The sequence below is a fragment of the Erithacus rubecula genome (assembly GCF_903797595.1).
Source record: "Erithacus rubecula genome assembly, chromosome: 6".
In the NCBI taxonomy this organism is placed as follows: domain Eukaryota; kingdom Metazoa; phylum Chordata; class Aves; order Passeriformes; family Muscicapidae; genus Erithacus; species Erithacus rubecula.
The window spans coordinates 49,100,192-49,324,353 of record NC_136688.1 but is presented as its reverse complement, the minus strand read 5'-3'; the positions used below and the strand labels follow the sequence as shown (position 1 = coordinate 49,324,353).

General features: G+C 43.1%; 4 protein-coding genes across 12 annotated transcripts; 2 read left to right on the top strand and 2 right to left on the bottom strand.

Moving 5' to 3' along the window:
- The first annotated feature begins 4,809 nt into the window (after positions 1-4,809).
- SLC25A29 (solute carrier family 25 member 29) lies at positions 4,810-14,040 on the top strand. Its single transcript, XM_079309199.1, has 4 exons — positions 4,810-4,875; positions 6,405-6,448; positions 10,981-11,064; positions 11,679-14,040. The coding sequence occupies exons 1-4, from the start codon at positions 4,842-4,844 to the stop codon at positions 12,420-12,422; spliced, it is 906 nt and encodes a 301-aa protein (XP_079165325.1). The 5' UTR covers positions 4,810-4,841; the 3' UTR covers positions 12,423-14,040.
- A 7,326-nt stretch (positions 14,041-21,366) lies between these two features.
- On the bottom strand, positions 21,367-45,719 carry YY1 (YY1 transcription factor). Of its 2 annotated transcripts, XM_079308211.1 has the most exons (5): positions 44,730-45,719; positions 35,639-35,801; positions 27,172-27,232; positions 24,624-24,782; positions 21,367-23,567 (listed from the first exon to the last, which is right to left on the bottom strand). In XM_079308211.1, exons 1-5 carry the CDS (start codon positions 45,424-45,426, stop codon positions 23,385-23,387), a joined length of 1,263 nt encoding a protein of 420 aa, XP_079164337.1. In that variant the 5' UTR covers positions 45,427-45,719; the 3' UTR covers positions 21,367-23,384. The 2 variants fall into 2 exon arrangements, with proteins under 2 accessions (XP_079164337.1, XP_079164336.1); XM_079308210.1 differs by lacking the exon at positions 24,624-24,782 and having other exon boundaries at positions 44,730-45,564.
- On the top strand, positions 43,961-77,023 carry DEGS2 (delta 4-desaturase, sphingolipid 2). 2 transcript variants are annotated; one of them, XM_079308213.1, is made up of 3 exons: positions 43,961-44,081; positions 68,052-68,794; positions 74,769-77,023. In XM_079308213.1, exons 2-3 carry the CDS (start codon positions 68,078-68,080, stop codon positions 74,910-74,912), a joined length of 861 nt encoding a protein of 286 aa, XP_079164339.1. In that variant the 5' UTR covers positions 43,961-44,081; positions 68,052-68,077; the 3' UTR covers positions 74,913-77,023. The 2 variants fall into 2 exon arrangements, with proteins under 2 accessions (XP_079164339.1, XP_079164338.1); XM_079308212.1 differs by lacking the exon at positions 43,961-44,081 and adding an exon at positions 59,174-59,321.
- Positions 77,024-79,505: 2,482 nt separating this feature from the next.
- EVL (Enah/Vasp-like) lies at positions 79,506-220,818 on the bottom strand. Of its 7 annotated transcripts, none has more exons than XM_079308181.1 (15): positions 220,560-220,818; positions 145,064-145,232; positions 138,489-138,666; positions 97,332-97,395; positions 93,653-93,714; positions 91,690-92,553; positions 89,588-89,814; positions 88,799-88,920; positions 87,362-87,422; positions 85,341-85,407; positions 83,990-84,056; positions 83,835-83,897; positions 81,594-81,660; positions 81,159-81,216; positions 79,506-80,108 (listed from the first exon to the last, which is right to left on the bottom strand). In XM_079308181.1, the coding sequence occupies exons 1-15, from the start codon at positions 220,562-220,564 to the stop codon at positions 80,071-80,073; spliced, it is 2,112 nt and encodes a 703-aa protein (XP_079164307.1). In that variant the 5' UTR covers positions 220,565-220,818; the 3' UTR covers positions 79,506-80,070. The 7 variants fall into 7 exon arrangements, with proteins under 7 accessions (XP_079164307.1, XP_079164305.1, XP_079164306.1 ...); XM_079308179.1 differs by lacking the exon at positions 220,560-220,818 and adding an exon at positions 194,684-194,852; XM_079308180.1 differs by lacking the exon at positions 220,560-220,818 and adding an exon at positions 153,693-153,852.
- Between the last annotated feature and the right edge of the window lie 3,344 nt (positions 220,819-224,162).

The following is a 224,162-nucleotide window of genomic DNA, read 5'->3' as shown; positions in this document are numbered from 1 at the left end:
AAGCAAACAGAAAGATTTTGAAACAGCTGAGTCAACAATATACATTTTATTGCATGCCATTGCCACCAGAATTTCTAGGAGTTCATCACAACTCCACATTTTTTTTCCTTTCCTACTTCATTCTGCCCTGCTGCCCTTCTGCTCCATGCTGTATTACCTGCAGTGTTTATTCTGTCACCCTGCTTGCTCTCTACCTTTTTATGTTCCATTCCCTAACCTCCTGATCCCCTTGCACAGGTTTCAGTTTGGTGTCACTTTCTCACAGATTTCCCCTGCGTGCTACAAGGACAGCAGGCAGCCAACTTGCCACAGGAATGAGCAGAAACTTCCTCTGCTGTCTCACCCTCCAGAATCCTCTGCAAAGCATCTTCCACCTAAAAGACAACAGGACAAAGGGAAGTGGTTCTTTGAAGGGTTAGATTGAGTTGTATCCTTTTCTCTCAGACACATGGCAGTGCAGCTGCTGTACATGCTGGTAGACTCTCTATGTTTCCCAAGCTGCTCTGGGCTCTTTCTTTTCTGTCTTCTTTATTTGAGGGGCCCACATTTTGCCATGCAAAGGAAGCTCAGTGGTCCCAAAGAAATAGAAAGCAGGAAAATCACAGCCTCTCACTCCAGCACTCCAGGGGATGCATCCCAGTTGTTGTAAGTTGTGTTTGAAACAGCCTTAGCAGAATGAGAAGGAAGGCAGTCACTGCTGAGCCTAATCCATGGAGCCTGGAGGGCACAAGAGTCCCAAAAAGCATCTGAGTCACACTGAGCCAGAGGCACCACACACCAACAAAGCAGACACAAGATCAGACACAGCTTCTGAAAAATATAGCAAAAACAGCCTGAGTGAAGAGGAGAACCATTAAATCTGGGTTTCCTTCAGTGTCAGGTTAGGTGTTCTCTCCAAAACCATATCTGTACTGCACATGTAAGGCTCTGGATGAATATTCAAAATACTTGATCTAAGAAATACTGCTCAACTGTAAGAGCTCTAATACTTCCTTCCTTCCATTTATCACACAAATACAAGTATCTATACTGACTCACTGTCCAGCCCACACACAAGATTAATAAACTCATCCACATTCACACAGCATTGCCTCACAAATGCAACTTGAACTGAAAACAAAACAAAACCCCAAGAAGAAAAAATGCACTAAAGACAAACTCCCCAGTGGGACTAAAGCCATGCTCATGCCTTAGTGAACCAGCCCTGGACATCTCAGACTTTGTGCCAATGAGTCCTTAGTACCTAAAGTGGCCCCCGTCCCCCTGAAGTGCTTCAATGGAGTTCAGTAGCATTGAATAAAACATCCTGTAATATTAAATAAAGCTGATTTGGAACAGCTCAAGCATACAGGAACAAGACAGGCCTTGAGAGATTGCAGCAACCTGGGAGGGGCTGCACAAACATCAACAGCAGGATTAGAATTCGAGTGATCTTGACAAACTGGAAATACAATCTGGAAAAAGCTATTTAGCACAAACAGCTAGGAACAACTACAGAAAAAAACCTGCAGGGTCAAGGTAGGGAACACTGTGGCACACAGCTGATCCACTGCAAGGGACCTGGAACATATCATGTGTCACAGGCTGCCCATAAGTGAACAATATCATATCATGTTGGGTTGTGCTGTGTTATGCTATGTTATGTTATGTTATGTTATGTTATGTTATGTTATGTTATGTTATGTTATGTTATGTTGTGTTATGTTTGTTATATCTCTTGTTTATGTCTGATCTCATACTCAGATGCATGAACAAGAGTGTTGTCTGCAAATACTCAGGGTAATCTCCCAGAACTCACTCAGCAAGGCCTTAGGGTTTGGCTCAAGGAACTTCCCATCAACTGAAGAAAGAGGGGGGTAAGAAAGTTCATAGATCAGAAGATAATTATAAATATAATTCAGGGAAGAAAAGACTAAGACTGAAACCATCTTCAGATTAACTAGAAGTGCCTACAAAGAGAGAGGAAATGTTTCCCCTGACCATTGTGGGCAAATACCAGAATTACAAAACCACTTCTGGTAGAGAAGGTAATTGCTCTGAGGCAGATTGCTTGGGAGATGAGAGGATTTGAATAACAGATTAAAAACACTTTGGCCAGGAACCTTTTAGGCAAAACTGATCCTTCCAAGGCTTGTGCTACAAGACAGAGACATACAACATCAGGATTTTCACCTGCAGAACTCTGCGTGGTTGTAGTTTCTCTCATGGATCCAGGGTATACAAGAGTCACAGAAAGTCACTTCCACTTCTACTTGCATAAAATGCTTAAGGAGAAATGACTGATCAGGGATTCCTGCCTGATCTCAAGCACTGTCTGCAGATGTGTGAGTTCAGTGAAACTGTTGCTGTTAGGAGGTGGGTGATGGAGCAGGAGTGAGCAGCTCCCAAAGCCACTGATGCTGTGCCTGGGGGCAGGACCAGCCCACCCACCTGCTCTCTAGTGCCAGCTGGTCATCCCCAGGTAGGGCAGGTATGTGAATGAGGGAATTCAAAGCATCCTTGGTGCTTCATTTGATTTGATGGTTTTTAGAGATGAGAAGGAACACAAATGAGCATTGGATTGGAAGATAGGAGTAATGTCAGGGATTGACTGAAGGTTTTGTATTTACATCTTGACTACTTGTTAATTGTAATGATAGTCCAAGAGCTGCTAGTTCTGGGACAGGTTCTCAGTTTTTTCCTCTGGTATTAGTTTCAGACCTCTTTGAAAGACTCTTTGTCTTTGTTCATTTGTTTGTGTGCTTTCTTTGCACAGAACATAGAAGCTGGATTGATTTTTTATGTGTTATTCCACTGCAAGATTGTATTGATTTTTTTTTTTTTTTAATGGACCTGCTACACCTAAAAAAGCAACTGCCATAACATGGAAAGTAATTAAAAAAAAAAAAAAAAAAAAAAAAGGGAAATAAAAATCCACCTATCTGCTTTTCCATTCTGCTTCTGGAATTCACCCTCTAAAGGCAATTTAGACTGTGCAGGCCCTGAAGAAGATCCTGTTACTCTAAGCAAAGCTGGAATAGGCTACTTATTGTTCTAGGCCACTGGTATTCCCCTTTCTCAGACATTGCCTGCAGAAATAACGAGCAGCTTAAACAGGGCTCCCTTTTGAAACTGTCAACAGCTTGAGCTCCCCATTTAAAGGCTCTGGCATCAGGGCACCCTGAAGCCAGGCAATGTTAGCAGGAAAGCAGAATTAATGCAGAACAAGAAAAGCCTGCAGGGAGGGAGAGGCCCCTTGTGCAGGGTGAAATGCAGCAGTGCTGTGTAAGACTGAGATCAGGGCTCTGCAAAGCCCTGTGGGCAGCAGGCTACTCATTTGTGGCTTTGACCACCAAAGATTTGGTCTCATTCCCACACTTCCCTCTGTGCCATGGGGTCATCACTTAGTACAAATGGTGCAACCCTTTTTTAGCTGGTGCAACCCTTCCTCCCCTCTCTGGGATGATATTTTCGGGGAGAGTCTGGTAATAGAACCATAGAATGGTTTGGTTTGGAAGGAACCTCAAAAACCATCCAGTTCCACCTTCTCTCCATGGGCAGGGATACCTCTCACTCAAACTGGTGGCTTGAAGTGCCCCTCAATTTGGCCTTGAACACTTCCAGGGATGGGGCATCCACAGTTTCTCTGGCAACAGAGCATTGCCAGCAGGTGGAGGGGGTGATCCTGCCCCTCTACTCAGCCCTGGTGAGGCACACCTGGAGTGCTGTGTCCTGCTCAGCACCAGAGGGACAGGGAGCTCCTGGAGTGAGCCAGCAAAGGGCAGCAAAGTTGATCAAGGAACTGGAGCATGTCTCTTACAAGGAAAGGCTGATGGAGCTGGACCTGTTCAGCCTCGAGAAGAAACCACTGAGAAGGGACTCAGCCAATGTCTATGAGTGTCTGAAGGGAGGGTCTCAAGAGGATGTACCCAGGCTCTCATTGGTGGTGCTGAGCAAGAGGCAATGGGCAGAAATTGATGTACAGGAAGTTCTGCCTGAACATGAAGAACTTTACTATGCAGTGATTACAGACTGGAACAGATTTCCCAGAAATGGTCTGAAGTTTTGCTTCAGTAAAGGCATTCAACAACCATCTGGTCACAATCCTGTGCCACATGCTCTGGGATGACCCTGCTTAAGCAGGAAGGTTGGACAAGATGTCCCACTGTGGTCCCTTCCAAGATGAGCTGCTCTGTGAAGCTCTCCCTGGAGCCTTTTCTCAATGCTGAACATCCCTGACTCCCTCAGGCTTTCCCATTAACAGGTCTGACAGGCATTTTATTCCTGTTAAAAGGAGGCACCTCCAAGGTCCTCACAAATCAGCTCTTCAAGCTTTCCAACCACAAGCGCTCAGGGGTGCCTCTTACAGGAACCACGACCCCCAAAACAGCCTCCCCGCAGCACCCAAAACAAGGAGGTGCCATCGATGCTCCACAAGAGGGATGCTCTGCCCCTCCACCCTCCAACCACCACCTCCCCACCCTCCAAAATATCTTTTTCAGTCTTTCCTTCTCGCTCATTATGCAGCTGCCGCAGAGAAAGAAGCGGCAGGTTGGCGGCGGGTTGGCGAGGGGGGTGTCGGAGCTGCCGGAGGGTCTCGCATTCTCGGTATCCCCGATCCGGCACCGCATCTGCTCCTGTCCCCGTGGCCGCCGGTACCGGGAGTGCCGGGGGGAGTTGTCGCCGCCCCTGCCGGTACCGGGAGTGCCGGGGGGAGTTGTCGCCGCCCCTGCCGGTGCCGCCGGTGCCGGGGGGAGTTGTCGCTGCCCCCGCCCCCGGAGGCGCGGCCCGGCCCGCGCAGGGTAGAAAGGGCTGCGGAGGAGCGCGGAGCCGAGCGGGTGTGCGGGGCCAGCGCTGCCGGCATGGCTCTGGATTTCCTGGCGGGGTGTGTTGGAGGTGAGTGCCGGGCTCTGCAGGGGCAGAAACAGCCATTAAAGATGGTGGGGAAGGGGGAGAAAAAGGCGAAAGGAGAGAGAGGGAGAAGGGGGTGGGAGGGAATAATAAGGAAAACAACAAGCAGAAAAAACGCTAAGAAAGGAAAAGGGGGGAAATATAAACGAGTAGGAAATAGAGAAAAGGCGTAGAAGGGGATAGAGAGAAATGCTTTTAAAATGCGGAAGAAAGGCAGGCAGGTCGCCGGGGAGGGCCGGGCGCGGCGCTGTTATTTTGGCAGCGCAGGATGGTGCCGGGGGCGATGCAGCGGCCCCCGCTGCGGCAGGGGCCGAGCCCGGCCGGGGGAAGATGCGGGGGCTACCGTGTGTGTCCCGGGGGCTGCCGTCTAGCGGGGGCTCCCGTGTACCGGGGGGTTCCCGGGGGCTGCCCGGGGTCAGGGGGAGCGCAGGGGCAGCGGCTGGCTCGGAGCCCCGCGCTGAGCGCAGCCCGCCCGGGCCGCGTTAAGATGGAGCGGCGGACGCGCGTCCTGCGCTTCCCCGCGCACCCGCGGCCGGCCTGCGCCCGCTATATTTAGCAGCTGTTAAATTGTGTTCGGGAGATTTATTCTCGCGTCTTTTCGGGTGTCTGCACTTGATGTTTTTCTTTGCCAACCTGGCAAAAATGTTTTCAATTCGCTTTCCCAGCGTCTCTCTGATTTCGTGCTAGCGGCCCTTGCCATGCCAGGTTCCTCCAGGGTCAGCCGTTCCGCTGGCCTTTCCTGCCGAGCACAGAGCACATTGCTGCTTTTCTATCTTGGGCTGTGTTCTGCCGTGCTGGCCTTAAAGAACCTGGGCTGCAGAGCACAGGGCGGGCAGCCTCCCCCCAAAGCTGGGGAGGTTTGCCCAGGCTCCCGCAGGTCTCGCTGCTGTCATTGGGGATTGCTGGGTGGCACAAGAGCTCAGCCGCAGGATCCATTGCTTCAGCCTGTGTGTGCAAAATGCCTGTGCTCGCACTGGTGTAACTAATAGGCCTGCATGCGACTTCTAAAAAATCCTTTGATGCTAGGATAAAGCAAATGTTCTTAGGAATGCGTGGTTCTGCTGCAGGTGCTGCTGTCTGGAAAGGCTGTAGGCAGAGAGCAGGAATGTTCTGCTGCCTTTAGGGATGCTTATGTGTTTTCTGTGCCTGTACAGAGAAATATGCACATGAAATACTGTGCTTTAGAGGAAACCTGCGTTTTCTGCCCACTGGACATAGCCTGAGCTGAAGCCCGGAGTCATGGCTGCACATTCTGCATGGTGTGGCACAGTCTGTAGTGACACAATTCAACCCCTAACTGGGGCTCAGAGGCTTCCTGAGAAGCATAAAGGCACCTGGTACTGGCCTGAAGGACTGAATTGTAGATCTCTTATCTCCTGGCTTGGTAGGATGCTCTTTCAGTGCTCTTTCAGTTGTGCACTCACACCTCAGGCTGGTGGTCCTGCTTGGGCTACTGTAGCCCCAGAGCCAGGAAGAAACTTCAGAGTAATAACATGGCATTTGTTTCATTTCAGGTGCTGCTGGTGTGCTGGTGGGACACCCCTTTGACACTGTTAAGGTGGGTTGATTATGAAATGTATCTGCCTCTAAGTAGAAAACTTAGTTTCTCCAAGGAGTAGGGGAGGAAAAAAAAATCCCCAGACACTGTAGGAATGTAAATCTGCATGGGAAAGCTTGGAGCAAGCCTCCACAGCTACTGTTTTAGATTCTTCAATCTCCAGCTCTTCAGAAGGGAAAACTTAGTAGCATAAACTCTGGCCTTAAACTGCAAGTTCAGTGCAGTAACAACATGGTATTTGGAAATACAAATTTGCATTGAACTAAATTTTGTTCTAAGCTTGCTTCTCTGCAGCTGTTCAGCACTACCTGCTAAAACTGCCTCTCCCTGCATTTGTAAGACAAACCCACTTTGTTAGTTGAAGGATTGGTTAGTTTTGTTTTCCCCTCAAGCTCTGCTATTGCTCCTTAATTTGTAGCAGTAGGTGGAAGTCAAAATCCACAGCATGGAGCTTGTCTGGGGGCTGTTTCCTCTAAGTATTGTTGCATATTGTTATAACTTTTCAAGCTAAAATTGGTTTTCTGGTGGTTAGTTGTGTGTGTTACACATATTTCAGCTACTATAAATAAAAGATTTGAGATCTCCTGGAGGGTCCCTCAGCCAAGGCTCTCCAGAGTCCAAGCCCATATTTCAGAACAGAATGACAATTTGAGTCATCTTTTGGCAGCCTTATCCAAAGTCTTGCACTGAAGAATAGAAGAAAGGATATCAGTGTATTCCCTGCTAAAGTAATACCTCAGGTCACCTGACTGCAGCAGACAGCATGCCATGTAGTAGATCTATATTTGGAATGCCTTTACCTTGCTGAATTTAGATATGCAAAGGCTATGGGCTGATAGTGTTACCCAGGACCCACATCCTGTGTTCCACCACATGGTTAATTCAATACAGAATTCCCAAGGCAGTGGATATTGATCCTCCTTGCAATCTTGCAGTGCAAGCTGCTCAAACAGTAAAATCTGTCTTTTTGTTTCTCAGAACATGGTGAATTTGACAGTTAAATAATTCAGCTGAATTCTAGAATATATTTTCAGGAATGGCATCATCCAGACTGGCACAATTTTTATTATGGTGGTAAAGGGCCAGCTGTCTTTTTTTCCCCATCCTGCCAAGTTTTATATGCTTAACTGAAGGTGATCAGTCATTTCATTGAATCCAGTAAAGCTGCTAAAATTCTATGCTCAGACTAAAGGTAACCATGTGTGGGGTTTTCAGTTTTTTTGTTCTTGTTTTTTTTGTTCTTTTTAAAGTGGAACAGCTTCTATTGGATGAAACTAGATGTTTAACTGTATAAACTGGGGCTCCCATGCTGATTTCAGTAGATGTAACATTGCAAAATAGATGTATTGACTTCAGAAAAAAGCATCCTGCTTTACAATGGAGCAAGTAATTTGTTTCTAAATTTTTTATTAAATCCAGTGTGACCCATGATATTTTCATATCCTTTAGAAAGTATTGTAAGTGTTTATTTTGTTAGAGCAAATACTAATGTTTGTATTATTAGCTGGCATAGTCACCACTGAATGTGGAAAAACTAACCTTTAAGGAGAAAAAAAAGCCATTGCATAACTTGTGTATGTATATGTGTTAAGAATTAACTTTTTATTGTTCTGCAGTGTTTAAAGGGCTAGCTGGTAGTCACCTTAGACTGTGCATTTTTGATGTAACTGAACTATGGGAAAGCTGCTTAGATAAACCAGTTTTACTTCTGTCTTGGCATTTAAGCTCTTCATTTTTTTGGCTGGTGCTCGTGTTTGGCAGAGCTGGGAGGGGGATGGTGGGACACACAGGGAGACATTAAGCTGTGAAGTCACCCTGGGAAACCTGCAGCTGAGCTGATCTCAGAACTGGCAAACTCTTTATCCCTGGTTTGTTGATGTAATGTATAAAATTGCTTTTTTGCTTTTAACTGCCTTTACTTTCTGAGCTAGGGGCTGTCTTCATTAACAGCAAAAGTGTTACTTTGTTGTAGATGACAGATAAGCCTCATCACGGGAGAGTTACCTAGTAAGTATAGCCCAGGTGAACACTTCTGTTTCTCTCAGTCTTAATTTATTCCCAAATGTATTAGTTCAAGTAAAGAACCAAAAGACATATGAAGCTTTTTCCCTTTTTAATTTTAAACTGATGTGTCCCTCTTCTACAGCTATGGCATGGAGGGAGTGGGGTTTAAACATCCTTTTTTTTTTTTAATGTAGTTTTATTCTGAACCTTCTTTCTGCTATGCATTTCTGGCTGTATGCACTCCCACACACAGTGCCTCTAAAACCCAATCTCAGGCACACTGCTGCTGAGGTCTTATCCACTAGATATTCTTGGATGATGTTTTCATTGCTCAAATACTTCTGAAGTCACTGATTTCCCACATTATTGAATGCTTGGATGTTTTGAGGATGGAGTGGTTTGGTTTTTTTTATTTACTCTTGAGTGCCTTTATGCAAGTCTTTAGTGATGTGAAATTGCTGGGTGTTATTATTGGACCTAAAACCTTAGTAACAGTGTTTTCCAATAAGAAGGAAGGTAGAATATTGAGCAATTAATGGAACAGGTGGATAAACTTTGCACATGATTCATCTTTCCTGTAGTTGTACACAATATGGAGCTTGTTGAATATGGCATTAACATGCATGAAAATGCAAGTTTTATGTGAACTCATTGCCATACATGGCAGTTTGCTAATGTGAGCACCCTTGTGTGGCCAGCACTGTGCTCAAGAGAAAGAGGTTTCATTCCTAGACCTGGGGAGTCAGTACTCTAAATAGTCTACCCTACAACAAGGCTTAATTGGTTAATGTTTCACAAATTATTTAGACTAAAATAGAGGGAGCTGTATGCCACTAGGAAATCCAGCCCATTGATATGACTAAGTCTAAAGTAAGAAGGTTTCTAAGCTGCAAATCCTCCAAAGCCCGTGTGTGGAAATCACAGACAAGGTTTGAAACAATAACAGTAAATTCTAAATGGAGTAAAACCTTTGTTTGTACAATTGTGACAGCTTGTTAAGGTTTGCCTTTGCTTGTGGACCTGCTTCTTTAACAGCTTTGACAGTCTTTCTATCACCCAAAAGTCACTTGAAGTGACAAAGAATTTATTTTCTCTGAATCCTACTGTAAGCCTGTTTTTAATGCTGAGATGTGACAAGACCCAAGGTGATCTCAGCCTCCCACTATGGCTAGCATACACTAATGTATGTACTAAAATCACATGGAAAACTAAAATTCTGATTTACAACACAGAAAATAACATGTTGTAGGAAAAATACGAAAACTGTCAATTTCTTTTTGCTTTGAAGAAAGCTAACCTGAATATGGGATTCTGGCAAACCACCTCCATAAATCTTTTTCTAGACACTTATTACAGGCCTCCCATTGCTGTGGTGGTGTTTTTTATTACTTTAGGCAACCATGAAAAAAAAGTTCAGGAATCTTTTACATAGAGGTAGTTTTTTTTTTTTTTCTTTTGCTCAGAATAAGAGACTGAATTTTTTTTGCACTGGAGTTGCAGCAGCAGCATTAAATGGTTCTTAAGCACCTTTTGTGCAGAACATTGCAGCCCTCCATGTGAGAGAACAGAGATTTATAACATTGTCAATCCATTGAAATCAACTTACTGAGTTCATTGCTGAGTGTAGAGCTTGCCTGAGCTAGGTAGAAACTCAAAGTGTGCTGAGGGCAAACAAGCATGAAAAAAACAGACTTGGAATTTTCCACTATAGGTTAGAAAGGATCCAGAAAAGGGATCTCCTAAGACCACCAGTTACAGAAGCATTTATCTCTCCAGCAGAACATACTGTTTTTGTTTTGGAAAGGTTAATTCATTGTTAGCATTTAAAGGTTTGAAGCAGCTACACCTTCACCAGTTGCTTGCATTCAGCAGGCTTAAAAACTAAAATAGACTAAAATTTAAAAGGACAAATGGCTTTTTACTCCTTCCCTTATGCAAAGACAGACATCTCAAGAGTCACCACTCAGCTACCCTGTGGAAAAAAAAACTAAACAAACAAAAAAAAACCAAAACAAAAGAACAAAACAGATCTCAATGAATGGGCCCAAATCTGGCATTTAGAACCACTATGGGTGGTTCTATGAAAGTTTCCATCCTTTTAAAGTTATCCTAATCTCATGCTTGACTTGCATATAATTTTTTTAAATTAAATGGTCTCAGGTTTGCAGAGGTATTCTTTAGTGAGAACAGAAGCATTCTTGGCAGCTAAAGAAAGTCCCTTTTGTAGCCTGTACTGGAAAAGCATCTGTTTGAAATTCTATATGTTAATGTACCCTTCCACTTATTGGTTTGCTAAGAGTCACAAGAAGTTGATGATCCTCTTCCCCTCATGTTTTCACCCCCAAACTTAGCTCAAAAAACTTACACAAGATTTCTCAAATTATTGTGCCACATGTGGCACTCCAGTGTCCAGCCTGTGTTCTTGTATATGCATTGCTGTAGCAAATCTCCACATAGGCACAAGACAGTAGCTTATCCTTTAGGCTGTTCCTGATGTACAAATTGGTATCTCACACAACTTTTTGTAGGTTCGTCTGCAAGTTCAAAATGTAGAGAAGCCTCTCTACCGTGGGACTTTCCATTGCTTTCAGTCCATCATAAAGCAAGAATCTGTAAGTACAGAATTATTACTCTGTGGGTTTTTTTAATCTTTGTATGTTTTGGCTCAAGAGGGTGGGAAAGCTGTTAAAAAGCTGACAAATGTTGAAGATCAAGAGATAAAGCATGCTCTGAACCTCACCTGGCTGTAGGGCAGATATTGTAGCCAGAAACTTTGTGAAAAAGATCACTAAGTCAAAATATGGTATTTTGAGGTTAAATTTTCAAATAAAATATATTTTTTTTAAATAACTAATTTTCTGAGAATCTAAGGAGTGAATGAAGAAATTGGTAAGGTGTTTTTTGCTGCTGAAACTTTAGGACCATTGTTAAAAAGTCGGCCTCAGGTTTTAAGTAAGCTATTTAAAAAGAAAAGGTATAAAATTTGCCAGAAAACTTTTCTCTGGGTGGAGTAAGATTATTTTCTGAATGTGTTCAACTATATTTTTTGCACTGCTAAATTGCTTAGATGTTTGTGTCCTAGGCAGAGATGAAATTGTTATACAAAACGAGGTGGTCCTGTTAAAAAGCTGGGGTACAAGGGAGAGCCAGAAAAGCTGTGTTGTGCAGTTTGAGGAGGTTGTCCACACCTCTGCTAAAAAGGGTTTTTGCTCCCTTCTTCCATCAGGCTTTTGGACTCTATAAAGGTATCGGGTCGCCAATGATGGGACTCACGTTCATTAACGCGCTGGTGTTCGGGGTGCAGGGAAACACCCTCCGTGCTCTGGGCAAAGACACTCCTCTGAACCAGTTCCTGGCAGGGTCAGCTGCTGGGGCCATCCAGTGTGTCATCTGCTGCCCCATGGAGCTGGCAAAGACAAGGATGCAGCTTCAAGGAACGGGAGAATATAAACTAAAAACGAAGAACTACAAAAATTCTCTGGACTGTTTGGTCAAAATCTATCAGAAGGAAGGGCTGAGGGGTATCAACAGGGGCATGGTCTCTACCTTCATAAGAGAAACTCCAAGCTTTGGCTTTTACTTCCTGACCTATGACTGCATGACTCGGTACTTGGGCTGCGAGGCTGAGGACAGCTATGTCATTCCCAAGCTGCTGTTTTCTGGAGGGATGTCGGGAATCGTGTCGTGGCTCTCCACCTACCCCATGGATGTGATCAAATCCCGGCTCCAGGCTGATGGGGTAGGAGGGGTCACACAGTACAAGGGCATCCTGGACTGTGTCAGGAAGAGTTACCATGAGGAGGGCTGGAGGGTGTTCACCAGAGGCCTCACCTCCACGCTCCTCCGCGCTTTTCCCGTCAATGCAGCCACCTTTGCCACTGTCACCGTGTTCCTAATGTACATGAAGTCAGAGGACAACCTTCCTGAATGTGAACCAGGCCCAGTAATCCACCAGCCTTCCAGTCTGTGACCCTTCTCTCTCTTCTCCTCATCCAAAGCCCAGCTGGTTGGGTTTTGTGAAACGTGAACACTTGACCCGCACAAGTAGTGTAGATTTATGCTCTCTGTTTAAAGAATTCCTAAATCTATCAGATCAGGATTTCATCTCACTACTTGTACAAACAGCATCTTGCCTTATTCAGGACTCCATATCTAGTAATATTCAAGTAAGAGGGGGACCTGCCTTTTGAAAGTTGCTGTTGTGGCTCCAGAAGAGGTTCTGGAGAGTGTTCTAGCACCAGAAATGGAGTTTTCTTTCACTCAGGTTCTGAATGACTGAGTTGAGTTGAATGCAGAAGTGTTTTCATGAAAGAAATACTCATTCTGTATGTGACAGGAGTAAGTGTACTCCTCTAAGATGAAGAAGGGGGAAGTGTAATGGTGGAGGTGTTTTGCAGGTAACCCTGAACTGTAAAGACATGGGTTAGCATTCAGCTAGTCCCGTGTTTTACTTTTCCTTTGCTTTTTTATGTCAATGGTTTTACTAGAATTTTGTTCATACTGATTGTTAAAAAAAAAAAAAAAAGTTGTACCTAAGTTACTCCCTGACCTCTTAGCTTTGAATAAATATCTTAAGCACAAAGTTAGCATCTGCACTCAAATGCACTTGTTCCTTTAAATCTCAAGGCTTGTAAGGATTTAGGGAAACTCAAATCTAGTAGGACTGGTGTTGTCTGCCCTCACCTCTGTTTCTCCTCTGGTGGGTGCACAGACTGCATTGAGCAGTTCAGCCCAGTGGACTTTGTTCTCTGAAGTTAGTGCAACTTTGCCCCACTTCTCCCAACGTGCCCCATAGCAGCCAGTGATGTACAGAAGTCAAAGTCCTGCCTGTGGTATTGCACAAAATGTTTGTGGATGCAATGTTAGCTTTGCAGCTTGAAGTATCTTAGAAGTACATACATATTTAGGACTGGAGGTTTCATACCTTTCCAGAAAATAGGGGTGTAAGTGTCTGAAATGGTTGCTGTTCAATACACTTGCATTATGAATTAAAACAATACTGATTTTTATGTATTTAGTTACAGTGCTACTGGAAAGAAGACTGAAAAGTGCTTTGGAGAATTTTCTTGGTACATTAATCTGCTGTAATTTTTTTTTTTTTTTTTTTACCAGTCTGTTCAAGAATTGAATTAGCCAAAGAGCTACAAACAGTTATTTAAGATTTGAGCTAAAAGCTAAATATATTTGTCACAAATAGCCAGGAGGAAGGTCTGTATGTGTGTGAGCAATGTTTTAAAACATATCAAACTAGTTCAGTAAGTACAACTTGTTACACTTTTGGTTGGGACAAGTGCAATAGGTGTTTAATTTATATGAATTTTCTAAAGAAGCGTTATTTCATAGCATTTTGCACTGTAACAAAATATGCTGGAGAAACCTGTAAAATTGGTATGTCTTTTTATACCTTGAAGGTATGGTGGATGTTTTAGTGCCTACTTGCACTGAGATTCAAATTGAATGTTAAATCTGTCTATTAAGCTGCATATGCACAAAAAATCACAGCAAAAGACCATTTACACCTTTGTACAGGAGTATGTCAAGTCTTGTATATATATTAAGGGAATAAATTTTTTAAAAATTTTGCCTTTAGTTCTTTGAAGTTTTTTTTGGGTTCTTTGATGTTCTGCTCAGATGGTTTTTTGTGTTAAATTGAGCATGCAGGAGGATGGGGTTTCTGGTTTTTGCTGGGGAAACTTGCTCTGTATCTCCATTCTGTGCACCAATGTGTAGGGCAGGGCCTTGCTCTGGCTAAGCCCCATTCCTGGAGCAAAGAAAGGAAATTGCCTGACCTCATTTCTTCAAACTGACCTTTCCTCTATTGAAAGAACAATCCTGCTTTTAGAGCCAAAGAGCTGACCTTATGCTTAGATGCTTCCTATCCTGCATTTATTATTATTATTTTGTTCTGTGATCAGCACCAAGGCTGCTCAACTGGGGGAAGACAAGCCTTGGGTCCCTGCAGGGTCACATCAGAATCAAGTACCAGGCATCCATAACCTCTCTGGGCAACATGTTCCAGCACTTCACCACCCTCACAGTAGAGAATTTCTCCACCTACTCTGTTTAAAACTGTCACCCTTTACAACTCCATACCTTTGTAAAAAGTCCTTCTCCACGTTCCCAGTATGTCCCCTTTAGGCACTGGGAGGTGTCCCAGAGCCTTCTCCTCTCCAGGCTGAACAGCCCCAGTTCTCTCAGCCTGCCCTCAAAGGAGAGGTGCTCCAGCCCTCTGATCATCTTTGTGTCCCTCCTCTGCACTCACTCCAGTAGGTTCATGTCCTCTTCAGAGGTTATTTCAGGTGCTGGTTCCATCAATTCATCTTCTTAAAGGGTAGATACACGTGGCTGACACAAACCCAGTCAAGCATCAGTTTTCTGGATCAGAAAACAGCAAGGCCACCACCTCTCTGACCATAACCAGGGTCAGTTCCCGTCAAGTACCTTTTGTTCTCTCAGCAGGAACAACTATGTTCAACACTGAACTATGGAACAGAAACAAATACCTGGAATAAGCAAACAGTGTCTCCTTAGACGATGAATATCATTCAAACAGAAAAGGGCTATGCAATGTTTTACTTGCAGTAATGCTTACTAAAGCATTCTTTCCAGAAATTCATTCATCTGGAACTTAAATAATCAGTAGCAGACACTGGATGTTACTCAACAAGCCTAAGACGAGGCTAAAGCCAGCTTTCAGCCTAGTCTGATTTTGCCTGAAATCCATGTGACTTATAACTATTAAATCAAGCTAGACAGTAGCCTCAGCCTTTTAAATCATGATAGCTGTCTTTCCTGTGAGCTAATTCACACAATGTCCTGCTTTCCCAGATCCTCATTTCCACACCATTATCAAGCAATTCCCAAATAACTGAAGGGATTAAGAAGGTAAAAACCACTGAAAATGAAACTCAATATCAAGTCCTTCTGCCCTGTTCTTTCTTAAACTAGATGAGTCATGCCGGTTTTAAAAGTTACAGCCACAACCATTTCCAGTTAGGACAAGAGGGGAAGAAGTATCCACGTATATTATTCTTGACTAAACTACTTCTTGACTAAATGACTGTAGTAGAACAACTAACGTGAAATTTATCAGGTCTGTAACATGACAAGTTTTTTGTCCTCTCTGCTTTGTCTTTCTCTGCATATCTGCAGTGATAGGACCAGGGCTAATGGCCTTTAGCTGAAAGAGGGCAGGTTGAAATTGGATATTAGGAACAAATTCTTCTCTGTGAGGGTGCTGAGGCCCTGGCACAGGCTGCCCAGAGAAGCTGGGGGTGCCCCACCCCTGGAAATGTTCAAGGCAGGCTGGATGGGGCTCTGAGTAACTTGGTCCAGTGAAAAGTGTCCTTGACCATGACAGGGGCTGTTGGAATTAGATGATATTTAAGTTCTTTCTAACCCAAACCATTCTAGGATTCTATGATGAAGCTTTATATATGGTTCAGGTAAAAGCAAGATATTCAAGGGATGAAAACCTGTCCATTGCGGGTGCAGCACTGGCAGCATACCTGGAAAAAAAACTAAGACACAAATGTAAACATTAACCTTGCAAAGAAGTGTTTTTTCTTTGAAATTAAATATATTTATTATTATGCTGGAAAACAAGTGTTAACAGTTTAATGTTAGCTGCTGTTAGCCTGACTTTTAATCCATGGATAGTTTAGGAACAATTTAAAACCCAGAAGTGTGCCAAACACCATTAGATTAGCATAATGTGCAGTTAAACCCCTCTTCTGCCAGAAAAACAGGCAGAGAAAATAGAAGCTTACCCAAGCCAGCATGCTGCCCTGTCAAACACCACAGCCATGGAGACAGATGAAGGATCTGAGGGACTCTGTGACTCTGGGAGGCACAGAAGAGATCAGGGAAGCACAGAACTGGTTGGGCCAAAGCTCAGGGAGACAGCCTTTGATGACAAGAGGAAGCAACCTGCTGCTTTCCATGTTCAGGAATTTACGTGTGTCCAGGGCAGTTGGGGAGACAAGCAGAGGAAAATAAGCCATTTTCATCTTCTTAGTGCAACTGTTTTGCAAGTTCTGTATTCGTGTTGTTCTCACTAATTGCAAAAGTGGTTATCACCAACAGGAAAAAAGTCACATATTATGAACAATAATACATAAGATATACAGTAACAGCTTTTCTTCTTATAGTTTATTACTAGTTTTAACTGAGTTGACCTAGAAGGTGATTTTGAGCTATACAGGTTCATCAATAAACAAACTGAAATCAAGGCAAGGTCTGCAGTGAACACTAATGTCCTATAGATTGATATAAATGGAAGAACATCAGGTTCTAATGTTCACAAAATATTCTTAAGGTCTATAAAATTTAACAACTAACACAGTCTAATTGCTTAGTTATCATTCACTATTATAATTTATTATGACTATTTTTCTTTACTGAAAGAAGCACACTGCATTTTTTATTGACAGTAAAAGAGACTTGTACCATTTTAGCCACATCCATGTGTCAATCAATAAAATACTAAAATCACAATGAAGCTTGACCTCATGGTCGGCACTGTTTCCTATATATATACCAGAATTGAAAGAAGTGTTGATCAAGTAATTTGACTTAGCCAGATTAAAGTTGATAGAAAATAAAAGGAATATCCTTTTTCTAGGATCTGATCTATTATCTCAAGCAGAGATTTCTTGTAGATCAGGAATACATCAGTGTTGCAATCAACCAGGCCATACACCTTCCTTGTGCACTGAGGTATTTTCACTTAGGAAGAATCTATAAGAGGCGATTTTCTAACAGGCCAGTAATAAAGTTCAAACTTTTAAACTGAAGTGTAAGAATTACTTCTACCCTTAAATTAATCCAGGCAGTTTCCTGCTTCCCTGCCAGTTCTTAATCAAGACTGGATACATTTTAATTTCACACTCTGGAAAAAATTGAGATGAAGTCCCCTGTCCCTAACCTATGCAGGAGGAAAATATAAAAACAAGGAAACCAACCAACCAACCACACAAGAGGAAAACCTAAACATCTCCCATAAAAATTATTCCTTACAATCCATTTTCAAACCATTTGAATCTATGGGAGTCATTGGATTCATATAAATCCATTGGAGGTTCAGTCAAAACATCAGTTAAGACTGAAAACTGAAGGATTCTGTATCAAAAGGCCAAATTTCCTGTTTTGCTGACAAAAAATGAATGTGTCAAAAAAGTAAGTCAAAGAGTAAGCTGCATGATGCCCCGTGTATGAGGCAGTCAAAACCTTTGTAAGCCAAAACTGGCACTGGCCAGGCCAGTGAGGTCCTTGGCAAGTCCATCTTGCAGCTCTGAAGGACACCTGACACTGTGAGCCCTTAAAACACTAAATAATAAGGCAGTATCCACAGATTTGTCCTGCAACCAGCTCCTGAGCTTTAGCCAAAGGACATTTGGACCTATCTTGTCCCCAAATCTTTTGTGTATGAATTTCCCACTGTCTAACAAGCTGCACATATTATGTCACAGTCTTCACATGCTCTCTTATTTATCTCTAAAATATTAGTTATTCACATCCTTCTGAAATACACCTTTTCTGTGGCCTGCTCCAGGGAGGAAAACAGGTTACTTGAGATCTCTGATTCCCTGAAGAGCAGCAATGCAGGACTCTGATGCAGCATCAGTCCTGTTCTGCAGTCTCTGCAATGGCCTTGCACATACTATGAGCAGCAATAGATTGAAGCAAAGCCTTAATTGCCTCAGAAGAGGTTGGACTTTTTAGGATGTCACTGCTGGAGAAAGGCAATGATGTCTTACAGGTCCAGCAGTTAACCAAAATAGCCACTCACAGCTGAAAGCTGAAAGCTTCATTAACACCACTGATCACTGGATTTCCACATTAATCTCTAATATTAATGATTGATGGATGTATGTATATATGACCCACGTCACACTCAACAATTTTTATTTACAGTGTTTTATTTTCACTGCCTTGCTGCTGCTTTTAATGAATGCACAAGTACACTCAGGGCTCTCAGAAATCAGCACACAATTGCAGTTTTATTCTTCTGAGTGGTGTGTGGGCAATTTGCTCTTTGTCACTGGCAAGCTCCAAGTCTGTCAAGGTCCACTGAACGCCACAGGACATCCTGCACACACTTGACCTGGCAGGGGCACCCTGACACTGCCATTCTGCCTGCTGGTCATGCTCTGCAAACAGGTCATTCACTGCCACCTCCTGGCAAAGTGCTGCCCAGGAGTTTCTGAACTGACTGAAACAAAGCACTGGCAGATGCCACCTTGTATCAGAGAGATTAGAGGGGAATCACTCAAACCTACAGTACCTCTTAAAAACTGGTGGCAAAAGGAGCACTCAGAAGTCCTGCAAGGACATGACACTCTCCATCCCTTTCTCTTCCTCCCAAAATTCACCAACACTTGTACAGAACTTCAGGCTTGCTCCTGAGAGTTCCCAGCAGACACAGGATCCTGGTGAGAACAGCAGCTCATAAGAGGGTATCATGTACACACCATAACACACAACAGAAGATGTGGTGCCCGACCAGCACACAGGCTTAGAGCTTTTCTCTTAGAAAAACTAACAGAAGACTTGGAAAACCCTAAAATGTGAGTTGTTTAAAACACAGTTGCACGAGGAATCTTCTTCATTTTACCTACAGCAAAAGAGTGTTTTCCTGCTCCTTTAGGGGAAGCCAGGACCTGAAAAATTCACATTAACTCTTATACAGAATCTAATGTGCTTGCCCCAAAGGAAATTCAGTATTTTCTAGACCATTTCCAGAGAAAAGGACTGAAAAAAAAATTCTAAGTTAAACTGCCTTAATAATATAGGATCATTGAGAGTACACATAAAAGCTGGTTTGCTTTAGGCAAGGAGAATGAAGTTGAGAAAAGGACCACTGATTCAATTACCTTACAAAATTAAACCAGTAGCCATCCAGGTGGCATTTAAGCATGTCTGTAAAACCATCATCACACTCTTGCACCTTGACATGAGACCAATTCATATTATCAAATGAATATAGTAATACAAGCACATACAGTCCTGCTCTGGCTCATGTCTATCTTTGCAGATGTTTCTGTTCCTTGTGTTCAGCAGCAGGGTTGCATTCCCTCTGCTCTACTTCACTTTCCCATTCTTTTGTCCTGGGACTCTTCCCAAGGAAAGTGCTACTTTTTAAAGTATTCAATTTACACAGCCAGGAAAAAGACTACTGAAGTCCAACACTTACTTGTATTCCTGCCTGCAAAATCCACACCCAGTATTCAGTTTTTAAATCCACCCCAGGCTCCCCTCAGTAGCTTTAAGTGCTCCAGGAACATCAGTGCAGTAAAGCTCAATGCTGACACAAGCATGTTTTACTCCTCTCCTCATGCCACCACTACACAGCAGATTTTAGAAGGTGCTGTACAGATGAAAAACTTCTTATTCTGACATGCCATCATTACAGACCAACCAATGCCAGCAACAGCTGCCACTTGACTGATTAAAACATCCCAGATTTGTCTAGCAGCCCTGACAAAAATTCCAGATTTTCTCAATTTCTTCAAGGCATTAAAGAATACTTGGAAGAATGATATTCAGCACATATTGTCCTTGAGTTTATGCATCTTAATTGAGTAGAAAAACCAACCAGCCCCAGTTTTTCCAAGGCAGACTGACAAAATATCCTGTGAACTATGTGATGAGCACATGGAAACACCTGATATTGCCTGTGCCATGCCTCTTTATCTAGCACTTTGAAGGGATTCACTTCCATCAAACATTTTAAAGCCTCAATACTTTTGCCATTTCTGGTAATTATTGCATCTTTTGCTTTTTACCTACTGTGGAATTAGCAGAGAGAAAGGATCTCTACCAGCCTCTAAAACTACATTACTGCTGACAAGCTGTTGTTAGGATGTGTTTTGTATTTGGCTTTGTTGATTGACAACTTGCAGCCAATACAGGGAAAAGTCAAAATGCACTACTACCTCAATTCCACAGTGACCCTCTTCAAACAGAAAATAATTAAAATTCAGCGCAGGTTCAGCTGAGGTCCTGCTGGTCTGTTTCACTAAGGATTTACTCTCTTAGCATTTCAAATCTGAACCTGCAGTCCTCCTACAACCTTTTCAAGAAACACTCTCCACAATTAATTCATATTTAAGTTGTTTTGCATTTACTGACAGACCATAGACAGAGAGAGACAAGTCCACTCAGTTCTACCTTTAAAGCTGGTCTGAGTTTGCCTCCTTTAATTTTGACAGGAGCAGAACCAAACAAGATATATGTACAATTAAATGAGCAGTAAAACGTGTGCACTGAGCAAGCATGGAATTTTTTTGCCCGTTTTAAACCCACATTTCTACCACCCCTCAGATTCTCCTCCCCTTACCTGAACTCACTCACAAATTGGTGGTGTAATGCAGGATAGCACTCGATAGCACGCTGGGAATGGTGGTTTCAAAGTCAACTCTGTTGCTATTCTCTGTAATTTCTTCACTGAAAAATCTTGAGGCAAACTCTGGAATCAATTAAGCAGGATATTTTAAGAGCAAGGTGTGCTAATTATACTTTAAAAGCTTAAACAAGTTATAGCAAGTGCTCAATGCTAGTATTTATTCATACCCAATATGGAATTAAGTACTTACAAAGGAAGACCTTTCAAGCTACTGAGTGTTGCTACTCACACTCAGAAGTATATTGAGTGCTACTGATTTGAGGCCTAGATGGAAATGTCTCTCTGCAATCAGATGCAGTATAACCAGAGGCAGCAACAGTTCCCAGTTGGTCCTCAAATCAATATTTAACACAGCTTAGTCTCAAATCTATGTTCAAGGTAACATAGTTCAATCCCTAATGTATGTTCAAGGATTGAAGTACTGACACCTTGCATTTCAATAAATGACTTTATGACAAAGGAAAGCAAACTTCTGTGTAAGTCTAACACCATCACAGTCAATTAGAACTAGACTGAATTAATTTTATTTCCTTCCAAAAAGAATAGACACTAATTTAACTGTATACAGAATTTAATTTAACTATAACTATACAAGTTTCAGTATATTGTCCTGTTCAAAAACTGCTTATATATAAAAGAAAAAATACTGCCAAAATTCTAACGCATACTTTACAATTAAATGTCCCAACTTTCTTTCTACCCCTAATAACCTCAGACAAGAGTTGCAGTGTTCAGATTAACTGATGTATGGATGAAAATTCCCTTGGTCTTAAGTGCAGTCTCTTTAATACCCATGTTTTTTGTCACTACCACCAACACTGGACTCAAAATTAAGTTTTACAGTATTAGCAATGAAAACTTTGATGAACTTTTTAAGAACAGAATTCAGAAAAAGATTAACAACACTTTTTACTGCATTAAAATATGTTACATGCCTCTAAAAAATAACTTATGCATTTCTCTGCATTTTCTTCTGTTTATTAATCTGACACATTTTACTATAGTATCTGCTAAGTTTTCTTTGAACACTTGAACAAATGAGAAGCAACCACTCTTAGTTAGACCATCAAAATTCAACTCCATCCAGTTCTCTTAGAACTTCAAGTTCTTGTTTTGAAACAAAAGGTGTCCTCTAAGGTTCCAAGAATTTTTATCATTACACTCCAAGAAGTTAGCCAAAAGAAGAAACAGTTGGGTTTTTTTCCTGGTATGATCACCCAAACCCTACCATTCCTCCACTTTCTACTGTTACTGCATTTAAATCACCAACATTCCTTACCTTGACTAAACAAAGTTTTCCATTTAGTTATTTCCTTTACTGTTTTACCTAGTTGCTGTCCAGGCACACAGAACACTCCCCACTACACTGCCAAGTCTCCAAATCCATGGTTCCAGTTAATGGAAGTCTAGGTCACTCAAAACCAGAATTACAGTCAGCAATTCTGTTGTTGTTGTTATACCACCTGGTGTGGCATTAACTTAACTCATCACAAATCACTGTAATTGAATGCAAAGTAAAGGAAACTTGAGTTTATTTAGCTTCCAATTTCTGGGAGGTCAAGAGGAACTAGAACTGCTCTGGACAACAAAAGAAAATTGACTGCGCTTACAGATCATTTTCTGCCAGATTCTTTCTTTAGGACCACTGTTTTATTGTTGTCCTTTCTATTACATGGGGGATGTACATATTATCAGGTGTTAATAAACGGTCAGTGCCTGTACAATACATTCTACAACTGAGCACCACTTTCCGTAACTGAACAGGCAAAGAAATTACACTGAACATCAGCATCTGGCAGTATTTCTCCAAAAAAAGTGACTAAAATGGGTTTAAATTGATTAACACTATTAAATCACATCTAATATTTGATACTACATGATTTCATTACAGCTATACGATACAATTATACAAAATGTGTTAACATCAAAGAATACAACCAAAATTAAGATAGCAAACAAAACCTATATAATTTTTTTTTTCTTTACAGGAAAATACTTTTGAAGTATGCATGTAACTGCCCATTCTTTTAAAGAAAATCTACCGCAAGCAAGTTATCAACCTCCAGAAAATCACACATAGCATTACTACGCATATCCCCGAAAAGTGTACAATATGCACACTTGGAAAATACAAAATTAAAAAAAATTGTAAGCAACAGGTGAGCTTCATATTTATAAGAATGTGAAAAGATGTCCAATTTTAGCACTGTTGTATAAAGAATTGTCTTTTCTGATGCAAGTTCATGAGCTGACCCGTCCGGTTGGGGCCACTCTTTACAAAACACCGTGTTCTTGAAACGGGGTTACAGACCAAGGTGGAGCATCTTAGCAATGTCACCTTAAAGTTTTCTGTGTGGTTTTTTTTTGCTTTTTATTTACTACTTATCAAAACACGTCCTTTAGGTTTGTAGGGTTCATTTTTTTTTAAAATTCTTTCCTAGAAACAATATACAAAGGGGAGGCGTATTTCTTTCCAATTGATTTTCCTGTAAGATACTTTGAGTTCAAGAATGTTCTCCTCAACTTTCACTGGTTGTTTTTGGCCTTAGCGTGTGTTAAAATGTGAGATTTCAGGTTGGTTGATTGCGCAAACTTCTTATTGCAGCCGTCAAACGGGCAAACGTAGGGCCTGTCGCCAGTATGAATTCGCACGTGTGTGCGCAAATTGAAGTCCAGTGAAAAACGCTTTCCACATCCTTCAAACGTACACTGGGGGAAGGAAAAGAAACACTCTGTTAGCCAGGTGGAACTCATCTCCACCACTGATCAGATCAACAGTCTTCCTAAAGACAGCATGAACATGAAGCAGAGGCTGAAGATTGTTATGGGTGCAGCTGTGGGGATCCCCTGTGAAATGGACTAAAATCTGCAATACTTCAGCATATTGTACATACACAATAGCATACCTGTTTTCAAAGGGGGAAATAAATGATCTCCAGCTTGCAAGCAAGCACTTCCCCTAAAAACACCTTCTCTGCATGTGAAACAGTACCTACACTGTACAACAAAACCAGAACCGGATTTCCTATCAGAACTTCTCCCATTGAGTGATGATTTGCAAAGATTTTCTCATTTTACCTGCTTTACTTTTAAGATGGGCTTGATATAAAAAGGATAGCACATTTAGTGTTAAATACTTTTCAGTATATTCAGTGTATGCATCCAACTGAATGCCTGAGGACTGCAAATTAAGTTTCTGACATAATTTATTTTAGAAAATAAGAAATAACAAAAAACCCCACATATCTTAAGTGTGTTCTGGGGAACACATATATGCTCAAGACTAAGAATAACTTCAAAGATTTATAGGGAGTATCATATGAAAAGGGCAGGGGACCTCTGGTGGCAGAAACCCACGTGACTCCACATGAAGGGAAAGAGATTCAGCAACTCCATCATTTTGTTAAAAACTGATTAATAATCCTTACTGAAAATTAGTACCCTGAGGTAACTGAGCAAACAGCCCCAAGTCTCAGCTGTCCACAAGTGCTAAGCTGAAGAGATGATGAGGAGAAAGAAACATTTCCTTACTCTTCTAGTAACTGCAGACCTCATTTTGAAAGAGGGCAACTCTACATCATATTTTGATAAGTATCTCCCATGTACATCCAATTTGCCAATTTCTAAGAGAAGTCCATGTAAATAATTACATGATGTGATTTTAGCACAGCCCTAGTATGCCCAAGCCCTGTGGAAGGCAGGTTCCAGCTACAGTCTGAGTGCTCCCAGATGAAGGGGAGGCACTCTGCCTGCAGGTGCCAGTACCTGAAAGGGTTTCTCTCCGGTGTGAACCAGCTGATGCCGCTTTAGTTTCGAGCTCTCCACAAAGGCCTTGCCACACTCTGCACATACGTGTACTCGAGGGCCATGAGTGTGCAGGTGCTTCCTCATGGCAGAGTTGTCCCTGAACATCTTTGTGCAGCCCTTAAAAAGAACAGTGAAACTCAATTAGTAGATAAGCTAGTTCTCATAAAGGAGGTTTCATCTGCTACAGTACACACAGTTAAAATACTTTTATATCCTGAGTACTTTCTTAAGAGTTGGCCCTGAAAAGAACATCCCTTACATTTACTTTTAAAAAAGCAATACAAGAAAACAAATCATTTGAAAAGCTGACCAAAAAAAAAAATCCCAAACCCAATCTCAAACAAAAAAAATCCCAAACCCTTTCCTCACTCAGTATTATGAGCCATGTGCAGTTGAATAATAGGACAGTCTCATGGAAAAGATGCAGCTCTGAGAGAAGCAAATGAATAAACCAAACAAAAGCACTTAACAGGTTACAGAGTATAAAACAAACACAAAACAAAAATCCAATCAAAAAAACAAAAGACAGAAGGAGAGTTCATGGAGACCTATGGTATACTCTTCAAAGTGCTACGTTCCAAGAACTACAATACTACAATATATAGTCTCTAATATACTACAGATTATTCCCCAGTACCAAATGGTATGTGTGCCATCTCCCAACATTCTGTCCCCTTCCTTCTGTGCTCCACATTTCTGAGAGCAAATGGAGCAAGAGGGTTTTCAGCACATAGCAACTTACAGGAGCTACCTGTCCAAACTGGCAGCAGCAGACTGATCACTGCCACCCTGAGACAGAGTGCCACTGCTGCTGCAGTTTAAACCCACAAAATTATACTGGGCAGACAAATAAAATGGGACTACAGCCTGAGTTAGTGCCAACTCAATCCAAAAGCAGAAGATACATTAACCCAGGTGCAGCATCAAAAATCTTAACCCAGGGGTCAACCCTGCATTGACAGAGGAATACCACTTTTGATTTCACAGTACACCTAAGCCAGCAGTGGCCTGGGGCTCTACATCTTCCTCAAGGTTCAAAATCCCTCATAAAATCCTATCAATAATCATAAATCCTATTGGTATTACAAGTGTTTAAACTTATATAAAACTAGTTTGCCAACATCACTGTATTATGAGGCATAAAATTTGAGAACAGTACCTAAAGGACCACAAAATTGCTAATCTTAAATTCTGCAGGCTTTTTTTTTTTTTTTTCCTCAACAAATACATTTAAATATATTTTGTTTCTTACAAAAAGGGTGAAATGTCACTTTCAGGAGTTCTCTCTTCAGGCATTAGAACCTCTCTGGCTAAGTCTGAAGTACTGTGCCACCATTTGGGGCACCTAGCATAACTAGGTGGGGCAAAGCAGCACCAAAGTAAACAGACCATCAACTTTTTTTGCATTTATTTCAAAGTACCTTCTTGCCTCTAAGAGCAGCAGGTACACCTACAATATTTTTCTTTCATTAAAATGAATTCATAAATGCATACAGCCTACAAATACTACAAGATAGAAAATGAAAGGATAGAACATTTCCCCACCCCTATTAAGATGAAGTTGAGGCTATGAAAAAGTAAATCAAAGAAATGAAGGTAACACTTCCTTGGTAAAAAGTAACTGTTCCTGTATCTCTGTATACTGTATTACAAACAAACATGGCACTTTTAGAATGTGGAGAACTGGAAATCTATATAAGCACAAAGAGGAATTAAGAAAATTCCTTACATCATGGCTGTCAGAAAGTAGCCTTCTATTCATGCTCTCTAATGGATAACTCCAATATCTATCTGCCCTGATTATTTGCTTAGGCTCACACTTATCTAGACCAGAAGTCAGCAAGATTGTGTTTGTCTTTTTTTTGTTACAGACTAAGTCAGCTAAGAGAAGCACTACAAAAGCTGGATAATGCAGTAAAGCCATAGCCTACCAATCTAGGTGACTGGCAACATTTATTCAAGACAGAAGCTTCCTTGCTACCAGTGGATCAGAATTATGTCTCCAAGCTGCCTGCCTCTCTCTTTCATGATGATGCACTTTCCAGCTCTGTGGAATGTAATTCAGAGTCTTCCAATAAAGCTGACTTTGGCATCTGCACCATAAATTGCTGATTCCTGATCTAGACTCCAAATCTGTCATAGTTTCCAAGCAGAGGATATATAGATCTTAGGAACGTACTTTGAACAGCTTTCAGAACATTCTTTCAAGTATGTATTCCTGGGTGTCGGGAAATCACAACAGTAAAACCAGCATGTTAGGGACTGTGCATCATGGTTACCAGAAGATTAGGGATGCACTAACCTTAAGACAAGGAATGGGAATAATTTTATTATTCAGTGAAAGGTTTTAAAGGAAGCCTCTAGAGAATGACAACTAAAATATATTTAATGGAGTGTATACTATTAACAGCAAGATATTTTAGTTATTCATTCTCAAGAGAAAACATCAATACAAAATTCTGTTCTACAAATTATTATCTACACAGAAGCTGAGCACTTCACTTACTTTGTGAGGACAAGCTATCGTTCGTGGAGCATCATCTTCTTTAATTTTTCTTGGTTTCATTCTTAAAGATAAAATAATAAAACAAAGTATTAGTAGAAATACATTAGTAGACTGCTCTTCTCCCCTAAGTGCCATAATGAGCACATTTTATCCCCCAGTATTACATGTGTCAGTGGTATTCACTTTAACATTTTCAAAACCTTCACAAAACTATTAACAGTGTAATTCAGCATTTGGAATACTCTGCTTTTCCAGAAGGATCTCTCAAATACAGAATAAGGCATTTAATACTATCCTCTTAATCCTCTGAATATGTGAAAGTTGAGATTTTTTTCCTGACATATGCTAATTGCAATTAGGAGGTTAGGTTCAAAAACTCCATTTTTGTTGTGCCAGTACCCATGTGGCCTATTTAGCTTAATTTCCTCTTCATCCATGCAGCAGGACATGAAGGAGTATAGGTTCAATCATTCTGCAGTATTTTCATCACACAAGACTTCTAAAGAAAACTCTACAGAAGCAGGGAAAGCAGAATCAGGCAGGTTGTGGAATCTACACAGAGAATGTAAACATCCATTTTAACCACAGAAATGGCAATTATTCTTACTTTAAGCTATTGTGCACACAGATTCCACTCCTGGCAACTGACAAGCGATCACCAATTTACTCTTGGTCACTGACAGGGACCTTCACTATTATTTTATGGGTGTCACTAATCCCCACTGCAACATAGGGAGCCCAGCAAACTACTGCTTGCATGTGAAATCTATTTTACACACAGCAAGACTCTCTATACAAAACAATCTTAGAACTGTGTTATAACAACCACCTGTCAAAGTCAGAAGAGCCAGATGTGATTCTGGGGAAGTGAACTGCACTTTCAGCTGTCTTCATTTCTCAAACCTGTGGTGTTGTCTTCAAAAAATTAAAAGAAAAGGTTTATCTTCATCTAACTATAGTGGTAGGTGGGTGTAAATAAATTGGCCTCCATACAGCTGAGATTCCCTCAGGTAAACAATGAGATTTTGCATATTCCCAAACTTTGCTGTGGAGGCAGAGCTACTCTGTTCATGTGGGTTACTGAACTGCTTTTCCTGCAATACAGCACATGACAGCTCTGTGTGACAAGCTAGCTATGTATCGTACCTGTAAGTCAATCCACAGGTGGTGTGGTGCACCCTAGCACTGATAGAATGAGTACCTCAAACACAGTGAGTAGCTTGAAATTAACAAAACTGGAATTATCAGTATCACTCTTCTTAATGTTAAGAAGGAAAAGTGTCTGTGCTGCGACAGTTTTAATCTGCTTGAGTTCTGTTTCTGGAAACTGATACAAAAGAACAAGGTTGGGGGAAGAGATTTCCAAGCAATGCATATATGCAATTTTATTATTTTTTATTAATTTATATAAGAATGGCTAAACAGCAACTCTTAAACACTCAAAAACTTCCCAAGAGCTGTATTCTGACCACAAAAGCATTTGGTTTTTGCAAGCAGAATCCTGACTTTGGTACTGTCACACTCTTTTGGCTGAAATCTGCTTTCAGCTGCTTCCTTCTCAAGGACTGCTGAGAGAAAAGTGTGAACTAAGGCAAGAGCAGTGAAAAAACTCCCTCAGAAGTCCTAAAGACCCTGGAAAATCATCTTACAATTGCCAGTGAAGTGATATGTGATGGACAAGTCTCCTATGGCTCTGTCAGCTATCACTGATCCTTCACTCTGAGTCCTTTCAGTACTGCAGATGTAGCAGAGTTCAAGTGAACATTTACAGACTAAAGCACTTGACAGCCACTCCACACACAACACTAAACCCCAAGGATTTAGAGGTTGCTTTTGCTCTTTTCTCCAAGTGGGCACATGGGAAATTCTTGCTTGCCTCAGCATCTCCAGACTACACTTAGCTTACAGAGCTAACCTGAAGAACACCAGTCTCCTGCAGGGTTACAAATACATTTACAGATATTAACAGTGACTTGTGAGTGGGTGCAAGGTGTTTGTTGACAAAGCTCCTCCTGTGCACCACAACCAGCAGCACAACTAAGATTTCATCAACTTAAGGGCTGAAACATTCTGAACACAGCAAACTACATCTGTTCCTGTACAGCAGTCTCCTCATTATCTTAATTTTCATTGTAATTATTTTTTTAAGACTACAGACCAACTCAGTTGACCTTATTGATTAGACTTAATTTATATAATCCAGCTAGAATACAGAATGATTATGCTGTTGTTAGTTTACATAGTATCTTTGAATAAAGTATTAAAATACCTAGCTTCAAACAAGTGATTGGGATTTACTGACTGCACCCTCCAGTGAGGTTCCAGACTCAACAGTACTACAGGTACTAAGGCTGTAGGAAAACACACATACACAAAAAAGCTGTCTTTACAGTACCCCTACAGAAACCTTTCAATTTTCCTTTAGCATAGGAGTCTCCTTATTATGTCTCTGTGATTTAAAGGAAAAAAAAAAACATAAAAAACAAAACGAAAAAAAAAAAAAAAACACAAAAAAAACACAAAAAAAAAAAAAAAAAACAAAAAAAAACCCCCCCAAAAACAAAAAACCAGGAAAAGGGACAGAAATGAGCATCTGTAATTGTTAAAATGGTCACAGAAGAATGATTTGACAAGATAGGACATGAGAGAACAGTGTGTCATGCTTTAATTCCATTAGAGAACAACATCCTTAGGAGACAAAGCTGGTGCCAAAAACACCTCCTTCTAATTCAATCAACCTGTTAAATGTTGGCTGAGTCATTCTCCCAGCCCCAAATAATGAAGCAAAAAAAAAAAATTCCATAGGTCTGAGATCCGTGTTCCTGACGTGATCAGAGTGAGTAAAACCACTGTCGTTCCAAAGTCTTAACTGGCCACCTGTAAAGAGAGTGACTAGACCAAGAGAACTGCTAACAAGAGATGTGGCAAACGGCTTTAGAGGGCAGTGCCTGTGTTTTCACACTTTGTGTTAAATCCTCTTCCTGACTCTAGTATCTTACCTCTGGTATTAAGTTAATCTTTGAGAAAGAAATGCTGCAACAGTATCATCTCTAACAGGTTGTAAGGGAGCTAAAGGAAACAACTGCAGGTGAACTGGATGGGACAGACCACAGCATCAAGATAAACCTCACATTTTTCAGTTCAGTGTATGAGCAGGAATAGAACATGAAATGTCCATCCAGGACTTTTTAAAAGTTCAGGCTTTGCTTCTAAATTAAGCAGTATCAGTCCAGTAGTATACTTGAACAATTTGTACACAAAGGACAAAAAGTTAAAAAATGAACAGTTATACATCTTCTCATTTTTCATGGAAGCACAGCAAGGTAAGCCTAAAACGTGGAGCAAGACTGCTTATGCAGAGGGTTCCACAGATAACCAGGCTTATCAAGAAAACAGCAGCAGAAAATGCAAAAGGAGACATGGCAAATACTGTCCAGGGTGTATCTCAGTGCCACAAGCAGGAAGGAGGAAGCTGCTGGACCCTTTGTACACGTGGAGAACAGGGCATGAATACCTCAGGTACAGTAGATCATTTTGTCAAAAAATGTCATCTTGCTCACAAAGCTGCAGAAGCCACATGGACAATCCCTCAAAGAATTTAAAGACTTACATATTAAATGTATTATTAAAAAAAAAAAAAAGATTTTGGTCTTACTTTAAAATTAACTTTCTGCAAAAGGAGACCAGACTAGAATCTGTGCTGTTGATCTTAATTACACTGGTGCAGGTAGCTCTTGCTGCTGGTGGTTAGACTTTTGGCTCCCACCCAGTAGAGCATCTCTACCAGCTGCATCCAAGTTTTCTTAGGCTGAAACATTAATCAAAAACAGAACTCTAACAAATATCACTATTTAACACAACTACAGACATACATTAATACTGGGGTGGAACTTCAGAAATAGCTGCCTTTGCAGAAAGTCAATTTACATGGCAAGACCAAAACTTTCATTTCTGTAGTAAGTTTACACGCATTGTGCCTAGTAGAGGCAACTGCAAATCAATTGAAAATCAGGAAGGGCACCTTTTGGATCAATTCACTGGGACACTGCAATTAAAAGCTACATCTTAATTTGCACTGGGGGAGTGGAGGGAGGGAGGGAATAGGTGAGGAAGCAGGAATTTCTGCAACCAATAGCTTTACAGAATGAGGTGCATAAAGAAGACTGTGTGAAAGCACAGGTATTAAACCACTCAGTTTCTCAAAATAAAGCAAAATTGTCACTGTGTGGTATCTTGAGGTTAAATCTAACTACGTCCTTTCATCTACACAGCAGAACTGAGAGTACTTAACTCTAAGAGAACCTTGATCCCCACCCCAAACTCCCATCAAACTCCATGACCTATAGACTTATCAACTGATGCAGTTTTAAAAGTCAGCCATAGATACAGTGTTAAAACTGGGAAGAAAGGAAATGCAATTCAAATAACAGTATATAATTTCCCCCTTGCTCCATAATTTTCCCTTTTTTGCCACAGCTAAAGAATGTTCTGTGTTCTCAGCTCCTTTCTGTTCCCTCTGGACATAAAGCTATTTACTCTCTCTCAGGCAACTCCTTTAACACATCCTAGAGGTCTCTAGGACCATCTCCAGATGACCAGCATTGACATTCACCTGTGCTGATGGCCACTCCCCCTCCACCTTCCCAGGAAGAGAGGTGGAAGAAATTATTCTCTCAGCAGTGCTACTGGCACTGCTGGTGTGTTCCCCTCATTCTGCCATTCCCCTTGCACTGCCCTGCTGACAGAACCAACTTAAGCATCACATCCTGTGCTACTGCAAGAGTTTATTTGTGCTGAACAACTCCTGGAACTGGCTAGACTGGCTTTTGGATAAACAAGATGAAAGGGGAGTGGCACAAGGTGTCCTAGGAATCTATCTACACACAACCTAACAACAGCCAGTAACTTACCTGCTTTCAGCTTCACAGTTAGGAAGAAAACTGCTGTAAGAAGTTCTTGCACTCCACATTCTGGCAAAAATTATTACTAGGTTTGTTCCAGTTATGAGGAATATCATATGTGTAAACATGGACAGTGACCTGTGCAGTGTGGCACAGAGCAGGAGATCTTCCCTCCCCTAGAAGAATACTGGGTAAATTGTCACTTTACTGCCCTTGAAGCTTCTCTGTAACAAGAACAAAACCAACACAAAAGCATACAGCTTATAAAGGGGCCTAAGTCATAAATCTGGATGACCAGAAGGCTTTGTAACTTCTAAGAAGGGTGTCCAATTTCAAACTCTAATGCAGTTTCCTCTCCTTTGTTTTCTATAGGTTTGGAAAGTGGATAGAAAGGAAGACCAGTCCTCACAATGGCTCTCCTTCAGAAAAGATAGCAAGATCAGCAGAAAATAAAACCTCAAAGAATAAAGTTTTTACCACCAGGACCCATTACTGTGCCTATTTCCCCGCTACAGGATATTCCTTCTTATTTCTTTGTTTTACCAATGTCTGTGTTCTGCTGTCTTCAGCCAGTTCAGTTATTTATTTGGAGGACAAGAGGGAGGGAGGGGCAACTAGTAACGTCCTTTTTTTTTTTTTTTTTTTTTTTTTTTTTTTGCTTTGAGGGAATTTGCCAAATGCACATTCTAGAAATATCTCTGCTACCTTCCTAAGTTTTCACTACAAAGCAGCTATGATTTCTTCACAGCTAACTACCGAGCTGTCATCCATTTAGATTTGGATGAGCATTTTACACCACTTGAAGGGATTTCCAGTTTCCCAGTCAAAGCTATCAAATGAAAACATGGTAATGGATTAGATTTTGTCCTTCTGAGCAGATAATTCATAATTAACATTTCACGTTCTGATATGATTGCCCAAGAGAATTCCACCTTTTTCTTTTCCATTGCATTTTTAAAGCATGGTAAAGAAAATGCAGGACTCCTGAAACAGAATAAAGTAATCTGTAAAAAGTGATAAACTGACAACCAGGTATAACTTATGGTCATTCATCTGTGCATTACTACACATTTTGATGTTCTGACACAGCCTATTTATTCACAATGTTTTCAATGGAATCATAGAATGCATAAAAGCTTTTCCAGGAAAAACTGTCAGAGTTCCAGTTAAAGGATGCAGATTCCTGCTACATGACTCAATGACATATGCTCCAAACCAGGCAATGAAAGACAACTCTGTAGCAAGAGACACCAAAACCACTCGCTCTGCCAGAGCCACCGAGCTCTGAGCACTGGTGCCACAGCTGATGCCCAATTACTACAGTTCAGAATTCTTTTTTTTAAAGGGCTGCAGAGCTACAAACAACTTCAAACATCAGGTTTGTCCTTGCATTACGTTTCACTAACTAGATCATGATCAGAATATCAGAATCTTGCTCGAAATCTACTACCACTAGAATTCAAGCTTTGTTTGTTTAAGCTTAACCTCAGAACTTTGCTCCTAATAATAAATGCAAGCATTTCAAATAAATTTATCCTTAATCAAAATAAGCTGCATTTGTTATAAAGAGTAGATCTAGCCTGATTCAGAGCAGGTAACTTCTACAAATATATGATGAGATTCCTTCCTACTTTAATGAAAACCAAAAAGCAACCCTACATAACTTTCTCTCAACTACACATAATGCACTTAGCATACAATTTTACTAGCCAGTTCACACTTCCTTATATGTGGACTGCCACAATTCTTTTTTCAGGTAATCTAAATACAAATTTGTAATTCAAAACCTTACAGCACGTGAAGCTACTTAAGTTTAGAAGCAATCTTCAAATTCATGTGCTGGTAAGTTTCCAGAATACAGCTATTGTGAATTCTGAACTTCCGAACTGTAAAGCAATGAGCAATGTTTGACAATTTCAGAGAACTTTACATTAAACAAACACATTCTTTCAGCATGAAAAACTGTACTCCTTGAACCTCCAAAGCCAATTCCAGTCATGTAAACCCAATTTTTTCTTCCAGCTTGCCATGCAGTTCCAAGTGATACTGCACACAGCAAGGTCAACAAGACAATTGAACAGTAGTCTGCAGATATCAGTACCTGAATCCATCTCATTAGCTAAGGAGTCCCTCCAACACACTTCACTGCAAGAGGGCAAGACCTTAACAAGAAATATTCAAATTCTAACACACCCATACTCTTCAGTCTCAGAATAAACACACACAATAATTTAAGATATAACATACAACTGTAAGGCAAGAGTAAAAGTTTGACAGTCATCAATCAAGAAATCAAATAACCTTTCTTAGAAAATGTATTAAATTCTCATGTATCTACAATTAAGCTATGCGAACAATTTCAGGTTTTGAGCAATTCAATGATATTCCTAAAGGTGATATCCATGCAAGGTGCTTCCTCTGTCATCATGCATGAAACAGATTATATTTTATCTGCTGTAAGAAAAGAGGCTTTCCACATAAAACTGAATCTTTCCACTACCTATTACAAATTCCATCTCTGGAACTTAGAATATTCTACTATAAGTATAGGAAGGTAATAATTTTAAAATACTGCCAACAGCCACTATTTCCTCATTAGAAACCTAACTAAAACATCCTACAATATTCAGAAACATGCAAACACATCTGATAGAGGCAGCCTGGTCATTTCAAGAAGCTCAAATCCTGACAACCATTTCAGGTATTCAACTCAATCTGTAGAAAAAAAATATTCAGTATTTGCATGGAGAATACCCCGTGAGAAACTATTACTACTTGCTGACAAAAGACAGCTATTCAACACTTGAGTGTTTAATAGAACCAGAGGTTTTAGCATGTTTTAAAGGGAGGGAGAGCCGGCCCCGCCTTGCCCTCTGGTGGCCACCCGGCTCCGGAGCGGACACTTTCACCGCCCCGCCCGCTGCGAGTCACTCCACAACCATCTGAAAGTAAAAGTCACCTTGTCACCCAGGTCAGCCTATTGGTATGTAAACGAGCGACAATTCTGACTCACCAGAGAAAATCCAAGCAGTATAGTTACCAACTGTGAAGCTGCAATTATCAGCGACACGTGATTTAAGATCTTGTAGTGAAAAAAGAACAGGAAGTGGCATTGCCAACTAAATCCTGCAGCCTTGCTATTTTGTACTGAACAACTCGAAGGCAGCATTTCACTTATTGGATCCTTTGGTTCTCAGGAATTTAAGGCTACTCACATGAAAGAAATATTCTGTCATGTAAAATCACAGAATTGTTGGGCTTGGAAGGGATCTCTAGTCCATCTAGTCCAATCCCAGGCAGGGTTACCTAGAGCAATGCAGTCTATTGACGTATTTAGGTCCTGTCTTACCTAATGGAATTAAGGACTGGAAGACACTGAAGAATTCACCGCTGAATATAAAATCCTGTTGTTTTAGTTCAGAACAGAGTAGCTGATGCTAAGTGCCTTGTTTTAGAAGAAAATTAAATGGAATAATAAGCCATACTAAATGTACCATTTGTCTAACAGTTTCATAATCAAGCCAGTGGAAAGAACACAATTTTAAAGTACCTTTTTTCCTACTTACCTAGCAAATTCAGCCAGTTGCTTGGGGTCTGAGAGGTCAATGCCAGGTATTCCACCAGGAGGAAGTTTCTTCCCTGTCATGTACTCTGAGTAATCTGGAGGAGAATTCTCTCCAATGATCTGCTCTTCCACCACTGTTTCATGGTCAATATCCTTTTTATCATCTGAAATACAAAAAATACAGAATTCAATACATACTAAAGATCAAAACAGCTTACAATTTATTAGGCTACATCTCAGTACAAATTCATTATTACTGCACATTTAAAAGAATACACTATGTTCCCAGATTTCCACACTAATTGTGAAGAGCAAAAAGACACCCATACAGTTACAGCCTGAAGAAAACAAAGAATACAGTGAGTGAGAAAAAAAAGCAGAAACTGCATATCTACTTTAAACACAAGGAAATACAGAAATTAGTAGAACGATCCTATTAATGTTGGCTGCACTTGAAAGATAATGTATTTTTCCTGAAACAATGCCTAAGTATTTAATTCCCTTAACCTCTTCAGGATTAATCCTCACTATACCCACATTGATACTCAGCATCAGTCCCTAACTTTGCAAGTCTATTAGAAGAGCAGCAGACACTTACCCTAAGATGTCAGGACTACTGATCTTTACTTCAGAGTCTTCAGACTTCCCTGACCTCCAACAGAAGTGTCATAGAGACAAGAAATTTAAAAATAACCACTGATGGGCTTCAGCACCTGCCTGTAAAATTAAGGTTTTCTAACGCCTGCAGACAGGTCTGGAAGAAAGCAAATAACTCAACTGTGTGTCTCTCTCCAACAGGGGCTTCTTCCTTCTGTGACAAAGGCCAGCCTAAGCTCTTTCCCACTCCACTATGTAAACAGCAGACTGGGATTATTCAAAGCTTTGATCTGCAAGCCAGTTAAGATACTGCTGTTTTCTCTGCTCAAGAGCTCCTCCTATGAATTTGTGCTCAAGGACTGCAATGAAATCAGGTGGAAGACCTGCTGTCGCTGTCTATTCACATTCATACCTTAGAAAACATTATACCATGCATTCTATCTCCTCTTGCTATTTCGTAACAGAAACTGAGAAAGATAAAAATGAGAGAGAACAGAAACACTCATCTGTGCTCCTCACCAGTGTTCACAGCAGCTGAAAGGAAGACAGAGCACCTACCCTGTTTTCCACCCTCAAATACACCTGGGACAACAGATGTATATATGGCTGTAACTACTCAGCTCAATGTAATAGAACTTGACAGCATTTCTCCTACTGTGTGCATGGGGAGCAGATTCTAGAAATTGTTTTATACACAAGAGGCTGTACAAAAATAACAGGAAGTTTTATTTTACAGATATTGTTTAAGCAGTGGAAACACAAGGTGGTAGGACAGAAATAGTATTTCATCAATTTAAAAAAAGATAGGAAAAGATAAAGCAGAAAACAAAAGACAAAATGTTTTGGGACTTTTCCCCTAAACAGAAACACAGGAAATAACATTAGTCATTACTCTGTAACTTAGGCTAGGAAAGAGAGAGCAAGACAAGCAAATAAAAGAAATATACCACACACAAATTTCTATTCAATTTGTAATGCCTGCTTTTAATGTTTGCCACCGAGCTATTTCTAGAAATGTTACTGCTAGTTTGAGGTTTAATCTGATCTACCAGATCAAATAGCAGTTCATGTATATTCCATGGTGAAAGAGGAAAACAGACTCCAATGCTGCAGAGACAGAAGTGTAAATAACAAAATACTATCTGCAGTATTAAATTCAAAATCAACTGCAAAACTGACTATTGATCTTTCTAGTTGTCCACTCACCAACACACTACCTTTCAGTCCCTACCAGTGCTTTAAAAAAGCAATTGAATTTGCCTTAAGCAAGGATTATATGTTAAATTTTACAGCAGTTGAAGTAGTTGCAAATTAAAGTCAATAAGCCTCTAGATTGGCAACAATTTGTTATTTCTAAGAGAAGCTTGAAAAAAGATTATGTAGCAATTCCTACATAGGGAGAAGGACCTGGAGCTCAGAATGGCACAGAATTTTTGCAAAACTGTGACACCTTCTGTATGCTGTAGACTAGAATGAGATCAGCTGCCCTTAACCGTGGCCATTTCAGCAGCTACCCAGAACGTGCAGTTTGACTGTCTGATGACATTCATAATACAGACAAGTTTTCATTTCCTGCCTCCCATCAGATGCATGAGTCAACTGGGAAATTCTGTATACGTTCTTAAAGATCTTTTTTTGTTCCCTAGTGTAAAGGTTTGCTATTCCTCAGTGCTTTCTTGCTATCTAAGGGCCTAACTGAAAGACAGCCTTCAATGGCTTTATTTCCCAAAAGCCTGCCAACAGAAGTAATTCCCCAGCTATTTAATTCCACAGCCTACTGGATCAAAACACAAAAAACTATAAATATATTGCTTGGACAGAGTAAAACGTAAGAGAAACTACTGTTTCGTATATTAGCAGTCATATGAAAATAAAAACCACCACATTTTCCTATAACACAAAACTGCATCTCTACAGCAACACACACCTCCACTCCTAAAACCAAATTTAAACCAAAATAATAAAATACAAAACAGTTTCCTTGAAGTGTTACATTAGGCTAGTACTTCTGAAAAAGTAGCAGCAGACTTCAGTAACTCTTTAGTATGGTGAACATCCTGTGACATTATCAGGTCACTGGGAAAACAAAATGAAAATGCACAAAAGAAACTCCTCCACTCTTTCGGAGGAAGTCTGGAAATGAAGAAACTCCACCAATGTCCTCTATGCACAAATTGAGTTTATTTGTGATGGCCTACCAACCTAGACTAGGCAGCTCAAAGTCTGGAGGGTAAAGTGCAAGCAAACTTTCATTTAGGCCGAAGTGATCACTCTCACTGCAAACTGGGCAAGTTAACTGTTAGTTGTTTTTTGTGTTCAAGCAAGTCCTGATGCCCACTAAAGCAAAATTACTTCCCCCTTTTTCTGTCATGAAGCACCAGAGAATCAAACATACTGCATCCAAAGCAAAGCAAAACACAGACACAACCCTGAAATCACAGTGACACCTCTGGATACCACTCATGCAAGTTAAGTACAGACAGAACCATGGAGACAGTCAGAAAAGGGAAATTAACTACTATATATACTATCTGAGGGGTTTTTTTTGTCTTTTTGTTTTGTCCCTTAAAATCACCTGAGAATATAGCAGACTGAAATATAAGGCATTCAGCTGAAGCACTAATGTTATAGATCCATTGCAGCTTTCTGCAATGAATTTGGAACACAATTTTAATGGCCTCCCCCTACATCCTTCTATGCCAACTTACATTAAGGTACATACTCAGTCTAAACTGGGCTGTTCTGTGCACTGTTTCAGGACATACCTAACACATCTCCATGTTCAGTGTCCTTCCACCTGCACGTCTCTCACTGCCCCATAAATATGGGCAATACACATATCGAACTGGGTCCACTTAGGCCCTTTAAAGCAAGTACGTCAAACATCTTTCTACTAAGATCAGTGAAAGCTCAGTGTTTAGCCAGTTGTCTCTTTTGACTACTGGTAAAACAACCTGAAATTTTAAGGGAACCAATTCCAAGTATTGAATGAAGAAAGAAGCAAGATTACTGGGATAAAACTAGTAACTCCATCAACTAGCAACAAATCAGTAACAAAACATGGCGGAATGTGCTTCCCAAGACTTTACTGATCACATCTGGTCTCTATTACCCCACTTTCTCCATTTTTTACAGACCTTCTGTTACACAGAAAAATCCACCCACCTTGGAATCCCATTATTTTGTGCATTTCTTGAGTAGCAGCTGACAACTCTGGAACACCCCAGCTTACTGAAATGACCCCCTTAATTCGCAACTCAAGAAGCTCTGCCATTATTTTTTCCCCAGTTATTCTTGGTTTTATCATATTCCACTTCTAAATTGCCAAACCTCCAAGTTATCCTCCTCCTCTATTACTGAGCAGGGAGAATATATTATTGTTCAATCGATTTTTATCTGAGGAAAACAGGGTGCAAGAGGGAACTCAGGATACACACCTGGTAGCAAAACAATGACACCTGATCCTACAGCTTCCTCTTCAAATTAAAAGACATTCTACTTAGCCACTAAAAGGCTGAACAACATTTAAGCTTAAAGTATGATCACAGTTAAACACATTTGCTTTTAGGAACAGCTGAAAAGCAATTACAGGATAAAGGATGTATTCGGCAGCTGTGCAGTACCAAGGCACTGTGGTAACAGCTTGGTTATTGCTACCACATTGCAATCTCCTCAGGCAAATTAGTTCATTGGTCATGTTTGGAAGCAAAGAACTGTAATTAGCTTGTTAAGTAATACAGTTATTTAGCAGACACTTCTGAATGTTAAAATTCCATTTTGCACAGTATGTCATTTTTTAACCTAAACGGCTGCTAGGTTACTTTTCCCTCTGACGTGCCTTGCACACAGATGGAAAACAGGTTCTTCTTTCCCTGTGTCACCCATCTCTTATTTCACACCACTGAGACATGAACTGACAAAACCAGTGCATATATCAATAGTCATCATCTGACTTCAGCATTTATGTGCCGAAGCACTGTGACCTTCTGGATGGTCAGCACAGGAGTGACTTGAGCGCCCCAGGGAAGGATCCAACAGCAAGTTAGAGGATTGCAGTCTGATGGTGGGCTAAGAAGCAAATTAACTGAGTTATTTTAGATGGTGGACCACATTCATTTCACTTTCAAAACTGAAAATACATTTAAAACAAATGCAAAGAACAGTCTACCTTATCACTGGAAAAAATGTCAGGGTAGATTCAATAGTTGCAGCAGAAGCCTATCTCATTGTCTTAATCAGAGTCAGAAATAGATTGTCTTCTTAATATTTTAAACCAGAGAATCACTTTCTGCCTCCATTATAACAAACTTTAGAAGAAGCTCATTACTTATCTATCATTGCAAAGCATTTTGGCCATCCTTGATACAGGGCCACAACTGAACTAAGTGACTCATCTATCATTTATACTACGTAAGACAACTGGTCAGCAGCAGATGGTTATTTTTCTAATCCCTGCAATCTGACGAAGTAAAATGAAAACCTTTCTATTTTTTGAGACATTGAAAGTTTCAGAAATTTTGAAGAACTTTCTAGAAACCCAATATGAATTCCCCAAGCTTCCAAATAAGGGTCCACAGCAAAGGCTTCCTGTATTATCAAAAATAATTTCCTAACCATACATGTAACTTCTGCACCTTTTTCTTTCCCATGTAGGGATGGGACACTTGAGCAGTTTAACAACTGTGGGCAAGGAGTTGTGCTACTTCAGCCCTTAGCTTGCAGACTATGCTAACAATAACAATTTAAGCCAACACCTCTTTCAGGTTTGAAAGCTTGACAGAGTCATTACCTAGAAGGAGATGTAGTTACACTAATCCATTTTTTCGCCTTTGAAACTTAAGCCCCAATTGCTTGAAATTTCCAGCATTTGGTGCAACCAGCATTTAAGCACCACCTTCCCAAATGTTCCTGCATGCAAGAATAAGTTTTGCAAGCACCATCTGACAAAGTAATTTCTCACGATCCTTCCCCTCCCCCTTCACTATGTGCACCCAACCTGGAAAAAATCACTAAAGACAATGATTCAAGCTGAATGCAGCAAAGGTACAAATAAATTCCACTTGATAAGAACAATTTTTCTAGTACAAACTGGGGTGCCTCACTTGGAGAGCCCCATTAACTACATGCAATTTTCTGATATATATATATATATATGTATATTTTGGTTTTAAAGTAAACACTATAGGAACATAGTTGAACTATCCACCATGTATAGCCTCTTCAAACCTCAGAAATACACCTTCATTCACTTCTTACTTTCATGAACACACAAAGAGAGACAAATAATTGTATTATGAAGAACTGAAAAACTGATCTGAACTAGAACAAGGCACTCCTGTTTCAAACTAAGCACTTCAGTCATGGGACACAAGTTTGATATCACCATAGACAGGAAGGTGATAAGAGAAGTTTAGGTAAATCTAAATTGTTGCCAACAACAGTACTGCAATTTCTAAGTAACCACATAACAAGAAAAGGATTAAGTAGTCCCCTTTAGTCACATTACTATATATTTCACAGATTATTTCTACACATTCCAAGAGGTGCTACAAGACACATACTCATTTATGGAAAACGATTTATGGTTAAATTTGGTACCACCCCTGTACAAGCCAATATAGTAGCACCGCAAACAGTACCAAGGAATTAATTCACATTGTCTTCCCACACCGTGGTGAGCAGTGTTCTTCTTCCCAATTCAAAATCCCATGCAATATAGGGCTCATTGTTTTATCTTGATACATGGCCTCATTTATCACTTGTTTTTTGATTAACTTCTCACTTAGCTTTTAAAACAGTCAACTGAATCAGTGCGCAAGCAAATCTTTCATTGTGTCAAAATACAGATTCAAACATATTATATTTCTTCAAAATAAAGTAGTTTGATTATTTGGGGAAACTTCAGAACTACCCTTTTGTAAACCATTCTAGGTTTTCTTGCTGTTTATTTAGTTTGATGTTTTGGGGGAATACTCAGGTTGGGGTATTTTTGGGTTTGGGTGTATATCCCTCTGCCTCAAGTTTTGTTTCTTTTTCAACTTCTCTGGCAACAATTCAGCCTCTGAAGTTTCGGGGGAAAAAAAAAAAAAAGTCCCCAGTATCTGACCACAGCAGACACCTTCCGTCACGTTAAAAAAGCTGCATATGAGGTGTAAGAGCCTGTCCTATATTCTCAGTATCCCAGTAAAACTTCACAACACTCAGCTGAGCACGGCATTGCCAAGGCTGTCTGAAGCTGGGGGATGGTGCCTGCATGCACAAAGGGAGGACAGGTCAAACTTTTTCTCCATGTATTTGATTTTGATTTTGGAAAAGGGTTTTTTGCAAGTCAAGTCAGACTAGGTATTCTTTATTCCTCTGCATCATGGATATAATTGAGTTAAATGCAGCAATACAATTCAATGTCCAGTAAATTATAAGTGCGTATCATTCCGACTGAGCTTGCATGGTCATGCTCCTAAACAAGAAAACCACCAAAATCAATAAGGCTACCCCTGATGTAAAAGCTGTGTATGTAGGAAGAGAAGCAAATTTATTGATTATACACATGCTTCACTTTGGCCAAGTAATAATCAGCATGCAGTCCTAAGGAAGCATCCTATCAGGCACTCTGAATTTCTGAGCAAATGCATGCTAGAAATTGTCAATTGATCTCAGCAAGGTCCTGCATCCTGCCAGCTCATGAGTCATACAGCCACTTGCATTCAGCTACCTCCAGCAGCTTCCACAAGCCAGCAGACTATATTAGTTTTTATTATCTTTTATCTTCCTTGGATGGTCAGTTGTAAGAAAACTACTAGCAAGGGAATTCATTCAGTTTCATGCAGTGTTACAGAAGCACACAGAACACCATCCTATAGTAAAGAGCATTTGGGAACCTCTTTATCAAGAAGTAAATAACTTAGATGAAACTCAATGGGCTATCAAATTGACACGCCAATAGTGTCAGATACTCTGTGAAACTTGCTAAAGTAGTCACCTGTATTTAAAAAAGAGTAAAAACCCATAGTACTGTGCTTTCCATATTTTCAGGCAGGAGAACTCAGCCATCCAATACACCTTCCCTTCTACACTGCCCTAATAACTTCTGGTCATTTGCAAACATCACAGAGCGCAAACATTTTCGACTACATCAAAAGCTTCGAGATGCGATCTCTATCTTACTAGACTCTTTCTAAATAATTCGAAAGAGCAAAAAAATTATGATATGCAAGAGAGATTACCAACTTACTATACAAAAGGCACCCACCAATTTAAATAATACATGAACTGTATCATTCGACCTCTTTTATTCACATTTACGTAACTTATGGACAGAGCTATGACTACAGAGCATTGCTGCCGGCAATACATTTTTGCAAAAAGTGAAAAAAAAAATTATAAATTGGGTAGGGCAGCTGCACACCAGCGTTATTCCAAGTCCCACAGATATTAAACACCTTCACAAGATTTTATTGCCGTTAAAAGACACTCCCACACACCCACCCAAAAAAAAAAAAAAATCCTCAAAAAAACATAGTCTCTCCCTGTGCCTACTTAGAAAGCTTATTTAAAGCTTCAGACCTATTCGAGGAAAAGCCCGGCGGTTTCCGAGCGGCAGGCAGGAATTGCCCCTTTCCTCGAGCGGCTCCCAAGGCCGGAGGTCAGCGCCGGAGCCGCCCCTGGCGCCCCTCGGGCTCCGCAGGGCCGCTCGTCTGCGGCCGCCCCCTCCGAGCCGGCGGGAGGCGCGGGCAGCCCCGCGGGGGCGAAGAGCGGCTTCCCCTCGCCGGCACGGCGGGCTCCGGGCGGGGAGGCCCCACCCACCGCAGCGGGCCGGGGCCGGGCGGCCCCCGGGCGAGCCGGACACGGTATTTCGGGGTTCGCCGTGCCCGGGCCGGGCAGCGCCGCGGGGTCGGGGCGGGCGGGTCTGCGCCCGCACATCGCGGTCACGGCCCGGCGCACACGCTTCGCCCAGGGCCGCGGGGAGGGAGCGACGGGAGCGGAACGGCAGGCGGGGAGCCGGGGAGGGGCGGCGGGACGGGACGCGGGGGAGAAGGAGGACAGAGGGCGGCGGCGGCCGGGGGAGGGGAGGGCGAGGGGCAGGCGCGGAGCGGGCCCCGCGGGGAGCGGCGGCGGGGCGGGGACGGGGGGAGCGCGGGGAGGTTCGCCCCGCACCCCGCCTCCCCCTGCTGCAGAAACTACGCCATTGCGGCCTGGCCCGGGAGCCGGCGGCGCTGCCGCCCGCCCGCCCGCGCACCCCCCGCCGCCGCCATCTTGGCGGCCGCCGCCATGTTTGCCTCCTTCCCCCCGCCGCGGCCGGGCAGCAGCGGCGGCGGCAGCGCAGACCCCGCCATCTTTTCGGGGAGCCGCCATACTTGCCCTGGCGATGAACATGGCGGCGCCCATCGCACACATCAAAACATGGCCTCCCTTCAAAACAAAACTGTCCCGGCCGCACCGCGCGGCCGCCGGCGGGGCCCGCGGCCCAGGGAGGGAGGGGTCCGGCGCGCACTTACCCGAGGCCCACATGGTGACCGAGAACTCCCCCTCCAGGGTCTTGATCTGCACCTGCTTCTGCTCCCATTTCCTGCCGCCGCCGCCCTCGGCCCCTCCGCCGCCTCCCCCGCTCAGGTAACTCTTCTTGCTGCTCTTCTTGCCGCTGCCGCCCTTCTTAACGCGGCCTCCTCCGCCGGCCGAGGACGAGCCGCCGCCTCCGCTCTTGCTGCCGGCGGCGGCCACAGTGACCAGGGTCTGCTCGATGTACTCGTCCTCCCCGGCGGGTGCCGGCACCGGGATGAGGATCTGGTCCTCGAACCCGTCGTCGGCCCGCAGTCCGTCCGAGTCGTCTCCCCCCACCACCTCCTCGCGGGTCTGCACCAGGATCACCTCCTGGTGGTGGTGGTGCAGGTGGAGCTGCCCCCCGCCGCCGCCGGCCGCGCCGCCGCCCGCCCCGCTGGGGTCCCCGTCCGACACCAGCGGCTGCAGCGCGATCATGGGCTGATGGTGGTGGTAGTGATGGGGCGGGTGGTGCGGGCCGCACTCCTCGCAGCACTCGTCCTCCTCCTCCTCCTCCTCGTCCTCCTCGCCGCCCACCACGGTGGTCTCAATGGTCTCCACCGGGATGGTCTCCACCTCGATCTCGTGCAGCTCCACGATCTCGGCCGGCATCTCCGAGCCGTCCGTGGCGATGTACAGGGTGTCTCCCGAGGCCATGGCGGGGCGAGGGGAGGGAGAGAGACCTCCGCGGGCGGCGAGGGGGCTCCGGTCCACTCCCCTCGGCGGATGGTGGGGCTCAGGCTCCTTTCGCCTGCCCTCCTTCTCCTCCTCCTCCCCCTTCCACACAAACACCAGCGCCTCGCAGCCAGCGACAGGCAGGGAGGGAGGAGGGAGGAGGGAGGGAGGGAGGCAGCACCGCCAAATCCCGGCCGCGCTCCCTCGCGAGATTTCCGCCGCTGCCGCCGAGGCGGACCCCAGCCCCGGAGGCCGCTGCCGCCGGCCTCGCCCCCCCGCCGCCAGGTGGCCAATGGCAGCGCCCGCCGCGCCGAGCCGAGAGCGGCAGCCAATGGGAGCGCGCCGTGCCGCAGCGCCCCGCCCCCTCTCCCGCTCACCGCCCTATCACGGAGCGCAGCGAGCGCGGGGCGTGCCCCCGGCTCTCGGCAGCCAATTGGCTCGCGGCGAAGTCTCCGCCCCGCCCCTCCCCGCGCGGAAGCGCCGTCCCGGCCCCGCCGCCCGCGCGGGGCTCCGTGCGCGCCGGGCAGGGCTGGGCAGGCCCGCGCCGCCAGGGGGCGCTGTGGGCGCGCGGCCGTTAACGGGCGGGGCGCGGCTGCAGCGGCGGGCGCGCGCCGCGTCCCGGGCCCGCGGGGAGCTGAACCGCCCGCCCGGGCCCTGCGCTGCCGGACGGACGGGCGAGCGAGCGCCGAGCTGCGGTTGAGCCTTGGGACGTGGTCGGCGCGTTTGAATTTTACAGTTGAGCTGTTAGTGGCACGTGGGAATTTTTCTCTCCCCTCCCGTTATTCCTTCTGTTTCCGTTTGGAGAGCGGTGCCTTCCCGCGGCCTTGCACACGCCGGGGCTCTCGGTGCCGCCGGCAGCCCGGCCTGGAGGCACGGCCGAGTGCCTCAACTCGCTTACCGAGAATCAGCGTTTGGAGTCAGTGAAGCATTGCAGTTCAACCGCTACAACATTCCAGCACGTGAAGTGATCCCCTCATTTACACTACCAGGTGTAGGCATTTGCGTTAATAATTGGCGCACCTCTCTACCCCCGAGCCCGGTTGCTGCCCGGAACGCTTCCCGGGGCAGCAGCGGTGCTCCGGCCACACTCCGCTTCCTCTGCCCGCTGCTGCAGCGCATCCCTCCCGCCCCTGCCAGCAGCTGCAGACGTGCGAGGGAAGGCAGCACTCGTGAGTGTACTGTGCCCTTTGGTTATTAGTTTGTAAAAGGTTTGTATGCCTATAAATCAGGAGCAGAATTTGCAAAGAAGCAGCTGCCTGTTTTCATAGGAACAAGCATTCGCGAAAGAGTTGTGAGTAGGAGATGCGGAGCTGTGGACTGGGTAATTGTAAAATGTTCTCTAAAGGTAGCCAGGAATCCTTAAAAACTTCAAATAACATACAAAACAAACTTTATATGTTATCATCAGTCAGACGTTAATGTGCTGGTGGCTCTACAAGTACGTACATCTTAATAAAAAAAAAAAAAAAAAAAAAAAAGAAGTCTAAGATCATCTCCTTTTCCTCACTCCTTTTTCCCAGCTGTTGTCACTTTTCCTTCCTCTGTTAACTACAAGTGTAGATTTGCCTTATGTGTTTCCAAGTCCGCTGCAAGTATACATTCCATTTTAACCTTCACTTCTCAGTGCACCATTGCTTTGTTTGCTCTTATCCCCAATTGCCACGATATAAGAAACTGATAAAAGGTTCCTGCTAATAAATATTTTCTTCTTCTACCTCATCATAATGTTCTCCAAGTTAGTCCAGTCCAAGTCTCAAGACACCAGTGCTGAGCTTTGCCCTAATGATGAGATTAGGAAATACTTTCCTATTGGCTATTAGAAATAGCAACAATTTTACTTGTGGAGATCTGGAATTTCCTTCTTTCCAGTCATACTCAGCACTCCCATTTTAACAAACTACAAGATGTAGTTTGTCATGGCAAAATTCTCACAAACTGAAAGGCTGTTTTTAGATCCTGTAAAGAGATTTCCAGAGCTCTACATATAAATTCTGCCCCTCTGTTTATAGCTGGAAGGACAAGTGTACCAGCGTGGGAAAAACGGTTCTTTTAAGAACAAGATTTCAAAATTAGAATTGGAAGTCTCCCTAGTCCCTCTGTTAAAATTACATGTAATAAAATTTAAAAAAAGTTTGAGTTATTATGGTGTACTTTTCCATTTTTTTTTATGAGAAATACAGCACTCAGTTACACTTCATATTCTGAGCTTGAATAGAGAAAGTATTAATGTCACCTACATGTTAGACGTGCACTTAGTCCTGTTCTTGAATTCCCATCAGAGCAAGTGGGACTGGGCCGAGTGGATTATTTTGGGTGAAGGGATTATTTTTTTTAATGTTTGTGTAAATGAGCTTTGTCAAATACAAGAACAAAGTCACAAGTCTCTCTTGTTTATAGAGATAAAATTTTTGGTTCAGGCCCGTGATAATAGTTAAATAATCTTGCACAACCTTGTTTCATTTTTGTGGTTTTATTTTTTTTCTTACTGCAAGCAATTATATAATTTCAGACAAAAAAGGCACTTTAAAATTTGTGAGTATCACAACCACCTCATTTTCAATTGTGTTGTCTTTATCCTGAAGGAGATGATCTGCTTAACTTACGTTATTTTCCATTAACAGCTTGACAAAAAAATACAGCAACAAGGAAAAATAGACGTGAAAGCTGTCCAGTGAAAAGGTGTTGAAAAGAAAACTTTGTCCCCTATCCAAATAGCAGAATAATTTATCCCCTTAATAATCTCTTATCTTCTTGCCCTATGCACTCTGTTTTGCTCCCCATGCCCAGAACTCCAGCTTGTTTCCTAGACACATTTAAAAAGCAAGGGGTAAAAAGGTTTAATTTTAAAATGTAAACCATCCATTGGAATTAAAAGCTATTTTTAAGCATCCATAACAAGTGCTTAGGAATATTATTATCTGTTAGATCTAGATGCCTGAGATTTACCTGTGTTACTGGGGGGGGGGGGGGGGGGCAGGGGGGAGAGGGTGGGGATATTCCCTGTTTTTTTTCCTTAAAATCTGCTGCAGGAAATTAAAGTCCACCATCAGCCTACAGAAACCAGATTTCTACTTTTCACATGCACACACCCACTAGCATTGTTTTATCTCCACTCTCAGTTCTTGCCACTGCAAAATTCCTGGTAGTAGTTTCAGGTGCCAAGCACACCTGACTGAAAGAACAAAATGTCATGGGATTTCTCCTCACAGACCCAGCTTCTGCTGTCCTCACAGCCTTCCAATCCCTTTCTTAGCTCCAGAATGTGAAGGGAAAACCTCAGGATTCAAAGAGATGGCAACTTCAAAGCCAGCACAAACACTGCAGTAGTTCTGTACAGAAATAATTTGGACAAGTTAGAAAGTTACAGGTTACTGAGAACTTGCCTCTTTTCTTTTTGGTGCAGTGTTGTAAAAAATGTAGTGCCATCCACATTTACCTGAGCCCCTAATACCACACATAGGAGAAGAAAGGAGAGAAAGGGAAAAAAAGACAAGATACATGCTCTTAAAGACATTTCTTACACTTCTGAACTTCCTACAGCTTTTAGCTTTTACATATACTTGGCATGAAGTACTACAGAAGGTTGTATGTGCTGGGTTCTTGTTTTAGGGTGAAGAGGTACATCAGTGTAAGTAGTAGTTCTGCAGGCAGGTTACTGCCACCATGTGCATTGATGGTATACAAGGATAATTTGAAAAATCATGTTCTGTTTCAATTATCCTCAACGAATACTAAGCTGAATGAGAGACATTGACCTTATCAGTTTCACAGGATCACAGAAGAGCAGAGCTGAGATTGTAAGGGATCCCTAGATAAATTCTAGTCCAAGCCCCAGCTCAAAAGTAGGGTCAAATAGAGCAAATTATTCAGCAAATTATTCAGCAAATTATTCTGAGTTGTGTTCAGCCAACCTTTGAATATCTCCAATAATGGTGACTCCACAGCCTCTCTGGACAACTTGTTCCCATGTTTGACTGAAAGAAACCCTTCCCTTATGTTTAATGAAAACTTTGTGTATTGCAGTTTGTACCTGTAGCCTCATGTCCTTCCACTGGAAACCACTAGAAGAACATAGAAGAACATGGATACCTTTTTTTCTTTTTTTTTTTTTTTTTTTTTTTTTTTTGTAATTTTGTTTTGCAATTCCTGGAATGTTTGAAGCATTTGTTAAATGGAGACTACCTGCAGAGAAATCAGCAGTTCTGCTCATCGGACAAGAAGATACAGGGTGCTTGAGGCATTGCAGCACCCTGGTTGGGAGAAATCTTACAACCCATCTCTCAGATATGCTCAGTCCATACACATATATATATATGTATGTTTGTATTATACACCACATATATGATCAGCAGATAATAATCAGTACTCAACATCATTAACTACTCAATCAATATTATGCTTTTACTCCCATGCATTTTTTTTTCTTGTGGTGAGCCAGTAGTTCACAGCTTGCAGAACTACAGTTGGCACTGCTGTACTGGTCCAACTTTGTGTATAGTATCTGGCTGTGTGATATTTATATGAAAAGCTGTTTCTTATTTCATACTACAGAACTAATTGTCCTGACCCTTATCTTAGGTTCACCTAGCCCAAACTTGGCAAATACAGGAGCCTGCTGTATTTTAAGAAAAGAAAGGTCACACAAAACAGGTTAATCTTTCACAAAGTACGAGTGAATTAACAAAATGATCGATGCTTGTTTTCTAAATATTGGGGTGATTTTTTTGTTTGGTTTTTTTTAGTCGTATTCCTTCCCTCTTCATTTTACACCAAAACAAAGGGAAGACATTTGAAGTGTGAAACTTGTGAGATAAGTGAGGCTTTCACAGCCAACATCTACAGCCTTCTCTCTTGCCTCTAGCAGGGTCAACACACCCTTTTCCTGATTTGTTTCACCCAACCTTTTAAATTCATTGGTTTGGAAAATTCTGATACCCGGTTTTTCCTTCTCTTTCTCACACGAACTATTTGTCTAATGTTTAAAAAAGAAAGTAAGTAAGATTAGCCCTCCCATTGTAAGCCAACACCAATCGCTAAACTGATAATACTTACATATCTAGTTAAATATGTGACACGGATACCTTTTAAGATATTTTTTGCTCTTGTGTAAAGAAGACCAGATAGAAAGTCACTTACTGGAGGAAAAGAAAGTCAATAGTTGATAATAAAGGGGACTCTTGTTAACAGTTACTGAAGACTTATCTAGGTCCAATGAATAAGTTCTGCTAATTCAAGATAGCGGCTTTCCCTTGTTATCTTCATCTAGAATGGCCTATTAATCAGTTAAAACAGGAGAAGTCTTGAAGAAAAAAAAAAAAAAAACAAAAAAAAAAAAAAAACCAAAAAAAAAACCTAACTCAGGAAGAAATTTAAACTGGGATTTACAATGCCATTAAAGTAATTCACTAACCAAAATGCTCATTAGCTGTGCCATCTTTCCAGAGCATTGTCTTACCTCTTTGCAGCTCTGCAGGAAATGCGGTTTTAACTTTACCTTTCTAGTCCTTCATAATTTAGCCTCCTTCATAATTTAGCTTGCTCATCTCCAGCTAGTCTAATGTAACTGCCACCGTCCGAGGCTTTATGGCCCACTAGATTCTACTACAAATGTCCTCTCTCCTCAGATTGCTAATTAAACATGAGGTAAATCCCTGATCCCAATTTGTATGGACTCCTACAAAACACATTTAAAGATTCACTATGAGCATAAGGTTCTGCTTGCTCACCGTGACTAGAAACAAGCAGTGACCTCTGTGTACACCTCTTTTCTCTGTTTTGCTTTCTAGTACTTTTAATAATTATTGTTTTCTTTGCTGTATCACATTCTACTGTAGATTCCCCTCTTAGTAGCAAACCAAGCAGCTAACAAAGCTACACCAATTAATTTACTGAGATTTATAGTGCTCTCCTGCGTTTGTCATCTGCTTGTGTTTTTGAGGCTGAGCACAGTGAAGAAGGATTTTCTCTCGTCAGTCATCTTGCAGAATGATGGAGAGAGGGTTTGGAATGTCACCATTCCAAAATAATTTCTAAGTTATGGTCATTAATCACCCCAGTTTCATTAAACAGGTTTTTGTTGCAAGGACAAGATCATATAATTAGTTTTTCTTACCATATGAAAGGATACATGAATCAGTGGGACTAATCCTCACTCCAGAAACGTTTAGCCCTTTAATTATGAATGAAAAATACAAATAATTATTATTTAATTTTATACGTGTTGATCATAAATGAAGTTTTTGTCCTCCATTCTTGATTTCATGGCTGAGGGTATGAAACTACCCTTCCAAAAATCCTCAGTCTTCACGAAGGAGTTATATTACACCAGCATAGGACGTGTGTGGACATATGAATAGTCCGTATCTTGCAAATTGTAGACAACACAAAAAGCAGAAATTTCTGGGTAATAATACCTATTAGTTGAGCCAGCAGGGTACGATTTCACACCTGCCAGCACAGGCGATGTATGTGAATGCGTGTCCTAACTGCTCACACTGCTCCCATTCATGCCGATTGTCCTGCAAATAGCTGGGCTTCCTTATCTCTTGTCCCGCATATGCATTCCCTCGGCTTACAGACCTGATGCTGGAAAGCGCTGAGCTCTCAGCTTTTACTGAAATCATCAGGCAGATCCCAGTAGCATTAAGAAGATGTAGCCCTTGATGTAGAGTTAATATTACATTTTGAACGAAAAATAGATTGAAATGAACAAGGCTAAATAAAAATAAATAAATAAGGTGGATCATAAATAATGCTGCAGTCTCAAGGAAAGCCCAAGGGCAGCTCTTTTTTTTTATTAAGCCAACTTAGCTAGGTTTCCTTGAGGAAATAGATACTGTGACTCGACTGACAGTTTGCTAAACTATGAACAAAACCTTATACTCTTTAGGCATAGGCAAAGCTGATCAATGGTTTTTCTACTGTGCTTATACTAGAAGGATTTGTAACTCATCGAAAGAGAGACTGTAATTTTACTTTGTAAATTTATAGTCAAACCTTAGTCCATCTTGAAGAGTCTATATATGTTGCTACAATATAAATACTAACTAAAATAATTTTTAAAAAATAAACTGTATGGAATTCAGTAAACTTTGGAATTCAGTACAGTTTGTTATCAGAGTTGTTCTCCAACTGTTCCCTGCAGAGGCAATTCGTCCTACACATCCACACTACATACACACACAGCGAGACATTTCCAAGTGTCTCTTTTCTTCTTCTACTCAAAGTTTAGTCTCTGACTTCAAGAGGCTGAATAAGTATCCCTCTTAACCCCGTGTCACTCCTATTGTCAGAAGTGAGCTCAGCAGCACTGAAATGAAAAGTTTTAAGTGTATCAGATTGAAACCTGAGTATGGGGAAATACGTTTGGGAAGGCAGATCTGCGAGGGTGAGCTGCAGTCCAGAGAGCTCTGCCAGACAGACCAGCGACGTACGGGTGAGCTCAGAGAAGAGTGGCATCGGTGGTTAGAGGGAAAGAAGAGAACTTTTCTTCCCTGGACCTACGTTCTCTCATAATTCTGCCAACTTGTGCACAGTGAACCCCTTAAGTTCTCATATTTGGAGAGGAGATTACAAACGTTTTTGTTGCTTTTTGTGTTTTAAATTTTTGCTGTATTATAGAAATCTAGTTCCCACTGTCCGCTCAGGAGTTTGTGTCAGGATGCTAGTAAAGCTCTTTGAAATGCCCAAGGTGGCAGGGATGCTTGCATAAGCTATCCATGGGAGAAGTACTTACGGTGTGTAAATACAGCAAATACGTTCTGTGAGATAAAGCAATTGCAAATCCTCTGGACAACATAAACCACTCAGTGGAATAAATTATTTTGTAGAAGTATTGTGATTCTTTAGAAAAGCAAAGAAATGTATCGCGAGAAAAAAATATTTATCTAGAAGAGGAAATTGTTTCCATGGGAATTCTGAAGAAGCGATCTGTCTAAACACATAATGTACTGGATCACAGTGGTATCGTTAGTTACAGCAACCCCGCATTTGTTGACCTCCAGACAAAACATTTTTAATTCCTTAAGGACGTATTTCTAAAGGAAACGAGAACACTCAAGCGCTACCACACCAAGTCCGTCGCACTGGCGAAGGGAGCCCTTCCTCAGCCACCCCTGCGGAGATGGTTACCTTCGAGGGGCGGCCGGGCTTTTGGGATGGGAGAAAACGCGTCCGGGAGGCAGAGCGGGGACGGGACAGAGCGGGGACGGGACAGAGCGGGGACGGGGCAGAGCGGGGACGGGGCAGAGCGGGGACGGGGCAGAGCGGGGACGGGGCAGAGAGGGGACGGGACAGAGCGGGGACGGGGCAGAGAGGGGACGGGGCAGAGCGGGGACGGGGCAGAGCGGGGACGGGACAGAGCGGGAACGGGACAGAGCGGGGACGGGGCAGAGCGGGGACGGGGCAGAGAGGGGACGGGACAGAGCGGGGACGGGGCAGAGCGGGGACGGGGCAGAGCGGGGACGGGGCAGAGAGGGGACGGGACAGAGCGGGGACGGGGCAGAGAGGGGACGGGGCAGAGAGGGGACGGGACAGAGCGGGGACGGGACAGAGCGGGGACGGGGCAGAGCGGGAACGGGGCAGAGCGGGGACGGGGCAGAGCGGGGACGGGACAGAGCGGGGACGGGGCAGAGAGGGGACGGGGCAGAGCGGGGACGGGGCAGAGCGGGGACGGGGCAGAGCGGGGACGGGGCAGAGAGGGGACGGGGCAGAGCGGGGACGGGGCAGAGCGGGGACGGGGCAGAGAGGGGACGGGGCAGAGCGGGGACGGGGCAGAGAGGGGACGGGGCAGAGCGGGGACGGGACAGAGCGGGAACGGGGCAGAGCGGGGACGGGGCAGAGCGGGGACGGGGCAGAGCGGGGACGGGACAGAGCGGGAACGGGGCAGAGAGGGGACGGGACAGAGAGGGGACGGGGCAGAGAGGGGACGGGACAGAGCGGGGACGGGACAGAGCGGGGACGGGACAGAGCGGGGACGGGGCAGAGAGGGGACGGGGCAGAGCGGGGACGGGGCAGAGCGGGGACGGGGCAGAGAGGGGACGGGGCAGAGCGGGGACGGGGCAGAGCGGGGACGGGGCAGAGAGGGGACGGGGCAGAGAGGGGACGGGGCAGAGAGGGGACGGGGCAGAGCGGGGACGGGACAGAGCGGGAACGGGGCAGAGCGGGGACGGGGCAGAGCGGGGACGGGGCAGAGCGGGGACGGGACAGAGCGGGAACGGGGCAGAGCGGGAACGGGACAGAGCGGGAACGGGGCAGAGAGGGGACGGGACAGAGCGGGGACGGGGCAGAGCGGGGACGGGACAGAGCGGGAACGGGGCAGAGCGGGAACGGGGCAGAGCGGGGACGGGACAGAGCGGGAACGGGGCAGAGCGGGGACGGGGCGGGCGCGGTGCCGGCGCGGCGGCGGCAGGGGGCGCTGTGCTCGCGGCGGGGGCACCGGGGCCACCCCGAACGGGCCGGGCTCACTGCGGGGCGAGGGGGCACCGGGGCCATCCCTGCTCCTCTCCCCGCCCGAGCGGGCCGGCGGTGCCGCAGGACGGGGCCAGCGAGCCCGGCTGAAGTGGAGCTGTCCTCGGAGCTGCTCCGCGCCCCTGGCCGTGCCGCAGCCGGCGCAGCCCGCGCTGCCTCCCCCGGGCGCTTCCCGCCGCTCGGCGCTCGCAGCGCTGCGCCAGGCGGGAGCGATGCGGCTCCGCACAGGTCGGGGAAGGAGCGGGGAGCCTGGGCAGCAGTGAGCCCGTCTTCTGGGGAGCTGTTTGCTTCTTGGAATCAACCTCGGGTGTCATTTGGGCAGCCCTCAGGCAGGGACACCTTGAGCCAGCCAACATCCACCAGTTGCCGAGTGCTGGGCAAACGCGTCTGTTGCGCACTCTGGGCTGTGTGAAGGGTGCCTTACAGGTAATACAACGTGTATCCAACAGCTTAACACTGCCTAAAGGAACTTTCCGCTCCTTAGGCTCTCGCACCAGCTCCTCATCACCTTTGTTTGGTAAATTCAGCTCCCAGCTCAAGCATAGAGTTAACCAAATGAAAGAGAAATCCAGATGACCGCGGGAAGGGTCAGCACAGGTGAGAGGGAAAAAACCAAACAACCAAACAAAAGAGATCTTATTGGCAAATGGTTTATCCTGAGCTTACTTCGGTGTGGGTGTGTGTTGACATGGCTCATCTACAAACTATGCTGCCTATGAAAATTTGACTTTGTTCAATAAAATACATCACGTTGTAAATGTTGGCAGTAGTTGCATCAGAGAGTGATACCCAATTAAAAACAACAGCAAAATGTTCAATAAAAAAGCAAATATTATAGCTGTATTTTCTTGTGGTAATGATAGAAGGTACAATTTATACAGAGAAGAAAGTAGTTAATACAGTAACTGAAAATACAAGTCTATCATGGGACATGGAGCTCTTACTTCAGAGGAGAAAACACTTTATTTAGAGATAAAATTCCCAGACAACTTTATTTTAGCTCCAGAACAACAACTTTAACAAAGGTTAGTTGATGGCAACCATAAGGAGTTAAGACCTGCACACCAGGGTAGAGTTAATATACCTCAAACTCCCAAGGCTGGCAGTAGTCACTAGGAGATGTGTGCTGTATTTACTTTGTCACCTGTCCTTTCCATGAGCAGAAGAAGGAAGTAACTGGGTTGTGTAGCAGAAATATATTCATCTGGGAAGCCATCTGATGGATAAGCACCTCTGAGTGAGGTCTGCCTGGATGCGTGGAAATGTGGACCTGCATGTCTTGCTTCAGAGCTATATATTGTAGGCCATATTCTCAGTGGAGCAAAGAATTTTTGTCTTTTTTACCCTGGGATGCTGAAGATTATTGTGATCTGTACTTAAAACTATGTAAATGAGATATTTTGATGGTACCTTGCACAGGAGTCAGCAATTGTGCTCTTCCTCCTGAGGTTGTTAGGAATTTCCCTCAGCTATGCTTCCCAACAGTTCCCAAACAAGTATGGGACATGAAATAAGAAAGGGAAGCTGTAGTTGAGAGAACCCGACTATGTGAAGCACATTTGAACTGTGTAGAGTGTAGTGACTTTGTGAAACTGTAGAGTTCCCATTTGTTACAGTATTCATTAAAGGGCTATTACTGCTAGGTGCCATTAACACCCCTCCCTCCCTTTTCCATTGTGAATGATTTCACTAGGATGCTGTAAAACTAAGGATGCCAAATGGTCAGAACTGGGTAATACTTTTGCCAATTCTAGAAGACAATCTAAAGCTGGTGTTTCTTGTTTGTCTGGCATCCACAATTACTCCTGAATTAGTATTATTTGTTTGGCATATTATAGAAATACAAAGCATGAAATTCTGTTCTCAAAACCAGATGCCAACTCACTGGAGACAGAAGAGTTTTCTGTTCTTCTTATGTGGTCAGGGTGAGTCTATAGTAATGAGCTACATGAAGGAGGTGCTGCTTGCCTACAAAGGAGATACTTAAGTTTCCATGTGTAATTTACCATATGCAATAGCACTGTCCTATTGAATAAGCTTTGGGATGAAGTCATATTTGTTTTCTTTGTAACTGCATGGACTGCCCCACTAATTTCTTTTTTAGTCACCTTCAGCACACCTGAGCAGGAAGTGACAGAATGGTGTCATCACATTTAGTGTCTCTGCCAATACTGTCAACATACCAAAACGTTTGAGCCAATTAAAGGTTTAGGCTGAGATGCCAATGCATCTGCTCTCTGAACAACACATTTCTTCTAGAAACACGTCATAAGCTTAACTTGCATTGAATGTCCCTTATCTGGGTTGGACCTTGCAACTTCATGGGCAAGCACCAACCTTGTGCTGGAGCAATAGTGAAGAAACCATTGTACTTAGAGAGAGCTGAGCTGGAACAGCAAAGTGGTTAAACTCCTGCTCCTGCTGTGCGTAAAACTGTTTCTCTTTACACCATAGTCCTTCCACTCAACCTGCTTTGCACCTTTCATCATTCAAGGGTTGACATTTTAAGCTATAAGGGAGCATCCAAAAGAGAGCAACGAAGATGGTGAAGGGCCTTGAGGGGAAGCTGTGTGAGGAGCAGCTGAGGTCACTTGGTCTGTTCAGCCTGGAGGAGACTGAGGACAGACCTTATTGCAGTCACAACTTCCTCATGAGGGGCAGAGGAGGGGCAGGCACTGATCCCTGCTCTGTGGTGACAGTGACAGGACCTGAGGGAATGGCCTGGAGTTGTGTCAGGGGAGGTTTAGGCTGGATATTAGAAAAAGATTCTTCTCCCAGAGGGTGGTTGGGCTGGAACAGGCTCCCCAAGGGAAGTGGTCAAAGCACCAAGCTTGAGAGAGTTCAAGGAGCATCTGGACAGTGCTCTCAGTCACAACCTGTGACTCTTGTGGATGGTCCTGTGCAAGGCCAGGAGTTGGACTCAGTGGTCCTTGTGTGTCCCTTCCAACTCAGCTGATTCTGTGAGTCTTTTAGACAGAATCTGTGATTTAGACAAAAAAGCCTCCTAAAGCTTTCTAGCAGTCAAGCATCGGGGGTTTGGGTTTGTGGGTTGTTTCACTGTCGGTGTTTTTTAGCCCTTAGTGTAGCTGTTCAACTAAGACATCTTAAATAGTTCCATTAGGCTAAAATTCGAGGTGATAGTGTTGCCAGTGTTTGTAGGCAAAAATTCTTTCTGAAAAATATTTTCAAGGCTGCTTTTTTGTCCCTTTTAACTCCCATCTGCAATAGGCATTTTTAAGGGTAGGATGGAATGGAGAGTGCTAGAGACTTTTGTATTGAAACAGAATGAAGCAAAATTGGAGCTGATCCACATGTGATGTTGTTGGAAGGACTAATGATAGGCATAGGGGTAATGAGTGAAGATGGACAGGAGGTCAGGTGTGGACTTGCAAAAGAACAGCGAGAACAAGGGCAGCACTTTAATTTTGGGTTGTGTGTGTAGAAACACCACTGTGTAACGTGTAACCCTGTGAATCAGAGAGTCGAAAGAGGTACACAAGGTTACCTTAGTTTTAAGGTTAGCAAATCCTTTGCCTGGTGTTACCAAGGCAGCAGTGTGATTTCCTGCTGCTCCAGCGGGGACAGTACCTGGGAAATGGGCCGCAGACTACGAGAAGTGGAGCGTTACGCAGCCAAGGGCTGGATTTACCGGGACAGCTCACAGAGATTGTCAGAGCTCCAAGGAAATGTGTGTCAGCCGTTGGTCGCCTTTGCACTGTTCTAGGTCTGCCAGCCCAGGGAGGAGCTCACACAACTGGGTTTTGCCCTAATCCAAATACTGCTTAGGGCTCTGTCTCTATATTTATGGCGTTTGGACAACATTTGCTTTCCAAAAGCTGTGCCCACAAGTGCCTGGAGACCTGCAATGCTGGAGTTCCTGCTGGCAGCAGCACGACGGGGATCGCTGCCCTGCAAACACGCCCACCCCACACACCTCTCCTGGCTGCCTTCGAGGTCCCTGCAGCACGGAGAGCCTCGGCCGCCCGTCCCCAGAGCCGGCCCCGAGGCACCTCATCCCGGAGCGCTCCGCAGCCGTCCCGGCCGGTGCCCGCCGAGCGGAGCCGTGTCCGTGCCGGTGCCCGCCGAGCGGAGCCGTGTCCGTGCCCGCCGAGCGGAGCCGTGTCCGTGCCGGTGCCCGCCGAGCGGAGCCGTGTCCGTGTCCGTGCTCGCCGAGCGGAGACGTGTCCGTGTCCATGCTCGCCGAGCGGAGCCGTGCCGCTGCCGCTGCCGCTGCCGCCTGCGGGGCGGGGGCGGGCGGAGGAGCCGCCCCTCCGCGGGCGCGGTGCTATAAGGGCAGAGCGGCGCGGCGGGGCGCGCAGCAGCAGCCATGGGGAACCGTGTCACCCGCGATGACTTCGAGTGGGTCTACACGGAGCAACCCCACACGCAGCGCAGGAAGGAGATCCTGGGTACGACGGGGAGCCCGGGAGCGGCCGCAGCGGCTCGGGCAGACGGGCTGGGCGCGCTCCTGGACGGGAAGGGACGGGCGGGGCGGGTGGTCCGCGCCGGGACCGCCGGTGTCGGTGCGGCTCGGGCTGGTGCCCGGGCTGCGGAGGGCGAGCGGGCTGGTGGTGAGTGTGGCACTCCCAAGTCTCTGCCTTGCGGAGGCAGCGGCGGGGATGCCGCGGCCGAATCGGGCCGGGTGACCGGCGGGACACGGGCTGTGCCTGCCCGCCTGCCCGCCCCGCGCTGCCGTCGGGGGTCCAGGTGCCCTCCTGCGGGAACGCCTTCCTGGGGCTCGACAGTGCGTGGAAATACACGGGCGTGCGGGCCAGGTGTGCTGGAGAACAATAGCGAGTCCCCGCTGCTGTCGGGGACAAGGTACACTCCTGTATTTACGTGCTGTACACGCAGCGCTTAACTGCGCACAGGAGCGGAGTGGGTTTATGTTTGTGAGTTGATTTTTGTGCGCGGGTTTGGGCTATTCTGAAGATCGGTTTTGAGAATAACTGATAATTCAGAATTGTCACAGAGTATTGTTGCGTATCTCCTGAAAATACATTTTCAACTTTTTATTAATAAAGAAGATTTTGATTTTCCCCCTCTTTTCATTTGGCTGGGTTGGTCGTTTTGTTTTCTTCCCTCTAATGAGTAGGATAAAGTTTTTAAAGAATATTTATAAAAGGGCAGTGGAGCTTCTGTCTGAGTTGCTGCACAAGGTACATGCTAATTAGGTGCAGTTTTTTAACTCCCCCACAATCTTGCAGATTAATCCAGGATTAATCTAAATTACAAAAACATTTCCGGTATAGTTACTGTGGTGGAATATCCACGTCCAGGTTTGAATTGCATCCAGGAAAATAATAATGATTTTACTATGTTATCATGATAGTCAAATTATGTCAGTATAGCAAATGATGCTTCTTGGTGTTGTGCTCCTCATTCCTTCAGTCCAGGGGACTATATTTTGGTGATCTGAGGATAGGAGAGTGTTTGGTGGGCTCTGCCCTTGCTGCTCTCTTGCCTTTTTGGCTGTGCTGTAGAATGGGGAGAGCAAACCATGATGAAGCTGTAACGGGGTACTTGGACTCCCTTGTTGCAGCAAACCACTTGCAGAGGCTTTGCCCACCCTCTCGTTAAGAGCAAGCAATTGGAATCAAGATCCATCTCCTCCTTTTCAGCTTCCCCTGCCCCAGCCGTGGGAGTAGAAGGAAGGGCAGAGAGAAATACAACATGGGAAGAGAAACATGAAAGATCTGTGTCTAATGAGGCAGAATGGATTACAAAATTAGTGTCACAAATACTAAAATGTTACCAAAAGTTACTGAAACTATCATAATATCCCAGATAATATTTGTGTAATGATCCTCACTCTATTATTCAAAGCCTAAGGTCACCTAGTATTCAGAGTATATAGTTATCAAAGTGTTTAGTGTCTCCTATGCTGGAGTACACAGTAAGAACGTTAAATACATAGGAACAAATATCTATAAAAATCCATGTATTTTACATTTTTGTGTACAGCAATGCCTTGGGGACAGCATTCCATGCTGGTAAAGGAAGTATTTCCTTCCCAATAGGTTAATGATTTAGTTGCTAAGCACTGAAACCTGATTGTTCTCTGAGCTGCTGCTTTTTATAATGCTGGTCTCTCTCAGGCGTGGCTACTTGGATTTAAATAAAAATGGAAATTATCCGTTAGGGAAAAAAAAAAGGGCAAACTGACAAACACATAAGGCAGTTTCTTTCCACATAAGTGGTGTTTCTTAGGCTGTTGCCCCAATATGTTCCTGTAGAGCATCTGACAGGTAAAAATGTTCATCACAAAGTTGTTTGTCCTGGCTTACAAGTTAGTAGCCCAGGTGTCTGTAAGAATTTTGTAGTCTGTGTCTGAATGAGAACTCCCTGAGTCCAGTCTCCCTACCATGGGCAGGGACATCCTTTTGCTATCTCAGGTTGCTCAGAGCCCCATCCCAACCTGTCCTTGAACACTTCCAGGTTGGGCCATCCACAGCTTCTCTGGGTTCCAGTTGAGCTGCAGAGCTGTGAGCAGTGTTTATCAACTGGGCTGGCTGGAAACTGGCTTTGTGGCAGGACACTGCTGCACTGGATGAGGGCTGTGATTCCTAAAGGCTGTAATCATACCAGCAAATAGATCAACATTTTGTACAAGGGAGAGGAGATACTTTCTCTCTTATCTCTTTGTAGTATCTGATTAACATGTAGCTTGTGCTGATTACTGTCTGGGTGCAACTGCTTCTGATTTGGAGTGGAGATCTCTTGCCAAGCTGGCACCTCGACCCTGATCACGTTATACGTGTTCCTGAACACGTTATTCACGCTTCTCGGTTTATGAAATGGAATTGGTTCATTGCTATTCTCTCACTGTCTTGTTTATGAAAAGCCTGTTACTGCCTTGTGTCAGGACTGGGATTTGTGTAATGCTGCAGTAAGCTCTGTTAGGGAAAGATCTGGTTAAACCTTCCTGATGGAAAAGTTGTTTCATCTAGATCTGCTCATCCTCTCTGTATGGTTACAAAAACGCTGTTGGGGGACATATAACATAGAGAGGACATCTAGTAGAAATAGGATTTCTACTGTTTGTCAGTAAGGACTTCTTGGATTGAACAACTTGGAAAAACTATGCTCTTGCTCAATGGGAAGTGCTTTTCACTCTTGAAAGATGAAAAAACTCATTGCTTAAACACAGGTAACACCATAATCATACAATGTATGGTCATTTCACCTGCAAACAATTTCCCAAATGCAAGCAATGAGCAATATGTTATGACATGGGAAAAGTGAGAGCATATTTGTACCACAGATCTAAATTTATAAAATTACTGTAAGTTGGTCAGAAACTGTCTTGCCTCACAGGATCCTTAGGGAAGCACTTGTTTGCTGCTGAGGATGAGAGCTGAATAGACCTGCTCAGGATAGACCACAAGCATCTGAATATGATCTAACATCCAAGAATGCTTAATAGTTATGTAATTAGTCCTTTGGCAAGTTGTTTTGGAGTGGAGATGGTGCAAGTGTTTGATATGTACTTTATCCTGTAGGAAGACTGAGACATTAGCCCATGGGGAGGGATAGAACAAAATTAAAACGCCAAAATCAGTTTGATTTTAACATTTAGATGATCTGGGTATAGCTTCCAGCTCTGCTGTCATACTTAGAGATGAAACTGCTATTTCTTCTGGCTGTCTCTCCTCTTGCTTTTTTAAACCTTACATTTATGAAAATTCTGATAAGCTGTACCTACTGAAATATGCAATATATTATGTCATTGGCTTAAATCAAAGCTCTGAATTACAAGTGCCTCTGGCAAAGGAACTGTTTGCCCTTTATGCTGCAGTGTGTGGGCACAATGCTGCCCTGGTTGTGCACATCCTCTGATGAGAGCACCCAGAAGAGCTCCTGTCCCAATGCTCATGACAATTCCCTGTGGACATCAACTTTGATGGTGAAAAATGGTGGATAGGAAGTGGTCTTCTGTAGGAAATGTATCAGGTGCAACTGAAGGGTTCAGCTTAGTCCATATTTTTGTTTCAGAAGGAACTGGAAGCCTTCTTTGTAGCCTTCCTACATCTCTGTACTCTGAATAGCTAATACACAAACGTAAGCTGACATAGTGATGTGCTGCTGACACAGTGATGTGCTGATATCACCCACCTCTGTTGACACTGGCAGAGTGGCACCACTGTGGTACTTTCCCTCTGGTGGCCACTTCTGGGTGACCCACTGCCCTTGGACCAGCTAGCACTAAGCTATTTAGAAGCTTGTGGGTGACAAATACAAGATTAAGACACTTGTCCTTACACAGTGGACATATAAAACTTCAGTGTAATTAGCTGGGCCAGAAATGTTTCTTATTAATTTGTGTACTGGAGGGATTTTTTTCACAGGAGACTGAAAAACCAGAAGGTGTTTTCATGCATATTGTCCTCCACGGGTATCCTATCTGTGTTTTGTCTCATGCATTGCTTGAATTAATCATAGAATAGTTTGAGTACCAGGTTCATCAACTAGATCAGGTTGTTCAGAGCCCCAACCAACCTGTCCTTGAACATTTCCAGTGACGGGGCATTTACAAGCTCTCTGAGCAACCTGTGATAGTATTTTACCGCCCTCATTGTAAAAAACTTCTTCCTTATTTCCTAGATTAAATGTCTCCTCTTTTAGCTTGGAACCATTACCCCTTGACCTATCACAACAAGCCCTGCTAAACAGTGAGTGCTCATCATTCCTATAAACCCCCATTAGGTGTTGAAAGGCAATAAGGTCTTCTTAAAGCATTTTCCTCTCCAGACTGAACAGCCTCCATTCTTAATTCTCAGCCTTTCCTTATTGGAGTGGTGCTCCAGCCCTATGACAATTTTTATGGCCCTCCTCTGGCCTTGGTCCAACTTGCTCCAATGTTGTTCACTGAGGACTTGGGTGTGCTGTGCTTTTATAAGCATGTTTTTGAGCTGAGCTGCTACAAGGCAAAACTATAATGTTAGTAAACTGTCTTCTTTTTCTTGTTTATTTATTTGGTACAAATACCAGCTCCCACATAGGACATGAAGTAGTAAAGCTTACATCCTGTGCTTGGTGTCTATTTTATCTGTTTTGTCAGGGACTCATAGTCAATAGAATTATTAGTCCAGGACAGCAGCATCACAGATTTTTTTCCCTCCTTCCCTTTAACAATCACTCTAAATGACTTATGCTGAGGAGTATGTCCGCTTTGACTATATCAGCATGTTGCACTTGGAGTGAAAAGAAAGGAAAATTAAGAAATTAACTCTCTTTTTACTACTAGTTTCTCATGGATGTGGGCAAGGCTGCTTCTCCTTTAAATCTCCATCACCACTGTCTCTATGGACAGTTCCTGCTCTTGTTCACTTTCAAATCCATGTGTACCAAAATGTTAAAATGTGAAGTATGTGGTGTCACATCAATGAGAAATTGTGTCTGGTGCCATCATTGGGACTCACCTGAGTTGTCTCAGAGACAGGGTCAGTAGGACAGATGATTGAGTTCAGAGCAAAGTATTTGCTGTCTCCTGAGGAGGAGAAACAGCAGGACCTGGCAACCAATGGCCTGTCCAGAAACAATTGCTCCAGCTCTAATTGAGGATCACTGTAGAGCTATGGGGAGTGCTCTTGGATCTCCAGAGAGAAGCATCAATGGAACAAAATACATAGTCAGACTAATTTGTCAGTTTAGGCACTTGGTGAATGAGACCTGCCTCTCTAGGGATGTGTAGAAGAGTGGAGGGATCTCTGTGAAAAGTGAATTCAATAAATAGGTTGTTTCAGAATTGAATCCTTCTGAAAATATACTTGCAGCATTTGTTCTCTCTTGGCTTGTAAGAGTGGGAAATGCTGTCTTTGATCATTGTGGAGCAGAGGCTGTGGAGTTGTCTGGGCAGAGTTAGTAGCTGCACTGTACTAAAGTGCCCATGCTGCTTTGGCAGTGTGCTGACCTTGGAGACAGAAAAATCATCCTTGTGCACTGCTGTACATCTAGAGCAGTGTCCCCACCTCTCACAGCTGTACAGTGGCTCGGTCTGGGCAGCTAGAGCAGCACAGGTGGATAACCTGTGTGCTGGCCTGAGCTAGCAGACTTCCTCAGGGAGCTGGAGGCTGGCAGATGTGCTGGGCAGTACCAGAGTAGCTGGCTCTGTCCTGTGTTCATTGGGCTATAAAGGGCAGAACTTGGTCCCACTGTAGGTGTTGTGTCCTGTCCTGTGTGTCCAGGCCTTCATCCACACACCCTCTCCCTGCCCCAGGTTAGAAGGGGTGAATGATGTTTTGTTTTCTCCTCTTTGTGCCTGTGATTATCTGTTGCCTTTTTTCATGCACGTGGGTGATGCCTACAGACACTTGTCACAACAACCTTACAGAGATGTCCAGGCTTTTCAGCAGCAAATGAGGCTCTTGCCTTACTAGCATTCTTTTAGCTAACCACAAGGCATGAACATGGGAAAAATGAGATAAAAATTTGTGTTATCATAACTTTTGGTCAGCACATTTTACATAAATTGCAGTCATCAGAATCACTTACTCTGGTATTAAATATGTCTCCCTGAAGAGTGCTTGGCCTCAAGTTTGAAAAGGGTCAGCATTCAACATTTTGCCTTTGAAGTGCTCCTGAACCAACAGGTCTCTGGCAGGCTACTCCACCAGTAACTTTTAGCCAGGAGGTTTTAGCCTCTAGTGAGCTTACCAGTACCAACCCCTGCCCAAGCCATGGCTTCTCCATGAGGAGAAACCTGAAATTTTTCCATGCTATGGAAACAGGATGGCTTTATCAGTATTAATGATAAACAGACACAGTATTGTGGTTTGACTAGTATGCAAAAATTTACTGTTGGAGTAAATCATGTGTTGAATTTAATATTAAACCCTGGCAAGTTACTTAATAGCTGTCACCTGTGATAAGTGCTACCTGCCTGCATTGCTGCTTGCACACACTGTTGCTGCCATTTGGCAGTGAATGCTCTGGATCCTTTTAAATGGAATCCAGTCCTTGTTGGCTGCCACAGAAAAAAATAGGTCAAAAATTTCCATTATTTTCAAATGACGGTATGAAGCATCTCTAAGCAATTTTTCCCATCTCATTAAAATTTCCTTTTTTTTTTTTTTTTTTTTTTTTTTTTTTTTTTTTTTTTTCTGTGTCAGGAATGGGAGGGTCAATGTGGCCTCAATTTGACCAGGCTGAGGAACACATTTAGTTGTTTTACATTTCATCTCTTCTGGTGACTGGAATAACTTTTCTCTACCAGCCACATGATGTGACAACATTTTAGGTGCCTTGACTTATGAAAGTGTTTTCTGGCTTTTGGACAGATGCCCGTAAGAAAGAGATTAAGCTACATAAAACTGCATGTCTGTAAGAGCCTTTCTGATCAGGTCATTATATTATTATGCTTTAAAGTGAACTTTGCATAAGCAGCACTAGGTGTAAAACTTTAGTACCTATTCAGGAACTAGAGAACAACTTTTACATGTCAACTTTATTGAGGTGAAAAATGTAATTTCAAGAATGGTGATAACAGCAACAAAAACAAAACAGCAAAGCAAAAACACTCCTGGACTTTCTGGAGATTTTTTGTCAAATAATTTTGTCTGACTTTAGAAAGATATGAACTTTCACTGCAGCTTTCACATCACTTACAAAATCTCTCTCTTGCCCGAATATTCCTCATGGTGACCTTGACCTCCTTGCCTCACAAGTTTTGAGAACATCTTTGTCCTCATCTTCCACAGCACTTTCCTAATAATCTTTGTAATCTCTAATTTCTTTCAGGATGGGCTGAAGTTGGCCAAGAGGCTGGAATGGTTGCAGAGCATGACCACATTAGCCTGCTTCTTTAAGTAGCACTTCAACTCTTTGAATTTCTGTAAACTTCTCAGGGTTCACTTCTACAAAAACCTTTTCTGCATCCAGCACTCAGTGTCAGCCACTGCTTTCAAGGTCACATAAATTACATGTATTGTCTCCAGCTTTTGCTTATAGTAGACACAGCTGCATAGATGCAGATCATTGTAATCAGATTTTATTGTATTGGTATTATACTGTGACAGACAGATGATGTTTACTTTTCTATTCATTAAATGGGCCCATGAAACTCACAGGGGTGCTGTGTAACCTCAGGGTTCAGAATGAGTGACTTCTCTATGCACTTATCTGCATAAGCTGCAATTAGTGAGAAATGCAAAGTATGAGTTAAAGGAGGGAGGTCAGTGTGTGAGTAAAAGCCATAAGGCAGCAGAAGGAATCATGTGCAAGTTAATACTGGAAGTGAGAAGTGTGTATTTGCACAAAAGATATGAGAATGAGTGAACAGCACCTAGAGGATCAGCTGTGCTCTGTATTTTATTTTCTCTTTGAAGAACAGATGAATGGCTGGTGATCAGTAAACTGGCCCTGGTCTGACATGAGTCAGACTTGCAAGCTTAGCCCACCCCTCTCTGACACTGCACTGCAGTATTTGTGAGGCCTCATGAAGCTGTTGTGTGATAATCTATGTGGCTTTTATTCCTGCTTTTGGTATGGGAACAGAGAAAAATTTCCCATGCCTTACAAAATCCTGATAATATTACTGACTTTACTGTGATGTTACCATGTGTGAAGAGCTGTACCTGTTGTGAGCACTGGTAAACACTCAGGATAATTAGGACTTTTTTTTTAACTGCTGTGTTTGTCATCTAACCACAGAGCAAAACCTGGTGAGCCTGTTGCTCAGCTCTCTCCTCTGCTTGTGTGTTTCAAACAACAGTGTGAAAAGGGCTACAAAGAAGGCAGTTGTATCCCTTTAGTGGAAAATAACATCTGAGCAAAATACAAAAGGACATAAAAAACTTACAAACATGACAGAGGCTCTTTCTAAGACCTTAAGTCCTGTGGGATTTGGCATATTACTACTCATCACTATGAAGCAATGCTCATTGTGGGGAAGGCACGTGATGCCACAGAGAGACTATCAGGGTATTTTTTTAATAAGTCTGTGTATATCATATCAATCTCAGTTGGACATGATGTTTGGACTAGTAAAACTTTCACCATAGTGGCAACACAATTTTGAAATCAGCATTTTGTAAAACCAGGGGCTCAAACATAGTGCAATAAAAAACAGAGTCTCAGTGGTGATTGTTTTTACCTAATGATGACCTAACCAAGTTTTTGTTCTGCATTTTTCCCTTTAGCAAAGTATCCAGAGATCAAGACTCTGATGGGACCAGATCCACATTTGAAGTGGATTGTATCTGGAATGGTTTGCATGCAGCTGCTGGCATGCTACCTGGTGAAAGACTTATCTTGGAAATGGATTTTCTTCTGGGCTTATGCTTTTGGGGGTTGCATCAACCACTCCCTGACCCTGGCCATCCATGATATTTCACACAACGTGGCCTTTGGGAACAAGCAGGCCAAGTGGAACCGATGGTTTGCAGTCTTTGCCAACCTGCCCATTGGCATCCCCTACTCTGCCTCCTTCAAGAAGTACCACATTGACCACCACCGCTACCTGGGGGGGGACAGCTTGGACGTGGACATTCCCACTGACTTTGAGGGCTGGTTCTTCTGCACCCCGCTCCGCAAGCTGCTCTGGCTGTTCCTGCAGCCCCTGTTCTACAGTCTGAGGCCGCTCTACGTGAACCCCAAAGCAATCACACGCATGGAGATTCTGAATGCTCTCGTCCAGTTTTCTATAGACCTCATCATTTACTACCTGTGGGGGCTCAAACCTGTTATTTACTTAATAGCAGGTACAATTCTTTGCTTGGGTTTTCATCCCATTTCTGGGCACTTCATAGCAGAACACTACATGTTCCTAAAAGGGTATGAGACATACTCTTATTATGGACCTCTGAACTGGCTCACCTTCAATGTAGGCTACCACATGGAGCACCATGACTTCCCCAGCATTCCTGGATGCAGATTGCCCATGGTAAGTAGAGCATGAGCATGAATGAGTTGGATTTTTGTGAAAGCTGCTGAACTGTCTCAAAGAAAATGCTCCAAATCATAGCAATTGGTGAATTAAAGGAAAAAAGATGGAAAAAAGAGAACAGCTTTTTTTATTTGTTTCTAATTAATTCTAAGCCAGAGACTGAGAGAAAAGGCTGTCAAACTGTATTTAATAGTTTATTTGATGCATGCTAGAACATCTGATCATCAGAGGGCTTGAGGAATACCTTTTGCATGATAAAATCCTCCAACATGGCTTTAAATGTCTCGATTTACATCCCTCAGCCACTATGTTTCAACCTTTGGAAGTTTAAAGACCCATCTAAAGGGAGGCAGGTGGCAATTGCTACTTGGAATTTGTCTAATGATCAATCTGCTAACTATATTGCTTGATTAACATTAAAGAAAAGTTTTCCTGGTTTTGAGATGACATAATTTTTGGGGCATGTTCCAGCCTGACACAGATAGCAGTGGAAAATAAAGCCGCACTCTCTGTGACTCCTTTTAGCTCTCCTGCCCCACCCACAGAAACTGAGGAGGCCTGGTTGTCCTTGGGAAAGTGCTGTGGCTTTCCTCCTTTGAAAGGCAAACCCCTTTTTGTTTATGTTTTATCAGTTGTGGGAATCAAATTTGCAAAGCCCAGGTGTCTAGGAATGGTTTGCAGGCTCCCTGCAGGTGTGTGGCTGCTCTGGTGTTTCAGTGCAGGGGTTCCCCAGCAGGTGCTCGCAGTGCTCGAGGTACGTGACTTCCAAGGATTGCTCCTACATGTCAGTTCTCTGATGTAAGAGAAGGAAACGTGTCTGTGGGCTGATGCCAAGCTGGGAACTGCTACTGCAACATCCATATGAGGGAAGGTAGACCTGAGGAGCCTGAGGGTCAGGAGCTGTGACCTCCCCACTGCTGATCCCATGTGATGGCATACCTGGGCAAACCCTGCTGAATGGGTTCATGTTCCCATCACAGAAACACTCCTTGAGAGGAGATTCAGATCAAGGGGAGATTTTCTTGTGTGGGAAGCCTCTACACAGCCTGCAAAGGGGTTTCATTCACTCCTTTGCTGCTGGAGGTCTGTCCTAGAGTCACTGCCTGCTCCTGGTGAGGTTTAGAGGAGCTGCTGCAGCAGCCCACACTCAGATGTGCAGTTCTCCCGAGGCACTCCCATCACTGATACACCTGATAGCTCAGTGGGGAAGTGCTTGTGCTCAGCTTTAGTTTCAGATGTTCGAACTTGTTAGATGGGCTTAGATACTTAGATTACCAAAATGAAAATAGAAGAGAAGGAGGTTAGCTCAGTATCCTGCACTAGGGAGGTGAGTGACTAATTTAACCTGCTGGGACTGTTGCTCCAGCCCTGATTGAGACCTGAAAAGCTCTTCTCCACCCACACCACAAATAGTTCAGCCTAATTCCTTGAGGCAGTGCAGCAGCTGCAAGTGTCTGCTCTCCTGTGTAAAGAGGATAGAGTAATGAACTTCATGGGCTTGTTTCATGTGTGTTTTGCTCTTTGGTGACTGAGACTTGCACTGCTGGTGGAGGAGAGAGCTGGCTTGTCAATCATTGTTGCCTGACAGAACTACATGGAACACTTGGAGTCTGATGAATGATCAATTACAAATAAAAATTCTATCAAAAATAATTCTACTTAAAAAATTTCTAATTTCTCTGGCAACACAGTTCCTGAAGAAAATCCTTTGACCATTAAAACAAATTGGTTACTCTTTTCTGCAAAATGAAAAAAAAAAATTTCTCTGCCCCTCTGATGGAAAGAGATAAGGATACAGATCCTCTCTGAGTAACTTTAAATCTTGAACTTCATAGCAAGTAAGAAATCTCACCTTGCTCTACTTTGCTTAACCTCCTGGCAAATTCTTCACTGAGCAAAGATCTGTATTTTCAAATTTAGTCTCTTAGACACTTGAACTTCTAATAGTTGCATTGTGTAACATGGATGACCTCTCAGCAAGACTATTTTTACTTTTAATTATTGGCAAGTAGAAAGTGCAGTAAAGGTCTTTATTTTTAAAGATCTATCCTCCATGATTGAAATCAGGAGAGAAATAAGATTTGAGAATAACTGGATCTTAATCTTGGACAGTAACTGGCTTTTCAGCTTGCTTATCAGGAAAGTAAATTCAGCTTTTTCCTTTGTTATAGGTGTGTCATTCAGAATGTTCTGAGTAATGTATTTGCCACAAAGGAAAGACCTTTACCCTAGGACTGTGACAGATTTGAAGAAGAAAGAATTAGGCTGTGCTCATAAGCTTATATGTATTAAAAATGAGTGACATGGGTGCACAGTAAGAACTTGTCCCACTAGTACAATGAGAGATTACACAAGAGACCATGGAATTTAACATTGCAATGAAGGACCTGCTCTAAGAAAAAACCCTGTAGACTTGACTAGATTAGTCTTTGAATAAAGTCTTATAACTACAAAATATTGCACTGTTTACCAAATAAGCAAAGAGATCCATTCTTCATTGTCTGAAGGATTGAGTTTATTTTTGAGAGAGGAGATTGGAGAAGAAGGAGGAACTCTACTCCTGGAAGCTGCAATAAAAGCAGCAGTGTTACCAGAGGCAAACTAGTTACTCATTAAACTTGTGTGAAAAGGAAAAGACATGGTATGAAACCAGATTTATTAGACAGACAAGACTGGAAAACATGGTAGATGTGCTGGTTTTGAATTGCAGATTTCATTAACCCTATGATGGCCAAGAGGGCTGGCTTGAGTGCTCACCATCCTGTGATGGAGATGCAGGACTATAGAGGGAACTTTTTGTAATAAGCCTTTGAGCATTCTAAATGTAATTTTGCAGCTTTGTGTCATAAGGATCTCTAATTTCTGTATAGCCCCAGGACAAAGAGTGTGTAACAGCCATGTTGAAATACTGGGCTGCATTTAACTTTTGTGCCTACCAGATGTGAAGAGTAGGAGTAGGGTCCTGTCACTGTGCTCTACAAGCACAGAACCACAATAAAGTTTCAGTCCAAAAGATGTGATTTCTTGCCACCCTGACCTACTTGAAGAAAACCTCAATACACCAGGTGCCAAGTTCCTAGTAATTATCCTGCAGACTTTGCAATCTCTGGTTATCCTTCCACGATAACAGAATCAGAGAATGGTGAGGTTCAGCCTCTCTGCTCAAACAAGGTCATCCTAGAGCACATGGCACAGAACTGTGTCCTGATGTTTCTTGAATATCCCCACTGAGGGAGACTCTGCACCCTCTCTGGGCAACCTGCTCCTGTGCTGGGTGACTGTACAGTAAAGGAGTTCTTCCTCCTGTTCAGGTGGAATTTTTTGTGCATCAGTTTCTGCCTGATGTCCTATTGCTTGGCAGCACTGAGCATCCATTCTCTTGACACCCACCCTCCAGATACTTACAGATATTGATGAGGTTCCCTCTCAGTTGTCTTTTCTTGAGGCTGAACAGGCCCAGCTCCATCAGCCTTTCCTCACAAGAGAGGTGCTCCAGTCCCTTGATCAACTTTGTCACCATTCACTGGACTCTCTCCTTTTCTGCAGGCCAAACAACCCCAGCTCCCTCAGCCACTCCTCATATGATGTTGCATTTAAAAAGGAGCCTGCATTAGACCCCAGTTACTTTCTGCCCTTCCACTATCCAGTTTTTCTAGTAGATAAGGTGATAATTCTGTCTTATGTATGGAGATGCTGAAAGAAATAATGAAAAATGAGATGTTTTTGCTGGAAAACTTCTGCAAAGCTCTATTATAAAAGAGAAACATATTTTAAAATTCTTTCCTGCCATGTGACAGCAATATTGGAACGTGTACCTAACAAGTTTCCTTCTTTTCCATAAGAAAATCCTTCAGGAGCCTCCCACTCTGACTGCATTTATTAAACTTTCTCTTTCCTTGTTCCTTATTGCAGCTTCACCTTCCCCTTTCCATGTTTTCTGTACATCCCATAGAGCTGACCTGCCCAGAGGCCTTGCAGTGGTGCAAGTGGTGCCTGCCTTCCTGCACAAGCTGCTGCTGATGTTTGCAGAAGCTATTGGGCTGAACATAGGCAGGCTGTTTATTGGCCTCTTCTCTGGGCCATTTTTAACTACTTTGTCACTACTACTTTGCCTTTGGACCCTTTGGAGCCAGAGGACACAGCCTGAGACATTGTTCCAAGGAGCTGAATTGGTTTCTGTGAGTCTCCAGTTTTCTACTTCCATGTGCAAGGGGCATTATAGGAAAACTTCCTGAAGCTTGTATTGGTCAGAATATAACATGATTAAGAGCTCTGCAGAATAATGTAACTATTTAAGAAAACATGGTCTGGTTCAGAGGGCAAGAAATACATGAGCTCTGGAGAAGAGGGGAATTGTAGACTTGCCATGTGAACTTGAACAGTGTAGGTGAGGGCTGAACTACAGTTGAAAGGCAGAATTCAGGCTGGAAAAAGGGAGGATACAATACCCAGATTAAATTATTTCTGACTGGGATTACAGAAGGAGCATGGGGAGTTAAATCTGCATCTCCAGAGATCTTGGAAACCTGGAAATCACCTCTCTTCCAGTTATTGACTAATATCTCTAAGGAGAGATCCTGATATTGTCTAAACCCCATTGAAAATTAACTACTTTGAAGTACAAACCAATGCTTTAAAGCAGGATAGAGAAAATTATTATGAAATTGGTGACTTTCAGTGAAAGACAGAATACTGTCAGACCTGAATTGAATCTTCCATCTCCAGCACAGCAGTACCACACCAGGAGCACAAGGAGTGTGTAAGGGACAGAGGTAAAAGATCTTAATGACTCTTGTACATTATCCAGCTACTTCACAGAAAAGTATCTGCTAGGAGCCATACTAGCTTATAATTTAACTTCCACTGGAATTCTTACCTTTTCACAAACAGTCAAATGCTGTGTGAAGGTTCCACCATTACACCTTGGGTGGTGAAGAGACCCTCTTCTTGCACGACAACTTCTGTGTAACCCTTTCTCTCTTCACTGGAAGTCTGCACTGTGTTCAGTGTAGCTGGCTTTAAAATTCTGCAGGGTTTTTAAAGAGGGAAGTCATGCTGCTAGCAAGACAAACTACTCCATTCTAGAGCTTTGTTTGTCTAGAAGGTGGAGCTGCAATAAAACCATGCCCAAGCAGTTACGTGCAAGTGTACTATAGTTTAAAGATTTTGCTGCTTCATAAATGTCTTCAAAAAGCAAAGCCTCTAGTTGGAGCAGGAATAATAACTGATGAGTTGGGAATCCTCACTGTCTCCTGAACCTGCCAGCTTTAGAATCTCTTTGTCCTCTGGTTCTGGGCTAACTCACACTACAAGCACCACCCCAATGATGCACAATGCTTCTGTGATAACAATCTTAAGACTTGAGGAATTATGGCAGGGATTAAATTTTATTAGACTTGTGACCTAATAATGAATCTCATGGTATTTTTAATATCAGACTGAGGAGAACAGACCACCCCTGCAATTTTCTTTGCCTGCTGGAGGAACCCATCTCTTGGATTTGTATCATAGTAGCAGAATAGAGGGCAGAAAACAAAGTGTAGGCAAGGCTGGGTCTGTCATTTTCTCAGTTGTTAATTCTCTCTAACCCAGCACCCTCAACAGAATAATATTATGAGTGGCAAACAGGGCTTTAAATATAGTGTGCTGGAGTCTTGGCAATTGATAAAGTGGGTAAAGTATATAATTGTGGAGATCCTGCCACCTCTGAAATAAGACAAAATAGTTCTGACTGAAGGCAGCAATCTATTGTCTTTCAAATTATGACACTGTGAGGCAAAGCTTACATCAGGAATCTGCTAAGAAGTATCTAAATGTATTTATGTACATCTCATTTGGCTAAACTTCAGAAGCTCACAAGCAATAACAAGTAACTTCAGGTAGTGGCTGTGCTATCAGATCTGAATGTGAAGGCTGAAACACACCTGACTCTGTGCAGCCAAACAGCTCATTCTCTCTCTTCTTCTTCCAGGTGAAGAAGATTGCAGCAGAGTATTATGATAACCTCCCACATCACCAGTCCTGGATTCGAGTTCTGTGGGACTTTGTTTTTGATGACACTCTTGGTCCTTATTCAAGGGTTAAGAGACTGTGCAAGCTGGCAAAGGAGAGCTAACAGGGTAGCTCTGCCTGCTGCAGTGCTGTGCGTTTGTTCACTCCCATGACTCCTGTTTTCTGCAGAAATAGAAGGATCTCTGCGTGTGCTGAACTGAAGTTGGTGCATGCTGCTTATACATATGCACACCCAAGAGGATGGGTGTAGAAATGAAGCAATTTTAGACAATTGATGTATTTAATAAAGGATGTTTGCATATATAACCCTCAGAACTTAGATTAGAGTGAACTATGATTAGGTGAACCTTTGGTCCAGGCTTACAATTAACTTCCTGGGACACGTGCCTAGGCCTAAGTTTTAGCTTTTTCTGTGGGGGAGAATGTTTGTTGTGTGTTATGTGTGTGTGTAGTTCAGGACTGCTTTCTCTTGATGCCAGACTGGAGTAGATGCTCTGTGTGCACAGGACTGTGGAAGCAGGGAAGACTGGCATGCAGAAGTAAATGATACTCTCTGGAGAACACAAGGGTGCTTTTAGCTCAATGTCTTGTCTAATATCTTCTGATAACTGCTAATACTGGAAATTTTATATATGCAATGGAATATGTTGATATTTTTATACGCCTTTAATATTATTTTAGTAACTGCTGTTTGATCTTTATTCCAGGGCTTTGTCTAAACAGCTTCTGAATGAATTTCCATTCTTAGGATCTAATACTATTGCTAAATGACAGATCTGGACAGTGGCAAGGAAAAATCCTTTCTTTAGTCTTCCACCTTCTTCCTGATCAGCAGCATGGATGTGCCTCTGGAGGAACTGGGTGGTCCTTTCTCACTCAGCTTTTCAACAGTATTCATAACTTCATGTATCTCTCCCTTTTCCCTAATGTATGTCCTCTGGGGAAAGGAGAGGTTCTAGTTTTAATTTTTCCTTGCCAAGACTATTAGCATTCCTGGTCACCTTCCTTGGTCTCCTCTATATTACACCCCTTTCTGCATGGGAGTTAGGAGCATGTGTCAGTGAAGACATGGAGGTGTCTTCATGTTGATATTCATTCCTAACTGCTTTCAGAATAATGGCAGGGTTTTTTTTCTCTGTTATTCAAGGGGCACAACTTGACATTTGGGAAGCACATGATATTCCAGCTATTTAAAATTGCCACTGTACCTGGAACATGGAGATGGGGCATTTCTCTCTATCTCTTACTTGGTGCTATTGATATTAACCTTCACCTCTCATTTCTACCCACTGGCATACAAAAATCTTCCTGCCTGTCCTCTCCAGTAACAAACTTCTGGCTATCCTCAATAATTCTGTATCATCAAAAACCTTAATCAACATAACCTTTCTCCAAGCAGAACAATATCTTGGGAGTCAGGAATTCAGATGCCATCTAGTAAATTCCCTCTACCATAGAAAGCTGGCAAAATATTTTTGTCCTTACAAAGTGGTTAAAAGAGAGAAATTATATATATATAATTGCCCTATAACCCTCTAATAGTTTGGGTTTTTTCTTCTGGAAATCTATGGCTGTAACAAAGAAGAAGATTATTGTACAGCCTCATTAGTCCCTCAGGGTATGTGATTAGACCTGGAAGCCTTACTAAATTTCCTCACTAAACACAATTTTGTTCCTTCCTTCAGCAGCACTGGATCCAGTGAGCCAGTCTGTCTGTTCACAGACAGCTGAACTAACCTGCAGCAATTTGGGTTCCTCTTTCATTTCCTCATTCTCCATTTTTCTCACCCATGTGATTTTGGCAGTTGGGTAAATAAATATCCAGGCTTGCTCAGCAGATCAAAAACACGAGTTTATTCACCAATACTGTTCTGTGCTTTTGGATAAAAAGAGCAAGAATGGGGCTTCATCCAGCACTTCAGCCTTTACTTTCCTCTGTGATGAATGAACATACTTAAGACATTATACCCTAATTATTAAAGCTTCTTTTCTCCCAGAGGAAGAGGCCTTGGTGTGGGAACTTCTTTTGCATCATGATTACACTTTGTATCAGTGCTCATGTCAGGGAATTTCAGTTTTTTATTTACTTCAGATTTGCTGGCACTGTTATCACGTATTCAACTTCCCATGTCTTTACAGCTGTTCCTCAACTCTTTTGTCCAACTTAATAAGTTAATATAAAACCCACAATAAAGATTATGCTATCTTCCTCAATTTGACTGTTGTCCTTATCCTCTTTGATGAGTGACTTTATGCTGCAGCTCCTTTAGTCAGCTGTGTCATGATCCAGTCACCCACCTGCAGTGGACTACTAACCTCTCCTGGTACAGAGCCTCTGGTGTAAATGAGACAACCAGAACTGTCAGCTGCTTCTTCACCTGCCTCCCATCACTATTTCCATCATGGTCCCAACTTGCTTAGCCTGGGCAGCCCCACAGCCCTCCTGCTCAGCACTGTCCATCTCAGGACAGTGAGCTGAAGTGGCTGGAAGCCTGCAGATGTGCAATGTGAGCTGAGTTCCAGTGTGGGGGATGCTGCTGGAGCAGGCTGTGATCCTGCTCACTTTACTGCCAGTAAAGTTGGCACTAGAGGTTTTTTCAATTTTTATAACTACAGGGCATATGAGTCTAGGTTAAAAAGGTGTTAGAGCTATGTGTGGATTTATTCCTTTTGCTTAAAAATGGATTTAGATCTTCTTTATTGTTTGGGCACAGTAAGGCTCTGGCAAATAACTATGATAGGAAGGACTGGAGTGTTATGTCCCCTTAGATTTCTGCTGTGTAAGATGCCTGTGGCCTGCCCTGTTGCAGTGTCTCAACAAGCCCAGTATGAAAGGACACCCTTCTCTGCAGAGGCAGCTGGTAATCTGAATTACTGCCTGGGAGGAGAGAATCCTCTGGTAGTGCCACTACTGGAAATAAGCCACCTTGCACATCCCTGTCACTGGAGCTGCAGGCTGGGAACTGGCACAGGGCAGTGATAACAGGACTGCTGCCCTGGCCCTGTCAGCCAAGCTTAGCCTTCCACCCCACACACTCTGCTCCTGCTATTAAGTAGCCCTGTGCAAACTTCAGCTTGTTTCGTTGTAATTATATGAGGCCTGCAAAGGTAATTGAAGAAAGTAAAAAAATCCCATTAACAGCAGCTGGCTGATGTTAACACAAGGGCATGCCATATCCAAGCTGTGCAACATGGTTATTTCTGACCTTAGGCAGAATGCCACATTCCAAGGGAAAATGTGAACCATACCAAGCACCAACTTCCAGAACTTTAATTAGGATTACAGGGAGTTCCACAAAACAGATGTGATCTTGAGCAGCAGCAGTTTTGAAGAGTACTTGCTGTTACCAGGTATGTCATTAAATGGGCTTATCATTAGGAAATGCATGAGCTACTGTAAGAGATTTATGCAACAGAGCATTCTAATCTCTGCTGTTACTGATGCTTGTCCAGGTTCATACTGGGATGGCTCCTTCTTGTGGTCCTGGGGTTGCTGCAGTGTGGTGCACGTCAAGTGTGTGCCTGCTTTAGCTCCCATGTGGAAATCTTTATCCTGCTATTTAACCTCTTTTGCCTTCAGTTGGCATTAAACAGCTAATAAACATCAGTTTCAGTCTGGAGCTCAGTGTTGCATTAAACTCAGATTTCTTTCATATTTAATCTACAGCATAACCAAACTGAAAAAAAACCCTCCAAATTTCCAAGTATTTCCAAAAGGCATTTGGGTTGCTTTGAAGAGTGCTGAAGAACACCCCAAAACAACACAAGTAACATTTTGCAGCTGACTGCCAAACAGGACCCATCCTGCCTCCTCTCCTGGGTCCCCTGTCACAGGCTGGCTGTTCCTGCTGCCTGCTCCACCAGCAAGGGGACAATCACAGCCTCTCCGGGCTGCTGCATCAGGCTCTGCTCCCAAAACCAATCCTCAAGGCCTGGCTTTTAAAATAAAATCTTTATGGAAGCCTGAAGAAATGAAGGGAGCTTGGAAAACACTTGACAGATTTCAGTAGTTGAACTCCAATCCCTTGGCTTTTGCATGAGGTTCCCAGAAGATGCCAGGCACAGCTTGCACCAGACTAAGTCAAGCAGAAATTCCCAAGATTGTTCTGATGGGAAGAATGGCTGTAAAGGAAACAACTGCATAGCCTGGATGATATGACTGGCTATGCACTGTTAAGTGTTCAGTGTCCTGTACCAGTAAAGCTCAAGACCTGCACACCATTAACAAATTACTCCCCTTAAGTCCTTAGTCAGCAGTGCTGTGCCTGGGATTTCAGTCTGCATCCACCTAATACTTTTGGTAGCCTTGTTCTGCATAAATACCTCCTTTTTATTACTGCAAATCTGCAGGTGTGCAGGTAATGGGACCTGTGGCTTTTTTCAGTGGCAGCAGGAGATGTGGGACAGACATGGTGGTGTGAGAAGAGCCTGAAGCCACTGTCCTTCAGTCACTGGCAAGAAGTTGCTGAGGCTGTGGCAGCCTGGCTGCAGGATGTGGCTCAGCCAGTGGTGTCAGAGAAGGCAGAGCTGCTGCCATTGCAGCAGCACAGGACACTCAGGCTCCCTGCTCGTGCTCTGCAGTGCAGGAGGCACAGCTGCCACCCCACAGTGAGCCTCAGTCACCTTCCTCTCACCACCAAGTGACACGCAAGTGCAGGAGCTCAAGGGACAAATGAAACAAAGAAAGGCAGGGCCGTGTGGACAATAAACAGTTTATTACCAATATGAACACAGATACTGTGATGCACTGACGTACCATTTTTTAATATTGTGATAACTCTGAGACAAAGAACTTGTTGGCCGACAACTAAACATGTCTCTTTCTTCTGGTGATGCCTCAATACATTTCTGTTGGCAAAGGATCTTCATTTACATTGCAGACTACTAGTAAAATTACTTTGAAGTCATCTATCAAAAGCAAATGGTTCACATGTGTTCTTATCTACTACTAAAAAGAAAGGTAATACATTTAAATAAGCAAATACAAAATACAAAAAAGGCTGACAAATCCAATGTGCAGTGTCAGATGAAATCTAAAAAATCCAGAATTTAAAATTTAATAATCTTTAGATTAAGACTTGTAAAATGAAGCGAATCCAAGGCAGCAGCAAGCTTCAAAGTGTGCTGAGTCTGCTAATAAAAAGGGTGTAAGAACAAAGACAGTGCCGGTGTCCTCTGTCACCATCTTGCATGACCTTGGTACACTTAGAAATGATCCAATCTTGCTAGCATTCTGAGTACCGTCCAAGTGCTTTCAATCATTATGTTGTACTGATCCTACTCAACTCCTGCCGTATGGCTGGAAAAGCAAAGCACAAAGTCAGTGCATGCTGTCCATGCAGTGGGATGGAAAACGCTCAGTACAGAGAAGAGTAACGCTGCTAAAAGGATGAGTGGAGGGTAAAAGGATGAGTAAGGGTAAGCAGTCAGCTGCTGGCTTGCAAACTGCAGTGCTACTGTAAGAAGTTGCACCTGTGGTGTATGTGAATGCCTTATTTTGCACTGGGATGAACTAGGGAGGCTCTGAGGACCAAGCTGCTGGGACAGTAGCGTATGGACAAGGGTCTCTCCAACTGCAAACTGCCTCGAGGATTTGTAAGCACACAGATCTAGGGCAAGGGCACAGGGAATGGATTTTAGCTGTTTCACAGTCTCCTCTTTTTCCCCTTCCCTGTGAATCTAAGGTGGGGAGTGCAGGGTGTGGACATGCATCTTCGTATGCCCTAATGTGGCCTTCAGATGGGGAATTTTGCTGTGCATTTCAATGATGGCTCTGAAAAACACCTTCAGGTGTAAACTGCAAAGCAATTTATAAAAATGTACTGATACATTTAGTACAGCTGCTGTACTTTTCAGTATATTATAAGAATATGTGGCTAATTTGGAAAGTCGTAATCGAATGAAGGTCAGAAGTAACTCTTCAAGCATAGGAAACCTACAGAAGATTTTTGGGAAGGATTTTCAGTTAGCTTCCTTTGTGCCCTCCTCATCCCAGACCTGTGTTGCCAGCAAGTTACAAGTGATTTCACGCTTGCTGATTGTGATAAATTGATGTGCCATGGGCTACAGGCAGGCCCTTTCACACCCTCCCACCTGTGAGGAACACCAGCCAGCAAATTTCTCATAGGCTGGTGGTAAAAATGCTCATCAACAGCATAATAAAGGATGTAAAAGCAGTGTTATGGTCAGAGCTCAGATAAGGTAGATGCTTATTCTTCAAATGTGTGTATAAATCAGAGCTGTTCAGAGAAGTCTGAAAACACCAGGGAACTCTCTGCAGTTCCTATCATCTTATCTATGGAAAATTAGTCATAAAGATGAGAAAAATAATAATTTTTCTCTTTCTTACCATCAATTATCTCCTCTTTCACTTTGTGTAACTCTCTTACAACTTCCTCCAATATTTCCTGATGAGACAAAACACAAGTCAGCTGCTCAGAATTTCCTTCTAACTGGTGGAAGAAAAGGCAAGTTTAACACGGCTGTGCTTGTCCCCCACCTCCACTGCTGGTCAGAGCCTAGCACTACTAACAGCTGTGTCTGCACTCCCAGGCACGGATGCAGAAGATGCTGGCATTTTTACTTGCACATTCCTGTGCAGACATAATGATGAAATAGCAGTGAGATTGTGCTCTCTTGCTGCTCACCAGCTAGCCCTTCTCTAGGCACCTAGTTATAGAGGAAACCAGAAGACTGAACAGCTGTTTTGCTTGTACAGCGCATGCATGGGGGAAAATGGGTAGCTTGCCAAATCTCTAAAAGTGCAAATGACATTTTCACTCACCTGTTTCATCCGATCAAAGTCTAAGGCATCCATAGCCACATCATTGCTGCTGCTCACTGGCTTCATCCTTGAGAAATGGAAGAAAATCACAAAAAAGCCAGTCAGTTCCCTGCAGTGTGTGCTAAGCTGCACCCACCTGATGATGTGCATGAAATCCACCCCAGAGCAGGAGCACCTGTGTTCAAGTGCTGGACAGGAGGGTCCCTGCTGTGCTGCTCAAGAACATTTGGCAGCCAGAGAGCAGCACTGCTCCTGTATGCACAATCCGACCCTCAAAGATGCTGTGAATGTTTTTTTCTTTTTTTTTTTGGTGCTGGGAATCTCAACAATTTCAGATTAGAAAATGCTGAGGGGATAAAGCCTGTTAAACACTGTGTTTTATTACAGCATTTGCACTTTGCAAGCTACATGTCTGGTTTTCTCTCAGACCCTTTTCTATACAGCAGCCCTGTCCTGGTAACCTAGGCTTTCACTGGATGCTAAAGTAATAGTAGATTACAACTTAGAAAAATATTATTGGGAAAATAATAACCCAGTAATCCTTTCCTTGGAAAACCTGAATGACTCAGGTGTGGCTTGTTAGTAGTGTTATGTATCACAGTGTTTTTTTATTGACTCAGAAGCACAACCAGTCTGGCTTTAATGGCTGGTGCACCTCAGTGTTAACAGTCCTTCTGAATGGTATTAGTGGGCTGAGCCATGATGACATCTGATAAAATAAATTAAGGAACCAGAAGCTATTTACTTTTCTCTTTTAATCAGTAACTCTAAAACATTTAAAAAACTAACCATGCTATGCAAAGGCTTCAAATAACTTTGCCATCAGCTTTGAGCCCAAACTGGGGGCTGGTGGAGATGCTGCTGCTCCTGAGGGCAGCAACCCTTCCTTGGGAAATCTTGCAACCCTTCCTTGAAAATCCTGACATGTGTCCTACCATCTCACATCTAATGGAGTTAAGAAAGATCCAAATGCCATCAGACTGATCAGGAATGGAAACAGGTCACCATGGAGAGCTTTAGAAACCCACCCTGCTTCCCCCACAGAAGTTTTTGAAGCAAGCACTACTACTGCTGAGACTACTTCAGCTGCTAAACTAGGAAAGCAATTTTTCCCCCTGAACTCCTCCTCTTGGGATGCAATGCCATTATAGAAGATAGATATTGAAATGTGGTGGCTGCTTTAAACAGCCCACGTTTCATTCCTGTTTGCAAGGAGGGAGAATAGTCTTTTTTTTTATCTATTTGAAGCTCTTGTGTTTCCTAGAACCAACATGTTTCACTGGTTTTAGGTGAGCTGGAAAAATGATATTTTGCTGTAGTAACACTGATGCATCCCTCTGAATGTTTGGGCAGAACATGTTACAGTATTTTTAACAAAGCAAGTATGTGCAGATAGTTGCCACTGGCAACTTATCTCTCCCCAGACTATCAGCACTGTTGTATACCTAACAATGTAAAATAAGGAACATCTCTTTGCAGTAAACACTGAAGATTTATAAGCCTGTGCTCTACCCCTTATTCATCTTATCCATCTCACTGTCCAGTAACAATGGGTGGTGCTGGACCAGCACGGGCAGCAAGCCTCTCTAGCTGTCCAACATCAAACTTAATCTCTGTGACTGAAAACAAGGGTGCTGATCCTGAAACCTGGATATGCTGACTGACAGGACTTCTGGAGTACTACTTCAGGTTTCTTGGTTTTTGACACCTGCTGGTTTTTGTACCCCATGTGTCTGAAAGATCTATCTGTGGTGGAGTTTTTTTACATCTTGATTTTATTACCAGGCTTCACTCTGCACCCACTGCAGTTGCTTGGGTAGAAGAATAATTTCCCTTATCCCAGCTGCAAGCTCTTCAGATAATTTCTGCTTTGCTTTTTAATTTCTGCAGAGGTTGGGCAATGAAAGCTTTGCCTATTGTCAGGGTCACCATGACCCTGCTGTAGAAAGATGGTCCAAAACAAAACAAACACATGGCACAGCACTGCCAGACCCATGTCTATGACTCAAACACACACAGAGATGGTGTAAGGGCTGGTACATCTGTAATGCCCATGTGAGCAGGGGGCTGTTTCCATGGAACAAACCTCTGATAGCACCTTCACCCTCTGTGCAGCAACAGACAAAGCAGATTGCAAGAGAATGAATAAAAGGCATGGCAGAAGACAAACACCAGTGCTGAGTGATGGGATGAGCCAAAGGACAAGCCAAGACAGTTAAGAAGCCAGGCATCAGCCAGTACCTAGAAGACACGTGGGATTGTGTGGGGGTCTTAGCTTCACAGCTCTTCACCATTGATGGATTTCTACAGCAATGGAATGAAACGAGACATGAGTCGTGCGTGTGCCACAGGGACAGCATGACCATCCCCAGCCCAGGACACCCCATGCAGCTCACCTGGAAAGTAATGAAGATACAGGCTTCTCAACAGAATTGCTCCTTTCCCATGGCTTCTTCCCAGACTCTGAAAAACAAGCATGGAAAGTTAGTTTATTATTTTTGCTCTAAAAATAAAAATATCCTGAAGTTGCTTGTCTTATACAGCTGCTTTCATTCAGTGTGGATGAGTGACTTAGGAAAGAACCAGGAAAATGAGATTGCTGAATGAGTGCATTTGCCTACATTATTGGGAAAGCATTAGCAAAAACCTGCTTAGTGATCCCTTTAATTAGGGACCACATAGTTAAACAATACTAAAAAGAAATGGGACTGGAATAGTAGGAGGAAAAGCATAAATAATTTCTATTAGGAAATACAGGCTAATTGCTGCAAGGCTTACTTTATTCAGAACCATATTTATTTATAGTTTAAATTAAGAAGTCTTAGGTTTTTTGTCTGCATAGTTGGCAGAAAATGTGGGTGTATGTAAAAAAAGGGCAGTAGGACCCCACTATGCAAATCTCTACAGAGAATTTATTTAATGTTGTGTACACTTCTAACTCACAGAACACTCCCAAAAAGCTTGTTGCTGAAAGTGCTATCATCCCAGTCTTCTCCTAAAATGAACTGTAGCAGAGATTTGACAACTTTATACACAAGGATTTGCTCCTCTGTGAGGTCCTAAAAAGCCTTTTAAAAGAATTACAGGCACTCCCAGGAAATCTCTAGATCTCATTTACATACACCTTTCTGCAGCCTTCCTCCCCTTCCCTTGCAAAGCACACAAGTTATGGCTTTGTTCCAAAAGGAAGCTGGAATGGTTAAATAGTCATTCCCTTGGGAGAGGTTTCTCTCAGCATGTGTGAAAGCCAAGACTGACACAGGGACGAATGTGAGTGCTTGCAGCTCATCTACTCAGACAGTTATTTCAATTAGTTGTAGGAATAACAATTTCATCTAGGAACTCTCAGGATCAGCCTTACTGCAACAAACTATTAGATTAAGGAAGAATAGCAGTTTGATATCCAAACCCCAGCTGTATAGATCAGGACCACACAACTATAGATCAGGATCTGCACAACAAAAAGTAAAGTAATACAGCTTTTTTCTCTTAAAAGATTTAGGTGTGTAATGTTGAAGACACAGATCCTCAGCTACATGTCTAATTAAACTGTCTTACAATTTTCTTGACTGAAGCATATAATTTCTTGCTGAGTACAGTTTTTAAAAGAATAGGTATTTGGGAATTTTTCTGTTAGTTACTGCTGTTGCACTCAGAAGGCGGACAGTGAATCCAGAGTCTAGAGGTGGTGAAGAAGACTAGATTAAAAAGACAACTATAATGCCAGTAGTTCAACTTAATTAATACCTGATGAATTTTGCTGCTGCTGGGCAGAGCCTCGTGTACTGGTTGAAGGAGAGGTGCTAGCATCATCCTACAAAGAGAAAAACAGGACATTACTGAGTTTTGGGGATGAAGTGCAGAATCCTCTTCTCTGGAGACAGCTGCAGCACATATGGACCAAAAGCAAGTTTCCTCCTTGTCCAACAGACTCTGCTGCCAAGGTATGGGCTAGAGGCCATTTAAACTTCAGCTTTTCTCACACTGGATGGCAGAATACATCCTTTTTATTTTAATGTGGACACTTTTCCATGATTACTCAATCACTCTTATTTCTATATACCCAACAAGGTGAAACCATGCTGAAGTGCTGTCTGTTGTTGCCTCAATACAAACCATGCATTTCCCAAATTTAGAAACTCTCTGAGATGTGGGAACCAAGCCACCTAAAGGAACAGTTGCTCACATCTCATTCTTTCACCCCAGGACAGCTACCAGCACCAGAGAGAGGAGTTCAGATACTAACAGAAGTTAACTAAATCAATCAGTACTCCTCTTAAGTAGAAGACTAAACACTTCATCAGAGATTTGTCTTTTATCTTGGGTTTATGTGTGACAGATCATAAACCATTCATCCATATATTTGGCACTACAGTATTATCTAGCAACCCTCAAAACATACTCAGGCAAAGCATCAGCTCTGCATTGTAAAATGGAATTGCACACAGTTTGAAAGAGGATACCCTGAACACGAAATATACTCAAGACACAAACAGATGCTCTCTAAAATACTTTTCTAAACAGATCAGTGCTATTGAAATGTTTGATTTGGGATATAAACTAATGTAGAGTTTCAAGGAGAGAGAATAAGGGGCAGAAAGTAGAGGCTGGTAAGTTAGAAGCTAAATGGTGCCTTTCATCTTCAAGTGCACGGTTCAAAACCAGCTCTGGGGCAAGATTAAGAGCAATGGTTGCATAGCGGGTTCAACAGGCAAATTCCATGCTTGAAGCATGCCTTGGGGAACATGCAAAAATAGCTGCTTTTCTCCCTAAACAGTGAAAAGTGCTTATTCCTGCTCTTCCTACAAACCTTTTTGCTTGGGGCAAGACCTAGATTGTTTTAATGGATTTCCTACTGAACAGCTTTGTCTTTGGAGAGAACATCTCTATGCTAGCAATCAGAGGCACACAGGATGCTTTATGACCTTGCAGCTGTGGCAAAAAGCCTTCATGAGGATAGTGGCTAGCAACAGGAATCAGCCTGGAAAAGCATCACACTGGAAATGACACAGTGCAAATCCTGCCCTCTCCTAGAACAGGAGAGATCTTAACAGTTTAAGAGGTAAAAAAGTGTTTTCATCTGCATGTTGGACTCAAAATTGTTGCATCAAGTTCAATCTACAGACTGATTCAAATAAAATCACTTGTATAATTGCTTTTGTGGAAGAGAAATTAATCAAAGTTCCCCAAAGTTTTCCAAATTCTATCTCAGTTTAGTGTAGCTATGATGGACACATATTTTGACTTCTGTGTGATCTAATGGTTAAATACACTGTTTCCCCTTTCTCCACCAGGCATGTTCTCTGTGCACTCTGGGGTCTGAAGTGAGCTGATTCTTGCCTTGCTTAGAGGTTGGCAATCCATATTACACTGCGGGGCTGATGGTCCACTTCAGCTTAGCTCAAACCTCAAATATAAAAATAAGAAAGCTGAACTTTATTTCAAGTTAACTTGCCAGAAGGTTCAATGCACCTTCCTACACAGCAAGAATCTCCTGTTCCCTAAAACACTGGGATTAGACCATGAAACAGAGCTCATAAACCTGGTTTAGACAATACCTCTCCTATGAATAAAGCAGCTGTTCTTGTTTATAGGGTGCTGTTCCCAGGAAAGTGGCAGCAGTTACATTTGGCTTTGGATTGAATGTGCACATCCACTCCTAAATCAACACTGCTTGTTACTGCCTGCCAGTGACAAAGTGACACAGTGAATGAGCACTTTGGCTTACAAGGAATCTGCAAGAGCACAACAGGGAGTGTTTCACTTACATTTTGGCTTTCCTCTTCCTTTTTGTCAGCTGGCTTGTCTGACTGCGACGCTGCTTTCCTCCTGTGCAAAGGAACAGCAGATAGAACATGGTCAACCTCTAGAAACAATCCTCACAGGAAGACTGATTCAGGCTTTGGTGGGAGTTACTATTTGTTTAGCTCATCCCAGAGAACATAACAATGGCTGGATGCCTTTGGTTGTGCAGGGTGAAAAATCCAGATCCCAGTGATACAACTCAGGGAGAGGGGCAATATTATGAGGTGGTGATTAACAGGGTCTGCAACGTGCAGAGCATAAGGAAATGTGAGGAAACAGGGAGGAAGTGAAGCTGAGTATGAAACTAACTAGGTGAGAAAAGGATGGCTTCTCTCCAGGGTTCAGGAATTCCTGGGTCCTACACAGGAGGAACAACTCAGCCCCTATCAGGGGTTTCTGAGGACCAGCCCTGCCCACAGCAGGTGGCTCAGTGAGTATTGCAGTGATGACACTGCTCTCAGCCAGCTCCAGTGTCAGTTTGTCACCTGCCCTATATCCCACATCCCTGATCCTGCATAGAGAAAGGGCTGTAGCAGTGCTCCCACATGACAGGAAAACTGTAAAACAAGTCCACTGTCACTGGGAGAGATCAGGCACCATTTCTGCTCAGCCAAGACCCCTTCTAACTTCCAGGGTGGGGAAGCCCTGGCTGGAGACCAGGAATCAGGAAACCAGCCCACACGCCTGGTTTTCAAGTGCCTTTGGTGAACAAAAGATTATTTTTGTCTCAAAACCACTTCAAAGGCAGAAGAGTTCTTGAGCTCTGTAGTGCCAGAAGCAGCAGTGTTGGTGCTGCCTACAGAAGCTGAGTGAGGACCTGAGACCCACACTCGTTTCTGCTTCCCAAGGAGTGGCAAAGAGCTGTAATCCATCCACTGGGGAAACTGGACATGACAGTAAACAAAGATGTTGGTTGTGTATTTTTGAAAAATGCCTGGCAAAACTTCTTGGGCATTTTTAGAGTGTTGTGTATTTATTTAATACTTTTCAATGGATTACCTTCACAGTTCATTTTCAGAATTTCTTCTGAAATGAACAGGACACAGAGTGAAGTTGAAATCAGATCTTTTTGAGTCTTTATACTAAGACAACATCATTTAAAAACTCCATCTCTGTGCACTCTACAACTGTACTTACCCTTCATTATTTTATTCATCATTTCCTTTCACTATTTGCTAGTTTAAAAAATTTAGGTCTAAAAATATAGCATCTGACACTAGGAAAAGGCAGCTGAATTTCCAGCCTTTCACACAAAAAGTTGGGCGATACTGGTGACCAACATCAATGCAGGACCTGCCAAATTGCAAGGAAACACCTACTGCTAACCACAAAAATGACAGCACCTTCTTCCACAATTTGCTGCAGATCTCATGGGGCTTACTTGAGGTGTAAGTACAAACCTTTTTGCCAGTAATTTATTCATTTCTTCCATTAGTCCTCCTCCGCCTCCTCCGCTACTTGTTCGATTGGCATCGCTCTTAGAGACCCCACTGGGGCTGGACCCTCCTGAACCATCTTCTGGCTTAAGAGGGACATCAAGATTGGAATTAATGAAAGGTTTGCTTTACAACCACACCCTTAATGACTAGCTCTCCCAAGTGTTAGAAACAGCCATCCTGTTCCTAACAATCACTGACCAAAACCAGAGATGGGATGTGTTCTGCCTTGGGAAGAAAACCCACAGGTATATTACTAAAACCAAGACAGATCTGGGTGATGCAAATAGATGGGCAAATGATTAAAAACCCACAGTGCTGCTTGTTATATAATAATTATAATTATGTTTATGCATTGTTAAGCAACCCTTACCTAAGTAGGCAGCTACTGACCAGGCTTCAACAATCTACACTGGTTTTTTGTAAGTATAATGTAGTTTTTAAACCACTTAAAACAAGTGAAAACACTAACACATAGTACAGTGGTGGACTGCGTGGAAGTAATGAAATCCTGGCAGTGTGAGGTCACAGCCATTTGTTAACTCATACCTTCTGAAGAGCTTAAACTCTACCCAACATTTCCCGCTCAGCTTTATTTGAACCGCAGAATCACATTTAGGAGTTCACCCAATGGCCAGCTGCAGCGCGTTTCATCGTGACTCCCTCTGGGTGTGCAGCCTGCTAGACCGAGCTGTGCCAGCCTTTCCCGCAGCAGAGAAGAGCCCGTGGGGCGCGCCAGGGCCCCCTCCTTACCCGCTGGACTCTCCTCAGTTTGGCACCAGCCAGAGCTGCTGCGAGCCCTGACACTGACCCATCTTCGGCGCCCGCGCCCTGGCCGGCTCCGGCCGGCAGCGGCGGCGGCGGCGGCGGCGCGGCGCCCATGGGCGGCGGGGGCACCGGCGGCGGCGGCGGCGGCGGGGGCCCCCCCGATGAGGCGGGGATCACAGCAGCACTGGGGTGGCCAGGTGGAAGTGCTGGGCCTGAAATGCAGAGAACAGGAGTTAGAGTGAAGCACGATCTCCCCCAGCCCATAGACAAGGTGACGCTCCCACTCCCAGCGCCGTGGCGTGACTCCAGTGGTCACTGTGCATGTGAAGAATGGGAAGAGGTGCTTCATCGGTGTCAGCTACAGCTGTGTGCTCCTGAGAGACCCTGTCACTGACAGTCTTCTCCCTCCTCTTCTCCCTGGCTGGGCTAGCGTTTCATTCTGGATCAGAATCAGAACACAGACAATGCTTCCCAATTCACATTCTTCTGCTTCTCCCACATTATCTCTATATGGCGATAATAAACTCCACGGACTTTGGCTTACATCACCTTTTCAGGAGAATTATGGGCCACAGTGACACACCCTCCTTTCTATCACACAGATGTGTGGCCTGAGCCAGTTTTGCAGAATAACCAGGGGAGACTCCAGCTCCAGGTATCCTGATGTTCTGCAAAACTCTCAGCAGCAGCCTGTTGGAAGGGCTGATGGTGGTAACTCCACTGCAGTGTTTCACCCGTCTGTAACAGGTCAGTTTAACAAATACACCCCCCCCAAGGGTATTTCCCCACGTGGATTCTGTCAGAACAGGCTGCTCTTGGTATGTATTCACAGCTTCAGCTGTTCAGTAAGTGTTACTTTGAAAGACAGGTGAGTTTTGACTGAGAAACATTTGGAAACCATATTTAACATTAACAGCTTGTTTTTCTTCTTATCTAGGTTTTCTTAAAATACTGACTTATTTCTGTGGTTACTTCTGCCATTATTTCACACTCCCAATTCCATTCTTGAAATGAACCATAGCTGCTATTAGAAATACTTTAAACATTTCAAGCCCTCTTTCGTTCATGAACATAATAGCTGGTAATTCATTGTGGGTACATTTAATTGTAACTGCAAAACTACACCCACCTAATTAGAGGGCAGCCTCAGGCAAAAATTGAACTGAGTCAAAATAATGGAGTGATGTGAGTTTAAAATAACTTTATTGAACTAAGTGGATTTCAAGGACTTACATCAGCTAAAGGACCTGAGTGGTTACAGTAATACTTTTAGCAGAAAGTAAAAGGAAATGTCTTAATTTTCTTCCTTTTCTAGGCACACTTTAGCATTCTATGTGGTTATAAACCTGAACAGATCCAAGTCACAAAACATATGCTCTGAATTGCAAATAGGCATTGCTTGCAGATTGTTGTCACTCTGCAGGCTTTAGATAGGCACAAGAAATCAAGACCATATACAAAAAGGGCCTTCAATGAGAAGGGTTTGCTAGAATAGCTACAGTATCAAGCCTACTACTATAAAAGCAGTGAATACCAGAATAATTTCTTGAATTAAATAATTGCACAACCACAGGAGATTCTGGGTATCCTAAACAAAATCCGTGAAACTATGTTTCACTGGTAACAGAAAGAAACACCACTTAACAAAGAGAGCAAAAATCACAACCTCTCCCAGAATTCCTACACAGATAAGAAACCTACTGCAGACCTGGAGCTTCAGAAGAGCCCATCTGCTGTGTTTGGACCAGCTGAAAATAGGTCCTATATGAAGGTCTTTGAAACAATTTGACTCTGCTGAATGACAAAAATCTCTATCTGGGATAATACAGTAGGAATATGCAGTGCAACAATCCAGTTACAGGGTCCTGGATCTGTAATTGTTACTTTTTGCCTGGTCCCTGGACCAATCCAAAGTGATTTTGATATTTTTCCACCCCAGTTTCAGAAATCACATGCAGCAGGAGTAGCTTTGTGTCTTTCAGCCCTTTTTCTATGGGTCAGGGACAGTGCCAACCAGTGCCACCTTTTTGAACAGGTGACAGCTGATGCTTTACACAGGTTGCAACTCATTCAAAATCAGTACTTACTCAAGTGGGCAATGGCTGATGATGTCATGTAAGGAGGAGTCCTCCTGGGCATAGCCACCTCAGACACAGCAGCGTGGTGGGGAGGCAATGGAAGACAGTGTGACATGGGCTGGCACCACTGCTGTGCAGGACAAGGTGACACATGGGAGGCTGGGGAGGGAGCCTGGCCAGAGGAGCCGGGGGGGCTGGCGATGGTGGGCAGCGGGGAGCAGGGTGCAGCTCCTAGGTGTGGAAAGAAGGACCCATCCACACTTTTCACCTGGGTTCCAGGGGGGCCTAAAGCAATTTGTTCTTCAGGATGGCTGTTCAGGGGTACATTTGCTGAGGTCTCCCACCCTGCTTTGTCTGTGGGTGCCCTGACCCTGTCGGGTGGGACAGGAATCGCGGGCAGGATGGGGGGACCGCGTGGCTGCAGGGCATCACCCCTCTGCAGAGATGGTGCACTTGTGGCAGAGGGAGAAGAAGGCTGAGGAGAGCAGGGAAGAGAAGAGCCCCTGAGAGGCTGGTGAGAGGGAAAGGGAAAATGGGAAGGATGGAGAGGCGGTGGAGAGAGCGAGGTGCGCCTGATGCCTGGCATGACAGTCCTGCCATTTGGGCAGGGTGGAGGGGAGGAACCTGGGGCTGTTGGCAGCTCAGAGGTCGAGTGCCTGTGCAGGAACTGTGGGGGATCCCTGGCTCTCCCCTGGGATAGGAAAGGGGATGGACAGCTGGGCTCAGGGACAGAGGGTGCTGAAGAGACAGCGCTGGCTTGAGGTAGTGGGGGGAGCACGACACCAGAGGCAGGAGCACCACAGTTACTAGAGGCAGGAGGAGGAGACTGGGGATGACTGGGGGCAGAGCATATGCTTGGCTGAAGGGTGGAAACTAAAAGAACAGAAAAGAGAAATGAAAAGAATAAGGTGGGTATGCAGGAAGGAACGAAACCAAGGCAAAGTGGAACGGAGGAAAAGGAACCGTGAAGTAAACGCAAACAGAAACTCAAACAAAGCAAAGAGGAGATGGTGCAGGCACCAGCTTGGGGATTTCCAGCCCTCAGCAGAACCGGAGGGGTGTGCAGAGCAGAACCCTGCAGCACGGGATGGGCTGCACGCTCTGGTGCCAGTGAGGCTCCTCCAAACCCCACGTGAATCTGAGTCAGGATCACGAGCATCACCCCTGCACCAGGGACAGGTGCAAGGGACAGGCTCAGCACAGAGGTGGCTGCCTTGTAGGCAGAGAGGGAACAGCCAGCAGTCCCTAGGAGACATGTCCCATTCCTCATGGATGCCAAGGCAGGATTTTGACTAAGTTCCCTACACAGAAGAGCACTCTAACCTCTGCTGAAACAGGAGTCCAACTCTTTCTGTCACCAAAGGCATGTGTGTGTGTCTGAGCTGGTTTCTAGTCAAAAAGTTTAACAGCTGAGGAAAAAACATTTCACATATGTGGCCATATCAACTGAAAAAACTTGCCCAAAACCAAAGCCCAACACAAGATGGTCATCTTGGCTTGCTTGCTCTGTCTCCTTTCAGAGAGGTAAAGCCATACCTTGTATCTATAAACTATTCCTGCCATCTCTTCTCTCAGCTCAGTGCAACTTAATATGCTATAGAAGATTTTTGCAAGCTCATTAAATATATATATTTTTTCCATTAAGTTCACAGAAGACTTCATGATCACAAAATCCCCAAGGAAGAGCATCTAGAGCTGTATCTTCCTCTGTGCTGTAGCTTTTTTGTGCTGCAGAGCAATAGGGAGTGCCTGAGCACATCCAGCACACCAACCCCTTTGTGCTGACATCCCCTGCAAGCACAGAGTCACTCTGTGGTGGCTGTGCTACCTGCTGTCCTCAGGGGTGTGGAAGAAGCATGGCCAGGCCCCCTTGGTACACCTAAAATGCCTAGCTTTTGTACAGCACCCCACAAACCCCAAAAACAGCCAGAGGAGACAGGGAGAGATTGTATCTGCTTGAATTGATACGTGCCTGTGGTAGAGGTTCTTCTTTCCAGAGATTCCTGGCGCTGTTGCTGTTGCTCCATCACTTGTCTAAAACAACAATGAAAAAACACTTGGTCATTAGGTATTCCTTATAATTTTGAGTAAAAGCTTTATACCCTGAGAAGCAGTGTGTGTCTGGGGACAGAGCTGATGGAGTGAGATGGAGCTGGGTCTGATTTCACTTGCCCTGGCCACAGCAATGCCAGTTCACACATTGGGAAGCTTAACCAGGACACAGCCCTGCATGCACTAGACACTGCAGGGGTGTTTGATCCATTAAGATAACTCCCCAGTGGCTCTGAAAAGGAAGGGGCAGTGCCCAATGCCCAGGGGAGCACAGCAAACATGCATGCTGTTAACTGAAGCCATTTAGGCAAACCTCCCTGCTCAAGCAGCATCCCCTGGAGGACACAGGATTCTGTCCAGCTTCTGAGCATCTCCAGGGAAGGAAATATTCAAAAACACACAGTCCAGAATCTTTTATGAATCAGGAGCCCAAAGCACTTGTATAAAATTAGCATAGTAGAATGAAAATATAGCAAAGCTGTTGGAACCCTGAAGCCTGGGAGTTTTGAACTTTCTGTACTTGCTGGCACTGATCCCCAGGGGAACATTGCTTTTGACCTAAGGCCTTGGTGAAGGCTTCCAAATTCAAGTGATGGAGTTAGAATCACTGGTGTGTAGTTTGAACAGAAGTGTGTAATATCACATAGTGAAGGGTTTGAAATTTGGAGTTTGAGGATATAGTAATGAGTATGAGACAAGATGAAAGTTTTTTGGGTGGTGGCTTCTGCTTCCTTCTTGTTCCTCCTTCTTCTTAGTTTTAAGTAGTATTTTTATGACTGGATGAAGGATGCCACACTGCAGGTCACGGGTGTTTAGTTCACGGGTGTTTAGTCATTAGGTCAAAAGTATAAATAATATAGATGTTAGTTTTAAATTAGATAGCTAGGCCTTAAAAGACCTTGTAATGAGCAAAATATAACTCTATTTTCTCACTTTTAGCCTGTTAGCTAGTGTAGCTAACAGTACTATAGATAACAATTAATAAACAACTAAATCTTTGTATCTTGTGGTTCAATCCCAGCTCTGACTGAAGGCAAACAAAAAAGAAGATAGCCACTAATACAAAGCATCCTTTTGGTGCTGACTGTACAAGGTGCACATCCAAGCCCTTTGGCACTGGCCAGCCCAGCTGTGCCTGTGGCACCAGCAGCCCCAGCCCTGCTGAGCCCTCTGCAAGCAGCCAGGGCAGCTCTGCACTGCTGCTCTTTTGGCACCTTCCCCAGGAGCTGCCAGCCCTGGCCAGGCTCAGGCAGGATGCAGGGATGTGCAGTTCCAGGGGCCCAGCAGCAGAGGTCTGCTCTGCCACGCTGGACTGCTCCTGCAGGAAGGGATGTTCCTGGCCCCACCACAAACTCACCTTGGCTCCTTGGAAAAAGCCTGATAGCTAAAAACCAGACTGCTTTCCAGGCTTCTTGTGCATGGATATGAGCTAAAGATTTCAACAATGTTAAAACACCACTCTGAATTTATCTTGCTGAAGCACTTGGTAATAAAGTTTATTACTATTTCCTTCCACAGTTTCTAGGTCAAATTTGCCCTTCTAAGTCTCATTTATCATTAGATCAGTCTTCACTGTGTGATTTTCTCTTTTCTCAACAGCTTCACTTCACTTACACAGTAAAGCAAGCTCAAGTAAAGCAAGCTCTTACAGAATCAACATTTCTATTTTGACTCCTTGCACAGAATTTTAAGACACCTCCCTGCTACATTTTTACTTTTACTTTCCAGAGTCTGCAATGCTGAGCAATTCTATCTTATTTATATACCAATAGAAGTTTTTAAAATAAAAAAAAAAAGTCCATAAAAATAAAGTTATATTATGTAGAAAAGAAGAATATCTTAATTTGCAAAACAAATTTTCTGTATTTCATATCTAGTTCAATATATGGGAAAGGAAAATAAATCATATTGCTGTGGAGGGATGAATCCTAAAGTGGTTTTCTGTTCAGGACATGCAATCCATGCAATTTCTAGAAAACTGCAGGATTCTGAGAAAATCAGCATATGTGCAAAGGTGAATCACTTTTGAGAAAGTCTTAGTTGGTTGATTCAACTGATGTAATTTAAGCTATGACACTTCAAAACAAATAAATAGAAATCTTTATTTCAGTACATAGCCTAGCTCTTTCTTGATTGTTATAGATGCACCAGCATCAATTTCACTGCTAAAATTTCAATTGCTAACACACATACTAAGAATTTTCTGAGCATACTGTCCCCTACCTTAGCCTGGCATTTATGAGCAAAATTTGATGATGAACAGCTTGATACATACATTTTCCTAATTAAACCTGGGGAAAATTCTTGAGAACCAACCAGGAAAATCACAGTCTGACAGAACTGGAAAGAAATATGGGTAAAACACCCCCAAATCATTAGAGCTGCTGCAGAACAGACTGAGGTGCAGGGTGCAAAAATCCAGAAAAGAAGTTAGCACTGCCACTTGAAGCCACTGGGGTTCAGACTAGCCCTTTCTGCCCTTGGTCAGAAGCAGTTTGTAGGTGCCAAATGCACCCTCCCACACATGCTAAAATGAGAAGTTCTTAAACTCTTAAGAAGTTAAATTTATTCCAGTCAAACTAAATAAAGCCTGGGATTGGCACAAGGCTACTTAAAGAGTATGCAAGGAGAAAAGTATAAGAGAGGACAAATTACACTCTGACTTAAAAATATATTCTTTAAATATTTGTGTAAAGATCTCTAAAAAACCTTTTATACAGACAAAATTGCAGAGTAGATATCATAACTTAATTTCCTTCCTGCTTACAAGATGTTAAAAAAAAAAATCCTAGGCTTAAAATTAGGTCTGCTCTATGCTTAAAGAATGCATCAGCATAATTAAAGCTGAAAGTCCTCTAGTGCAGATGCAGTAATATCTAACTGCATCTACTGGCATATCTTATTCCACTCCAGTGGAGCAAAAGAAGTTTTCCTAGGGCCATGTGCCCTGTAGCAGCCAAACAATACCTACCCAAAGGGCTTTTACTGCCTCTAAACAAAAAAGAATAAATAAAATATTTTTATTCAAACATTGTTAAGCTGCTCACATTTTAAATGTACAGAATAGACACCCAAGCTGGAGGCCTGAATTACATATGGTCTGCAGAATCAGTGACTTCCACTGCTTAAAGGAAGAGCTGGACCAAGTTTTTCAGGAAGGCAGTGGGAGAAACAATATTGCCTGCCTTGGCATGAGCAGGGGCTCTCTGACCTTTATGATAATTCTGCTATCCCAAAGTAAATCTCAGGTGAAATATCACTGCTGACCCATTTAACAGTCATGAGTAAATCCCTACTAAATCTCAGGTCCTACACAGTTATTCATACAGGTGCAGAAAACTAGTTTCCCTACACTTTCCTTCTAAGTTTTGGAGGCAGGAAGACTCCTGAGTACCTACCAAGCAAAGAGTTTACCTAGAGTGTGAACTTTGGCTTGCCTCACCCTTTAGCAGTCACTTCAGAATCATTAGCAATAATTAGAAAACATTCAGAACCAGCTCCAAATGTGTACAAGTAAAAAGAGCAGTGTCTGCTGGTGAACAAGGACTGCATGTTTATCCAAGTTACAGGCTAGAACTCTGCCACAGTGATGAACTCACCTTCTCTGTGCTTCCATCTCATCTGGAGATGGACCATTCTGGATCTGGCGCTGGGCAGCTGGACCTACAGAAAAAGAGAGGATGCTGTGAGGAAAACAAATGTGTCTGACTTTGAAAAAACAGTGCCACTCGGATTGCTTCTCCACCTTACTAAGACAGACAAACCTCAAGCATTGTCTTCTTTTTGCTTTATTATTATTTTTAGTTCTTTTCTTCCCCTATTAGACAAATCACTGCCTCCTGTACATTTTTAGTCCCACTGGGAGAATCCAGGGGCTAAATGTGGGAGCAGATTTGTCCAGAAACTTGGCACCAGGGTTGTAGATTACAGACTAATCCCTTGATGATGTGAACACCTGCAGTGTTCCAAAAGTTGCCCTGTAGGATAGCCCATTGCACTGGGATGCAATTTTAGCTTTTTGACATGGTTCAGCTCCATCCCCCAAGTATTGTTCTGTGCTTGCACAGAAATTCAACTGCCTTGATGAAGCTGGGACCACACATTGTGCTAACTTGTGCTGCTCTGGTGCTGAGCTGGCATCAAAAGCTGCCTGATGGAAGCTGCTAAGAGATGCAAAATTAAACAAGACTTCCACAAAAGTGGCTTTTCTTTTTACAATGATGTGGTCTTCTTCTGGGGGGATCCACATCAAGCTGAGCTTTCACTGGCATCCACCAAAAAAAGCTGACTATGTATGTGACCATTTCAGTCACATCTCCTCTCCTGACTGATCATTTAATCTGTTCTTGGATATTTAATTAAAGACATTGACAATACATGCCATTTTCAGAGAGAAACAATTATTCTGAAAATAAAAATAGCTACTGGTAACATAAGTGGTCTTGCATCTATTACGAGGATTGTTCCATTCATTTGAAGAGGTGGGGTTCAACTTGGATTAAACAGATAAGACTTATATTAGCAACATAACAGCAATTTTCCTGATAAACTGGAAAGAAATCAGCTATGTGCAGGAAATTATTATGCCTACCTTATTTTTTCATTTTCACATGTAAAACTTCACCCTTTTAAAAGTTATCCAACAAGAGCAAGTCAGAATTAAACACGTACAAACCTAAATATGTCATTCTCAAATTGTTAAGCATAATTATCTCTATATTTTTTACGTATTACTGCCAGGCTGAATGTTATCTGAAAACCAATTAAGAAAGTATGAAAACAGGAAAGATGGCAGAAATGCATCACAGTGAGAAATTCCAGAGCATTGACTGATCATGAGAAAATTGTGCATATTTTTGAAATGTGTTTAAGGACTAACATTTGAAGTAAGAATACACAGAACTTCCTGAAAACCAGGCCTGTGCATTCTAATTTTGGATCTCTCAAAAATGAAGCCAGCGACAACCACTAAGCCAAAAGTTCTGACATTTAAAAATATCCTATGGCTTGGCACGAAGGCAGTTCACTTCTTTAATGGCTCAAGTGTTGTTTATCAGAGGTCTTTGGCAAACTGCTTAGACAGAAATTTTGTAAAGATCACACAAAACAATGAATGTGGGGGAGCAGGTGATTGCTTTGGGAAGTTTTGGGAAGTTTTGCCTCTGGGAAAAACTCAGCAAGTATTTGGGAACCACACAAGCAGGTGGCTCACGTGAAAGGAGTTCAAGGTATAGCAAGGATCTTCTAGAAACTCCACGTGAGGAAGGCAGGGACAGCTCTTAGCCTGCTCAGGCACAGCTCCTGCACACAGAAGGCAGGGATTAATTTCATGCTTGATTCTGTACATGGATGCTCTGCTGTGCACGTACAGCAGACAGCTGGGAGGCTGAGGGGGGCTCAGTCCAACTGGATTTCTAGGCTTAATTCCCCTCCACATTTTTAGGTTATTTCTCAGACAGAAGCAGGCATGAACAGTGAGTGCTCTTGGTGATGCCATCCTCATTTGAAGATGCTTCTCTAATTGCCCTGAGCTGTGTCTGACCCTGCCAGAAGAGGCAGGAAGAGAAGAGGCTGGCAGAGAAGAGCACTTCTCAGCACAATGACCAGGAGAAAGAGTTTTGCTTCTGCCCTATTTGCAGCTGCAGAGCTGCTGTGAGTCACATTTTTAGAAAGCAATTAACACAGGAGATACTCTGTGAATGTCTGCGCTTCCTCGCTTGGTTGCTTTGCAATAATTAACCACACTTTTATAGAAGCATCTTGTGATTCAGCTGAAGGCAGATTTTGGGAGCACACAGATGTTTTCTGTGTTTATTTATTTCTCCTCCTACTCAAGCACCCCAGCACCACTCTGGCCCTGCCCAGCTGTCCCTGCAGCAGCAAGGGGATCTCCTGGCACAGGGCACTGCTTTGTGCTGGCTGCTCCTGCACCCCTGCACAGAGATGCCCACATCTGGAACTGTGGCCAGCCAAAAAACAGGAACAAAGCTGTCCCTAAGGAAAACCCATGCCCTGGCTTCCACTGGAGCCAGGAAGGCACAAACAAACAGGAACAATGCCATCCCTTCTCTCTCTGCTGGAGAAGCTCCAAGCAATGTTTATTTTCCTTCTTTTATTTGGCTACAACTGCAAGCAACACTGACTGCATACACTTAGAAAAGTATCAAAACCATTTATTTCCCTGAGCAGCCAGTATTTTGTGCTTCTTTAATACAGCAGGTCCTATCTAACACATTTTCATTCATTATACAGAAAGGAAGTAGCTCCTGCTTGGGGATTTTGCAGCTCCTCTAGCCTCCATGGTGCTTATGGACCAGTCTGGTGAAAGTGGTGGGCTAAGGAAAGGGTCTAGAGTCAGAGCTGAGTTAGAAATACATGTGGGCTTTAAATTCATGATATTGAAATTTTTTGTTTTGCATATGGGAAAAACATGATGATTTTATGAAAAAAAACCCAACAAAATCCCAAAACCACAAACAAACACACACAACCCCCAGCAGATTATAGGAGGAAAGGTGGTGTCAGAGAGACAGACAGCTCTCCCTCACTGTTTGATGATTCCAGCACATGCTGGGATTGTGGGAGACTCTGGTTCAGTCGTCAGGTCTGACCTGTCATTGTTTATATTCTGGCAATGTGACATGAACTCTTGCTTATCCTGACAAGAACAGAAGAAATCTTTCCAGATTACAAGTTTCCGCAAAGCTTTTCTTTCCAACAGCAATATCTTTCAAATAAATTGGCATTTTCTGTCATAAAGCCCCAACATATCAGTTGTTGAAAGCATTTCTGACTGATGCTAACCCCATTATCCCTGTTCAGGTACAGCTGGGCCAGTGTGCAAAGCCACACTGGGAGTCAGCTGGGCAGGGTATTTCACTGCCTCTCCATAACCCCTTCTGGCTCTCCCTGTGCACTTGGGGCTCTTTGCTCTGTCTGACTCCCAGCAGGCAGCCCCACAATCAGGTGTGACACCCAGCCCCAGGATGTCACTGGTGTGACACCCAGTGGGTGCTGTCCCTGCTGCAGCCAGGGTGGGAAGTGCTCTGTGTCCCCACCTCCCACCACCTCCCCATTCACAGCCTGCCTGTCATTTCAGCTCTCTTGTGCTGTTGGCAGTCACACTGCTGCTGCTGCAGAGCCTCTGTCAGCACTTGAACAGCTGCTCTGCCCCAGGGACCTCAGCCTGCTCTCTCCTGTGGGGACTGGAGATGTCCTGGCACAGCCACCACAAGCACCTGTAGGAGTGGGAACAGCAGTGCTGGTGACCAGCTGGGCTATGACACTTCCCTAAACTCATTACTAGAGACAATGATCCTGGACAAAGCACTGATCTAATTAGCCTAGATAGAACCCATAGATAAAGCAGGTGGACACTATTTCTCAGCCAGAGCCAGTGCAACCAGAGTTGGATGACAGGACAGGTCAGGCACACCTAACTTTCCATGGTGAGCTGAAGGACTGTGAAGAGGGATCCCTGCTCACTGCACTGTCACTGTCACTGCAGCTGGGCAGAGCCACAGCCCCTCCAGAGCTGCCACACTGCCAGGGCACTCCTGGGACAGGGGCTTGGACTCACATCCTGCTCCTGCCTTGGGCTGATGTGCAGCAGCACTCTGGCTGAGAGAGGGAGCACACCCCACTACAGAAGGGTTTGGGGAAGTGTCACAAAGCCTGCTTTCAGGAAGTGTGCCTCACTCCTATTAAACATCAACTTGAAATAGAAAGAGTTTCAGAGAGTGTTAGTCTGCATTTTAGCAGAGTACATTAAATACCTTCTATAGCATCATTTACACATGGACCAATCTTCTCCTCTGAGAACTGCAAAGAACTTTATCAACCTTAATTAAGCTTCACCAATGCTATGAGGCAGAAGTGACTTGATTACACCCAGGCCATGTCTGCACAAATAAAATTTGGTTGTATCAATTTACCTACAGGTGAGATTTGCTACTAACACAGTCAAAACTATGTAAAAGGTCACCTAAGGCATTCTTATTCTGAGGCAGACCAAATTTGGTTTGACCTGAGGCAAGTAAAGTGCAGGGAAAGGAGCATTTCCAACTGTGTGCCAGAAAACCTTCTCTACCTCAGTTCCTTGTTCCTTGGTGACCAACAGTGCTATGAGTCTATGGCAGAGCAAAGTAAAACAATCCTCTTAAAATCATCCCCAGCAATGCTTAAAATAACCTGAGTTTACCTTATACCACACTGGACAAGGAGCAGTGTCTATCAGGTACCAACTCTCAGCTGAATTCTAGAAATTCCCGTTTAGAAGCTATTAAAAGCACCATTCCCAAGGCTGCAACTGCTTTGCTTTTATCTTTTACCTTTTACCTCTAGATTACTTTAATCTAACATGAGACAGGCCCTGCTTGAAGTGAAATAAGGGTGTGAGCACACTGTATGAAGTCTGTTCATTTGAACTAAAAACTGATTTAACGTTGACTGCTGAAACTTTCTGATGCAGATAAGATTTAAGGATAGTGACAGAGCTGGAAAAACAAGCCTTGTATTTAACACAGGAGTGCCCTAGTTCACACCTCCTGCAAGGACTTATGTACAGGTGCATGTGCTGTGCACAATCCTTTTCTTCCCGCTTTTTTGGAATTGATGGAATTGCACATGCTGCGAGTGTGCACTGGGCAGGATGGCAGACATGAGATCCAGAGGGGACTTACCAGACAAAAAAAGGTGTGCAAAGATCCAGTGCTGGAAGATGATTAGAAAGAAACCACCTACTACTGAGTACACCAACATGAAACCAGTGCCTTTGAGCTGAATGCTAAAACTGGTAATTCCATTATTTTGCATAAAATATGATGTCACTTGTTTGATCCATGTTCATCATGGCACTGATACAGCATTTGGTAATTTTTCATGCTTGTGTCTTGGTTGAGCTGGTGGAGAAAAACTTACTTTTTTCCTCCTGAATGCAACAGAGATGAGACAGTGCTAAAGCAGCTCCTGCAGCAAGCAGGGGTCTCAGTAAATATGTAAAGGACATGGCTTGGCTGCTTTTATCTCAGCAACAGTGCCTCAGCTCAGCACAGGTCACCTCTCACATAAGAAACAGCACCACCAGCTTTAAAAAAGATTTTAAAATTACACATAGGTGACTGTACAAACAGCAAACCTTTCACAGTGAGGTGGCTCCAGGGCTCCTGGAGTCAGAATCTGTCCCAAAATGCAGCCTGGAGTGGTGGGAATGCATCCCCATAGTTGGGGCAAGCAACAGGGACGGGAGTCCATGTGTTCTGGTATGGGACTCTCTGTATTTTATCTGCTGACTGATTAACATAAAACATAAGAACTGTGTAAGAACTGGAAATTATTTTCCTCTCAGCAGCTCAGCTGTAATAGGAAGACCAAAACACACCCTGATCTAGAATGGCATGAGATTTTGGGGTGGGGGAAGTTGAGCAAGGATCTGCCTGGGCAGGGGAAGTGGCTGAACCTGGTTCCCCCCTTCCAAGGAAGGGCTTCCAGCACCTGACCTCGAGGATGGCAGCCCAGGGAAGGTGATGGCTGCACATCTGAGTGGATCAGGGCTCAGTGCTGCAGAGCCCAGACCTGGGCAGTGCTGGCTCTCCAAGAAACAGAGAGAAACTCTGGCAAGAGGAATGCAGGACAGAAAAAGATGGAATTTGAGCATCCCAAGGGGATTCTGCTTACTGTGCTGAGCTCTGAGCACAACAGGACTAATCCAGCAATGGCCCAATTATGTGTTGATGAAATAGAGGTGGATAAGGCAGCACCTGCCAGGTGGGGGGACTGCCAGCACCTCCCCCAGCACTGCTGCAGGGGCCCTGATGCATTTAGAGAAGCAGCCTTGTTCCACAAGCATGGTAAGTAGGCATCCAACTTAGCTGATGACCAATTGCTTTTGTTAGGGGAGCTGCCTCTGGCTCTAAGTAAACTGTTACGTGCATAGAAAAGTATAGAAAGAAAAATTTTACTTTTTTATTATTCTCAAAAAAAAAAAAGGCATAATTTAATTTCTAAGGGTATAATTTCAATATTGGTGGCTTTATAAATGTGCTCAGGGAAGATGATGGGAGAAGATGTCAATCAGTGCCAGAAGTTAAAAAGTAATCTGTAAAATTCAGGACCATGAGATTAGCTTAAAAAATAAATAAATAAAAGAAAAATAAATTAACCCCACAATTATTAGTAGCAAATAAACAAGCCCCCAAGTGCTTCTGGTTCCCTCCTTTTTTTGATTGTTTTTCAGAATGTGCATCAAGCCTATTTTCCTGAACATCCAGGATTGAAACTTTTCAATAAAGGTAAAGATTAGCTCATAATATTGTGCCTCTAGGCAGTAATGGAGCTTTAAGGAAAACACCAAGTACCATCAGAATCTCATTAAAATCCAAAGCATGGGCCATCCTGAGAAGCTGCACCTCCCCACCACTGCAATGGCAAGAGCCCAGGCAGTGGATGCTCCAAAGAAGCTGAGAGTGGAAATCAATACACACCATCTAAAGACAGGGGTTACATTGCACAGATATTTGCCTGAATTCAGTTTAGTGGGGACATGGATCATTTCACTCAGTATCAGTCTGCCAGGTGCTGTCTGAACAGGGGCAGGGACACTGCAATGCTGCCCTGTGCTCTGCATTGCTGAGCTCATCCACTTTCCCTTGGATGTCTCAAGCCCCACACATCTGTTCTGTGAAATATAAACTATCAACTTTTAGCTAAGTGTGACTCTCTGTATTTCTGCACCCAATTAAGTGCATATACATGTTTATACCCTTTACCCATCTCTTTTACATCAAATAAAAAGCAGGGATTTTATACTTTTTTTTTTTTTTTTGACAAATTGAATTTCTGAAAATTTCTGAAGTCATAGGGAAAAACAACCCAGTTACTGGCATGGACAGCAGTTCAATCAGCCAATATTTACACACATAGCTGGTCAAACATCATCTCTAGTTTTGCTTAACTATAGGATTTATGAGACATTAGATCAGAAATGTATATACACCCACTGTAGCCTGGTTCAGCACCCAAGGCACCAAGAGCAGCATGGTCTATTCCTGCCCATCTCCACATACAACCTTGCAATGCAAGGCTCTGTTTTCAATGTCTTCTTTCTGTTTCCCTGCTGGTAGCTCAGTAAACACCTCAGGGCAGTATTTTCCACCATGTGGAGAGCAGCAGGGCCCATAGATGCATTGAAGCACCATGCACACACAGAAAACAACACATTATAAACACACAGTTTGCATCTAGGTAATGGTCAAGATGCAGACAAGATCTATTTTACCAAGATTTAAATCCCAACACTGCTGTAAGGCAACTATGATGGGCACCTCTACATGGGTAAGAATACTGGACAGAAGAGGATTTTGCCACAAAACACAAGCAATGAAGATATATTTCAAGATTTATGAAAGAAAAAAAAAAAAACAACCAACAAACCACATGGAAAAATAACTTTAGAAATAGGTAGGATTCCTTAATAATTAAGTTGCAGTCTCAAATAATTTCAACAGATAAACAAAATATTCAAATACAGCACCTGATCCCATTCACACTTACACCCAAAGCCAAACTATTTGCTTAAGGGAGGCAAAAGTCCCACTGACTAGAAAGGCCTAGAGTAAATCTATTAATCTCTGCAAATCTTAATTTCCAGAAGACCTAACAGAAATTGACAACAGTCACAGGCAGGTCACTATGGAGAAAAAAAATAGCCAAATATTGCACTAACTATAGCAGGAATAAAATGCAGCCCTTCTTCATATCTGTTTTTTAAAACCATTATCTATTCCATGGTACAGATGCTATTCACTAGCAGTAAAAACAGAAGCATCCAACACATTTATTCAGAGGTCACCATCCCACCCCCTTGCTGTAATGACCTCTCCTGATTTAACAGCCCTGACTAATGCCAGCATCTCCTCAACCTAATGGGCCATTTCTCTCAAATACTCTCTCAGCCTCCTGCTGCCCACCTGCCTGAATTAAGAGCAAATTAAAGACAAACAATCTATCCCTGAGATACAACAGGGAGAGGTTTCCTAACAGGATGGGGATAGAGACTGTCTCCACACAACACCACTCTGGCACGAGCATCCCTTCCCCCTTCCCAGGGTGGCTCCTGCAGGAGCCCAGCATGCAGGGGACGTGCAAGGCAGGGGAGGATTCCATCACCTACAGGACATTCGGCACAGCACGATGCAGTCACAGTGGCAGAGGCAGAAGCAGTGCCAGATCCATTCCCTGCTGACCATAGTATGGCCACAGCCTGCCCAGCACTCCCTGCCACAGGCCAGGTTTCACCAGCTGTAATCAATCCCCTGCTGCAGCAGCACAGTGGGCCTGGCCACTTAAATATTTAATTGGACCCTTTTCCTCACCTATCACAACACTTTGGGATGTCTGAAGCCAGACTCCATTGTCTGGACTTTCACAGAATGCTGAAAAAGTAAGAAAGAAATTGCATTTTCTGCCTCCTGCCCCAATCCGACCTCCCTGTGTTCACCTACATGCAAGCAATTACAATAAAAGCAAAGTGTGAATTAACTGAAAGTTCAGTTGTCTTGGGGGAAAAATGGATGCTATTGAACATGCAGCATCAAGTTCACTGGTAGTTCTGAAGTCAAATGTTGAGCACTAATCTTAAAATGTAAGTGTGAAACAAGATGGATTCAGAAATATGTAAACATGGCTTAAAATCCCATCTACTATTAAATTTTCTCTTCATCATCCCATCAGACCTGATCTTCTCTGATCCTAACACTTCAACCTTTTTACTTTGCCTACAAATCACTTTCCTCTTCTATATTTAAGTATGGCAGGTCTTCCAGGCAATCCAGTTGAAGCTAACAGAGTTTGTACAAGGAGGCTAAACAAAATATTTATTTGCTCTCCACTTCTGCCTTATCACCCCTGATCCATTTCTTTCCCTTCTCTTCACCTTTGCATTCTCTGTCTGCTGGGGACTTCACACAGCTTAATGCTCTACTCCTCAAGCAAATTCATAGCTGATGTAGGGGATGCATCTCCATAGCTTCAGTGACACTACTCTGATATAGATCAATTAGTGTTTTGACCCACTGAACTCATCAGCTAAGTCTTTTATCTAATATCTGATTTTTTAGAATATGTTGAATAAAAATTCAAAGTTTTTATAATTGTAAGTTACCTATGTCTACACACAGGTGAAACCCATAATTAGCAGTGTATCAGATCCACTCCTATAACTCTCAGGCAATACTTACTCATCATAACTGAGTAGCTGCTACTCTCTGTACCTGCCTCTCACAACGACTCATAATGTAGATATACTGATAGCAAAGCTGCTTATCATATGTTTTCTAATGCTTGCTGCTATGAATTATTTATGTCCCATTTTAAGTCTACAATATCAATACCTCTCAGGTGTTCCCCACTATCAGATGGAGCAAAACAAGCATTAACCAATCAATATCTGAGACAGCAAAAACTCTAACAGTAAACTATCTTTTTCACTATGGCACACAGATGGTCTAAACTCTACCTGCATATGCTCATTGTTTTCTGCTTTCTGGCTTATGAAGCCATTAGAGGCATATCAGAAACAGGAGTATTAAAGTCAAACCTGAGTGTAAATTCAGGGTCTCACAGCCATAAAGGCTAATGGTTTTATACAACTACATTCTGAGGATTTAAGAAGATTCAGGAATATATTTAAATGAACAAAAATGGCATTAAAATTGTAAAATTGTAGGCCATATCTTATATCCGGGACTCCAGTTTTCCTAGAGAACACGGTATCATTAAACCATTGCATTTTCAGTTTTGAGGGCACTTCAAGTCCTTTTTGTTCTCCTGTGCTTTCTTCCTGTATGTCACACTGAAGGACTGAAGGGAAGCATCTGGCTGATGTAAAATATCAGCTCTACAAAGTGCTCACTTATCCTGCAACACCACTGGAACCACCTGCTTTTCAAGAGAAAACACTATTACACAAATGTAGGCAATTTAAAACAGTGTATCAAACTAATGACAGAATCTGAAAATCCAGAGATGTACAACTTAATTCTGTCATAAGAATGCATCTAACTCTTTCAGTGACTTATTTGGCTGAGATTATGTTACCCCATATTTTCTTTATTATTTTTTTACACACTTATCTCTCGAGTCTTATCACAGTGAGGTTGTGGTTTCTACAAGGTTAAATATGGTAATGCCGAATAAAAAGCTAAAAAATATCCTTCAAAGCCAAACAGCATCTCAGAGACTCTCAAATTGATCTTATAGAGATTAACAAATTCCTACAGATCCTTTGGCAGACTTACCACCTGCACAGCAAACTCGCTGCCAGCAGTCTGCCATGGAGCCAGAAAACCAGTGAGTGTGTGTGATAACTCCTGCCTCCACCCCAACTCCACCCTCCTCCCTAAAATTGACAGAGTATTTTCAAATAGCTCATTCAAACACAACCTGGGGCAGCAAAGCCAGGGCCACCATGTGACTGAGTAAACAGCAGAGCAGGAGAGTTCTCATGGATTGGGAACAGGTTCCTCAGAGACCTCACCACCACTTCTGATTCTGGAATAAAGATTGGTATCCACAATCCCACCAGCAAGAGAGTCGCCCCTTTTAAGTGGAAATAGCAGCATGGCCCACAGGAAAAATAAAGACCCTGAAGAAGGCATCTGCCCCAGACATTATGACATGACTCACCACCTCTGCTTCTATTTTGGATAAACAACGTTATGACTTGCTGGACACTATCAGTCTTGGTCCAAGCTTGGGGGAGAAAAATCTGGTGTGGCCAAATTGTGAAAATACTTTTGTACCACCAGCACTGGGATTCCTGAGCTGTGGTACATGTGCCACCAGCTGCATGCAAGTCATTCAAAAGGGATACTCTTATCGTGCAGTACTGGGCACAACCCTGCCCCCCAAAAATCTTATAATTTCTTATTAGCATTGCTTGACCCTCACAAATGTTACAGCCCAGCTTGCCTGTAGCAGCACAGATGATTCCTGAATGAGGAGCACTTGCAGATGCTGTGCACCTAAAGAGATTTTAGGTAGCCATTCAATTGACCTCCTCTTACTCCTGTATATAAAAAACCCTTGACCTCATTTTGAGCATGAAGCAATACAAGCTGGCTGGAACACAAGCACTCCCCCAACTAACTGCTCCTGTAATCCTTGCAACAGGAAATCAATTGTGAAAATAGCATTTTGACAAATATAAATCACTACTGACAAGAAGGCTGACCTCTTGATGCCCAGCACTTACCTGGTGCAGCAGCCTGCTGGAAGGAGATGTGCTAGAAAAATGCTTCTTTTTTAAACAGAAGTTGGAAAACACTAATTCCACAATCTGCAGCATGGAAAATAAAGGACAGCTCTGATCCTGCAAGTAGCAGGCAGGCAGGTGACTCTCCTACATGAAGCCTTTTGAAGGAAGGCTGTAATTATCTGGTTGAGCACCTACTGATTGTATCTGGAGACTGTGCAAATAAGAGCCAATGTGCAGCTCATGTCATTTTACTTTCTGTACATTTTGTCCTTAATTGAAAAGGTTGCTTTCCTTTTCTATTCCTAATATCTATTATCCATGCTTGAGAAGGCACTTAACAGCACATTAGACAGCTAAGAACCCAGAGGCTGTGCCAAAACTGAAATAACACTATAAAATGAATCAAGTGCTTGGTTTTATTTTAGTAGTGTCTTTATCAACTGGCACTCTGAGAAGGTTTGTACTTTAGAGAGCTCAGGAAAACTCAAGAAGGAGAACAAAGAACTTTCAAGTTCCTCAGCCAGACAAAATATACTAAAAAAGTCATTCTCATGCCATTGACCATGTCTTTGTAGTTCTCAAGATGGAAACTCATTTCTATTATTAAGGGTCATTGTCAGATGTTTTGTTATACCTGTAGAAGCTGTTTATGCTGAGCCAGCCTGAACTTTTTATATTGCCCTTCTCTGCTCTCAACCTCCATTTCTGCCATCAGTTCCAAAGGACTCCTGGGTACTGTGCCAAGGAGAGCTGAAGTGTTTCCCAGTAGCTTGCAGGATGGCTGCTGTTCCACAGACAATGCAGCCACACACCTTAGCAATTAGCCTGGGGTATGACTGTATGGAGCAGATTTAAGACCTGGGAGAAATCAGCCTGCTTATCTCCACATTTTGTCTCTCTGGAGCTGCTCCCTGCACAGAGGCTTGGCTGAGTCCATGCCAAGCCAGGACACTGAAATTGATGGATCCTCCTCTGAATTTCTGCAGTACAGGCACAACTGAGTGTGACTGAGGAATCCTGCACATAACCTTCAGTTCTTGCATGGACAGCCCAGACTCAGGTTCTGAACCAAGACTCACCCATGAGACTCAGAAGACTCACCTGGCACAGCATCTGTTTCAGAACCAGCCCCTAATACATATTTCCAGTTACAAGCTATTTTAAATGGGATGCAAAACTGGAAGTTTCTGCCAAGAAATAGAGAGCAAGAAGCATTCCCGGCAAATGCAAATCTCACAGACTAAGCCCAGAAAAACCCTGACATCACAAGTAAAAATTACAGTTACCAGAAAATTATCTGCATTGGAGCATCTTGTACTGTTGCCATTCTCTAATAATATGCTCTGATTTAATCAGTGTTTGTGGTACTAAATTAAACAATATTTAGAAGACATGCCTGTACTTTGCACATCTTTTCTTTGCAGGACACTGCTAAGAGCAGAATAGATGCAAAGATGAAGGAAAGATGAAGGCTGGTAAGTCAACCATTTCTCATGACAGTCACCTCACAAGTTATTTAAGCTGCTGTCTGCCAGTAGCCCATAGTATGGTAACATTTAAATAGTAACATATCTATATTACAGTATATTGCTTTCTAAACTGCCTTCTATGAAAAAATTTCAATCAATTTAACTGATGGGAAATTTGAAGTCTGCTACACTGCTATTAGCATCATTTGGTATAAAGGAAGTGCAGGCATGCATTTGATACTTCTCAGAGAGCTTGACTTTAATTAATTTAAACTTTCAAATTGGTTATGATTCACTCAAAAATGCGTTCTGTTCCCTGAGAGTATGAACAGGCACTTCTTGGGAAACCATGATGAACTTCTCCTATGATGCAGAAAGCCTGAGACCCAAGAAAAAGCCCCAGACTCCTGTAGAGAGGCTAGCAACACGATCCAAAGTACTTCAGCCTTGGAAACTTGTAGTTGCAACACCACCCTCCTCAGTTATCAGTGCCAACCTAAGAGAGGGATGAATCCTCCTGGCTGTGTCTCTCTGCTGGTTACAGAGACTGGGTGAGACTCAGTTCTATAAATACAGCTGGGATGAGAGACTAAGCCATAAACTCTACCAAATTACCCACAGATTCAGGGAGGGTTTGGAAAGCCCAGAACCATGCTGGATCTTGGCTCAGCACTGCTCAGCACTGTGACTCATGCTGGGTGTGCCAGAAAAAGCCTTGCAGGGACACAGTGGGCAAACACTCCTTAGTGAGTGACAGATACCTGTTAGGCTCTGCCTGACCTTCCATAATGGACCTCTCCTGACAAATCAAACAGGCCTTCCCCCTCCCTGTTCATCCCCCACAATGAGAAGTGGAGGTTTATTCACCCCTGATCTTGGGGACCAGCTTTCTGTCCCATTATCTGTCTCATTATTGAAAGGAGGCTGGAGAGGTAAGTGATTGTGAGACACCTGTGACCAACTGTGACACAGAACCAGGTATCTTTTCTCTCAGTATAGAGAAAAAGAACTTCCCAGAATGAGTGTTAAAAATAGCTGGTTTGCCCTAGAGGGTGTATTCACACTGAAAGACAGAAAACAAGCCTAAGTGTCCACCTCTAATATGACAGGCACCTTTACAGCCTGCTTTCTGCCAAAATATCTAAATCCCTGCCCTTTCTTCTCCTTAAATATTTTACCATTTCAAATTGTAGATGCTTTTCAGAATGTTATGAGAAGCTTTGGGGGACAGAGGGCAGATGCAACCTTCTAAGTTACATTAAAACCAGTCTTTTTTCAGACCAAAAAATCTCTTCAATATTATTTCTTAAAATCTGCAGCAGTCCTGCCTTTATTCCCTCATTTCTTGTACCAGTGTTGTTTCAGCTCCCCTTTTAGGTCTGCTCAGTGCCTCTCTCCCAGGCACATTCCACCCAGTGCTGAGATGACTGGACAGTCTGGTTTGGGTATCAGCATCAGCAAGGCAGCTTGATGCTTTCAGAGCAAGGTGTATCCTTTCAGAGTGTTTTATGTTCCAGTGGTGGTAATGAGACAGTTGGGCAAACTTACCTGGGGAAGTGGTAGACTCTCTGTCATATGAAGTTATTCCATCAATACAATGGCTTTCTACAGTATGCCTTCACTTGGTAAAGAATTTGTGTTCAGAATACTAAAGCTCTGAAAAGAGCCTACAGTGGATGGCTTTAATGATCTCTTCTGACTCTAAAATTCTAGGAATCCAACATCATTGCTTATGTGCTTTTTTACACCAAAGATCTGCTTGCCTCTTCTGGGAATACATTAAAGCTTAAAAGCTTGCCAAGCTGAGAAAATAACCATGATATTTCCAGCTGCTTTCCCCAGAATGTCACATTAATCCTTCCCCTGGCCCTGAGCAAGCCTTGCCACTTTTCCTTCGAGCAGCTTGACAAAGGAGCACGGTTGGACTGCTCCTCTCTGTGGCTCTGTAAGAGCTCCCTCCTCCCCACAAGTTTGCTCTCAGGTATTGCCAAGCCACCAAAGGATTTGGGAAGCTTTCCTTGCTGTTCCCTGACATGGGTATAAGCATTTCCTTGCAAGTCTGGAAGGTGGCACCACAGTTCACACTGATGACCAAGCAGAGCCTGCCAGCGGATTCAAGTGATAACCTAAATAAGAACCACTCAGAATGTCATTCATAAAGCTGAAAAACTACCAATGTCCTGCACTTCTCCTGCACACAGGAGTGACAAACAGGACACAGGGATTCTGTCCAGCTGCCCAGGATGGGGCATGGCTGAATACCCCCTCTGCACCCCCAGAACAAGCCCACCTGGGCACCCGAGAAATGTGATCAATTCTGCACTGTGCTGATGAAACTCTTAATCTCCGTGTCACCCAGGCTGAACTGCAGAGCACGCTGCCTGCCCTAGTTATCAAATGACCTGAAATTCAGCACGATCATCTGCCATAACAGCTGCTTCATGATGATGAGAGAAACTCCTGCCTGGCTGCTGACCCAGAGCCAGCAGCAGGAGCCCAGGACCCAGCACACGCAGGAGATGCTGCTCCCCTCCCCCTGCATGGCACGGCCTCAAAATGTCTTGTGTTCTTCCAATTCTGCACGCTGACTCCTTCCTCTACCTATTTATTTTTCATCTGTATCATTAAAAAGAGATTTCAGAGACCTGGTACTTCAAAGAAGGGGAAGATAATGAAACATCCTTCCCAAGGAATTAACATGAAGGTAAGGTTGGATCTTGTCAGTTTTCTTTCTTTCTACTTAGGATGCTGCATAAATAATACATAGCACCAGAAAATTTACTTCTTTTTACAGTAGCTACCTATATAGGAACATAGTACCAAACATGAAGATTGTATGAGTAAGACTTAAGTGCTCAACACAGGCAAAGTTAGGAAGCTAAATAACTTTGACAGGTGTTACAAGGACATTTTTAGAAATGATTTATGCTCAAATACTCATACTTTTAAAAGTTATTTTGATGAACACCAAATTACATATTTCTATTCTACTGACAAAGAAGAATCCTAATCGTATATTAAAAAAGTTTCGTTTTACTAATGTAAAAGTTAATATTAGTTATAATTAGTTAGTTAACTATAAAATTAGTTAATATTAGATATTTACTACTCCTTAATAATTAAATAAGCAGAATTAAATGTTTGTAGCATATCTTAAGATAGTTGCTTTGGTACTTCTTCCCCAATTAGAAATGAAGAGTGAAAGCTCTTATTGAAGAGCAGCCCCTCAGCTGGAACCCAAATGTTACTCCTTTGAACCCAAAGGACATAATTTCCTGCTAAATTGTGTCTAGAAGATGTTGTTTTCTGTGTGGATCTGTCCTCTTGGCTAAATACATTTTCCCATTCCCTAGCTAAAATGGGAAATGAGGATTGCACGTGTTCTTAAGTGTTCTGTGTCTCAGTCCTAGAAAGCCCAACAGGTTCACACTGCTAATGTTGTGCCTAAGAAGCATCTGTCTGATTTTCACACATGTAACTGGTTGTAGCTGTTGCTAGAGCTCATATGTGCATGAGCAAGAACAAAGTTTGGACTGAACATATGCCTTATTCCCTGTGTTTACTTCAAGGTAGGCTTCAGAATCCTTTCTGTAAGTGTGAATACAACCATGAATATTTGATTAGGGACACACGGAAAGAATCTGAAATCATATGGCATGAAGGCTTTAGCTAAAGTATGCATGAACAAGCAAAGTAGCTAATATTAAATGTATGCTTCTATTTTTCTTGCTCTGCAGTCTTGTATGCACATCAGTGTGAATTAAACAAATTGAAACTCCACATTGAGCAGCATCAGATCTAATTGCACTGCAAAATGTTTCCCTAATGAATTTCAGTTTTCTTATTTTCTCTTAGTCGTGTTATGCTATTGAATAAAAGCAGTTTCCTAATGTATACAAGTATATGTGGGTATATAGAGGTAATTAATATTAAGCCAGTTATTTTGGTTAATTTATGAGAAGAGAATATGAAAATAAACATTTTTATCTGTATTAATTTTACTTGTGGGATACTGTCAATAATGTCTTGATTTTATTTTTCGATGCTGTTTGCCAGGTGCTGACAAACGCATGATTGGAGTTACTCCCTGTCCTGGACAGATCATAATCTAGGCAAGTCTTGACCTCCTAATGATGGGAGTCCCCTAATGAGGCAGGGACACCCTCCAGCCCTACTGCATTGCCAAGGTCTCCCATCAGCCAGAGGGAGGAAGAGGAGCCCTGCCAACCCCGAGCCTTGCAGTGTCCTGAGCCTTGGTCTGTGAGACAGACACACAAAATACACCACGGATGGCTCAGTGAAAACAAAACCCAGGAGTCTCCCCACTAGGACTGGCTGAGTGCTTTAGCAGCCAGAGCAGAATTCCTGTGTCTGTCACAGTCCTCCTTTCACTCATGCAAGCAGGCAGTGGTGAACACACCCTGCTTCATGTGGTTGCCTGATTTGGGATGATAGGCTTCACATGGCAGGTGGACCCAGTTCTGCAAAGTGCTGAGCTCTGTACAAGAGATGCCAGCCTGCTGCCTCTCCTGCCATCACAGAGCCAAGAGCACATTCCTGACCTGTGCTGAGGCCAGCACCTCCTCTATCACTTCCACCACACGTCTTCCTTGCCATTCAGCTTAATTCCATCTGGAATTTTTCTAGCACCTGGAGGATGCTCCTCAAGAGCCTTTTTTTAAGCCCCTCATTTATTCATAAGCTGTGCTGGAACAGGGGTAGGACAATTGGTATTGGACAATTTAGAGTATCCTGAAGGTGTATATCACATTTGCACCTTCTTGGGCTATTTTCTAGACCCTTTCTTTCATAGATGAAGCCAAAGCAGCATAATTTTGTCTTAGGAACTTTAAAAAAAGGCGTTTTTTAGGCTAGCAATAATGATACAAGTAAGTTTATGATAAAGCTTCCTGCAGCAGAATCTTATTCAGCCACATGCAATCTTAAAAGTGTTGCTCTGAGAACTACAGACAGACTTCTTGGGAAATGCCAGAGGAGGTGTTTGGCTTTCAACTGTAATGCAGTAGACAGCTAATTAAATGCTTTGCTAATAATAGCATCCTGTATATGAGGAGATAAGCTCAATTACTTATGAATTTAAGTGGAGTTTTGCAGACATGTTGGCATATTCCTGCTAGCTAAACCAACTGTTTTTTTAGCAATACAATTCGCTCTCCTTTCTATTTCTCTAGTTTAGATGTATCATTAATGAACATAAAATGCCACTGATAGAAAGAAATAAACAAATCTGACATTTCTTAGTTAAAGCTCCATTACTACATAAAAAATAACCATCAACTAACTACAGTAGCAGCAGACACTCATCACAAAAAAAACCTCAAGCCAAAGGAAATCACCCTACTGACTTAATACAAAACTAGACAAAATCTAGGATTGTTGTCATCAAAATGTGTTTGCAGTCTGCATGTAATTCATGGACCACACAATGCTGTGAAATTCACTACTTTCAGCACATAATCATCAACACTTTGACAGTGAGCAGGGAAAATGAAATGCTCTTTGCTTCTCAGATTCCTTGGGAAATACACAGTGTCACAACTCTTCTTAGATTAAGACACCAGACTTTTTACTCCTCACACTCCATACTCTCAGAAAGCACAACAGTGAATTGAAGGTAAACATCCTAAAATAAAAGTTATTGTTCATGGAGCAATAATGCCATTTGTTTAATCTCCTTAGGGAATGCCTACCCAACTCAGCAGGGCCATGCAAGAAAACTATTGACACAGTGGCATGATCAAGGGAGGCAGGGGATTCTTTCCCTCTACTCTGCCCCTGTGAGATTCCACCTGGAGTCCTGCCCTGGAACCTCAGCACATGGCAAGCATGGACCTGCTGGAGCAAGTCCAGGGCTGGAGCACCTGTCCAAGAGAGACAGTCTGAGAGAGCTGGGGTTGGTTTGCCTGGAGAAGAAAAGGCTCAGGGGAGACTTTATAGCACCTTCCAGTTTCTCAAGTGAGCCTACAAGAAAGAGGGACTTTTTACAAGGGCATGTAGTGATAGGACAAGGGGAAGGGCTTTAAGATGAAGGAGGGTAGGTTTAGATTAGATATTAGGGGACATTCTTTATTGTGAGGGTGGTGAGGCACTGGCACAGGTTGCTGTGGATGCCCCATCCCTGTAAGTGTTCCAGGCCAGGCTGGATAGAGCTCAAGCCACCTGGTCCAGTGGGAGGTGTCCCTGCCCATGACAGGAGAGCTGCAACTGGGTGATTTTAAAGTCCACTGCAACCCAAACCATTCAATGATTTTATGATTCTATGATTCTGTGATCCACTGGAGGGTGATGATGACTGGAGGCTGCAAATGGCACATGAGGAAGGGACTGGGGGTGTCATTATGTTTGGCTCAGAGAAAGGAAGGCTGAGGAGCAATCTCACTGTGGCACCAACATCCAGCTGGTTCATGACGGGAAAGGCACAAGCCCTGGTCTTGTGGGGGAGTTTCCCTCCTTGGTGATCCTCAAAACTCACTGGATCAAGGCACTGAGCAGCCTGACCAAATTTTGAATTTAGTCTTGCTTTAAATATGTGCTTGGACTAGATGTTCTCCAGAGATTCCTAAATAACTCTGCCTGAAGACACTGGGGAAATTAAGGAAGCAGGTATCACTAGTGTCCACAGCATACAGAGAGCAAATAAAGGAACTTAACTGACCATGGTTTTTATTTCAAAATGACTTCTCTATTAATGGTCTAGCAGCTTCTAGATCTTAATTAAAGTAGTTATTTCAAAGATAATTTGCATTTAATACCTAAGTATACCTAATAATCTCCTAAATGCTTTCCTGAATTTGAGCTCTGCTGTCACAGATGTCCATGAATGAAACAAGGAATCAAAAAGCAGAAGGATATTGACTCAGTATTACAATTCCCCAAAGCACCAAGACTCTGAAAGACACAATGCTATTCTACACATTACAGCAAAATAGATTTATGTTCATTTAATAACAAATAATTTCATGAGACCATGAGAACTCGGGAACTTTGGCTTTGAACACTGCAAACTTCAAAATTTCCAAGTGAGTTAAGTGAACTAAATGATGACAACTCCTCCAGTGCTACCCTACTCATTCTGTGTCAAGGGAGAGTTGTTTGTTCTAAGTTGTGATTTCTCTTGTAATTAAAAGGGGGGGTTGGTACAAATAAAGGCATTGTTTCAAAACAACACGTGTGTTTGGAAAGGGAAAGAAAAATGCAGAGCTAAAATGGATGGTGAAAACAAAAGAGAGATTGAAAAAACAAAACAGCCAGTGGCTTAATGGAATTTGACTTAGACCTGCATAAATAAACACAGCTACAGCTTCTTGCAGAATTTAGGAAAATGCCCTGAACACTTGAAATGTGGTGGTTACCATAGCAATTTGCAATTTGTCATACATCAGACAAATCTGCAACTCTTTTCCAGTTTAAACTCCTGATTGAAAGCACAGGATCAGGTACAAAGAACAAACCTCGTGTCCAGTCTGGTTGAGACATTATTCATGTCATTCCACAGGGGCCAGCTCACTCCCTGTGAGGAGTGCCCACCCTCCACAGAGGGCTTTACACTCTGGCAGCAGCTCCACACCTCTGCTTAGGCTGTCAGAATGTGTGTGTGTGTAGGGGGAGTAGCACAGAGCAAACCCCCTTCCTCTCAGGGATGTGACTGAATGCAACACAGAGCTGCTCCTTCTACCCTGCCATCTCCTTGCATGGCATCCTGTGAACCTGTGCACTGCCCTGCTGTCTCCAGGGCCCAGCACTGCTCACTGCATCAGCCACCTGGCATGGGAACATCATCTGCTGCTGCTCTGTGCCTTCCTGGATGCCCAGAGTGCCCACCTTGCCACCTGGGGGCAGGTGTGACCAGCTGGGAGCATCCCTGCCCACACAGGTGTGTATCAGGGCTGGGATGGGGCTGATTTTCTTCACAGCACCTCATGGGGTGCCATGCTTTGAGTCTGTGTCTAAAACAGTGATGCTTAAGACAACAAAGTGTGTTATACTCCTTTCCAATTCCCCAAATTAGGAAAGGATAGGAAAAACTAGGAATATTAGGCAAAGGGCAGAAGCTGGAGAGCAGGTTGAAATGGCAGAGGGACCTTCTTGCCCTGCATCACTCCCCCTGCATGCTCTCCCAGCTGACTGGGGTAACTTGCTGCTGTTTGGAGGTGAACTGAGGGTGAGATGAGCATGTGCCTGCTCAGGGAAGGGACACAGGACCAAGAATGGTGACAGCCAAGGGAGCAGGCATCCACCACCTCCACTAGCTGCACTGGTTGGGTTGTCTGGGAGCCTGCCTGGATGTGTTGCTGGCATTGCTGGAGTGCAGCTCACCCCAAGCAGCCCTGCAATAGCTCAGAGAAGGTGCGTGAGAAAGACTGACTCAGGGACAACAAAAGAAGAAAGAGTCAATACATCTGGACATGCTCTGAAAGGAGGAAAAGGCAAGAAAAAGATGTTGTTCTGTGGTCTATGGCCAGAGGGAAGGTAAGGAGCAGAATGGTGAATGAGTCATGGCTCTGAGCTCCAGAGCCATTAATAGAGGGAGACAACAAGGGTGAGGGGCTGTGCTGGAGAGAGCCTGGGTGCTGCAGATGGGACTGGGGCTGCCCTCTCTCTCAAGGGCTTCCTTCCTGGGAGTTTTCCTTCCTGGAGGTTTAACATGCTGCACAGAGCTGTCATGCTGAAGCTTGTCATCCTGAAGAGTAAACAAAGGTGTGTTTGACTGGAGATGGGAATGACAAGGAATACTGAGCAACAAGGAAAGGCGGAATCAGAAGTTCCCTTGATGATGAAGGTCTCTCTCTGTCAGAGATCACACTCTCCTCAGCAACACCCACAACTGCTGAGGCTACAATTTCACTTCCAATAAAACACTTTTATAAACTATTTCTTACCTGTGATAGTGCAACCATGGTCTGGATGGCACAGCTCATGGCAGGAGTGTGCTGTACACACATGCTGGACACTGGGCTTGTCTCCTTCCTGCCCTGGGGGTTTAGGAAATTTGGGACAGACTTTGGCAGCTCAGTGAATCCTCTCCAGCCTCCTGATGGCAACACTTTGTTGTTCTGCACTGGAGTACTGCAATGCCACTTGGGATCCTACCTGGACAAGCAGGTGAGCACTTGCTCAAACATAAACCTGTGATCCATCACTTTGGACAGCTGGACTGGCCATGGCCAAGCACCACCAGCTGCAGGCTGAACCTGGGCTGAGGGAATGGGCAGAACTGATGAACTGTGACAGCAGACCTGGAGGAATCATTATATTGTATTCCCACTGTAAGAGTTGAAAAGAATTAATTTTCAGAATATGGATATGTGAAAGACTTTATGTTGCTTCTGTGCCAATGCACAAGGTGTTCTGTCAGACTTTCTCCACCTGCCATCTCTTAGTGTCCTAAAAAAGGATGAAATGAAAATAGGATTTTTTTTTTCATCAGGCTCTTTATAGTTCACAAGAAATCTTCCAGTATCACTTAGCAAATGAAATTGTACTTCCTTCCCCCCCAAACTCTCCTCCAAGTGTGAATTTTAATTCAAATAAATCTCGGCAGAATAAAAAAAAAATCTATTTAAATGATGTATTTTTTTTCTAAACATCTAGTGTTTCATGCAGTGCTTTTAGGATGATTGAACTGAAAGACTGGAGACCCAAGCCTATCCTTTCCTCATTGAAAAGGTTTGATTTGGACCAGCTGCATACATTCCTGGTGCCTGACTAGCTGATGCACTTTGCTTATATTTTCCATAACAAATAAAAAAAAAATCGATTGCAACAATGAGAAATCAGAACAATCCACAGGGCAGGCCCTTTAGTTTCTCATCTGAGACCAACACAGACAGATTTTTGGATATACACTCTGGAGCAGCCAGGGGCAGCCAGGGAGCCAGTACCCCCAGGCTCTAGAAAGGGCAGGCAGGTTTTGGAGGACATGGAACACTTTCCATTCCCTGGGGCAGCTGAGCTGCTTGGGCTCTCTGAAATGGCTGCACAGCATCACTTGTCACTCCTGGACTGGACTTGTGTCCAACTGGAATGAAAACAAGGAGACAAAGGACAAAACTGTGCCCCATCCTCCTGCTAGTGCCCTCAGCAGATCATCACTCCATCCATAAAACCTGACACACACTTAACCAATACTCTACACACACATGCTTGCTTTACATGGTACCATGGACTAAAGACCCTCAGGTCTCAAGAAAACACCAAGAGACAAAATACTGTTGGAGCCCACAGCAGGTCAGCTGCCTGCCTGCTACAAAAAAAAAAAAAAAAAAAGAATATCCTAATAAACCAATTACTAAATCCAACTTTTCCCATTAATCTTGCAAAATGCACTTTTTTTAAAATGGCACAACAAACCACCATTAATTCTCTTTGCTGAAACATGCCATCCCTTGTGTCTGGATCTTCTCAGGAGAAAAGAAAAAAAAAAAAGAGAAGTATAAATCCCACACTTTACAACTGGAAAATAAAACAAAATATAGATATAATTGCAGATCTGCCTTCTTTTATGCTGAAATTCATTTTCTAATGGCTTTATGAATCTCTGCATATAGCTCAACTGCAAGAGAAAGGTGAAGGAGACCAGACAGATCAGCTGAGTTAGCAAGCACAGAAAGCCTCCCCTGCAAGAAGCTTTAACACAGGTCATTCAGAAGAAAAACTTGCATGCTATGATCATGTCACATCCCACTCTCACTCCTCAATAGGAATAGGCTGAATTTTATAAACATCTCAACAGACTGGGCTTCCACCAAACCTGTAAATCAGAGGTGACTGCACCTCTGTCAGTGCATTTTGCAAAGGCCATGTAAGAGAAGCAGACCTGTAAGAGTTTATAATAAACATCAACAGACATTCACACATGAAAAAATTTGAAATTTTATTTCTGGCTACAGTGCAACTACTCAGAATTATTATTAGCTAACTTCTTCTAGATGTAAGAATATTTTATCCCACTGTGGTTCCCTTCCAACCTCACCCATTCTGTGGTTCTGTCATTCTGTGATTCCCTCTTTTAATCCACCCACTGAAAGTACTGATGTCTGCTTTAGCTATTTAACTATTTAATAGTTATCATTACCATATTTAAAAAATAATAGTTAGAAGATATAAGCAGGGGAGGGCTACATGCAGTTATTTTTATTTTGAAAAGTGGCACTGAAAAACCCAGACCAGCTGTCCAAGGCAGGGCTTGGTAGCACTGAGGGTTTGTAAGCACCATTATTCACATGGTTGTTTTAACTCCAGCAAGTACTTTGGCTGATGGCAGCCCAAATCACCCCTTCCACAAGATGCAGCTGAGCCAGCTGGACTGGTATTTTATAAAAAGCTTCCTAAGGGGAATGTGAAGAGAGACACTGACTTAAGCAATCAGACACAGTGTTCAAATGAGATGCTGGGGAAAAGCTGGCACTTAAACACAGACCCAGCGACTCCCAGTGTGACCAGGGACATCCCATGGGATGAAGAACACTAGGAAAAGAGTGGGATCTCACCTCCATCTGTCACAAAACTTCACATCTCCTGAGGCTGGTTTGCATCTCTGCTCACACAGGAACAATGCACCCAGGCTCCCCTGGACCATGAATCCTGGGATCAGGCAGGTCAGAGCCCGAGGCAGGAGATGCTTTATCCACAACCCCTGCCACCCATCTGTCTGGCACCACAGTGTGAATCACACCTGTCTGCTGTCAAAAAACTGCTAAACAGAGCTTGAAATACCAATGTGACACATAAAACTTCTCTGTTTCAATGCTAAATACCACTTTGCAAGGGGTAGTAAGTACCTCTTGAAGGTTAGGAAAGTGCCCATCCCAGGGGGAGTGGGCATAGGAGTATGGCAAAGAGTGTGGGGCTCCACAGAAGCCACACCAAAACCAGAATCAGAACACAGAACATGGAACACAGACCACAGAACACAGAACATGGAACAACCTCTCACTCAGGTCAGATGTCCTTTGCAGCAATACTTACTTAGCTGCTGAGATTGAAAGGTTTATTAACTCTTCACCTATTTTAGCAAAGCAGTGCTGAGGTCCAAGTGTGGAGATGTCTCTGAACAGCTGGGTTGGTGTTGGTGTCACTCCCTCACCACTGGCACCAGCTGGGCAGGTATTTACTTTTTTACCATTAAAGCCAAAATAATTTATGTTCACGTCACAAAGAGAGAGGAAATTGAAACATGTAGTACTGAAAAATTGTAATAGAACCCTTTTAAACCTAGGGACACCAGAGGCACCAAATATTCACACCTTCTGCAGTAACATGACATATTATTAAACCACATTATTAGAGACAACCACTACTTTGTATTTAATAACTGGTTTGCTTTTTTCATCATATTCTAATACATAAATACAAAGGCACTGCTGAACAGCTTTTGTCAAAACTTGTTTGCTATTGGAGATTGTCCCTTAAAAGATATTTTAAAAATAAATCATCTTTTGCAATCTTGGCATGAACAATTCTGTAGAATCTTTTAATATATAAAATTCCAGATATATGCTGTGCTACGCTGAAGAGAATAATTATGATTAGGTTTCTTCTGTGTATGTTCAGGTTTCCCAACTCAATGTTACTTTTCCTCAAGATCTGATAAAGGCTCCCTTGCTGCATCCCTCTCACAAATACTTGTAGCAGCACACCTCCTCCCAGGATCAAACATACATAGCAAGGATAGGAGACCAGGCAGGAGCAATTCAGTGGAAGAATTGAGCCATGGCTCAATTCTTCAACAGCTGAAGACAGCTGTTCTATTTTGAATTGATCATCTTAGCTGAGATGAAAAATTGTGAAAGCAGCTATGAATAACACCTCAAGGAAATTTGGGGGAACAGACTCACAATATTATGAAAAAGTGATACACTGACACTTTAAATAGAGATGTTGTGAAGTAGCAGGGTCACAGCAGTCTCTTACTATCATCAGTCAGAACCAAAACAGCCCTGACTGTGCTCATAAATCCTACAGTAACTCACATTTGGGGATATGGGAGCATTTTATCTCCTTTTCTACCTTGCACATTTTACTAGCAAGAGCTAACCTCTCACTGAACTACCATGAAGCTCATTTCATACCATCAGCACATCCCATTACCCTCTGGCTGAACATTATTCTCACATTTTAATAATTCTTCTTGATATGATGTCCAACAACTGTAAATCCACTCCTTCACAGAAATTTTATTTCCTTACCAAAGTATTGCATGAAATAGCTTTCCCCTCAAAATGCTTCCTCAGAAAATCCTCCTGCAAGAGGAGGGAACTGGGCACAGAGCAGGAGAGGGTCTCAATCCTACAAAGCAGCACCTGTACCTGGCACTCAGCACTCAGTGCTCTCAGTTAATGCTGGAATAGGTTGGGAAGTGCTCAGGGTCAGGCTGAATGGTGCTTTGAGCAAACTGAGCTCGGGAAAGGTCACAGAATCACAGAACCATCTAGGCTGGAAAAGACCATGTTGTGGCTTCAGCTGGGCTAATTTTCTTCCTAGTAGCTGGTGCAGAGCTGTGTTTTAGATTCAGTATGAAAATAATGTAGATAAGACAGATGTTCTGGCTGTTGCTGAGCAGTGCTCACCCTGAGCCAAGGATGTTACAGATTGCCATGCTCTGCCAGTGAGGAGATGCACAAGAAGCCAGGAGGGAGCATGGCTGATCCAAACTGGCCAGAGGGACATTGCACAGCACAGTGTTGTGATCAGTACCTAAACTGGGGGAGTTGGACTGGATGGGGCTGATTGCTGCTGGGGGATGATTTCCCAAAGTCCCTTCATACCCAAACTGTGACTCTATAAATAAAATTATGTATGTTTGTATATTCTGTTTATTTGCAGATTTGTTAGGAGGAAATACACCAACACAATACACAAAGTTTTTTGCACTCCTGGTGTGGGTGATCACTTTGCAGAAGGCTGGTGTGCTGGCTCCAGCTGCAATAGTGCAATTTTCTGCACAGTAGTTAGTATGGGGCTGTATTTCAGATTTGTGCTGGCAGTTATGTTGATAATACAGGAATGTTTCAGTTGTTGCTGAGCAGTGCTTACACAAAGCCTCTGAGCCCACCACTGAGCAGGCTGGGGGTGCATGAGAAGCTGGCAGGGGACACAAGAGGGACAGCTGAGCCCAGGGCTGCTCCACTCCACCTGGTGTCACGCTCACCAACAAAACTAGGGGGAAGGTTGGCCAGGGGCTGCTGCTGGAGGATTGCCCAGGCATCACCCCACTGGTGAGCAATTGTTTTCATTTGTATCATTTCTTGTGTTTTATTTCTCTCTCTGTATCATCTTTCCCCTCATTACCTATTTTTTTGTTTTTGAGAGACAGCTCTGATGGTGGCTGCAGTGATGGGGTGTGGCATGGGAAGCTGGATCCACACTGTCTGCTGCTCAGACAGCACCATGCCCTGAGGGGACCAGTAACATTAAAGGATAGGCAGCTCTGCTTTTCTGAACAATTGTAAACTTTATTCCCTATGCAGTCAGAATGACCTTTAATTTCTTTGAAATATAAATCTGTGCAAATACGGTGAGTAATTCGCATATACAATGTGATATCTATTTTTAGATCCATTCCAAATACGAAAGGATATTAATGTATTGGAGTGGGCACTTCCATCTGATAATATAAAATTTCATTGCAATTCAGCACAGAAATCCATCAGAAAATCTCATAACTCTCAAAACTGCTATCTGTGTTTAATTCACACAGGGCATGGCACAAAATCTTAATCTGGCATGCAAATGAACATAAATCCCTGTGTAATACTCTCTCTACACAATGATCATTGTAAATGTGCCCTCATCTTTAGTACCCCAAAATAAAGATCTATTCTGACAAGACAAAGCCCTGCTGATAACTTCTGAAAGTCAGTTAATGAAAGACTTTAATGAAAGTCAGAGTCATAACAAAGGGCTCCTTTCCCCCTGCAAGGCATTTCAAGCCCACAAGGTGCAGCTGTTAGCCCTCTTCTAGAGACAGTTCTATGCCAAGGATTCCTGGCTATTAGACTGGCCACAGTCCTCTGATTTTGGGGATTTAATTCTTATCCCATGTCCTATGTGCCCTGTACAGGGAGCCCTATAAAAATGCACCACCTGATTAATTCCCAAAGCATCTCCCTTTAGAACTGTATCTCCTGTGAAATACACCATCCCAAAACAGCTGGTGGTTGTTGGTGGTGGTGGTTTGGTTTTCTTTTTGGTTCAGTTTTTGGTTTAGTTCTTTTTTTTTGTTTGTTTTTTGTTTCTTTGTTGTTTCTTTTTAGGGTTTTTTTTTTTTTTGGTGTTTTTTTGTACTAAGCACAAAGAAGCCAGCACAGACACTGTGCCTCACTCTATCAGCAGGTCAAATTTTGGGTTTGCTTAACACAACCAGAGCACCTAAGCAAAAGCTCTGAAAGACCATCCACTACTGACAGGGATTAAAAAAGATTCATTTACATTTGCTCCAGCCACCCCTGTTGATAAACACACTGCAGAGAACAAGCCCTGAACAACTTGAGTCATGGAGGAAGGAACCCTAGAGACTACTAGAGTTCATCCTTAAATGATCTCAAATTAACAGGAACTCATGTGAGAGGATAACATGCTTCAGCTGAAAAAATGAATGAAACTAAGATTTAAGTGTAACCTCTGTAGGCACTGAGCTCAGTGAGAAGATGGAACATGGTGATGAAAGCCCAGTGAAAAACATTTCAGTCTCCAAGCAAACTGGAAGAAATAAAACCACCTAATTTTAAGGCACATATGTACAGAAGGCATAATCACTTTCTCAGTGTCGCAGAACAATCAGAATGAAACCCAAAAATCAGCTGATTAGCAAAACAGATTCTTTCAGAATCATGTGATGTGATAAAAACCCCAAATATCCTACTGTATCTATTTCTCATGTAATATGGGAAAATACCAGTTTAATTTATGTAGTGTGAAAGCTGACAATATGTTCTGCAGTTTTGTTTAAACAGCTAATGTTCTCACATTAGCTGTAAATTAATTTTGACACTAAAAATAAATGCAATAAAAATAATGTGAAATCCAATAATTCAAGATGCTGCTGACCAGGACTCATTGCTGCCTTAATGTTCCTAGTGCAGCCATGAAAAATGAACTTTTGGTAGAATTTTGGGGTTAAATTAAAAAATTTATTTTAAAGATGTTTGAAGATGCACAGAAATATATGGAGGTTTGATTCTCATTAAAAGATATTCCTTTCCTTTAAAAATATCACATTTCCTCTCCTCTTTAAAAATAAAACATCTTTTTACAGTTTTGTAGTATGCCATGAATTTGAGCTTCAAAATGGAAGCACAAGAGAATGCTTAGCTTGAATTTCTCTTTATTTTGAATCAGAAAGCTGGGGCTTTGTCACTGCCTTCACAACCACCAAACATGGTAATTTACACAGTGTGCATTTGAAAACAAAAAGTGAAGCAAAATGTAATTCCAGAATAAAAAATACATACCCCATCTTCTCAGGAAGGCTGGAAGTTCAAGTTTGATTTTAGTAAAATAAAAAATAGAATGTAACACATTTCTTGGAAAAATAATTTGGTTTCCATTACAAGACCCTTGGTGTGGACCTCTCAGTGAGCTCCCCGGGCTTGAGAGACCAGGGACACAGCTCTGCACACTGAGGTTTTGCAGTGGTTTCTCACTGTACCACTGCAAAAATAGTGTGTTACAGCTTGCTGCCCAAAGCTGCTGCCCCCAGCTCAACACCTCAGTTTGGTGCCTCTACAATGTTCTGCACCATTTGCAGCATCAGGGAAAACATTATTTAAAAATACTGGTGCTGAAACGTCTGACTGCAATACAGTGTGATGTAAGACAAGAAGTACATAGAGCATGGCCCTTGTTGGGCAATTTCTGGACACACCAGTAAACTCTGATAAGCAAAACCAGGTGATTTGGGGGTGCACTCACAGGCTGATGAGATCATGCAAAGCCACCCAGGGCAATCCCATTTCATGTAAGAAAATCATTGCAATAACAGTAAAAAAAAATGCAGTTACCCTGTGCTCCTAGGAATGTTACAGCACAGACTAGAAAAAAAGGAATCAAATGCCAGCTCATTTGAAGAGACAAATATCTATTTTCAAGCTTTAGCTCTGAAGTTGAAATACCATATTTAGAGTAACCAGAAAGAAGAGAAATAAAACACTCAGCAGGAAGCATAAGGCTTCCCTTTGGATCCTCACCTTTGTTACACTTTTCAAATCCCTCTTCCTTCCACAAACTAGGGATAAATTACTCATTTATCTCAGTCAGGAGTTTTCCTGCTGACTCTGCCAGGACCAAGCTTTCTCTTGGTTCCTTCTGCCTCCACTTCTGATGCAGAAACTTGTCCACACACTTGGGCCATGCATCTCTGGAGCCTGTGGCTCCCTGCATCCCTCTGCCTCTCCATCCCTGGTCGAGGGTGCCCCTCCTGCTGCACTGTGCATGGTAGCTCTTGCCAGCTTTTGCATTAGATGTGCCACCCTTGTTAGTCATTACCAGCACTTGGTGCTTTGGCAGGCTCCAGAGGACACTGAAAGGCTCTTTCTGTTTGTCCAAGTTCAGCTAGCCCTGATGTTTTGCTGATTCAAAGTGTTTTCTTTTGCATTTAGCAAGGATTCTGTAAGATCTGCTGGCAAAGCATTTGAGAAGTGAAACTGCAATGTATGTATTTGTAAATGATGCAGGGGAACCTGGGGACCCAGATTCAAATGTGCATAGTCATTTCTATTGTGGATGCCATGGTAAGCCAAAAAAAGAAAACGCAAATGCCCCATAATCTAAAATGCCTTAGAAGGGATATCCATTAAATTTCAGGACAATCCATATTCAAATGGATTTCTGACAGCATCCAGTGTTCTGAATGTCCTGCTCCTGTCTAGACCAGCACACAGGTACCTGCAGGAGTGCTCCTCAGTCTGCCACGCCGCAGGAAATGCATCATTTCTGTACAAAAATGAGCAATGCACACCTAGCAAGTTTAAGCAGTCAAAAGAGGTGATAACCTCAATGACCTTGACTCCAAGTTTATTTTTAAAGGTGTGAAAAAAGCCAAGATACTCCTCAGCTCAGCTCTCCTAGTGGGCTGTGTGGCTGATAATCACACAGCTTCCAAACCACCAGAGGGAGTCCCTGGAAACAGCACTGGAGGAAGCACAATTAAAATTCATGTTTTCTACAGACATCTCCAGAATACTAATCAAGACCAACAGATAAAGCAATCCATGCAAATCTGATTGACGGTGATTGCTTGGCAGGGTTTGGCTTTTTTGTCAGTAGAGATGGAGCAGAATTCCAAAGGCACCATCAGACCCTGAATCACGCTGTGCCCTCCTCAGCTGTGCAGCTGAGCACGTACAAGGGCAAAGGCTGGACGCTTGGAGAACTAAAATCACCCATTAGGAGATTGCTTCCTTCCTGAGCTGCAGTGCAGCCCCACGCTGCTCCATTCTATCCCAGCTTGCTCCCTGCAGCGTGGCAGGGACTGTGCAGCTTGCACAGGGCTACAGCCCCTCACCTCCAGGTGAGCCCTCCTCACTCCATGGAAAGGGAAAGGCACGATACTGTCAACTCCATGCCTTTAAATGCCATCAGCATTTAAATGGCTGATGTTCAGTTAAATGAATCCCATTTTCAGCTGTATTGCTTCACCAGAATTAACTGGAGAAATCACAAGTCCTTGCCACAAGGGTCTGACACAACACAACACAACACAACACAACACAACACAACACAACACAACACAACACAACACAACCTCGAGCTTTGAGTCCCTGACTGGGTGAAAAATAAGATGCTGGATGAGCACAGAGAGTCACCTAAGAAGGCCATTAATAGACTTTGTGTGAGCTCCCTGGGGATTACCAGCCAGCAGGAGAAGCTGCTCTATCTACATGCTTTGCTGGCAGCAGCATATGGCGATTCACCCGTGGCTGGAATTAAACAGACTTTCCCCTCAGCTGCCAGAGGGTTCCAAAGCTCTGCCCTACTCCCCTGGCTGTCCCTGCACAGTCCTAAACCCTGTGCTTTGACCAGAACATCTTTTTAGTGAGTGCTGTTTGCACACTGACAGCATAGCTAAAAAAATAAATTCAAAATACTACCAGTTTTATCAGTGAAAAAATCCTCTTAGCCCAGCAACTTACTCCTGACTTCAATTTACATGTGTGACTATCTTCCTAAATTCACTTCTGGTATAAAATAAAAAAAATTGCATGCAAAAAGCCCATCTGTTTGCAGAGCTCAGGCAGTCAGAGAAAGGATAATCTGATGTGCACTGCTCATGTGAACACCTGTATGGATATGCAAAACACACACATGTGTTCCTGGGAGTTCTCATTAACTGTCCCAAGGAAATCCATGGAGCATCAATAAAAATACACCTTATGCACATTAGTTTCCAGGTCCCTAATTTATTATTGTTAAACTAGAGGCTTAATTATCATTGTAGTTACTAATTAATTACACCATAATTAGAAATCATTAATTCATTAATTATGAAGTTTGGAAGACTATCATAGTAAAATTGCAGGGAGCAATGAAGAGTTCTTAGCATCAATCCTTTACAGCCAGTGATGAGAGAGAGGAAAAATGGGATGAATTTTGCTTTTAGGGACACCAAGTACATAACTGACTGTACCAAGAGCATCTGTTCCTGTTCCTTGACCACACAAACATCCCAGCTCAGGTACAAAAGCCACTGCTACAGATGCTTATAGTTCTACTCCCATTAACAGGAAGATCATGTTACTAATTACTAATTATTAGGAGGGGGATCACAGCTAGGGGAGTAGGTGAGTTACTGTGCAGAGACAAACTATTTTAGAGACTGGCTCTTAGCTGAGAATACAGAAAGTCTATTAAATAAAACCAAGCACCCAAGGCCAGGCTGGATGGGGCTTTGAGCAATTTGATCTAGAGGAAATTGTCCCTGCCCATGGCAGGGGATTGTAACTAGGTGATCTTTAAGGTCCCTTCCAACCCAAACCATTCTATAAATGTTCTCCAAATGAACACTGGCCAAAATCTGGCCTATACTGCTTGCACATAAATTACTGGACTTGTTGAATTCTGATAATTTTTTTTCCCCCTAAGATAATATATGTTTCTGCCACTGATTATACTCTAGTGAAAAAGCCACATTGAATCTTCTATCACTGAGCTCTGGAAACTTCTCCAGTTTGCACCACACTCAGAGAAACAGGAGTTTGAAGGCAATGGTTCAAGGGAATCTTGCCAGCACAAGTCAGTGTGTGCAAGTCTTTCTTGAGAATCTCTCAACAATTTTTCTACTACACAGTTTCCTTCCTGAAGTGGTTTTGGTTTAGAGCAGAAGAGTTCAGCACAGCAAAAAGCATCAGTAAGAGACTCAAGAGCCTTTAGTTTTATAATGCTCTCCAAAGAACAGAGGCACCTTTTGTTGTTCCAGGAGTTGGACAGCAGCTCCAGCACTGCTGCTCTGAGCTGGGATACAATGGAGTCCTGCAGTAAAGTGGTTGGGATGCACACAAGCAACATGTCATGGGCTTTTTATTTGCATAACACTGTGAGAGCACTTCAGTGCCCTGGAAAACTTCCTGCTGTGGATCCCTCCCATCTAGGGGACTGAAAAACTGAATTGAAAAAATGGTGACTTCTATAGAGCAGAATAATTAAATAACAGTTTGATACTTCTTGACAGATGAATAACAGCAATGATATTTACAGTTCTAGCACTGAAAGGAGTCTGGAATCCCAGTTTATCTATTCACAAATGAAACAATTCACCTTGTGTGCTTCAGTCAGCTGGAGCCAAGCTAATACAGCAGATTAGCCAGTTTTACTCCCTGCTTCTCCTGGCTGGGCAAACTTCATCCAGTTCTGGTTTTAAACATGTTTCTATTAATGTGAAGTGTACTTAGGTTCCTAGAAGGTGGTTAGAGCCTAATGCTAATAATGCAAGGACTGTGGGTTCAACCCCTGTATGGGTTATTCATTTCAGAGTTGGACTTGATGATCTCCGTGAGTCCTTTCCAACCCAGAATATTCACTGATTCTGTGAAATGTCATATATCCAATTAGGAAGCCCAGGTTAACCTGAGAAGAGGGCACCTGAGTGTAGGTGTAGAAGAGATTACAGGCAACCTCACCCCTGATAAATCACAGTTGTACTAATCACCCAAGAGGAGGAATAGCCTTGCTCTGAATGGGTCACAGCTGTGACTAATAAAGGTAAGTGTGATAAAAGGGGTGGGGCTGGCTGATCATGGAGGATCTTGAGGAAGAGGGCCTGGGGGAGAAGGAATGCTTCAGAGAGGCACAAAGAACAAAACAAGGGAGAGAGCTGCTACTGTAAAAGTCTGCTGTGAGGTCAGTCTGGGACTGCTGGAGCCTGCAGTCATATTCAAGCTAGGTGAAAATGTGTGGTCAGAACCTGCAAACCAATGCTTGCAGTCACAGTCCACCAGGAAACAGCCAGCACTCAGAGTCTGCAGCTGGGCCCTGAGGAGGAGCTTGCTGTAGCAGAGTCAGGATGGCAAAGCTGTAAAGAAGAATAAACCAGGACCCTTTTCATGTTACTGAATGACAGACTGTGTCTTGGTTCATTTCTACCCCTAGTGAGAGGTCTGCTGCAACACCTGAGCAGTTTGGCAGGCAGGGGAAGCCTGCAAGCGAGTACCTATTACTCCAGAAGTTTGGTTATTTTGGAAATTTGGGTAGAGGGCTTGTGGGAGGACTATGGGACTATCATCCCCCTCAGCACAGGAAGAGGAAGTTTTGGGAATTAAACACAATGAGTGATCCTGTGGCTGAGCTGATATTTTATAGCTGGGGTCACAAGAGTTGGGCAGAGATCTGTGGAACACACAGTGGGGCACTGCCTGGGGTGTGCCTTTCACTGACTGCTTTGGGAAAATAAATTCCCACTTAGTTTGCTGAGTAACAGCTCATCCCTGTCCTACTGGCAAAGGAAGGAATTAATTTCTGTAGTAAGCAATATACTAAAATATTCTGTATGTCATGTGGACTTTTCTGGAACAGTTTCAGTGATAAAGCAATGCAGCAGATGAAAGGAAAAAGCTCATCATCTCATTTGAATTTTCCCTCCCTCTTCATTGATTACAAAGCAAGCAATTTAGACCAGAAACCCCTCTATCTGCAGAACATTTCTGAGTGACTAAAGTTGATACTGAAACTGGTGTAGGCATGAGTCTGGAAACATTGTGAAAATTTATTTCTCGAAGCCTTTCTCTGGTGTTTTTGAAAGATGTCGGTCAGAAAATGTTTAGTCCCCTGGGAAAACTTTTGTTTTTTTCTAAAGAGGCAGATTTTTTTTTTTTTTTTTGTATTTTTTACATGTACCCTGCATTGCCTGCAGGCTGCTATTTTGGCTAGCCCTAGGTGTCTGACCACATGGATCATATTGACACTAGTGAGTCCAAAAGTTTGTTGTTTACAAGTTCTCTATGCCTGAATTATAAACAGGAACAAGATGTGGAATGACTTGCTTCAAAGACCTGCAGCAGAATCCATGCTAAATGTTCTGAAATGCCTATGCCATCTGAAGTTACACACATCTTTTAATGTTATCAGCACTCTGAAAAGTAAAATGTACACAGAATATACCATTTTAGGGATTTATAATCTGCACCTGGTGGGAAATGAGTCCACAGTGCAGCATGCAAAGCACCAAAGATCTCTTTACCCCAGCCCAGTTTTGGAACCAGCTGGCTGCAAGTGGGCATTGTGTTCTGTGGTGGGTCCCTTCCATTATTGATGAGCTATTTTATGTATTATGCAGTGCTGTAATGAAGATGAAGTCTTTTGTCTTCCCACTCTGTGGTGCTGGGAAGTCTTGGGGCAATATTATCAAATAAAACAGGCACTGCTTTGGAGAAGGTGAATTCAGACAGCTGAATTTCCCAGAAGTTACACTTTACTGCTACTGAAAGACTGAGTGATGTAGGACTAGTTGGTAAAATGTTAATGAAAAAATGAACTGAATATAACATTAGAAAAAATATAAAAACTCCTGTGTTTTATAAAAAAATATTTTGTGTGAAATCCAGTACACTATAATCTTCACACATCCTTCACTGACAGAAACCTTGCAAATACTTAAGGTGTCTAACTAGGGGAGAGATTGTATGGTACATTCTGCCAGTTTATCTGCTATTTGATGAATTAAAGCTTTATTCTTTTATTTCTTCCAAGTGTTATTCAAGGAACTTCCTCCCAGCAATACAAACATGTCACTTCTGAAAAAAGGGTAAGAGCAGAATAACTGAAGGAAAAGAGAATTTCAAATTCCCAAGAAATTAATAAAATCCATCTTATGGGAAAGGAGAAATACATGTCAAATAATCCAGAGTGGTGGAAAAGGCAGCAGATCTTCTAACCAGAGGAAGAGGAGTGAGGAGCAATCCTTCTGACTATGAAAAATGCCTCCCTGCAGAGGTAAGGCTGGGTCTGTGAAGCTGAAGGCACAGGGCTCAACTCTGCACCCTCTGTGACCTATGTCTGTATCCTGTGGTCTGTAAGACACTTAGAACAAGAAAAAGGCTTTTTTACAAGGAATAAATAAAGAAATAAATCACTATTAATTTTCTTCAAACCCCTCTCCTTCTATTTCAAGCTTTCGTCCAACTTTTACCTTCTGAGATAAGGCAGCTGACCTCTAACTATGATTAACTCTGCAATGAGCCCTCTGCATAAGGCTTTTCAGCATGTGGTGTTTACATTTAGAAATGGAGTTTTAATATATTGCAAGTAAACAATAACTGAGTCCTCAGGGCACAGACATCAAAAGAAATGCAAAAGTTCACAATACATTATATTTACTACGTCACAGGAAGCATTCACCAGCAGAAAAAACCAGAATCTTAATTCTTCTGCAAGAGGTACCAAGTCTTTCAGCCCTCGGAGCTGGTCATGGCAAGCCACAAAGCTGAGCCACTGTCCCCTTCTGCAACATGGGAACAAGCAGGTGCTGCCAGCAGCCACCTGGGACTCCATGTCTGAAGTGAGGAAATGAGGGAACAAAAAGGTTAACTCCTTTCCCTGTCCCCAGAAATTTGGGGAACAAGAAAGAGAAAATATTCTCATTCCCTCTCTCCCAGAAGTGCAGCCACTCCCTGGGAGAAGCACGGAGTGTACAGGCTCCATTAAGCCCTACAAAAAGTTACCTTTATTACAGGCACCACTGGCTTTCCTACAAAATTGTGGTAGGGAGGAACTTGCCTATTTTAGCTTACTAATGTTCTCACATTATGTGCTGCTCCAATAACCATACTGCCCTGCCACTAGTCATTGCATTTGATAAATCTAAGAGGATGTAAGCCCTGGCTGCAGTTGACAAAGCAAGCTGGTGACACACTACCTTGTACCAGGTAACTTATGCCAGTGAAAGGTCTGTCTTCTCAAAGTGGCCACCCATGAAATAAAAACAATAAAATTGTTTGTCATGTTAATGGTCTTACTAAATGACACCATTAAAGCACTGTAAGCAAGAGATTTGGTAATAAGCAAGTCAATGTTAGCATTTGCTCTCATTTTGCAGGCTGGCTCAGGACCAACATTTCTCCTTTTGTTTGTAAGGGAGAGCAGATTAAAGAGATGTATAAGGAAATCAAAGTAATTAGGCACATAAACAAGCTGCCAGGTAAACAATTGTGATTCGGTGAGTCAACTTGTCAACCTCTAAAGAAAGGATGGTACATATTTGTAAAATTATTTCTATTTTAGTCCCATTTTATCTGATTTTGGATTACTCCTAGCCCAACTGTTAGCATCCTTAACCAAGCACAAGAATGAGCCAGGTCTGTGTTCACCTCTTTGAAGGCTTGCTTTAGCCCACCCTGGGGATGTGCACTGGGAGAGGCTGACAACACCACAGCACTGAGAACATGGGCACCTGTGTCCACTCTCCCATGGGTGAGAGTATGAGTACATCCACTGCAGAAACCAGTCAGAGAGTTAAGGCTATGGCTTTTATCCCAACTTTTGCAAACTCTGGGATGTCACACTCCTGGGAAGACACCTGCCCCAACACTGATCTTGCCATGTAACCTGGGTAAACAGAGTCTGGCTGTAGGATCTGATTCAGCTCGTTTAACCTTTGTCATTTAACAAAGCACTTGTTTCATTTTCACTCATGGCCTGTGCAGTCAGAACAGAGAGATAGTGCCTGTGCTTGTTCTTGGGCATTGCAGTTTCTCTTGTGAAGAAGAGGACAGTACAGTAATTCCCACCACTAGCTCACAATTAGTGTTCATTTGTTCAAGTGTGTTCATTTGAAAGTCAGCACTACCTAAAAATTATTTCCAACTCCCCAAAACATAGACTGCTACCATTTTTTCAAACTAATTCATCTTAATGCACCATTCAAACCTCCACACCATTACTTTGTGTCAAGACCAGTTATCTTCCCAAATGTAACAGTGCCCTGACTGCACTGAGGGTATGATGCAGTCTCATATCACTACTGCTGTAGTCTACCATGATTAATTCCAGTTTATGGAAGTGAGTAGTAGAATGGAGAAGCAGCCATGGAAGCCAGAATCCATTCAACTATGGGAGGATCAGCAGCACTCAAATGTACTAATGTCTCAGTGGGGACTACAGGAAAAAACTAAACATTAGAAATAGCACGTGCCAAGTAGTGCACACAGCACATTCCAAACTGCAGAACAGCAGGTAGGGTTTGCTGCCCTGAGAAGGTGGCACAGGGAGACTCTGCTTCACCCTGAGGTTTTGGTTGAGCTTTTTATGAGTGTGTGAGCAGTTCTGGGCATACAAATGCATACAAAGCTGCCATCCATCTGCATAGCACAGGGACAACTTTAATACATGGATGCATAGATATAATAAATACTTTTATTCCTAATGATTTTTCCATATGAAAAAAGCAGACCCTAATGCAGCATGCAGGCAGCAGAATGGATGGAGTGCACAGGCAGTGGCAGTGCCTGGAAAGATATATATGGATATGTGTGTTTGTGTGAATTACTGCTCACATTAATTCATGCCCACAAAAGCTTAAGGGCTATAGAAGCCTGGAAGAGCAGATATGAAAAAACATTTTATACCTTATATCCATTATTCTTTAGCTGTCAATTGGGATGCTGAGATCACTGCAGTAACAGGAAAATTTATGATGATATAAAAAGCTTCATTGTGATCCATTATAAATGTGTAGCTAATATTAAAGAGAAATACCCCTGCAGATAAATTTAATAATTTAAAAGAAAAAAATAAAAATTAGCATTTTTGGAATTTGTTTCATAGAATCAGAGGGTTTTAGAAAAAATGCTGAAATTCCCTTTAATCAAAATTTCAGTTTTTGACAAGTTCAGCTGTAAAGCATGGGACAACTGGCAATCTTTGAAACTTTCAACCTTCATGTATGAGACAAAAAGGGTTGCTGAAGACTGGATGCATACCAAACCATTCTTTTTTGTCCAGAAAAAAAAGTTTTTTAACTATGACCCAATTCACACCTTTGAATGTGACAACTACAAACTCTAAATACAAGCTCTGTGGTATGGACAAAATGCAAATTATTGGTGGCTGCATAAACTTCTCAAAAATTTAATTGGCTTTTCAAGTGCTCAAAACCACTTTTTTCAAAATACCTGTTGTTCATTGCTAAGTGTAGCCAACATAACTTAAGGCAGTTTCTTGTATTTCAGCCTATGAGCAATAAATTCTTATCCTGAGACTTGTGTTTCCACAATGCACCTCCCTGAAGCAAACTCAAAATCCTGCCAAAAACTCACTCCCTTTGATGGGAAGAGACAGATGGGAAAAAAAACCAACCAAATTTAAGGACTTTTGGAAGAAAGGCAGACTCATGACAGACATGAAACCAATCACTACACCCAGACAACAGTCAAAGCATCCAAATTTGAAGGTCTAAAGGGCTGGGCACATCTGAGCAGCCAAAGAGCTCTGTACTCTTCAGCCTTTCACAAGTTCAGGACTGGTGAATCTTGGTCAGATTTCCTCCTGAAGTCTCCTGCTGTGGCACAACTACAGCTGAAAATGTTCAAGATTAAGAAAGCAGAATTAAGTACTCAGTACTTCCAAATATAGCAAAGAATTTGAAATATGTCCTGATTTTGTATGAGTTTTGCATTTGTCAGCTTAATAGAACAGAAATAGCAAAATAAAAAATCTGAATTCTTATCTTACAAGTACACCTTTTAGTAAGACACATTTGTGTATGGCAGGTTGTCAGGAGACAATCTTTCTCTATAGAGCTGCTGTCCATCACCAGTGACCACCAGTGAAACCTGGATGGCAGCAAGTGACGCAAACTTTGACTCACTCTGTTTGCAAAAGGAAAATAAGGCTGTGGTGTGTGTTTTTGCAGGAAAAAAAAAAGACACTGCACAAGGACTGCTCTGTTCCCAGCCCAGGAGCTGCAGAGAGGTCGTAAGCGTGTAACTGAGGGCAGTGCTTCATCCAGATACCACAAACCAGAAAATGGTTTCCACTGAAACTAAGAATTTATTTTGGGCCCAGTTCAAGCTACTGCAATGACAAATTCACAGAACAGCAAACTTCACCACAAACCTCTTCTACAGTCAATAGTAGTGTTCAATAACCAAGGTGCCACACACTCCTCTTTTGGAAAGCTGACCCACGAGAGCCAACAGCTGAAGCTGGCCCAACACACTGGAAATACCACTCCAAGCTCTATCCTGGAAGATTTTGCTCATTTTACTCTAGCTTCTGTTTACTTACATTTTATTCTGCCTTTTCATATGTAAAACAACACATATACAGATCCACATAAATCAGTGTGCCTGCTAAGGCATTCCCAAATAACTATTTGTTTCCTACGGTGAGTTAAGGCATCATAAAAAGTCAGCAGAAAGGGAAATAAAATCTGAAAACATGCAATTCATACCACAGCAAACGCTGATCTAAAGGCTAAGGTTTTTTATTATAGCGTGTTTTATAATGGCATAATATCCAGCACAACTGCACTAGGTGATTGGTAACAAGCACTTTAAAATGTCACAGATTAAGAGAGATTAATTTACCTCCATCCTGTGAGTTCATGATATTCAGAGCAAACAGCATTGCATTGGAGAATGTGGTAGCCTCTTCCTTGCTTGCAAAATTCAAGCCATAGACCTGCCGTGCGTCGCGCCATTGATGAAAGGTAGGGGTGGCTTGATTGTACTTCAGTCCTTTCACAATTGAGTAATTAATCACTACCTGTGATTAGGGACAGAGGGGTAAGGATTAACAGCAGCACTGTTTTCTGTGGGAAAAAACCCACCCAACCCTGTGTGAAGGTTACCTGAATGGGTAGAGGCAGTTCCTAGGCAGCTCCTACACGCTGCAGGGTAAGGCAGTGTTTGTTTCAGTGACAAAGACCCACATCTGGGGTGAGATTTACAACAATTCGCTTCAGCCTCGGGGACTTGCAAGCCAGTTTTGCAAAATCTATTACCTGTTCGTGTTTTCTACAGCACCGGCACAGGATGCAGCTGTGCAGATGCTGCAAACAGCTGTCAGGAGCCAGGGCCAGCAGCTGTTTCCATCTTTTGGAGGATGATCATGCCCAATTGTTAAAAAAGGAGCCAGAGAGAGCTCTTGGCACTAACCTTGCCCTATAGCACGTAAGTGACTCATTGCACCCACTTTGCTTTCCTTCACCCATGTGTCTGATCACCACCAGCTTCTTGTGCTTTGACTTTTTCTTTAGAATCAGGCAATGACAAACCTAGAAAACCATTCCTCTCCCACCTTCTCCCTTGCTGTACATGTGGTGCTTTCCAGGCAAAGGGTGACTGCAGCAGAAGGCTGTTTCTTTTGCAATTTAATCTGCTAAATACAATGAATGTCCTGTTTATCCTTGGGCAGGGCATTGGGACACCCAGCTACACAGTACAGCTGGGATGCAGACAGAAACCTCCAGTGCTAAAAGTGTGAGCTGCTCTAGCTAAGGGTGGAGAGTCAGGAGTGTCCACTGCACCACTGTACCACTTTGCACACAGAATTTATGTTACAGGTGGACTCCACATACCAGAAAACCTACCAATACATTTTTTTGCAGTCCAACCAGCATTTTGGAAAGTTTTCTGTTAAGAGTATGATTGCAACTAAAAAGCTTCAGTGCGTTTAATTAGTCCAACAATATTTTTGGTAGATAACTGACAATTCTTAATTATACAGGCAGACTTTTAAAACTAATTTCAGAGATTAACGACTCCTAGCTGTGAGTTCTGAATTGTCAGTGGATTGGCAGTTTAAACTGGCAGAGAAACATTAGAGCACCTAACAAAGAACAAATTGTTTTACACACGTTAGTATTTTTGAAGGGTAACACTGTCTCATTGATATAGTTAACAGATGTAACTTTACTATATTAATAAACAAAAATTATGGAAACAATCCACTAGCCCTCTAGATGATTACAGATATACTCTTATTTCTAGGATGCCTTTACTTACAGACCCAGCATTAGAGAGTGATGTAGAAGATAGGCTTTGAATACTTGATCTAGCTTTAGGCACAAATAAGATGGTCCAGCTGTTGCACTCAACCTGTATCATTACTAAGGCTCCATGAAAATGCATTGAGAAGCAATCAGACCTACACTGCTTTTTTTGTCACATTTCATTGAGAAATTCCTGACCTGTGAGCCAAAGGAAGATGCAGCCCTATGCTGGGTATGCAGGCTCCCAAGAATTAGTCCCCTAGAATTGGGAACTGTGTCACCTACATGCCGTGTGGGAAGACACACACACCAACCAGAATGAAGTGGAAACTGGTCACAGCAAAGGCACTGAACTTCCTTGGATAGCCTTTTCTCCTTGAAGAATTGTGACATCACCCCCATTCTTCTGCTGAGCACTGGGAGAGCCTGTACCAATGTTGCTCACACTCAAAGAGTCTCCTGAGCATCAAGTAGACTCATGCCTGGATTTATAAACTAATAGTTTTAACATGGACCAATTTTTAAGTCTTCCAACCATTTTTGAGTAGACTAACTGAGGGAATGCATAGGCAGTGTCTTCAGAAAGATTGTGAGCTTCTACCAGGCTTTCAAAATGAGTCTTTCTGACCTACTAGCAGAAACTTCTGTTTCAAAGAACACCACTATCAAAGCCCAAAGGGCATCAGAGGGTGCAGTGCAGCTGTATAATGAAAGACAGAAACTGTAAAAACCTACGCCAAAAATTGTTTAATGGAAGTCAGGTAAACTGTTCAAAACTGACTTCCAAAGAACTCCAAGGATCTTCTTTGTTCTCAGGGTTAGATCCCTTTAATTGAATAAAGAGAGAATTTGAATGTTGACCTTCAGTAATCATCAGGATGCCCACACACGTAATACCTTGTATTCAAACTCAAATCAGAGAGTTTACTGAGAAATGAATCACTGGGAAATGAAACTTGAAATAGCCAGAGTTTCATTTTTATCTCCTTTGCTCATGTTTATAGAAAATGGAAAAAAAGAGGAGTGGATCTCCTGCTGTTATTAAGAATGAGTGCACAAAAGTGTCTTGTACAGATGGTGTAGAGATCTGCAAGGCACATGATGATAATGAAGTGCTTCAGAGCAGTAATTAAAATGAAGAAGGTCTCCCTGTTTGAAGCATACGGTTTTTTTACAGGTGCTTCTAAGAGATCTTTACTCTAAAGCTTCATATGTCAGTATGACAGCACATCTGCCAGGCTGAGCAGACCAAGAGTTCATCTTTTAATCTTCAGCTGCAGTCTACAATAGGTGAATTGGAGAAGCCCTTACTGGAAATCTTGAAGAAATAAATAATGGATTTGTCCATGGCAAACAGTTCTTCCTATCACTTTTCCCCTGTAATTTGACTTAAAAGCTGAAACATGACATTTTATATGCCACTCTTTTCAGCCCTCTTTTAGCATTTTATATCCTGAAACAATGTAGTCTTACTGATATATCTTACTGATATAAATGTCTGTGCTGTTTTGAAGCCTGTTAAATTCAAAACCTCAAAAAAGCTCAAAACCAAGAAGCTCTTCCTTGTGACTGCAGAGCTGTGAGCTGCCAGCAGCGACGAGGGGGGTGGCTGATGGGATTTAGGGGAATGGGGCTAGAAGGGATGGAGTGGCTTCAGGGAACACCTGAGCACAGGAGGAGCTCCCACACAATCCTCACCACCAACACTCCTGCTTATGAAAGCAGGACAAGACAATTGCTTGTTCCTGCAGAGTGGAAATGGCTCAGCAGCCTGGCCCTGCCATGCTGCCAGTGCTCAGGATCACCTCTCAGCAAGGATGGAAAAACTGCTACAGCTGAGGCCACATTCTTTACTTCTGTAGGCAGGCTCAAACCTGAGGAACTTCTAATAAGTCACAACAGTGATTAATTGGTTCTTTCTTTTCAAAAACTGTGGTTAGCTTATATCCCAAGAATCCCATTCCTGTTCCAGTCTTGGCTGGGGTTCACATGTAAAATGTCTCAGCTCCCCCAAGGCCCTGTTTCTGCATTCACTTCTCAGCCACATGAACACCCAGCCCCTCAGGAGATGTGATTCACTTTTGGGCTGCTCCTCCTCCCTGCCTGTTTGTTCAGCATGTGCCTCTGGGTGATGAGATCAGGCTGAACTGACATCACTCGATGTAAAGCCCTAATTTTAAACCTCCACTTGATCAGGACTCTGGAATGGGGAGCTACTGCTTTTTAGCTTTGTGAACTGAAGTTCACACATCACCTTTACAACAGGCCAGGTGACAACAACAGCTGGTGAGTTGCAACATGGGTGCAAAAGATGTGATTGCAATTGTTGGCTTCAAGAACCACAGAATCACCCAATTATTCAGGCTGGAAAAGGCCTCAATGAGCATCAAAACGAAGCATTTCCACAAGGAAACATCAAAGCTTATGATGTGGAGTGACTGTAACACTGATCTGGCCTTAGCTTCAAACCAGGTCTGGCCTCTGTGGTGACTCCAAAGTGTCAAGACTGTAGCTGTGGATTTCTGGGCTCCTGCTCAGGCCAGCAGGAGCTTGTGCAAGGCTGCAGCCCAGACCATGGCCACTTCCTGAGCAGAGAGCAGCCCCAGCTCTGCTGCTCCACAGACCACATCTGTCTGGGGTGAACTCTGCAGACACCTCAGCTAGAGAAGGAGATAAGGTGATGAGGAGATAAGATAAGCACAATGAGAATGCAGTACAGCACATGCACCAAAAAAGGGATAGGAAACAGAAAGGCAGCAAGACAGAGACAAGGAGTCTGCAGAAGACATGTGGAAAATTAAAAAGAGGATGAAAATTAAAGAGAGATATTATTCGAGGTGTAATATAAACCAACAAAATTAAAGGGAATAAAACATCTCTTCATCAGGCAGGGATGAAGCCAGGAAGATTAGTCTGTGCCTTGACAAAGAGTATGTAAGAAAAGTGTAAATTGTTCCTCCATGGTATTGTTGTGCTACATATTTTAAACCAGTTTCTCAAGTCTTCAAAAATCTGTGTAGCTTCATAAGCTTCATCATATGCCAAATCACATTTTAGCTGAAGATTGGTCCTTTCCAGATAAATCTGTCTTTTCTGGCAAATCAACAGCTTTACTAAAGCCTCAGTTTCTGTGAGATCTAACAGAACTTGAGAGCAAGCATGAAATGGCTTGAACATAGAATTATTTTAACGGAAATTCATTTCTATTCTCTTTAAATGCAAATACTTAGCAAGCCAAGCAAGCTTACGACTCCATGTGAGACTCATTAAAAATATATTAAATTCTGAATCTTGAGACTTTTAAGAGTGTTCCTTTGAATACTACTATGCTACACGGTCTCAACTTCATTCATAATACTGGATTTTTGTAGTCATATATAAGGGGAACACTTTGTTTAAGGCAGTTTTAAGCAACTAAGATAAGTGACAATATTTTCTGTTTATTTGAAAGAGGATTTTTAGTCTTTAAACTCTAGAGAAATTTATTCTTCTACCTGTTTCCTTCTGAAGTGAGATGATTTCTAGTTAGCATGCAGCATCTTCACAAGTTGAAACATTTGCAAGCAAATATTACAGTTAATGCAAAGCATGTTCAAAGTGCAGCTTAAGATTTGACTTTTTAATGTCCTACTCTTTAAGCTGCATACTCTGATGAAGACAGACCCCTGGTACTTAGTCTCCCTTACATATATACATATTGACTTTATGACTTCTGCTTCTTTAACACCAACTATTCAGTCCCATCTTATATTGCAGTCACATGAAAATAATTTACATTCACCTGCTGGCTAGGTAAAATAAAGAACTAGCACGGCCTGGGACAAAGCAGTACTGGCTTTCATAACTGACTAAGAAGACAATGTATTTCACTTATTTTTGAAAATATTTTCTCTGTCTGAATGGAGCTGCTTTCATATATTGCCTCTTCTCTATGGAGAAGGATAAAAGCAATTGCAAGACTTTTGGCAGATGTTTGAAAAGTGCACTGCAAGGAGCTGAAAACCAGTGTGCTCAAAACCCGCCTATTTTTGTTCTGCTTTTACTTTTTCAGAATGATGACTATGTATATGCATGGAGTAGCAAAGCCATTTCCACCTCCAGAAAGCAACCTGTGTAACTTTCCCCAGTTGGCCCAAGCATCTTTACAGCTGTCAGCTGAGGATCATCAGCATTTCCACAAGCAAATCAACCCATTCAACATTTGTGGCAGCTGAGAGGTGGTGGTGCCCTGGCTCCTTCTCTGGGTTGGCCTGACCTGGTTTAGCTTGGCTGGATTAGCCCTGTCCCTGCCAATCCCACACCAGCAGCAGTGCTCACTCACCTTCCCAGGAGGCAGCAGCACTCCTGAGCCAACAGGCAACCACTGGCCCACTTTTCCCTGATCCTCGTGCCACTCAGAGGGATCCAGGTGAGCATCAGAGGGGACAGGGTGGCTGCTACTGCCAGCCAGCCTCATGCCAGCACACGGGGGGAGCCCTCACCTCTGAAATTCCTGCTCTAAAATGCAGGTACTGCACCACTGCTGCACTCAAGGAAACTTTTGTTTGGGGTCCAATTGTGACACTCATCCAGGGAGCTCTGATGGCATGTGCTGTCCAGCACACCACACACCGGGCTGAGCATTGTGGCCACTTTGATCCCACTTCTGATAATCTAAATCCCATATTATTCCTTTAATACCCAAGGAGGTCCTGCAAAATTAGTCCGCTGTAAATCAGATCACAGTGTGCACCTAGGATTTTAAAATGCATTACGAGGAACTAATTGCTTATCACAGCAATGTAATAACCACACTTTGTGGGACAGTGGTGCAGAACAATTAATTTTTATTTCTATTCTTAATGTAGTAATAGAAACAAGTAAAAAGTAATTTGGGGGGAGCTGAGAGCAAAGCCTGCAGAGTGAATAAGACTCATTTCACAAGAAAAAAAATTGGGGAAAAGCATTTAAATCTCTTTGGCATCTACCAAACATTCTTTTTTCAAATAAGTAATAATAGTTTATGATACATTGTGTGTGCAAAAAAATTATAGAAGAGCTGAATCACTGGAGTGTAAACAGACTAGTAGGCACCATGCAGGGAGCAGGAAATGTTGCATTAGGTATAGAACTGAGGTTACCAAATGAGATCAAAGGTTAATTTACAGGAAACTTGATATAGTTACTCACTTGTTGATCCTGCAGTTTAACTCCCACCACCCTGAAGGTGTTTGTGGCCGTGTTGTGGTAAATGTTGATTCTGCTGAATCCCTGCTGTCCAGGTTTGATTGGCACCCATTTCTTACTGGTATCGTCATAGACCATAACTGAAGCTCGGGCTTGGCAAATACTCTGTTCACTGGGGAGAAAAACAAAAAAAATCAGGAAAGAAAATAGTGAATTTCCTGCTTATTGCTTATTACTTAAAACTTCTAAAGGAAAAAAAGAAAACAACAGAAACATCAGTATTACTTTCAACATATGTTTTATAAGAGGTCTGCTAATCCTTTGAATGCAATCTGTTAAATTAAAGCTGACATGTTATGTGTTCACAGACTTTAAAAACCTCCTGTATGCTGCTGTTTTGAACCAATAATCTATTTTATATAAAACATTAAGCCCTGAGAAATAACCTGAATCACATAAACATTATGAAAACTGTCCAACAGTATGAATGCTCTATTTATTTTATGTATCTATTGGCAAGCGAAGCCTTTCACATTTGCATGAAAACCTAGCAATATTTTACAGCTTGCTGACAAAACAAACGTGACACCCACAGCTGAGTTATACATTTAAAACTGGAAGCAAGCAGACCTTGAACCAAAAGCCATGCTAGGTAAACTGAAGAAATCAATTAAGTTAATCCAGCTGACGCCTAATACCCAGAGCCACTGACGCACTCAGAAGTCCCAGAACACACAGGGCAAAACACACAGAAATGCTTTTTTCCTTCATCCTAGTGGCAAAGAAAGTGGGGAAGGGGAATCCATGAATGTGGATGCATGCCAGCCTTAAAATACATAGCCACTACATTGTACAGTGTAAATAAATACTTTTCTCGTTTAGTGTGAAGAAACTCCTTAAACTCCTTAATACATTCCCTCTTGTTTATCAGTCATATCCTGACTAATATACTTATAGAGAATCATAATAAAACACACCCTTCAAGGACAATAAATGCCACTGGCAAATGCTGTGACATGTCAATACAGGCTGGAATTTCAGTTCTGCTCTCCTGACTTCCCAGCCACTTTTCTTATACCATAGGAAATAAAAGTTGAAGAAAAAAAAATGAATCCTGCAAGTTTTGGAGATTTGAGATCTTTAAATGTAACAATTTTTTTCAACAAGCAAATAGTGCACCTTATGATGCATTTAAGATTCAGTTATTACATCTAAATGAAACTGTTGAGATCTATGTCCTGCAAAAACTTTAAGTTCATGACTGTCCTGTTCACTTTAGACCTAAATATAGATACATATACCTCCCTTCCTTAGCCCAAGCCATATTAAATAATTTTCAACAATGCAATGGCAAGTGGTTAATCTGCTTTGCACACAAATCCTTTTCCTCCCTCTTTGTTTGGGTTTGCCTCCCTTGCATGCACACACACACACACACAAGAAGAAGCTCTTGGGTGATGCTCAACCATCCTGCTGCACTGCCACTGTGCCAAATTACACCACTTGTAAATTATACCAACTGCTGCACACCCAATCCTGCCTGACCCCATCACTGTCATCATTTTAATGAAAGGGAGCACACTACTTCAAGTATTAAGAGGATTTGGGTTGATTACAGCAGCAATTTTCAATCTTTTCTCATCTGTGGATCTCAAAAAGATTTCCAAGGCAGATGTATCCCCCATGGTACACTAAAGCCTACTGACTCTGCCTTGTTTTGTCAATCACTTTGCACAGCCTCCAGGTAGCCCACAGGCCACCTCCAGCCTGTGGGTAAGAGCCTGGAAAGTCCTCAGAGCATTTATAGAGGGAGCAATGATGCCAGCAAACATCTCTATAAAGAATAAGGCAGGAAAATTCGGAATAAATTTTATTTTTATTGTGTATCATAGAAACAGCTACATTCTGTTACCAGAGCAATATATTCAGATCAAAACATTATTTTATTAATATTGTTCAGAAGTCATAAAATCCAGCTCATCCACCGGTTGCTATTGCTTTGTGAGATACCTGGAGAACAGCTGTGCCTTTGCTGATGTACTTACCCAGCAAACACCTCTCCCTCCTGTTTTTTAAGGTGAGCTAATGTCTTGTGGCAGCTTCTCCATATCTGACACGAGCAGCTGAGGGATTTGAGCTCCTTCCAGCCTGCCTAATCCTCCAACTGCTGCAAGAGCTGCAGCCTGGCAGCAGTGGCAGCATTGCCTGCATCCTCCAGACCTGCTGGGGGACACTCAGTCTGCCTTGGATTCACACACAGGGAGAATGGGACAGAAATGCACAGGTACAGTGGATTGCCTTTGTCATATGGAAGTGGAAAGGCTAAAAATAATCCCCAGTGCAGTCTGCTGGGTGGATGGTGCTCACCTGCCTTTGCTATCAAGTGTCTTGTACCCCTGGGAGCATCAGCTGCCCAGGGCACAGCAATCCAGTGAGCCAGGGCTCCAGGAAAATATTGTTCCTGGGGGAGGCACACTCAGCCACTGTGACTACACGTCTTTCTCCTCAAGCCTTGCCAACCACTACAAGTCCTGCTGTACACTAAAGTGAGCAAGAGTGCATGACTGGCTGCACCAGAGCAAGCCTAAAACCCAACACTGTCTCCATTTCAGATGGACTTTGGAACCCACGATTACCATGAGCTGCTAAATTAGTCAAAATTAATTAAATTATCCTTACAACAAAGAGACTACACCTAACCATCCAGACATGAGGGCCTTAACATGGCATTGCTCACAATGCATACCCAAATCCCAGTGGATACAACAACTTTGCCTTTACCAAAATCAGCAGCAAAGGAGCTGCCACTGCCCTGTGGCTGAACAGACTTCAGGAGCAGGGTTTGCTGCACCACAGCCAATTGTTACTGTGACATAAAGCAACAACACATCAAGCTCCATCCCTGCTCTCCTGCAGTCAATGGAAGTTTTTCATTCATTTAAATGGAAACAGAATTGAGCCTGTTATCTGGCCTCCAGTGAAATAACAGAAAGGAACATAAAACAGCACACGAGGGGAATCCTTTCCTGCAAAGCACTTCATCAATCTTTCAACATCCAAAATGCCCCCAGGGACCCATTGCTAGCTTGCTGTCTTATCCTAAATGGAGGTGTAGCTCTTTATCCTGAAGACTTTCTACTCTTCCTATGCATAAAAGGCACAACTGTCCCACTGCTGATTCAAGAGGCTTCTCTACAAACAGCCCAGAAAATGTTCCCTTTATAAAGCTCACTGAGAATCTCTGCATTACTCTCTGTACATTACTTTAAAAACAAATTAAGCACCAGTGGTTTCATGAAGGTCCAGCAAAATTTTTTGGTTATTTTTAGGAACACACATCACTGATACTTATGTCAACTACATGTGACAAGTAATAAATGTGGGGCTTAGTAACATAATTCTGAGCAGCCTCATTCCTTCTCCATTATAAGAGTTTATTATATATTAGTATTTATATGAAAAATAATGCTTGCATACTTCTAGAAGTGATTTATTTTCCTAATATACAAAAGTTACTGAAAATTTGGTATTTGATGGAGGTGCATCAAATTTCTCACATGTCAAATATTAGGAATTCTCCTACTGATATTTTATTTTACATAAACATACAGTCAGACTCATCCACCTGAGTTCCCACCGTAGGTAATTATGTATAAAAATATATAAAAAGAATATAAAAAGATATAAAAATATAATCGTAGAGAGGTCTTAATTACAAAATTGTTCCTGTTTGTGCACAACATATACTCCAATTTGCTACTCTTTACTATGGGGCAGATTAAAGACATCTTATTTAAATGTGCAGGGGAAGCGGTTCTTCCTAGGGACCCCAAATCCTAATATTCACCCCTGTTTATTCTAAAAGCATTACATCTATGGGATGCCAAACCTCTGCACTAGTACCATTTGTTTGCCTGAAGTTAAAGAAAGTCTGCTTAGTTTTGTTCATAGGTGTTATCTAAAATCAAGTGTCCATAGTTTAGATTTTTAGAATATTGTTTCAATACTACGAAACTGTAAATGAAGAAAAACAACCTTGTGGATAATACTGTTTGCTTCATTCTGTGTGACACATTTTGACCCACTCTCATCCATCTCTTCTGTGTAAGATTCATGTTCAAAAATCAGCATATTGGTTAAATTTGATTTAACCTTTCTTGAAAGGGTCAGCATTGACCTTTCTTGCCCAGCCCTGGTGACAAAGGACAGTCACTTTGAGACAGTGCTGCAGGGAAGGTGCCCTCATCCTGGAATAACACTACTGTGCTCTTCCATCTGTTCAGAACCTGAAAAACACTGTCCTTTCTTCCTGGCTTTTAGCAAGTGTATGATTGCCCAGATCTACAGCCAAAAAAGAGCCATAAATGAGTATGGAATAGATGACACCAGGAATCTTGGGAAAATACCTGTACTTTTTGTGAATTATCACATGACACTTAATGCAGTGACATGACTGTGCTGACTGCAAGTAATTAAACAGGAGGAAGAAATACAGGAGGTGAGGGGTAACCAAAGGACAGAAATTACTGTGGAGGTTGGTGGTGGAGGAGCCATGGATCAGATAGAGAAAAGTCCTCCTGCTTCACTCTGCCTAGCCCAGTGGGTTTATCAAATATACAGGCAAAAAGCTCAGGCTGGAACCACAAAAGACCTGTCACAGAGAATAAACAGGAAAAAGAGAGCAAACCATAATGTTTGGAGGAGAGCCTGGCTCTGAAGGGCCTCTAAAGCTTTTCCCTGTCATTCCAGACTAAGGAAAAGTGGAGTGGCCAAGCTGCATTGTGTTCCTTCACTGAGCTGTTTACTTACTCAGTCATCCTCTTAGGAATTAAACTTTTGCAGAATTTGGTACTGAGTGACTGAGCCATCTCTGACCAGCAGCCCTGTGCAGAGCCTGCCATGGTGCAGGGTTATCCCAGCCCCACCTGGACCCCCATCCAGCACCAAACACCCTGGATCACACCCTGGGGCAATGGGAGATGTTTAAAACACTTTCTCCTAGAGCCAGGGCAAGGCCATACAGCTTTTGGAGGGTCACCAAATTATCCTCACAAAAGGTGTAACAAATATCCACAAGCAGCTAACTTTGGGACCAAGCACCTAATTCTGTGGGCTTTACTCCAGCATGCCAGGTGGACCTGGACACTTCCACTGTCCTTCATATTTACAGACACAATTGTGTCCTTGGGAAAAACATACCCTTAGCATAAACTCTGAAAGCTCCCTGACAAAAATCAGGATCTCATGCTTTGAACCCATTACAGGTCTACCTTGTTTCAAGCTGCTCATGATTCTTTGACCTTCAGATGCTCTTTTCTGGTATTCATAGAAAAGGCAAACAGCTATTTATACAAACATTTACCTTAGTTTTCATTTTCATTTCCAGCTCCCATACATGCCCCCTCAACATTTATGTTATTAAGAATTAAAAGTTGTTTTAGACTGATCTAATCACTCTTACTGGTGTGAGAAATTTTTAATATTACCTAGCCCCAGGCTTGCCTTATTTGAGAAGAAAACGTCAGCCCAGAGAATGTGGGAGATAACACACGAGTAATTTAGCACATCTTTACTTGTCCACTGAGTCTGCCACAGGAAGTCACACTTGTGTGGCTGAACGTGACATTCAAGAAATTGCTGATGCTGATTTAAGAAGCTGACAGAATACTCTCTATGTCAGCTCAAAAGTTAATGTAAGCCCAAAATCCTCTATATAGAGATGTGTGATCTGTGCAGTTCTAATCTCAGAATTAACAAGCTACCAGTCATGTTCCTGCAGCATTTTAAAGTGCACTTCAAACAGTAATATACTAATTTGCTAAACATTTTAAGAGCTTTCACTTCAATAAATATAACAATGGCTGGGATGCTGGGAAAGTGTTTCAGTAGTAACCTGAAACAATGGTCATTTCTCTCTGACCACTGGATTTAGAGAACAAAAAACCTGAGAGACCCTCTGAACACGAGACAGTCAGGTTATTTTACACAGAGACCACAGCTGAGATCTGAGCTTGTTACAGATAAAGCTGCTGTAGTGCAGTGGCTCTGCAGCCTCCCCACCAGCTCTGCTCATGATCCCACTTCTTCTTGGGAGCCTCATTTCTCCAGCAATGTGGCTCCTTCTGGGACCCCCTATTTCAAACTCCACTTCCCTCTGTAACCAAAGTTGCAGCACAGGCAGTGTAACCATCGTTCACCTTTGTCCCAGAGCTCTGAAGAACTTCCTCCAGCAATGTAGCAAGACCTCACAGCAAAAATACAGCATGGAGCCTCTTGATCACACCAAAGGGCAGCCCCAAGGGGGCTTTACATCCAGAAAGGCACTTTTAATCCTGGATGACATAAAGATGTGGACTATTTTACTGCAGTTATTTAATAGTAGCAGTCACACTCTCATATATAATATGGAGATGCCACAATAACTACCTCCAGTTATTTCCTGAGCTCCATTTCCTGGCATTCCCTGAAAAAACAACCCATGGAACCAGTGGCCAGAAGTTCTCAATTTCACTTGCTCCTGGTTGTCTGCCTGTGTAGAGAGACCTACCAACAGTGCTGCCCCTGCTCCAGCCAGTCTGAAGTAAAGCCCAGCTCCCAGAGAACCTGCTATTTTTTGGTCTCCTGCTCAGGCTTGCACATTTACTTTGCACATCTTTTGGTGCTGGAGTTTGCCTGCACTGCCAGCAGGAGATGAGCCTTTTGCTCTGAGCATCTGCTGAAAGGGCCTAACAGTGACTGTTAAACTCTAGAATCTAAACAGTTTAATATTAAATAGTTGCAAGAAAATAGTAAAAATATTAAGCCTTCCTCATTAGTAGCTCTCAAAAGGACTGACACTGTTAAATAAAGTCATGACACACCTGCAAGACAAATACATACTTTACAGAGCAGGAAATGGAAATACTGGCACTTACAGGGCTATCAGGAATAAGATGAACACCAGTTCACCTCCATAAGGAAGAATATTCAAAAGTTACTTTCTGTTAGAAATAAGATATTAATATTGAATTTTCTCTTACTACATTGGCATACCCAGTGGGAACTGCCTTGCCCAGTCTCTGCTGCAGATACAGCAGACATAACTGGAAACCAGAGAAAAGACAATTTCTGAGGCACCCAGGTTGCACATTAAGCCAGGACTTTGGCAGATGAGTTGCTAAATTTGGGAACGTGCACACAATCCTGGCATGACCAGGGAAACTTGCATAACCTTCTGTCACCCCTCAATGCTCTTGAGCATGGGAAAAGCGAGTAGAAATACAAAAAATCACGCAGTATGCAAAACATGACTGCAGAGGAACAGATATTTCACCTGGGTCTGGCTGTCAGTGCAGAACAGCTCTGTCCTCAGCACTGCCAGCCAAGGTCTGTGGAGAGCCCTGACCTCTTGGTGTCTGCCACAGCACTTAAATAGCACATCTGCCAATCAGTGGAGATTTGGGGCCAGCACTGAGGCCACAGACTGATGCCCTTGTAAGCCAGCACATCTGCTTAGTTTATGTTGCTGGGATTTTTAAACCATGTGGCTTTGTTAATTTTAACCCATCCCTCTTCTGGTAGGTTTTGCACACTGAAGCGTAAGAATTCAAATGATTCTAAGGGGAACTCCAGCTATCAGCATCTCCACTCAGCATGTTAAGAAATGCTTAAAGAGATCTGCTTTGCAAAAGACTCTTCACTGAGGAAGTGGTGTGATTAAGAGAAGTGCCATTGTTGCTGGGCATTGCTGCCAGACCATGCTTCAGGTAACTTTTCCTTCCAAGTTCCAGCAACTGACTTCTAATGGAGTCTCCTAATGGAGGAATTCCACTGCTCCATTGATGTTTTGAATCATGCAAAATTTTTTTCTGTGAAATAGGGTTCACTTTCAGATTTTACACACCACCTTGAAGATACACTTTGGGAATTCCTAAAAATAAGTATCAAGTACATGCTTAGAAGTTCCTAAAAATGAGTCAAGTAAATGGTCTGGAGAAACACCAGGAACTCAATTAGACAAAACCAGTAAAAAAGCAACTCGACTGGATCAGGTTGCTATTAATATGAACTACTTCCCTTCCCCCTTAAATTACAGAAATAAAAACAAGAAGTACCTAATCTTGTAAAAGATGAATTATGCAAAACCTGAAACTGAACTGTCAAGTGAAAATACATGACTGAGAGCTCTCACTCATGGGCCAACGTATCTGTATTTCAGGAGAAGGCAGCTTAAACAAAGGCTTTGAAAGACCATAATCACAACTAATGACCAGGAAAGGCAGAGTCGCAAGTGGATGGAGGAAATCAACACAGAGATCTTTCATTAAAGCCTGCATCACTTTGCCTTGGTTCCCCTTCAATCCCAGAAGAAATGTAAATAAACCTGTGACAATTCCCCTCGAGCTGATGGAGGCATGAAGAAGTGCTCGCTCCATCAAGTCAGCTTCTCCCTCACTGCCAGGGGATGCATATTAATGTAGCATTGCCATAAAAGCTTAATTACCATTTAATACAATTGTAAATTATCCTACCAGGCTATAACCAAAACACAAACCTTGTGTGTTTATCACAATACATGCTCTCCTTCACATCCAGTCACGTTAATTCTGGCCAACAAGTTCCCTGCCAACAGGCACAGTCCCCAGATACTTACGTGCCTGCCATGGAGGAGGACCTGGTCAGCCAATCCACAGAGGTATCTGCTCAAAGCCAGCACGTGTGCTCAAATCCAAACAGCCTAGTTCACCTGAGCAGAAGATAAATTTGGCAGGGAGACAAGCCAAGAGTCTCTATGAAAGCTTTTAACCAAAACAGGAAAGGGAAGCGCTATTGAGAGAGCAGGAGGGCAGGAAGTAACACTTATACAGCAGGGGCGGGGAAGCGACTTTAAAGAAGAAATGTATTATTTCTTATAGCTGCTTTACTGAGCAAAAGTATGAACAATGTAGATTAAGATTAGATGTGCCATTGCTGGCTCATTGGAGGCATGGGTGTTAAAAACTTTTCGCACATTTTCTCAGAGCACGGGTTTGCTGCCCAAGAAAAAGCAAAAGCAAATAAAGCTCAGACCCAGAAAAAAAAAATTGCTGCTATTCATTTATGGCACAGGTGTTTACACAAGACAGAACCAAACCCAAGGGCCCCTGTGGTACTGAGGGCCCTGCACTGCCTGGCAGCCAACCTGGCATCCTGCTGAGGTCCAGCTCCTGCCCAAAACTTTAACTGGCACAGCACAGTGCAAATTTTCTCTCTCTCACCTACTCAGATGCCTTTTGCACATCTGCCCAACTTGACCTGGAGCAGAGGATGCAGGGTGCAGACACCAGGTTACTTCTCAAAGCACCCCACAAAGTGCAGAGCTCCTCAGCTCTTGAGGAGCTGCTGGAAACACAGTCAGAAGCCATGATTTTACCATGGGGGCACACAGACTTTCCCTGGGAGTCAGCACCAGAGGCTCTGAAGTCTCCAATAATGAGAACAAACCCTGCAGAGCCCTGAGGAGACCAGCCCTGAGGGGATCATACAATTCCTGATGTCCTTGCAGTGCTTCCAGAGTGCAAAATACATTTGTAAAACCTTAGATCCCTGTCTGTTATAACAAAAAGAGAGATGGGTAAGAAATAGGCTGAATTTGGCAAGGCACACCAGCTACACAAACCCTTCAGTTTAGTTTCTGCTGGGGAGCAAGGGCTGCAAATGCTGCTCCACCCAAGCAGGGGAGCAGAGTGCTTTTCACCTTCACTGCTTTTCCTGTTACAAGAGATTACTTTCATGGTCCAACTGAAAGCCCTGCAGAAAGCACTGCTGAAACAGCACCTAGTGAAAACATGGGTGTCAAAAGCTGCCTGCTCCCACAGTTGGCAGCACATCCTCTGTTCAGCTGCTGCTTCCAGTTCCTCTGCAGAAAATCTCTGTATGACTGCAGAGTTTCAGTTTGCTGATGGGGAGAGTTTAAAAGCCAATAAGAATTAAAGTTCTCACAAACATCTAAGCACAGCTTCTTCTGTAGTGCTTTTTGTTCCCCCTCATTTTATTCCTTTCCATTTAATGAAGCATTTTATTATCACTTTCTTGGGATTTCAACTTGGCTGCATTTTCCTGACACTACATCTTTCTGCTTTGAGACCTGTGTGCATGTTGGCACTACCTAGTTTCATTCAAAAAATCCTGCTTTTCATGAATTTAAAATCTGACATTATTTGGGGTCAAGTGCAGTTCCTCTGTCTAGTTCACACACTTCTTAAGACTATAATGGTGAAGTTAGTGCAAATAGTACTTCACTGCATGTATTAGAAAAGGACATAACCTGAAAAATGCATCTCCAAGTAAGAACAGACACAAATCAGTAATGGCCCAGATCAGCAATGCTGGCTCCACTGTTCTAGGCAGAAGGATACAGGAAGATACTAAGCAAAGATCTGAGGAGCCTTTTTATTTCCCTGATGTCATATGTGTGAGATAGATATGGTCACTGATGTGGGGGGAAGAAAACAGCACATAGGAGATAGAATAGTTTCCCTGTTAAACCAAGCATATATTACTCTCCTTACATACAAATATCAGCTGCAGTAACACCAGCTAGAAAACCCTAGTTGTAAAGATTTGGTTGTTCTGAACAAACCCCTTCAAGCACACCTGGAAGCTCCCAGCCTCCCCCCTGCTGCTGGCATCACAGATGCTGAAAGCAAAGAGCTGGTCCCTACTGACACATCCAATGTCACCCTAGGAAATAGTGACAGTGAGTAGGACAAAGCCCAGGGCTGCCTTTCCATGCCCCTGTCATAAGCCAAATTAATTTCATTAAGCACCACAGCATACATTCCAGCAGAAGTGCCTCTAATCACCTCTTTGCATTGCTAAAATGCCTCCATGGCCCTGGACTAGAAAGGGAGCACTTAGAAGGACACAGCACTGTGACAAATGACACATCAGACCGAGTAGCTGACTTCTATCCAGTCCTCACAAAGAACCATATGCTGGATAAACAGATTATTTCAGTCATGTGTTGAGATCTGTGTGAGCAGATCAGGATTCCTGAACACAGAAGAGAGGCTTTAGTGAATATTCCCATAGGTTTCCAAGCAGCACGTCTGCTGGCCATGTACTCACATGTTCCAAAGACTCACAAGTCTTGTATTTGCTTTATTTTGGAGAGTTTCATTACCAGATGAATTGTGATTTGTGTAAGACAATAATGTTATATATTTTCAATCCTTGAAACTGTAGGTTGAGCCAGAAAGGTGAGTGCTTCAGCCTCAAAATTACTCATCTCCAAACACAAAACCCAGGCTTTAGAAAGAAATGAAGCACTGTAGAATGTGTTGTTTATACTATTTAAAAAATAAGAATCACTATCATAATACAAAACTGTACTGACCTAATAGTTATTTGAAGGTTTACATGATTAATTATTTTTTTCTTAATAAGCATGTTTTAGACCTTCCAAGTAACTATCTATATTTATATATCTGTTGGGTTTAGTTCTGTGTTATCCTCAAAAGGCATCATGTTATATTGCACAAATTTCAAAATTTGCATATGGCAAATCTTTAATTTAATGATTTCATGATTAAGAAATCTGGAAGTTCCCACTGAAATGGTACACTCATGTTTCATAAACTACAAGGCAGTTTCATGAATATATGCATAAATGATATGCAACAGCATATAAAATATGCAGTTATATATTCAGATTTGTAAATCTAATTTCACAGCTGTTAATAGTCCTTGAATGTAAGACATTTCCTCATACATTGAGATTTGCAACTGTTAAACATGCTGATTAGGCAAAAAAAAATTCCTTGTCCTCAGAAAGTTTAACCCTGTATGCTAATATATGCTCTTGCTCTCCCAAATCTACGCTACCCACTCATTTGAAAGGAACAAGAGAGAAACCAGACAGGAGTGTAAAATATACTCATTTACTATTAGAAGAGTTAAAAAATGGGCAGTGAGGTGAGGTGCCAGCTGCCACAGCAAAACAATTGATCCTGCACTGAGCATATTTTACAAATTAATCTTTTGGGGAATATTAATTTAGGATGCATCCCATCACTGCTGAGATCCAAGGGAATCTTTCCATGGACTTAAGAGAGACTAGATTTAGCCCTTTGTACAAATCCATTCAAATAGTGATAAATAAACATATGGCAGGGAAAAAAATCTTTGTAAGGCCACCAGTTCTGCAGGATTTGGGAAGCCCTATTCCTCCCTCCTGGGAAGCCCCTGGCTGTCAGGTCATGCAGTGCCCTTTGCTAGGATGATTTGATCTCACCTCACTCTGCAGAGGGAACAGCCAGGACTCACCTGCTTCCAAGGGGATGCTTTGGCTGATGCAAACAGCTTAGGTATTGCCTTAAGGAAATAACTGTATTGCAAAGAATTAACTCTGTGGCTGCCTTCAATTTTCCTCTCTATAAACTGTGATGAGCAGTGGGCAGGGAGCCCAGACCCCACGGTAAGCAGCATGGAACAAGTTATAGACCATATGGAGAGAAATAAACTGGCACTTCATACGCAGGGTATCCACAATGCCTTTTTTTGCTTGAGTCAGCTAATTGCACATCCGCAAATCAGCACATTTATAACAAATGGAGCATTGTGATATCATGGGAAATCTATTTAGTATGATCAAAGTCTGCCAGGAAAAGTTCCCCTGAAATTATGAAAGTACTTAAGAGTCCTGAGTGCCGGGGACATTTTACAGTCCTTACTAAACAAACATTTTCACATTGTTTCGTGGCAGCTGGTGGAACCAAGGGCTGTATCTTCTGAGGCTCCATGTCAGTAGCCTCACTGCAGCCTCCAGCATGGGCATGTCCTGCTGCAGGCAGAAGGCACCTCTGTACCCACAGTTAAAAACAGCCACACCACCACACCTGCTCCAGCAGCAGGCAAAGATCAGCTACTGATCCACCATCTCCTTTCTTCTCCAGAAGCTGAGATTTAATGTTGCAAACCCTCCTCTGTTCTGCTGATTTTAAGGGGTGTACTTAGATTTTTTTATGGTAAAGCTTAGAAATGCCCTTTATCTAAAGAGACATTAGACATGGTCAGAGTTGTAAATATAAACTTGGGGTATCAGCTCAAAAACATTCTCATATTTATTTTATCAAGCATATGCTAACCCCCAACATTACTACACAGCTGCTGTATTTTTACCTTCAGCTTGCATTTTCCTTTAAACTTTAGTAAACATGATGAGTGGTTTTAGCAGCTGTAGGAGTGGTCCTTTCAACTGCTTATATTACTGTTTTGTAGCTCTTGATTTATGGGGTGGTCATGTGTATTACTGAGGTCTGTATTTGAAACAAGAAATACCAACTTCACAATAGTCCCAAAGCAAGACTAGGAGCTTCTCACTCAAAACTAGCACTGCCTCAATTCTGCTACTTACCATAGTTATTTAATGCTATCCACCATTAAGAAATAAAATTCAAGCATCATAATTACTGAACAGGCAGGATACTTGTCTCATGAGACACCTCTCTCACATTTTGTGGGCACCATAAGCCCCTGGAAGGGTTCCTATCTCAAGCCTTTCAGAGGCACATGGGTGGGTGAGGTGCAGCCTAGCAGGTGTGAAGATAAGGAGAGGTTTTCTGATGTAAGGGATGCTGGAGAAAAGAGAAAGCATGTAAACACAGCTTAAGAGACTGGAAGGGAAGCAGCTGACCAAAAGCTGATCAGAAATCACTTATAACTGTATTTTAATCACTTGCAGTTCTCTAAAGGCATGTGCCTGTCTGATGTTCAGGTCATATCATTAGATATTCTTTGGGAAAGCACTTTTCAAGACAGCAACCCCATCCCTAAAAAGTTAGGGCTCAAAGTGAAGGTTGTGCAGGCTCTAGGTTCTAGGCTAGGTTCACACCAAGATGAAGAATGCCTGGCCTTGTTTCTGATATTTATGTTTCTTGGTAGCACAGGCTGGAAATAATACCTGACTTATTGGCACAGGGAAGCTTCAACTTGCAGAAGGATCCCTGAAGGTGGAATGGGTGCAGCCAGCAGTTTTTCATGTCAACTCACCACACCTTTCACTGCTGTGTGACACAACGTGGTGCACACATGCAGGGGAAGCTCTCTCCATATTCTTCCACATTTTTTCATGTTTTATAATAATCCCCAGGATACTGAGGTTTTGCATGAATCAATACTTGCTTTATCCTTACTGAAGTTGGTGGCAAAATTCCTATTAGCAATTAACCATTCCAGCTGCAGCAGAAACTTATCTTTCATATCATGTGTGTCATCAATTAGCCAGTAGAATAAGGTAAATTATACCAATCTGTTGAAGCCTCATCTTAAATCCAGTGCTTGCAGTAATGGACAGTGAATGTGGCCCCAAAATTTGCAGATATATTTTGGCTGGGAAGAACAACAAAACATTGATGGGCCCAAACATCAAGCTGCACAACTGAGCCACAGTTTTCATTTAGATTAAGTATTTTCATTCTGATAACAAGTGAACATTGCAGATCTGACTGTTTGTAGTGTTCCATCACAGAAAAGGTGAAACCCTCCTCAAGGGGCATAAAAGGGCATCAAATGTCAATAGACTTTAGACATTACCCAAAAATCTGTATTAATTGTGGTAATCAGTGTGGGAGGATGTCTCCTAAATTTCACAAGAAGAGTAATTTTCAGATTATTTTAGTAAAAAACACAAGGACAGCTAGCAAATGGAGATGTGTATTATGCAAATCCTTCATCAAAAATTGCTGACAATACTTACTAAAACAAAAATTATCCTGGCAGCCCCCTCTTTTCCCCTTTCCCTCCTTCGATTATTTATTGGCAAAGATTTTTCCCATTGCCTGGCAGATAAAAAGATTTTCTGAGTGCCAAAACTGAAACAGGATCCCTGAGCACATTTGTGCACCAGACTTGTTTGTGCACAATGTTTGTCAAACAACAGCAGAAGTATTCTTGCTTTAGCATGATTTTTTATCCTTTTTCTCCTAGCAACCTTTCTTCCTTATCTCTTCCAAAATTATTTTTTTGACTGTGTTATGGCCTCTGTGACTTTCCCATCACCATGCAGGGACACCATAAAGTGCTACTTCTCAGGAGTTGGGCTTCTACTAAACACATGCAAGTTGGCAGCAAATTGCTGCTCAGCCTGATTGTGTCCTGCCTTTACCTCTCAAAGGACACCAGGCTGAATCCCTCTCCTCTCCATCCACTTGGTGAGTGTCATAAACCAGTGACTTTCATTCCTCTCTCCAACCAGGCTGACACTTCTGAATCTCCTGGTCAGTTGCTGGGAGGGCAATAGAGAGAAGGATGAGGATGGGCAGACAGAGAGGTGAAGCAACTGCATAAATCTTATTTTCTTAGGAGAGCAAACTAAAGACAGGTTGGTAGGGAGGGTCTCCCAAATAATCGCTGCTCACCTCCACTGGTACCCTCACCAGTTGTCCATGTGATGACTGCCAAACTCTCCACAATGGCATGCACAGTTCCTTTCAAAATCAGCATCAGAATTACAGACTTCTTCCAAAAATAAAACTTTCTAGTTGTCTGGCATTTTTTCACTGTCTAAAACATGTAGGGGTTTTGTCAGCACTTCAGACTTGTCAAAAGATAACCCTTCTATCCAAAGCTTAACATAAAAGTTTAGCCCTTGAGCCCTTACACAGAGTGGGAGTGTTCAACTGCCCCTGTCCATGTCAAGATGTTGACATGGACATAATAATAATAATAATAATAATAATAATAATAATAATAATAATAATAATAATAGTAATGAAATGGGGTTTGGGAGAAAAAAATATGAAGAGAAATTGAAATCACTCACAAGTCAACAAATTACAGAAAAGACAGGTAAGATAAAATAGAGAAAATGAGTAAAGTTTCAGTAGTAACTCAGCCTCCTGTTCCTTTTAATGGGTTTCTGAACCTTTTACAGCTCCACAATCTCCCAAGATCACAAATTCAGGACTGAGGTAAGGTCATGGAGGATTTCTAGGGAGTAAGATAACAACTGCAGTGCATCTTCCATGGGGCCAGTGTTAAGGCAGCCCAGCCTCAACAGTAATGCCAACAACACAGCCAACTGGGATCAAAAAGGCAAATTCCTCTTTCAAGAGCATCAAGAATATGGAAACCAGCATTCAAAGCCACATTATGATTAATTTTTTAATTTTAGAAGCCCAAAACAACACAAGAGTTTTGGAAGTTTTCACAGCAAGATCCCTCGCAGTGAACTTTATAACTGGTGTTTTATCAGCTGAGCAATGTTGCAGTGTTATTTGGTCTACTGAAACCAACTCCCCAAAGTGCAAACAGAACAGAAACCAGGCAAAGCTCTAAATTGTCTCTTGGGCTGTGCACTCAGTTTAGGCAGTTACAGCTTAGTGGATATGATGCCTTGGGTTTTAGGTTTTGTATTTTTCCAGAATCTGCACTGCTTAGTGTGTAACTCTAAAACTTCATATTAGGTGTTAGTAAGTTCTCTTCACAGGGCAGTTAGACAAAACAATCCCTTCCTAGCTGGAGAATCAAGGACACCCAGGACCCAAAAAGCAGAAACAACAACGAGGGAAAAGGGACAAGAGAGGGGCTGAGACTTCATAGCCTGGGGCTGTGGTTGGATAATTGACCCAATATGTAGATGAACCAAAAGTTATAACAGTGTAAAAACTAAAGACTGGGATCCATCTTGGATTTGATTTGGGTGTAGCCCAAGCCAGGCTCCTGCACTGCCCAAAGTGCATCCTTTCAATAAATACCTATTTTATTCCTTTTGCTCTGTCTAGTCTCTGTTCCAGGTCAGCCTTTCCAGGCATCAGTTAAAGCACTGACCTCTAAGAGCCCCAATCAAATCCAGCTCATGTTCCCAAGAAGGGCACTGGACCAGGGTTAGAGAGCATAAGCTTCAAAGAACCATCTTCCTCAGAACTGAGTGCATTTTTTGCCATGAACCTTTCTTTTTCAATATCTCTGCCTTTGTTGCCTGTCTCATCTCTTTCTGCTTGGGCTAACTGGCTTCTAACACCAAACCATGGTCCTTATTCACTTGATAATACAACCACAGCTGGAAATCAGACCATGGATTCGGGGAACACTCCCCTGAAATACATAAGTGAAAACAGAACTTCCCTGCCTCACTCTGATGGTACAGTGGCCTGTACAGGGAATGGTTTCCAGCTCCCAGCTTGGTGTCACATAGCCAGTGGACCCTCTATAATTTGCCTGGTTTTCCATCCCTCCCTATATCTTTTATGGATAGTGGTGTTTTGCTCTTCAGTACTCGTCCCACCTGCCCCAGAATAAGAGAAAAGAGAAAAAAGCAAGAACTATGAAGTGGTGTGCCAGCACAGCCAGATGCCTCATTCTTCCTGGTCTTTCACTTCCACTGGCACTTAAAGTTAGGTTCACACCATTTTAAAAAGGAGAATAAGAATAAAACATGCTGATAAAGAGGTTTTCTATATCTTGCTTTCTATGCAGGCTGTCTTGGTCTGTGCCATGCCTGAGGCACTGTGCACACTGTTGCCATGCTCAGTGCCCAGCTCTGATTCTGGAGTCTCAAGGCACTGCAGTTTTTAATAGAACCTCTCCAAAAAACAGGCAGAATACTTCTCACTCTGCAGTATGCACATCCACACTCACCAAACTGGCTCTGGGACCCAACACTCCCTGCTACATCAGTACCACACTTGCTTTGTTAGCTGGTGCTGGGTCAACTAAAAATCCTCTGGATGAACATAAGGCTCAGAAAAGATAGGGGCTTGTTGCAAATTCCATGTTACTGGTGCTATTCTATTCTATTCTATTCTATTCTATTCTATTCTATTCTATTCTATTCTATTCTATTCTATTCTATTCTATTCTATTCTTCCATTCCATTCCATTCACATCCATTCAGGAAAGTTTTGGGGATCAGTCTTTTCAAACTGAGCATCACCACAGAGTGATTTTAAGACCGATGCCAAAAAGAAGACTCATGCTTTAAACTCTAAGTGCTAAGACTCTGTGTTTGTCTTAGGCCACAGACATTATGCAAATGGAATTCAGAGGATGGAGCCCCTTTGCCCTGGGCAGCAGGCACCATGGGCAGAGCTCTTGCATGTGTTTTTTTCCTTGCAGTGAGGTACCTCCCTTGCAGTGGAGTGCTTTCCTTGCCACAGCAGCCCTGCAGGTCCAAGGAGGGGAGGCAGCCCCTGGTTTTATCACAAGCAGTTAATAGTGGCCTCTTGACTGCGTTGGTTGCATAAACATAAAAAGGAAAAGGGAGTGTGATGCAAACCCTTGGAGGTCTCTTGGGAGTCTCCTCTGGAATGGAAACTTTCTGAAACCAGAGGATGAGGGCAGTCCCTCTGTACAGCCATGACCCCAAAAAGCCAGGAAGCAGAGGGCTGGCTGAATGACTGGAGAGAATGAGAGGGGATTTGCAGACCTACATTTTCCTTCACTTTTTCATCTGTACATTTTATCAACACTTGCAATTCTATCATCCACTTCAGCTGTTACAAATAAGTACCTTCACTTACATTTTGACACAACTCAGCTTGAGACAAGGTTGGTTTCCAGGTGCCACACTAATATTACAGTGTTCCTCAAGCTAAATTACGGCTCTGTTTATAACTGTGAAGCTTTAATGAGCACCCAGCTCATTATAATAAAGCATAACACAGTGTGCAATGAAGTGTGCCTTCAGAGACAGGGCGTGGAGCTGTGTGAGAGCCAGCCCTGCAGGCAGAGGAGAGAGAGGGATGCTTCCTGCTGAGCAGGGTACCAGCAAATACCAGGGTGCAGCCAGCATGGTTAGCACTGTGTCTTCAGTGGGAAACCTGTGCAAATTCAGGTTTCCAAAACAGCACAGCTCATTCCTAAAGCTACTGGCCAACTTGGTAGCCATCCATGACCCTCTTTTTGCCTCCTTTGTTCAGAGGAACAGAGAGCATCCATTTGACCAGGAGTCAGGACAGCCCTCAGGAAACACTTGTACCAAGTCAATAGGACCAAACTATGATGCAAACTAAGAAACTTATATTTATGCAATATCTTCATATTAAACTACTTTTGTGCACACACAACCATCAAAATTTTTTCATGCTTTTCATTTGCAATGTTGTAGTGCACATATAAGGATATTCTGGAGAAGAAAATAGGAAATAGTGTGCCTTAGTCTTTCAGTTTATACTCAATACGAAGTGGAAAAAACCTAATTGAAACTCTTTAATTTATAGGTCTGTGCTGCAGTAATGAAAACAAATTAAGCTCGTGTCCGTTATTTCAGTTTCATTTGATTTTCGGCAGTAAGACTGGGATTTCTAAATATATGTTAGGTAACACTCTAAAATCCAGCAGAGACTTGGCACCTGGTATCTTGTATCTGAGCTTCATTATAGAAGCAGTGTTTATGTTGGATGGGTGTTGGATGGTTTAATTCCAGCCTACTGAAGAGCAGCCTCCAGGTCACAGATCTGCTGCAGCTAATTTGGCAGAAGCAGCACTGTCTCTTCAGAGAAGGGCAGCATAAATCTGCAAATACAGCTTCTGTCTGGGGTAATGAACAGCTTTAATTTTCTGCACAATGACAGTCACTAAGCAAATGTAAAAAAAAAAAAAAAGAAACAAAAACCCCACAAAACAAAAACCAACAAACAAACAAATAAACAAAAAACAACAAAAAACAAAAAACCCCAGAGAGTCATGGTAGTAAAGCACAGATCCTCCAACACCCAGAAAATCTCCAGAGCTTCAACTCCCCTGAGATGTCAGTGCTGTGCTGGGTGCAGAGCAGAAAGAGATAAGAGACTCTTTTCTCTGCAACACTGCAAGCACTTTCAGCCATTTCAGGTATCCACCTACCAATTCAGTGTGATGAACCTTCCCCCCTCTAGCTAAAAGCATGTTTGAGCACCTTGCAGGGGTGTTCAGGAGGTGGTTTCCTTTCCCAGATAACCCTGGGAGAGGCAAATGCATATGAGCAGTGCTTCTGGCAGGCAGCAGTGGGAAGGCAGCAGGCAGAGCTCTCTCTCCACACCATTCTCTAGTGGAGGAAGCAGAATATCCCAGCCCATGCCCCAGGGACCAATTACAGGCAGTTCCTTGGACAAGGCAGCCCCAGACAAACAAGAGGTGCCCAGCAGTGCCACTGGCTTTGGGCATTCTGTGTGCTCAGGGTGGGTTAGAGAGGGGTGATGGAATACTGTCCTTTGTGCTCTCCATGGTTTGCTGGAGGGTAGAGGCAAATAAATGAATATTTCATCTGTAAGGAGTCACTCACAACACCCTGGTCTGTGTGGTGGCACGTGGGGAAATGGGCAGGAGGAAGGAAGCACAAGTGTCTGTGCCAAGTGCTAATGAGAACAGAACTCAGAGAAACAATACCCAAAGCATTTAGTGTCCATCTTTGCCTGGCACTGTTCTGCAACGTGCTTGTCTCTGAGGAGGAAAGACTGCTGTGATCTCCCCTCTGCTGCTGGCAGTCTCCTTGCAGAGAAACAACTAGCTGAATTAAAGCATATACAGTAGCTCATGCCAGTGTTAGCTTATTTGACTATTAATTACTCTAAGGAAAAATCTTGCTGTTCTGAAATCTGAGAATTTCCACTGGAGACTCACCAACTACTTATCCACTAAAACCCAAGATCACAGAGATAAAAAATGTTATATAAAAAAAGTTTATAAAAGTATATTTAAATAAAATTGTAAGTATATTTTTAAAAAATAAAATAAAAATATTAAACCCATTGTCTATTTTAAAACAATTTTCTATGTATTTCCCTAACGCAATTTCAGTTTTGTGAGATGCATATTACATTGGAAGAAATGCAATCAAAGACATCAGAAAAACAAATGGGATGATCTGTAAATTCCAATCATATTTTTCAGGTATTCAAGACAGACAAGGCTGTTTTCCTGATCTTAAATGGAAGACTTATCAATATGGAAATTATGCTAAATCTACTTAAAAACAAATCAGAAAATGCAAAATGGAACTGATGCCTCCAGCAGAGAGCCCAATCAAGGACAATGGCAATTTTTCTGTGCATCAGTTTTAAGGGATAACACTACGTTTCTCTACTTTTATAACCTTCTACAACTTAGAGTGTTATTACAATTTAAACTCTCTGGAAACCTACATTGCTTGTGTTTGATTAAAATGAAAGCAATGCACTGTCACCCAGGCCAGAGCTGTGGTGAGCTGGGATGGCTGGGCAAGGTTTGCTGTGCAGCTCAGGCAGAGGCTGGAGCAGTGAAAGGACAATCTCTTCTGTGTATTTCCCCTTCTGCAGTCAGCAAAAATGCCCCACTCTGAAAACAGCGTTTGTAGGTTGCCACAGGATAAAACAAACCCCAGAAACACAAATCAAGCTTAACAAAGGAGCTTCTTCTTAACATGGCTAATGGCTCGGGTTCCTCCACAGACAAAGACACTGTTTGACCTACTGCTCTAATTAGAGGAGTAGTGATGTTGACATTTGTGTTGTATAAAGCAGACATGTTAACAGCCAGAGGGAAAGCTGTCAGTGCCTCTAAAGATCACTGCATTCATGGCAATGCACGATTCAGCCTTTAAATATTCAAATAATCAATTCAATGCTTAACTTCTTTTACTGATGATAAGAAACAACTCCCAAATCAGAAAAAAGCAAAGCAAACCAAAATTCACCAAAAGCCAACCCCAACTTCAATCAGAGTTAAGGATTAACAGGCAACACATGCATAAGTTTTATTCTGCTGAGTATTGTGTTTCCTTTCAGGTTTATATAATCCAGTTTTGTCATGAAGAAACACAAGCAATTTATGCTCTCTGGGCTTTTCACTTACTATTAAAATAATACCAACCACCAGAGACTGAGTTTTGTACATTCATATGTGTCAGGTTCACCAAAGCAGGAAAATGAATACCACTGCTCATTTATAAATACATGAAATGTGTTTTAATTTAACTCTGATCTATTGTATCCCATTTCCTTGACATGAGAAGCCCCATTGCAACAGACAGGCAGTTCATGTCTTACAGATCAGAATCCCTGCAGCAAATCCTCTCTGTGAATACCCCAGAATGGCAGTGAGCCCTTAGTGCTGCAGCTCAATTAGCTCCAACCCCGTATTTTCTCCCCCAAGATATTGTTGTTCCCAAGCCCATTTTTACTCAAGGTGAAGATGAACATGAAGCACAACAGACTGACAGATTTTGTGCTGCAGTCCAAGATCAAAGTTTTCCACTCTCACCACCTCTATCCCAAGGAAAGGAGTCTCAGAGGTGGAGAGAGGCTCAGCATCATTCATCCCATCCCACAACGTGATGCTGGCTTGACAGAACCCATCCTGGACACTTTTAGAGCCTGTTTTGTAATTAATTTCTGTAAGTGGGTAATTGACTCGTTCAGCTGAATTAGAGCAATATGATAATGCACAAAGCAAAAATGTAACTATTATTTATCTTGCTGTTCAGTCCAGCCTTCAAAGCCACTTCAATACAATTGCTACTGCCAATGGCTTCTGAAGGAAGCAATTTAACATGGCAGGCATTGTGCTGTCCAAGCTTTAAAAAAGTTAAGAAAAAAACCATTTACAATGATATGCATTTTTTTTATATGTAGATTGCACAAAATGCTTCCCATCCCTTCCTTATGCTTTTAATTTTTTCCACAGGTTTTTAAGATTGTTTCACTTTCTTCTGTATGACATCCCATGTGGCCAGTATTTGCTGTAAGGGAAGGCACATGAATATCACCCCTCTTCCCCACACTGCACCAAACACAGCACAAGAACATTTATATTTGTGTGTGTGTGTGTTAAAAGTAACAAGAGGAACTTAAAATGCATTATGGTGAAGGGATCTGTGAGCCTTCAAATGTGCTTAGAGGGTAGATGATGAGGTGACACACCTCTGAATGGCAGCAATGTTTTGGGTTGCTTCAGCACAGTAAAATCTATAAATTCTCTTCTGATAGTCAAGAAAAATCAAGCTTGAAATGACTCTTGTATAAAGAAGATAAGGAAAGAGGGCCACAGCACACTCTCCATCCCAGCAGGGGAGGGAAAGTTAACTTCATGTCATTCACTCTTCACTGCACAACTGCTGCTATTCCCTATTGATCTCCACAGTAATTGTAAGTGGCCACAGAAAGCCATTTCCAGTGCCAGGACAGTGCTTACCAGAAGCAGTTTTGCTGTTTACAACACTTTAGGGAAAAAGATGGAGGCATGCAAAGGAAGGAAAGAGATTCTTCCCCCTCAGATTTGTTTTTTACTGACAGAAATCCACTGGTTTTGTAGGAGGGTTTTTTCCCTCATTTGCAAGGACAAATTCCACTCCATTCTGTGAAATTACTCTCTCCAAAAATTGGTCTACTTAAGCATAATTTTGGGGCTCTAGAGGGAGATACAACAAACACCAGGGCATAGGGTAGACATAAACATGACAGCAACAAGACATGAGGCCACAGCAGAGGGTTTGTATCTGGCTGGGCAAGAAAACAGAGCCAAGGTGGGTGACACAGCAGCTACATCTGCACTAAAGTGACCAAATGGGAGAGGCCAGAAATGCAAAACTCCTGCTGCCCATGGAGTGACTCTGCTCTCAGAGGAAGGTCTCCTAAAGAACAGAGCTGAGACCTTATCTTTGGAGAAGAGGACAAAAGTAACAATCACTTTGGAGCCAACAGAGAGAATATTTGGGTGGAAAGCTGTAGATGAACACTGCAGTAGAGAACTTAAGGATGATGTCAACACCCTTCATGAACATTTTCAGGAATAAGCCTGTGAAAGGGCAGAATCAGCCCATGTAATGCTCCCATGCACAGCTCAGCCAGGACATTTAGACATTAGGTGGTGTCTGAGTCCCACCTGCCACATGTCACCAGTCAGATCTCTCACAGCCACAGCAGGCTCAGCACTAGCAAGGAAAGAAAAAAGCCACAGGTACCCCATAACATTTGCAGCTCCTGATGGATCTAGAACACTCTATGGTGAAAAGAAATAAACACTTTTCTAATACTGCAGTTAGCACTTGCACAACTAAGTGTTATAATCCAACAACTGATGTGACAGTGCTCTACATAGTCCCTGAAGGGACAAACCACCTGGAAGAAGAATACAGAGGAACCAGCCCCTTCTTCAATAGGAGTTCCAACAGGATGATACCTTAGAGAAAGCTTTGGAAATTCATTGAGCAAATCTGTGCTCTGTTTGCTGTTTATCTGTTCAGCATGTGACTGGCACACAATTTCCAGGCATTACTATAAAGCAATTCATTTCTCTAGACAATAGGAGGGAGCAGTAGGTTTCTCCAGAGCCAATACTGCTCCTGCTTTTAGGTTTGGCTAAATGCAGCCCGTGCAGACTGTGGCAGCTGGCAGGCTCAGCCACAGACCCTGCTGTGAATTACTGCTAACAAACACATTTGGGTTTATTAAGCCTTTCTTCCTCCTCCAAGTGTTACAGTCATGGTTCTGGAGTAATCACAGGCATTGTTTAGAAGCATTTGGGGAATGAGTGTTTGAAAAGCCCTCACAAGCTCAGAGCTGTTCATCTTAGGGATCTACTGGCTGCACCAGAGATGTACCTGCAGCCTGTGGGGTCTGGCACTTCAGGAGGGATTAGCCTCAACTCCACAGTCCCCAGCTGCTCCCTGCAGGGTGTCCCCTTTCCCTGTCAGGATCCCCACCCATCCTCTCTACCCTGGCAAAGGTCTTCCCTGACAAAAATCAATGTTCAAATTCAGATTAAAGTGCAGCAGCTCCTACTGTGTGTGCCTGAAGACCAGCTCAGCTATGAAATGGGGACCACATATAAATGGGGACCCTGAGCCTGCAGCCATGTGAGAAGGGGTTGGGGAATACACAGGAGGAGTCATAAGGGTGGAAAAGGGACTGGTGCTGCTGAATGGGGTGCAGGATAACAGCAACAAGGCTGTCAGCCTGCTGCCCTGCTAACAGATCTGCTTCTATTATCCTGAAATTTCAGGCTTAGTTCACTCTGTGTTGAATTAAGGTTTGAAGTTTCTCTTTTTTTCCCAAAAACCAGTGTTGAACAATAATCCTTCTGATTAGCCAGTGAAAGAGATGACTGTGCTATTGAATTGAAATCCATAAGGCATCTGAAAAGTCTCAACAGGTACCAATCTGGGTACCAATCTGACGTGGTAAATGAAAATACGTAATTTCAGGCTCATATATTATAGAGCCAAAGCAAATTACCTGCTGCTGTTTTTTTATAGCATTGATGGTAGGAGTGGAGTTATGGTTGCCAAATAAAAACCCGCTCAGCCTTGGGAATCAGTGATGTTCCTAAAGCCAGGAATCATGTTGTTGATGCTCACAGCAGATGGAAATTGATGGCTGCAATCTCCATGAGAATGGTGGCTGCTCTAAGGCACCCCTGCTCCCCACCCCATGTGGCATGGCCATCAATCTGATGTGTGCTGCTAGCACAATGCAAGGTTGCAGACCATTGCTGGAGAAAGAAATAAAAACTCCACAGTGAGCAATTACTGAGGGAAGCAGAGAGAGAGGATGGCAATTTTTGTCAGGTCATTGGATGAAGATATGGCCCTTGAGCAGCTCTGAAGTTAACACCTGGGTGTAACAGGGACACTGGGTCATTTCTGTGCCTACAGCTACAAGGTGTGGTATTCTCAGTCTGCACAGCCTCATGCAGTGCTGGGTCACACAAAGGGGAGATGGCCTTTAGTGTGGCACCAGAGGTGCATTCTGCAGTGCTGCATTTCCACTCCAACCCAGCTGAGCTGATGGCACGGTGATTGAGATGGGCTCAGTGGTTGAGATGGGCTCAGTGGGTTGGGATGGGCTCAGTGGGTTGGGATGGGCTCAGTGGTTGGGATGGGCTCAGTGGTTGAGATGGGCTCAGTGGTTGATGTGGGTTCAGTGGGTTGAGGTGTGCTCAGTGGTTGGGATGGGCTCAGTGGTTGGGATGGGCTCAGTGGTTGAGATGGGCTCAGTGGTTGGGATGGGCTCAGTGGTTGGGATGGGCTCAGTGGCTGAGGGGCTCAGTGGTTGAGATGGTGAGTTGAGATGGGCTCAGTGGCTGAGATGGGCTCAGTGGTTGGGATGGGCTTGGTGATTGGGATGGGCTCAGTGGTTGATGTGGGCTCAGTGGTTGAGATGGTGAGTTGAGATAGGCTCAGTGGTTGGGATGGGCTCAGTGGTTGATGTGGGTTCAGTGGTTGGGATGGGCTCAGTGGCTGAGATGGGCTCAGTGGTTGGGATGGGCTCAGTGGTTGATGTGGGCTCAGTGGTTGATGTGGGCTCAGTGGTTGGGATGGGCTCAGTGGTTGATGTGGGTTCAGTGGTTGGGATGGGCTCAGTGGTTGATGTGGGTTCAGTGGTTGGGATGGGCTCAGTGGGACACTGACAGCATGCAGTGGTGGCTGGGCTGGCAGGGTCTCAGTGCTGCTCCCAGCTGCAGGAGCACACGGAGCACTCCCCTGCCCCGCGGTCTGCACTGCCGGCTCTGCGCACTCACGGCCGCCTCCGTTTCTCTGACTTCCTGGAAAAGACAGAATCAGGCCAACCAACTTTTTGCCATGTGCCGTATTTGCTGCCAGCAGATTTTCTAGCGTGTGCACAGACACAGCAGCAGCCAGATTTTCCTCATCGTCCCCCCTCACCCTCACATTTCCATGGATAAATAACGTAGAGTACATCAAAATAAATTTATCTTGGGTGTAACCTCTGGAATGTCGCTGTGGTGAGAACAGAATTATGTGGGCCATAGAACAGATGAATCCATGTCACAGGAGAAAATAATTTCAGATGCATTTCTCTCATAATTAGTAGCCACTAACTTTTTCAGAGGGAAGAAATGTTCAGAAGATTTTGCTAAATGCAAGCTTAAGAATAAAACAGAACATTGATTTTAGAGAATAATTTTCAAATGCTTGTAATGATATGATGTTCTTATGATAGGTAGTTCACAAAGCAACCTCAGGCCAGAGTAGGTGGAGACTAACATATTGATTTCATTGAAGCAGACAGAGTATGCATCCCTTTGAAAGCTGGCCTTGCCCTTTCACGTTTTTCAGTCAGTAGCAGAATGGCATAACAGGAAAGAATTTTTAAAAATATCCACTGTGGCTGATACAGTTGAAAACATGTTCTGAAAAAGCTCTGATGACATAGAGAGTCATAGAAACACTCAGAAGTCCAAAATAAGACATGCAGTCAGGTTGTGTTCTTTCATGTTGGTGTTGGTAGACACTGCTGCAGTGTTAATCCTTATCCAAGAGGATGGTTTGTCTTTTCCTCCAAGCTGAGCAGCAGTGGCACATTGTGCTTTCAATAAATGGTCCTGAAAGCTGCTTTGCTCTTAAAAAGAATACAAAGGGACTGAAGAAGACCAAATCAGCTTGTCCTGAGCACCGTTATGTAGTGAAAATTTGCTCTCCAATTGCATTGAGATGCTGTGGTTGAACCTTTTCCAGTGTCATCCTCCACACAGCAGTCCCACTGCCAGGGCTGACTGATCTTCCTTTCCATGTCCAGAGCCAGGTGTGGCATCAAATCCAACACATTATTCAGCTACCAGATTTCACTGCAGATCTGGCAGTTAGCTAAGGTACAAAGGTTATTTCAGCACACATTGCTGCCTAGGGATCATTTGCCTATTCATAGCATTTTTTAGCAAGGTTGTTCTGTGGATAGTAGATACTATAATAAAACATTCAATGCATATCAAAATGTCATCAGCTCTTGTTTTATTTTTGCAGATTGGAGATTTCAGAACAGCATGAAGCAGATGTGTAATTTTTTGTAAAAAAAAATTGTAGTTGTCTCAATCAAAGAATGAATGGCCATTCTTTAAATCTAATGGAAAACTCTATCCAGCAACAAAGACATCTCTCTTGCATTGGAGGCACTTCTGAGGATGTTGCAAGGTATCTCCATCTCTGCCTTTTTATACCCAGCTCTTCTCCTCAGAGATCCTTTCACCCATCTCATACATTAATTTTGCATCCACCTCACACATCCATACCAAGTTCAGGGTCTGAACTGAATCATCTCAATCACTCTGCAGTCAGCAGAAAGGCTCTCTCCCTCTCTCAAACCAAGGCTGATTGATAATTTGATCAAGCTAAATTTGTTTAAATGGAAATTTTAGATATAAAGCCACAAATAAGAAGTCCAGAAAGAAAATCACAGCACTATAGGATGATTTTGAGGTCTGCAGACTAGCCCTAAACTGCATGAAACTATTGTACAGGTGATGAGCCCTTTTTACAAAGTACAAAGTAAAAAGTTTACATAGTCCTACGAAAAAATCCAGTTCCTCTTGTGAAATCTTAAGTATGCTGTCCTCTCTGTGTGGACTCCTGTGCCTCTGTGTATGGGTTTATCACTGCCTCAAATGCCACCAGAGCATCTCATGTTTCCAATAGAGCGGGAACTCTACCACCAGCAACTTTTCAAGGTGTGAAACCTGTCCAAGTGCCTGGTGGCCTTCTGGAGTTTTTCCTTTGGAGCCAGCTAGAGTGAAAACACCCTTCTGCCACATGCAGCCTCAGTTTTTCAATTCTGTTGAAGTTAATTTGGGACCAGCCCATAGCATTTTCCAGAAAGAGGGAAGGGAACAGAGAAGAGAATCCTTCCTCCTCTCCTAAATGCAGGACCATCCATCAAGCAGAACTGCTCACTGTTGACACCTCTCAGGGACACAGTTTGGGAATGTTTTTAATTATTGGCTGATGTGTTACAGTCTTTGCTTGAGAAGAGCAGGTAAAGAAGCACAGAAAACGTGGTTTGCGGCAGTTCTTGGCACACTGGATTTACTGAAGGTTGTTTTTGTTTTTTGTTTTGTTTTAATGAGTCTCCTCTGTCTTGCTGTCAGCTCTGAAGCAAGTCTTCCTGCTCTCAAAGCCAAAATTTTCCATTGCATAGAGACATGAGACTGCAGCAGCCAAGACTAAAATGCTCCATGTGGTTATTTCCAGTTGGTGATGCTGAGACACTCACCCAAAGCCACTGCATGGGGGAGAGGAGAAGCCAAAGCCAGACAGGAGCTCCAGACAGGAGCTCCAGACCAGAGCACAGCCCAGCTCCCCCTCTGCTCACCCTTTTCAGTCAAACCACCCTGTCTGTGTCTCACCCCAAGCCCTAGACAGCTACATATGGCAGAAGGAGAAGGGGAAAAGAGAAATAGAAGTTCTAACAGGCGACAACTAAATGTCTGAAATTTTACTGTCTGCATGCTGTAATTCCTAACAAGGCTCCTCCATAAAGAGAAAAGCCTTTTTAACGATGCTGAGGATTAAACCCCAGTGAAACCTGACAAAGAAAAGCTTATTCAAAAATTCTGATTTACTTCTTGGGGATTAATGACACTTGAAAGCAGAACAAACCATCACACCACAATAAACAAGCATAAAGAGAAATCAGCACACAATGGTGATTTATTTCTCTGTACAGAAAACAGAAAAATTGAACTATTACAGACGAATCAAATGAAAACCATTGGTTTTGGCTATAAAAAAACCTTTATTTCAAATTAATGTAGCAACTGAGCTTTGTGTTCCAATTTGGGATACTTTAAAACCTTTCTAATAAAAGCAAAGGCCAGTTTCACATGGGGACTGCAGGATGTGATTTCACAACCCCTGAGGAAGCTGCCTTGGCTCTGTGCTGCTGTCCTGGCCAACTCTCTCCTCTGGAAGGGAGGGAGTCATGCAGAGGTGCAGTGACTGGGGTGGGTGCTGTTTCCTGGGGTACAACCTCCCTGCCCACTGCCCAGCCCTCTCCTGAGCCCACCTTCATTTCCAAGCGAGCCCACAAGCTGTTCTTGCAAAAGCAGCAAGTATTAATTATGGTGCAAATCAGTCAAATTAATTAAAACAGGGTGTCCTGCACTATTACCATTTTGGTTACATTTGTGCTTTTTAAAGCTGTTTCCCCCAAAGAAAACACTGGTTGGAAGAAACTTGGTGCATCCTTAGGTGATCAGCAGAATACATTATTCAGTATTAAAACTCAATAAGCAATTACACCAGTTAACTATACTTGTATTCAAAAATTTTAATTTTTACATTAACTTAGGTAAAAATGAATGACATACATTTTGCATTTCATAGGGTTATTTTGGTTTTAATTTGTCACATTGTAGCAATGGAAATTTGAATTTTAATTCAGGGCACACAAGAATAAGTTACATAACTGCCTAAGTTCCAGCTAAAAATTACCTTTAAAAATATTACAAAATAAATATAAAATATCATCTGCCATAACACTGAGCTGACAGACTTTAAGCTTGGTCTCCTCCACAGCTCTAGTGCTACCAGGTTACATTTTTATTCATAATTCTATTCATAATTAGAACATGGAGAGGGAGAGAAAACAACCCCCAAAACTTTATATTCATTCTATTCAGTCTGCAAATTTTGAATTCACATTATTCAGCCAATGCAGGAGAACTAGCAGAAGTTAATGCAGTCCTCTCAATACTTCTGCAGGAAGAGACTATGGTGGTTCAACACTTAAATTACTTTCTAACCTCCACCTCTTCTGTAAACAGACATTCTTTTTAACTCCAAGAGCCGGCATGGAGAACTTATTAAAATATTCTTAATTGAAGGCAGATTTTAACAATTTTTTTGAAGATATAAAACTAGCAGAGAAAAACCTTCATCCATAACTCACAATTAGCAAAGATACTGATTTCTGGTTTCATCATGATTTTCCACCTGATGCTGCTTCTAATCAAGTAGAACTTTCTCCCAGTCTCTGAAAGCTGCTCAGCCATACTTTAATATGCAGCTATAGAAGCATCTCAATATCTGTAGCAAGGAGAAATCTCTCAAATTTCCCACTTTTTCCCAAGAAGTACTCAGAATAATGATCAGGTAATCAGGTCCACTGAAGGCAGAAAATAGTCTAATAATGACTTTCTTGGCCTCCAATTTTTCTAACATCTGTTTTTCCTGCTGTGTTTCATATTTCTAACCCCTTTTAAAAGAAAAAGTCCTCATTTTAACCACCATTTCTGAGCATGTCATTAATAATGTCCCACTAACAGAGACACCACAATAAATACAAATAATTTAATGCACACTATTCAGGATCAATTTTTAATCTCGTTAACTACATTACCTTTTCTGTCTCCCATTTAAATGTCTGCTTTAACTATCTGTTCTTTTTCTTTTAATCCAATCATATTAAAAATAAAGTTTGTTTTTTTTTTTTATTTCTTAACTCAGTCAGTGCTGGACAGGTGATACCCTTCCATCTAAGCAGCAATACACTTGACAGATGTGCAGGATTGTTCAGTCCCCTCTAGGAATAATCACCTGGAATGACTCTAATGGGTCCTTCAGCAGGACTTGAAGATAGAGTTTTGCCACCAAAAGGCCCAGCCAGCATATGCAGTCCAGGAATGAGACCTGACAAACTGCTGCACCAGGGTCTTGTGCTTTTCAAGCTCTTCCCAGTGTCACAAGCTGGAAGATCCAGCATCCCAGGCTCCCTCCCACAGTGCCATCCCAACATTTCTCCTACACAACTCACTGGTGCCAGCACAGAGCTGCAATACCTGTGTGCCACAGGAGTTCACCTGCCCCTTGCAAGTTCTCCACCAGTCTTTTTCAAAACCAAAGGAAGCATTTCTTCCTGGAATATCTGAGTGGCAAGAAGGCAAAATTGTTCTGGGGTTACTCCACATTAGCAAATGGTTTGTTTGCACTTCTGATCCTTGTGGCAGGAGGAAGAAGGGAAAAGATCAGAAAAAGAGAGTCAGGGAAAGATGAGGAGACAGACTGCTGAGAGACAGAAGAGAAGGGGGCATTGCTGGTTAGAAAGAAAACAAGTGGGGATTTTTTGGTGTTGTGTTAATCTAGTTGTCCTGGGTCAAATCCAGTGGAGGCTGGCCAGCTTCCATCAGCTAAGCAGCCAGCCCAATGCATGTTCCACTTGGGGATTGTTGTCTCATTTCTAGAGGCCTTCAGGACACCTGCTGGGGCTCTCTGCTGCTGTGGCCAAGCATTGCACACAACTGAAAATATGCTTTGTTTATTCAATGGGACTTCAGCAGACTGAGGAGCTTATGGACCACTGTCAACAACAGTGAATCTGTTTACCCAGAAAACAGGTGCAATGGAAGCAAGGGCTCTGCCCTCCCTCAGCACACAGCAGGACAGCAGAAGGAAAGGGAAAAACCCACAGGATAAGAGAAGCCTGAAGGATCAGTAAGGCCAAGATGGAGATATTTCAATCTCCCCTCCCCAGCCCCTTTTCATCCCAGAGGATAAGATCCCACATTCCCTCCTGACTGTAAGATAAGATGATGCTCTTTGGCATTAAGATCTTGCTAAATGTTACATTTTGAGGACATTTCCCAGTGCAGTTTTCTCCTTCTGGACCACATCCCAGCATTTTTCCTGCCCCACAGCCCCACACTCCAGCCATGATGATGACTGGTCACACATCAGCTGCAACTGTGGGATCCCAGGCTGTGAGAAGCCTGTAACAGGCTGTCCAGAGCATGAGTCACTTGTTCCCCAAGCAGGCTGCACACAAGGGACAGCCCAGCCTTCGTTCCTCTCTTTAGCCACTGCATTCACTCGCCTAAGCTTGGAGATGACCATCTCTTCAGGCAGGCAGCACACCTCTCTCTGAGACAACCCTGCTGGCAGACAGATAATGTGTTTGGGAGGAAAGGGAAGGAGCAAGAAATCTCATCTTGCAAAGATTTTGTGACTTAAGTTCATTCCTCCAACATAAGCATTTGAAGAGAAATGCGAGTCTGCAGATTCCACGTCTGGTCCTCTTTAGACAAAAACCCAAAGAGATCCCAGGAGCAAAGTGCCATGGCTGGCAAATGAGGATAAAACTTCCAGGAAGAAAGAAGAGAGCCTTCTTGTGTGTCCAAATCTAATACCCACAGGACTCTAAAACACACTAGAGCAAAAGTATGAATTGAGGTTTAAACAAACTGTTGCCATCTAGTACATCTAACAAATCTAATCAGAAGTAACAAATGCTGCTAAAAGCCTGTTGCAATGGCATCAGATGGAGCATTTAAGAGTCAATTTGCAAAGGCTATCAGTTTCTTTCTTCCTTTGTGGATGTATTTTGTTGATATTTCATATCAGGTTCTGCTCCTGTCCCAATCCAGTTGACTTCAGTTTGTGACCACAAAAACACCTGTCTGTCAGATCCCCTACTTCCCAATAAGATTTATTGGTAAGAGATACTCAAATACAAATCTAATGGATGAAGTGTGAGATCTCAAAAATTAACAGCAAACAGGAGAATTTTCTGGCAAGTGAAAACATCTCTATCTACACTGCTGCTGTGCCTCATGAGGGCATTTGCAGGCAGAACTCTGTAGTGGTAATAATCACTTTTAAGCACACAGATGCACAGGAAATGTCAGGAACACATTTGGATGTGTCTACAGTTAAGGATGTGACACAGAGCCTGCTGAAGCCAGGGAGTCTGAGAGCACTAAAATTTAGGTATTTTGTAGGAAAAAAATAAGGTAAAAAAAAAAAAGATGGAGATATTTGTGATCCATGACTGAATACAGCTAAATACAGCTAAAGAGAATGGCTTTTCCTAATTATATTTATCAGGAGAATCTTTTTGATTTAAACATTTGCATAGCTGTAACAATGTTATCTAATTTTGGCAGAGCAGAATGGAGTAGACTGACTAAAATTAGGTTTGCAAACATGCACTAAGAGATATAAGGCTTCACATGACTCATCTACATCTCTACTAACCGCCTCCTGATAGACTAATGGAGGGATCCTCAGCAAGGGATCCTCAGCAAGGATGATAATTTTCTCAATAAAGGCAGAAGATTTAAAGTAACCATTTTATGAGCAATAAGAAGATACTGCATTTGCCCCAAGGCAGCACATTCATTTTCAGGATGTCTAGCAATAGAAAACCTCTTATGTGGAGTACGTACTTCTAAATATTTTCCTGAAAAGGTAGTTAATTCTGAATGAATGTATTAAAGCCTGTATATCCTTACTTCCTGCCACAGATGGGCTTTGTTGGGAAGTCATATTATAAAACTGTGACATGGAAATACGGATGTAACTTTGTCCAGGAGGGGTCATTCAAAAGAAAAACATCTAATAATAAGTGTTGCAACCTTAGTAGGTTTATACTGCAGGAGTCCATCTCCCCATTTTTTAGACAGTGAATCTTTTTGCCCAAGAGACCCCAGTGTTAGCACAAGCCTAGGAAGAAACCCAGGTCTTCCCAATCCACCCACCACATCCCACCACCTTCTTTCTGAAGCCCATCCTCACTATGAGTCTCCATAACAGTGGTGGGAATAAAAATAAACCTGACAGCGTTCTGCACTGAAATGGTGAAATTGCTGAGCTCAATGCTTTCTGTCTTTATCCCTGCAGCTCAGAGAAGAGCTCCTACATGCCATACAAGCTTCATGTCCTCTAAAGGATGGGAAGTAACAACACTGCTAGAACAAGGCTCTTCTTATCAGTGCCTCCAAGACCATGCAAGCAGGAAGCAGGATTATACCCTGGGGGTCCCTGTGATGATGAATTCTAGAAAATGAAAGCAGTTAATCAAAACAACACTGGGAGATGCACATTGGTACAGGAAAGACGAATTGTTTCACTGACAAGGATGGCAGAAGGACAAACACTGTCCTGTGAACAAGAGCTGTGACTTCAAGTTCCGTGCGTGCAACTCAGTCAGAATTATCGTGGCACTAATAAACTGGGGTGATGCCAACACAGACACGAGGCTCAGCTTAGCTGAGTGCTATCTGACCAGATGAGCTCCACAGTCCCTGCACCACCCCTGCTGCCAGGAAGCATCAGGCAACAGCCTATGACACACAGGCAGCCCCAGTCAGCCCCACTGGCAGCTGCAGAAGGGCTGACTAACACTCTGCCAATGATAGATCGCTGATGGGCAGGGAAGGGAGGCAGGAGCTGCAACCCTGGGGCTAAAACTGGTGAACTGGAGTTGGAGAGGCTCAGGGAAGGATATAAAATGATTGCACCAAGGGAGGAAGCCTTGGAAGCTATGGAAAAAGGCAGAGAGGTTTGTACTTTCAGTCACAGACTAAACTTTGAATAGCACTTACCTACCTCCCTTCTATTCCTGGCTAGACTCCTGCAGCTTTATTCCAGTAATGGCTTCAAATTGGACATCCAGCAGAGGGAATGAGGAAATTCCCATAGTTTCTTGTTTTACCACACTCCCATACATTCAACTACTCAGTCCTCCCTCTCCCATCAGGCTCTTGGGTCTCTTCTGTGAGGAGCTCCCACCTCAGGAACCAGGCAATACAGAACTGCCCTGGTCTTTGCATGGCCAGGGTGGGCAATGAAGAGCTTCTGATGCTGGAGGCTGCACCAGAGAACAGGCCTGTGTAAAACAGGAGCCTTGTGATTAGTTACTATTTAACTGATGTAATTGGTGTAATTGAAGGCACCATGCCTCATTTCATTGCAGGAAAAATAAATAGTCACATCTTGTTCTCTCTCCCACCTTATACCCAGAAATGTAATGGCACCAAGATTTGACTGACTGGGAATAGCTCCATTTTCTCTGCAAGCAAAAAGTCAAGGAACTTTGTACTTTTAAAAATGAAAACTGAGATTAGACCTGACATTTAGAAGCTTCCAAAACTGGCAGGCCCTAGGGCCAGGGACTTTGCAGTCCTGAGAGGGCAGCTGTGCAAATTCAAAGAAATGAAGTGCAAGGAAATTGCATAAGTTGACCTCCTCTTCTGGAGCAGGGAGAGAAAGCCCAACACTTCCATGCTTCACTGGGCAGGCATTCATGAAGATGAGTAAAATATTATGATCAAAAGCTGTCTCCACAAGGAAACTCACCAAGGCAGCTGGAATCCATCCCAGTTTAAAAATTCAACTCTGCTGGTCCCCGTAGAGGAGCAGGACCCTGACACCAGCATGTTACCTTCAGCTTTCTTTTCTTATATGACTTCACAACCCTTATATCTGCAGATGAATGAAGCCTCTTTGCACAAGCACTGTCACTGCACTTGCAGACTCAGGCAGCAAACTCAGAGTGGAATTGAGCCCAGTGAGCCAGTGAATGCATCTTTTCTGTCTTAGGGAACTGCAACACAGCATTTTCTGCTAGAAAGAAGGCTCAGTTGTTCAGCACCTTTTGAACACATGCTTCCAGATGAAAAATATCTGCCACTATAATTAAGGGTAGGGTGCTTAACTAAATATTTTTTTTGTCAGTCATTCATTCTAAAATGCGAGTTTGTTGCCACATTATGCCATTTCAATATTGGATTGCCCTCAACCAGAACATCTGTGTACTTCACCAGCTGCTTTAAACAACTGCCTTCTTTAAAACTAAGTGAAACAGATTATGCATTTTATTATAGTCAATTTCACTGTGAAGTTCATTGTCTGATGTGCCACAGTTGCCAATAAAAGAATTATGAATTCACTTTCAAATTAAACAAAAAACTAAAACTCAAACCTCTCTTACTCAAGGGACAGCAACTGCTTTATAACTGTGACAAAGATGTTAGCACAGGAAGATTTAACATTATTTACATATTCATCTGCTTAATATTTGCTAAGCATGCCCCAGGAAACACACAGGTTCAGCCACTCTGCAGCTGGCAATACCAGGGAAGAAGAGATCATCTCCTGGGACATGTAGATAATTGTAGCCTTTAGTTCAACATAGGCTTGGTTGGAATATTGGCTCAGGATATTCATGTGCACTTTCCAGTGCACAGCAGTATACCTCAGAGCAGTGACATGCAAAAGCTTAGTCAGGTGTAAGAAGGGATACGGGATTTCTTGTCCCAGAGCTCAGCTTTTAAAGCAAAAAGTTATCAGTTATCCTTGTGATGAAGAATTAAAATGTAGACTGGATACAAAGGACACATCTGCCTAAGTTTTCAGAAAGCATGAACCATGTTTAATGTTCATCCTTATGCCTTGTTATTTCAATGGTCAATGAATTATAAGCCAGATCCAGTGCAGAAAAGAAGTAATACTGCGTGGAGAACATCCCAGCTACTCTACAAAAAGCACAACAGTTTGAGACTTTGACAAGATCATGTAAACAGGACCACAGGGATTATTTCTTGAAGGGAATTTCCTTTTTAGTGTTTGCAAACTACTGCACCAGTGAAACCAGGCTGGTCTAGGATGACATTTAAAACAAAGCACTTCAAAAAAATAAGTAGTTTCTGGCAAATGTCAGCTATACCAGTTTCCTTAACTAATTGATCCAAAGCATAAAGACAGTAACATCCAAATGAGATGACAAAAGTTACACATTGTCAGTGTAAGTCACATAAGCTCAGATACACTTTGAAATATCCACTTTTGTGTTTCAGGTGTTCAACACACCAGCAACCTTTTGAAATCTCCTGCAATTCTCTCCACAACTTCTCCAGCATCCCAAAGGGTAGACAGGTATAACATGAAGGAAGCTATTCTCAGTTTTCCTCTTCTGGATGGGTTTTACTATCCAGGAACTTCTGGACTTTTAAATACATCTTTCCTTTGGAAAGCTCCATGACATCTCAGCACAGAATTTCAGTGGTTTAGATGCTATTACATATATATAATTGAGCCAAAGCACAACCAAAATCACAAGGCACATCATCCAACTTAACACAGAGAGAGGGATTTTATAAACAGCCTGTATGGATACACAGGAGCACATTAACCTAAGAACACTGATGCTGTGGTGCTTTGGGTACCCCTGTAGAAGTGGTCTCCAGATGGCTGTGCAAGCATCACAGGGACTGCATCCCAAATACATTTCAAGGAGAATTTAAAGTAAACTGAAAGAAAAAGAAAAAGAACATCCCAGGGGATGTGGTATCAGGATAACAGTGAACAGAAGTCCTAAAATGCTCCCTATAAGAGGCAGTAGATGATCTTGTTGGAAGAGGTGCTTGTACCCCAATCAGAAGTCAAGTTCTGTCTTGAATAATATGTTTTACAAGAGAGTTTATTTACTCCATTTCCTGCAATACAGAGATGTATTCAAGCAATAAACCAAATTCAAAACTGTGGTCTCACCCAAATCAATGAGACAGTACCTGGGTCATTCCCATGTTTGTACTCTAAAACTATAATTAAATCTAATGGACATTAAAACATGGGCCAGAAGCTAAGTAAAGAAGATAAACTGAAAAGTGACACATGCAAAACCCCAGTACAAAAAAGATAAACTCCTGCAAGCCACAGTTTGAGCCAGACAAAATATTAGAGTATCTTACACTCTTCTGAGTTCTGCTTCACCTTGTCCAGTCCAGACAACATCTAAGTGTCAGTTCTTCATTTGGACTCCCTTAAAATCAGCAGAAATAAAATTGTTTCTAGAGCATGTTTCATCTACTCTAAAGTAGGTGGCTAAAACAGGTCAGGTGAATCATGCTGGCAGCAGTTTTTTCTCTCCATTGATTACACAAGGAGCCTACAGGGACCAGGAGGGATGCAGACATTCAGAGTTAGGAGAAATGAAGCTCATCCCAGACACCTGCACAACTACTAATCCTCTCATGGCTGAAAGTGGGACTAATTTCCACTGCAGAAAAAAGACTAAAGTAGAAGACAACCAGCTTTCTGAAGAGTGATCTCAAATGTGAGCTCCCAACATGGCAAGGTCTTTCCATTTCAAATATTTGAATTAAAGCCCATGGGTTGAAAGAATCTGAGCCTGTTCCCTATTCCCAACACTACATCTAAACTAGAATGTGACCTTTGGTATTTTATGTAACCTTACTTTTCCTACTAACAGCAAAGTAGGGATAATTTTAATGACTCTGCCAGAACACTGAGTTACTTGATGAACATCTTTAAAAGGTTCTGGGATTTCCATGTTGCCCATCAAAACAGTGATACTATTAACTATTATATGAACACTATTATGATTACCATTACAAAGACAGCATTTTTCTGATATTTACCTTTAAAACAGCTGATACTAAAATTCATGTGCTTTTCTTTGAACAGTCCTTCTCAGTCACATTCCCATCCCTATTTCTCTGGGATTTGTATCTTCTGATCTGACACTCTGCAGGTTTATCACCAAATTCCCTTTTCCTGTTGCCTGTTAAAATCATATACTGATGAAAAAAAAAATTCTTTGCTTTCTGCCTGAATATGTCTGTATATAAATAGATCTCTCTATATTCATAAAAGCCCACACATTCTGTCATTAAGTGTAGTAGACAAATAGATTTGAATTGCAGTAGTGTAAATAAACATGCAGCCTTTTCCCAAATCTATTGGACAGACATAAATTAGTCCTGTCCAAAAGCTGCACTTGAATCACTGTACACAGTAATTTGGGATAGAAATCAAAACAAACTGTCATTGTCTCCATTCTCACAACCCCAGCAGGGAAAGTTCAAGGAAAGTGCTCACATAACACAAACTTTGATTTACAGAACAATGTAGAAATACACATATAGAAATATCTAAGTATGTTTATGCACATATGAGGTCATGTTTCAGAGGGAAGGCATCCTGGAAAAGGGAGACCCATAGCAAGCCAAGCAGCTTGGATCCCACTCATCAGTGCCACTCCCAGGATTTAGGACACAGTACCTCAGTTTCTCTGCCTTTAACAACTGCTCTGGGGACAGTCCCCCATGTCCATGGGCACACAGGTACCATGTCTGGCAGCATCTGCACTAAATCCCAGCACTAAAGGCAAATCCTCAGCTCTGTGGCACAACTGCTGCTGCCAGATCTGATCCCCCCTTGAATTTACAGTGGTTCTGGACTTCAGACATGCATGCTGGACATCAGCTAAGGAAACCCAGATGACTCCTCCAGACCAAGTTCCAGCATGGATGGGTTCCTGTGATGCACATTTCTGGGGCTGCAGTGAGAGGTGCAGTTCCAGCTAACTCAGTGCACCTTGCCCCCCAGCTCTGTCCCCACTTGCCTTGGCTTGTTTGCACACAGAAGTAAAACTCAAACTGACAAGCAACACCTGTCCCCACAGTTATTTCCCACACCCAGCTACATCTAATCCTTGCTTCACTGCCTTCTTTAAAGTTTAATAAAGGTTTCACTGAGCACTCTTAGTCAAGCTTCTGACTCTTTTTCTTAATGCTTCCATGACTGAGCTCAGGCACCTGAAGGAATCTGGGTTTAAGAAATCTGCTCACAAAGAAAGCCCTGGAAAGATGCTTTCTGCTCATCATCACCTTAAACCACAAGTGCAAATCTGCAGTACGGTGCATTTTTCCTATGTAGCAACACAATGGCATGGCTTTACTTCCCTTGCACTTCTCAACTCCTCTCCCAGATGGACTCAATATAAATCAGGATATATATCTCAAAATGATTTCTTAAAATTCAACTTCCTATTCATGGTACCCACCAAAAGGCGTGGTATCATCCTTTTGGAGTACAGAGAAACAACTAAAAGATGCAGCAGAGTTTACAGATTAGTTGTTTTAATTTAAACACGTGTAATTTACAAGCATATAATCTGACTATAAAGATTTGAAAGCCACATAAATTCTGAGGAAGCTCCAGAAACTTTGGTGAAGCATGGACAGCTGAGTGCTGTACTTGGCTCACAACACAAACATAAAGGGGAAGGTGGTGGGGTAAAGCCCCAAGAAGTGAGATTGCAGCAGGCTCTTGGAGTTTGGTGGGACCCCAAGGTGTCAATCCCTGTGTGTGACACCAAGGCAGAGGTGAGACTCTCATCCCCACCACTGCCAGGCCAGACAGACCAACCTCAGACAGAACAAACCAAAAAACCAAAGGAAAACACATTGCAGACCTCAAGAGCCAAATTCTGCATCTACAGGGAAAACCAGCCCGTGTGTGAGCCCACCCTTGCCCTCAGCCACACTCAGGAGCAGCCAGTCAGGTTATCCTGATCAGAGCTGGAGCACACAGTGTGGCTGGGGCTCAGAGGGACGTGGGAAGTGCAGGGACTGAGCTCACACCCACACCCAATGCCTGTGCACTTGCAGCACAGATGTGACCCTTTCTGGGAGAGAAAACTGCATCTGCAACGAGCAGTGGGAGCTGAGGTGATGCCAAGTGCACTGTGTCCTCTCTGAACAAACCTCCACTTCCTAAATCTTGATGCCAGGAAATCACATTGTATTTCAGGATTGATTTTTCCCTTACTTTGACCTTCAAAAACTAGGATACTGTTACATCTTGGTCAGCGATGTCAGGATTTTCTGCAATAAATCGTTTTCATGTCAAATTACTGAGATGCCTTACATGGGCTCTACCCTGTGGGTACTTCATTTTCACCTTCTTTAATAACACATTTTCTTTCTTCTCCTTTTCACACTGAACTTTATAAATAGTTGAAATAAATGCCTGTCTTTGTTTAATGAGCTTGTGCTGTCTGAGAGAGCTTTGAAAATACCATTGGTTATATGGATTAGTTAAAAAATACCATAGGGGAGCTACTGACATGAGTGCATTACCTCTTATTAGTAGTAATAATCTTGCCTAACATGCCAGAACAGTCTTTGAAGTGTCATCCTCAAGCTTTGAGATGGATCCTTTTCCAAAAGTGGTGGTGGGTTTCCTTACATCCTTTATATTACTAGTACTTAGAACTCCTAAATTATTTGCTGTTTCTCTTGCAACAGAATTATCCCAGTACCATAATAGGGCCAGTCCAGCTGCACCATACAGCACAGAGTCAGGGCCAAAATGCCTGCTCCCCCCATTCTGCAATACACACAGACAAGCTTAGAATCACATTTTCCACACTCTTCCTCACTGAAAAACAAACAGAAACTTACAAATAATTCAAATACTCCACATCAATGTGAGCCTTTAAAGACAAAGGCCAATTTTCTACATAAATAGCATCCAGCTGGTCCTCCTCCCTGGAATAATCAGAGCTGATACATGCTCTTGTGAAAATCTGATCCGTGTAAAATTAATTTTTCTTCATTTTTGAAATATGGTTCTTAGATTTCCATTCCCCAATTAAAACAAGAATGTGACTTTGATCTCAAATGATTTGCAATGCATGTCAAAAAGAGTCTTATCTGTTACTTCCACTTTAATGTCACTTTATAAGAAACAGCCCCTTGCCAAAGAGCAGCCAAGCTGTGATGGCTGGGCAGAACAGTGCTAGCTACATGAAATGCATCAAAAAGTGCTGTCTCATGAAGCATAGACAATCTGTGGAGGCAAAGCTGGCAGGAATACTTCTTTTATTATAACAATTCTTTAAGTCATAAGAAAGAATGAGCTTTTTTATATAAAACCCTCCTTCAGTCTGAAAAGTTTCAATCATCTCTTTCCCTAAATTTTTACCTGTCTTTTTCTACTTTCATTTCCTTTCAGCCTGTTTTTTTTTTCCCTGTCTCCATCCCTCCCGTGGACAAATTTAATGGGAAGTTAGTCTAAGGCTTTACACCACAAGGATTAAAATGGATCATAAGAAGAAGCTTCCATATCCTGTATCTATGTTTTGAATAGCAGAAATAACAAGACCAGCAATTTTATCCATTTGGCCTTGTTGCACAAGAAAAGGCAAGGGGGAATTCAGACATCCACACTGTTCTGTAGCTGAAAATATGGACAGGGACAGAGATAATGAGCATCTCTGGGAGACACCAGGATACTGAAACCAAGCATCCACCCCTATGTAGCAGGCACTACAGGTAGGGAGCAGTGGGCAGCTGTTTTCCTTGAAAGTTCAGCAGAAATGTTTCACATCTTTAGAGACTTCATACTAAGACTTAGCAAACACTGGAGTGAGAATGACTTGCTCTAATGGATGCCCATAGGTGGATTTAAAAATTATAATAAATTCTGGTATTTAAAGAAGCCATCTGTACTCGTGTTTGTTTTAATTTTAAAGATTGACATCAATTTCCATGTGTCTTGATAACTACCTTCAGTTCTGAAAAGTGTGTCTGAATCCTCTTGTTTTTAAATATTATCTGTTTTAAAAAAAAGAGATGGGCTAAATATGTTTTGGAGATGAGAGAGAGTTTAAAAAAGGGACAAAGGGATAAACATGTTTTGGAGATGAGAGAGACAAGATAAAAATGCAAAAACAGGTTATCATGCCTAGAAGGCATAGGGAACAGAGAGGAAATTCCTTGGGTTAGGAAATGCATTACACTGCAGATCTCAGGTAGCTGAACCAAGCCTTTGGCACCAGGGGGACTGGTGCTCTGTAGGGTTTACAGTTCAACAGGAGAAGAGAAGGAACACTCTTCCACAGACAGTCCCTTGTTTTAGGCACTAAATACACACCACAGACAATTTACACTGATGTAACTGTGACTGGAAATTGCCTCCTAACACAGACAATGGAGCTCCTTCAATCCAGTGAATATTCTGGGATAAATTTCCTTTCATATTTATATTTGGGATAATTATATGCCCAAGGATCAGAATTTTTCCCCCTTAAAATCTGGCCAAACCTGATTCCACCACCTCTAACAAAGAGTCTCTATCTATTTTCCTCTTCAGTAGAAATATTTCAACATAGCCACTATGAGAATAGTATGTGCTTATCTTCATTTCCAGCAACAGCATTCTCACATTACTTTCTTAGAAGCATTTCTCTCCTTCTCTTCAAATGTCTCTGTGCTAAACCACTGAAATATGTGGCAACTGCAGTGTCAGTTGTCACAGGGAAAAATATGTCAGCAAAAACATTTGATTCAATCTGCTGTTTAAGGAAGCAACATTTCCTCAGGGTGTATGCCTTGTGTGGATAAATAACAACTGTCCAAAATCCAAGGATCAAAAATCAATTTCCAATATCAAAAAGCAGACTTGAGGCAATCACCTTCAGCAAAAGAAAAATGCAAAAGTAGTTCCTTTTCCTCCTTTTTTAATTATGTGCAAGTCTGTTTTGGGAAAAAAAATATAAAATTTAGTCTCTCAGACACAAAATGAAGAGTGAAGGATTATGAAAAGGATATTATAGATTTTATTTGGACCGTAATTTGCCCCCCAGGCTTGTGCATTTTCCCTGATGAGATCATATGGAATATTCACATTTGCATATTGAACAACTAGACTTGCTAATTCCTACAGAGAATCAAATTCTTCTGTCTCAACAATGTGTTTTCATCAATTTTTGCTTTCAGCTCTGGGGCTCCCATCATAAGGACATCAGCCTCTTGGAGTGAGTCCAGGGGAGGCCATGAAGATCATCTGAGACTTGGAGCACCTCTGCTACAAAGGGGAACTAGATGGTCTTTAAGGTCCCTTCCAGTCCAAACCATTCCATGATTCTGGATTTGTCTGTATCCATGTAAGGACAAAAGAGAGGAACATAAGCAGCTGGTTCCTGGTGGACACATTCAGCAAGCAGAGACTTGGCCAGCCTGCAGCTTCCAGGTTTACATATTTGTGGTTATTTATTAAGCACCTACAGGATATTTTGAACATGATATATAATTGGAGAGTTCAGCTATGCAGGCCACAAGATCCTGCAATAATTATGGTCTGCCAAGATACTATCTTTGAATTTTCTCCTTTTTAAACTTGCCTTCTTCCTTTCATTTTAACACCTTTTAAGTTCAGAAACAATTACTCCTCAAATTTTTTCCCCTCTGGTGATAAAAGATTCACTACACCATTTGGTGTGTTTTTCACTAGCTCCTCCATCTAACCTGGAAGGTCAGAGTCACCAACTTGGAACAACAATTTGTTCCACTTCTCCATAGTGCTGCAATCCCGTTACCCCTCTATGCAGAAGCTGCACTCCTGTAGCAACTTGAAATTGTCCTTTGACAACTTTCCTCATACTTCCTACTCATCAATACAATCATAGTTCTTGCAGCAAGGAACAGGAATCCTATTGTCATAGAATCATAGAATGGTTTTGGTTGGAAGGGACCTTAAAGATCATTTAGTTCCAACCTCCCTGCTTTGGACACCTTCCATGTTCTTGGGATTGCCCAGAACCAGGTACAGGACATTGCATTTGGCCTTGCTGACCCTCATGAGGTTCACATGGACCCATCTCTCAAGTCTGTCAAGGTTCCTTCCCTGCAGTGATCTGGCTGCACCACACAGCTTGGTGTCACTGGCAAAGCTGCTGAGAGTGCTCAACCCCACTGATCCTGGAAAGGCTGACCTGGAACAGAGACTAAACCACTGTCCATGTGCCAACAATATGTGAACAGTGCCAGTGCCAACAGTGACCCCTGAGAGTGCCACACATCACTCAGCACTGGTGTCCACTCTCACATCAAGCTGTTGACCACAGCTCTGTGAGTGTGACCATCCAGCCAGTTCCTCATCCCTCGAGTTGTCCATCTGTCCAATCCAAGCCTCTCCAGTTTAGAGTCAAGGGTGTTGTGCAGGATACTGTCAAACATTTGGCACACATTCAGGCAGATGATGACAGTCTCTTCCCTTATCCCCCACACTGTAACCTCACTGCACAAGGTTTCCATATCTGTCAGGGACAATTCACCCTCAGTGAAGCCATGCTGGCTGTCACCAGCCAGCTTCCTGAAGATGCTTGGCTATTCAAACTGCAGTGTCACTTCTAGAAATTTGGATTATTTAAAAGGCCTCCTTCTCAGAATTTGCAGCAGGAAAAGCTACTGGAGACAGGCCTGCATCCCTTCATAGCACCAGCCCTTTGTCCCTTTGATAAATCATCTTACTCTTTGTTGGGTATGGAGAAAGGAAAAATCACGTGCTTTTTACTGTAATATCCATCTTTACAAAATGATCATGCTTGTCCTTTATAGAGTTTTTTAATAAGCATGCCAGGTACCTGGAGACACCTAAACTGCCAGAAGTGAAATTACAGATAGGACATCTCATGTTAGAAAGGAACCATATCTATCACTGAATCAAATTTCCTGCTCCTCACAAAACTACCAAAAACTAAACCATGACTAAGAGCACTGTCCAGGCACTCCTTGAACTCTGACAGGTTTGGTGCTGTGACCACCTCTCTGGGGAACTGTTCCAGCAACCCACCACTCTCTCAGTGAAGAATGTTTTCCAGAAGTCCAATTTGAACTTCCCCTGATGCAGTTTCATTCCAATTCCTTGTGTCCTTTTGTTGGTCACCAGAGAGAGGAGAATGCTGCACTCAAAGTCAGAACAGGCATTTGATGGGCACCTGCCACCAGAATTCATTTTTGCAGAATCATGTTAAAACCAAAATTCTTCACTAATTTGGCACATTCAGGGTTTTTTTGCTTGGCAGCAGGAAAAGCAGCTTAAACATCAGAATTCCTGTGTGCTGATCCAGTTGTGCAGCAAAACTCAGCCACAAAATGCTTATAGGTACAATAAACTCAATGCCTTCATGTGCCCAAAGACACAGGGGGTCACCTGCTCCCAGAGGACATCCTCTAATGCTGCTGCAGCTTTGGGATCAGCAGGTGAGAGGCTCTCCATGCACCATGGCACCAAAAGCTCTGTGTTCATCCTGAGCTGTGCTTTCTGCCCACTGGTGGGTTTCAGCTCCTCTGTGCAGAGCCAGCTCTCTTTGAGAGACTCATCTTCCTTCCTGTAGCGTTCTCAGTTGTGCTTGTTGGAGGAGGGAATAGAAGATGTAGTTAAAAATACTGCGGTGCTGTGGTGGGCGGTGTGGCAGAAATAGACAGACACCAGCTCACTGCAAAGAATACCAAGCAATATCCCAGGAAGATAAAGGCATAGCAACAAAAGAAAAGAAAATGCATTTGTGTTCTGCCACTAGACAGATAAATCTGGGTGGAAGATACCAAATGAGGAGTGCTGCTCGGGGCCAAGTGCAGCATCCCCCTGATGGCTTCACGTGCAAAGTCACCTCACTGCAGTGTGGTCAGCAGCAGATCACAAAAGCACAGCTTATGAACAATCCTGCCTCCAGTTATAACCCAAATGTGTGTGATCTATGGGGTTTTATGAAGACTGCAGGAATCAGCAATAAAATGGGCCCAACCCACAGCACACAGAAACCAGAAAGCCATATGGACTGAGAAGGGGCTTAGCTCCATTAACCTCTGCTTTAAAAGCAAAGTTTTTCAGGGGATATTAGGTTCTTTCCAAGAGGAAGATAAACCTAGCTTGGCTGATACAAGAAGTTGTGAGATTATTCCATGGATTTACTCCCTATTTTTTCAGAGCCTCTCTTCATTTAGCCAGTAACCACACAGGAAAGATTCCATCCCAAAGGGCTGTACAAATAAGTTTTTCACAAACAGTACACCAGAGTCGCTTACAGCCTTTAAGTGAGACAATTCTTCAGAGAGGTCCAGCAGCTGCTTAACACTTCACAAAAATAACCTGGCACCATTTCACCAAGGAAGTGAAGATGGCTGCATCAAAATGAAATCAGGGGGAACTTGGGTGGATGATTGCAGGGATGCCTCTTGGCACAGGCTCAGGGTGCCACAGCCTGCAGTACCCATCTGGGGAGTCCTGCAGGTCTGTAAGCCCCAGTGTGGAGACAGAAAGGGAAAAGCAGAGTAACACACAGAGATGTCATGGCTGGGTCTGCATGAGCAGGCACCACTGGGCTCCCCATTCTGGGGACACTTGGGTGGGTGCAGGAGGATGGAACAGCCCTGCTGCTGTAACACACACATGAGCACCCACTCCAGGTTCAAGCCAAGGTGACAGAGGAGTGCAAGCCTGTGTTTGGTGCACATGGAGGAAGGAACCTTTAAAAGAGAGTGGGGCAACCCACCAGGGGCCTTAGTCCAGAGAAGAGTGCCCTCTGCTGCTACAGCCACTTTGCTTCCAGGAGCCCATGGCAGGGAGGCTTCCACCCCACTGCTCAACTAGACCTCTTTTAATCGTTTATCCTGCAAGATATGTTTTGATGCCATCAAAATCTAAAATAGCTACAGGCACAAGAATAATCATACCATTAAAAATAAAAAATCAACGTGCAGATGCAACCTCAACAAAACACCACAGAAATTCCTAATAAAATAAATGCCATTTAAATGCTGCTGTACAGAAAAGCCAGTCCTACCAGTGCAAAAAATTTAAAAGACAATGTTTAGCAGTCTGCACATCAAATGTTAATACTATTTTCAAATCAAGTCTAAGAAAGGATGACACACAATTTAATAAGCCTAATGGGTGTGTAATCAGCATTTGACCATTCCTGCCATAAAACTAGGTGTCTTTCTGGCCCATGATGTCTAGGAAAGCCACTGAAAGCTTTCAAAGCAGAATTTTAAAAACATCCCTTTTTTTTTCCTCCCTGTAAATTTATTGAGAATTTCACTCAATTAAGAATAGGACCCAACCAACTGGCAGAAATGCAAACTCTGGGGGCACAGGCAGTGCCACAGTAAGTTTGGGGCCCATTTGCACCTTAATTTACTGCCAATAATCAGCAATGTCAAGATTCCAAGCATCTCCTGACAGCCCTGACAACAGCAGTTACACAGCATTATCTGGTCTTCCAGTAAAATCTTTCCCCTCAGACAGCATTCATGCTGCATTTCACAACAGGAGGCAAACACACAGTCAGCCTGGAGCTCCTCAGCCCTGCAGCTGGAACCAGAACATTTTGGGGAGTAGGGGTGTCCTGTACCTGCTTTTGCCACCACTCACACACAGAACTGAGAAGCAAGTCACAAAATAATGGAAATTGCCAACATAACTGCCTAACAAAAGGCAGAAATAAAATATTAAAAATATCTCATCTGAGGGTAGAAAGTTTAGTTTTAAGATATTTCATAAAGAATGCTCATTGTGTATAGAAAGAGAATCCATCATCTCCTCTAGCTACATACTTGGTCAAACAATCCATTTTTTTGAATCAAAAAGAAAGGTATTTTTAAGATACATTATAATAACGATATACAGACAAACATATCTAGTTGCTGTTTCAACACTGTCACCATTTTATCTGGACAATTTTACAACACAAGTTATAAGAACTGAACACATTAAGCAAAATTTTTTTTACAAAAAGTGAGACACTCCCTACCCCACAACTACTGACCAGAATTTTTTCAAGTCCCAAACTGCATAGGAAAATAACTGTCTGTTATTGAGGGTAGAAATTTTTCTTCATGTCTTCAAATATCTGTTGGGGTTTTAACAGACCTCAATAATTGCATAAGGATGGAGTTATACTGGGGGTGGGGATGGAGGAGGAGAGGGGGCAGAGGCAATACTGAGCAGAACCGATATCAAATAAAAAGTGCTAATTTTATATTCTAACAATCACAGTTGCTCAAATGTTTGCAAACTACAAACCAACCCCAACAAACTCAACAATATTATCATTTTAAATGTAATTCATAAGGAATTCTGCAGCTACAAGGTTATGAAAAAGACATATATACTCTGCAGCAGCATAAAATATCATCCTATGTACAATCCAAGCATCAATTTTTCTCTTCTCTATCACCATCAGTATTTTATCTTGAAGGAGCATCTGTCAGATTCTACAGAACTAAAAATAGCAAAGACCCCTTTAAAGAGAACAGTTTCTGGTTTATATTTATAACTACCCTGTACTCGCTGTTTCTGGCTGCATGGCTATGAAATTTGTGCAAGATATAATCAATTACCCAGCTTTGCACTTCATCATGCAGTTAAGCCACCGTTACCTGCAACGAACCCTTCAAGCACTTCTCCCCATGCACAGGGCAGAGATTCTAAAACGCAATAAATATCTGCACATTGAAGAACTAACTGTAGAGCTGACTGACATTACACAGCAAAAACCTTGTGAGAACAAAAACCAAGCACACTGATGTATAAAACAGAGAGCCTACCTGAATTCTTCAAATGCATACATGGCCTAGCAACTACACAAATGCTCTGAAATTTAAAATAATCTTCTTAACGTGCAGAGGACCATTTAGTTTGTCAAACTGCAGCAAAATGCATAATGGCGAGACAGTATATTTGGAATATTCTGAGGAGAAAGGGTATGCAGATACTGGCCTGCAGCCTACAGCTCAGCCAGCTGCTGACAAGCAGCAGCTAACAGGAAAAGGCGATAGAGTACCATGTGATCATTCCTGCAAGTCTGATTAATGCAGTATACTCCAAGAATACAGGCTGGTATCTTTATTATTCAAGCCAAATAAGTCAAATATGGTACATGACAGGCTTCACAGCTAAATTATCATTCACATGCTCCATCAAAATCAGCAAGCACAAGCGGAGGATAACAAAAAACTAAAAAATATTGTAACCGAAGAGATTAATTAGGCCCATTCAAGCTGATTCTCTTACCTTGTAGTGATATTTTAGTCTGTTTTTATTCATCTAAACCATCAGTGATGGAACAAAAGACTGCATCCACAAACCTCCCCTTCCATGAATGCCAGAACATTTAAAGTAGTTTATCTGCTAGAAATCATTTCCTCTGTAGTCTATCCCCAACCAATTTAACTCCTTCAGCCCCGAACTGATTGCCATAAGCCCTATTTGCAGTGCCAGGCGAGCTTTTTAGGGTTTGCAGGGTTAACACCAAGAAATCGCAGCAGTGCAACTGAATGAAGTGGGAAAGGAGCCAAAGGAGTCATGTCTGCGAGATCACAGAAGGGAGACGGCAAGAGGAAAGTTGAGCATTTCGTGGCATTGCAGTGTGCGGGCGAGGATGCTTCAGCTGCCTAGCAACAGCACACGCAGTCGCCATGGCAACAGCGCAGCCGGCGCAGGGCGCAGAGCATCCTCTGCCACACGGGTACCAAACTGTGCATGGACACACCAAACTGTGCATGGACACACCAAACTGTGCCATGGACACACCAAACTGTGCCATGGACACACCAAACTGTGCATGGACACACCAAACTGTGCATGGACACACCAAACTGTGCATGGACACAACAAACTGTGCATAGACACACCAAACTGTGCATAGACACACCAAACTATGCCATAGACACAACAAACTGTGCATGGACACACCAAACTGTGCCATGGACACACCAAACTGTGCATGGACACACCACACTGTGCATAGACACAGCAAACTGTGCATGGATACACCAAACTGTGCATGGACACACCAAACTATGCCATAGACACAACAAACTGTGCATGGACACACCAAACTGTGCATGGACACACCACACTGTGCATAGACACAGCAAACTGTGCATGGATACACCAAACTGTGCATGGACACACCAAACTATGCCATAGACACAACAAACTGTGCATGGACACACCAAACTGTGCATGGACACACCACACTGTGCATGGACACACCACACTGTGCATGGATACACCAAACTGTGCATGGACACACCAAACTGTGCATAGACACAGCAAACTGTGCATGGACACAACACACTGTGCCATAGACACAACACACTGTGCATGGACACACCAAACTGTGCATGGACACACCAAACTGTGCATAGACACAGCAAACTGTGCATGGACACACCAAACTGTGCATGGACACACCACACTGTGCATGGATACACCAAACTGTGCATGGACACAACAAACTGTGCCATGGACACACCACACTGTGCATGGGCACAACAAACTGTGCATGGACACACCACACTGTGCATGGATACACCAAACTGTGCATGGACACACCAAACTGTGCCATGGACACACCACACTGTGCATGGACACACCAAACTGTGCATGGACACAACAAACTGTGCATGGACACAACAAACTGTGCCATGGACACACCAAACTGTGCCATAGACACAACAAACTGTGCATGGACACACCAAACTGTGCATGGACACACCACACTGTGCATGGATACACCAAACTGTGCATGGACACAACAAACTGTGCCATGGACACGCCACACTGTGCATGGACACAACAAACTGTGCCATGGGCACAACAAACTGTGCATGGATACACCAAACTGTGCCATAGACACACCAAACTGTGCATGGACACAACAAACTGTGCCATGGGCACAACAAACTGTGCATGGACACACCACACTGTGCCATAGACACACCAAACTGTGCATGGACACAACAAACTGTGCCATGGACACACCAAACTGTGCATGGACACACCAAACTGTGCATGGACACAGCAAACTGTGCCATGGACACAACAAACTGTGCCATAGACACACCAAACTGTGCATGGACACACCAAACTGTGCATGGACACACCAAACTGTGCATGGACACACCAAACTGTGCCATGGACACAACAAACTGTGCCATAGACACACCAAACTGTGCATGGACACAACAAACTGTGCCATAGACACACCAAACTGTGCATGGACACACCAAACTGTGCATGGACACAGCAAACTGTGCCATGGACACAACAAACTGTGCCATAGACACACCAAACTGTGCATGGACACACCAAACTGTGCATGGACACACCAAACTGTGCCATGGACACAACAAACTGTGCCATAGACACACCAAACTGTGCATGGACACACCAAACTGTGCATTGACACACCACACTGTGCCATGGACACACCAAACTGTGCATGGACACACCACACTGTACTGGCACAGCCACACCGTGCCCTGTGCTGCCACGGTGTCCTGGTTTGCAGGACAGGTATCTGCCAATAAAGGCAGAAGCTTCTCTTTGAAATGGAGAGTGCAAACCTCCTCCCTCCAAATTATTATTAGAATTTTGAAATTAAGGGGCTCTCAGGCAAAGACAAGGGAATTTGGAGTAACAATTTTTTACTAGGAACATTAATATAGAAATACAGTGTTACAAAAAAACTTTCCTAACTCTGACAGAGTCAGAATACAACTTGACACCGTCAGCCAGGCTGTTGGTAGGAGTCCCTTTAAATGGTGGCTACAGTCCTCCTAGGAAGCAGAATGGGGCAGTGGGAGAACATGCTGTGACAGGGAGACAGCAAATTCAGAGTTACCTCTGGGGGTACTTCCCACCTTGACTTGCCTCTTTTACTGCTAGGGCTGGTTTCTAGCACAAGGAAACACATGGAGGATTTTGGCTGGAGTCTGAAATATCCAAACCCAACTACAGCTCCTGAGGTTCACTGCTCTAGGGCAATGGCTGTCCCACTGAGCTGGGGGATTTGAAGGCTGAAAAGAATCCAAAGGGTACAGACTGCCACATCTCCCAGACACAGTGACTGGGGACAGGCCATGGTAACTGTGGCATCCTATCTCATGGCTCTGAAAAATATAGGGCTGGAAGGAAAGGAAAAGGCACTCATGGCAAAAAAAAACCCCTAGCTTTGGAAACAAAAAAATATTCCACATTTACTTGAGACATGGTGTTTTTAATGTAGTAGTGACCTTGGGTTTCACTTAATTTCCTTTAAACAAATGTGATAGTATTAAGTGACAATAAAGACACGCTGTAGGAACACTAAAACACATGCAGTCACACCATCTGACAGAAATTAATTCTTCCACAAGCATCCAGCAAGAGCAGGGCTGCGAGGTAGGTGATTCTGGCTGCAGCCTAATGAAAGATTAGAATTGGCAGAGAGGAGAACAGTGCAACCATCAACAGAAGCTGCCTTCCTTATTTAGGCTGAACTTCACTGCAAGTATGCTCACTGTACACAGCACAGCTGGGCACAGGAGAGGCACCCCCTGCAAGCAACTGTTCTGCTACTGACTTTGAAGGAAATGGTTTTACACCTTCAGAGCTAGCCAAGATCCCTCATGGGGGAAGGACAGAATTCTGAAGTTCTGTTTTCTTGCTCACACCATCTTCCAATAACTTGAATCAAGTCAAAGAGGGCTGGTTTTCACTTGAAATGTGTTTCTTTTTCATGCTGTTTATCTAAAATAAAACCTTTCTAGAATTAAAAGCAAACACACTGCTTCCCCTAAGCGTTCTTCTTGAAACAAAGTTAACAAAATCACTATCTGGTCTTCAAATATCTGCAGTTTCTCAACAGCAACAATGCAAATAAATAGTCAGCTGTTCAAGTCAAGGCTTTTGTCATCAATGAGTTCACTGTGAAGCTCTAGAAAAGCAAACATCCTCCCCAAAGTTTTCATATACAGTAGAGGTCAGCTGTTGAAAGGTTTCATTAGGATAGTATCTTTTTTTTTTTTTTTTTTTTTTTTTGGCCAGCACTTTCGTAACAGCTGAGAGCATTACAGACAGAAACAGCAGGACTTCTCTCTTGTGAGACAACCAATAGTCTCAATTCTGGTTAATTAATTACTAGGATTCCCATATTCAACAGTAAGATCTGAGACCATCATGTCCTGCTGTAGATATGAATGAGGCTCAGCATGAAATTTTACCAAATAGAACTCACAGGGGCTTCAGAAAGTCACATGAACATATGCAATGGCCAAATACATAAATAAATGCAAGGCTATAATACCTTTTTATAACTTTTTAGCAAAGACTTTAACTTCCTGTGTCCTAGTCAGACTAAGAATCTTGAGAAGCAGAGGGAAAAGTGTGTCAGAAACCACAATCAGCAGAGAATTTTTTTACAAGCAGTTGCTTATTCCCTTCCTGGCAGTATAACCAGTCCGGACATTTGATGACAAATGTCCCCCACTTTACCAAAACTTGACATGAAAAAAAACCATACTAAACATTGGGTGGGACAATTAATACATTGGGAACTGTGGGACCCAGACCCCACCTTCTGATCAGAGGCCAAAAACTTGTGACATTGAGTGTCCCTCCCACTGAAGACAAGCAGTAGTTTTTGGGAAAAAAATTTGCAATTTTAATGTTGGGCTCTAATGAAGAGGTGAGACTGTAATAGAAGTTGTTATTCTTGATGAAAGCTTGTCAAAAAAGCAAAGGATGAAAAAAAAGCCTGGAAATATGACAAACCAGAACAAGGCAGAGGGTAGTGAAGAAATTTCTGGCTTTATCTAGAATTTCACCGCCATCCAAGGGCCTCATGCTGATACTCTGCTAAGAGCCTGGTTTCCTCAAGTGTAACATCTTGCATTATTGTAATTTAGTGTATCAGTGTATCAGTATTTGTCCTCCTGACCTGAGATTCCACCAAAGCCTTTGCCAGATGCTTGGTGACATTAGATGATCACAAACAGACTGAGATATTTTAATGAAGTAACTGCTTATTCTCTTGCTCAAGAAAGGAGAAAAGCCACTAACACAGTGGACTTCTGTCATTAAACCTGCATTATCATTATGGTTAAATGATATTCAGATCACTCTAAAAAAAAACATTGCAACTGTGCTGAAAAATTCAGCATTCACTTCAATTCATGAGGAAGAAAACAGAAAGGAGAAGGGAAATGAGCCAACAAGAGCATATCTAATGAGTGTTCATTCACTGCAGCTCCAAAATTTCTGCACAGTGGAGAATGTGGCAATCACAGGCAGCATCCCAAAATAAGCTGAAAAATCTCCTTTCACCAGGATTGTCTCTAAGTTCAAAAGTCTTAAGAAAACAAGATTTAAAATGTTTATTGAAATAGAAAATGACTGGCTACCTTAGTTTGTTCAGGGAAATTGTAAAAATAATTTAGGTGCCCTTAAATTTACAGAACGAGGATGTATTCAATATTGGAGTATTGACTCAAAGCTTCAGCTGTTAAAGGAAATGATGGGTGCAGCAAAAATGAATTTTTTTTCCTCCTTTTATCAATGGGATTTCTATAATGTGTTGCCTTAAAACACAGTGTGAATTTTGATGCACAAGGATAATCCAACGTATTTCAGGCTTCTCCTTTCAGGAGAAGGTTTTTCACTCTCAGGTTTCACTCCCAGGTTTTCAGGTTGACCACAAAAGTTTGATTTTTCTGATGTCAACCTCCACCAAAAAAATTCTACCTCATTTATGTAGCTTGAAATTATCACAGCCCATGAATATTTTCACAGAAAAAATCAATTTTTTCCCTCTCAACTTTGGTCCAAGTGTGCTTGATGCTTTGCAAATCTCATGATTTGAGATTCCTGATCACAGGATGATTTCCTCATGTTCTTCTCCCATGGCTTTACTCTTATCATACTGGGAGTATCACATCCCATTTTCAGGAACGGATACCCTGCACCAGGTGCAGATGAGCACACAGCAGCTCACAGGGATGAAAGGGGATGTTTTTCCAAATACAGCCTCATCTGCCCTATTCTAGTGCTTTAGGGAAGATGCACTGGAGTGAACCAGAGAGAATGGGGTTCTTACTGATTTTCTATCAGCCCCTGGGATAGCACCAAGTCACAACTTGCAATCCAACAGAACTGAGCCAGTCAGGGTGAAAACTAAAAGCTCCCCATGGATTATTAAGTTATTGATCACTGCAACAGTGCCTGAAATACCCAGTCAAGTGTAGGATGTATGGTGCTGACTGCCATAGAAAGCTGAAAATGGAAAAGCAGTTTACATATACAACAGACAAGGATATACGAGATAAATCCAAATTAGTGAAAGAAGAAATGTGGTCAAGCCACCAAACATCTAAAAACCAAGGTTCAGTTTGCATAGCTTGCAAATGTTACTTGATATGACCAGGACTGGGGTATGGCTTCCTATTTATGATAAATTACTTAAAATCATACAAAATGTAGTGACAGAACAAGGGACAACTGTTTCAAACTGGAAGGTCAGTTAAGAACAGATACTAGGAAGGAATTCTTTCCTGTGAGGGTGGCAAGACAGTGGAACAGGCTGCCCAGAGAAGCTGTGGGTTCCCCATCCCTGGAAGTGCTCCAGACCAGGGGATGAAGCTCCGAGAAACCTGGTCTAGGGGAAGGTGTCCCTGCCCATGGCAGGGGGGTGGAACTAGATGGGCTTTAAGGCCCCTTCCAACTCAAATCATTTCATGACCCTATTCATTAAAAAGCAAAAATCCCTTCCAAGGAAAGGGACAAGACTATAGAAATTTGAAGTGCAAGGTAGCAATGTATTATTTTTCCTGGATAAACAATTATCAACCTTTTTTTTTTCCAGTTCAGCATGGATAAATTTGAATCATGCTGCAGACAGAAGTCTGTTTAATAATAATGAATTACACTGCCTCAATATTGACCTGACAGTGACAGTATCTTACAGCAGCTACATCTTTGCAGATTAGTATCTGTACAAACACGGAAGACACTACCAGGGTAAATAAAAGGAAATGTATGTCGGAAACTTTCTAAAAGCTAGCTGCAATTAGTCAATTTTACTTTTTCCAAGTTGTGAGGGATTAAGTGGGGAAAAAAGGGAAGTTAGAGGCTAAAACTCGACCAGCATTATCACACTATCAAATGAGATGTCAGTGGAACTGGAAACAGTGTCTGAATAAACCATGGTCATCCACTAAAGGGCACTTCACAATAAAATATTTGGGCACTTATGTGGGGTGTACACCTCATATGTCAACAAACACCCACCTGTGTGCTTCAGACAGGAGTACAAATACACATACCACCACAAACGCCCTGGCTTCATGTCATCTCCAAGCAAGCCAGTGGTCTAGATCTTATAGTTCTTATAAATCTTGTGTTTCAACTGTTCAGTGGCATGCTTGCATCCAAAAGTAGCCGCCACCATGAGCCAAGCAACTTGCCCCACACAAACAGGCACATTATTGCCTGAATTTGAGACTCACTATCAAGTATAGAGGCAAGACAGAAGTTATTCTGCATGGAAAATATCAGTGTCTACTAGACATCTTCTCTGGTAAACATTAGAAGAGTATTCCTAGTAACAACTGGGTCTTCTTATTGTGAGAGACTGAAATAGTTCATGGATTAAACATTTCTACAACCACAGAAGGGCTTTTTCCCTCTGGAGCAAACTGCAAAGAAGCAGGTGTCCACCTGCAACCACCCCCAAAGCCCACACCTCCCCAGATGTGCAGATCAACTGGAATTTGGACTGTGACAGGACGATGAGATAAGATAACAGAGATGCTATAGTTCAACCATCCCAGGTCTGGGGGAGGGATGTATCCACAGGAATGCTGATGCTCAGACATTCTGGGGAAGCTGCCCATGTGCAAAGTGCCTGCCCAGGAGCAGGCTGAGCACAGCCCTGCAGGCACAGCTGGTGCTGGGTGGGGAAAGGACAGAGGCAAACCCTGCCAGGGGGGTCCTGTCACCTCATCCTTACTGCAGTCAGCTCAGCTGGGATAATCCCCTGCCAGGCAGCCACATGAGAAAAATGAAGGCAAAGTTTTACAGTTCTGCTTCTTGTCCAAAAGTAACCTCCCTACAGCTGATAAAACTCCATGGCTAAACTACCTGTTGAGCAGATGCTCTCTGCAGCACAAGATCACAGCTCCCAGGTCTAAGGAGCTATTGGCTTATGGGGATTTTGCATAAACATAATGTGAAAGCTGAGACTGCATCAAGGCCCAGAATTTCATCTGGAACATAGAACTATGGAATGGTTTGGGTTGGAGATGCCATCCCATTCCAACCCATGCAATGGGTAGGGACATCTTCCACTAGACCAGGCTGTTCCAAGGCCCATCTAACCTGGCCTTGAACCTTCCAGGGATGGGGCAGCTTCTCTGGGCAACCTGTGCCTGTGACTCCCATGCTCACAGTGAAGAATTTCTCCCTGATACCTTATTTAAACAGATTTAAACATCTCTTTCAATTTGAACCCATTCCCTTTTGGCCTATCATTACAAGCCCTTGTAAGAAGTCCCTCTCCAGCTCTCCTTTGGGTGCTGGAAGGCTGCAACCATGTGGGGATTATTCAGTGTAAATATTATCAAATGCTGTTGATAGAGAATCTTCCAAAACTGAGCTGCATTGCTATCACATTAGCATGTATTCTCCCCTTTCTTCCTACAAAAAAACTGAAAAAAAACCCCCAGAAATGTTTCTTTCCCTTGCATCTGATGCAAAAGACATTAGAATAAACACGTGCAGGAATTATTCACACACACTGTGGAACTCTTTGTTCAGAAGCAGCTTCTGACAGCAGCACCAGACCTAAGCTGTGGCAGTTTCAGAACAACACTTTCTGCCTTCCATGAGAACACACAAAGTTCTGATTCCTCCAAGGGTTCACTACATCCTGGCACCCATCAGCACTTTGACACACCAACCCAAATGACCTCAGTGGCAGAGAGCTGCCAGGTGTGGAGTCACTGGGGCTGTGCTTCTAGCCAGAGGAAGGTGACACCACTGTCACCCTGGCCAGGATCTGGCCAACTCTGCACCAAGTCTTGCTTCCAGTAAGGCTTTTGACATAACATCATTACAGACACATTCACCACTGTGTAAAAATACACAATGGGGGAGGAAAGAAGACAGTCAGACTCTTCTCAGAGGTGGCAGGACAAGAGGCAATAGGTACACATTTTGAAATAAAGGAAATTCAACTCAGAAATAAGAAGAAACTTCTCTACCATGAGTGCTCAAACATTGCACAGGTTGCCTCATCACCATCTTGGGAGGTATTCAAATTTCATTAGGACAAGGTCCTGAGCAAGGGCTGGACTCATTCATCTCCAGATGTCCTTGCCAACCTCCACAATTCTTTGGTTCTCTGAGCAGGACCTTCCCATCCCCTGGGATGGGAACAGTTTGCTCCCAAAGTGTGTCTGGCTGCTACTGCAGATGTTCCAGAGGCAGCATCAGGTCATTCCCACAACCTCTTCCCTTTGTGATATCTCATTTGGAATTTACTTACTGACAATGCCTGCTCCCTAAGGAAAGCACACACAGGGGAGGATTATTATACATCATCTTTAACAAGAACCACTGACACACTCAGACCACAATGCTGAGGCTTCATGCTGCCTTCTTCTTTAAGGCTGGAGGAAAGTTAGGGGCGGCCACATGTCTATTTTACAACCCAGGAGAACCTCAGGGGGGCCTTTCTCTGAAATGCACGTGGCTTGGCCATGCTGACCCCTGCAGAGGGACAAGGGATATGTGCCAGCTTTACCAGTCTCTTTGCAGAGCTCAGTAAGACCCAGTATTTTTGAGCCAGACCTAGAAAGGAGAAATATTTTATGATATTCTATGGCAAATAAAAAACAAATCAGGAAGCTTGTGTTGCAAAGTATTGTTTTGAATATCATGTTTCTATCCCTCACTTGTTCTGCACATAAAGACTGAGATTGAGAAATTGTGGGGGTTTTGGTTTGTTTTTGTTTAAGAAGCTGAGAAATATCACAGCTCCTGATTTTTTCTGTTTCTGCTGGAAGAGTCCATAGGAGAGGGTCCACTGGCTTTTCCAATGAAACAGCATTAGGTCTGACACTTTAATTAAAGGATGTGTCAAAATTAACACAAAAATACCTTTCTACCATAAGCTGCATGTTACCTTTTAGAGTCAAATGCATGAAAATTACAAAAACCTTTAGTACATAAAAGCAAAACACTAACAGAGACCCCATGTTAGGGGGAATTTGTTTTATAACCAGAATTTTCCATGCATCTCCTAATCTTCCTGTATTTTCTGTAATAAGAACAGGATTTCTGAGGTGGTAGCTGGAATAGTGAGTAAAGCCCCACTGTTTGCATCAGGACTTCAGCAAATTTACTGATTCTCATTTTGACTCTGCCAGCCCCCAGACCTCTACTCTATGCACAGTCTTAACCAGCCTTCAACAAATCAAACCATTACTGTGACTATCCCAGCAGCCAAGCCCTGGCCATCCACCACCCCTGCTCAGGACCCAGAAGGAACCAGGACAGCCTGGAGCAGGAGCAGAGCAGGAGGTCACTCACTCCTTGCCCAGCTATAATTGCATGGCTTATCATTTCTCAATTGAATTACCCCATTTTCTCACTCTGTCTTTAAAAAAACTGCCTACTTAGTCTCTACAACCATGATTAACTACCCATGGTAGAGCTAGTAGCATTTTTACAGCCAAGTAAGAAGCAGCAGTACAAATTGCCCTACACTACCATGAATCAAGCTTAGTACACACCAACTCCTCCCTGCCTGTGCTGAGGGGGCTCCTGTCATCACTTAGGCTAGACTAAGAGGCAGGAACACAGAACACATCCAATCTGTCCTGCAATCAGGTCACAACCTTGGAAAAAGCAATGAGAGACATTTTTGTCCATCCCAAAACTGCACAGAGATATCCAGCACCAGTAGGGCAGAAGGGGAAATCAGGAGTGGGTTTGCAGTCACAGCAATCTGGCTCTAGTTCCACTGACTCATATTTGTACACCAAACCCCACAGCAAGCTGCAGCAAGCAAAAGCTTTTCCCTGCCAGCAGTGCTCACAGCTGGAACACTGTGTACTCCTGCTGCCATCCTGCCCAGCATTGCTTGGGGTGCAAATCCAGGGGTCCAGGCATGTGAGCAGTTCTGGCACCCAGCTGGGCTCTGCTCATGGCCATCAGCCACACATCCAGCACTTGGATACTCCAGGTCATCTGAAATGGAAGTGGGCACACTCAGTTCAAACAACTGACTCATATCTTCAAGTAGTATTTGTTCATGAGTCAAATCCTCCTTCCCTCATCTCTGGAGGGAAAGAGAGGTGAGCATGGCCTATCCTTTAACACAAGATTTGTCTATTCAAGTATGAATGACTTCCTGAAGCAAATGGTTCAGGTCATCCCAGATGAACATCCTAGTCAAATCCCAGCTTAGCTAATTCCTAATGAATGAAGCTACAGAGTAACCAGTGAACCCCAACGACCTTGAAAGGGAAGACAGAAACAGAAAGACTCTGGAAATCAATTCACAAGACTCACAAAATGAGAAATTATCACAAACTGTCAAATACTATCAAAAAATTATTCCCCTTGCTCCCAAAATTCCTTCAAAGTTTCCAGCCACAGACAAGAATCCCTACTCTTCAACATTTTTAACTCAAATTTCTCTCAAAGAGCTGCACATCACCCTGACATGTGCTCCTTCCAGCCTTACATTCCTAGATGCATTCCCCACATTGGCTGCAAATAGCTCAAGCTCTCTCAGGTTTCACAAATCTTCCTTTCCCATCCACTGCCGTGGGCACTGCCCCTTTTGCTTCCTCAGGCTGCTATTAGATGCACAATATTGTGACATTACTACTATGCTGGACCCTTGGGTTTCTTCTGCTCCAGGTACTCTGCCCTCTCCCCCTGCCTCTTCTCCAAAAACATACCAGCACCATCCCAATATTGCCTCTGTCCCTGCAGTGCAGGGCTGGAATGTGTGTTGGGTCACTACCAGCACAGGAATGGCAAGACAGGTCAAAGGAAACCAGGCAAGGATGCTGGAGGAGAGGATTCAGTATCCTGGGGGAAAGGGTATTTGTAGGAAGCAAAATCTGAAGGATAGCTACTAGTCCCACAGACAGACCTCCTCCCCTGTCTTCTCAACTTCCCCAAAAACTGTAATCACTTAAGAGCATTGTTGATGCTTGAGGTCCTTTCTGGAATCCTTGTTGACAGATCCATGTGGCACTGCTCACCATTGTGCCCCAGGTCTCCAACATCAGTGTGGCCTCAAGGCCCTTCTTCCTTCAGAACTCACTAAACTGTGTAGCTTAAATGATTTTATATTCCACCTCTGTATCACACAGACAAGGGATTCAGAAACAGCCACAGTGATTTTTAGGTTATAACCACACCTTTCTTCTCTAATTCCCCTTTCTCTTTCAACCACCTCCTCTGAAACCCTTTCAAAATGCTGCTCAGATAACCTCTCTCCTCTCTCCCAAAAAACTTCAAGTCTAAAATGCTTCTGTCTCTAACACTCTCCCATCAGTTTATTATTTATCTTTATCATGCAGGCTCTTTCATCCCACTGCAGTTCTCAAGGTTTTAGAAACACAAAGGAAATGTTCCCAAGGAGTGTAAGGACCAAAAGTGTGATGTTGAACCAGATTATTCCTGAACAATCCCAAACTTACATAAACAGAAGGCAGCACTCAGCAAACGAGTACTGAGAAATAAAAAATGTATAGAGAAGTAATTATGATAAAAACATGCCAGTTTACTCAGGAATACTGAAATACCAGGATTTTTTTTAATTTTATCTTTGAAAACCTGCTTTTTCTCTACGTACTTAGGATAAGAGAGGTCAAAAGGGGTCTTTGCCCTCTTTTGACCAACACATTGGCTTCTCCTCAAGCAAATATTCCTGGGAAAAGCTGAAAAAGACACACAACAGTTGCAAGCTATCACTGCACAAACCCAGGAGATTCCTCACTGAAGAACCATATAAAAGAAAACTGTCACAGAGCCAAAATATTCTCCTGTGACAGCCAAGCTTCTTGCAAGTTCCCAAATAAGGCCATGACTTTAAAGAGTATGTCTTTTCAAAGCCTCATTGATTTTCATTGCCTCATGAAGAAGCACATTGTTTATGTGCCTGGGTGTGCTGATATTCAGACAGGATGGGATGGGCACAGCTCGGTGCTTCCAGAGCCTGGCTCCAGGCAGAATGAGCCAAATAATCACAGGAAGCTTCTCAAGGCTGACAGCACTGCTCTGGCCACTATCTGGGAGTGATTCCTGGTGCAAACTCAAACTAGAAGGTGTGAAGATGCTGGCAGGAACAGCCAGTACTCTGGGGATAGACCTCAAGTGAATTTTGAAGCACAATATTATATCCCACCTCACTTTCCAAAGTTCAAAGGCTTTTGCGTCAAAGTTAGGGTTCTTGTTAAAGTTCAGGACATGTTTTGGAGAGTTTCTCTATTCTTCAAATAGCAGTTTACTCCCATTCAGAGAAAAAAATAAATGAAGAAAAAAAACCCCAAGCTATGGAATTAGATAATCTTTGCTGTATCTAGTTCATATTTACCATCCACTCCTCTTCTCAAGTCTCTCCAGTACTTTCAACCTGGCAAATTGTTGAAAAGATCAGGTGCTTCAGTTCAAGTTCTACACTTGAATCACAGCACTGTTTTGCACAATTCTTTGAAAACAAAGTACATCCTTATAAAACACCCTTCAAAAAGACTTGCAGGTCTCAGCCACTCCAGCTGTCCCAACTTCACAACTGTGGAGTGCCCATTCCCTTAATAATCATGCAGCAAAAAATATACTCACAGAACTTCAAGCCACCCACAGAAAAGGAAGAGAAGCAGTCAGAAAGTGGGTCAGTAGAGCTTTGTGTATTGAGGGCATGTGGGTGATGCTGCTCAGAGCCACATGCTCTGTAGTACTACTGAGGCACAAAGGAGACAAAAAGACAGGGGAAGAGTACAAGCCAAAGCCAAGCAATATGCCACAGCTGTACCTAAACACCAAGAAAATCAAAATTGGTGGTATGTGACTTAAAGCAACTCCAGCAAAGCTCATTTTTTCTGCCCATGTGCTGTGTAACCCACCAGTGTGGGTGGAAGCAGGGTGTCTCTTGAACTAAGGGTTGACCTGAAGTGAGTTCCCACCCTCACCACCTTCATCACACATTCACACTCCTGTCTTCACCCTGTGGAGAACCACACAGTCACAAATCAGGTGAAAAGGTGAGTAAGCCAACAGAAAACTGATTAATTTCCTTTGCCTGGATTAACAAATTAAGAAAACATCCCACAACAAAATGCTCCTGAACTGCCACAAGAGGAGAGCAGTGGGAAAGTCCTTCTAGAGCCAAGGGGGAGTAAACACAATTACACCAGTTTGGCCTAACTAATAAACTGTCCTGTAAGGTCTATCTACATGAGAAAACTCTAGAAAGGTAATCTGAATTAACATTTCTGTAATGAATGAAACCACATTAGATCCCTGCAGACACACTCATTATTAATTAAATCAACCCTATTTCATATTTAGTATAATTTGCTTTGATGTGAATTAAGCTTAATCAAATCAAGGTCACCTGAATGCTGAATCAGGTAATATATACAATGGTTTAATCTAGTTTACCTGATTTACTTTACATTCACATTTTTGGTGATTTGGATTAGTTTTCCTTCAAATCCTTGTTCAGACTGCCTTAAAATAAAAAGAGACAGCAAAAACCTGAGGTGATGCTGCAGAAATTCCCCCATAATCACCAGTTTTGAGCTAAATTCACCCCCCAGGAAAGGGGTATTGAAGCTGCATCCCACTAAGGACACACTGCCAGGTGCTGCAGGCTCAGTCCCCATGAAGCCTCTCCCCTGTCTCTGTCTTCACTAAAGTTCCTCTGGTGCCCAGAGGCTGGAGAAAAAATCAGACCCTGGAAGTCTTCACTTCATCCTCCTGCACTGCAAGAGCTGAACAGATGTTGATGGGCCATGAGAAATGCATGTCCTGAAGGAAAATGTGACAATCCTCAAGGAAGCTGAAGCATTTGATGTGGTTATTTTTTAAGTAGCAGGTCATGAAAATATTTGACATGTTTTTTACTGTTGGGAAAACACAGCAGTTACCAAAGTTCTTGTTTGTAATAAAACAACAAGAAATCATAAAAGCCTGCTTCTTTAGGCAGACAGGTTAAATTGAGTTGCCATGTTTATTCACAGTTTTAAGATCTTCTCATTTTGTTTGCCCTGCTCCAACACTTAAAAAGTCACCACTGAGTCTTCTAGCAAACTCCCTTCACATTCCTCTTACGTGACTATGCTTTTTACCATTAAAGAGATTTTTCTGTACACACAGATGTGTAGACAAATGCACTCTGTCGTATTTAGGGCACTAGTCATCTAATATTTTCTGTGATGCAGGTACCATCTGTGAAACTGAACTGCAGTTCAGGCCTGTCATACTGAGATGGGTGCTGGGGAGTCAGAGATGGAAATTGATATTAGATTATAATCCCACTGCATTCAAATAGAATACAAGGTCTCTAGCAAGGTCAGGCTAACCTTTAATACCCAGGCATACCTTTAAACATTTTTTCAGGGAAACTTCAGCTGTGTTGTTTGTTTTACAGTGTCCACTCAGGATTATATTTTTTTAAGGGTCATAAAAGGTATCCAAACCTCTGTAGAAAAAGGATGATGAAGAAGCCCTGATTGCAACAGATGACAGCTGGCATCAGGGTGCAACTAAGGTTGCAGTGACAGATTTTGACTAAAGTGACAAAGAGATCAGAGACTGGAGACCATAGAAAGCATTCCTGGGTGAGGAAAAAGGACTATTCTTTTAGCAATTTAGCATGCAAGTTCCTTAGCAAAGCACTGGGTTAATCAGACCATGCAGTGATCTGAATGTGAGCTCTTGCACGGATGAAATCAGCACTGAGAGGAGGGTCAGACACAGAGCATCACTTCCACTTGGGCTGACCTGCTGAGAGTGGGGCACCACAGCCTCCTCTGCCACCCCCACTGTGTGCTGCTGACAGACACACAGCTCCTGGGACAGCTGACTGAGGAGACTGAGCCAGCTGGAAACTGGGAGAGCTGACTAAACCACAGCTGCACCAGTACTCAGGGCAGCAGGAACATCTAAATGCACATGCAAGGCACTCACCCCACACACCTCTGAACACACTTCATAGCTTGAGAAATGTCCTTGTGTGCCTTTATTGCTCTCACAAACTTGTTTCCACATTCCCTAGCTTGCTGGCTCAGTGTCCCCTCTGCTATTTCTGTAACACTCTCATATTTAATACCATGAAATTTTAAAATAGTATGCTGGCTCAGGTTTTTTGAGCTCCTGCAAAGGGTTGCAGTCATGCAGCTACAGCACTATTTTTGTTTAGCAAGCCAGGGCAAAAGACATAAGCAGATCCTTGCAGCTCACCCTTGGGTCACATCTTCAGGAATATAAAATGAGGCATTCCCTGGGGTCAATACAACAAACCCTGGGGGGCCCCCCAATAAGACACAACTCCTCAGATACACTAAACACACTGACCATCTTTCTGCTCCCCTATTTCCATTTTTGCTTATGAACCCCTGAAAGGAAGGACCCACCTCACCTGCCTCACTAGGATGGCAGCCCCAGCCCTCCACACCGTTTCTCAGCAAACCTGCTCCTTGTACCACCTCCTTGTCCATCTCCTCTGCTCCCCAAGGGCTGGGGTTGTTTCTGATTTACCAACAGGTCTCCAGATAGAAATTGTTCTCTGGGGGTGGGGGTATATTTTAAACAAGATGGTCATATTCCTATTTGTATATGTTAAAGGTGAGGACTTCTATACAGAGGACAGGAATAACTTTTGTCTCCCCTCCTAAAAGCTACAAATTTCCCCAGCTGAGTCCTGCCCTCTAATGAAGAAGAGAGCCCTCACTGCTCCATCAGACCCCAACCCCTGCAACACTTGCATGTACACTTAAATTCATTACGGTCAGTGGGCCCATCACAATGGCCATCAGGTTCACAAACATCAAGGATGCTGTTCCCAGTAATAAGGTCAAGAATGTGTACAAGTTCTTTCAAGATTAAGGCCTTAATGCCATAGCATCAGCTGGCTTTCTCCCTGCCTCCAGCATCAGCTGTGGGCAGCTGAAATCCCCAAGGATGGAGCTGATGGCTCCAGGCTGACTCGCAGGTACAGGCAAGTGCCTCTGGACTGCTCCTGGGTGTGTGATGAACCAGACAGCCCTGTGTGTGATTCCACATGCTGAGAACCAATGTCTGACAGTTCAGCACCAACTAAAACAAATAAACACAAAGCCAAGGGGCAGCAGGTCAGGCTCTGGGAGCATCCATCAGCACTGGGCTACCAGTGGAATCTGGTGTTGTGAGCTGTGGGTCACTTTGGTGACAGCTGACAAAGCAGCACCTCTAATGGATCATACTGCATGTGCCAAAGTGTGATGAAGAGATGGAACTCCTTGTTCCACCTACCCAGAGATGGTTCTTACTACCAGACAAGCAAAACAAAAAACAGGGACTGTTAAAGGACAATTTATTAAGCATACAGGTGAAATGAACATGCAAGTCCCTGTTTTCTCTCTTCTACTTACTGATTAGTCAAAGAAATTAATTGCCTGAGAATGCTGCTTTATTTGGGTGATACAACCCTTACTTCTCAACATAACAACTGTGGGATCAAAAACTGATGCACATTCACCTAGGTCATGTATTTAGTTAATTAAAAGAAAGATTAGCATGCAAATGTGTTGCAGGACTCAACACTAATTCATGACGAAGTCATAATATTAAAGTTACCTCATTCTGTCAAAATTTGTCCAGTATTTCTCTCATTTTAAATCACAAATCCTTTTCAAAAAGAAATTCACAGATTATCTCAAATCCCACTACTGTTTGGCAGGTGGGAACTAAAATGACAGACAAAACAGAGCTGGGTAATAAAATTATTTTAGTATCAAAAGTATTTTAAGTGGCTAATAAGAACAGTAAGGAGCTAACAGGAATAGGTGCACACATACAAACTGCATGAAATAAGTGGCATATGGGGATGATTTGTCTTGTTTCTGATTTTTAAAATTTTTGTAGGCATTTTTTGACCTCTCTTTGGATGTCCTCTGCACCGCAAACCAGGAATCGAGCAGTGCTAGTCTGTTCAGTGCTGAATATTCCCACTCATCCAGCACACATGTAACAGACATTTCCAGCTGCAGTTTTTACACTTGAATTTACTGATTTCAGCTACCCTTTCACCATGAGCATCCAGCAGCCTGGGTGTGCTCAGCTGCTCCTGTCACATGCAAACCCACACCCTCGGAACGTCGCTGCAGCCGTGCACAGCCGTGCAGAGAGAAGCATTCAGCATGCAATTAAAGGGATTATGGTGGCCACAGCCCTGCTTCTTGTTAATGCCATTTCACTGCATTTTCTAGCTCTCCTCGTTTCTGAGGGAGTGGCTTACTGACAAGGGATAAAGGAAGGAAGCTACACACATGCCGACTGAGAAGCAGCGAATGATGGGAATGGGAAAAGAAGGAAGGGGAGGAAGGAATGAATGGATGGCAATACACAATGAACTTTGCTGTAATGCTTAGCATTTACTACAAAGATGGTTGTCATCCTCAGAAATGCTTTTGGAACAAGAGACTCCCATCTAGCAAAGCAAGGACTGCAACAGGACCAAACTTAAGCCTTAAATCCTGTGCTAGACTGAGACCCATCTACTTAATCATCTTAATTCCCTCTCAGGTAAGAATTGCCATCCTCCAGCAGATAAAGCAATAATGCCAAAAAGGTTAGGAGATTTAGCAGCTGCAGAGCATGCCTGCACCACAGAGCTCACCCCAACAACAAGGGCTGGGCCTTGCTGCAGAAACACAAACTGCTGGAGCATCTCCCTGCTGCACCCAAGGCACACTACTGAAGCAGTCACAGTACTACACAGTTTGCTTTTTTTTTTCCTCCTTTACTCTCTTTTCACAGAAAAATATGTCTATCCATCCTGACACCTATGTGAAGCTGAAGAAAGACAGAACTGTGAGATCTCAAGTTGCAGGAATGACACCTACTGCCTGGGAAATGAACTGCTCACCTAAATGAGCTCGAACTCAATGGCAAGGAGCTTCACAGAACAAACCAGCACGTGGACATGAGCCAGAAGTGTGTGCCCACAGCCCAGCAAGCCAAAGGAATCCTGGGCTGCACCAAGGAAGGGTTAGCCAGCAGGTAGAGGGAGGTGATTCTGCCTCTCTGCTTCATTCTGATGAGACCCCACCTGCAGTGCTGCACCCAGCTCTGGGGTCCCCAGCACAGGAAGGACAGGGACCTGCTGGAGTGATTTTAAAATCCCTTCCAAACCAAAGCATTCTGTGATTCTACAAAACAGGTCCAGACCCACTGCTGACTGTGAGGGTGATCACATGAAAGCCCACAGGAAACTGAGTCAGGGAGGAAGGTTCAGTGATTTAAGGTGTTTAACTTCTGATAAACAGTGTAAATAATTCAGGGTAGGTAAAAACACCTCCATCATGAACTCAGGTGAAAAACACCTTTTTTGACAGGCAACGTGGTCAGTAGCTAGAAAATGCTCATCCATACTAACAGCTAGGCTACACATTTTGTACCATTTTGAACCTGCAGTGGAAGGGTCTGCAGAGTGTAAAAAGAAGAGCATAGTCAGAAATATGAAGGTTTCCAGGATAAAATTTTTGATAAGGACTTGTCCACTCTGTCTCCTCTAACTAATAAAGACAGATATCCTTAATGCTTCTACAGCTCTCAAATGATGAACAGTTTCAGAAAGGCTGTCAGTAATATTCCAAGCATTTGCTCAACACAAAAAATGCAAAGCCTCACAGGAAGAAGCATTCTGCAATGCTAAATAGACCAGAAATAGTCTATAGGGAAGGAGAGAAATAATTCTAGAGGGAAATAATTAAACTGTTTTCAGTTTCACAGGGTCACAACCTGGACAGAACACACTTTGAGTGTTACTGGGTGATGGGCACACATAGCCATGACCCAGAGCTGTCACAGGAAAAATGTGCTGGATGAACCAGGAGGCTCCTACTGCCCAGGGCAGAGATGTCCCCAGCAGCCCAGCCAGGGGACACAGCCTGCCCCACACTGCAGAGCTTCCCATGGGCTAGTCAGGAGCTGGGCAGGCTAGCCCAAACTGTGTGCTGCCATGACTTGCACCCTGCTGCAGCTCTGGGCTTTCTGCCTGGGCAGCATCAGGGCAGCTCTGTGACAGGGACAGGAGCTTTATGGGTGTGCCCATCAAGTGTGCCCGGGCGGTTTGGGGCTGTTTCCCCTCATTATGGCACATTAGATCAAAAAGCAGATGAAATGGAAGTCTTGGGTAGGTGACTGCAGACAAAACCTGCCTCAGGGCAAACAAGGGGCCCAGATAAAGAAGGGATGGTGGCACTGCTACTCCATCCCTCCTCCCTGCCCTGAGAAACTGAGTCCAGGCCACAAGGCTGAGAAAAAGAAAAAGGAGGGGAAGCACTGTGGATCCCTAGAGCTCTGCAATGACTATGAAGAAAACAAAAAATATGTGGGGGCAATACCAATGTATAGCTGGGGTAGCTTTTGCTACCTACTTTTACCTGCTGCAGTAAAGGAAAATACCAAAACATCAATGAGATTTTGTTTATTAAATATAAATAAAGAGTGGAAGAGATGATACCACAAAGAACACTGAACTATTAATAAAGACCTTCTCAATAATAAAAAGAATAAGAAAACCTGAAGCTCATTCAATTTATTTTATTTCAACTTATTTTATTTCAAATCTGTAATTATTAGGATTAAAAATTAGTTATAATTCATTTTATTTTGGCAGCATATTTAGAAATATTTTCTAAAGAGGTTCCATACTGCTCCTTACACAGTGCTCAGAACTGAGAGAAACTGACATAGCAAGAAAAAGGAAAGAAATCACAAAACTTGCAAGATACAGGAAATTACGTGAAACTGAATTGTATCTGCACTTTTGTATGATTTCTTACAAGAAATACAAATATTTAAAGTAAAATACTTCAAAAGAGAGAAGCACTGTACTGCCCAAAGCAGCAGCCAGCCAAGTGCAGACAGACTATGCAGCCACCTTTAATTGTGACATACTTTAATGGAGCTGTTCTATTTGTGTATCTGCTGTTTACCATGGTTTGAGTGACCCAGGAACAGAAGGGACACACCACACAAACCCACAACACTGAGTTAAATAGACCTGTGCACATTTGAAAGAATACATTCAGCCTCAGTTATACCACTACAAAATACCCCAAAAAATGTGGGAATGCACAAAAAGAGGTCCTGGATCTCTGCTTCATTTTAGAGAAGGGGAAAAAAAGTTGAAAGTATACAGAATAACAGTAAGAAAGAGGCACAGCTAGCCTGCCTGCTCCACAGGCTGACAGCCAGGGAGTGCTGATGGAAACCCAGCACTGCCTGCTCCCAATGGAACACCAGTGCTGCCTTTACATGGCCACAGCCAGCGTGGCACAACCTTCAGAGGAGCTCCAAAACCTCCTAACAACGAGTTTGCCTGCAGCTACAGCTTACCCAGCCCTCTAAAGATCAAGGCTGAGCTAACAAAAGCAATTTTCTGTCAGCAGCACAGTGCCCCACCTGGGATTTTGCTGACCAAACCTGACAGGCAAAGGGCTGGGCTCTTCCTATCAAGAGATGCTGGCAGAACAGCACAGGCTCAGCTTGGAAGGCTGCAAACCAAAACACATCCAAAGGCAGGGCTGTGGAGGGTGGTCTGACCCCAGGAACCCACAACCACACACCAGGATGCCACAGCAGGAGTCAGAACATGGCAGGACAGAGCCTTCAAATCAAACAAAAATCAGCTGAGTTACAGGCATATTGCTCCAGCTCAGAAATCAGTTACTAAGGGACAAGGTTAAATGATATTTTATAGCCAACTTTTTAAATGGAGTTCATTATCCATCCCAGGGTGTGCTCCTGCTTTTCTGCTAGAAACACTGAGCTACACAATCCACCAGTCCAGTGAGGTTGGTAACCCAAATTTCGATGACATTATAAACAAAAACATCATGCTCTCTCTTGTTTTGTAGAGATGTAAACATAAAGAAATGGCAAAGAGAGAAAAGTTACAAAATAACACTGCATACATGTCAGTTACCATGCAATGTCAGTTACCTTCCATGCAAACTGAAAGAACTGGCAAGACTCTTGAATTATCTCATGAACTGCTTACTGAATAGATAATGGAGAGGACACTGAAATTCCCAATACATTGTGTTTATTGGTATAAATGTAAAGACCTACCTTGCTTAAGTCTGAAAACAAAAGGGTTAAGAAGTATAATGTATATACCTTCCTGTTATTAAAACAGGTTTGTACTATAAATATTCAGTCCTCTTATTCTCAACATGTTGCTCCATCCATTTAAATTAGAGCTAAATACAACACCTTTTTCAGATTTGACAGCTATATAAAAACCTCAGAACAAAAGGGCTGACTTCAGCAAAACTTTGAGGTGCTCAGTGACACTGTCTTCCCTCATAATTTCCATTCTGAACTCATTACTTTGTCTTGGATTAAAGCATGTGCTACCACAAAAAAAAGGTAAGGAGGTACAGTTTTAATCTGAATAATCCTGTCTAGAGGCTGGTTCCATCCCCAGATATTAACTATATGTTCTGTTCAGAAAAAAAAAGCTAAGTGCTTAAAGTGGGAGGCTTTCCCCCATGATTGCCTCAGGACCACAGCACAGAGAGCAAACATACACCCACTACAGCCATGGCAAAAAGAGAGATGGATTTTTTCAGGGATCCACCCAAAATGTTATGTCTAGTTCTTATTTTTTAAGAATAGGGACCACTGAAACACAGATGCTTTCTAAACTACAGGTATGACTAAGAAATTAAAGGTTACGCCTCTGTTGACAGAATGTAAAAATTTTATTTTCACCTACAGCGATATTCATAGACATTTTCCCAAACATGAGCTAATTCTGTTACTTCTAAGAATAAATTAATATCTGCTGTCAAATAACTGCTACATTTATTATATTAAAGCAGTATTTTTGTATACTAAAAAATAATAACACCTCTGCACTTTAACATTTTCCACACAGGGATCCTAATCCATTTTTGAGGCAGAACATCTATTATAATCTGTTTTATTACTAAGGTGTCTGGTACACCCACTATTCACACACTTCATACCTTTGACGTGAAGACATAAAGAATTATCAAAAAATGGAAACCATCACATAAATGAAATAGGGCAAAGAATAGCACTGTAATCTATTCACCACAAAAAGTGATATAAATAAAACACACATGGCTAAGCAAATGTTCCAAGGAGGTTTTTATTAAATGATTATATAGCCTGCCAGGGTATTTAGGAATTATACAGCCTGTATTTATTAAACAAGAATTGTTATTGGAAAAGGTTTTAGGTGATTTACAGACACATATTTGCTGACAAGTACAAGCTATTCAGTAATGTCTGTGTATGCAAGGGAAAAAAATCTGTAATGGAAGCTTTTAAAAACAGGAATCCATTAAAAAATCCAACAAAATACTAATGTACGTTAAGCATGAAAGTGGTATTTATAACAAAAGACTACTTTAAGTGTGGTGCACCTGCAGATGCCAAGTGTCACGTGGGGAAAGCAGGAAAGGGCAGCTGCACAAGGACACCCCCAGCAGCACACATAGGCCAGCTCAGGCTGCCCCACGGAGAGCAGAGGCAGCCTGGAGGGGTGAAAACTCCCTCCATCACTGTCAAAAGTGAGGATGTGGGAAGTTTTGGAGCTTCTCTTGGAGTTAAGCTGCTTTTTCCTTCCAAAACACCCTGTGGCTTCTTCCTCTGAGAGTGTGCTAGCTCTCCGGGGATGACTTTGGGTGTATTATGATAACCTAATTCAGAGTCTGTCTTGGTGGGCTCCTCTCCCCTATTCCCTCTCCCAACAAAATGTGCAACCACCAAGTGTTGAAGTTCTTGTGGAGCAGAATCCCATTCCCCATCTTCAGTGGGAGAAACCCAACATCACTGCAGCCTTCCAATCTGCCCATGGTGCCTCCCTGGGGTGAAAGATGGGCTTGAGTCAGTAAATCAACTTTCCCTTTTCCTGGGGAGAGAGCTCCAGCAACTCTTCCTCACGGGGCAAGAGCTCTCCCAGCTAGGCTGTTAGGTGAGCAGGAGGGGGCAAGGGGAAACTTCCCTGTTTGATGAGCTCTCCCTGGAGGTCTCTGACCTGCATTCTGGCCAGAGCAGGTCAGACTGATGCAGGCACACCTTTTGCATGGACACATGAGCACCAGACACATGACACAGCAGGTTTGGATGCTTTTGGCCCTCTCCATGAATGCAACTTTAAGCAACTGAGAAAAATTAATGGTAATGTAAATGGCTAAAAAAAAAAAAAAAAAAAAAAAAAATCAATGCAGCTCCAAGTCTTCAACACATACGATAGTGCCAGGAGTAAATGTAATAACTGTAAATGCAGGTGAAGGCTTCTCTGGACTCCCACTGCACTTGGTAGGAACAATGCCAACCCTGCAATTCAGGAATCAGGCACCACAGAAAGATATCTGGCTTCAAACTGTTATTTCCATTTTTAAGGTTTCCCAAAGCAATTTTACTTTGCTAAAGATAATTATTAAGTGGAAAAATTTACTAGCATTAAAGATGAATCAGGGGCTGAGATACTGACAGCTCAAGCGAGCTCAAATATATGAGGAAGGAGAGAGGTTTGGACGAGCACAAGCCACATCAAATAACACTTCCCTTCCATCCTTCCACCAGGAAATTGGGTTGGTGGGGCTGTTTTGCCCTTCCTGTTCACAACTGATAAATTGACCTCGGGAAAACCACGAGTTGTAGCACTCGCTGCCGGAGGGAGACTGGGAGATCCGGCAGGGCCCATGCTGGATGCTCTCGAGAAATATCCCACCTCCGCCTCGCCGGTGAACTCCTCGTTCCCTTCCTCGCACACCGCTCTCCCCGCCCGGCTCCTTCGCCCGACGAGGCTCCCGCCGTCCCTCCGGGCAGCACGGCCCGAAATACCGGGCGGATCCCGGCAGCACCGGGAGGATGGATCCCTGGCTGAAGGACACGGCATCGCCCGGCAGATCCCGGCTGCAGGGCACCGCAGCACCGGCACATTGGGATGTCAGCACTGGGGCACGGCAGGACCGGGCACACCCCGGCAGCACGGGGCACATGCCGGCAGCATGGGGCACATCCCAGCACTGGGGCACGGCAACACCGGGCACATCCCGGCATTGGGGCACGGCAGCACCGGGCACATCCCGGCACTGGGGCACGGCAGCACCGGGCACATGCCGGCTGCACACCGCGGCAGCTTCACAGGCGCTCACAGCCTTTTGTAACCGCCAGATAATCTGTCAGATGGACTTAGGCACTGACAGTCAAATATGCCAAAAACGTCACCACCCACTCGTACTATCCATCCGGTGAAGGACTAGGAAGCGCCGCATTGCTTAACCTCTCCTCGCACAGGAAATCCCCACCCCCACGGCGTGACAGCGCCGCGGGGACCCGAGCTGCCCCCACCCTCGGCGGGAGCTGCGCATCCCCGCCCGCACTCACCTCATCTTCCCGGCGGGGCTGGGCCGGGCCGGGATCAGACCGGGACCGGGACCGGGCGGTGTCAGCGGCGGGACGGGGGGGGCTCCGGCGGCGGCGCCGGGCCCCGGGGCGCTAGCCGGGCAGCGCGGCGCCGGGCAGCCCCTCCGCCGGCCCGGCCATGCTGCCGGCTCCCGCCCGGCTGCGCTGCCTGTGTCTGTGCGTCTGTGTCTGTGTGTCTGTGTCTGTGTGTCTGTGTGTCTGTGTGTGTGTGTGGGCAGGACAAAGCGCCGCCGCCGCCGCTCGGCTCCGCTCCCACGCGCGGCGGGGCCGCGCCGCCCCCCGCTCCGCTCCGCCCCGCTCCGCTCCGCGCCGCCCCCGCCGCGGTGCCGGGGCAGCGCCCGGCCCAGCCCAGCTCTGCCCAGCTCTGCCCAACCCTGCCCAACCCTGCCCAGCTCTGCCCGGCCCAGCCCAGCTCTGCCCAGCTCTGCCCAACCCTGCCCAGCTCTGCCCAACCCTGCCCAGCTCTGCCCGGCCCAGCCCAGCTCTGCCCAGCTCTGCCCAACCCTGCCCAACCCTGCCCAGCTCTGCCCGGCCCAGCCCAGCCCTGCCCAGCTCTGCCCAACCCTTCCCAGCTCCGCTCAACCTTGCCCAGCTCTGCCCAGCTCCGCTCAACCTTGCCCAGCTCTGCCCAGCTCTGCCCTCCCCTGCCCAGCTCTGCCCAGCTCTGCCCTCTCCTGCCCAGCTCTGCCCGCCGCAGGTCGGGCTGGGAGCGCCCGCGTTCCGTGCTCGGCACCGACCGGCGGCTGCGGCTCCGCCGGGACCCTCGGCCGGTGTCGGTGTCGGTGCCGGTGTCGGTGCCGGTGCCGGTACCTCGGCCGTGGTACGTCTCCGGACCGTTCCTCGCTGGAGCGGGGCAGCGCCGAGGTTGGAGACCTCTCCTCTGCGCACTGCTATCCTGTGCAGGGACAGAACCGGGACTTTTGTGGGTAGAAGCGGGCGCAGAAATGGCATTTCCAGCTGACACCGGAGGGCAGCTGCGGTTCCTGCTCCATTGGTATCAATCCATCCTTCCCATTTGTATGAACCAGTGTCCCCTGCGAGCTCTCTTGCCCTGCTTTCAGCCCCGTCATTTCTCCGCACCCACCTTCCCACCACTCACCCTGGGAACCCTGGGCTGCCTCAAGCCCTGTGTTTCTCCCATCCCATTCTCACCCCTGCTCGTCGTCTCAGTCCTGCCCCTAACCCACTGCCCTTCTCCTTCCAACCTCTGCCTGCCAACTCCCTTGAGCAGCCCAAACCACAGGGTGATGATATTCACGAGATCCAGAGCCTGGAACTTCCCTTGCCCCTCTCCATGTCTCCACCAGTAGAGATTATGTTGAAATTGGTGTCACTTGAATATCCTAAAGGATCTGCCATGATACAGGACAAAATTATGCAGCTGTCTCTGAGGTCTTCCATACAGAGGTCACCATAACTCCATTTCCCACATTTTTATTTTATTTTATTGTATTGTACTTCTATGTTTTTACATTTTTATTTCAATTTTTTTGAAATGTTTATACACTCATGCCAATACAACAGTAATTTTTACTGTAGTAGTAACGTCTGCCACCAGAATAAATGTTGCAAAAATCAAACCTATAGATTTGAACTATTTCACCACTGGCTTGTCAAGCTTTGCTGCTGTTCACTGCAGCTCCATACCAAATGAAATATACTACAAAAACAGCAACAAAAATATGGCAGCAACAAAACCCACGGTAGTAATCATGAATATGCCTTTTATTCAAGGCCATGCTCGTTTCTTGGTAACTAATACATATCTGATATTTGCTGTTTTCAGTGGTCATTAATATGTTAAAAAATAATAAGAGTTACTGAAAGGCCAGGGAAGGGAACCCCCACCACTTCTGTGGCTCACAAGCACAATTCCCAGCTCCTGCTTTCCCTGTCCCATAGCAGGTCTGTTCCATCCTCTTCCCAAGTGGCCCCACTAATGAATCTAAGCTCACTTCAGATAGAGAGGGTCTCCTAAAGAAGCTGTTTCCCATATATCTAAGGGACCTCTTTGTTTTTTTGAACCTAAAACTTATAGTCCTTTCTTATAAGCAATTATTCTAAATTTCCTACCAGGCACAATATACTTTGTTTGTATAAAGAAACAACTGTGTCAGACCACAGATCTGATATGCAGTCTCCCCCAAGTGACAGTGGCTTGGAGAAACTCAACCACATAATTTGTGATGAGGTTGCTAAAGGTAGTAAGCATATGAAGAAATAATGAGCAAAAATAAAACCTATTTTCTTATTACTATCATCTGACTAATCCTTTAGAGTGTGGGTCACTGCCCAGCTCATGGAACATATGGGAGACAGCATAAGGCAGGGAGGATGCTTATTAAACTAGAGAGTTTCATGGCAATACTAGAATTTAAAACTCGATTAAAATAGAAAATCTATATGTGATTTCGCAGATAATCTGTTTTTAAAAAATATAATTTCCTTAAGATAGGTATATACAGGCATGAATCAAACAGGCAAACAAATTTATGGTTGAGATAGAAAACTAGAATGTTTAGTTTTATAGAAGCAAAAATGTCTTCTGCTAAGCCTTTTTTCTGTGCACCTTGGCTGCACAGCCTAAAGGGGCACAAAGAGCTGAAATCACAGCCACCATGTGCCCCAGTCCTGACCCCTCCAGCCCTGGCAGCTGCCCACGAGGGACTGCAAACCCTCGGGTAAGGACAGGGGTGGCTTCTGCCACTCACCACTCTGCACCTGCTCTGACTCTCTGTCCCTGGGCAAGCTGCAGCACCTCACTGGATACAAACCTGTGCAGCCTCCAGCCTTGCAAAGGGTTGGGAAGCTTAATTGCCCATGAGGTGGTTGGGAAGTGATGCAGAAATGCAGTGAGGTTACTAGACTAGATGTATATTTGCTGTTTTATTTATTCTCACAGAAAGAAGCAAGAGAGGAAAGACAGATGCCAATCTGGCTGGCCACTAATGGCACAAAAATAAAACAGCATTAAAAGTCTCTCGAATCAGAATCCATGAGCCTTCCTTATCAACATTCATTGGTTGACCACCAGATCACTGTGCTGACAGAAAGACATGACTGGACCATGTAATAGTTGTTTTGTTGGGAAAAATTTGACATTATATTGCAGTCAGAACTGTAAGTCTTCTAAGAGACTTAACACTGGTAATTTGTATCAGCAGATATATAATCTTATATATATCTATATAACAAGACTGTAGTCTTGTTAATTCACCTGCTTTTTGTCCAAGGGGAAATCCTGACCCACCAGGGTGGTCTCCATCCTGCTGGACTCATTGGTCTTCCCTCTTCCTATTGCATTTCTCCCTAACTGCAAATTCTGCTGCATAGCCCAGCAAAGACCTGCACAAGAGAAGTGCTGTCCCTATTCTGCATCTTTCCCAGCTGTGACCTCCTGCATGGCAAACCCTGATGGATCTGCTGCCAGGCCTCTCCTGTTGCAAAAACTGCCCTGGGGCCTGCTCTGTTTGTTGCTTCAGAGATTTGAGGTTAGGAGGGGGAGAGGAGGAGGAGGAAGAGGATTCCCTCCTTATGCAGTCACACAGCCTGGGGCAACATCCT

Bases quoted from the DNA above. Each gene is read 5' to 3' on its own strand.
- SLC25A29 (XM_079309199.1), top strand. From the start codon at position 4,842: ATGGCTCTGGATTTCCTGGCGGGGTGTGTTGGAG. The intron at 4,876-6,404 runs GTGAGTGCCGGG...GTTTCATTTCAG, and splicing joins CCTGGCGGGGTGTGTTGGAG to GTGCTGCTGGTGTGCTGGTG. The intron at 11,065-11,678 runs GTAAGTACAGAA...TTCTTCCATCAG, and splicing joins CCATCATAAAGCAAGAATCT to GCTTTTGGACTCTATAAAGG.
- YY1 (XM_079308211.1), bottom strand. From the start codon at position 45,426: ATGGCCTCGGGAGACACCCTGTACATCGCCACGGACGGCTCGGAGATG. The intron at 24,783-27,171 runs GTAAGTGAAGTG...GTTCTTTTTAAG, and splicing joins CGATAGCTTGTCCTCACAAA to GGCTGCACAAAGATGTTCAG. The intron at 23,568-24,623 runs GTACTGGCACCT...TCCTTCCCCCAG, and splicing joins CCGGAGAGAAACCCTTTCAG to TGTACGTTTGAAGGATGTGG.
- DEGS2 (XM_079308212.1), top strand. From the start codon at position 59,240: ATGGGGAACCGTGTCACCCGCGATGACTTCGAGTGGGTCTACACGGAG. The intron at 59,322-68,051 runs GTACGACGGGGA...TTTTCCCTTTAG, and splicing joins GCGCAGGAAGGAGATCCTGG to CAAAGTATCCAGAGATCAAG. The intron at 68,795-74,768 runs GTAAGTAGAGCA...TTCTTCTTCCAG, and splicing joins CTGGATGCAGATTGCCCATG to GTGAAGAAGATTGCAGCAGA.
- EVL (XM_079308179.1), bottom strand. From the start codon at position 194,706: ATGTATGCATTTGAAGAATTCAG. The intron at 89,815-91,689 runs GTAAGTACTGAT...TCTGCATTTCAG, and splicing joins ATCAGCCATTGCCCACTTGA to GCCCAGCACTTCCACCTGGC. The intron at 84,057-85,340 runs GTATTAATTAAG...CTTGTTTTTCAG, and splicing joins GCAGCAGCAAAATTCATCAG to AGTCTGGGAAGAAGCCATGG.